This window comes from Melospiza melodia, chromosome 26 (assembly GCF_035770615.1).
Source record: "Melospiza melodia melodia isolate bMelMel2 chromosome 26, bMelMel2.pri, whole genome shotgun sequence".
NCBI lineage: Eukaryota > Metazoa > Chordata > Aves > Passeriformes > Passerellidae > Melospiza > Melospiza melodia.
The window spans coordinates 689,799-947,880 of NC_086219.1; the positions used below are offsets into that span (position 1 = coordinate 689,799).

The following is a 258,082-nucleotide window of genomic DNA, read 5'->3' on the forward strand; positions in this document are numbered from 1 at the left end:
GGAAGGGTTGCAGCTGGAATTCCTCAGGCTTCAGCCCAGCCTCCCTGCCCACGGAGAGAGGTTTGTGCATTGAACACCCCTGGCCGGTGGAACAGGGTGAGGGAACAGGCAGATCACACCCTCAGAGCAAACCTTCCTGCCTCAGCCCCCAGCTCGGGTTTAGCAGAGCTCAGGTTTAGCAAATCTATCTGTAATAATCTATCTATAATAATAACATAGTAATAATAATAATATATCTGTAAGATATCTATAGCATATCTATCTGTAAGATATCTATAATATATCTGTAAGACATCTATGGTATATGTATCTATAAGATATCTATAGCACATCTATCTGTAAGATATCTATAATATATCTATAAGATATCTATGGTAAATATCTATAAGTATATAAATATACTTATAGATATCTGTAAGATATCTATATTTATCTCTAAGATCTCTATAATATATCTGTAAAATATCTATAGTCTATCTACAGTATATCTATCTCCAAGATATCTATAATATATCTGTAAGATATCTATAGTATATTTATCTCTAAGATATCTGTAAGTATATTTATCTCTAAGATAAATATATCTTAGATATATTTAGATATATCTCTGGCGTATCTATACGATATCTCTGTCTGTAAGGCCTGTGGACTGCCCCGGGCAGTGAGGCACCGGAGGAAGGAGCCCAGGGAGGGGTTTGCAGCTGCTGCTGCTGCTGGGGCAGCCCTGCCCTGCGCTGGTTTCCCCTGCCAGCCCCAGCGCTCTCAGTTTCGGTCACAGACTCTCCTGTTCCCCCAGGGGAGGGCTCAGCCGGCCTGGGTAACCCCAGTGCCGCCCACACAAGGCTCTCTCTGCTGTCTGTCTGTCTGTCTGTCTGTCTGGGTGTTTCCCCGCTGCCCAGGCACCTCTGCTCACACAGACCCCGTCCCTGCCAGCCCCCAGCCCGGCTGGCCCTGCATCGCCTGCTTCCTCTGGGCTTTTTGTGGCAGCCCTGAGAGGCAGAGCAGCGCCCCGTGGGCTGTGGGGCGAGCACCCACCCCAGACACCCGGGCTGGGTTTATTTGGTGGGTTGGAGCAAGGCTGAGTCTTCATCTGGGCTTTGGTTTTTCCCCATGAAGTTCACAAACGGGTTCCTGCTCACAGCACCTGAGTGCTGAAAGGCTCAACGAGGCTGTTGGCTTTATTAACAACCTTTATCAGGTGATAAGGCAGCGTGAGCTGAGGGTTTGAGGGGAGGGAGGACAGGGGGCCACTGTCACCCTGTGTCTCTCTGTGTCCCCATGGCATCAACAGGGCTGATCCAGGGGTACCTGGGGCTGCCTTTGTGCACACTGAGGAATATTGGGTGTGAGCGGGGATGGCAGAGACTGGGGTGCTGTGGGAGAGGACAGCCACAAAACAGTTAAAATTATATAATAATAAAATTTAAATAATAAAATAATAAATAAAATAATAAAAGCAGGCTGGGACAGCAAGGAGGAATATTTGGTGTTAGCAGGGCAGGGATGGCAGACTGAGATGCTGTGGGAATGGGGAGCTAGCAGAGATGGCTGTTATTTACATTAATGTTATTTACAATAATGTTAATGTTATTTACATTAAGATGTGAATAACAACAGGGGAAGGATGGAGGAGAGCCTGGAGAGAAGAGCAGGACCCACACATTGGGGGTTCCAGAGAAGCCCCCCAGCAGCCACGGGGGCTGCAGGGCAGAGCTGTGTGCAGCTGGGCAGACAAGGGCTTAATGAGAGAGGAGAGCAGCACGAATAAAATCAGAGATGACATTCTGGCCAACAGAGCATCTCCAGGCTGGGGGAAGGCCCAGAGACCTCAGTGGGTTCTATTTTCTGTCCTGCCTGGGGACGAGCTCGGGGCTGAAGCTTCGCCTCCAATCTCATCCCTGCGTTTGAGCGGAGCTGCGGTGCCGCAGCCGGGGCTGGTCCCAAAGGCTCGGGGCGAACCCGGAGCTGTGGGGAGCAGCTCCCAGCCCAGCCCCATGGCCAGGCACGGACGGGATCTGCTGAACCCTCACAGAGAGCCCTGGGTGCCCCCGGCACTGCCCCATTGCCCCGTGCCTCAGTTTCCCCAGCCCTGACAGAGAGATCACTAATCACAGTGCAAGGCAATGAACGCAGCGTTCCCGAGGTGCTGGCACACCAAGGGGACGGCACAGCCCATCAGAACAGGAACAGCCTATCAAAACAAAACAGGAACAGCCCGTCAGAACAGAACAGCCCGTCAGAACAGGAACAGCCCATCAGAACAGAACAGGAACAGCCCGTCAGAACAGGAACAGCCCGTCAGAACAGGAACAGCCCATTAGAACAGAACAGGAACAGCCCGTCAGAACAGAACAGCCCATCAGAACAGGCACAGCCCGTCAGAACAGGAACAGCCTATCAAAACAAAACAGGAACAGCCCGTCAGAACAGAACAGCCCGTCAGAACAGGAAGAGCCCATTAGAACAGAACAGGAACAGCCCGTCAGAACAGAACAGGAACAGCCCCATAGAACAGGCACAGCCCGTCAGAACAGGCACAGCCCATCAGAACAGGAACAGCCCATCAGAACAGGCTGCCCATCAGAACAGAACAGGAACAGCCCATCAGAACAGGCACAGCCCATCAGAACAGGAACAGCCCATCAGAACAGGCACAGCCCATCAGAACAGAACAGGCACAGCCCGTCAGAACAGGAACAGCCCATCAGAACAGGAACAGCCCATCAGAACAGAACAGGAACAGCCCGTCAGAACAGAACAGCCCATCAGAACAGGAACAGCCCATCAGAACAGACCAGTCCATCAGAACAGGCACAGCCCATCAGAACAGGCACAGCCCGTCAGAACAGGAACATCCCATCAGAACAGGAACATCCCATTAGAACAGAACAGGAACAGCCCATCAGAACAGGCACAGCCCATCAGAACAGAACAGGAACAGCCCATCAGAACAGGAACAGCCCATCAGAACAGGCACAGCCCATCAGAACAGGAACAGCCCATCAGAACAGGAACAGCCCATCAGAACAGAACAGGAACAGCCCATCAGAACAGGCACAGCCCATCAGAACAGGCACAGCCCATCAGAACAGGAACAGCCCATCAGAACAGGCACAGCCCATCAGAACAGGAACAGCCCATCAGAACAGAACAGGAACAGCCCATCAGAACAGGCACAGCCCATCAGAACAGGAACAGCCCATCAGAACAGGCACAGCCCATCAGAACAGGCACAGCCCATCAGAACAGAACAGGAACAGCCCATCAGAACAGGAACAGCCCATCAGAACAGAACAGGAACAGCCCATCAGAACAGGCACAGCCCATCAGAACAGGCACAGCCCATCAGAACAGAACAGGAACAGCCCATCAGAACAGGAACAGCCCATCAGAACAGAACAGGAACAGCCCATTAGAACAGGAACAGGAACAGGAACATCCCCAGGCAGCCCCACAGGAGCTGGGCAGCCCCAGGGCTCCCGGAGCCGCTGTGCCCAGCTCGGTTCATTAACCTGGCCCCAGGTAATTAGCTAATTACCCGGTGGGGCTCCCTCTCCAGCAGACACTCTCCTTTCCCAGCAGGAATTCCAGGAGCAGGAGGAAAATACAACCACCAAAACCTGAGCCCAGGGGTGCAGGAGGTGCAGGGGTTGGGCTGGGAGCCTCCTCTGCAGGTGGAGCTGCAGCGTTTGGAGCGAACAGCCCCACTCTGGAGGAAATATTGGCAGGGCCTGTCAGCAGCTCCCACAGGGAGCAGTGTCACAGCACATCAGCCTGCTGGAGAGGAAAAGCAGAGGCAGGGCTGAGGGCTGGGAGCAGCAGAGCTGGGGCAGCACAGGCTCTGTGCATGCTAATTCATTTCCAGGAGCATCCTGGCCTCCTTTAACTCTGGGGGTTTTGTTCCCCTGTCAGCTCTTTGTAAGGAACTTATTTAGAAAATAGTTAACTTGCTTAGAAATAAGTTAAGGAATAAAATAGTTTACAAATAAATGCTCCACACAGAGATTTTTTTGGGCCAGACTTCCCCGGTTCTTTAGGTTACAAAGGGCTGAGAAACATGCTGGGCAGCATTGAGAAGAACACTGGAATGAAGGAAGTGCCTGCCTGCTCTTGGCTTCAGGGGACTGTTCAGCATGCAGGAATATTCCACATTTCTGGCCCATTCTCTCATTTATCAGCCACACAGAGAATTATCTGGATTTCCTCCAGAAGCAAAATCCTCACTCCAAACCCCATTGCTGTTCATTGCACATGACAAAGGAGTGGGGAAAGCAGAGCGGGACTGTGGAGACCTGGGGGTGACAGTGATTCCACCAGGGACAGCCCCACAGTGACAGTGATTTCATCAGGGACAGCCCCACAGTGATTTCACTGGGGACAGCCCCACAGTGACAGTGATTCCATCAGGGACAGCCCCACAGTGATTTCACTGGGGACAGCCCCACAGTGATTTCATTGGGGACAGCCCCACAGTGACAGTGATTCCATCAGGGACAGCCCCACAGTGACAGTGATTCCATCAGGGACAGCCCCACAGTGATTTCACTGGGGACAGCCCCACAGTGATTTCATTGGGGACAGCCCCACAGTGACAGTGATTCCATCAGGGACAGCCCCACAGTGACAGTGATTCCATCAGGGACAGCCCCACAGTGATTTCATTGGGGACAGCCCCACAGTGACAGTGATTCCCCCAGTGACAGCGATTCCATCAGGGACAGCCCCACAGTGACAGTGATTTCATTGGGGACAGCCCCACAGTGACAGTGATTCCCCCAGTGACAGTAATTCCATCAGGAACAGCCCCACAGTGACAGTGATTTCATTGGGGACAGCCCCACAGTGACAGTGATTCCCCCAGTGACAGCGATTCCATCAGGGACAGCCCCACAGTGACAGTGATTTCATTGGGGACGGCCCCACAGTGATTCCATCAGGGACAGCCCCACAGTGACAGTGATTCCACCAGGCACAGCCCCACAGTGATTTCATTGGGGACAGCCCCACCAGTGACAGTGATTCCACCAGGGACAGCCCCACAGTGATTCCATCAGGGACAGCCCCACAGTGATTTCACTGGGGACAGCCCCACAGTGATTTCATTGGGGACAGCCCCACAGTGACAGTGATTTCACCGATTTTGCCAGGCTGGGGGTGTTCTGCCAGGTTTGCTGCCCGCCCTGTGCCTGTCCTGCCGTCTGTCCTGTCCGTCCTGTCTGTCCTGCAGTGATGGATGGCTGCTGGCTGCGCCTCCATCCCCGCACAGATCTGTCCCCCGTGCCGGCAGAGGTGACAGCAAATCCATCAGCACTCCCTGGTACATTGCTCCCAAGGCCGCTGGGGGCTGGGCGCTCCTCGCCTCCCTCTGCTCCCCTCTTTCACTCAGTAAATCTTCTCCTGGACCCAGCGTGGGCCACACAGCCAGGCTGGAGCACTCTGAATTACCGTGGCACTGAAAGGAAAGGAAACAAGAAGGAAAAAAGGAGTTTTCCAGGGTCTGGGTTCAGATTCTGAGTCCCCATGGCTTTACCGAGCCCAGAGCAATGTTTGAGAGTTGGGCCAGGGGCTGCTTCTCCTCAGGGCAGGCTCAGGGGTGGGAATGCAGAGAGGCAGGGAAGGGGGAGATGGCAAATGCAGGGACACAGGGATGCAGGGATGCAGGGCTGGGGCTGCAGGGATGCAGGGCTGCAGGGATGCAGGCTGCCCGTGCAGGGGATTTCTGGATCTCCGCAGGTTCCACCACAGGGCTCAGGACCAGAAGCCCAGGGCCTGCTGCTTCCCCTGCTGCAGCACTGCAAACTTCCCCTAAAGTCAACTGCTTTGGCATTTTAATATTTTAAGTGCTGACCCCTCATCGATTCCGTTCAGCCCTTTAAATCTTTAATTTACTGACTTCTTTGGGTTCTAAACCTTGCCTGCAATTGCAGCTAATTAAAAAGCTTGTTAGCTGGCATCCTGAGCTGCTCCCTGGGTTGATGTGCTGCACATTCTCCCTCCTGGGGGTCCTGTCCCTGGCCTGGCCCGGCCTCCTGCACACCCCCAAACACAGCCCTGGTGCTCCCAAAGGGGCTGCACCAAGGAATTTCCAAATCTGTTTCACTGCCAAGCCCCCAGAGAGGGCAGGGAGGGGATGCTGCCAGTGCTGAGCTCCCTCCTGGCTCACTGGTGCCAGGGCTGTGCCAGCCTGTCCCTTCTGCTCCCGCAATTCCAGCTGTTGGCACGGAAATTCCAGCTGTGGCACAGAAATTCCCAATGCTGGCACTGTAATTCCAGCTGTTATGGTAATTCCAGCTGTGGCACAGCAATTCCAGCTGCTGGCACAGAAATCTATTTCCAGATTTCCATTCCCCTGCCTTCATTCCTCTCTGCTATTTCCACATTTCCATTTCCCTGCCTTCAATCCCCTCTCCTGTTCCCAGATTTCCATTCCCCTGCCTTCAATCCCCTCTCCTGTTCCCACATTTCCATTTCCCTGCCTTCAATCCCCTCTGCTGTTCCCAGATTTCCATTTTCCTGCCTTCAATCCCCTCTCCTGTTCCCAGATTTCCATTTCCCTGCCTCCAGCCCCCTCTCTGCTGTTCCCCAGGCGGTGCCAGGGAAGCCCAGCTGCCTCAGCAGGTATGTTCTCATTAACGAGCAATTAGCTCCCAGCCTAATTGGGCAGCAGCCTGGCTAATGAGCCCTGGCTGGCTGTGCCCTCGCTGTGCTGAGCTCAGCCAGAGGTGAGGCTGAGCCTCTGTCCCATTTCCTCAGAGCTGTCAGAGCTGCTGTGCACTGCTCCAGGGCTGGTGGGTTCTGCTCTCTTCCCCTGGAAAAGCTTCCCTGTGCCCTGCCCATCACACCCTCCCTGTCTGTCTGTCTGTCTGTCCCCTCTTGCTCACTCGGGGGTTTCTGATCTCTCCTCTCTGTGTTCATGGCACACACGAACCTTTAACTGGCCGTGCCCACATCAATATTGCTGTTGGCATTTGTCACCTGCACACAGGGCTGGGAAATGCCCCCTAGTCCCACTGGCTCTCCCCGCGCTGGGGATGCCCGAATTCCTCTGTCTGAGGAGGTTTCTGCTTTCCCGAGCACGGCACAGACGCTCCAGGCCGGAATTCCTGAATTCCTGAATTCCCGATTCCCGAGGATCTGCTGCCATCCCGTGGCGAATCCTGCCCTGGCACCCGGGGACGAGAGCCCAGGGAAAACAGCTCCGGTCACATCTCTCACCTTCAGGGATGCTGCTCTCCATTGCTCCAGGTAAATCCAGGTACAAACAGCTCCTCCCACTCCTCTCACCTTTGGGGGATGCTGTGAGCGCTGCCCTCCAGGTAATTCCAGGTACAAACAGCTCCTCCCACTCCTCTCACCTTTAGGGGATGCTGTCATCGCTGCTCTCCAGGTAACTCCAGGTACAAACAGCTCCTCTCACCTTTAGGGGATGCTGTGATCGCTGCTCCCCTCGCTCCCGGTGAATCCAGCCGGACTCACGGAGCAGCTGCTCGGGATGGGTCCCTGCAGGGCAGGGGCAGTGAGAACAGCCCCGGGGGCTGCAGCATCCCCTCCTCCGGCCGCACAGCCCAGAACCGCAGGACAGAGCAGGAGGTGGAAATAAATCCCCCCAGCCACGCTGAAACTGTGGCGCTGCATTACAAACCCTGGAGCCAAGAGGATTCAAGGCTCTCAAAGCCTTTACTGAGTTCTCTTCCTTCTCTGCTGCACCAATAGTGGGAATCCGTTTGTTTGCAGCTCTTTGGGAAGAACTGAAGTGCAATTTAGAGGCAGGAGGAAGCTTCACCCCTGCTCTGTGCCCAGGGGAGCCCAGGGAGCCTGGGAGGGTGGCAGGAGCCGAGGGCACCTGCACAGGCTGGCACAGGCACCAGCCAGCCCTGGGGTCAGATTTATCCTCAGCAATTTGTCACCGATGCTGCTGGAGAGAAGGAACAGCCTGGAGGGGCAGGCAGGGTCACACACCCGGCTCCCATTGCCATCCCCAGCTGCCAGGACTCACCCAGGGCACCCCAAACTGCAGCCCAGGGCAAAAGGGAATCAAACACGGGCACACAAAGCCCTGCTCGTGGCTGGCGCTGGCAGGAGATGCACAGACAGAACTCACACTTCAATGCAGAGCACAAAATACATTTAAAAAGATGTTTTTGCAGTTTGGTGTGGTCTCTCTTACCTGCTTTCCCTTTCCAGGGTGGGGCCAGAGAATCTCAGCTGATTTTGTCCGGATGTTTCTGCGCTGGGGTGACTCAGAAATCTCTGTTTGTGTCAGGACTTTGTGTTTAACTCCTTTACTCCACCCAACCCCACCTGAGCCTGTCCCAGGCCCGGGGAGTTCTCTCCTGTATCCCCGTGTCCCACTATTGAGGCACCTTCCTTCTGTCCCCCTCAAAACCCCAAACTGTGACTGCTCCCAACCAGCCCCACAGATTCCCTCTCCTCCTCCTTTATCTCTGCTCCATCTCTCACACCTGCCCAAAACCAAACCCGGTCCCAGCAGCCCAGAATACATTTCAAAGGAACATATAAAAGAGCTTTTATTGACACGAATAAATTGATTGGGAGCATTACTCTGGAGCTGCTTGCCACAGAAAAAGCCTCTCGCAGGCAGCCCGAGGCAGGGCAGCAATATTTACATTTAGATGAAGGCATTTCTGTCACAACACCTCCCAGCCCTTTCTGGCCCAGAAACTCTCCAGAAGAAATCAGTGAAGCCAAGGAGCCTGGCTTTAAATAACACAAAAGGAAAAGGGAGCATTTGTTTCTGCAATCCACTACCTGTTGTAGTCTGGAATCACAATCTGCAGCAAAGGAATGTGAAAGCAGAGTGGGGACACCACAGAGTGTTCCTGTACTCCTGAGGGTGCCCTGGCACTGCTTCAAACACTGCCCTGATTCTATTTCACTCAAAACACTGCTGCTGATTCCATTTTATTTAAAACACTGCTGCTGATTCCATTTTATTTAAAACACTGCTGTTGATGCCCATTTTATTGTTTAAAACACTGCTGCTGATGCCCCTCTCATTATTTGCCAGTCCATAAAGAGCATGAAGCTGTGAAGGAGTGAACTGGAGAGAAGGATGAAGTGACAGCTGGGTGACACTAAAACAATCCAACTTAGAGGAAGGAAAAACCTCCCAAGGGAAAATTATTTTATCCCATCCCACCTGTGCTGTTGGAGCCCCTCAGGATCTCTGCCAAGGTGCAGGTGACAAAGGCACACACTGATGGCTCCAGCTCTCAGCCTGCCACAGCACAACCCCATTAACACAGGACCACAATTTAATACCTTCATCGTTCCTTTTATCCAGGGGTAAAAGTCCTCCCCAGCCCCGTGGAATTCATCATTTTACATCTGGAAGCTCAGGACCTGTTCAGCAGCACAGGGCAGCCTGAGCTCCCCCAAGTTCTGCATTGGGCACAAGGAACTAAAAAAGGAAATGTCAAAATAAATAGCAGAGGCTGGGGAAAAGCTCTTTCAGAAGCTATTTGCAGCAGACAGGAGCTGACCTTCCCCTCCCCAAATGCCAGGGGTATAAATAGAGCAGCCTCTGATGCCATTTGCCATGGAGCCCCCTCACTCTGTGTGCTCAGAGCAGCGATTCCTGCCCTGAGCCCAATTCCAGAATGTTCTGATATTCCTGATAAATCCAGAGCAGGGAGGAACCTCCGCAGTCCCTCCTGCCCTGCCCTGCCCTGCCCAGCTCCCTGTGCCCTCCCAAGGCTGCCCTGGAGGGGCTGATCCTCACCTGTCACACACATGCAGCCCAAGGGGAACCACAAATTCATGGAACTGAAGGCAAATTTCAGCTTTTCAGCGAGGGAACTGTGCTGATCCTCACCTGTCACACACATGCAGCCCCTGGGGAGCACCAATTGATGGAATTGAAGCCACATTTCAGCTTTTCAGTGAGTTTCTGTGCATGTCCCTCTCTGCAATTTCCCCTGTGGAGGGCAGCTCTGGCCAGCTCGGGGTCAGCTCTGTCCAGCACTGGCACAAATAAGGAAAAATCTGTTTGCAGTTTCTTCCCCCAGGAAAAGCAATTCCCAAAATGCAGCTGCTGGGGTATCCCCGGGGTATCCACAGTAAACTGAGCAGCAACGGGACTCAAGGATGCAGAACTGGAGCTGGACGTGATGCTGTTTGTGCACTGTGCATTAAAAACAAAATTATCTCAAAGAGGGAATGAATAAAGCCAAAAAAGACAGGTTTGAACCCACGGCAGCACCCACACCACCTCAGGTGAGAGCAGCTCCTCTCCCACCAACAACGAGCACGAGACACATTTCACTTGCAGGCACAACCTGGCTGCTGTAGTGTAGCTTGGTTTTATTTATGTCCACAAATATTTCAAAAAAATTACAAAATACTCAAATGGAGAGAACACAGAAGTCACGATTTCTGGGTTTCTACTCTGTTTACACTGTGTTATCCCATGGCAAACTACTCATATATACATTAAGCTTCAAGATATATATAAATGTAGCAGTCAGAATGTACACTCTGCTCAACGGTGCAGTGAAACAAGCTCAACCATGACGACATAGAACAAGAGAGACGCTTCAAAAACACCAAAGCAAAATCTTAAAATTAACTTTTGGAACAGAGGCAAAATAAAGAGAGATTTCTGGAAAGAAACCAAAAGGTCTGGGTTGTTTTGTTTAACAGGAACACCGAGATGGCTTCAGAAGCCACTGCAGGTAAAGTTGTAGTTAATCACTGGCTAAAACTGAGCAATTTCAGTGCTTAATTGTGAATCACGTGAACAAAAAAGCTCCCACAAAATTATCAGAATGCTCTTCTGGGAAAAAAAAAAAATCAATGAACAGCTTTAAAACAGACAGCAACTTCAGCTGAGAAATAAGGAATACAGAGAGGACCACTGGAGGGAATGAGCTTTTCCTTTTTCTGAAGAACTATGGCTAAAAAACAGCAAGAGAAGGGTCAGAAGAAATGGCTGAAGTGGCCGAACTCTCCCAAACTCCCCAATTCCAGACAGTAAAACAAATGGAGGAGAGAAACCGAACTGAAATGTGCCTGATGAGACCCTCAAAGCACTAAAACTAAAAGCGAGGCAGTCTCTGCTGGCCGAGCAGGCCCATCCTGCTGGCTGCCCAGCCACGAGCAGGAACAATCCCAGCCCCACGGGGAGCCCCTGCACCCATCCCTGCCCCGGCCATGGAGCAGGAGCTCACCTGCCTTGATTCTGTGCTGACCCGGGGCTTCCCCACCCAGAACACAGCCAGAGCTAACCCAGCAGCCAGAGCTAACCCAGCAGCCAGAGCTAACCCAGCAGCCAGAGCTAACCCAGCAGCCAGAGCTAACCCAGCAGCCAGAGCTAACCCAGCAGCCAGAGCTAACCCAGCAGCCAGAGCTAACCCAGCAGCACCGACCAAACCCCTCAGCACTGCAGACTGGGCACGGCACAAAGGGAATTCCTGCAGAAAATCCCCCGCTCTCCCCTTGCCTCAGTGGGCCTGGAGCATTCCTACTGGGCTGAGCAGCAGAGGTGGATGAGCCCTGTGCCTGCACTGAGTAACTACAACTTTACCAGAGGGCTCAGGACGGTGCTGGGACACAACCATCACACTGGACAGGCTACAACAGCAGAGAGCACTCGAGAGTGAGAGAGAGAATGGGGAGTTGTGCACCAGCAGGAAAAATGAGCAGCAGGTTCAGATGTCCATTGGTCGCATCACCCTCTGCTCCAGCAAACAAAAACTGGGGGGGGAAATTTAAAAACCTGCTTGGTGAGCAGAGCTGTGTCCTTTAATGCTCTCGGTGTGCTCCTCTCCCCTGCCCTGTGCCACTGTCCCAGAGCACCCACAGCTCCTCAGGGACACGGCCCTGCTGCATTAAGCACTTTCTGCTTACAGAAACCCAACCTCAAACAGTCAAGGACAAAAACAGACTGCTCTTTGCAACACAACCGAATGAGAAAGTTGCCAAGCCCACCTTCCTAAAGAGCTCATGCAGCAGGAGGGCAGAAAAGCAGCTCCTCCCCAGGTATGCACTGCATACGCAACTGTGGCTGCACTGCTCTGAGCCATCAACAGCTAAAAAAGAGATTTTTACAACAAATTATTTCTCTGAACCTTCTGCCCAAAGTCAAACCCAATGGAGCTGGGTTAGGTTTCAAATCTCCCAGGAAAGAAGTGTTTTATGGCCACACAAAAATGAACCGTTGAAGGCGGCACCCAAAGGGCCAGCGGGGTCCAAGGGACATCTGAGCTGCTGAGAAACCCAACTCAACAAAATCAGCTGCAGAACAGAGAGATGGAACACCAACAAAAACCCCCAAACAACCAAACCGACCGAAAAACCAAGAACAGAAACAGTCATTTGCAACATTATCCCTGCAAATCCCTTTAATGCTTATTGTTGATATCAAACCAAATGTCAAGCTTTTACCCATTTGAAATTATTGATAACCCAACGTTCCCTTTAATTAAAGGGATAATTATATATATATATTTTATTAAAAAATCAACTCTGTATTTTGTCAATACCAGGTAGGAATTCACAATTTGTGATGTTACTGAAAATCAAGATAAACGTTTCTGGAGTTTGTTTTGTTTTGTTTCTCCCCTCTACCCAAAAAAAGTTATTTACAGACTTAAAAAGCCATGCTGCAGAACTGAGCTCTCTTTTAAAATTATGAAGATTTCCTACAATGTATTAAAATAAAAGTAGATTTTTTTTATTATTATAGCACTTGGATTCAGAGCTTGTTATGTTACCTACTTGCAATCCTTGTTTTTTTTTTTTTAGTTACCTATAGATGCATTGAGTGTCCCTTCACGCACAGTGACTCGTGTTGTGAACCTGATTCTAGCACCTACTGAAAACAAACTAGTAAGAAAAGAAAGAAAAAAAAAAAAACCAAGATTGCAGGAAGTTCTCTGAATGTTCCACACAGTCCTGTATTTCCAAGAGGCTTCTGAATACGTTTTCATGCAGGGAGACCCACACCAGTCTTGAGAAATCTTCTCTACAAATGAACACTATGCTGATAAGTCTCTACTTGTCGGGTGGTTGCTTCTGTTTTAAATATATAAAGAAATCTTTATAAGATATTCTTTTCCTTTTGTAGCTCTTCTTGTATGTAAAAATGTTCCACTCCTTCCCAAGGACTGGGGTTTCCATAGCCAGCGTTACAAATAAATAATTTATTACAACTGTTTGTCGCCTTCTTTTTTCAGTCGACTGCAAGAGAAAGAAAACTCATTTTAACACATTTTAACAAAGAAGGTGTGAGACACAGGAGACTGCTCTGCCCTCCTGCCACCCTGCAGGGAGCAGGGGCTGCAGCTTTTGAACCCTGAGCACTGCCACAGACATATTGGATGAAAAATCCTTTTGTTAGGGTCTTTTCTCCTGAGAAGCTTCAGCTTCTCCATGTTTTGCTGCTTTGGAATGTGATTTGGAGAACTGTTTACCAGCATGTGAATTGTTTTTACTTGATGACCAATGACAGCCACCAGTGTTGAGGCTGTGAGCAGTCACAATGAAATCCTTTTCTTCTATTCTTTTAGTATAGTTTTAATATATCATTTAAATATAATATATATAATAAAATAAAAAAATCAGCCTTCTGAAACATGGAGTCAAGATTCCCATCTCTTCCCTCGTTGGGGTTGCCTGCAAATTCCACAGAGCAGCACCCTGGGCACTGCCCTGGCACAGGGAGCCCCACAGGTGGCACCAGTGCCAGCTGTGCAGGTGGGACATGACTGGGGATCCTGCAACAGGACACTCAGCTGCTCCAATGCCGTGCCAGAATCTGGATTTCCCTTCCCACCCGCCCAGAGCAGGTCTGAGCACAGCTCAGACATCAGGGCCCAGCACACAGCGAGAGGAGGAAACTCCCAGGGAAAAGAAGGAACGTAGACAAACCCCACGGAACCCCCAGGTGCCCAAAGCCCCTTGCAGGCTCACCTGTAGTAATCTTCCTGACTGGGTAGGTGCCCGCCGTGCATGTGGGGGTGGCCGTGCAGCCACTGCTGCTCCATGGCCAGCCTCTGCAGCTCTGCCGACTGCGCGTGCATGGCCTGCAGCTGGTGGGCTGCTGACATGGGAGGGGGGATGGCCCCCGGCAGGTCCCGAGGGTAGGGGGTACCTGGGGGGACAGGCAGCACCTTCGCACTCTGCTTTGCTCCTTGGTCACCCCAAAGAGCCACCACAACCTCCCAAAGCACAGCTCGCTCCCCCCGCTGAGAAACGTTAAACCCACGATAAAAAATAACGCTGCAGATCAAAGCCCAGCCCTGCAAAGCACCACAAAATGCTCTCACCAAAGACTGGATGCCGGAGCATTTCATGCTCGTGAGGTGGCTGCCCTAGCAATGGGTTGGGGATGGTCCCAGGTGGGTAGGGAAAACGTGCCAGGTGGGGTCCAGCTGCTAAAGGATCCACCAGGGGATGGACAGGTCCTGCTGAGCCTGAGAGAGAAGGAGAGAAAGCGTTTCCACTGGGGAAAGGAACACAGAGGCAGAACAATTCCCTCAGGTGGCGCCCAGCACCAATGTGGGGTCATTGTACCTCTGTTCATCCCCACTCTGAGGAGACACAGGGGCTCTAACAGCCCTGAGCACCAGGGGAGCCACCTGCAGCAAGAAGCACCCAAGAGCCCCTGACTGTGCTTGAACCCGGCAGAGCTCAAAGCCAAATTTGGCTCAAACACACACACACAGAGAGAGCCTTGGCAGGGAACTGCTTGGCTGCGTCTGCAGCAGCCTCCCTCTGCACTGGGACAAGGTACAAGCCATGGTTTTGTCCTGAACAAGCACCTGGGGAGCATCCAGCCTCACCTGCACAGAGGTGCTCCGTGACCGCCTCAGCTGGCAGCAGAACCCGTGTACACACACGGCCTGGGTCACATTCCCTGTGCTGCCAGGGGCTTTGCACACCTGCTGCACCTGAGCCCATCTGTGATTTCTGCAGGGAGCCTCAGCAGCTTCAGCAATGCTGATATTCAGCATTCTGCCATCCCTTACCTGCAGCCCCCCAGCCCTCAGGAACCTCCCTGCTGCCTTCCTTGCTGTCCAACCTGGCTTGTGCAGCAGCACTCACATTCCCTCCAACTCCAACAGTGGCCATCCCAGCACACTTAATGGACATTCTCCAGGGAAAACGATTCTCCATCTGCTTGCACAAACACTGCATTGGTAACCAGACACCAGAACCTGCACTTTACTCTGACTCCCTCCTCCCCTACCTGGGCAGCTGCAGCACCTGGTGCCTGGCTTGCCATGTTCTCTCCAGTCTGTCACCAGGAAATGTGAAAATTCCTGCTGAGTGCCTCATCTCCAGGGCTCCAGACCTCTGGAGCAGTAACCACGTATCTTGCTGCAGAAATGGGCAAGGCACAGATCCATTTCTGAGACTATTAATTATTCCAACTGTAAGGTGCTGCTCTGGGACAGCAGTACTTACAAAAACCAACCCACAACAAACCAGCAAACCTTTCACAGTGAGGGTCTGAAGGAAGATCACTGTGGTGTTACCATCACCCTTCAAAAAGTAACTGCATTTTAGTTACCATAACCTTCCACAGCACAGAAGCACAACAGGGACATGACGACAAGGATTTTGCTATTTGATCTCCAGGGTCAGACCCATTGTGAGCCATTCTCCAGGGCAGTGCCCAGCTGCCAGGGCACAGGGATTTTGCTATTTGAGCTCCAGGGTCACACTGGGCCCATTCTGAGCCATTCCCCAGGGCAGTGCCCAGCTGCCAGGGCACAGGGATTTTGCTGTTTGAGCTCCAGGGTCAGACCCATTCTGAGCCATTCCCCAGGGCAGTGCCCAGCTGCCAGGGCACAGGGATTTTGCTGTTTGAGCTCCAGGGTCAGACCCATTCTGAGCCATTCCCCAGGGCAGTGCCCAGCTGCCAGGGCACAGGGATTTTGCTGTTTGAGCTCCAGGATCACACCCATTCTGAGCTGCTCCCCAGGGCAGTGCCCAGCTGCCAGGGCACAGGGATTTTGCTGTTTGAGCTCCAGGATCACACCCATTCTGAGCTGCTCCCCAGGGCAGTGCCCAGCTGCCAGGGCACAGGGATTTTGCTGTTTGAGCTCCAGGGTCAGACCCATTCTGAGCCATTCCCCAGGGCAGTGCCCAGCTGCCAGGGCACAGGGAGTTTGCTATTTGAGCTCCAGGGTCAGACCCATTCTGAGCCCAGCTCCCGGGGCTCACCTTGGTGTAGGGGGTCCTGCTGGTGTAGGTGTAGATGCGAGTGTATGTGCGAGTGCTGGTGGTGGTGGGGGGTGACGTTGAACATCTGCAGCCGCGCCAGGGGGTCGTTGGTGAGCGAGGCCATGCGCTCGGCGTGGATGCGCTCGGCCGCCAGCCTGTCCGGGTAGCTCATCTCCGGCCGCAGCTGCGGCCCCGCCAGCGCCAGTCTCTCCCTCTCCAGCGGGTTGAGCCCCGGGTGGAAGGAGGCGAAGGGGTGCGGCCCGGCGGCGGGCGGGATGGTCAGCGCCCCGTGCCTGGCGAAGTGCTCCATGGGGTTGGTGGCCGGGTGCAGCGCGTCCAGCTCCGGCGGCTTCACCTCGAAGCCGGGCTTCATCCTCTCGCGCAGCTCCCGCTCGCGGATCTCGCGCTCGCGGATCTCGCGCTCGCGCAGCTCCCGCTCGCGGATGCCGGGGTCCACGTTGTACAGGCCGGGCATGTGGTAGGCCAGCAGCGGGTCCGTGGGGTTCAGGGGCACGAAGAAGGGGTGGTTGCGGTTGGTCGGGGACATGACGTGGGGCCGCGCGTACTCGCTGAGCGTCCGCAGCGCCGGCGTGTCCGGCCCGATGTACGGCGGCACGGCCGCGATGGTGGTGGGCGGCGGCTCGAAGGACGGCCGCATGTGGGCCGGCCCGCTGAGCTGCGACTCGCCCAGACGGCCCTCGTGGGAGGAGCTGGACACCTTCTGCTGCACACAGCGGGGAAACAGCCTCAGGTCAGCACAGCTCAGCCGCACACACACCATAAACACAGCCCTCCCCTCCACCGCCAGCCCCCTGCCGGGACACAGCACTGTGTGCCTGCACAGGACACCGAGGCATTCCCTGTGTCTGCACAGCGCTCTCCTGCTGCAAGGTAAATGCCAACACTTGGCCTCGTTCTGCCCAGCTGCTCCGGCTTCCCGCAGACCCAAACCTGGGGCAGAAACTCTCCATTTCCTTTAAGGAGAAGACAGTCCCAGGCAGGTCAGAGGCGCTCAGAGCGGGCTGGATTTCAGTCCACACAGCTCCATGCTCAGAGACCCCTGACAGGGTTAAAGGGCTCCTGGGAATCTGCATCCTGCAGCCATCACCCCGGTCAGACCCAGGCACCAATTCCCTCCCCCAGCTCTGAGCCACATCTGCACCTACCGCAGCTCTTTCCGCTTCTCTCTCACGCTCCCGCTCCCGCTCCCTTTCCTTCTCTTTCTCTTTTTCTCTTTCCCTCTCTTCCCTGGCTTTCTGCTCCGCTTCCCTTTTGGCCTTTTCGATGGCCTCTTCTCTCTTCTTGGCCAGTTTGGAGCCTGCCAGAGGCATGAAGTACAGGTCTGCCCTGGAGCATGAATTGTAGCCACGGTCCAGGTGTTTATAGAACCTGAAAGGAACAAAACAGAGAAGAGCTCAGCCCTGGGAAAGGTGCAAAGCGTCCAAACTAAAAAATATCATTCTACACTTAGACCAAACAGTACCAGCTTCCCAGGAGAAAATTCACTGTACTGTACTGGTTTTACACACACAGACAGTGGAGTACAAAGCAGGGAAAGCAGAGCACTGATGAAAGCTCCTCACCTGGCTGACTGGCTGGCGTGGCTGGGGATGTCCACCACCGTGGGCTCTGGGGATGGGCTCCGGGGTGGAGGGGGAGGGCTCTCGGGCTCCTCAGCCTCGTCGGGGACCTCCTCCTTGATCTGGATGGGTGGCAGCGTGCAGGCTGTCACCACGGGCACCGTGCCACTAGAGGCTGCTGACGTGGAGATGGGGGTCTGCAGGGGGATGCCAGGCACGGTGGGCGGCGTGGAGGTGGAGGGGCACGACGGAGGCGTGATGGAAGGGGGGCCCCCGGGCACAAAGGGGTGCTGGGAGAAGGGGGGCTGCGAGGAGACCTGATGGAGTCCGGAGGGAGGGTGACTGGCAGGAGGGGGAAGGCTCTGGCTCTGGGTCAGAACGGGAGGCTGGGCCTGAGAGGACTGCAGAGGCTGGCTCTGAGGCATCAGCTGCAGGGGAGGAGGGTGTGCCGAGGGAGGGTGGTGAGTGGACAGCGAGCTCAGCGGCTTCAGAGCGGGCGGCGGGGGCAGGTTGGAGTTCATGGAGAAGGGAGACGGCCCCGAGAGGTGGGGAGGGTGCTTGTGGGCCGGGGCGGCGGGCAGCTGCGGGATGGGGGTGGTGGGGGGAGGTTTGATGTGAGGCATGGCCATGGGGGCGGGCGGCAGAGGCTGCTCCCGGGGAGGCTGCGCCGGCTGCAGCGAGGCCGAGCCGGGCAGCACGGGCTGCGCCGCCTGCAGCCCCGAGTGCGAGTGGGACGGGGCCTGCGTCTGGAGGGGCACCTGAGGCTGAGCGGGCTGGGCGGGCAGGGAGAAGGGCTGGGCGGCGCCGGGGCCGTGGGGCAGCAGCGGCTGCGCCTGCAGCGTGTGCGGGGCGGGCTGGGGCTGCCCGTGCAGCGGGGGCTGCGCCGGGGCGGGCGCGGGCTGGCTCTGGGACACGCTCAGGGGCTGCAGGGGAGGGTGGGGCGACGGGATTCTCTGCGGGTGCAGCGCGGGGGCCTGCTGGATGTGCGAGTGGGGAGCAGGGGCAGCAGAGGGCTGGGGCTGGCCCGCGGGCTGCGACACGGGCGGCGACGCCTGCGTGGGCGCCGGGGCGGCGCTGGACGCGGGTGGTGCTGCCGGCAGCGGGGCCGGCACCGGCGGCGTGGGAGCTGCGGCCTGGGCAGGGCCGCCCGGGGCCTGCAGCACCTGGGGCTGCGCCTGCAGCACTTGCTGCTGGGCGGAGGAGTCCGAGTCGCTCTCGTTGTCCTGCGGGCTGGGGATGCTGGGGGACGTGCTGCGGTTGTCCTGGTCGATGTCCTTGGGGTCGCTGCTCCCCTCGTCGTTGACGCTGCGGCTGTCGGAGCTCTCGCCCTCGCCCTCTCCCTCCGAGGGGGAGTTGGGCCTGCTCATCTCCTGTGGGGAGAGGAGACCACTGAGCCCGGGACAAGCACTCCAGGTGTGCTGCAGAATGGGGTCTGTCACACTGTGCAGACACAGGGCCCTTTGAACATCACAGCGCCCAAACCAACACAGGAACACAAACACACAAAGGAAGCGCAAAGACAGCAGAACCAGGATCCCCCCACAGTGCCCAGGGGCAACAGGAACAAACTGAAATACAGGAGGGGTCCTGCTGAACATAGCAAAACACTCCTTCACTATGAGGGTGACCAGCAATGGAAAAGATTTGTGACAACTCCAGTGGTGGTCTTCTAACTTGTCAGAAGACAAAAACCCAAATTTAAATTTACAAAAAATGGAGGAAAGGAGTGGAGAACAATCCAGTGTACTCCTATAAGGTTGATATTAATATTAAAACAAAGAAAAAACCCAACTTCTGGACTTACCCCATATCACTCCACTGTTTTCAGCAGGAGGAACACATTATAACATTGGTCGCTTTCCAGCCACAAGATTAAGTTACAATTTGCTGTGGCTTAAATTGATTGAATGTTTTCGGTTTGTTACCAGATTTGCACTCCTCCCCACCTCAAACCATTCTCCTAAGAGGAAACACTCCTGTGTGGGACTCACTTGAGTTTTGGATTTTTTGGCATTGGACCTGTCAGGTTCTTCCGTGTCAGACGCTGCCTTCTCCCGCTGCCTCTTGGAGTTCTTGAGAGGAGAAGAAACCTCTTCTTTTATCTTCTGCCACAAAGGGAACAGAACACAACACTCACCAGTGGTGTAAATGCAAAAGTAAGTTGAGTGTAGGCCAGTGCCACACTATTAACACAAATTAAGGAGCAGCAGAACTCAGGAGTTGGCACAGTCAGTATTTAAGAGCACTCCAATGCACATCAAACTGGCAGGAAAAAGGCAAAGTGCACAAAGCATTCCTCATATGAAGGGATATTTTAAAGAGAGCTGGGCAGAACCAAGTCCACGAGGAACTCACAGCAGATCAAGTGGCCCAGGTTACCCTTCCAGCATAGACCAACACAGTTATTAACTGGTGCAAGACAGAGCCAGAATTTCTGCAGGAGACAGGATAAACCCCCTTCTGCTGCATGAAAGTCTTGCTCTACTCTTGATATTTTGAGAGGAATATTTTTAGATCCCCTCAAATACAGGGCCAAGAGTGAATAGCTATTTTGAGATTACTACCTTCTCCCATGGCCTGGAAAAGCTCTGTGCATCACATAATTACCTAACTTTAAATTCTGCTGAGCTTTCAGTTTTATAATGTGAAAACTTACTCCATGCTCATTTTGACTTTTTTTAATCTGTGTAATATTTATTTTTAACTTGCTACTTCTCAATTCACACTGCTTAATGGTAAGCCTTCAGCTTCATGTGGCTTTGTTTCTTTAGAGCTCCCTTGGAAAGGCACTCAATTCATTTGAACAGACCCAACTGTCAGCTTGCTCTGAACAATCAAACAAATACACCTCCAGAAAACAGTGGCAGAAGCAGACTCAGTTACTAAATGTTCATACTCCTTTGTAAACAAAGATTAAGCACTGCTTACAAAAAATCCCCAAAACTGTCTACTAATCTTAAATTCAGCATTTCTGATCTGCATTACTCCCCTGAGCTTAATGCTTACATTTGCATCTGAAGTGGAGGGATTACTTTACTGTGAGAGCAGGGAGGTGATGTGGGGAGGTTGGATCGCTCCCATCCCTCCCTGGCCAGCTCCAGGCTGGCCCACTCTCTGCCTTATCCACACTCACAGGGTTTTTGGGTCATGGAGAGATTGCCCAGCCTTCTGTACCGGTCTGAGTGGCCTCGGGTGTGCAGCCCTGGCTGGGGGAGCGCAGGGAAGGGTTCCCTGCCCAAGGCAGCCCAGGGAAGGGTTACCTGGCCGGGACAGCCCAGGTGTGGGGTTACCTTGGTGGATTTCTTGACGGACTCGGCCTTGCTGTCGTTGCTGGAGGTGCTGGCGGCGCTGGGCGAGTTGCGGCCGCTGGAGCGCACGTCCTCGGCGATGGGCGAGGCACGGCCATCGGGGCTGGCCGCCTGCTTCTTCCTGCCACTGCGTAGGGTCGACATCTGGGGACAACAGCCCGGTCAGATCAGCACTGAGGGGCCCCTCAGAGCGCTCTGCCTTGGCAGGGCCATGGGGAGCGCGGCCCTGGCACCAAAAACCCGCAGCGTTTCTGCACTCTGTCCTTCAAAGCCCAACCGGACTCAAATGTAAAAGGAGGCAAATCCTTATTCTGCCTACTCACAAGCATTAAGTGCTGATTATTTAATCAGCAGTGGCTGTTAGAAAGGGCATTCAGGAAGATGTTCCCATACACAGCACACACACAAGGGGGCTGAGGCAGCAGAGGAGCCCATGTTCCATTAAGAATGCTCCATCTGCTGGCAGTCAAGGCCAAGGTCTAAACCCCAGTTCCAGCGTGCTCCTGCTTTAGAAAGCACAAAGCTCTATCTCACTATCTACTCCATCAGTAAGGGATCAGGAGAGTACATTTCAATAATTAATGCTGTTTCCCTGCCAGTTTGGCAGTTTTTTGGAGGACTGACTACGAAAAACAACACTCCCCAAGAGTGGAGCCTCACGAGGTATTTACAATCAATGGTCACATCATCCTCTTCAGAAAGACAGAGAGGGGAGGGCAAGGAAAGAAATCTATCTGCTGCTTTCCCTCAGCTAAACCCAACTCCAAGATAAATCACCCAGAGTTGCTCCTGGTGCCCCACCCGAGTCACAACTCGGAGCACACCAACCACAGAGGCAAAGCAGAGCTCTGTGAGGGAAGAGGCTTTAACTCCAGTAACATGAGGAGACCACATGAACACCATCTGATTTTTCTGAACCCCTCCCAAGGGCACAGCTCTGACAGGATGCAGCTGGAAGGAGGACATGCACTAGCACAGGATCTGCAATGCACTGCCAATGCCCCCTCATGGTGACAGCCCACTGCCAGTCATGACAGGGAAATAACACAGCTTTCAGGGACATTCCATCCCCTTTTCCAGAGACAGCTCAGCCTCAGCAAAGCTCCCCCTGGCATACACAGCCCATGGCAAACCAGTTCAGGGCTCTGGCTCCCTTTACCCCTGCACTGAGCAGGGTGAAACGCACCGAGCCTCGACTGCGCCGTGTCCTCATGCTATGCTTCCCACTGAGGCCATCGTCTTCCTCCTTCACAGGCTTGAACATAAAAGGGGGGGGGTCCACGGGCTTCTCGATGGGCGGCAGCTCCCCGTACTTCTTGAAGTGGATGCGGCAGTCGGTGCACAGCAGGATGTTCTCCCGGCCCCCGTGGTGCCAGTCCTTGGAGGCTTGGGGCAGGGAAAGCAACAGCTCAGCACCCACAGAGCACCCAGCCCAGCACAAACACAGGAATTGTTAAAAAAAAAGCTGATTTTCTATGGGTAACAAGTTTCTGGAAAAGTCTGTCCTGTCCCAGTGCACATCCTCAATACTCAATTTTTACCAGCTATGGTTGCTTGCTTAAGAAACTCCAGCTTTGAGGCACAGAAAGAAACCTTATCTGCTCTACCTGGGAGCTAACAAGCAGCTGTTGTTCTTCAAAGCTGTGGTTTCTGCAAGAGAAGTGAGCTCTGAACCTCTCATTTCCTTCCCCATTCTGGGGCTTCCATTTTCAGCTGCAAATGCCCCAGCACCAGACAACCTCTGGGAGCAGCCACAGCAAGGGGGCTGAGGCACAGGAGATTTGCTGCAGCACCAGGAAGTTCTGTGTGCGACAGCCACAGCCCAACAGTGACTCATTATGTCCCAAATTGATTACAGAGATTATGGATTATGCAGATTTATTCCTGTCTAAATGTCTACCTCGGGCTCCCCCTCTGTCACCGCAGTATTAATTTGCAATGGCAAAGCCTGATTAACTCTGTTAGGAACGCTGCATATTTCAGCTGAGAGCAGCTGTCCCAGCTCAGGAGCTGCCCGTGCTGGCTGCAGCCAGCCCCAGGGGAGCAGAGGGGAGCCCCAGCAGGGATGGCAGCCCCAGCAGGGATGGCAGCCCCAGCAGGGATGGCAGCCCCAGCAGGGATGGTACTGGCACTGGCACGTACTGGTGGTGAAGCAGTGGCGGCAGGCGTAGCCCTTCAGCTCCTGCTCGCTGTCCTCGCTGTCAAAGTCATCCTCGCTGGCCGAGCTCAGGTCCACTGAGGGTGGGAGAGAGAGGAAAATGGAAAATCAACACTCAGCAGGATTTTCTATTTCCTCCTACTTGGCTAAAATAAGCACTAAGTGGAATGGATCGTGACTCCCCACGCCCACCCTGCCTTGCACGGCCATTATTGCTGATTTTTCACACTGAGCAAAGCCAGATCTCATCACGCTGCAGGTTTAAGAGGATCCCAGGAATGTGCCAAGGGATTCAACTCCTGGAACCTCTGATTCAGCACGTGCTACATGTCCAGGTAAGTTGTCATTCAAATACCATCCATGGGGAGTTCAAGAGGCTGTGTTCCAAACCCACAATTTTCAAGAGAAAAGGCATTTATCTCTAGAATCTGGTCAAATTTGAAATAAAATATTCTACATTTAAAACCTACAATATCCCATAAACAGGCCCTGTAGTGGCTTTTCTGGCTTTTATTTTGTTACCCAGCAGCAGAGGTGTTTGTGGGTGGAGCAATCAATGCTTACATACCATGAACCTGTCTGAAAAACCTGTTCAGATCCTTTTGCATGAGAGGCACTAAAGGATAACTAACACCAGCTCTCCTGTCCTTAATGCAGGACTCAAAGTTTTAACCTGTGGCAAACTCACACTGCAAAAATGTCATGTTCTGAAGAAGAAAATATGCAAAGGGTCCCTCTCCTTTGTGGCAAATTAGCTGCTTACACATCTATGAGCTCAAAAGCAGCATCTAAAGCACTGAAAATATGCAGACATCACAAAAGCTGTATCTTACCTTCTAAACACCTCAGGAGTAAGTATTTACCTTTTGAGAGCACTGCACTTTTCTAGTCCCACCACTATAAATTCACAACATAACAGGGTTATAATTTGGCACAAGCAGGAAGCCCTGAGGCTTCTTCTGTTCAAATCTTTAATTAGAAGAGAGGTCCTTGATACAGGAACAGTGTTTTTCTAAAGGCTCCAAGAGGATGTTTTGTACATGCAGGTTACAGTTTATGGATTAAAGCTCACAGATTCTCCTGTACTTGCCATCAGCATTTGTCAGCAACTCATTACCCTTCAAATTAACACAGGTTACATTTAATAGCTACCACTGCCCTGATTCCTACATTAATACTTGCAGGTGCTCAAACCCTGACTGCAGAGCTGACCCCAGGCTAGCACTTGTTTCTTTTGCTAAATGAATTGTGATTCTCATCCTGCAGTCAGGTCCATAGGATGGCTCCCCCCAGCCACAAGCTCTCACACGCTGAGTATCTGGGATTGAGCAGTGGAGTCCAGATCCTCACTCCTTGTGCACACAGAGACCAGCAGTAAATCCCACCAGCTCAGCAGTGAAAAGCTCCCAGCCCTTTCCTGCTCCTTACCCTGGACAGAATTCTGTGTCCAGCCTGCCCACCACATCCTCCACCTGCCCTGGTCATTATTACATCTGCCCATCTGCCTCCCACAGCCCCTTTTCTCTATGTGGCTTTAGGAAGATTTAAACCTCCCAGGGTAACAAACCCTTCCTATTTGGACAAAGGTTTCTGTGCCTGTCAGGACCCTGTGCAAGGCAGCAGGCACTGCTCTGGGGAATTGCTTTGGGTTGGACACTTCTGCTCCAGGCAAGGCCACTGCTCCTCCAAGGCTGCCTGGGACAGTGCTGGCTGCAGCACGGTCTGAGCTCCAGCAGAGGGTAGGGGTCACCCACAAGGATGGAAGGGATTTCTTTCCAAAGACAGGGAGCCCCTCCTTCCTTCCTTCAGTGCTTCCCCATCCCCATTACTGTAACAAGCCTGGAGAACATACACCACAGCACCAAGAAAAAGAGCGGGGAAACCCACGCCCAGGGCAGCATTTCCACGCTCACAGGATGCTTTAATGCTTAAGGCCTGCACACATCCTGGCTGACCAAAGCCCCGTTCCAGCAGCACGGTGCAGCAGCAGGGAGGGCGGCTGCCCCAGCTCCATTTCCCCGCTGTCCCGGGGACGTGTGGCACCCGCTCCCTGCCCAGCAGTGCCCAGCTGGGGCTGCACTCACAGAACTCGCTGGAGGGGGGCCTGGAGGGGGTGTTGACGGGCGTGGAGGCCGTGCGGGTTTTGATCCTGCGGAACACGGCCTGGCGCCGGTGCCGCCGGTGCGCGCGCGAGCTCGCCGCCTCGGGGGTCTTCTTCCAGTAGTAATAGAAGGTGATCAGCTCCCCCTGCGAGCACAAACAGCAGAGAGCAGGGGGTTAGAGGGACCTGCGAACCTGCCTGCCAGCCCCCTGCCTGCCCCAGCTCACTGCGATTTCCCCAGAAGAATTATGATGCATTTCAGCCAGGAAAAAAAGAACTGTTCGGGTAATACACACAAAAAACACTCATTATTGTTTGCTCGCGTTTGCAAGAGGAGGAAAATAAGCAAATAAATGCTTTTTCACTCCTCCCCTAGGAGAGGAAAGAGGCTGGGAAGCACCAGGAGCCAGCCTCCACCTGGATGCCTCAGAAGAGGGTGCCCTTGTGTCACTGTCAGCATCCCCAAGCTTTGACAGCCACCCCAAACCCAAATGCCACCCCAAAGCTGACAATGACCCCAAACCCAACAGCCACCCCAAACCTGACAGCCACCCCAAAGCTGACAATGACCCCAAACCCAACAGCTACCCCCAAACCTGACAGCCACCCCAAACCTGACAGCCACCCCAAACCCGACAGCCACCCCAAGCCTGCCCCAGCTCCTGCTGTCCACAGACAGAACAAGGCTCAGCCCAAGCACGCTCTGCCACTTCGTCAGCCATTGTTCAATATTCTGTGTAAGGAAGTGGAAGTTTGAGTACAAACGTGTTCAACAACAAGTCTATAACCGTAACACAACCCCACCACACTAAATCGTGTTTTAATTTGAATATATATACCCACATCTAAATTAATTAAGCCGTTAAAAGAGCACACCTAGAGAAATGAGTGATAATTTCACAGCATAATGAATCTGGCTTACATTCAGGAAGTGCAGCAGCTGCCATTCAAACCTGGGTTTGCAAGGCTGAACCAAAGAACAGCATGTGGTTTTAATCTCTTTTCTCTTACTTTGAAACCCCATCATTTCCTGGCGACTTGTCTGCCTCTAAGGTAAAAGGTGTTGTTGCTTTCAAGTTGCAAGGGAAAACCGGAGAAGTTCTAACCAGCCCCTTGAAAAAATCAACATCAGAACAAACATACCTGAACTGCCCACAAAAAGGGTTTCTTTGAACTGTGTTTTGTGTGATCAAATAACCTCAGCCTGCTGCCTCCGTGGGGAAATGCTGCAGCCCCTGCTCCGGGCAGAGCAGGAGTTAACTCCAATAACGACCCTGCCTGAATCCAAACCCTCCCCAGGGCCCCAAACAGGCAATTACAGCCACAGCCAATACCTGCACCACTGAGACACTGCAAAGACAAAGGGAGGATGTTGTTCTAGACATTAACTGCTGACATTTAAGACACTTAAGAATTTTACCAGTGCCTAATTTAAAAATAGAAACCCCAGAAGAAAGAACACGAGCACATTCTGGCAACGGGCAGAACAGATCATTTTTAATCTGCGCTGCCACAGACTGGGATGATGCTGCTGATCCCCACCATGGAACTGTGTTCGTGTTTCATGTATTAAAATAACAAATATTCGCAGTGATGGCTGGGGAGGAGGAGCAAGGGGGAAAAATGTTACCTACAATTCTTGATTCTGAAGGACTAAACCCTACTAAGAATATTAAAAATGTGTTTCCTGCAGAGGATCTGAAGCTGCCTGGTGATGAGCACACAATGCTCATGGCAAACTGGGCAGAAGAACAGCTCTGAGCCAGCACCCTGCTCTGCCCTGCCTGTTTGCTTTAGAAATGCCATTTCCCTGAGCCCATCCAGCGGGCTCAAAGTCCACCCAGGCCAGCTGTTTGTCCACTGGGGGCTGTGCCTGTGCCAGGGCCAGCCTGGGCTCTGCAGGGAGGCTTTGGCAACGCTCTGCACAGGCTCAAAGCCTCCTGCAAATGAAACCAGTCGTTTTTTACCTATAAATTCATTTGTACCAAATCTGAGGTGTCAGCACCGAGGAGCAAGTCAGTAAATCCCATGTCTTTATGTCAGTGAATGAATGTGTCCTCTGACACATGGCAACAGCAGAGTGGGAGCCAATCTGTTCTCCTCCCATCATAAAATAGGGAATGGGAACCTATTAGAGCTCCATTTACACATTGCAAAGCCATCAGGTCCCGAGGGAACTTTAACAATTTATACATGCAGATCATAAAGCAAAGTTTAAAAAAGAAACTGTGGATATTTATAGAAATGCCAGCCTCATGACCATAATGCTTTTCCCCCCCCGAGACTGGCTCAGAAGTGCAGTCACAACTGCACAGGGATAAAGAAGAAGTCAAAGTCTATTTATCCAACAACCAGTCTTACCCCAGGTAAAAGGACCAAAGAATGAAAGGACCAAAGAACGCTCTGTACCTGCAGTTCATGGTCAGAGTGCACAGTGCAGCACTCAGGACAGGGCTCAGGGAGCAAGAGAGCACTCAGAGGGGCAGCACACACAGAAAGCCAGCTAACACAGGTACCCACTGAAGGGATTCCCTGCAGGATCCCCTGGGCTACCCAGGATGGCACTGTGTGCCCAGGGATAGCTGCTGGGGTTCAGCCTGGCAGCATCACCCCATCCTGATACCCATCCTGAGGCAGCATCACCCCATCCTGATGCCCATCCTGATGCCCATCCTGAGGCCACCGTGTGAGTTCAGCCTGGCAGCATCACCCCATCCTGATGCCCATCCTGAGGCAGCATCACCCCATCCTGATGCCCATCCTGATGCCCATCCTGAGGCCACCGTGTGGGTTCAGCCTGGCAGCATCACCCCATCCTGATGCCCATCCTGAGGCCACCGTGTGGGTTCAGCCTGGCAGCATCACCCTTCTCCTGCTGCCTGCATGGGTGGCACAGGCTGGAGCACAAAGGGCTGAGTCAGGCAAGCTCTGGCTCCCCAAACAGGGAGCAAAAGCAGCTCCCAGCCTCACTGCAAGAAGTCAAATGAGCTTTAATCAAACATGCACAGTGCGTGCTGCTGAAAGCCAGGGCACATAAATTCAGGAACAAAAGCTGCTGCAGAAATCAATAGCCTCCTGAAACATTAACACAGGCCAGCATTGATCAAAGGCCCTGGGACAAAAGGCTGCCTTGCAAATTAGCTGCTGCCTCTGCTTGCAAGCAAACACAGAGGCATGAAGGCTGTGACATGAATGGCCTGTAATGATCGTTTTGTTGGGGTGATCTCACCTCGGCTCACCACAAGGTCTCGCAGTCAGCACATCCCACATCCCTGAGCCGTGCCAGCCTGGCAGGGCTGGGCAGCTGCTCCAGAGCTCTTTTTGTGGCTGCCAGGCCATCATCAGCAGGGCCAGCCTGCCGTGCCAGCAGCACAGCAGAACCAAGGCACAGCAACAGCCTGGCCATCCCATCCCTGACGATGCTGCCAGTGCCCTCCCAAACCACCTCCAGGCTCAGCTTTCTCTTTTCCAGCACTGTGGGAGCAGATTCCTTTCCCCTCCTGGTCACTGCAGCCTCACCTTCCCTGCACACACCGGCACCTCTCCTTTCCTGCACACACAGCTCCGTGTCTCCATGTTAACATCTGATTAACTGTCCCCAGCACACAGAAAGCAAAATGAGAAGCATTATTCAGGCTTTTAACGGCACATTTCCCTGACAACATCGACATTCCCAAGTTTCACAAGGCAGAGGGGATTATGTTCCTCACTAGAAACACCAGTCCAGCTTTCAGCAGCTCTGAAATGCACGCAGAGCTCACCACTCCAGTCTCCTGCCTGCTCCTGCCAAGGCCATCCACCCCTCCTAGTAGGTGCATATACAAAAGTCACACTTCATCTCCTTTTGGCTGTGTTCTGCAGGTTATTCCTGCACAGGGAGATGATTCTGCAGGTTATTCCTGCACAGGGAGATGATTCTGCAGGTTATGTCTGCACAGGGAGTGAGGCTCAGACCCCTCCTGCAGGACTCACGGCAGGGAGGTTTCTCTGCACTTCTGAAGTGCTCTCGGCCCTCCCCTGCCCCAGCAGGGACTGTCCTGGCCAGGGGCCACCTCTGCCCTGCCTGTGCCACCCTGTCACTCCCACCTGGCTGTTCTGCCAGCTCCCTCCTTCCCCCAGCACATCACCCCCACCAGAGCAGCCCCTCTGCCTGCAGACCCTGCTTTTCTATTTCTGATCAGCAATTGTCCAATGTAAAACCCACAGCCCGAACTGTCTGTGTTCAGCCCTGCCTGGCACACAGGGTCAGGGCTGGCTGTGCATCCCTGGACAGGAGGGCTCTGACAGCTCCTGCACAAGCCAATCCCACACACACCAACCTCCCTGCAACTATCTGTTAGGGTATAACACAGTGAGCAAACACAATAATTGCTGTTTAATTTCCCCAGAGCCGAGCTCTGACAGGGGAAAAAAAAAAATCATGGAGGAGGGGAATAGCTTTGCAGTAATGAAAGAGAAAAGGTAAATGACAGCACTCCTCACTGGCTGCAACAGCCACGGCAGAGCAGGGGGAACACACTGTCCAGCTGTGGCCTTAATGAATTCACAATCTTTCTGGAATGCCTCAAGATTTTATTAAGTCAACTCAATTTAGCTAATACTTATAAAGTCCTGCAGTAAGAACAGTCTCCAGTGCTTCCCCTGATGCCCTGGCACAGGCTGTTCCCAGCATCTGCCCAGGGCAGGAGCAGAACACGGGTTTGGATCAAGGCAGAGTGGAACACACTGAGCCCGGGCAGGTCACAAATAACCCAGGACAGTGCCCTGCACATCAGGAGACAGAGCTGAGAACATCCATCCCTTCCATCTCACAGCCAGGGCAGGGGGGAACCAGCTCCCCTGCAGGGGTAGGTGACACCTGGCACAGGGCAGTGGTGACCATGGCAGGGCTGGGTTAAACCTGGACTCCGTGATCCTGGAGGGCTTCCCCAGCCTCAGTGACTCCGTGCCCGGGTCTTCTCATGATCCACACCCAGAGAGAGGAAAGGTGAACCCCTGCACAAGCTGGAGGGCGAGAGGAGCAGCTGTGAGAGCCCAGGAGCTGCACTTGGCCCTTCCTGCAGGGACAGGCTCAGCTCCATCCTCTGCCAGCCGTGACAAACAGCCCTGCACATGCTCTAATTAAGCAGCAAGTCTCAGCAGCTTGTTCAGTAGCACTGATTAATGTCCACCTCGGGTGCACAGGAATCCTGCATATTCCAACACATCACTGAGGTTTTAAGAGAGGCTTTTAAAAACCAAGCAATATTTCACTTAACACTACAAAAAGCCCCATTAAAAATGGTGCGATGCTCTCTGAGGAACGCCCTGCAGGTCTGGGCTCCCTGGCAGATCTCAGAAGCACAAGTACAGCCATTTCACCCTGCAGCCCCTCTTTGCAGGCCATTTGCCATCTCCTGGCTGGCAGCACAGCCCTGGCTCCATGGCCCCTGCTGGGAACTGCACTCCAGTTTGGGAGAGTGGCTGTCCCCACTGCCTCCCTGCCCTGCACACAGCCAGCCTAAACTCCCTGGTTCATTATTTGTGTGGAACTCCTGGCAAACAGGCTGAGCAAGTGGCAATCCAGAGAGGAGACAGGTGTGTGACAAACCCGGGCTGACTCCTTGGGCTTTATGCTCTCAATTTGCTCCCAGCACAGGAACAGCCACAGAATTTCCTGGGAACCCAGCCGAGGCTCCATCTGCATCTTCTGGATTTCATTTTGTTGTGGAAAAATCCTGCAGTCAGACAGAGCTTTATGCTTTCTAATTGTTTCTGCTAAATGAGCACGGTACCCTGCTCAGCCCTCACTCACCCGGGGAACGGGGAGCTCCTCTCTCCCACAAATGAGGGCTCTGTTCTGTCTGAAGGGCTGCCACGGGTCCTGAGAGAACTGGGGCACTCCTGGGAGGGCCAAAATAAGCCTGGGACCTGAAGATTTCACTCCCAAGTTCCTCGAGCAGTGAAGGGACCAGAATAATGTCACTGTGCACCTAAACACACAGGGGACACTTCTGTAACTGCCCCGGGAGAATGTGTCTGCCCTTCTGAGCTCCTACCAACTGTCCCACAAAATGGGTGAGGGATGGAATCACTGCCAGAGGAGTGAAATCACTGCCAGAGGAGTGAAATCACTGTCAGAGGAATGAAATCACTGTCAGAAAAATGAAATCACTGTCAGAGAAATGAAATCACCGTTAGAGAAATGAAATCATTGTCAGAGGAGTGAAATCACTGTTAGAGGAGTGAAATCACTGTCAGAGGAGTGAAATCACTGTCAGAGGAATGAAATCACTGTCAGAGGAGTGAAATCACTGTCAGAGGAATGAAATCACTGTCAGAAAAATGAAATCACTGTCAGAAAAATGAAATCACTGTCAGAGAAATGAAATCACTGTCAGAAAAATGAAATCACTGTCAGAGAAATGAAATCACCGTTAGAGAAATGAAATCATTGTCAGAGGAATGAAATCACTGTTAGAGGAGTGAAATCACTGTCAGAGGAGTGAAATCACTGTCAGAGGAATGAAATCACTGTCAGAGGAGTGAAATCACTGTCAGAGGAATGAAATCACTGTCAGAAAAATGAAATCACTGTCAGAGAAATGAAATCACTGTCAGAGGAGTGAAATCACTGTCAGAGGAGTGAAATCACTGTCAGAGGAGTCAGTGCAGGGGCTGCAGAGTCAGGGGAAAAAGGAAAGGAGAACATGAGCTGGATGTAAATGATCTCTCCTCCAAAACAAACATTATCTGCAGCAGCACAGCAACACCCCAGCACTGTACAGCATCTTCTCATTAGGAGTCAATGAAGTTTCACAAATGAAGTCCCAGCACATCCTTTTGAAGTTTTATGGCGTGGGGAAACAAAGAGACAGAAGATTTATAAATGGGCCAATTTATAAATTGATCAAATTGAGATCAATCCTGAGTGGGAAGGACAATTGTGCTGATTAACCCCAGCTCTGTGAGCAGCCCCTGAAACTCCTCAGAATCCCAGCCCAGGCCTGCAGGACAGGGTCACCCCCTTGGAAAGGTCTGACCCAGTGCTCAACATTCACTTTCCCTGTGCCCTACACGAGCTGCTCTTTTGATAGCAGAATCCCTGCTTCACTCCTGCCCGCATGGCTTCAGCAAACCACAGAGAAATTCAAGTTATCCCCAAAAACACCAGTAACTCCTCCATGTGCCACATCCAACTGGCCATTTCCATGCAGCTCATTTGTTCATCTCTTCCAGTGTTTGTAATTAAGGTTGCACAAACTGGCAGCAAATAAGATAATTACCATTTTATGGAACTTACCCTGGCTATGCAAACAACTCTTTTTCCCCTCCATTTTTAGGGATTTAAGCACCAGCTTTAGCGGTTGTGCCAAACAAGTGCAGAGCACACTGGGGCATTGTTTTAAGGCTGAGCCCCAGTTAAAAGCTGCCACCCCTCTCTGCATCAGGCCAGAATGGGAAGAAAGCTTTTGTAATTAAGGCTTCTTCCTCCAGAGACTCCTCTTTGTTAATCAACAGAGTTCCCAATCCCCACAGGAACTCTCACACTGTTGGCTGCATCCATTATTAATTATCAGAGCCTGTCCTTAGCAGTGGTGGCTCCAGGCCTGTGCAGCCCTGCCAGGGTCACCAGGAACGTCCCAGGGGCATCCCAGGGGCTGGAGCCACCATGGGGTTATCAAAACAGGGACAGCTCAGGGCCTCAGCCTTATACACATCTATTGGTTTTCTACTGTATTTATTGTTTATATAAATATATATTTATATAGTTATATATAAATATTTATATATAAATAATAGAATATATAGAATATTACATATAATTATATATAATTATATATTTATATATAAATATATCACTATATATTTATATATTTTGTATATTTATTGTTTTATTTATATTTATTTAAAATTTTGTATACCTGTGTACAAATTTTGTATATAAATTATACATATTTATATATTATTTTTGTATCAATTTTCTACTCAGCTTTCCCTTTGCAACTTGCATTATCGATGTTCCTGGGGTTATAAATCCTGATTTTCTCCACCACTTTTACCTGCAATAATTTAACCCGTGCCCAATCCTGCAGCCCTGCTGGGATGCTCTCAGCCCTGAGCACTCACACAGGGCCAGGGAATGCGGAGCAGAGCTGAGATGCCTCTGAAAGGTGGCACAAGGTGCTTTTCCTGGGCCAGCAGTGCTGCTGTTCCATTCCCCAGCCCACTGGCAGCAGCTCCTGCTCAGGGCAAGCTCTCCAGATCTGAAGTGGGATAAATGCCCAGATCAATTGATGCCAGTTAGGGAGGAGAGCTCTCAGGGCATTGTCTGCACTGGGCTGTATCTCTCCCACTGCACTTCCACCACCCCATCAATACTGAGAACGACAATGAGAATTTAGCAGCACAATGCCCACAACAGGACCTGCTCAATGGAGGTGCCAATTATCCCTTGTACTGCACTCTCTCCTTGCACCAGCTCCATAATTAAGGCTCTTGATGGGGCATAGCTGGAGTTCAGGCTGAGGAACAAACCCCATTTCCAGAGCCCAGGGCTGATCCCATTTCCACCCCACCGCCAAGGCAGCCTGGTTCCTGGGGCTGTGACAGTGCCACGGAGCCACAAAGCACCTCCAACCACCTCACTCCATGCTGTAAACATTTCTCTATTTATCTGCCCTTCATTACATGCACAATCTTATCATCCCTGCACATCCTCAAAGCGCCAGCCGCCAGGGTCACCCATAAAATATACATGGGAATGCTGCAGCTAATGACTGGAGCAGGCAGGGAAATGAAGGATGGGAGGAGTGGGAACCGCAGGATGCTTGGAAGGGATCATCAGTTATATCTGTGCATTTCCTGAGGTGATAATTGAATGACAGCGGCTGCGAGGAAAATCCATTTCTGAGCCTCAGAAAGGGCTGGTTTTGTGTGGCAGCAGCGTGGAATGGCTGCCAGGAAATGGGAACAGCTCCTCTGCTCCCTGGGTTTCACAGAACCACATCCAGCACCGCTGCTACTCACGCCAATACACAAATATCGACAGATTTTAGGCATTTCAGCTGCACCCAGGCTGCCTGTTGTTGTGGTTTGCATGTCAGCTTTAATTAATGTAAGTGAAAGGCCTATTTGTGCATGTGCATGAGAAAGGGACACAACACAAGGACAGAGCATTGTCTGCTCTCATAATTCCTGTTCAAACAAAGTATTAAAATTTTAATTCTGCTATTCAGCAGGGAACTTAATCCCCTGCATCTCAGGAAGGTGTACAGATGCTTATTTGTTTCCCGACACCTGAAATTAGGCTTGCAATGATTAAGAAAGTTTTACTACTTCAAAAATATTTTCATTATTTCCTCATGCCAGTTTTACAAATAGAATCACACTATAATCACCAAAACTTTCTCTGAGTTGTAACTGGGAGCTGTTTTTGCTGCTAGGTGAGTACTTCACAGCAGTAATTCCAGTTGGTATTTGAACCACCCCATTGCCAGAAGTGTCACCTGGGATCAATTCTGTCTGAGGGCAAACCCTGAGTGCAGCTCAGTCACCCTGGCAGGGACAATGAAACAACCCCACATCCCCACCCCACAGCAGCACCCCCAGCTCAGGGAGCCCCCATCCAGCTGGAAATCCCCCGGGTGGGATGGATGGCATCCTGCTGATGGGAGGAGAGGATTTCCAGGGCTGATTTCCCCTGGCAGAGCTCGCTCCTGGCCCTGCCCACCTGAGCAGCTCCCAGTTACCTGCCAAGCCCAGTTTCAGCCACCCGCTGGTCCCCAGGCTGCTGCAGCCTCTCTGAGCAGCCACATGAAATCCTGCAGCATTTCTGGGCCACCAAGGGCTGCCTGCCTGCTCACTGCAGCTGCTGCTGCTCTTTGCTGCCCTGCAGGAAGCTCCTGGGCTCCCCAGTGAAATCAGAACCCAGTATATTGGCAGGTTTGTGTTACCAGCTGCTGGACACTGAGAAGATAACATCCCACAAAACCAAGGAAACAAACCCACTGAATAAACAAAAAAATACAGAATCTGAAATTTTCCATTTTCAATAGGGCAAGGAGAGCTGAGAGGTGAGGCAGAACCAGCCACTTGTTTCACAATGTCCCATTCTGTTTTATTTAAACACAGAACTCAGAACTGAAGGTGCCCCAGCAGCAGCAGCACTGCCTGAACCCCGATGTGCTGAGCACTGACCTGCATTCCACACCTCCCACAGCAGATGTTTCAGGTTTTCCAAACACATCTGTGCTGGATCACACAAAGCCTGGCCTGTCAAACGTGCACACTCCCCTCCCTGACACAGCTCCCTCCTGTCCCAGCTCCTGACCCGGGGAGCTGCTGGGCTTTGAGGGTTTATTACAAACACAAATCAGAAAATACTCATCACTACATACAGGAGACAAGCTGTGAAATTATCCCCACTGCTAATGAGGAATGGCAAGAGTTAATCCCCTGGAAACAACAGTTTTAAAAGTCCTCACACCTGGTTATTTCACCATGTAAACTATCAGCCCCTCTGATTCCATGCTGAAGACAGACACAGTGTGACCTCTTAATAAAAATCACAAGCACAGGATGTCCAACATCTGAGCAGCCAGATGGAGGAAGAATCCTGTCCACTGACACCTGGAAAGCATCAAGTGAGCTCAGAGAAAGCAGCAGCTTATCAGTGCAAAGGCACCATGGCACAGGGGGAGAGGGAGGATGGCTCCTGCCCTGAGTTATGGACACAGCAAACACAGCTCTCAGCACAGTCCCTGTCATTAAAGCCTGATTTTAAACAGACTGCTCTCTCAGATCTGCTCCCTGAACAGCTGTTTTCCTTTTACTGCTCTCCAAGAACAGCTCCCTAAAGCAGTAGATTTTCTAGATTAAGTGTGGAAGGTTGAGGGGTATTTCAGTGTTTTCCTGTTGATCAGAGCCAGTAAGAAAAGAGGAATATTGAAGCAGGACATGAAGCAACCCCCCACCCCCAAACCACAAAGAACTGCCACGTAAGCTGCTTATCCCTCACTGATTGTTGCTTCCCTCCAGTCTCAAATTCCTTCTGTCAGGAAAAATCCTTAGCAAGCAAAATGTAACCAGAAGACAAAGCTAAGAGTTGTAAAGCAGCATTAGGAAGAGCAATTCATTGTAGCTCACTATAATACCTATACAGTGAGCTCACGAGTGAAAGAATTACCAATTCTTTCCAGCCCTGTTCCACCCTGGTGTCTCCAGCAAACATTAATCCGAGATCAGAACCCCTGAGAAGGTGAATTTGATCCCCACAACCAGGGAAAAGGAAAAGGGCAGCAGGAGTGTGGGGCATGGTTTGGGGCCGTGCAGGTTCTGCAAGAGCTGCAGCTCAGCCCAGGGCAGGGGCATCGGTCTGCAGCCCCTTCCCCACCCAAACATTGCAGCTCTGCCTTGTGCAGGAACCCAGGAATCCTCCCTGTGCCAGAGCCAGCAGCTCTGGGGACAGGGACAGGACAGGTGACACCCCTGGGGACAGGGACAGTGACAGGACAGGTGACAGCCCTGGGGACAGGGACAGGACAGGTGACACCCCTGGGGACAGGGACAGGACAGGAGACAGCCCTGGGGACAGGGACAGGACAGGAGACAGTCCTGGGGACAGGGACAGTGACAGGACAGGTGACAGCCCTGGGGACAGGGACAGGACAGGAGACAGCCCTGGGGACAGGGACAGGACAGGTGACAGCCCTGGGGACAGGGACAGGACAGGTGACACCCCTGGGGACAGGGACAGGTGACACCCCTGCCCAGCCTGGCAGGAGGGATCGGTGCAATCAGAGCTCAGATTCAGCACTGAGGTGTCACAAACCAGCAGAGAAGCCCCCAGAAGGGGGAACTTCACCCCAGCATGTGACACCGACACCTGCTGGCCTCCTCCTCCTCCTCTGGAGCCTGCTGATGTTCCACTTGTGTGGCTCTTGGAAGGACAAACTGTTATTATTAGCTGATAAGCTGCAGCCCCAGAGCTTCCCAAAGTGCTGGAATCCTAATCTCCAACCCCTGCACTGTCTGCAAACAAAACTGCACACAGAAACACCCCTGATAGCCACAATTCCCCACTGCATTCTCCTCTTTAAACACTGTTTTTCTGGACCAGGTTTGCTTCCCCTGCAAACAAACCAACCATCCTGTGGTTCCAGACAGAGCACAGCAGCTTTCATCTGTTAGAAAGTCTTATTTCATTCTGGATTTCACTGACTGCAGCAGAATGTCACACCCTAAATAAATTCCTCAGAAAGATGCAGTGACCCAGAGGCATAGCTGAGCGCTGGAAAAAAGCCTGACATGGAAGCTCAGGGTGCTGATGTGTCTGCATGGAAAATGAGTGCTAAAAAACCCATCCCCAAGATGCCAGCTCCTGTTAATTACAAACATATCCAAGCACCAGCAGCTGCCACGAGCAAGGCACAGATCTGCAGTCACAGGGATGGGAGACACGACACAGCTCTGGGAAGGAAGGAAGGAAATCCTCTGCCATGTGAAAGACACACCACAAGAGCTATTTTCTCCTTAAAAAACCCACTTTGCTGTGCTTGATCTGCCCACATGTAAGCACAGGGGAAGTTGTGAATGTCTCATGTATCATCCCACAAGCAATTCCACCTCTCCTGCTTTCCCCCTCATTAAACTCAGCACAGCAACACTGCTAAGACACACAATCTGGTTCTGGTGCATCCTTGCAGGTGTTCTTTGGAAGGTAAACAGGCAATTTCTCTAATTATTTCTATTGCTCAGGCCTGACATGTGGAATCAGCCTGGAATTCAGCCCATTCCCACAGGATGTGAGGGCAACCAGGATTCCCTGTGCTGACACTGCTGTCAACAACTGCTGCCCAGCAAACAGGGCAAAAAGTGGCATTTCTGGGTGGGAATGAAACAAAAGCTGCAAATTAAGCCCCATGTTTTCATGCCTATGATAAAACTAAAAAAGGAAAACACTGAAGATGCCCTGAACCTCTGGAATCTGAGTGGATTTTTTCCAGTGTTATTTCTCACAGCAGCACTGGCACCTCTTTAAAATGCCCCATGGATCTTTCACACACAAACACTCCAGAGGCTCCACAAACACCTGCCAGGCAGCACAGGCGTGTGAGGGCTCCTGGAGTGTTTATTCTGCAGCAATTCCCTGCCACAGTACCTGGCAATTCCAGACTTTGCAGGGAGGAGGAATTCTGCACCGCCAGCCCTGGAGCATCAGTGACGGCAGAGCTGGGCAGCACCCAGGGAGCAAAGAGGAGTTTGGGGAATAACCCAGGAGCCTGAACCCAGCCATGTACAGCACTGCAGGGAAAAGCAGGGAGCAGCTCCTGGGAGGTTTAAATCCTGTGTAAATCCTGATGGAGCCGAGGAGGGCAGCACTGCAAACCCTCACAGTGCAGAGAAATGAGTATCTTGGAGCTAGACAATTACTATAACATTAAAAAAAAGAGTAGGGGGTGTTTTGCAAATACAAATAAAAATCAAACAAAACCGCCAACAAACCTGCAACTAATACAAATTATTTCCTCACAGTCACTCACAGCAGTTCCCTTGAGCAGGCAAACACCCAAGAACCAGAGCTCAAACAAGCAGAAGCTCCCACAGCACCCACAAAAATTCAAGTTTTCTAAACCTCATTAAAAGTGGACAAAGGTCTGTGAGTATCACACGTAACTGAATTAGAACAGCTAAGCTCTTGCAGTGGCTGGGGTGAGACTGAAGCAGAAATATCTGAAAAATCAGAACTTCTAATTCCTAAAATATGAAGTCTCTGCTAGTCTGAGTTTGGGCTGGGGTTTTGTGCTGTTGTTGCTGATTTGTTTTGGGGTTTTCCCCTCATTTTGATGTGACCTTCATGGAGTGGCAAACCCAGACAGAGCAGTGCCCCAGAAATGCTGTTTATCCACAGCCTGCAGGATTCCGTCCAATTTCAGCTCAGGGATGACAGCTACAGCAGCCAAACATAATGCCAGACTCACTTTTAAACATTTCCCATACCTTTGCTGTGTTAGTTCCCTTGAAAAGGTCAGAGCAGAACTTCAGCAGCTCCAGGAAATGTGAAACCTCAGTGCTGGCACAAAGAGCTAAGGCAGCAATTCCGAGGTGATTCACAGCATCTGCTGGTGCTCCTTAATTGCTGCAGCCACGAAAACTCGTGCAGTTGCAATCTGTGGGTGCCAGCAGGGCAGAGCTGTGACTCAGGGCTGTCAACAGGGGAGGAGGGCTGTGGAGGAGTCACAGGGATGGCTCTGACACAGGAGCAGCCCCTGGATCCCTCTGAGCAGCTCTGTTCACGCGCTCCATGCAAAGCCAGCCAGGAACCTCAATACAGAATATTGAATAAATAGGTGGCAGATAGGAAGGGCAGTTTTATGCCCACAGTGAGCAGACAATTTCTTCTCAGAAGCCCTAAAAGCAATGTTTTTCTAAAGCCAGGTAACAAGAAGGAAAAAAAATCTCTCCCATCAAATGGCACGGAGTAAGAACAGGAGGTGGGATTGTTAAATCAATACAACTTTAGCACAGCACTGAGGGAGGGAGGAAGGCCTTTGTCCCTGTCACTTCTCCACAGCAAGGTGAAGGTCCAGTCACAGCCTGGAGCTCCTCCAGCAGGATCAGGGAAAGGAGCTTTTCCATTTGCCCCTTTAGAGCCCAGGCTGTGCAAGGTTTATGGCACATGTTTGCCATCACATCTCGGTGGGCAAGGCTCTGCAGGGCAAAACCAGGGCCCAAAACAACCCCTCCTGTCTCTGTCTGTTGTTCCCCCAGTTCCTGAGCCATTTCCAGCTGTATTCCTGCAGTCCATGGAGGAAGAGCTGCTGCACAGGAGCCAGACCGGCTCCAGGGAAGCACAACCACCACAGGTGAGCAGCCCTGCCCAGGCCAAACACAACTGACTGCACTGAGCAAACTCACCCTCAACCCTAAAAGCAAGGGAAAAGAACAGATGGAGAGCAGCAGACTGCAGGAACAGGGCAAGGAGAGGGAAAAGGGCTGGGTTTATAGCTTGGTGGGGTTTCTTTTGGTTTTACTTTGGCTTGTTTGTTGGGGAGGTGGCATGATTTACTTCTCCAGCTCCCTCTCATTGCAGCTGAGGTAATGAAAGGCTTGGGCTTTGGCAAAGATCCCCTCCTTAGCCATAAAAATAAAATAGAACTGTAATTAAACGTACCAGAAACAAAGCTAATCAAACTCAACAGTAACAAAGGGCAGCAGAAACACGTTCCCTGTATCAGATCTTCCTTGCTGGCCCAAAGCCCAGAGTTTTCATTACATTTTTTTCCTTCCCCCCCAATTTCACAACAGCACTAAGCAGCCCTGGCCCAGGATGCCTCAGCTTTACAAACTATTTGTAGGAGATCAGCTTTTCATGATCCAAAAACCCAGCATGTGGAAAATGTTAAGTCTTTCATGTAGTAGAGGAGGTTCTTAAAACTTCTACTGTTCAGCTCAGAACTCTTGGAGCTTCACAGCCCATTAGAGGTTTGTGAACCACAGAGAAGGGCAGAGCCAGCAAAATAAATCAAGAGTTCCTGTGGGATGTCCTGGTGCTTTACACAAGAGGCACAAAGCAGGCCCTGGGTCCAACAGCAGGGAGGAGCTCTCAGATTGCAGCAGTAAGGGCTGGTTTACAACCTGGAATGTGCTCTCCTCTCTTTGAAGGCTCTGGAGGCATCCTGCAACATCACAGCTTGTGTCAGGGGCACTGCAGGGGAAAAGGAGCCCACAAAGTGTCTGGGGAGGGGGAGGATCAGCCCGGCTCCTCCAGCCAAGGACAAACCACCTCACCATGGCAATAAAAGCAGTGGGCCAGCACCTTCTCTGTGCTGGACAGGAGTTTGGTAATGTAAAACAAACACGTTCTCCTTCCTGGACAGGAGTTTGGTGGTGTCAAACAAACAACCCTCCCTGCCAGTGCTGCTCATCCCAGGTGACCAGGCTCAGGGACATTTCCCAACCACAGCACGTCAGCAGCCGGGGCTTTGTCATCGTTCCTGTAACACTCTGTCTGTTTTTTAAAGGCCCGAGTTCTCAAATACAGCAATTACCCTGAGAGCAGCTCCCTCACTTACAGCTGCCCTGCTCCCAAAGTATGCCAAGAAAAGGGCAATGGACAAACTTAACCTTGGAGGATCTGAATCAGAAGGAAACACCCCTGTCACTCTTCTGGGATTTAAAAAAGAATCAAGAGGTTTTCTGTGGAAGCTGCTCTGATCACTCAGGGGTGCTGAGGCATCACCCGCACCCTCTCAGGCTGCAGGGAAAAGGCACCAACACCACAAACGGGGGATCCCAGCCCTGCAGGATCCTTATTCCTTATGAGCAGGAGTAGGAAACCCAAAGCCTGAGCATTTCACAGCTTTTCCGCATACAGGAGACATTAATGTACCTCCTGGCAGGGAAAGGAGCCCCTCACATCCCATGCATCCATAAATCCACCCTGGTGCAGGTGTGCAGGGCTGTGGCTGACACTTACAGCCCTCCTGGCACCCTGCACAACAGAACAGCACGGGAGAAGTTCACCCAAAACGACATCACCCTCACCTAGAGGTGATCACCAGCATCTTTATGTGCTGACAATCTGAATCCCATCACACTCCTCAGTGTTCTCCCTTCAGATACAGACTGGAAAGGAAAAACAAAGCAAAAGCAAATGCAGCAGATTTCAGTGTGTAATGTTAAATGTCTCTTCTGCTTACAGAGCCAGTTCTACCCACAAACTGCTTCACCTCCCCTATGGCACAGCCTCTATTGCAGCTCCCCATTCTCACTCTATTCCACCATCTCTGTAATTCCTGGAGCCTTTCTTGGCATGAAGAAAAAAAAAAAACAAGCAGCAAAAAACCCCCAGTAATCAAGGACTGCTTCTTTTTTACAGCTGGCTGGAAACAAAACTGACAAAATGAGTGCATCTGTCTCCTGGAGTCGTTATTGTCTTTTCTCCCAGCTCCAGCAGCTCATTGCAGGGCATTTGGGAGTGACTGATGGCTGGGGCTGCTCTGGGGCCAGGGGAAGGCAGTGGGTGCTGCTCCTACAGGGCACCAGGGCAGGGGGTGATGCTGAGGAAGCACAAAGCTCATTCTGTGCTCTGTGGCAGCGAGCTCACTCACAGCACACTTTGTCCCCTGCCCACAGAGGGTTTTCCTGTGCACAGCCCTCTGCCCCAGCTGTGAGCCCCGCACAGGCCAGGCACAGCTCCCTGCGTGTGCCAGGCACCAAACCCTGCTCTGCCTCACCACACTCTGAGCTCTGGGGTTCATTTGCTCCTGGAGCTCCAACACTCAAAGCAAGCTAAGCTGCTGCACGGCTCCCGGAGCTGTAATCTGTGCCACACACTGTAAATACCCACAGAGAGCAGCACACACACAGGATTACCTGCAGCGCTCCCCTCCTGAGCCATCCCCGGGCAGGATTACACACGTGCATTTCCTGCATTAGCACTGCTCTGGCACAGGATGTCCCACAATCAGCACTGCCTCGTTTCTGCCTTTCTGAAAGCCATTTCCAAGCTACAGAGCTCATCCTCAGTCAGTGGCTGGATGGGGAGCAAACACCACCCAGGCTTTGATGCATGGCAGCCGTGGAGAAGTCTTGCCAGGCTGGGACGCTCAACCATGAAAATAAACTGCACAAATCCTTTACCAGCCACCTATTTTATGTACCTGCAACTCACAGGACCTCGGGGTTCATGTCTGAGTATTTGATACCATCTGACAACTGCCAGCAAGAAAAAAAGCTGCTGGTTTTTCTCACAGGGAAAGAAAACACAGAATAAATATACAGCTGTTGATGAACAAAAGCATTTTAACCAGAGTCACACATACCCTTCAGCACAGATGCAACAGAGAATTCACAATAGGAAAATAAACAAATTGAAATTCCTTAGGATGGTGAATTATAAACAGAAAGTGAGGAAAATGCAGTGGAACAGAACTCTGAGGAGCAGCATTGTGTTCTCTCAGTTGCTGAGGAAGGCTCAGACAATATTGGATCAATTACCCAAATAATCTTGGCTTGTATCTCTGACTACAGACTTTTCCCTACAAAGCAGAAATTGTCCTTGCTGGCTCCCTGACAGAGCTCCATGCAATTGCCTAATGGCCCTCTTTTACTTGCAACAATATTTTACTCCTACCTACCTCTAAACCTTCAGAGAAAAATAAACAATGAGATCCAATCTTGTAATGTAAAATAATAAAAAAAAGCCACTGGAGTGCAGAGCTGATTTATTGCCCATGCTAAAGTCAATTCTAGAGTCCAGCTGGCACACTGAACACACCTTCTGCTTTAATGCTCTCCATCTAGGAGGGTTTCTTAGGAACAAAGTCAAATAAGCAGCTCATTTTTTGAGCTGATGACGCTCTAAATTACCTTTGGCATACAAAAGTAAAACGATACAATTGAAAATTAATCCTCTTATTGTCTTAGGAGAACGCTTAAGAGATTTAAAACAAAAACAATAAAAACAAAGCACATTTCAGGTACTTCCTTTCTTTGGTTTTGTCTGCTTCAGCTGCAATTGAGACAGGCAGGTTTGGGAAAGGGTATTTTGGTCTTTGGAAGCTGGAGCCAGTCCTTAATCAATCATTAATCAATGAGCACACAAGTGGCACTGGCCAGGGGAAAGGGTTGCTGAGAGTCAGGTAAGATGCAGGTCCAGGAGATGGGAATTCACTCAGGGAACTGAAATAAAGGAATACACATGTGTGTGCACCTCCAGGAGATGGGAATTCACTCACAGGACACACTCAGGGAACCGGACTAAAGGAACCCAGGTGTGTGGGAATCCTGCCTGCCAGGAGCTGTGCTCACCTGAGCACCTGCAATCCCTCCAGAGACGAACAAAGACACCACGCTGTGTGTGAGTTAAACCTTTACGTCTCTTTAAAGGCCTTTCCAAACCTCCTGGTTTATTATCCAATAAAGTTATGACATTTGCAATAGGTTTAACAGTTAAACTTCTGAAAACAAACCAGAGCACACACGCTGAGCATCCCTCTGCAAACAGGCTCCAGCTCAGAGGCACTGAAATTCAGGAATATCTCCATCTGAGCCCAGCGTGTCGCTGCATTCCTCGGCTCCTGGTGGGCAGCACCCAGGGCCTGCCTGCAGCTGCCTCACCTGGAGCCAAGCACCGGCCCAGAGCTCCTCCTCCCTCAGCTGAGACTGCTCACACAAACAGGAAAATGAAAAAATAAAAAGGCAGCAGGCTCCCTGCACAAGAGTTTGTTATGCAAATGGCTCGGTGGTTTCACTTACACAGGAAGAGCAGCTGCTGCCTCTGCCCCGTTTGCTACCTGGAGCCAAGCCCAGGAGGATTTTGCCGTGACACAGAGAAGTCTCAGGCTCTCACCTGAGATAATCCGGGGGAGGTGAAGCCCACGAGCCCCTGGGTGAGCAGAGCAGAGCCCTGTGCTGCAGCGGCCACGCTCTGGAGGCAGCAGCAGCAGAGAGCAGATGAAATGAGAAGGAGCAGGGGCTGTTTATGTTGGCACTCGCTTCAAACTCTAATGGAAAATTTCAGCTCTGACTGCATCCAGGCTAGGACAAGTTATTAAAGAAAAAGGTTCAGCTTTCAAACAGAAAAGGCTTCCACAGCTTGTCCCTCTCTGAACAGCAAAGACAAGCAGGAAATAATGTGCCTTGACTGCAGTGTATTAATATTCCATCACTGGGGGAATATGGCCTCAAATAAAGCAGATTTCCTTGGGGAGAGCAGGCAGGGATAGAGCCCACGCCACAGCTCCTGCTACAAACACGGCTCACCACTAAATGCAAATATTAAAAAGCCAATGTAGGGCTAAGTAATCACTTTATACCAACAGACCACGAGATATTCATCTAATTATCCCCCTGCTTTGATCAAAGGCACTCTGCTATTTGAACAATCGTGTCGAGGGAGCAGCTCTACCTCTCAGATGCTCGGGAGAGCCTTGCACAAATATTCCTGGGGCTCTGGCTGCCATCACGAGTGCCACGGGGAGGGGACAGACACCTTGCCAGCCTGCACATATGGTAACTGCACTGACCTTTCAGCTGCTCCACGTTTGCACTATATTTAAGTGCTACTCAGGAAGCCAATACTGTGTATTATGTAACACGAGATTAAGCATTAATGAGGCAAGAATAAAATTGTTTATCTAAACCCCAATCTAAAATTAAACAGAAGTTTATGCTGAAAGCTCACACTGCACTCGTTCTGCCTCCTAACACTAACAGAGCAGAGCTTATTTAGTCTCTGAGGTAAGTCCCAGCAGCGTTTAATTTGAAGAGGAAGATTTTACTATCAGAAGAGAGACCATTTTTCCTAAAGAAATGATGCATATTTAGCTCTTCTGTGCATAAATACAGCACACTGCAGGTATTTCAGCGTCAGGAAACAGCCAATATTCATAACTCCTGTTTACACTGTGCTTCAGAGCTAAATAAAGGAGCATCCACCCAGAGGCAAGATCTTTGGATTGCACTCTGTCATCCCTTGCTCAGCAGCCAAACCCAGAATCACACACACCACAGATACCTACGTGCTCAGCAGGGAAATTCAGCCCAAAATTAGAGTCTGGAGTCTGTGTGCCTGCACAAAGAGCCACTGTCCTGCTGCTCCTGGCTCCCTGCAGGGCCAGCGGGGAGCAGAGAGGGGCACGGGGACCTTGCCCACAGCCCTGGGCACACAGCAACTGTCCCTGGGCACACAGGAGCCTCTGCAGAGCCCCACAATGTCCCAGAGCTGTCACCCAGCTCTCAGGAGAGCCCAGAGTGCTCAGAGCCATCCCCAGGAGAGACAAGGTGGCTCCAGAATAATCTCAGTTCAACTGCAGCAAAGGCCATGGCAGCGTGGCAGGGCTGCACCTAGGAAAGGGACAGTCACACACATCCCACTTCTGGGGACACAGGAGCCTCTGGAGACCCCCAGAACCTCCCCAGAGCCGTCACCCCAGCCCTCAGGAGAGCCCAGAGTGCTCAGGCCCATTCTCAGGAGGGACAAGGTGGCTCCAAAACCTCAACCGAGCTGCAGCAAAGGCCATGGCAGCGTGGCAGGGTAACAGGACACCCCTCCTGCACCTAGGAAAGGGACAGTCACACACACCCCACTTCAGGGGCACTGCTCAGACACCCCTCCCTGCCCAGAAGCCCAGGAGAACAATCCTGATCCTGCTGGGACAGCTCACACAAACTGCAAGGGCAGCCTGTGCTGAGGGAGAGCAGCAGGAGCCAGCCCTGGGTCGCAGCAAGGTGACACCAGGACCTGTCCCAGCAAGGTGACACCAGGACCTGGCACCTCCTGCTCCTGCTCCATCCCCTGTTTGCATTCACCTCCTGCACCAGGCCAGCACAGAGCTAAGCTGTTCCCAGGAACACAAGCCCCAACCTTGGAGGCATTTAAGTGCCTTTATCTCAGGCCTATCACAATGCTGGTGCTTCTGAAACTCTCCAATTCAAGTAGCTCAGTGTAATCATGTAAAGAATTCAGAGCAGAATGTTAAATACTCGGAAAATCCTGTATTATCACCAAGTTTTAGCAAATTATCCCAAAATGGGTGGATGGGAGGGGAATAAAACCACATTTAAAGCCAAAGCAGACAGTTAAGGAAACTGCTGCCAGCTGTGCACCTTTCATTCTCACAACATGGGAATTTAAATGCAAGTAATTATTGAAAACCGTTCATGCCACTGAAAAGCCTCCAAAATTCACTTGTTCCCATGAAGAGCAATCACAAGTGCTGCTAGGCAGGAACCCAAGGGGAGTGGGGCAGCTCATCCCTGCAGCCAAGGGAAACCACCCAGGGGAAGATAAAAGGAAAAAAGCTGCATGGAAATAGAGGAGAAGGGGCATTTCAGACAGGTCAGTGGAAAGCCAAGGCAGTTCCAGGAGTTTCATTAAAAATCCCCTGGCTCAGGTACACGGAGGCACTTCTCCTCCAGGTTAGCACTGATCCACATTAAAGCAGCACCTCCCTTGATCCATTGCAGTTATTCACTCCCACGGCCACTGGGAACCCTCCTGGACATAAACATGGAAATAAACTGGAAATGTGAAATAAACCAGTGGAGTGCAGACCCAAACAAACACACCTTTGATATGGAATAAACATTCTCCTTCATACAGCTTTTTCCTTGAGGATTATCATTTACAAGAAATAACTGAAAATTGTTGAAAAACGATGTTAAACTAGTTAAAACGCACATTGACAAACACGGGGTTTTCTCAGAAGGTACTGCACACTGACTGTGGAGGGGGAAAGCCAAGGCACAACTGAAATAGGACATTCCTCAGCACCCTGTGAGAGCTCAGGACAGCATGGCCTGATTCTCATCTCACCAGGGCCACATTATACCTTCCCAGAGCCCACAAGAAATCCAGTGTCATCTTCACATCCTCATTTCCTGCACAGCAGCCTCAGCTTGGTTTAACATGGAATAACATGAAACAGGCCTGGTCTCCACAAGAATTCCCTGTTTCTGTTGCATTCCTTTTCTCCCACTGTTTCCAGGTTCAGGGTGACGTTGGGGAGAATTTCCCCCCAGTGAAGGGTCTAGGAAAGGACTAATTTACAGAAACCATGGTAATAAGGAGATTTAACTTTTAGTGGGGATTGCTGAGACAAAACCCCTGGGTCCCCTCCCCAAACCTTCAGTGACCAGGAAAGAAAATTCTGAATAAATCAGACGTCCAAGAGCCATTGGGGCAAGCCACTGCAAGAATGTCCCTGACACATCTTTAAGCACCTGGAAGTTGCTTTAGTATCCATATAACAACTTTTTACAGTTTTATTAGTTATCCATTAGTATCCATTAAACAACTTTTTAGAGTTTTATTGATGTTAATATAGAAGCTGAACAGAGAATAAAGCCTTTTTCTGGTGTTTCTGGAATTGCTACAGGGTTACTTCACACTGCAACAGAAAAATGGCAGGCAAAGTATCTGAAATTATTCTGGTGATGAAAAAATGCAGACAGATTAATCCCACAGCCTTGTCATTTACATTACTCATTATTCCACTTTAAGGAACAGAAGCAAAACTGTACAGTCAAATATTTACTGCAGCCTTTATGCTGCAATCTCTTCCTACAGCAGAAGGGCTGTAAATTTGGGCTGGAAAAGATTGGGAATTAAAGAAAGCAGAAGTGAGGCCTGTGGGCAAAAATAGGAAGCAGAGATTATAAACAACCCGTGGTGGGTCAAAGGTTATTTGTAGATCAGTTACCACAGGGGCTAAAAAAACCCCTGAGCCCAAACCCATCAACATGATACTTCCCACAGCTCAGACTTAATATTTAGTCTTCTCTGTAGTAAAAAATTACACCTAATGAAACAAAAATATAACACTTGAAAAACGAGAGCTTCTGTGAGCTTTAACACCACTTGCAAAACTTTTACAGAAACCCCAAGGCCGATGTCCAGGCTCCAATGTAGGAAGTTAAGCAGCACAAACAGGGGCAGGCACCTGCCCCAAACTCTCCAGTTTTCAGGGCTTTTTGTTCACCCTCCCCCCCCCCACCCCTACAAAATGTTTTTCTCCATCACAAAAAAACCCAAACAAACACATTTCATATTTAAAATATAAATTTCAATTTATAAAGACACAATATACTTCAGAGCTGCTGTAATTCAAACTCAGAAGACCACTTTTGCCCCTCAGCAACTTTACCATCAGCAGAATTCATTTCTAAAAGCAAACACTGATTTGTTCTAGACCCATTCTGGGAGACATTCTGGAGGCAAGAGGAAAGGCATGGTATGTGTAGGTTTGTAGGATGCTGGTAAGATCCACACTGTCCCAGCATTCCCTCCCAGCTGTCACCTTTCCAGGCCTCCACACCTCAAAATCCAACAGGATCCCCGAGTCCACCAGGACCGGAGCAGTAATCTGAGTTTCCTTTCTCAGCAGGATGAGCGAACTCGTAATTGTCTCATCCTCCCCTTCCTTTTTAACTCACACAGTGTTACTATTTACCACCCAGAGATCTGTGTTATCACAGCACTGTCTCACAGGAACCTCGGGGAGGAGAATGGAGCCATCCCACAGAAACTGAGAGCTTTTTAAATATCATTACAGCCACGCTCTCCCCCAGCGCACATCCAGCCTGCACACCTACACAAGTCTGAGCGCTCCGTGACGCTCCAAATCCCTGACACGCTGCTAGAAAACAGCCCAGCTCCATTTGCACGGAGCTGCCTCCCTGCTGAACCCGGCACGAAACGAAAGCGCTTCCCAAAGGCTGGAGGGCACCTGCAGGACAGAGCCCGAGGCTCTCTGGGGCAAATGGCAAGGGGAGCGGGGCTTCCCAAGGCTCCCCATCTCCTGGGCAGGGTTTGGGGTGCAGGGACAGGGTTACATAACCCTAAAGAACACCGGGACACGGATCCAGGTGGGGAAGGGTTAAGCAGAGCCTGCACGGTGCGGGTCACAGCAGACCCCGATCCCATCAGAGGCTGCTTTGGTTTAGCTTTTCTTTATTTACCCGATGCCACTCGAGCCCCACCGGGTGACACAAAATGTATTATCCCGCCGTAATGTCAGAATTTAAAATTAGATTCGCTCTCCATAAATACACTTCAGCCAGGCTCAGTGGCTCCGTCCAGCCATGACGATTATTTTATGTAACATCTTTCACAGCCCAAGACCTAAAAACTGCACTAAAAACCAGCAGCTGCCTTGGCTGGCTGAGGATTTCTCTTCCGTTTATCTGAGGAGAATTCGGGCTAAAAAGGAAAGAGTTTCGCAAGATCAAACAGCGAAGCAGCGAGAGAAAAAGCCAATTACATAAAGTCCAAATGTACTTACGGTCTCCTTATTGGGAAGCAACTCCTTTCGGATTCTGAAGAAGTTCTTGCCGTACTGCCTCAACCCCTTAATAAACCGTTTCTGTGATAAAAGATAACAAAAACAGCGTGTCAGCAGCAGCAAAAAAAAAATGTTTAAAAAAAAATTAAAAAAATCCCCCAAACGGCGGCGGTGAATCGGCGCCGGGAGCCCGGGGAAGCGAACGCACCTACAGGGCTGCGAACGGGGGAAAGGGCTCGGGAAAGACACCGAAAATCCCCAGCCGCATTCCCTCCTTCCGCCGCCAAGTTCGGCGCCCGGAGCTCCGCCGGAGCCGGGGCCGGGGCCGCTCGGGGCCGGGGCCGCTCGGAGCTCCGCCGAGCCGGGGCCGGGCAGCGCGGGCAGAGCGCGGCGCGGGGCTCGGGGCAGGTGCCGCACGGGTTAAAGGCTCGCAGCCCCCGCGTTCCTCGGCGGGGCTCGCTCGGGCCGGGGCCGGCGGCGGGGCCGGGCGCGGAGCGGAGCCGAGCCCCGGAGCAGCCGCGCAGGGCCGGGCGGAGGCGGCGGCGCCCAGCGTGTGATGGCGGCGGGGCTGGGCGGGCGGCTCCGCGGGGCGCGCCGCAAAAGGCGGCCTGGATCGCCGGCCCCCCTCAGCCCCGGGCCCGGCACCGCCGCCGCCTCCTCCGCCCGCCGGGCTCGGCCCCGACACCGCCCCCGGCAGCCGCGGCCGCCGCCCGGCCCCGGCCCCGGCAGCTGCCAGCGCCGAGCGGCCGCGGCACCGCTCCCTGCTCGTCCTCTCTCCTTCCTTCTCGTCCTCTCTCCTTCCTTCTCCCTCCCGCTCGTCCTCGTCCTCTCCCGGCCCCTTTCCCCGGTCCAGCCGCGGCCGGGGGGCTCCAGCCCTGCCCGCGGCCTCTCCCGGCCCCAGCACATCCCCACAGGAGCCAGCAGCGATGTAAGGCTGGACAAAGTGCCTCTCTCTGTTCTAGAGAAGGATTTCTTCCTTCCCCTGTAAACGCCGAAATAAAAAGGCTTTTTCCTTTCCTATCAACACCGTACGTGAGTATAAACAACAAGCAAATAGCAAATTTCTGCCTGCAAAACCGATAGGGGATGGTGAGTATGTGGGCCCTACTATTCCAGGGAAAGGAGGGAAATGCGAATTCATAATTCCCTAAAAAGAAACCAGCAAAAAAAATAAAAGGCCTTTTCCTTTGCTATAAACACTGTGTATGGCTATAAACAACAAGTAAATAACAAATTCTGTCTGCAAAAAAGATAATGGATGCTGAGTACATGGGCCCTGCTATTCCAGGGAAGGGAGGGAGAGGAGATTTTAAAATCCCCTAGAGAGAAACACGCCTCAAGTTGGGTTAATGTATTTTGGATCACATCTTTTTGCAAACATCTGCTGGAAGGAGGTGGGCAGGGATCAGAGGCTTCCATGAAGGCACGAGGACTCCCAAAAAGGTGAATTCTCTGCTCAAACAGAGCTCTCAGCTCCCAGTGCAGGAAAGAGCCTCTCTGCAGCCTCCAGGATCCTGCAGGTTTGCTCGCACGGGGATCTATCCTCACCTAACCCTGACCCTCAGAACCAGCACGACTGCAGAGTTCGCCAGGAACGTGCCCGGGGCCACGGAGACGGGAATTAAGCAGCGCTTGTAAAGGCTTGGAGATTACAGTGTGAGATTTACTCATCCCCACCTGCTCCTTCCCGACAGCCCACACTGCACCCCGCAGTGAAGCGTTCAGGGGTGCCCGAGCTCCCACACACGGGAGGTTTTACTGCCTGCCCCCAGACACAGGCACAAGTCACCCAGGTACCTGCAGAGCAGGATGCCGAGTGCCACAGCTGGTCCCCAGTGCACTCACACTCCCGTTTTTACCAGGTGAAGCTTCCCAAGGAATTCTCATTAATGCTGGGGTGGGTGGCTGGGTCGCTCCCCTGGCACCACAAGCCTCTGGCTGGTGCTCTGGGCAAGAGAGGGTGGCAGCAGCAGTGACAAACTCGGCCCAACACCACTCCCAGCATCGCAGGGAGCAGTGCAATTCCTGTCTGCAGGAATTCAACAGCTAAATGGGGAAACATGGAAAGGCAGGCACTGCTTACAATGAGAACACCCAATTCCTGTCCCTTATTTTGCCTGAGACTTACTATGGTGCACTTGAATTCTTAGGCAGCCATTGAATTATTTTTTAAGATTCCTTTTAACCAAACCATGTCATATTTGCGTTGTGTTGTGATTCAGCTCTATTAATAAAACCTGTGACAAACTGTTTTCCTTTGACCCCATGGGATGCCAGAAGTCCCTGCTGGAAATGCAAGCCTAGCATGGAGCCCATCAGAATAACAGAATTCAGGGACCTTGAATGCTGCTCCAAATTTCCACGTAGGAATGGAGTCAATCCTTCTGGCCAATTCTGCTGTTAATCACCTTTATTGAGTACAGAACTATCCCTGGGCCACTGAGAGATACCCAGCTCTAAAGGAGCTTTGTGCCCCTTGGAAAGGCAAGGGAGAGATACTTCTTAATATACAAATAACAATAAAGCACACAAAAAATAATTTCAGAAACTCAGAAAATCTAGAGCTTATTAATACTTTTTAAAAAACCATTTTCAGATTTTTCTTCCTATTCTAGACTTCCATTAATTCAGGCATCATGGCCCATTCTCCCTGCAGCAAGAACAGGACTTTTCTCCAAGTCAAGCCCAACACAGACCTCAAAATGGCTTTAAACAAAACAGAACAAAATAGCTGCACACCAGCTCAGAGGTGACCTGTTGCTCCCACAGAGCAGAGTGCCTGACACTGACTGAATTTGCTCTGCCCTGCACAGATGACATGCACCAGTGCTGCAGGAGATGCTGCACTGCTCACAGGAGGCATCTGAGAGCGACAGCTGCCACGCTAAAATAGCCCCAAGCACAGGCTGAGCTCAGGCCCATGGATAAGTTTGGGTAAGAAGTGGAAATGGCTCTGGAGCACAATGGTTTCATTTTCACAAGTACATAATTTGGATTTTTAGGACAAACATTTCAATTTCAGCACTTCTATTTAACTTTAAAAGATTGCTTATGACAGGATTCTGTCAGCATTATTGTTTGTGCCGCTCACTGAAGACAAACTGTGCCACAATTAACGAAGTGCTGTGGGTAATGAAGCAGCTTCAGGAAATCCCAGGGCCTGTGGGGCAGCCAGTGCTGACAGACACAGCTCACTTTTATGGGGTGGTTTCCATGGCTATTGACCAGCCCCAGCACGAGGCCTCCTCCTGCCATTTGATAATTTGATGAAATGCATCAGATGCTGCAGCATCCTGCGTGTCACAGGAGCTATAAATAACCAGGGCAGAACAAGGAACAAGCGTGTTAATGTCTGCCTGCTGCTGCTTGCAGGTCCCTGTTTCACCCTGAGGAACAAACAGGACCCACAGAGCCTTGCAGGTCCCTGTTTCACCCCTCCTGACAGGACCCACAGAGCCTCTCTGTGCCTGGCAGAGCTCATCTGGCATCTTTGGCACGGGGCTGGCAGTGCCAGCCTGAGCTCCTGCGTCAGGGTTTCCGTCGTGCCCAGATCACAGCTCCTCACCCCAAAAACCCCAAAGAAAGCTGCTGCTGAAAGGGTGCACCAGTGACATCCACTGCAAAAACAACCACCAACATGCTCAGCCAACTCCCAGCTGAGGATTTCCACCTGAAACCTTCAGAAAGGCAGCACAGCTCTGATGGACCTGCAGATTCATCAACGTGTCCCTTCTGACGTGGTGCTGCAATCCAGCTCAGAGCTCATTGTTTTCTCTAAGAAATTCCATGTGCTGCTTCATTCCCTCCCTATGATTTCCACCTGGTTAATGAGTGAAGAGCATTGTGTAATGCAAAACATTTACACACAGGGCCTCTCCTGATCTTTCTCAATCCAGGAAATGAGGATTTTATTTCTCAATCTTTCTAATAAAAAACAAAATCAAATCACCTCTTTAGACTATGTCCAAGAACAGTAAGTTCTCCTCTCAACCTTTTCCTTAATTCTAAGCAAATAAAATGGGAGATTTTGCTGTTATGAAAGCAGTAAGTTTAGAGCATGTCTGGAAAGGCCAGGCTGTCCAGGCAGATGCCAATGGAAGTTGTCACCACCCTCCATATTTAATATGCATTTTAAAGTTTCATAATAAATATGGTAGGAAAATTTATGAGGTTTCCATTAACAGCAGATAAACAGTAAATACATGAAAGGATCTTTACTTCTTGATCCTCACAAGCTGCAAAACTTCTGTTCAGCGTGCAGCACATTTAGAGATACTTGAAAATAAAATCATGTTTAAAATCCAGTTCTCTCATGCACAGACGCAGAAAACCAGAATGTTTTGGTGGCATTCATTAGATCCCAGCCTGCAGGACAAGGCAGGGATGCTCCCATTGGAAACCCACAGCCCTGTGCAGAGTGCAGCCCTGGTCACCCACATGTGACGCCAACCCCACGCTCCCCAGGCCATCTGCCCAGGAGATCAAGTGTCCTCTCCAAACAAACTGACAAGGAATCCATCAGCTGAAAGCCTTCAAGGTGCCCAGCAATTTGCTCTCTCCCTCCCGACTGCATCGCTTTGTCTTCCTGAGGAATCATCCTGGAAGAGGAGAGCCCGGCCCCAGTGAGGGGCACTGAACCCAGAGCCAGGCAGTGACAGCTCCCTCAGGGAACGCCAGCAGATCCTGCACGATAATGACCCCCTTGCATGGAGCTGCTTTTGTTGGGAACAATGGAGCTCCCATGGTACCTCTGCCTGGCTGGAAATATTGGTATTAAGTGAGCGTGAGCACAGCTGTGTGTAAATGACACATATAAACAGATTAGATTTGTGTATTTATACTGGATGCAAACACATTAATAGCACATTTGCATACCCAGTTGGCTAAATGAGATTGCATGCAGAGCAGGATTACTGGTTACAAACACATTTATTTAGGATTTTCAATAAAGTATTTATATTGCCATTCAGGAGGTCAGAGTGGATTCATCATCCCTTTTCTCCTCTTTGCCTCTCAGGCACACAGAAATGCTCTTGTCAACATGCTCTGCACGGATTGCCCAGCCCTCCTCACAGCCGGGCTGGGACAGGGCTCCAGGCAGCAGGAGCTCAACTGGGGTTCCTCCCAGTTACCTCATTCAAGGGGATGTTTCAGGGGTTCTCCTTGGGACCACAGCACGAACCACCCCTAAATGCCAGTTCACAAACTCCCCTTCCCCTGCTCTGTTAATGCCAGGGATCAATGCAGGAGTCTGCATGAAAGGCAACACGATATTGAAGGTGACACAAGAGCTCTCAGACATCTCCAGAGCTGCAGGAGAATTCAGCTCTTCCTTCACCCCGGGCCTGGAGCTGTCAGGGTGTTGCTAACCTTTTGTGCTGACCCCAGCTGTATTTTCCCATCAGGATTCCCATCAGGAGCTATTTTTACAAAGAGAAAGATTACAGGTTCACCCCAAGCACCAGGCAAAGCTTTGATTCCCACTCTGTGCTGTACCTGTGTCTGGGGGAGGCCCGATGGGAAAGAGAAAACAAAACAGCAGAAAAACAAAATAAAATAAATAAATTTTAAAAAATCAATTCTTTCTAAACGAGGAGCCTTTCTGTTTGCCCTAATTGCACCCTGATTATCAGCTCTGGGATCAAATGCTCCCAAGCCCTCAGCCCCAGGCCCCTCCTGTTAAAAGCCCCACCATAAATCATCCCCAATAAATCATCCCCAGTGCTGGGAGGCACCAGGCCAGGTTGCCAGGCAACCTGAGCAGGAGGGATGCAGGGATGGATGCAGGGATGGATGGACACAGGGAGGGATGCAGGGATGGATGGATCCATGGATGGATGGATGGATGGATGGATGCAGGGATCGATCCATGGATGGATGGAAGGACACAGGGATGGACGCAGGGAGGGATGGATGGATGGACGGATGCACAGACAGACAGATGGACAGGAGCTGCCAACAAACAGCCAAGGGGCTGCACCAGCAGACTGTCCCTGTGCCTCCCCAGCCCTGCTCAGGCATGGCTGTAAAACCCAGCTCCAAAGGCTCCTGTGAGGAACATCTGCCCCTGCTCCACTGCTGACTGCTGTGAGCTGTGGGAGGCAGAGATCCCACACAGATCCCACACAGATCCCACAGAGATCCCTCAGATCACCCAGACAGATCCCACAGCGATCCCACAGCATGGCAGCAGCCATGTGATCCCCTACAGGAGATAAAATCGAAACCTGAGCCCAGCCCAGCCCGGGCAGAGCTGCAGCAGCAGCTGATGCTGGGATCAAACCCTGCCCTGGGCATTAAAGCAGCAGCAGCTGCAGCAGGAGAAATGAAACCTGACTTTGCTTTCCTGCAGCCCCGGAAGGGCTGTTGTTAAACAGCCTCCACTGTGGGCAGAACAGCTCCTGCATTACTGCAGGCATTCCAGCCCTGCTCAGCTCACTAATGGTCCCACACTTCAGCAGGGATGAAGAGGAGGCAGAGATGAAGTCCCTCTCGTTTAAGGCTGCTCAGTTTGCAGTTTCCTCTTCTCTGCCCCTTCCCAAACCAAGGCACAGACGGGTGAGGGCTGGAGGACCCTCCAAAGGCAGCAACAAGTCCTGGGCCTGCCCAGAAAGAGCTTTTTGTTTATGCAACATCCTCTGTCTCCTGCAATCGACAGCTCAGTGCTGCTAACAGAGCTAAAGTGATTTGAGTGTGTTTTTTACATAAATGATTCTTTAAAGGTGCCTTTTAAGAGTTAAACAGGACAAAGGTCTGGCACATTTGTGACCCAGAAAAGCAAAACAATGTGCTGCTGAAAGAGACAACAGAAAGCTCTTGATTATACTCCAGATTGCCTTTTCAACAATGAGATTCATTTCTGGCTGTTATTTTAAGCTGCTGTTAAAATGCTGGTATACAAAAAGCCTTCTTGTACCTCAAAACCAAAGAGCAAGCGAACAGAAAGAGCTGGACATGTTCCCTTTCAAGGACTACCTGAAATATCCTGTGTCATCCTTCAAGGCTCACACAGCATTTCCAGTGAAGTTCCCTACTACAGAAATGTTCTTCCCTTGGGACTCCAACCATTATTGTCAATTATTCTGGAGACAGTTTCTGCAGTCAAACAGGGATTTTTATGCAAATGGCAGAAGGAAACAAATAAAAGCACTTCAAGAGCCCCCAGACTTTGGAGCAACGAACAAATCCAAGAATAATGAGAGAAAATGGGATTATCCCTCTCAGAGGCAGGGGTATTTCTGGAGTGCCTTCCCAGGTAAATCATTAACAGAGGAGCTGAGACTGCAGCCATGCCCAGGGTGGAATTCAGGCACTCAGATACAAATTCCAGGGTTTGACCCTTGCCAAAATGACACCAGGTTTCCGCACACTGGAAACTCCCTAAATTCCTCTCAGAGCAAGCCTGGCTGCAGTGCAGTGCAGAGACACCTGAGCGTGCAAAGCTCCATGAAAGAAACACGGGGGATGGCAAAGTCAAATTCCAGGCTGAGGGACACATCCTCAGTGAGGGGGAGAATGGGGCCAGCAGGGAAAAAGGGACCACAAACAAGAGAGGAAATGATTAAAGAATTGAAAATGAAGGACAGAAACGCAGCTGCAACAAAGGTGAAGGCTGCAAAGGAAACCTTGAAGGAGGACGCTGTGAGGGGCAGGGGGAGGGTGCTGAGGCTGTGCAATTGCCTCCCCAGACACGTAGAACTGGACAGTGCCTCCCATAAGAGATAAATGAAATATGCACCCTAATAAAGCAGAGGTGCCCTCTTTGCCTTCCCCAATTTGTGGCAAATGGGATGTTTGATTTGAGGGCCGAAGTTATTCCAGAGCAGTGGAGGGGAATGTGCTGCTGGGCCATTTATCAGCTCCTCTAAATGCATAAGGCCTGGCTGATCAATCTGCCCACAGCCTAAAAGCCAAATAAATCTGAGGGATGCAGCCAGAGGGACAGCAGGGACACAGCAACAAAGGGCTGGGCAAACCCAGGGTGGAACAGGCTGGGGAGGGGCTGTGAGAGCTGAAACACAACCACAAACCCTCACCACAAAACAGGCACAGCCACGAGGCACAAAGTGCAGAAACAACGCTGGGCAGAGCAGCAGATTTCAACTGCAGCCTCCTGGGCACAGAAAACACCTGTGGGACAGCACGGGGACAGCACAGGGCATGGGGACAGCACAGGGACAGCACAGGGATAGCACAGGGGGACAGCACAGGGCAGCTCCCCACGAGCAGACAGGAGCTGGTGCTCCAAGAGCTGCTCTGGGCCAGCCACAGCTCAGGGTGAGGCTCCTCCATGGCCAGGAATGGACCCCAAACTCCTTCCAGGGGCATTTGCATCCCCATCAGCATCCTCACTGCTCCCCATCCATTCCATGGCACCATCAGCATCCTCACTGCTCCCAAACCCCTTCCATGGCACCACCAGCTCTGCTGGCACTGCCACCCCTGTAACTCATTAGGGATCTGGGATGGATGCACCAAATGATGAATATTTAGTCCCCATTCATCCACTACAGAAGCAGCCTATTATCAAACAAGTGACACCTTTACAAACTCCAATTAAATAATGGCTCCCGTGGAGGATTCCCAGCCCCGACAGGATGGCAAGTGATTTAAGGAACACGAGCTGAGCAACTGGTGATGGATGTGGCTGAGCAGGGGCTCTGCTACAGCCTGCAATGAACAAATGATCATTTCTCAGCCTAATTGAACGTGGCCGCCCCGCTCGTGCACCGAGGAGACAAAGCTTGGTAATTTGCTTCATTAAAATGCATTTTTATGTCATCGGAAAGATTAAAAAAAAATTGGTTCTGTTGATAGGGGAGATTAGAAAAATAAAATTTATCATGCAAACAGCACTTGCAAATGAGGTGTATTTTGGCATTCATACTGCTTATGTTGTGCAAGAAAGATAAGCCCTGAGCACTAAAGCACACAGAGCATCCACATTGTGACAGTAATCAACATTTCTTCAATAGGAATTATGTCACTACACCCATTTGAAGAGCATTTTGTCATTTGCTGCTGCAATGGCCACTGGGCCAGACTAAATAATTCCCAGCTAAGCTGTTGGGCAGAACACAGAGGATGCAGTGACATTCAGGAATTCTGGGGGTTTGGGGCTGTCAGCCTCTGTGTTCAAACCAAGAATCAAAGCCAAGACTCAGACAGAGACCCAAACTACCAGGGAAAAATTTCAAAAATCAAATATCATCTTGTCAGGTTGCAGACAACGCTGTCATCTGTCTGCACTCGCTTTGTTTTAGGGGTTGGGGTTCCTGTGTTTGTGAAGCAATCTTGTTAGGAACAGCAAACTGCCATGCAGACAGCAAACAACTCCTCCAAAATAAAACAGACATTTGCCACGTCAACTAATCCATTCCTGGGCTCTGTCAGTTTAATAAAGTGTAATTCCAACATAAGCAGTTGAAACGGAGTCCAGGCTGATATAGGTAAAAGCATCTAAGCCAAAATCACTTGGAAAGAAGCTGCAGATTTCTATCACACATTAAACCCAGAAAAATACCAAAGCACTTCATTATTTATTACGTATTTCAACTGCCCTTTCACCACAAGCACCAGAGGTGAGTTACTGCCCCTCCCTCAGTCCTGCTGTGCCACAAGCACCGGGCTCAGAAAATCCCCTTGAGATGATCCCTGCACTCCCCAGCTGCTCCTCAGCATGCCGTGACTCAGTTTCCTTCTGGAGCAGCACAGGATACGGCAGGAGGGTAAATATAACCCAGGCTGCGGATCTGGCCCCGAGCACATCAAATCTGGATAAAAGGTCGGGGAGCAGCCGGCTGGGGTGGGCCCAGGCAGGAGCTGGGGCTCTGAGCCCATCGCAGAGCTCTGCCCTGGGGCTGGGACAGACCCACGGACACCAGACTGCCCCTGCTCCTGAGCCCTCCCTGTTTGCCAAACCACCCCGTGCCCCGAGGGAGGACAAATGCAGCCCCCACATCCCCCAGCCAGCAGTGGCTCCCACCTGGAAATGCACACCCAGGGACGATGGGGAGAGCCAGGGAGCTCCGTTTCAGAGATGCCCTTGAAAATGAGCTGGAAAATTCTGACAAGCAAGCTCTGTGGTGTTTGTTAATCCTGCAGGCAGCACATCCCTCCCCTTGGCAACGGGGAGCTCAGGGGCTGGGAGTGCAAACCCTGCTCTGGAAATACACCAGGAACTCCTGAGAGCAAACTCTGAGTGCAAACCCTGCTCTGGAAACACACCAGGAACTCCTGAGTGCAAACTCTGAGTGCAAACCCTGCTCTGGAAATACACCAGGAGCTCCTGAGAGCAAACCCTGCTCTGGAAATACACCAGGAGCACCTGAGAGCAAACCTTGCTCTGGAAATACACCAGGAACTCCTGAGAGCAAACTCTGAGTGCAAACCCTGCTCTGGAACACACCAGGAACTCCTGAATGCAAATCCTGCTCTGGAAAATACACCAGAAACTCCTGAGTGCAAACCTGAGTGCAAACCCTGCTCTGGAAAATACACCAGGAACTCCTGAGTGCAAACCCTGCTCTGGAAACACACCAGGAACTCCTGAGAGCAAACCCTGCTCTGGAAACACACCAGGAGCTCCTGAGTGCAAACTCTGAGTGCAAACCCTGCTCTGGAAAATACACCAGGAGCTCCTGAGAGCAAACCCTACTCTGGAAATACACCAGGAGCTCCTGAGTGCAAACTCTGAGAGCAAACTCTGAGTGCAAACCCTGCTCTGGAAAATACACCAGGAACTCCTGAGTGCAAATCCTGCTCTGGAAAATACACCAGAAACTCCTGAGTGCAAACCCTGAGTGCAAACCCTGCTCTGGAACACACCAGAAACTCCTGAGAGCAAACTCTGAGTGCAAACCCTGCTCTGGAAATACACCAGAAACTCCTGAGAGCAAACCCTGAGTGCAAACCCTGCTCTGGAACACACCAGGATGGTTTGGGCTATGCTGGAGCTGGAATTTGGAGTTTCTCTCCCATCCCACCCCAAAACAGCTCCTGGCCAGGCCAAGGGGCCGGGCTGGTGATTTTGGGATCAGCAGCAGGGTAGATGCTCAGCAGATAAAAATATTCCACATGAGGGCAGAGAGATGGCAGATCAAGGAGCACACACGGCTCAGCAAACCCCAAAATGATACTGGTGAGGAAACAGCAGCTCCTCTGGCAGCTGGGCAAAGATCAACATCAGGGAAAGCACTGAAATCACCCACTCTGCAGCCAAGGTCACTGACAGGATTTATGGATTTATCCCCCAAGAGCCTTTGCTGAACATGAAATGCTGAAATAATTTTTTTTTTAATCTCTCCCCCCGCCCCTTTGGGCTCCCTCATTTGCTGGAGGCCTTTAAAATTCATTCCTTTTCACAGCTGGTTAAACAATGGAATCTTTTGGCAAACTAAAAGGACAGAATTGATTGCCCTACACAAACTTTTCTGCACGTATAATTGATTTTTAATTCACTGCCTTATTTCCAAAAGGACTCGACAATAAACTCGGTGCTGTATGTGCAGTATTGATCCCTCTCAACAAGGGCTTGGATCAAAGACTGATGCAAGTTAATCACAAACAAAAGATTGTTATCTTTCATCTAGGAACCTGTGTTTAAACCAAATTCCCCTTTCTGGGCTGTACTACACCTTGTATTTCCCAGCTGTACTGCACCTCAGCATTTTGTACACCTGCCAGCTACTCAGTAACTATAATTTTATGCAACCTTTAAATAACAGCTTTTCCCCCCAAGCAGAATAATTTCATCCTTCACTGGTCACTTTTGACTGCGAGGGCTGATGGTTCTTTTCCACTCTGAGTTCTTAGAATAGGACACAGACCAGACCTAAACTAAAATCTGATTTATTCTTAAACTAAAATCTGATTTATTCTTAAAACACAGCTCCTACAAGGCCACAGCAATCTGGGTCTGGTGGTTTTGTTATCTCAGTGCTCAGCTAAGTTTCGGTTGTTCCTGATTATCACACTTGCAGACGTGGCTGCATCACTAAATCCCAGCAAATGTTCATTTAGTGGGATTTCACTGTGTGTTTTCTGTGCCTAGAACAATGACACTGAGCAGTCACTGGTGTCTTCACCTTTCAAGCCCAGCCCAGGAGTCAGCTCAGCTTTTCCAATACCCTTTTGTGATTTCTTTCCACTCCTCCATGCCAGAGGCCCCGTTTCAATCTGGCTCTGAATTTCTGTAGCTGCCACATAAACAGTAAATAAAATCCATGGTGTTTTTGCCCCAGTAAGCAGCTCTGCTTTCAAAGGAGAACATGAGAACAGTGTTTTCACCAGCACACACTCCAAAAAGGGTGGATGAGACCTCTGAGGATGATTCCAGGCAGAGAAGCCAAGCAAATAAGGCTGTGGGTTTTGCATAAGTAATTCCTTGACCTGCCACACTGGATTACAAACACTTGCAAACACATTAGGGAAGGAGTTTGCTGTCTCTTGTCCTTGCTGGCAGAGGCATCTCCACTTGTGCTTTCTGATAAACGAGTTTAAGCTGAAGCCAGGTGTGGATATTTGAAAATTTATGAACTTGTAAATGGAGGTACACGGCCAATTAGGATTTAGCAGCAGCCAGGATTAACCAGCCCTGCACATAAACGGAGGAGTTTGTTTGAATGGAGGCTGTTTACCTCAAGCACTCGACACCAGGAGCCATGGAAAACATTTAAAGGCAGAATATTCCAGGATAAAAGGGAGAAATCAGGGATGTCAGGGGTGGCACTGCCAGCTCCGCACAGGGTGCTCACGGTGACAGAACCTTCCTAAGGAACACCTGGCAGCTTCCTCCAGAGAATTTAACGTGCATGGAGCAAAGTGTAGAGCACAAGGGATTGCCCAGCAAAGAAAGTTCAAGCTCTGCAATTAAACCCCACCAGGTCCTCATAATGCTAATGAGGAGCACAGCTCCATGCAGGAGAGCATCCCTGTGCAATAACCTGCAGCAGAGCAGCAGCAAGCCCTGCCTGCAGCAAGCATGCATAAATAAACAGAATTAATAACTACCCAAGTGTGGACGGGTGACTTAATCTGTTTCCATTAGATGCAGCTCAGCCCCAGGCCTTTGTGGTATTTAAAATGTGTTCATCATGTTTAATTAAAAACCTAATAAACTGCAGGTTCCTGCACTTCTCATTCGGATTTCTCTCTCCTGAAAGCCCTATTGATTTCATCAGAACTTCTGATAAAGAGAGAAAAAAGCACATTGTGAATGAAGAGACAGAAGTGTGATTTGGAACTGGGGCTGTGGGGTGAGCAGAGCCAGAGCCAGCTCCTGTCCTTCCCCCAGCACATGAAGCACTCCAGAACAGAAAATTAGGTTCCCATCAGGTTCCCCAAACCAGAGATGCTCACTGTACCCTGAATAAATCACACTCTTTGACAGGTTATTGATCCCACACACCCTTTGATAGGTTATTGATCCCTCATGGGGGCTCATTCTTGCACTGGAGCAGGCCCAGAGCTGCACTGACACCACTGAGGTACAAAAGCCCTTCTGCAGAGAGGATTTTCTCCCAGGATTGTTCATGGCAATTTTTTAAGGACAGTTCCCAGTGGAGCCAGAGCAGGGGATGGAATGGGGATGTTCATTTAACCTGATCCTGGCCCAGGTTTGGGATCTCAGCTCCACCATCAGGGCAGCAGCAGAGGCACTGCCAGAGCCACCCCAGGCTCCAAACCCCCTCCCACAGCAGCCACAAAGGATTGCCCAGAGGGGCAGAGCAGAGCAGAGCAGAGCAGAGGTGCCCTGGCCACTCTCACAGGCTGTGGCCAGGGCTGGCTCTCACCCTGGGCCTCTGCATTTACACACTGGGACTAAAACCCCTTCAAACACAGCCCCAGGTTCAGAGGCACTGGGGAAACAACAAAGCCCAGCCCTCATCTTTACACGGCCCCCATGTAACTCAATCAGAGGCCAATTTTATCCTCTGTTTAATTCCATCTAAACATCTGCAACCACATCAGCAGCAGGAAAAATACCACAACTCCCATCCTTTGTTCCAGTCAGGTCTGACACTGCCAAGCAGCTCCCACCTCCCAGTTTGGAGCTGCTCTCATGGAAAACAAAGGCTTTGGCTTGGGGCAGCTGGGAGCCCACAGAAAAGTTCTAAATGTGATGGTATTATTATCATTATTATTATCGTTATTATTATTGTTCAGGTTAACTGACCAAAGCTCTGTACCAGCTGTGGGATTTGCTTATTCATCCAAGTGCAAATTTAAATCTCAGTAGTTAAATTAAAATAAACCACATTTGCTGGGCTGCCAGGAGAGATTTATTACAAGTCCAGCCCAAATAAGGACAGGGGTTGGACCTGGACCTCCATTTCCCCCAGAACTCTCTGGGATTATCCCAGTACATCCCTGGCCCTGAGATGAAGGCACACACAGAGTTAATGCTGCCACCACAGTTTCACTGTTTGGGCCAGATGTGGCTTTGACACCTCAGTATTTTCTGAGCAACATTGCACTGCAGAATTCCTCTGCAGTTCAGCACCCTGTGGGTCAGAGCTCTCTCAGTTTCCCAGGGCTGCAATAAGGAAACCTCCCCTGCAAGGCTCCAAAATGCTCCAAAATGCTCCCAAATACTCCAAAATGCTCCAGAATGCTCCCAAATGCAGCAGAGCTGCTTGGGGCTGGAGCTGCAGGGAGCAGGAGGCTCTGAGGCTGTGCAGGTGGAGCTCTGCTGTCTATAAATAAGAGCACAGTTTGATCTTTGGCTCTGCCCAGCCTGGAGGGCTGCCAAATGTTGCTGGAAACTTGGATGGAGCAGAACAAGAACAAATATGATAAAATGAGCTGGGGCTGACAATGATTTATGGAGCCAGTGATCGTTACTCTGTGCTCACAGAGCAATGCTTCACTTTTCAATAAACTTTGGTTTTTTCCATTGGTGAGGCTCAATTCTCTGTCACTTAACGTGGGTGGATCACCCAGAGCCCTGAGTGCAGCAGCTCCAAACCAAAAAAACCCCCCAAAAAACCACCAACCAAACTTTTCTGCTGCCGCTTTTCCATGACTAATTAATTCTGTCATGAACTGCATCAGGTTTTTTTCATTTATACCCATGCATGTGTATTTTTATTTACACACCCACCCTCTTCCTGCCCATAAAGAAAACCTCTTTAGGAAAAAAACCAAAAACCAACATAAAAAGCAAGAGCAGCAAGGTGAAGCATCAAGGCTGGAGGAGATAAATCATTTCCTACCACTTCATCCTCAGTCCAACACTTCTCAATCAGCTTTGGCACAGGTTTCTTCACCAGGCGCTGCAGGGCTTTCCCAGCATCGTAGTTGCTTTCATGGAGCTGAAAGAAAGAAGACAAATAGATCATCCAAAGGAATTAGCAGTGATCTGATATTGGAGGGGGAAAACCACTGCAGGAGCCACAAGAGATGTTCTGTGCCTAATTATTGTTCCTGTTGATGTATGAGGTGAGTGTAAACAACCTGAGGGGAAACTGAGGCTTCGGAGGGGAAGCAGCAGCACCAACCCAAGCAGGGATCCCCTCCCTCCTACACCTGCCCCAGGTAATGTTCAACCCAAAGCCTCACTGCTCCCTCCCCCTCACAGGGCTCAGTGTGATGTCAGCCATGACAAAATACAAATTAAAACATGATGGGTTATGTTCTCCACTTTATTGTTCTTCACTTGACACAACTTGGCTCCATCTCCTGTGGTCAGCAGGAGAAAAAAATAAAAAAAAAAAATTTAAAAACCAACTTAAAAGAAAATAGTTCTAAGGCTCCCATGGTATGCAATGCCTACTTACAGGCATGAAAATAAGATGTTGCCTTTTCTGCTGGGTACACATTAATTTTCCTCCCTGTTTGCACTCCAGCACTGGGAACCAATCCATCTCAAAGAAAAAAAGCTCTGTTTGTTTTGCCAGCTCACCTTGCAAATGCCTCTTCTCTGTGCATGCCACTGCCCAGCGGATTTTTCACTCGGGAGATGTGACAGGGCTGGGGAGAATGGGGCTCCTGTTTCCCTCCCCTCCCCGCTCCCTCCCGAGCAGCAGCAATGCCAGAGCTCTCTGTGACTGGGAGGGCATCTCTGTTCTGCCTCAAGGACAGCACGGGCTTCTCCCTGGCAGCCCAGGGCCCAAGCAGCTGGGTCTGCAAGGAAAACAAACCAGACAGGCCCAGAAAGAGCAGCCTGGGCTCACGGGCAGCTGCTCCAGGAAAAGAGGAGTTTGCAGGCCAGCCACAGATTATATGGGGTGAACTTCTGAGCAAGTAATTCATTAATAACAACCCCAAACCCCACCAGCACAGACCTGACAGAGGAGCCATGGGGCAGAGGAGACCCCTGTGAAAACATGATACAAGCTTAGGGGCTCCTGAAAAATGTTAATTTTAGCAGGTGGGAGTGGAAAAAAAAATGTTTTATAAATGCCAGGAGTAGAATAATGCAGCAGAAAGGAAAAATATTTTCTCAAAGTGCTGGAGTTAAATTTACATGTTCCAGTCTGGCTCCTTCTCTGCTTTCTACTTTCAGCCACTGCTGAGCACTTTATTGGCAAGATCCAGAGGATAAATAAAAGCTAATGATGACTGCCTCTGGTTTCATTAACTCCTGCTTGAACTTCTCCAGGTGTTTCTATAAACACTGCATCACTGTCCAGCCAGCCAGAGAATCTCCATTTTCAGCATTAACTCTGCATCCAGATTTGGCACCACAGTGAGATTTGATGTGTGAACAACTGCAACAAAGGGAGCCACCACAAATGTACCCTGAAACAGAAAATACAGCAAATTCTGCACCACAGGGCAGGATTAAAGCACAATTCTGGATGTGCACGTGCCCAAAAGGCTCCCTTACACTGCTTTACAGACAGCCAGGGCCCAGGGAAGGGATTTCACATCAAGGCTGCACAATCCCACAAGGTTCCAGCTCCCACTGCAGCTCCGAGCAGAGCTGCCATTGCTGTCTGGGTGATGCTGCAAATAAATTCTCCTTTGGCATGGCTCAGCTGTCAGGCACCTCCAGTCTGTAATGAACCCATGAATTACATCTTGCAGCTCTGACATCTCTGGGCTTGCTCATCAAAATATTGTTCTTCAATTGTAATTTATAACTTAATTTAAATGTCCCTTTCCCGTGACCTTTTTAGAGCAGAGTGCCATTGCATGTGGCAGCTCCTGCTCCAGCAAGGCTTGCTCTGGCAATTACAGCCATTCTGCTGTGCCTTGGAGAGCCCAGCTCGGGCAGGCTGCAGGCAGGGCTCAGCATTGAATAACTGCACTCCATGAGGAGCACTGAGATGCCAGAGCCTCCTTCTCCAAGGAAGAATTGCTGCAATCTCATGGGAGTGCTCCTGAACTGCTCCAGAAGCAGAGCCCAGCCTGGACTGGGCTGGGCCTTGGAGCAGAGGGGATTGTTCAGCCAAACCCACCCTAATGGGGCTGCAGCACATCCAGCACTGACGGCACAGCCCTGAATCCCAGAGCTCCCAGCCCCACACTGGCTCTCCCATGGGAGAAGGAAAAAAGGAAAATGAGGAGCGGGATGGGCATCGGTGCCACGAACAGCTCCATCTTTGGGTGTGAAAACTCCAACCCAACACCTGATTTAACACAAAATGCAATTCAGGCCCCTTCTTTCAGCAGCAGAGCTGACAAATAGTGAGCTGTGGATGTTCTGTACAGCTATGGACATCTTGCCCTAGAGTGAAAACAGAATATGCTCCTTTTAACGGTTATCATTTCTAAAGCCCAGCAAGACAGGAGCCCCAAGTGCCCTTTAGGGTATAATTTGGGTATCAGACAAAATCAAACCAAAAAATCCAGCTTCCATATCTTTCCCCCAGCTCTAATCAATTTCAGGCACCTAAAGAGCTGCTGCTGAAGATTAAAATCCTGATGTTTGTGATGCAGCCACTTTGTCGTGCCAGACAGCCCAAATGCAGCTGCAGAACAGCTGTGGGGCAGGGCCAGGGCAAGAAATGCCAACTACCTGCAAAACTCAGCACAGCACTTTAAAACACCTTCCAAAACCAGCAGGATTTTGCATATTCCCCCAGAATGTTATCAGCAATGACAGCAGTGGGGCTTGGCCCTTTCTGACCTGCCTGTAAGAGTGAGGATGAGGAGGAATGGAAGCTCCAGAGGCAGAAGTGTCTCCTGCACTGGGACAGGCCTGGGCAGGGAGCCTGGCCCTGCCTGTGTGAACCAGGAGAGCAGCTGCTCATTAACATCACCCACCAGCAAAACCAGTCACAAGCAGAAATGCTAACATGTATTTAAATAATTTTTTTTTATGCTTTCAACCTTGTCTGTAGTTAATGAACAAGAAAATCTGGTCTAAGGGCAAGTTAAAACAGGGAGTAATTTGTCTGGGTGACATCTTAGTTAGGAGTGAATTTCCTTGCACTGAGATTAGCCTGTCATGTTTGTCACTCATAATGACACGTTCCCATGCAGCAGAGCCATGAGAAGGCACAACAACACTATTAGTAAAGAGAGATTTACACAATATTAGCATATCATTGTTTGGGCTCTCCTCCATGTGGCACTACATGAGCTTAATGGTGCTATTTTTTCATCTGCTGGGGACAAACAGGAGTGGCTGGCTGAGATTTCCCCAGCAGAAACACGAAGCAAACCGCAGAGATTGTGGGTCCCACGGTGAGTTTGCAGCCTGCCTGCCCCAGGCCTGCTCCAGCTTTGCTGTTCCTCTGCAGCCCTGTCAAACCCGAGCACAAGCAGGGAATGAGTCCCTGCCTGGCCTGGGACAGCCCTGCAGAGCCCCCGAGCAGCAGGCACAGGTCAGAAGCATCAAAGAGCTCGTGAGCGCCTGCCTTTGCACTGCTGTGCACACAGAAAGGATCTGAAACCACATCTGCTGCTAAATCAGAGTCTGGAGGCAAAGAGGAGGGAAGGAACCACTCCCAAACCTCCCCAGCTCTCCCTGCCCAGCACTGCCAGGTCTGTGCTCAATGTTCACCTTGCTCCCTCCGCATTCCCAGACTGGCACCACTCCCCCAGGGCAGGAGGAGCTTTCTGGGATCATCTCCCCACCACTATTATGGGAAAGGCTTGCAGGAGCTGCTGCGTGCTCCTCAGCCCTCCCAGTCCCACAGGGGCACCATCAGGAGGGCAGCAAACCCCAAATGAAAACTCAATTCCCTCCTAAGGGTTACAGAAACAAACACAGGACAGGAGCTGGAGTTCACCTGGAATGCTGATGAACAACCCTTGCAGGGAGCTGAGACATAAATACATGTGTGTGATGTCTGTGTTGCATTGTGCCTTCCATGATCTCCATTTCTATCTGGCACAATTAGCAATAAATCATTCTGGGGGCTCACAGCACCTGTTATTACATAAATAAAACAGCAGCAAAGGAGCTTGTCAAGACTGATTTATGTGAAGTGCTGCCCTGAAGTTTATTGGATTTCCATAATAAGAAATCATAGCACACCATTTTCTTTTACATTCATCTTCTGGGTTGCATATGGTAATTTCTAAACAAAGACACAACTTAGTGCAGGTTAAGAGGCTCGCAAATCATTTATCAGATAAATCTGATCTCTTTTAAATTGGTGCTGAACTGAGAGACAAAAGAGGCACCATTTTGTCAGGACAACAGGTGAGCTATCTAAACTGTTTAAAGCCAAAAAAGCAGGGTCTCAGAAATAAGTCAAAGTTTCTTAAAATATCCCTGACAGAACTATTATTTATAAGGAAACTCTTTTCTAGAAAAATCCACAGTGGACAAGGAAAGCATTTCCTAAAATAGATATGCACTAGAAACACAAAGAGAAAAGAACCAGAAGAACAAAACCAAAATATTTTGGGACTAATCTAATTTCAGAAGCAAGAACTCCACAAGTGCAACTGCAGATCCTGGGGCTGCCAAGCCATTAAAGGGAGTAATTAAAGTAGATAGAGAAGCAGTGAAGTTAAATGAATTTTCTGCATTAGGCTATTATTATAGATAAGGGCAAAGAAATTCCAATAGCAAAAGCTCCTTAACGATTATTGACCTTAACAGAAGTTTGAGTCTCTGAGAAGGAAGTCAGGGAAGAGCTCAGCCCAGAGCAGAGGGGTGAGGCACTCAGGGAAAGGAACACAGGGAAAGGAACTCAGGAGCACAACGCAGGAATTTCAACTGCAGCTAAACCCAGAGCAGACCCAAGAGCCAGCTCAGGGGCAGCTGGGCCAGTCCCAGTCCCAGCTGGTGCCCTGAGCTGAGCAGCCTCCCAAAAACACTCCCTGGGGTCACCCTCGAGGCACCAGCCATGAGCTCATCACCGAAATCCTGCAGCTCAGAGCTCTGAAAACCACCTGGTGCTTGAGAGAGGTTCCCACCAAGAAATGGGACCCCAGAAGCTGGATGCTGTCCCAAGAGGGGCAGAGGGCTGTGTCCCCAGGTCACTCACCATGTTCAGGGCATTCAGGGTGGTGTCCCACCAAGAAACGGGACCCCAAAAGCTGGATGCTGTCCCAAGAGGGGCAGAGGGCTGTTCCAGGGTCACTCATCGTGTTCAGGGTGTTCAGGGTGGTGTCCCACCAAGAAATGGGACCCCAAAAGCTGGATGCTGAGCTGGGAGGGGCAGAGGGCTGTTCCAGGGTCACTCATCGTGTTCAGGGCGTTCAGGGTGGTGTCCCACCAAGAAATGTGACCCCAGAAGCTGGATGTTGTCCCAGGAGGGGCAGAGGGCTGTGTCCCCAGGTCACTCACCGTGTTCAGGGTGGTGTCCCACCAAGAAATGTGACCCCAAAGGCTGGATGCTGTCCCAAGAGGGGCAGAGGGCTGTGTCCCCAGGTCACTCACCATGTTCAGGGCATTCAGGGTGGTGTCCCACCAAGAAATGTGACCCCAGAAGCTGGATGCTGTCCCAGGAGGGGCAGAGGGCTGTGTCCCCAGGTCACTCACCGTGTTCAGGGCGTTCAGGGTGGTGTCGTCCCGCGAGGCAGCCACGCATCCGTCCTCTGTGGAGCCCCCGTCACACATCCCTGCAAAGGCTGCCATGCTCCTGCAAAGCCAGGCACAGGGGACACTGCTCAGCTGGGCTGGGGCACCACAGGGCCCCACACACACAGGGGGTTCACATCTCAAACCCTGGATTGTGAGGTGCGCAGTGCCCCACACACACACTGGGCTCACACCCCAAATCCTGGATTTCAGGGCCTTGCCACACCGTGCATCAAATAAGGCAGCACAGAGCTGCAAAGCTGAGTCACCCCAGCACACAGAGCAAATCCAGCATTACAATCCAATGTCATTTGCTTTCATCAGCCACAAGTCTGCACTGCCAAAGCAGCAGAGCCTGAGCAGGATTACAGAAGCTGAAACCTGCAGCCAGAACAGTCTCAGCAGACAGCAAACTTTGTGCTGTCATCTTGGTTTTAATGTCAGAAAACTGACTGAAACTGTGCATTCCCCAGCCTCTGAATCCCTGCAAGCTACCAGTAATTTCCAGAGACTCTGAATTTCCGTGAAGCCCACCAGGGGTTTGCTGGGCCCACCAGGGAAGAGCAGCTCCTCCTTGTACCCATCCCAGCCCACCCTGCTGCCCTTGCACTGCATCTCCAGAGCCACAGAGCACGGGGGTGCCACACACATCTTTTATGGAAAACCCTTTCCTTAGGATTTTTCCTCCTGAGAAGCTGGGAGGCCTCAGGAACAAAATGTGAACAATGGTTATCTGCTGCTGTGGAATGCAACAGGTGCAGCTGGGATTGGGCTCACGTGCTTGTTTCTAATTAATGGCCAATCATAGCAGAGCTGGCCTGGACTCTCTGTCTGAGACAGAAGCTTTTGTTATCATTCTTTCCTATTCTATTCTTAGCCAGCCTTCTGATGAAACCTTTTCTTCTATTCTTTTAGTATAGCTTTAATGTAATATACATCATAAAATAATAAATCAGCCTTCTGAAACACGGAGTCAGGTCCTCGTCTCCTCTCCAACCCAAGAACCCTGTGGACACTGTCACAGGGGGTGCTGTGCTGGCCCACATCTGAGATTCCTCAGCCCAACCCGAGGTCCCAGCCCATGCCCCTGGCACCCACAAACACCCCCGAGGGAAGGAGGGGCTGCAGGAGGGGCTGCAGGAGGGGCTGCAGGAGGGGCTGCAGGCGGCCCAGAGCCCAGCAGGGAGGTGCAGCACCCACCTGGCTGCCCTGAGGTACATCAGCAGGTCGCAGTCGTTGACTCCGGGCATCCACACCAGCTCCTCGTGCTGGGTCACCGTGTCCCCGTCCGGGGATGGGAACGGCTGCAGCTCGGGGAGCTTGGCCTGCAAACGGGGCACACACGTGGGACACACATGGGACACATGGCATTGGGCTGCAAACAGGGCACACACATGGGACACACACGGGACACATGGCACAGGGCTGCACGCAGGGCACACACATGGCACACGTGGCACAGGGCTGCAAACAGGGCACACACATGGCACTGGGCTGCAAACAGGGCACACACATGGCACACGTGGCACTGGGCTGCAAACGGGGTACACACATGGGACACATGGCACAGGGCTGCAAACGGCACACACATGGCACTGGGCTGCACACAGGGCACACACATGGCACACACATGGCACACACATGGCACTGGGCTGCAAACAGGGCACACACACACACACAGAGGGCACACACACACACACACACACGGCAGCTGCTCCTGGCTCAGGAGCACTCCCAGCCCCTGGAATTCTCTGCCCTGGTGGCAGCTGGCAGGGGGAAGGTGCTCAAGCAGCTGCTGAAGGATTTGTTCCACGTTTCAGAACTCGGAGGATGCTGAGGCACCGAGCCCACGCCATCCCCTCCGCCCTCACTCCAGCCTCACAGGGGCAGTGCCTTTCCTGATGGCAATTCTGGGCCAACCCCACCTCAGCCCCCGGCCAGGGGAGCCCTTCTGTGCCCAGCAGCAGCAGAGAGGGAAGGGAAGCGCTCTGCACTGCACGGCCCCTGCTTTGGAGCTGCAGAGCTGCTGGACAACTCCCCTCAGCCACAGCAGCTGCACTGTCACAGGGATGCTGATCCAGCTGCTCCTGCCTGCCTCACACCCTCCAGAACACACATGGAGGGAGGCAGCCACCAGATGGGTCCCATTTTACACCAGCAAGAAACCCCACAGATCTGACACCAAGTTCCAAATGAAATGCTCAGTAAATCACTGCGACTCTGAAGGGAAACAAAGACATTTCCTGAAAGGGAGATAGCTCAGCAAAACGAACACTGCCTCTAAATAAGTATTACACTCTATCCAGAGACCCAATTAGCATCTTTAGTCATCTCCTGCTCCGAGATGAGATAGCTGAGAGCCTCTTCAGAAACAGCTTTTAAGCCCTATAATTACCTCCTATGCTCACAACGCTAAACGTATTTGAGAGGCAACATTTATACATAACCAGTAATTACAAGTCACAGGTTCACATGTCTTTCATGTTCTGCTCTTTAATCTGTACTTTATTTTACTTCTTGCCTGGGAAAATGGGGATGTCATTGAAGTTCTCTCCTGGCTGGGGCTGAGGCAGCCCTGGGGTTTGAGTGCCACCCCCAGGGCTGGGCACCCCAAAGTTCCCTGGCTGTCCCCTGGGCACCCCAAACCTCCCCGATTGCCCCGGGGCACCCCAAAGCTCCCTTGCTGTCATCTGGAGCCAGAAATTGTCCCAGGAGCACCCCAAACCTCCCTGGCTGCCCAGGGATACCCCAAAGCTCCCTGGCTGTCCTGTAGAGCACCCCAAACCTCCCTGGCTGTCCCAGGAGCACCCCAAACCTCCCTGGCTGCCCAGGGATACCCCAAAGCTCCCTGGCTGTCCTGTAGAGCACCCCAAAGCTCCCTGGCTGTCCTGTAGAGCACCCCAAAGCTCCCTGACTGCCCAGGGACACCCCAAAGCTCCCTGGGTGCCCCAGGAGCACACCCAGAGCAAGGAGGTGAGTTCTCAGAGCCCTGCAGTCCTACAGACCGTCAGTCTCCTCTCGTGCCCCTGCTGCTGTGGGCACACAGGCAGGGCTGTGGGGATCAGAGCACTGAGGATTCCCCACCTCTGAGCCTGTCCTGGGCACAGCTGGGGGACAGTGGGGGCTCCAGAGCCTGCTGGAGCTCAGGCTCTGCATTCTGCTGCTCTGAGGGCTGTCAGTGATGATTTGTCAGAACCAAGGGTGAGGGAGGGGCACTGGAAGTCTCAAGCAAGAATTAACAGGATTCTAAATCCATGGACCTTCTTCCTGCTTTTTCCTCCCCATCCACAAATGCACGTGGTAATTACACCCCAGAGCAGGGTGACTAATGCCTGCCAAAATATGGGATGACAATTTGAGATGAAAGTTGTTTTGAAGGTATCATTTACAGTGCTCCTGTTATGACTACTGAAAAGAACACTACAGGTTTAATTGCCAAGGACTTTTTTCCTCTGAAGGCAAAATATCCTCAAGAATGTGACATCAGGTTCCATAAATATTTACTTTCACTAGTTATTAAACAGGATTTTTAAGAGGGTCTGAATGAATATTCATCACTTGGATGCAAAACTCCAGCACTTGGACACTGCAAAGTCAATTCTCAGGAAAAGGAGAGGCCCCAGCTGCCAGGGACAGAGCTGGCCCTATGAACAGAGCAAGCTGGGTGTTAATACTCTTTAAGAACAGATTATTTCCAATGCTTATGAAGGATTTCTCTCAAATTAGAATTAACATACCAGGAACATCCAGAGTCTTAACCTTATTCTGCTTCCCAGAGTGTGAACTCACTCAGCAGCTCCCTCAATTTCTGTTCTAACAATCCCAAAGACTTAAAGCACTTCTTTAACTTCCAGCAGTTACTCACATACCCTCAATCCTACTCGGGAATTAACCCAACAGCACTGAAAATCTGTTTTTATGCTACAGCAAACCATGAACATATCAACATCTGACACAGAAAAATCTCAGTGACTGAGCTGAGGAGGGCTGGAGAACTGAAGTGAGTCACCTAAAGAGGATCTAAAATCCCTCCCATGTCTGAGCACAGCAATTCCAAACAACTGCTCACACCCAGAGGCCAGAGCATCCCTGGGTGCTGAACGCAAACCAAGCCCTTACCTGGTGGCTGGGTCCCACTCTGATTTCACCTTGGGTACTGTTCAGCCTCCTAAGGTGCAAAGGAAAAACAGCAATGAGAAAGAATTGCAATCAATGAAATTCAGGGTGATGCTCTCTTTTGTCACTGCATTTCTGATGCAAACAGGGCAGGAGCAGAAATTAAACATCACTGAGAGAACAGGAGGGGATGTGCTCAGGTGTGCTGAGCAACCTGGCCAGGTTACCCTTCCACCTGAGGGACAGTGCCACCCTCCAGGAAACAAGCCCACTCCAAAAATGAGCCAAAAGCCCCCAGAAAACCACCAGAACACGTCAACATGTCTTCCCCCAGTGCAGATTTCTGCAAGACAACCTGACGCTGTTTTCTTGTTTTCAGGCTATGCAAGGAAATGACTGAAGTAGGAAATCAATTTTCTATTTACAAAGTCATACATTAAATACCAGGTTACTACGAGGTGTCAGAAGAGGAAGCTGACAACAGAAAATGCTGATGCTCTTGGTTCCCTCCCAGAATTCATTTTGGGGCCATGCTCACCCCTGCTCTCAGTGTTCCTGGGCAGGGTTTGTGCCCACCCTGGGCCCTGGGCTGGTTTCAGCTCAGGCAGGAGGAACCAAACATCCCCCAGATCCCAGTTTCTTCAGCTGCACCACACTCAGTATGACAAACAGACCTTTAAGAACCAAGGCTGGCCCATCCTGTAACCGCAAAGTTCAAATCACAGTTTGGGATGGGACTTGTGCCCCCAGCTCCCTCTGTGGGACCCAGCGGGGCTCTCCAGCCACCCCTCATGAAGCACAGAAATGTTTCTGTGTGTCCTTCCACCACCAATCCCGTCTCCAGGGAGCGTCCCCAGCTCGAGGGGCTGCCCCCCTGCCCAGGAGGTGAGGGCTGGGCTCAGCTGCCCCATTCCCCCTGGATTTTAGCAGGGCACGGAGCCCCAGGCTGCCCAGGGACACGGGATCTGCTCTGTGCTTCCTGCTGCCCCCACAGCCCCAGCCACGGCTTTCAAATGCAGAGGGAAATTCTTGCTATGGAAACTAAAATGCGGCGCAGATTTGGAGCTAAATCATATTGGTGAGGGCAATTACAATGAGAATGGAACGGCACCCTTGTTTATTTCATGGGAAAGGGAAAAAAGGAGCCAAGGCTGGATATGAAATGTGACACAAAAGAAACTGCTGTAACAAAGCAGTATCCATAGCAACAACAACTTAATATTTCAGTCCTCCTCAGCTGCAGTGGATTAAATATAATGACAAGATGTTCCCTTTGAAAAGTAACCTGCTGCCATGGCAACGTTGTGCTCTGCAAAGTAAACAGGGGCTGGTCAGAAAGGAGCTGGGAGCCAGAGCTGGAGCATCACAGAGGAGGAGGGGAGCAGGGCAGGCAGCAAGGCTGGTGCCCAGGGCAGTGCCCGGAGCCCAGCAGGGCAGGGAGCCCCTTGTCCCATTGTCCTGCCCTCCTGAAGCACCAGGGCAGATCAGGGTGGGCACAGGTTTGTGGGCACACAAACCAGCTTCATTCTCTGCCACCTGCCTTGTCCCCACCACTGAGCAGCTCCCCAAGGCTGGCACAGCTGAGAGCCCTGTCCATAGTGCCACCAAGGACAGGGACAAGGCCACCAGGGGTGCCCCAAGCACAGCAGGACAGCTCTGGGGAGCAGCTGGGCTCAGGACTCTGCTCCAGAGCGCCCAGAGCCGGGCAGGAGGCAGGGCTGGGAGCTCACAGCAGGGCTGGGGCCATGGCAGAGGGCCCTGGGGCTGTGGGCACTGCCCTGCCATGCCAGGATCACCTCCGAGGTGGGATCTCAGCAGTGCTGCTGCTTTCACCTCTCCCTTTCCCCTGCCAGGGCTCAGCAGCAGAGCTGCCTGCAGGAAATGCACATTTTCCCCCTCTGCAGCTGCCTGGGTTTATCTGTGCTGCTGGGGCCACCCTGCCCTCAGTGCCCTGCCCTGGGCTCTCTGCCATCCTCTGGATATCTGAGTGCTGCCATTCAGGTTAAAAACAACCCAACCAAAGCCCAAAGCCAAACCAGAGCCCCACATCACACACAGGACAGCATTCTGTGCCACCCGCAGAAGCATCCCGGGCATCCCTCCCTGACTCTGCACACTGAGCTGATCCCAAATTAAATTACAGGGATGCCCCAACAGGAGAAGGCTTTTAAACCAACCACAAACCTCCTCTCAAACACTGAGGAGGTGCCCAAAACAGCTGGAAAAGGTCATTATTTCTATACAGGCAAAGATTAAAAGAGGAAAGGCACATCCTAAGGCCAGGATAGCGAGGGATTTGGGCTGTATTTTTGTTTTTATTAGGCAATAACAAACTGCAGCACTGAACAATGAATCTCTGGAGATTTGGGGCTCTGTATGAGGCCTGGTACCAACACCAACACTGCACTGAATAAAGCGGGCCCATGTCAGATCCGTGTGTTATAAATAACTATAAACTGCAGTCCCACACTGGGCACTGGCTAACCAGCCATTGTTAATGGCCAGACATCAGCTACATCCACTGACAGTGGGACACAGCAAAGCAACTCCCAAACACTTGTGATTTCTGCAAAATTAATAGAAACTCCCAAGAAAAGGCTTTTTTAAAAACAATCCTTTAATTCAAATAGTCCAATACCCAGGATGAAAGACCCCAGCTCTTCAGAGGCAGCTCTAAAAACATCTGGCAAGGATCATTTTGTTCCATCTTGGAGGGACAAAACAGGGGAGAACAAAATGACTCCACTCCAAGTTCAGCAGATTAAAAACCAGTTTATCAGGGCTGAGAGGGACTGGCACTGCAGCCAAGAGCATCTGTTTATGGTCACTGTTGGGAGGCAGGAAACTGAGCCAAGGGGATCTGGAATTTTAACCCAAAATTATCTTAGGTCATGTTCAACCACTGCACACTCTGAAATGCAACAGAGACAAACACGTTCAGGCTGCTCAACCTTTAACCAAAAACCCCCACAACTGCCTCAAACCTGAGGTAAATAAGAGAAACAAGTCCCTGAATTCACCTGTGTCCTAAACCTTCATCTTTAAAGCAAGATTTTAAATTTCTTTTTACAGAAACAGTATCCTAATGCTCAGAAAATATCCTCGCCCTTTATGCTTAAACTTCATTTCAAACCTGTTGTAACTGCGTGTTGCAATCATTTAAAAAAAGAAAAAAAAAAAAAAAAAAAAAAAAAAAGAAGCAGCAGTTTTGTGTTCTGGGTGAAAAACCCAAGCTGTGTTTGAGCAGTGAGCTTCCAAGGGCAGATCTGGGTGCCTGCTGCCCCAAGCAGGAATGTGTCCCAACCCCTGCCCTGCAGCGGGCACTGAGGCTGCCCTGCACCCCGGGCTGCTTGCAGCAGGAAGCACTGCTCAGACACACACACAGGAAAGGCTTTTTCAACAGCAACTTGTTCTTTCATCATGTTTATAGAGCAGGAGGAAGGAAAACAAAGCCCACAGGGAGCCCTCAGCGCTGTCCCCTACCCAGAGCTGGATGGAGGTGACAGAAATTCAGCCCAAGGAAGGAAATGTTCCCCTCACACAGGAATTACCTGGAGGGGAATGTTTTCCTGGGCACCTCTGACTCCTGCTCACCCCCAGATAAGGCAAACACCTTTCTGCATTCTGATCACAAGCTGAAATAAATGAATTACTGGGAGCCACTGCACAGTGCAAAGGTTTGTATCTGCTCACATTGATTTAACAGAACCAGAGTGTTGTTTAGCAGCAGCACTGGGGAGTGATGTGTAAATGAGCTCAGCGTGGACCGGTGCTGCTGAAGTTTGTCCTGTACAGTTCCTGAAATGGCCAGGCAGTGCCTTTGCACTCCCCACATTGCCAAATGTTCACTGTTGAACCAGCCTGAGCTCCCCAGCAGCAGCACAGCCCCAGCTCCTGTGCCAGAGGCCACGGGGACCTGTCCCATGAAGCTCCATCAGACCAGGGCAGTGCTGAAGGGCTCTGAACCTGCCTGAGAACACAGACCTGCAGCTCCCTGGGCAGCACACAGCCACAGGCAGAGCTCACAGGTGACACAGGTGATGAGCATGACGAATGGGAGGCATGAGAGGAGCTGGGAGGTATCCCTAGCTCCACCATGCACCTGGAAACAAGCTCTAATTAAAACAAATTACATCCTAAAGAATTGGAAGGAAGGGGAAAGAGGTAATCTTGCTGATTTATGCCTGGAAAAAAAGCTGAAATAAAGGCAGAACAAAGGGAAGAGCCTACTCTTCATCCAAAGGACAATACTGAAGCACTTCCCGTGATATACCAGCAATTTCTAACAGCTGTTTGGAGTGGCACTAACCCACCAGACCACCCAGCAGCAGCGCCCGAGCTGGGAGCACCTGCAGGCAGGGCAGAGCTGTGCCTGGGGCAGGGCATGGCTGCAGAGCCCAGGGGCACTGCCCAGGGCAGCTCAGACCCTCTGCAGCTCCTGCACCCCCAGCCTGGCCCCCTGCCACCCAGGGCTGCCCCTGCCTGGGGGAGCAGGACATTGGCTCCTGTCGGGTTTTGGTGTTTGGTTTTATTTTTAAACCCAACTCACACAAACCTGAGCAGCTGCTTGCTGATGACCTGGCTGCCCAAACCCTTCTCTTCTGTCCAGAAGGGAACAATTAAAACCAGTGCTAAGGACACAAGCTGCCACCTCCCTGTATTCCTGCAGAGCACTGCTGGATGCCTGCACACACTCAGGGAGCTCCTTTATTAGGAATAAGAATGTGTCCAAAGCTCAGGCCCGTGGAGACTCCTCTCTGAACCACGAGGAGATCCTAACCCTAACCCATGAGGAGATCCTAACCCTAACCCACGAGGAGATGCTGCCAGGCTGAGCTCTGTCACCATTAGCAGAACTTTGCTCAGCCAATGGTCAAAGTGATCCACGTGAAATAGGTGTTCTTGGTTTTTTTATGCTCTGCAGGTATGAAAGGAGATGGTTACAGGAATGACACTTGGGGCAGGACACTGACGTGGCACTGACATGGGCAGGATTCTGCAGGTTTATCCATCACTCATTCCTCAGCTTCTGACAAGAATCACAGACTGGGTTGGATTGGAAGGGACCTCAGAGCCCACCCAGTGCCACCCCTGCCATGGCAGGGACACCTCCCACTGTCCCAGCCTGGCCTTGGGCACCGCCAAGGGCACCGCCTTGGGCACAGCTGCTCTGGGCACCAGTGCCAGGCCTGCCCACCCTGCCAGGGGAGAATTTCTTCTTCTCTTCTCATCCCAATCTCTGCTTTGTTAGTCTGAAGCTGCTCCCCTCCTCTGTGCCCAGGTGAGCAGCCCCTGCCAGCCCCAGCCCTGCCACGTGAGTGACAATGTGTGCTTTGTCACTAAGGGCCACCCCCTGCTCCAGGTGTCACTGTGGGCAGCACTCACAGTCCTGTCCCCTTCCCACCCAAAGCTGCCCAGCTGCAGAACAAGTGAGTGAGCCCAGCTCTGCAGGACAGGCACAGGCACAGGGACAGCTCCTGGCAATGAGAGCACACACACAGGTGTGACCCAGGCACAGCCCCAGGTCCCCTCACCCCCATTTCCATCCATCAGTGACACCGCTGCCTGTCCCACAGGGACCAGAGCCTGCCCTTCACCCCATCAGCCTGACCCTGTGCCTGCTGAGCCTTGTGAGGCTGCACAGCTGCCCTGCACAGCTGCTGTCCTGCCCAGGGCAGTGATGCTGCCCTGCACAGCTGCTCTGCACAGCTGCCCTGAGCTACTGTCCTGCCGAGGGCAGTGATGCTGTCCTGCACAGCTGTCCTGAGCTGCTGCCCTGCACAACTGCTGCCCTGCACAGGGGCAGCGCTGCCCTCCTGCACAGCTGCTCTGCACAGCTGCTGCCGTTCAGCTGCACCAGTGCCACCTGCACGGGCAGGACAGGCCAGCACAGCCACAGCAGCTCCTGCTCCTGTCTCTCACCTGCTCAGTGCCAGGCTCAGTGCCCGCCATCTGCAGGTACCACCCATCCAGGAGCCCCATCCTGTCACAGCATCCCTGAGCTGCAGGGCGCCGCATGCCCACGGCGGCATGCCCACTCACGGCTGCATGCCCAGGGGTGCCCTGCAGCCCCCAGCCCCCCGTGCCCGCTGCCGCGCTGGCAGCGCTGTCAGGAGCCCCGGGCGATGCCCGGGCTGCCGCCGCCTACCTGCAGGGCCCGAGGGGATCGTCCATGGCTGCGCCGGGCGCCGGGGGCCGGGCACGATCGCTGAGGCCGCCGCTCCCGGCCCGAGCTGCGCCTTTTGCCCTCTCGCAGCTCAAAATGGAGGCACATGCGGGCTGCCCGAGCTGCCGAGCCTGCACTGAGCTTGTGCTGTGACCTAAGCCCGCACGCAGAACGCACAAACTTCGCCCTCGGACCGGCGGCACTGAGCATGTGCTGTGACCCTCCCTCCTTCCTCCTCCTCCCTCCCTCATCCTCCTCCCTCCGGAACGGCTCCGCACGCCGCCGCTGCTCCGGCAGCGAACACGGCGGCGCCGTGAGTACAGCGGGGATCCGCGGGTAAATACAGCGGGGATCCGCGAATAAATACAGCGGGGATACGTGAATAAACACCGAGGGCATCCCCAGAAACAGCCGGGGATCCGCGAATAAATACCGAGGGGATCCCCAAAAACAGCCGGGGATACGTGAATAAACACCGAGGGCATCCCCAAAAACAGCCGGGGATACGTGAATAAATACCGAGGGCATCCCCAAAAACAGCCGGGGATATGTGAATAAATACAGGGGGGATCCCCAAAAACAGCCGGGGATCCGTGAATAAATACCGAGGGCATCCCCAAAAACAGCCGGGGATCCGTGAATAAATACCGAGGGGATCCCCAAAAACAGCCGGGGATACGTGAATAAATACCGAGGGGATCCCCAAAAACAGCCGGGGATACGTGAATAAATACAGGGGGGATCCCCAAAAACAGCCGGGGATCCGTGAATAAATACCGAGGGCATCCCCAAAAACAGCCGGGGATACGTGAATAAATACTGAGGGGATCCGCAAAAACAGCCGGGATCTGTAAATACAGCCGGGGATCCGTGAATAAATACAGAGGGAATCTGGAATTACAGCCGGGATCCGCTGATAAATAGAGAGGGGATCTGGAAATACAGCAGGGGATCTGCAAAAACAGCTGGGGATCTGCTGATAAATACAGCTGGGGATACGTGAATAAATACAGTGGAGATCCGTAAATAAATACAGCGGGGATCCGTAAAAAACAGCTGGGGATCCGTGAATAAATACAGTGGGGATCTGCTGATAAATACAGCCCGGGATCCATGAATAAATACAGCAGGGATCTGTAAATAAATACAGCAGGGATCTGTAAATAAATACAGCAGGGATCTGTAAATAAATACAGCCCGGGATCCCCTGGTACAGCTGGAGATCCTCTGATAAATACAGCGGGAATCCGTAAATAAATACAGTGGGGATCTGCCAATAAATGCAGAGGGGATCCGGGAATAGAGCCAGGGATCCGCTGATAAATTCAGCCAGGATCTGCGAGGCACATAGTATTCTCCCATTTAAAGAATATTCTTCTCCCATTTAAGGAATATTCTTTTCCCATTTAAGGGCTATTATTCTTTGGCACCCGAGGAGCCAGGCTTGATTCTTCCTGCCTGAACTTCCTGCACCAGCTGCATCTCTAACCCTTCTATTTATTGGAGGATTCCAAACATGCTCTTAGGTACCCATTTACATGAAGGCAATGTCCCCTCCAGCACACACAGCTTTAATTGGGACACATCCCTCTGTTCTCCAGTTTCCGAGATGCCTCCACCCACCATGAGGCCAAAGAAGGATAAAAAGTTCCCCAAATATTGTATTTTGAAATACAGAGTTAAGCAAAACAGATCAGGCCCCAGAAAAATCCTTCATTTTCTTGTAACAATCCGGTGAGGAATGTTCATTGTAGCAGGAGTGGATACACAATTTCCTTGTGTATCACAAGTTTCAAACAGCACGGAAAGGACAAAACAACCTTTCCTGGAGCTCTGAGTCCTCCAAGAACAAAAGAGTCTCATCCTACACATCCTCCCCAGTGCTGGGGATGTTTCTGCACTCTGGGGTTTTTTCAACTTATTTTGCAAATACAAACACACAAAAATAGCTTCTTTGCAAACATAAACACACTAAAATAGACCCCAAACATGCTGAGCTGCATCTGAGAGCGCTGCAGAAGTTTCTGAGCATCCCATGGTGAGGCCAGAATGCCCAAGGCAGAAATCCCCTTGCACACACAGTGCCCAGTTTGGAACTGCTGGGGGGCCACCCCACATTGCCCCAGCAGGCTCACTGCAGCCTTCAGAGCCTTTATTACAACAATATCACACAACCAGGGGTGCTTCTCACCCTCCATGGAACCAAAACACCTCCATAGGAAAGCAGAGCAAGGGGAAGATGGAACCGACAAACCCCCATAGCCTGCAATGAAATGTACCCAAAACATTCTCAGACCAAGGGAAGATGGAACTGACAAACCCCCATAGCCTGCAATGAAATGTACCCAAAACACTTTCAGACCAAGGGAAGATGGAACTGACAAACCCCCATAGCCTGCAATGAAATGTACCCAAAACATTCTCACACCAAGGGAAGATGGAACCGACAAACCCCAACAGCCTGCAATGAAATGTACCCAAAACATTCTCAGACCAAGGGAAGATGGAACTGACAAACCCCAACAGCCTGCAATGAAATGTACCCAAAACATTCTCAGACCAAGGGAAGATGGAACTGACAAACCCCAACAGCTGCCCTGAAATGTACCCAAAATATTCTCACATCAAGGGAAGATGGAACCGACAAACCCCCATAGCCTGCAATGAAATGTACCCAAACACTTTCAGATCAAGGGAAGATGGAACCGACAAACCCCCATAGCCTGCAATGAAATGTACCCAAAACATTCTCAGATCAAGGGAAGATGGAACTGACAAACCCCAACAGCCTGCCCTGAAATGTACCCAAACACTTTCACTTCCCACAGCAGAGGAAATGCAGCAGCAGAAACTCGCAGCCAGCCACGAGCACCAAAACACAGCTCAAAAAAAGAAACCTGGCTGCAACCAAATGAAGAAAAAGCGACCTTGCAGAGCTGGCTAATTGGAGTAATTAGCTGATCACTAAGTGCTCTGCTCTGTCCTTTCATTGATCCTTTCAGGCTCAGTCATCCTCTGAGAGCTGGAAGAACTAACAGCTCCTCTACCCAGAAAGTGGGTTTAAAACCACACGGACGGCACCAAAAATGCCATTTCACAGAGAAATCATCCCTTAGGCACCGACACCAACACTGCAACCCCAAACTGAAACACAGGGACAAGCACGGGGGTCAGGGAGGGCGCTGAACATCAGAGAGGGGCACCACAAAATCCTCATCCACAAAAACCTCACCAGGAAAATCCCACCAATGAAAACCTCACCTGGAAAACCTTATCAATTAAAACCTCATCCAGGAAAACCTCATCCATGAAAACCTCACCAATGCAAAGCTCCCCAAGCCGTGCCTCGAGGACCACTCAGAAGAAGACACCAGTGATGTTCCAGAAGCATTTTAGGTGTCTGAATTTGGGATATCCCCAGGGCTCAGCACCATGAATTCCCAGAGACAGGGAAATGCCTGAGGGAGGGAGTTTCAGCAGCCCAGCCCACCCAGACAGCCTGGGACACCTCATTGAGAGGCAATTCCATAATAAACACCACTCAGGGAGCTCCTCCTAACTGCAGGCACTCAGTGGCTGGCAATGCCCTGGAGCACAAAGATCCAGATCTGCTTTAGGAACAGTAAATCCACCACAGAACAATTGAAATATCTATTATTTACATGATTATCTAACCCCAGTTCAAATGAGACTTTTCTCCAGGATATCTCTGGAAATCAAGGAGCACAGCTGATTGTGTTCAAAGAACAATTCCCCTCAGTGGGCACAGACCTGAGCCAAATTCCTCATCTCTCACCCATGGAAACACCCCCTGCACAGCAAACTCCTCAAGGCTGGCACCTGAGGGGCATTTTCTGTGCTAGAGAATCCCATAAATGCAGAAAATAACCAAGCCACAGCCTGGACTGAGCTTTCCCCCAGAGCTGCCCAAGGCTGGCTGAACAAACCAGAGCATGGACACACCTTCCTCAGGTATGAACTGACCCAAAAAATCCTTTCTGTGCCTCTCTCTGTTCCAGCCATCGAGGCATAAACCAGGACCTCCTGATAGGGACCCTGGACAGTCATTTACACATGAAAGCAGGAATTTCCACACTTAAAAACTTTCCATTTGATTTCTTAGAAGTGTCTAAATTTCAACTTTGCTGACTAGAATATGCAAACGACTTTTAGAGGTATTTTCAAGGGTGCACATTCAGCCAACAAGACGGCCAAGAATTCCTGCTGAAGTTTGCAAGTTTTACAAAACTTCCATATTTCCAAGAAGCAGCACATTATTTACCCAGAGGTGCACCTGGATATCAGGACTCACTGCACAATTTTATTTTCTGCTCTTATTTTTCTCCTGTATAAACACACACCCAGAAATTTGTAGCTTGTCCCTTGCATCCCAGCCTCCTGCCAGCTGGGTTTGAACCTTTCTTCCCCTGAGTGATTTTCATAGAATTAAGGTTGGAAAAGACCTCCAGGATCATCGAGCCCAACCTCTGAGTGAACACCAGCTCGGGTCAGTGTGAAGTGGAGTTTAAAAGCCATTTTCACTTACCTTGTCTCTGGATTGTAGCCCAGGATGTAGAAAAATGAATCCACTCGTGCCTTGAACTCTCTAGCAGCAAATATGTCAGAGAAATGGGAGATGTTGCACTTCCCTCTGCAAGGAAGAAAAAGGAGAAAATGGCATTACAATTCCAGCTTGAGTAACAGCTACTTTAATGAAGTGCAATCTGGGGAGAAGCCACAGGCATCCCTGCTCCCATAAATGTCCAAAACACCATAAATACAGAAATCCTTTAGCAGCAGTGTGGGCTCTTCCCACGGCGCAGAGGGAGGGAGATGCAGTCGCGGTGGCTCAGATGCTGCTCTGCAAACTCTCATTGATTCAGCACAGCCCAAACACCACCAGCCCCACCAACAACGGCTTGGATGCGATGCTGACAGTCTCCAATGTGCAAAGCTGCTACAGTCACAGTCACAGCCTCCAAAATTCCCCAATCCCAGGTCTGAGAGGCCCCACACGCCCTGAGTGCCAGCCTTGCTCTCACACTCAGTTCCTCCCTGCAGGCTGGCACTGCTTCCCAAGTTTAGCCACTTAGAGAGACAGAAAATGAGCAGGGGGGTTCCTTTTGATATTTCACATTTTAGAAGTATTCTAGGGCAAGAGGTTTGGCTCCCTTTCAGTAATTGACCTGGCAGCTAATAAGCACTTTGCAGCTAAGCTGCATTGCCTCTGTGGATGGCAGCAGCACCTCCTGCTCCCAGCACTCCAGACCAGGAGTTCTGCATTCACCAGAGGTAAAAAGCACATCATGTTTATTACACACTTCCACAGAGATCTACAACGACCCTCTAGTTGAATTTTCCCACTGGTTAGAGCAGAATATTGCTGGTTACAATCACTGGTTTTTACTCCCCAGTTTGTCATCAATCCACTGTGTGTCCATTTGTTTGCAGAGGGCAGAGAGATAATCTGGCATTATAATAAATTAAGAGTCTCATGTTAACCTTTCATGCATCACGACACACTGTGCCTCCCCCACGTTCTCTGCAGGAACACCATGTGCAATTATCCTTCTGCTCATCCTCTGCCCTCACAGGTTATTGCCCAACTTTGTTTGGCACACACGGAAATTCCATTTTTATCTTTCCGTTCCTATCTTTTCTTTAAAGGGAAAAAGCACTGAGGGGATGTGGCAGGGGAGTCAGAGCAGCCCCAGAGCTGAGTTTGTGTGTTTGATTTCCAGATTTGCAGCCCGGCTCCTGGTGTGACACTGGGACTCAGCAGAGGCTCCCAGCACACCCTGCAATGCTCTGAGTTCATAAGGAAGGTTTAATATGTAAATCAAAGGCTTTCCCCCACCAGAACAGAAGCCAGTTTGTCTTGAAGTAAGTGGCTTCAGCAAAGTGACTCTGAACAAAAATATGTCTCCAGATGGCTGTGGTGAAACACCATCTGAGCACCATTATCAGGGAGATTATTCAATTTGCATCTTGACAATATCCATGCGTGTTTGGCACGCTGAAAATCAGCTGACAAATAACGCCTGGCCCTGGGCTCTGAGAGCAGCTCCAGTGAGGGTGTCCCCTCAGCCTGGGCAGCTCCAGAGCCTGGAGGGTGCCAGGGCAGCAGGGCAGAGGGAGGGCACACGGCTGGGACCTCCCTCAGCCTGGGCTGGGCTGTGGGCAGGGACAGCACCACCACAAACCTTTCCTGCAGCTCAGCAGAGAGCCAGGGCTGCACGAGGGGCCGTGCCAGCAGGCTCTGAGGGAAGGGCAGGGCAGTGCTGCATGCCCTGGGCTGGCAGGGAGGGCAAACAGCTCCTGACTGACTGCCTGGCACAGAGAGGAACCCACAGGGCTGCAGCTCCCTGCTGCGCCAGGGCACAGAGCACAGCACTGCAGGGAGAGGGCACAGCTGAGCTGGGCGGGCAGCGACCCCAGGAACCTCTGTCCCCCCTGGCTGTCCCCAAGGGCCTCAGGAACCTCTGTCCAGCCCCAGGCTGACCCCAGCCCACCCGCAGGTGTGCCCAAGGCTGTCCTCAGCCCCAGCCCATCCCCAGGATGACCCCAGCCTATCCCCAGGTGTCCCCAGCCCATCCTCAGGCTGTCCCCAGGCTGTCCCCAGCCCCAGGATGACCCCAGCCTGTCCCCAGGTGTCCCCAGCCCATCCTCAGGCTGTCCCCAGCCCAGCCCCAAGATGACCCCAGACTGTCCCCAGCCCATCCCCAGGTGACCCCAGCCCATGCCCAGGTGTCCCCAGCCCATGCCCAGGTGTCCCCACCCCCAGGTGACCCCAGCCCGTCCCCAGGTGTCCCCAGCCCGTCCCCAGGTGTCCCCAGCCCCAGGTGTCCCCAGCCCATGCCCAGACTGTCCCCAGCCCGTGCCCAGGTGTCCCACCTGAGGGCAGCAGCGTGGTACGTGTCCACGTAGTCAGAGATGAAGAGCTCTCGGTTCTTGATCACGGGGTCGGTGATCACCAGCTCCCGCCCTGAGTCTGCAGAGACAAACAGCAGCACGGCCCTGACACACAGCTGGGCCACCAGGGCACGGCCCCAGGGGCTCCTCGGGTGCACTGTGAGGTGACAGACCCTGCTCGTGTGGGCTGTGCGAATTAATGTGCAGGAACATCCTTCTATTCTCATCCATCAATTCTCCCAGGAGTTCTGAAAGGAAAAACCTTCCAAGGGCACTGGGACTCCTCCTGACCACTGGGAGCGTCACTCCCGGGTGGGAGGAACCAAGGAAATGGATCTGTTTGGTTTGCAGGATAAGGTATGGGCTCCTGTGCATATTTAATGTCAAATCTGCAACAAAATCCTGACATAGAGCTCTGGCTTTGAGGTAAATATTGACATTCATGTTCAAACACAGAAAATTCTGAGTGCTAACAAAGGAACTGGAAGACAACTTTTTCCATGACTTCTTTCTAATACCTTTGAGGAAGACACAAAAATACTTCTCCACACACGGGAGACTGCAATAAAAGCAGCCATGCTATCAAAAATCCTTTCTGACACTGTGCCTGTAATCTCATTGTTAGAAGCTTCAAATAAATTAGTAGCAGAAATGTTAGATTTGTGGAGCTCTTGCTAAAAGCACACACAGAATGTCCTTTGTAAGGGGAGCGTGTGCTCAACTTTGTTCTGTCAGGCACCAGAAAGTTGCTGCATTCCACATTTCAATCACCAACTTTTATCAGCACGGTTCACCTTGGAGTATCTTCAGAATTTTTAACAGTTGCCTCAAGGAAATTTCCTGGTAAGAACAGAAGCAAATGTTATGTCTTCCCTGGAGGCAGGAGATAAATGACACTGGGATATGTACTAAAGTTCCTTCTGCTCCTGTGAAAGCCAAGATCACACTTGTTTTTGCAAAGAGAAAAGGGGAAACTCAGCTCCAAGTGCTTCAGTTGCATCCCTCACTGCAATATTAATCACAGTGAATATTCACTGCAAGGGAGCACGACTGGGAGAGACACAGCTCTCATGGCACTGTTCGTGGCAGAACCACAAACCAGAGGAGATCCCCAGTTTCTGCAGATGATTTGGTGCTCAGCTCATTATCAGCACAGTGTCCTGAGGCCTACCAAGGATCCAGGGTGACTTTGCTTTTCTATTCTCCTTCAAGGAGGTAACAGTAATAATCATCATAATAATGATAATCATTTTGTCATGCTATTATTAACGTTGTTGCTGTTGTTATTAATTATTATTAATAGTGCAGCCAAACACTTCCAGCACACCTGGAATGGTCCTGATTACAGGAGCAGGACACACAGCAGTGACGCCAGGCAGGTAGAGAGCACCATGTCCTGGTTCCACACCCCTGTGCAGAAGTGTTCTGTTAAACTGGGACTGGGACAGGGCAGGGCAGGCTGGCTCTGTTAAGGCTGGGATTAGGCCAGGCTGCCCCTGTTAAAGACAGGATCAGGGCGGGCTGGCTCTGTTAAAGCCAGGATCAGGCCAGGCTGCCCCTGTTAAGGCTGGGATCAGGGCAGGCTGGCTCTGTTAAAGCCAGGATCAGGGCGGGCTGGCTCTGTTAAGGCTGGGATCAGGGCGGGCTGGCTCTGTTAAAGCCAGGATCAGGGCAGGCTGGCTCTGTTAAAGCCAGGATCAGGGCGGGCTGGCTCTGTTAAGGCTGGGATCAGGGCGGGCTGGCTCTGTTAAAGCCAGGATCAGGGCAGGCTGGCTCTGTTAAAGCCAGGATCAGGGCAGGCTGCCCCTGTTAAGGCCAGGATCAGGCCAGGCTGCCCCTGTTAAGGCTGGGATCATGCCAGGCTGCCCCTGTTAAGGCCAGGATCATGCCAGGCTGTCCCCACTCACCGTTCTCGTTGTGCCTGTCCTGCACCAGGTGCTGGTACACCGAGTCGGGCACCTCGGACTGGCGGTAGTACCACTTGACGTTCATCAGCAGATGGTCCCTCTTGCTCTGGAAAACAACCCTGGGGTGTTACTGGCAGGAAATCAGCCACAGACCTCACTGGAAACCCCCAGGTCAGACCCAGAGGGAGGAATTTCTCCAGCCTGATTGATTTCCAGCCCAGACAAAGGCAGGGAGACCCCCCTGCATCAGTTGTGTCTCTGCATCTGACCAGCAAACCCCAATCTACTCACTCATGTTAATTAACCCAGGGAAAGAGGCAGGGATCAGGAAAGGATTGCAATTTTTGGCCTCGTGCAGGCTGCTGATTTCTACAAATAAGAAGTATTTATGGCCAAACATGCAGAAAAGAATACCCACAGCAACACCATTCAGTGCAACCATTCTGAGCAGTGGGAACCAAGAGATAATAGATTTTTTTTTCCCCCAGGACAGATGGATCCAGACATAATCATAGATGTTCTTTATTACACAAAAGAATAGGATACTGCACTTCAATCACAATAATTACAGGCTCTGACTGCTCATCAACCTCACAGCAAAATTTACACAAAACTGTCTTCCCCAAATGCTCTTTTTTCACTGAGGCTCCAGCCACCAATTTGTTCTTTCTTAGAAGGAAACTGAAGCATAAACACCACTTAGAGAGAACTTTTAGATGGAGTCACTACAGACTCTGCTCAGTTCATCTCCAAACCCCCTGGTCTGCAATTCTCCCTGCTGCTCCAAGACAGAGAACAAAGGCCTGAAGGGAAGGGAACATTCTTGTGGCATGAGGCAAGCGCAGCCTTGTTTTCCTCTGGGCTGCAATCCCCTAGGGCAGTCTGAGACTGCTCCTGAGCTCCTAAACCCGCTCGGGGCTCCCCTGCAGGTCACTGGGCTGCGGGCAGGGTCTGCTGGCTCCCTGCAGCAGCGGCAGCAGCCTGGTGTCAGAGCTTTCCTGCTGAATAAACAACAGGCAGACCTTCCCGGGAAAGGCATTTCCTGAGCAGAGCTGTGTAATACCGGCACACCACTGCCAGTGGCAGCATTGTGCCAGGAAAGCTGGGAGCGAGCCACCTCCACATCCCCATCCCCATCCCCAGAGCCTCTGAGCAGCCTGACCAAGCCACATCCCCATCCCCAGAGCCTCTGAGCATCCCGGGCTGAGCCACCTCCACATCCCCATCCCCAAAGCCTCTGAGCATCTCTGGGCGAGCCACATCCACATCCCAAAGCCTCTGAGCATCCCAGGCTGACCCATCTCCACCATCCCCATCCCCAAAGCCTCTGAGCATCCCGGGCTGAGCCACCTCCACATCCCCATCCCCAGAGCCTCTGAGCATCCCTGGGCGAGCCACATCCACATCCCAAAGCCTCTGAGTATCCCCAGCTCAGCCACCTCCACATCCCCATCCCAAAGCCTCCGAGCATCCCTGAACCGAGCCACCTCCACCATCCACATCCCCAGAGCCTCTGAGCATCCCCAGCTCAGCCACCTCTACATCCCCATCCCCAAAGCTTCTGAGCATCCCCAAAAGCCTCTGAGCATCCCTGGGCTGAGCCACCTCCACATCCCCAAACTGCTCTGAGCATCCCAGGCTGACCCATCTCCACCATCCCCATCCCCAAAGCCTCTGAGCATCCCCAGGCTGAGTCCCTTCCCCATTCCCAAACTGCTCTAGGCATCCCAGGCTGAGCCACCATCCCCATCCCCATCCCCAGAGCCTCTGAGCATCCCAGACTGAGCCACCTGCACATCCCAAACCCTCTGAGCATCCTGGGCTGGAGCCTTTCAAACACCACAGCTGCAATCAGAGCCAACAGGGAAAAAATCAAAGGGACAGCGAGTGAGAGGCTCTGATTTCTGCTGCCTGCTGCTCAGGAATTGGGGCTGCAGGCTCAGCTGTTCTGCTGGAATAATGCTCTGTGCACCACAGCTTTTATGGGCAGTCTCTCTGAGTTCTGGAGACTAAAAAGTCCGAGTAAATAATCTGTTACCCTCTCACTAGGAGTTCATAAATTCTCTTGGTGAGCTCACAGCAATGATGGGAAACATCAACCCAGCATCCCTCTGCAAATTCTCTGGGTGTTCTTTGGGGGGAAGATGAGCTGATCTCCTTCCTAAATACCATTTTGGTCATTTTGGTCCAATTCATTTAACAGCTGCACCATGACAACCCCTCTTCTGTGCCCACTCTCCAGCACAGAGCACTTTGTGGGGTTTAACCCGAAGCTTCAATCTTGCTAAAAACACAAAACGTCTGTCAGAGTCTCCCTTTTCACATTTCCATCCCTCACGGCACAGAGATTCCTAGACATGCTATTTTGCCAGCCAACTTCCTAAATGCTCATGTCATTTACAAAGCAGGCTGCACTCAGAGGTGTCAAGGCACCCACTCCTGTGGCAGACTCTATTTCCAAACCATGTGCACACAAAGGAAGTGTCCCCTCCCTCCTAAAAGTGTGACTTTTTTTTCCCTTTTTTACACCTTTACATGTGAAAAGCTGCAGACAGTCACATGCCAAAGCCAGGCTTGCAGAAAGTGCAGCCATGGCAAGAGCTTTAAATTTCAAGTGTCTTTGTGTCAGCTCAGAACGATTCCCTGTGCTGCAAAACCACATTCCCCCCTTTAATGAAAATATTGTCTTTTGCTGCAGCGCTCACAAAGTGCTCATTTGGGGGTTTTATTCTCGCTGACATTTTGGGTTTTGTTCCTTTTAAACAGCATGAATCAGTTTTGGACATTGAACAAGAATTAGATGGGATCTGTAAATGGATTAAAGCATCTCAGTTCACAGGCATCTGGTCAACTTCTATTTAAAATGAGCCTCTGCCTTGAAGGGGGAAAAATAATGCTGCAAATTCTCTGTAGAAAGCAGGGATGTCCTGATTTCACAGCATTGGTGGCAGTTCCAAGGCGCCTGTTTTCCCTGGGGAAGCAGAGTTTCAGAACAGCTCCTGCAGAGGGGTGAGAGCCCAACGAGCATCAGCACAGATGTCCTGCAGCTCCTCCAGGGGAACAATCACACCCTGCCCTGTTTAGGGCCCGGCTCAGCCCCAGCCAGCTCTGGGAGCAGCGTGCCAAGGGCTGGGCACGGCAGATGGGCACAGACCAACAGCAACCCCAGGGACACAAACAGGACAAGCAACACAGCATCTCCACTCCCAACCTGTTTGCCACATGAAACATCACTCCTCCTCACTCTCACTCCATTCTGACATTTACTAATAGTCAAAGAGAGAAAAGGAACAACAAAGACCACTCAAATTCACTGGTTTGGGGTTTTTTCCCCACAGAGGGGGCACAAATGAACCTATCTGGAAATCAGGAGCTAAGGAGACACAGCAAGGATTATTTCCCTTCCCTCTCCACAGCAGCACGTGGAATCCAACGTTCTCAGGGTATCTTTTTGTAGGCTGTTTGCTAATTAATTAAGAAAACCGATCAGCTGTTTGTAAGCCAAGCAAACCCAGCCTGGAAATGCAGAGGTTATTACTACAAATGAATGTTATTTTTGCAGCTTGATTATTTAATTCAGATGCCTGCATAGCAACACATAATTACTCCCTGCAAACAGAGCAGCATTGTCAGTGTTCAGCAAGAAACACAAACGTGAAATAAAAGCAGCGATGTGGGCACAGCAGATTAACCCTCCATGCCCCTGCCCAGGCAGGGCTGTGCCCTCACCCTGAGCCAAGGCAGAGCCTAAACCTGCTGCTGCTATCTAATGCTCCATCTGCAGGGATTTCCTGATGGAAACAAGCCTGGGTGGCTGCTCTGGGCACACAGGCTGTGGTTGGTGTGATTGGGCTGATGGAGGGCACCGATGGAGCAGGAAATGAGCAGCCCTGGGAAAGCTGTGTGATCGATCAGAGGATGCACTGAGTGTGAGCTGAGCTGGGAATGAGCAGCTGGGGGAGCAAATATTGCTGCGTGCAGGCTGAGGGCCCATTCCTGTGATCTGTGCAGGGCACAGTGTCATTTATTGACAAAACAATGTGGGACTTTTTCACAACTGACTTCTGCTGACTGATTACAGCAAGAAATTTTCACGCGCTCTTTTTATTCACAAACAAAACTCCTTTTGGCATTCACTGAGTCACCTCAGCGTGCTGGGAACGGATTCAGCCTGGTATAGGAGGAGCTCTGAGGTGTAAAACACTGCTCACACTCACCTTGCCCTGAATTCCTCACAAAACACTGCTCACACTCACCTTGCCCTGAATTCCTCACAAAACACTGCTCACACTCACCTTGCCCTGAATTGCAGGCTCTCTCTCCAGGCTCTCAGAGCTCTGCACAGCTGCAGGGGCCCAGCTGGCCCAGGCACACTCAGGCACACTCAGGCACACTGCTCACAAGTGTTTGTTCTGTATTTGCAGAACGTGAAGCAGCACTGGCTGCACACATCACACACAGCTCACTTGTGCTCCTCACAGGAGACAGGGGAGGCACCAGAGCCCAGAACACCCCTGAGCCTACTGAGCCACCCCAGCATCAACCAGCAGCCTGTGCACACCTTCGAAAGCTGCCCAAAGCCCCTGTTCCAGCAGGTCACATCACCTCAGGGCTGTTGGTGCCCCTGAGCAGCCCCGGTCCCCAGGGCTGGAGCTCTGCAGAGCACTGGTGCAGTCAGTGCCCACGAGATGCCATCTGCTGTCTCCCAGCGTGGGAGTTTGGCACTGGAGCTGCCAGACTTGCTGAAAAACACAGCTCAGAACAGCCCTGAGAGCACAGCTCTGAGAGCACAGCCCTGAGCTCCAGCACAGCTCTGACAACACAGATCAGAGCTCCAGCACAGCCGTGAGAGCACGGCATGTTCTGCTGGGACATGAGAACCGTGGCACCTCTGCAGCAGGACAGACCCATCAGCAAATGCAATAAAAGGCACCAAACTGAGCCTGGGGAACCCAGCAGGGAGATCCTGAGACCCACCCCACCAGGAAATGCAATAAAAGGCACTAAAAACTGATTCTGGCGAACCCAGCAGTGAGATCCACCTGACAAGAAATGCAATAAAAGGCACAAAGCTGAGCCTGGTGGATCCAGCAGTGGGATCCACCCCACCAGGAGCCAGCACTGGAGCTCCCTGTGCTCCGAGCACACTGCAGCCCTAAGGAATTTCAGCAAACCCAGCAGGTTTTACAAAGCTGACTGATGTGGAACAAGTGTCAGCCCTTTATTTTATTAAGTGTCACTCTCACGTCTCACCTTGAGCACAGCCTCATCCAGGGTTTCACAGGAGACAAAGAACATGATTCATTTCAGCTGATGACTGAGAGATGTCTGTATTTAAAATAAACTCCACTGTTTATCCCATCAGCTCTCCAGCTTTACCAAAACAAAGCTGCTCACTGTGCTGAGAACAGCAAGTCACCTGCTCCCATTTAAGTGAAACACACTCGGGTACAAAATACCCTTAAAATTTCACTGTGATCCTAAACGACACAAGATAATCTCATCTTGTTAAAAAAAAGCAGTTATGCTTAAAAACTGACTGGCTTAAAATAAAACTATGATAAGATGTTCCATGAAGGTTATGGGTCATTGCTTACTGCCTCATTTAATCCCTTTGTGGCCTCTCTCTGCTCCGTTTCCTGGGTTTGTTTCCCCCCTACAGCTGCACGTTCAGTGGAATTGCAGGTGATTGTGCAGTGAAGGTGCTGCCAGCCCCCAGAGCTGCCCCTCCATCCGCGGGTACTGCCCTGCACCCGGCTGGGTGTAAATCCCATTTACAACAAACTCACCAACGCCTATGTCATATAAACCTGGATTTGTGAATCCAGGTGAGGCCTGGAGGTGCCACAGCTCTGCTGTAACTGCACCAACGCCCCCGAGTCATTAATGGGCTGTAATTAACACCCCTGAGAGAGAAATCAGCCCTGGTTCTGGCCACAGCATCCCTGCCCCTGCTCTCTGCCCTACTCTGGACACAGATTTTCAGATTTTGCCTTTCCCAGGAGCAGATTTGGGGGAGCTGCTGGCCCAGAAGTGCCAGGGACCCCCTGAGCATCCCCTGCTCAGCTCAGCAGCACCTAATGGGATCACAAATGCATTCACCGAGCACTGAATGGATGCTCTGGTAATTAAATTCCATTAAGGTTTTCTTAGCGTTGTGCCAAAGAAGCGCACCACTGAAATGAAGATACCACTCGGGCCCCGCCTGACATTTGCCATTAAATGTCATTTATAGCACATAGCTCAGATCTAATTGCAGAGCAGCACCAGCCACAGTATTTATCACTTCTATTAAAACAAGCAGCACTCAGCAGTGGGGCTATTCAAAGCCATCATCCACAGTTTAAATAGATTTCTCACCTTTTAAATATCAAGAGGCCACATTTTCTTTACCATCTCACCGAGGGGTTTACCTTTGAACAAAGACACACCAAGAGCTGGAGGATAAAACAAGCAGGAGTTTGCTCTGCAAACCCAGCCCCGAGTTTGAACAGTCGCTGCCTGCTGAAATATCACCTCAAGTGGGCAGGGGATTTGTAACGGGAAAAATTCAAGCGCTTTGCCAACAGGCTGGGGCTGGGAATTACAGAAAGAAAAGGAAAGAAAATGCACTGAGCAGCCAGAGTGAGACTGGGCTGCTCCACCACAAAAGCAAACGCTGCTCCTGGGAGGAAACAAAGTGGTGTCAATAGCTGAATTAGCAACACCACCTTTAGAGCTTTTCTTTGTGTTTGTATGTAAATCAGGACTAAACAAACACCCCAAAGCAGCTCCACAGGCTGCAATCTAATCTGAACAGAAAGATTGCAAAGGTGCTCTCCATTCATCTGGAAATAGCCAGATATTGAAAACACTAAAATCAGACATAACTACACTGAGAAATGCATTTACCTGCTGGAAGGGAAAAAATCTCAAAGGAAAAGATGGGAGAGAGATTTTTTTCATTTTTTACAATGAAAAAAATCAACTTTTATTGGGTGCTGGAAGTGTGAACATACAGACAGCTGGGATGGTGCACAAGAAAAGCAGTTCTGAAATAAAGAAATGTGGTTTTTAAACCTCTAGCACATCCCATGGCCACCATGTGCACTCTGCTCTGAACTGCAGTGAACACAGCCAGCCAAGCTAATGCACAATTCCAAAGTTAATCGTTTGTCTTGGGCCATATAATCAGCACAGCATTACAACTCCAACAAATGAAGCCACTAATAACTTGTATTAAAGAAGTCAAGGTGTTAATTCACTGCCAGGTCCAGCAGCAGGAAGCTCGGAGCCCAAGCAGCACAAAGCACTCAGCCCTCGTGCAGAACTCAAATTAATTTCCTCTATTACTGCAGGCACTGGATGGAACCCAGCAGTGCCAGCCCAAAGGCTCTGGCTCCAGAAGCCTCCTGAGGATGAGGATGATGATGATGAGGGCTGATGCCTCTCCCCTGGCCTGGGCACAAGGATTCACCCCAAGGCAACCAGCACAGCCAGTTCTGTCCAGACCCACTGCAAACAGGAGGATTCTCTGAGCTACCAGAAATGCACAAACTGGCAGGGAACCTTCCAAAACAGAAAAATGACCAGAAGTCATTCGGAGAATTTGTAAAAAACATGGTTTGACCGTTTAGAGAGCTCATGATTTACATCAGCTTCCTTTCACCGAAGAGAATCTTCTCAGAAAGGCTTTAACACTTGCATGAACTTGGTTCTGCAAACTGCCTGTCTTTGGGGAAGCGGGAGTGTTGGACATTGAGCAGTCCAATGAGGAGCTCTGCCTCTCTGTGACACACAGGTTAGGGGCAGAAGCCCTTGGATCAACACTGAAGCCCACATTGCACCTGTCTGCAGCTCTGGCTGTGCCATCTCCCTGGGAACCTGCCCCCAAAAGCCCCAGAGCTCCCTGAGTGCTCAGTTCCTTGGGAAAGTGCAATGAAATATTCATGCACTGGCACCAGCAGCACTGACAAATCCAAAGGCATTTCCCAGCACTTGAACTGGTGCAAGCTGCAGCACTCGTCCCACAAGTGCTTCCCAAGGAGCACAGCAGAAATCCATCTGCAATGGGAGGCAGCATCAGCTCCAATTTCAATATTTACTGTGCCTGCTGCAATCGCAGCCCTGCTCCAGATGTGCTCCCAGCTGTTTGTTTTCCTGGCCCAGTCTTTGGTAACAAACAGCCCCTTGCTTTAATCACCTCCAGATCAGAGACTGAGGGTGATATTTCACCACAGTTAATGGAATTTTGCAGCTGAAAGGCCCAAAGCAGCTCAAACCTCCCAGAGTTCGTGTTCTGAGGGTGCAGCAGAGCCCCACCAGAAATCAGGGGGCACTTTTCAGGAATTTCCTCCCAAATCTGCCCCAGCTCAGGGAGGGCAGCCCTAAATCCCAGCCCAGGCTGGTGCTCACCACCCTGGATCAAGAGCCCAGCACAGGCAGAGGCAATTCCTGGGTTTGGGAATATCAACATGGGAAGCACCAGAACCCCCCAGAACAGGAAAACTGGCACCAAATGGCATCTCCCCTCCTGAAAACACCCTTTCCATCCTCTCAGCCACAGGCAGTGCACAAATCTCCCCAGGACAGCTCCTGCAGCCCTGCTGCCATCCCCCAGCTGCTGCTGCTGCAGCCTCTGGGGTCACACATATCAAAGCACCCAATTGCCTTTGCTTTTCTTGCCTCCCTTTTTTTTTTTTTTTTAAACACGAGGAATATGAAAGCACCCGCTGAAGCTGGTCCTTGTTAGCAGAGCCATTTTCATCTCTTTAAACTCAAAGAGAGCAATTCCCTTGAAAACTGTCACAGCATTTTCCCAATCCATAAAGAGGAAGTTCAACAGCCTCGGGTCACTAATCGCAGATACAGAGCATAAATTATCTCTTTCTATTGCACAGCACTGAAACATACACATTCTTTTATCTTACTTATGTGATTCTCCCCATAAACTGAACCTTTTAGACGTGTTTGTAGTCTGAAAAGGATGTTTTACAAATAAAAGGGAAGCACTTTGCTGTTTACACAGCATTCCTTCCGTGGGGTATATTAATATCACATCCAGGTGGGTGGACAAGAATTGCTTTACACAACAACACAACCTGGGTGTTTTCCCAAAGGAAAAACTTCATCTGAAGTTTAAGAGTTGCTCAGCACAGGTTTCTTGGTCTTAATAATTTTGCATCGCTTTTAACCTTAAAATGTGCCAACAACCAACTGAAGGGAATATGATTTAAAAACCCCCAGAAGTTCTGCTTAGAAAGCAGAGCAGGATGCTTACACACTACTAATTTAATTAAAGAGTTATTTTCCTTTCAAATACCCTCTAATGGCCCAAAACGAACTGAGGCTGCTTTAAAAATCAATCACTTTAATCAAAACTACAAGTCCAAATTCTCCATGGATTGGTGTTCAGTGATTGCAGTGTCAAAAACGCAGATCCATCACAGCCCTGGCTGCGAGTGCCAGGCAGGGACCCGTCCCCAGAGGTGACACCGGGGGACAAACCCAGCCTGAGAGGCTCTGAAGCTCTGCCAGGCACAAGGTGGAGCTGACTGAAGGCTTTCCCTAAGTGGCTCCATCAGTCCCTGCTGAGTAAAAGGGAGATTGTGCCTTTCCTGCCACTCACGTACCCAAAAAAGGGAGATTTTGCCTTTCCTGACACTCACGTACCCAAAAAAGGGAGATTTTGCCTTTCCTGCCACTCAGGCACTCAAAAAAGGGAGATTCTGCATTTCCTGCCACTCAGATACTCAAAAAAGGGAGATTCTGCTTTTTCTGCCACTCAGGCACAGAACAGGTACCCAAAAAAGGGAGATTTTACCTTTCCTGCCACTCAGGTACCCAAAAAAGGGAGATTTTGCTTTTCCTGCCCCTCAGGCACAGAACAGGTACTCAAAATAGGGAGATTTTGCTTTTCCTGCCATTGAGGTACAGAATAGGTACGCAAAAAACGGAGATTTTACCTTTCCTGCCACTCAGGTACCCAAAAAAAGGGAAACTCTGCCTTTCCTGCCCCGCAGGCACAGAGCAGGGGCTCAGAGAGCATCCACACCTTTGCCCTCCGTGCTCCTCTGTCCCTCTCGGGCTGTGCCTTTATCCCACAGCAGCAATAACAGCATCACCCCCACCCCACAGAGCCATCCCAGCACATCCCTGGGGGTGGGACCCCCTCTGGAACCCAGTGACATTTCACATCCCTCAAGGAAACCCTCCGGAAAGCAGGAAAACAAATTCCTGTAATGAATTATCCTCAGCAGCTCAGCAAGCATAACAATGTGCCTTTGGAGGCCGAGCAGAGCCACGAGAAATCTGACAGTGCTCAAGGAGCCCCAAATGACCAGAGAGGAAATTTCGACTTCAATAATCCTAAAGGTCAGAAGCATTATTAAACATGACAGATGCTCTCACTATTCAACACCAGAGGACACGGCTACATTTATCCTAACTCCATTTTCTCTTGCTACATAAAACCCAGCTAATGTACAATTTGATACTTTTTTTCCCCCCTAAAAGCCAGAGATAACATTTTTTTTCTGGGTATTTTCCAGCTGGCACACAATGATTTATTTAGCACTCAATTATCTCAGCACAGGTGTAGGAAACAGGTTTACCTTGGGTAAGGGGGAGGAAACAAGGCAAGAGAAAGGTAAAATGGAAAGCTAAAGGTGCTGAAGACATGATGCCATGACAAAAGGCTTACTGAAATTATAAATATCAGCCCAGGGAAACAGCCCAGGAACCTTTCCTGGGGGAATAATCCTCCACTGCTCCTGTGCCAACAAGCCAGCCATGAGAATTCCAACTGCTGGATGCCAACTGGGGCAAAAACTAACAGGGCAATCACATTAAAAAGGAAAAAAAAAATCAAAACAACCCCCTGTGGATTATTCTGTGGGGGTTTTTGTTTGTTTTGGTGTTTTGTATATTTGTTTGGGGTTTTTTTGTGTAGTCCCTAAATTGTAAGGGTTGGATTGCAGAGATCCAGGCCATATGGAAGGAACGGAGGCAGAGCTGGATTTGAGCCCTCAAAAACACACATATAGCCTTAAATTCCAGCTGTTAATCCTCCCTGTGAACAATGCTGCCATCTGCTTTACACCCCCAAACACGAGCACTGCCTCTCCAAAGGACCATGGTGGAATTGTGACATAACTCTGCAGCTCTGGAGGAATTCATTCACTTGCACTGGTGCATTACCCTGCCAAGGCTATCAGAAAAACAACCCCAAAATCCCACAAAAATGTTAAATATTGGTTAATTGACAAAATAATGGCACTGATGAAATGACACATCTGAGCCAGGTCTGAACACAGCATCTCCACACAGCCCTGAGCACCAAAATCTGCTGGGTTAGCAGCTCAGAATGGATGATCCTGCTCCTGCTTGCTTCCCAAGATGTACAACAGAATAAAAGGATGTGGCTCCATATTTCAGCCGAGTCCAGCAAAAGCCCAGTGCCCATAAATCCACAGAGCAGCCCCGTGCCTCAGCTCTGAGCTCACCTGAGAGACGCTGCAAATCCCCTGCTAATTTAACAGCTGAAAGCAGCACTTAGACAACAGCCTGCCACACAAAAAGGATTTATTTTTACACAGATGTGACAAGCCCAAACCTCACTGTGCAGCACAGCTTAGGATCTGTGTGAGAATTCAAAGTGGCATCTGGGTAATAGCGACCAAAAAAAAAAAAAAATACACAGAGAAGCATTGTAAAAAGGAGGGGAATTATCAAAATGGATTCATATGCATCTGGAATGATTTTAATACAAAACACCCAGCAAATCTCCCTGTGCTGCTGACAAATCACCAGCTGAGGTAAATCCCAGATAATGAAACATTGTAAGGAAGGCTCTATTTAATAATTTAGCCCCTGTCAAGGAGTTTGTATTGATTCTTGTTTCCAGCACAGGCGGAGAATGTTATCTGCAGCCTCACGGCTCAGTGACAGCATCAGAGGATTTAATCACTGAGCAGCCCTGCCCTGCAATCCCCAAGTGTCACCTCCACCCCTGTCTGCACCCACATTCCCACCCCGCGCTGCCCCACTGCAGCCACAGCAGCACCTCCATCTGCCGCACATTACACAGAAAAGCCAATCTCATTTGCAGGCTAAATTTTTGATTTTAAATAATTCAGTGTCCCTTCAAAGGCCTCATTTGTCTGGCTCCCATCAGCAAGGCTGCTCTGGCCCTTCACATCACTGTGAGCTGCTCCAGCCTCGCCTTGGAAAGGTTTAGCAGTGATCTGGAGGAAGCAGAAAATCTTTTTTTGCCTTTTTTTGGCCTTAGAAATAGCGATGGATGTGGAGAAGCAGGGGGAAAAAAAAATCTGTATTAATCAGCATTTTTTCCACACCAAAAAGGAAAGGTCACGCTGCCTCGGAACTGGCCAGGAAAAATTTGCCACAAATTAATTCAGCTGCAGTTCAGGAACAGAACATCAATTCATCTGCAAACAGAATGAGGCTTTTAAATACATAAATGCTTGTGGCTACAGAAACCTCACCCAGATATTTGCAGGCAAAAACCCCAGCTCCTGTAACAGTGCAGAGAATAACAGATGTAAATTTAACATGCTTGCTAAAATGCAAGGCCATATGCAGGAGGAATGCAAAGGAGAGGAAGCATGAACTATATAATTTGGAAAAAACAAATTTCTTGTGATTTTCCCCCTCCTTTATTCCAGGTGAGGTGCAATCCTTTCCATTTTCTAATCCTTGGGATGGGAGCAAAGCAGTCCCAGGGGCCCAGGCAGCCAAGGTCATCACAGCCAGATTTTCTATTATAGGGCACTAGCAGCATTTCACAACTGTCTTTTTATGCACTTCTGCCTTTCCATGCAGACTATAAATTGTTACAAGGCCCTGGGGCAATCCAGCTGTACACTCCATTCAAATCAGGCTTCAAGGAGAAAGCTCCACAGTCAAGATGCTTCAATCAAGTAAACACACAGGCACAAAGGGCAACTGCATCACAATTAATAACGTTTCCTTTTGTGTGGCAAATTCAGCGTTTTCCCGGTGTAAAGTTTCCCTCTGATGCTCCCATTCAGAGTGTGGCCATTAGCATTTTAAATGTGACATCAAATTAAGGCAGGATGCAGAAAGCACAAACAGGCTGCCGAAATCCATCTGCTGGTGGTGTTCTGGGTCCCCGTGGAACACAGGAAAACCTTAAAAAGGCAATTTGGGCTCATTTATCCAAGCTGGAAACTCGCACCAGGAAAGGTCTGAACGGCAGGATGGGAGGGCAGGTCTGCAGCTCTGCTGTGTTCGGAGGAATGCAGAAATAAATGAGTGTAATTGCAGCAATGAGCTGCTCTCAGCTCCCACAGAGCCTGCAGCAGCTGCCTCTGCTCTGGCACTGCTCACTCACTCACCCCGTGCCTCTGCTGCCTCCTGCTCCTCCTCTGCCTTCACCTGCACCTGCTGGGCCAGGGAAAATGCACATCAGCTGCTTGGGTGAGAGTGCCAGGGCTGCTGTGCCGGTGTCCCCTTCCCCTCCAGGCTGAGCTGGGGCTGCTGGTGCCAGCAGGGCCACCTGAGCTCACCCAAACCAGCACAGAGCTCACCTGAGCTCACCCAGGACCATTCCCAAACCATTCCCAAAGCAGCACACCCACCAGAGCTCACCTGAGCTGCTCCAGGGTCCTTCCCAAACCAGCAGAGCCACCTGAGCTGTTCCAGGACCATTCCCAAACCAGCACACCCATCAGAGCTCACTTGAGCTCCAGGACCATTCCTAAACCAGCACAGAGCTCACCTGAACTGTTCCAGAACATTCCCAAACCAGCACAGAGCTCACCTGAGCTGCTCCAGAACATTCCCAAACCAGCACAGAGCTCACCTGAGCTGCTCCAGAACATTCCCAAACCAGCACAGAGCTCACCTGAGCTCCAGGACCATTCCCAAACCAGCAGAGCCTCCCTGGCCCAGCTCAGCTCCCAGGCAATCCCACCTTGTGCTCCTGCCCCTCTCCCAAACACCAAAATTCAGTGAACTTCTCCCACTCTGATCTCTGCAGCAGATAAAGCCCTTTTTTTTCCCACAGACATGGCTCTGCACTACTTTTGATATTTAAATTGAGCCTTAATCAAAGCTGGATCCGCATGGGTTTACAGGCACTACATAATTAATACATTCATATCTGAAATGTAATTACTGCTGTTGCATCATATATTTAAAGCCAACAGCTGGCTATTCAGGTGAGGAAGACACTTTGATTGGGATAAAACAATGCTGTAAGCAACACTGCAGGGTTTTATTGCTCACAACCACTCTGAGGCAACTTCACAGGGACAGGAGAGCTGGGGACCCTTGCCCTGTGCACAGAGAGCTTTGCTGAGATCCTGATGGATTCACTGGGATATTCCTGCTGGATTCCCCATCACAGCATGCTCCCTCAAACAGGTTTAATTTCTGTATCTGGGGTGTGGGGTTATAAAGTGTCCCTTAACCAACTGGGTGCACACAGGAACTGGATTTCTGCACATTTATTGGATTTTCTCACACCAGTCACTCAGCTGAGTTTTAATTGTGTGTTTTCATCAGCCAGAAGTAATCACAATCAACATTTTAATTAAGATAAAGGGAATGGACAGAATTTTAGGACTTGCTAACCACAAACAAAAAGATAAAAGGAAATTTCACTGTTTATAATTCTTTGTATTACAATCACTGTAAACTACAAAAGAAACACATTAAATACTAGTATTTGATTAAAAAACCCTTTAGCTCTGAAGCCATACCCTCAGCCTGAAGAAAATACAAATCTATTTTTTCAAATGGCCTGATCTGTAAGGAAATTCAGTGAGAATTTCCACTCTCAAAACACAGCACTGTCCAACTGAAAGAGAATTTTGGACAGGAGGACTCGTTTCCTTTTGGGGTGGAAGGAGGCAGCAGAAGGTGCAGGCTGTGAATGGCACACAGGGCTGGCAGAGCAGACCCTTGGCCATTTCCCCCAGAAATTCCAGGTGCCACTCCTGTGCCAGCCCCGCTCTGCTGCCTGGGCTCTGAGCAGGCATCCGCAGCCCCACGGAGCATTTAAGGAACACTTTGTCAAGCCTGGGGGTTTTTAACGTGTTTGACTTGTGCCAAATGAGAATGAAGGAAAGCATGCTTCCCTAAGCTGCTGATGAATAGGAAATGGGCATTTCTGACAGCAGCAGGCTGCTGTGGGAACAACTGCACTGTTCAAAATGCACCGGTGCTGCTGCAGAGTGAAGGGAAACGAGCAGATTGACATCCAGGAGACAATTCCTGATGTAAACAACCTGAACGTTTTCCACAGGAAAAAATAATCAGAGAAACTTATGTTTTTTTAATGCAGCAGAGCATTTACTGTTCCATTTTATTGATTTGCCTGTGTAATTTAAAGCCCAAGCTGTAAGATTGTTCTGGAACAAAAACACCCGGAGCAAGCAAAGCCTGAATCCCAAGCTAAGGATCCCACTCTCACCATCCTCAAAACAACATTTTCCTCCTTAAAGCTGCTCAGCACGCAGTGCCAGGAAAGTATAAAGTCACATTTCTCTGCCCCTTCCCAGGCTTTCTCCACCTTCCCAATTACATTTTGCTGTTTCCCTTTTTTTAAAAACAATATTTTTAAAGTAACTGACACTGTAAGCTGGATAGGACAGGCTTAAACTGGGAAAGAAGTGCTCCCCAAGGGAAAAACAAGGTAGGAAAGTTGCTTTAAAGCCAATCTTGACCTTGCATAATCCCGATTTCCAGGGGACCACTTGAACCCAAGCACTGGCTCAGCTGCCCCGAGAGGAGGGAGAGCAAATATTGAACACCAGCAATGAAGGGGAGCTGATAACCAATAAAAACATCTAAGGCAATAGACCAAACTCAGATTGAATCCTGCCTCACCACAGCTTGCTCCTAATCAAAGTCCTCAAGAATAATCTGGTCTTGAATCCTGAAAGAGGACAGCATTAATCCAAAGAAAATGAACTAGCACCAAAAAGAGATTAATAAAATGTTCTGGGACACAGACAGCACAGAATAACCCAATCAGCAGAGAAAAAAATCATACACTGCCTTTTTTTAAAAATCCAGACAACTATCACATACTCTTCAGAGGGACAACAGCAATTTCACTCTTAAAATGTTTGAAGCTCAATAATTCACACTGGTGAAGTGAAGCCAACAAAGAAAAGCATTTATGGATATGATACCTCCCCACCTGCCCTGCCACCCCATCCTTCTGTGAGGACAGGAAAAGGAAACTGCACTGGTACCAGCCAACACTCACACATTTCAGTGCTGGAGGGCAGAAATAAACCAGAGGATTCCCAGAGAACTCCACAAAGTTCTGCAAAATTCCAAACAAAACCTGAACCACAACAGCGATCTTGGTGCAGCAAGGACATCCTGATTTTCACTGGGTCATCTGTAACTCCCTCTCATTTTATTAAATATAACTTTATGTTCCTGTTTTATCAGTAAAACACCCCCATAATTCCTGTCCTCACACTGCACCTAGCACAGGGGAAGCATAAGGTAAGGCTCACACACTCAGCCAGAAACTTTTATTTTGTGACAACCAACACATAATGTATTTAATTAGTGGGCGACATTTCAAAGCTGTTGACTTTAACTTTCCTGCTTCACTTGACATATTTAGCTGAAGGCAAAACAAGGCTGTTTTGCTGTTGGTATCTCACACCAGAAGAGAAATCAAGTGTCCTTTCCACTGCTCATCCTCCCTCTCCCCAACAGGAAAATCAGCAGCCACACACACACTGGGGATTTCGTTCTGCTGGTATAATCAGCACCAAGAGGGTTTTGGTTTTGTCATTTATACAAGTTCCTTTTATGCCTTATGTCAGTGAGAAAAATTAAATTAACAGAGAAATTCGAGAACTCTGAGCAGGCAAAAGTAAACATAGAACAGAGACACTGTTTCCATGTCAAAAATTATGCACAATTGCCAGCAGCCCTGGTGCCAAGTCCTTTGTGTGCTGAAAACAAGAGTGAAGAGAAACCACTTCCAAACCATCCAAAGGTACTAAAGCTGCAATTCCCTGAGCTGAAATGAGTGGCCCAGCCCCAGAGGCTGCAGCTTTTGTTCACCCCCTGAGCAATTCCTGCAGCTCAGCAGCACCCACAGGACTGGAACCAGGCAGACCCAAAGGGCCCAGGGCTCTGCAAACCCAGGGACTCCCCAAAAACAGGGGGAGCAAAGAGGGAACAAACCCACAGGTGCCAAGCACCGGCAGGACAGCAGCACTGAGGAACACCCCAAATTGTCACAGAATAACTGGAAAAGCCTGGAAGGAATGAAGGCAGGTTTATTCTGATAGCAGCAGCCTGGGTGATCTATGGCTGTGGACAATACATTGATAAGGAGAGTTTATTATCTGCTCAGGACTCAATACAGCAATGAGGAGCAGCAGAAACAAACTCCCAGAGGTGTCCAAATCTCCTGCCCACAGAACTGTGCCAGGTGCCAAGCCTGTGCCCTGGCTGTGAGCAGGAGATTTGGGCACCTCTGGGAGGGGGACGGGGGGACAGGCTGAACCTCCAGGGCTGCAGTCACACAGAAAGGGGCAAACCCTGCTCTGATCAGTTCCTGCTCAGCTCCCTGACTCTCACTGCTAGGGAATGAAGTGCTAACAGTCCTTCCATGTTATTTTCTGTTCCTCCCCACTGAACTGGCCGCCCTGGTGGGTGTCCCCCTGCCCATGGGCAGCAGAGATGCACAGGGTGCCAGGGCTCTGCCTCACCCCAGAGCTGCGCTGGACAAGGCACAGCCAAACTGCCCTTCCCGAGCCCCAGTTTGCCCACAACACAACTCAAAGCCCAGGTTTGTGTTCAGCTGAACACGCCAGGGATCTCGGCCCGAGCTGCTGGGGCTGCCCCAAAGACAGAGCTGGGGTTTAGCAAAAACCAGCTCTGGGTTCAGAGGGTAAAGCCTCACTCAGAGCTGCATGGAGGGATCCAGGCTAAGGAACATCCCCACCCTGGAGCCTGGGGCAGGGGAAAGGAGGAGAGCTGAAAATGTTCCTTACCAGTTTGAAGTCTTGAATGCTGCAGATGAAATAGGGCGTGTTCGGCCGGCGGCTTTCAATATAAACGCAATCTTTGAAAACACAAGATTTTACAATAATGGGCATTAACTTCTGTGCCTCCAAGAAACAGCATAACAACAGGATACATTCAAATACAGCTTAAACTCTGAAAGAACCACCATTGCATTTGCATATTGTGTAATTTATTCTGAGTGTGATCTAAAAATAGGAACTATTTATGATGATAAATAAGGGAATTTACTGCATCAAAATTAACTTTGATTTGAATAGACATTTTGCTAGGAAAACAAAAAGGAATTTAAAGACCACTCTGGATTGAGTTAATAACAATGACCAGGTCACAGCCTGTGAACCAGACCAAGACAAGAGAGGAAAGTAATCAGATTTTTCGTGGTCAGCTCGCCATTAAGAACCGAGCACCAACATATTTTCTCTTCTAATTGTGAAGAAAACCAAGGCAACCAATCACAGATGAAACACAGCAAACTTAAATTAGATTTACCTCAGGGAAGGCCTGCGCTTTCTCGAATTGCATTTGACAAGACAGAAACACAGTAATTATTTCTGTTTGCTTTTGACAACCGCGCTCTCCAAGGCTGCTCTAACATAAGGTCTGTTGTGTTCAAAACAGTCTTGGCAATAACTACAACAAAAGCAGTGCCCTCGGAATGAAAACACAGCACGGATGGGAGAGAAGTGCCTGATTAATGATCCTGACCTTGGAGCTCAGCAAGCTCGCACACAGCTTGCTAAACAGAGAGATGCCAACCCCAAAGCCAAGCAAACATTGAAGGGAACGTCCTGGCGACCCCTGTGACACACAGATAAGGAGTGTCGCCTCCAAACACAGCAGGGACAACAAACACCGCTGTCCTGGCAGGGATTTTCCATGGGCTTTTCTGGGTTTCTACAGAAAACCTCCAAAATCCCTGAGTTTCATAAGGCACATTTCAAATCCAGCTCATTTGGGAGCTCCAGCAATTCCAGCACATCCCAGCATCCCCACAGCCCTGGTTATCCCAGATTTCCTGGTTATCAGGAATTAATCCAGCAATTCCAGCACATCCCAGCACTCCCGCAGCCCTGGTTATCCCAGATTTCCTGGTTATCAGGAATTAATCCAGCAATTCCAGCACATCCCCGCAGCCCTGGTTATCCCAGCTTTATCCCACATTTCCTGGCATTCCCAGTGCACGTGGCCAAGGCTGCAGTCCCTGCTCAGGACCAGCTGGGCCATCCGTGCACATCCTGCTCCTCCAGCAGTGAGTGAGGTTCCACACACGCAGCACCACAACTCGCAAGATCTTTATTTTATTTTATTTTTGCTATGCGGGCTGTGCAAGGCTCGTTCCCCAGGGTTTGCTCAGGCAGCAGGCACAGCCAGCAGCCCTGTGAGATGGCTGGCACACAGTGAGGGGCTGTGGCATCTCCTGTGGATAAAATCTCACTCTGGGCTGCACCGAGGGAGGCTCTGCTGGCTGCCTGCCAAGCCCAAAACAATGATGACATCCAGTTACAGGGCTCCAAAGCACCAGGGGCCGGGCAGATAAGAAAAACAAGTTTATCCAGGTGCACAGCAATGCTGGGGATGGCAGGAACTTGGAAGATGCCCCTCAAGGAAAGGAGAATGTTTACAGAGGCACTCACAACAGCCACCCAAAACTCAGACAAGTTCAACATCTGATGTGTTCAGTCACTGAGTTTAGCGATGACAAAACAGCAAATGCTCTGAAAGGAAATTAACAAAAATAAAAATAAAAATAAAAGGGTTTTCCATGAGCTTTGCAGAACAGAGTGAGGAAATGCTGAGTGCCCTGCAGAGCCCCTGCAGTCCCTGCCAGCCTGAGCCAGGAGTGCACTGCTCACTGCCCTATCTCGTGTCAAACGTCCCACTGGAGCTGCAGCATCTCCCTGACACATGGCACACAATCATTCTGCCTTTGGGCTTGTGATCCTCACCAGATGTGCCCTACTTCTGAAGGGTTACATTCATATTCCCACACTAAAAGCTGCTTTTAAATTAGAGCTTCAGTGCATGGATGTAAAAATTCTCTTGGAAATCACCCCAACCAGCTTCATTTTCTGAACCTTTAGCAGCCTAAACGCTGCAGGTTTTGTAGCAACCATCCTCACAATTAAATCCTTTCATGTTTCACCTAATGAGTCAACACTTCCATCATCCAAGGAACAAAGCCACGGGCTCTGTGCACAGCACACACTTCCACAGGGAGGATATTCCTGGAAAGCCTTTGTCAAGGAATTATCCACAATCCCTCCCCATCAGCCTCACCAGCCACAGCTCACTCTGCATGTGTGTACAGACATGTACAAACCCTGAACTCAAGCTGTGGAAGCAGCAGTTGAAGGATGTTTACACTCCTGCATTAAGGAGTATTTACATTGCTCATCCTGGTGCCTGAAATGAAAAGGCTCGGTGGTCCCAGAGCCCTGTGCCAATCCCTGACCTGGCCCCTCCTGCAGAAACTGCTCTGAGCCAGAGCCAGTGGGAGGCCAGGACCCTCCCAGGTGCTCCAGGTTAAATACCAGCACCCCTGAGCACCCCCAGAACAGTTAAATGTGAATAGGGTTAAATACCAGCACCCCCAGAACAGTTGAATGCGAATAGGGTTAATGTCAGCACCCCCAGAACAGCTGAATGTGAATAGGGTTAATGCCAGCAACCCCAGAACAGTTGAATGCGAATAGGGTTAATGCCAGCACCCCTGAGCATCCCCAGAACAGTTAAATGTGAATAGGGTTAATGCCAGCACCCCCAGAACAGTTAAATGTGAATAGGGTTAATGCCAGCACCCCTGAGCACCCCCAGAACAGTTAAATGTGAATAGGGTTAATGCCAGCACCCCCAGAACAGTTGAATGTGATCAGGAGCAGGGTGCCAGCAGCCACAGATCACTAATGAGCAAGAGGTACCTGCCAAAGGATCAGAATCAACATTGACAGCACTCAGTGAGTTTAAAGGCTGAAATGTGAACTTGCCTGCACCCCAGGCTCAGGAGACGTGCCAAAGCTTTGCACACAAAGGTCAGCACTGAGACAAACATGCAGCAGCTTATCCCCACTCACAGGTAGGGGATATTTATCCCCACTCACAGGCAGGGGCTGTGCATCCCCACTCACAGGCAGGAGATATTTATCCCCACTCACAGGCAGGAGATATTTATCCCCACTCACAGGCAGGGGCTGTTTATCCCCACTCACATGTAGGGGCTGTGCATCCCCACTCACAGACAGGAGCTGTGCATCCCCACTCACAGGTAGGGGATATTTATCCCCACTCACAGGCAGGGGCTGTGCATCCCCACTCACAGGCAGGAGCTGTTCATCCCCACTCACAGGTAGGGGCTGTTCATCCCCACTCACAGGCAGGAGCTGTTCATCCCCACTCACAGGCAGGAGATATTTATCCCCACTCACAGGCAGGAGCTGTTTATCCCCACTCACAGGCAGGAGCTGTTCATCCCCACTCACAGGTAGGGGCTGTGCATCCCCACTCACAGGCAGGAGCTGTTTATCCCCACTCACAGGCAGGGGCTGTGCATCCCCACTCACAGGCAGGAGCTATTCATCCCCACTCACAGGCAGGAGATATTTATCCCCACTCACAGGTAGGATCTGTGCATCCCCACTCACAGGCAGGAGATATTTATCCCCACTCACAGGTAGGGGCTGTTCATCCCCACTCACAGGCAGGAGCTGTTCATCCCCACTCACAGGCAGGAGCTGTTCATCCCCACTCACAGGTAGGATCTGTGCATCCCCACTCACAGGCAGGAGATATTTATCCCCACTCACAGGCAGGAGCTGTTCATCCCCACTCACAGGCAGGAGCTGTTCATCCCCACTCACAGGTAGGGGCTGTGCATCCCCACTCACAGGCAGGAGCTGTTCATCCCCACTCACAGGCAGGAGATATTTATCCCCACTCACAGGCAGGAGATATTCATCCCCACTCACAGGCAGGAGATATTCATCCCCACTCACAGGTAGGGGCTGTTCATCCCCACTCACAGGTAGGGGCTGTGCATCCCCACTCACAGGCAGGAGATATTTATCCCCACTCACAGGCAGGATCTGTGCAAGCCTCTCCTCCCCACGAGGCTCACAACACACCATTTGCCAGGCTGATCCTTCAGTGGCTCTTCCTGCTGAGCAGATTTCAGGCAGCACTGCTGGCTCCTTGTCAGGGAACAGGAGCTGGAGCCCTCTCTGCAATAAATGGCTCAACCAATTTACTGTGTTCATTTGAAGCTCACAGGAGTATTCCCAGTGCCTGGACTATAGCTCTTATTTGGCAAATGATTTTATTATAAACCGGTATCATAGTGAATCCATTTTCTTTAAGGGGTTTTGCTGCTGTTTAATGGACTGTCAGTATAATTTAGATTTCATCTATTTAAACTCATTCAAGCCTGGCTCCTGATTGTACAATAAATGGAACATATTTCTATTCAACAAAATTAATGACAGCTAATTGTACTCTGCAGTTCCCAATTTCATAAAAGCAACTGTTCTGCAGCTCAGGCCCCCAGCTACATCATTTCCCACAGCAATTATTTTCCTGCACTTTTCAAGCATGTCCACAACACTGCACAGCTCTCCTTGCAAGGTGCACCCACACATGCTTCATTAAGAGATCTGTACAAATAAACACCTTTTCACACCGAGCTGTGCCCCAGAAATGCCCCACTGCCAGCAAAGACCCTGTGGCTGCTCAGCCCTCACCTCCTGCCAGGGCTCCTCCTGCCTTGGAGTTGTTTTTTCAATTAAACACATGAAAAGGGAGGAGGGGTGGGAACAAGAATCCAGGCTGATAAAAGAAATTCATTAAATAACCAGTTAGTCTGAAACTCCTCCCCTAGCACAGATAAGCTTTGCTGCACGCATGCCACCCCTAACAGGCTTTTCCTGCCCTTTTAGGGCCACAGGAAAACTTTGCTGGAGGTGCCAGACTTGCCCTCAGTGATGTCCCACAAATCCCCTTGGGAAATCCCACCTGTCCCAAAGCTCTTCATGGCCAGTGTGGGGGACACAGGGACAAACAGCACCAAAACTGCACCACAGGCCTGCAGGACATCACTGATTTATTCTGAACAGCCTCAAGCACACCAGGAGAGCTCAGAGAGACAACTCTGCTGCTCCCAAGGCCACCACAAACACCAAAGTGGCTCCTTAGCTCCCCTAAAGTGTGACACCCCTCACCAACATGGGGATGGGCTTTATTGGTGTATCCTCAAGGAGAATAAATGTCAGCATTTCCCATTTCCCTGCTAGTGACCCCTCCCCTCCCCTTGCTGGTCAGACACAGAGCACAGCCCCGGGCACAGACATGTCCAGAGGAGGAAAATCAGACTTTTGTGACACTGATGAGCAGCTGCCCTCCCCTGCCTGGCTCCCGCAGGCATTCCAGCATTTCCCCTGCCTCAGCCCCTGCTGAAGGGCTGTTTGTGCAGCCACTGATGTCACTGCAGGAACAGAGCCCCACAAATCCCTTTAATTCCTGCAGATCCCTTTAAATGGCTCTACGCAGGCAGAGCAAGCAATGCTGTCCCCAGTGCAGGTGACGGTCACCTGCTCTGCCAGGCTCCCAACCAGATTTAACCCAGCACTCCAGGCGCCACCACAGCACCACAACATCCTCAGCACTGATCCTGTGGCTTCAATTCAATCCCAGCCCTTCCTGAGGTGGATTTTGGCAGAAGCCAGGGACATAGAAGGGATCAGTCTGCATGGGAAATGGAAGAAAAATCAGCAATAAATTATCTAACTGAAATCCAAGAGGAGGAAAAAAAAACTCTGCTTTAACACAACTCTCTTTCATTGGCATCTCCCTGGGCTAAGGCAGCCTAAAGCAAATTTGAATTTGTGCAACAGAAATTAATGCTACTCCAACAGGCAGTGTGACAACAGCAAGGTGAGAACTGCAAGGGAAAGAAGGAGGAAAACCCCAGAGAGCAGATTTGGAAGGAAATGGGAGGGAGGGTGTGGAGACTGAGAGGACAGATGGGGAACTGGGCCAACAAGCTTTTAGGCTAGGCCTGTGTGATTTCCAGCAAAGTAGAGAAGATTAATTGCACAGTGTTGTCTAAGCCCTACTCAATTCTTTTTAATACATTATTTAAAGCTGTGCAGCATTCATTATATCTATGCAAATTAATAAGAGCAGTATTTACATGGTAACAATACAGTGAAACCTTTCCCTTGAAAAAAACTCAATGATCTTGATTATCTGTTTATTTACAGTTTATTTGCTATTACTCCAATACAGCTGCTGAGCTCAGCATAGGGAAAAAAGCAGAATTAAGTGCTGGATTAAGTACTCTACAGCAATGGGGTAAACACAGAATGAGATTTCAACCAAGAAATGCAGACCTTGAACTTTCATCCACGTCAGATGAGAGCACTTAAGAGAAAGAATCAAATGATTGGAAAGGATTTCCCCTCCTTAAAGGCCAGAAGATGTAAGCTGAAGATGGCTATCCCTTCTGCACACACCTTTAATTTTCATCTCTGTAATCCTTGCTGTGTCTCATTAATTTAAACTCTCTAATCTCTCTTAAAATTTCTGTAATTTTCACCCTTAACCACAACTACATCTCCCTGTATGGAAGGAGCTGGAAGAGCTCCTTCTGCAATGGATGCTCACAATGGTTTAGAAAACCTCCAGCACAGGGATGTGGAGTCAAGATCTCACTCCTGACAAGAAATTCCCTTTAAAATCTAATTTAAAATGGGTATATTCAGTTCAGGTCCCAGCCATGCTCAGGTCCCTCCTGGGCTGAGCTCATGTTTGTTCTCTTCACTCTCAGCAGTTTTCAAGTTGAGTTTTCCAACAGCACAAAGAGCCAACACAACAGAAAAGTTTCAATGCCAGGGTAAATCTCTTATGCTGATTACTATTAACAAAATGTAAAATTTCATATGCAGGGGTTTAAGTTACAGAACTGCTACAAAATATCCCCATTATCACCAACAGAATGGCTCTCCTTGCTCTTTCCTTGGACAACCTCCTCCAGATCAGCCACAGCCGCTGCTCCATCCTCCTACAGAATAAAACTGACACCACAAACTGATTTCCCATCTTCATTTTAAGCAAACCCTTTTTGCAATAAAGCCAGTGTATCACATTGTACTCCTGGGCCCACACAACAGCTGTTCTCAACAGATTCTGAATTATTTTTCATCCTCTGACACTGAAAATAAGATTGCCACCAAAGCTGACGCTTCCGCAGGCTCCCAGCTGCCCCTGCTGGAAAACAAATATTCCTGACACCATGGCAAAGGCAGCTCCTTTGCGGTGATGGATGAAATGAGCTGAACTGAAGCTGAGGCTGTTCTGACTCACATTGGTCCAGCTAAGAGCAAACCAGAGCGCTCAGGGCTCCTGTGGGAGGAGGAGGAGGATGGAGCTCAGCACGTGCTGATACAGCCAGGAGCTTTCCATGCACACCCACACGTGTCTGCAAGGGCAAGGCTGCAGCCTCCCCAGGATGGGGTAATTCCAGCTCCCAGGAGCACATTGAGCCCTTAGGACAGGGGTAATTCCAGCTCCCAGGAGCACATTGAGCCCCCCAGGATGGGGTAATTCCAGCTCCCAGGAGCAGCCCCCAGGACAGGGGTAATTCCAGTTCCCAGGAGCACATTGAGCCCTTAGGACAGGGGTAATTCCAGCTCCCAGGAGCACACTGAGCCCCCAGGATGGGGTAATTCCAGCTCCCAGGAGCAGCCCCCAGGACAGGGGTAATTCCAGTTCCCAGGAGCACACTGAGCATCCCTGGGCCACCAGAGCCAGCACCAAAAGAGACTGATGTAACTTTAGGATGATGTAACTTTAGGATGACGTAACTTTAGGATGACGTAATTTTACAATTATATAACTTTAGGATGATGCAATTTTAGGATGATGTAACTTTACAATGATATAATTTTAGGATGATGTAACTTCACCATGATATAACTTTAGGCTGCCCCTTACCTCCAGGCCTGTAGACCACGTCATCCTCGGTGATGAAGGACGTGATCTCGCCGTTGTCGGTCCTCTCGTAGCGCGACTTCTTCTTGGGCGGCTTCTTCTTGCTCTTCTTGGCCGACTCCTCGGTGGTGGCACTGTTGTTGTCGTTGTCCTCGTCCTCGCTGTGCTCGCTCTCGGCGTAGTTCTTGGCGCCGCCCTCGAGGGTGCAGCTGCGCCGGGGCCGCGAGCTCTCGCTCTCGCGCGCCTTGTCCCGCTTGTCGCGCTCCTTGTCCCGCTCCCGGTCCCTGTCCCTGTCCTTCTCCTTCTCTTTGTCCTTCTCCTTGTCCGCCGTCATGATTCGCCACGTGCCTTCTTCTGTCCTCTCACGGCTGGGCCTCCGTGAAAGGTAGACAGTGAGCCTGGGCTTCAGTCTTCTGAATTTCTCACTCAAAGCCAGGAAAAATTCAACCACTCCAGCAACCCCGGCGTTTCAAAAAGGAGCTTCAGGAGGCGAGGGGAGACAAAGAGGGGAAAAGCCCATGTTAGTATTCCAAATTCCTTCAATTCCTTAAGATAAAAATTAAAACCGAACAAAACCCCACATCCTAAAGCAATTGGTGTGGAAAGCACAAACAGTACAATACAAAGCCTTTTGAAGACTTCCAGACACTGAAGTTACCGTTTCTGTGAAATGTTTGAAGCTACCTCCATCCTCAAAAATGATCCCTCAATTCCTTAAAAAAATTCTTTAGCTCGCTGCAGACACGTAATAACTCCTGTGATGGGCAGCGCCCACTGAGAACAGGCACCACTTCACAGCTGGAGCTAACAGGGAGCGTGCCAGTGCCAAAAACAAACCCCATAAAACATTTAAGAGAGGACAAGTGCAGAGAGGAAGAGTCTCCAGCTCTCCTCTGGAAGCAAATGAGGGAGTTCAGCAAATGGCAGTGCTGTTTCACATCTCAGCACCACTCACAAGCCATGCCCTACAAAGCTGGTACAGGGTAAGGGATGCCATCTGCCACTTCCAGGGCAATCTGTTAGCAAGTCCTGCCCCTACCCTGCTTTGCCAAAAATAGAGCTAACCTGTAATCCACAGATTACAGGAATTAATTAATTGAAACCAAACCAAACCACAGTAGTTACAACAGCACTAACGAAATCTGCTTTTCCATATATAAAAACAGGACCTGTCATGAAAGGAGGATATTTCAAAAAGAAGGCATTCAACTCACAAAGGTAAATTATCTTTTTTTTTTTTCCCTAATTCACCAATAATGCTGAATCTGCCCACATCCAGTTCCTCAGTTTCCAGGAAGCTACTACGTGGTGCAACTCAGAATTAGCCCACAGTGTAGGATGTCTGAAAGGCAGGGACCTGAGAACATTGATTGCTCATGCATTAGGCTTTTGAAACCACATCAGAGAGGGAAAAAGGCTGGTTTGATTTTTGAGAAGTCAGCTGAGGAGTCCCTGATCCCATGCACGGGAAATTCCTTCAGTCCTACACAGGTCTCAGCCCTCAATGTTCCTGTCCCTGCTGCTCCTGGAGCAGAGGGAGCAGCACAGGAGACAAACAGGAGAGACAAACAGAAGAGACAGACAAACAGAAAGGACAAATTGCTGCTGCTGCTGCAGTGAGGCTGTGCCTGGGCTCAGGAAGGAGATGAAGGCAGGTAGGCAATGATGCTGTTTGCTCTGCCCCCAGCAGCTCTGACAGCTCCCAGGGCATGTGATGGAACTGATGGCAGAGGAAAACACCTCAGTGAGCCTGCAGGGATCCAGGACAAACCTCCTACACTTCCAGAGGGAGGGAATTCCCCAGCAGCAGAGCTTGGGGTATTCCTATTGCTGCTCATACAAAAATCACCTCAGGGAAAGGATCACACCCCTCTTGTGGCACAGCTGCAGCACAAGCACCTTCCTTGGACTGGCAAGTGCAAAATGTCCGTTTTTTTCCTTTAAATCATTTCTAATTTAAAAAATCCCCATCAGTCACCATTTCATTATTGAGGATGTAGTAAATGACAGAAGGAGCAGGTTTGAAACCTGGCCAGCTCCAGGGCTTCTCCTTGAAGCCTCAGGATGAGGAGCTAAGAAGGTGCCAACCACCCCACACCTCTAAACTTGAATGCAAAATGATGTTAAAGTTCCTGTCTTAAGGACAAATACAAAAGTTGATCAGTAACTGACAGATAATGCATCCATGTTCATTTTCCCTGCATCTGAAACACTCTGAGCTCCACCTCACATTGTGTAGGTCTCAAGGAGCCAGAGCTGTGCAAACAACTCTGAGAAAGCCACAATTGCAGTGCAGGCTGCTCCTTGCCAAACTTTCCTTTGTGAGTAAATGTCAAGCGCAGCAGTTTGCAGCAGTGGAGCCTGTCCTGAGGCTGGAGCACAGCAAACCCTGTCAGCCTGCTGGTGAAACACTCCACACAAATCCTGCAGCGCTTTTATCACAATTACTATGGGGATCCTTTTCCTGGGTTTGTTTTCTTTGCACAACACAGTTCTGCACAGAGGAGTAACGCTGAATAAACAAACACCACGTTCAGATTATTTCGTTTACTGGAGGGCTGTGCAAGAGGCAGTGTGTGCCACACTTTGCTCAGCCTGCTCAGCTGTGAAATTTCCACTCCAATGGCCATTTCCTCCCAGCTCCCATTTCAGGGATCCCATAAAAAATAATTTTCACAGCCATTGCTTTCCTACATAAATATCTCACATTTCCAAGTCGATTTCACTCCAAATACTCAACTTCAAAAGATTTGGCAGGATTAAATATCACCATGAAGCACTGACTACTTTTGTCTATGTTAAAACGCTCGGGTTTCCAGTGATGAGGAAGCAAGAATTCCCCACCAGGACTTTGGAGAAATCCAGCAGGCACAATTTAACCTTTAACTTCATCTAATAATCCCAAGTGCACAAGTTCATAATCATTATTTTCAACTGATCATTACCCCATATTCACCTGGTTCATTTCCCCACCCACCCCCAGCATTTTAAATCTAGCTCAAATTAAAGTTTCAACCTTTTTTACAGCCACAAAACCCTTCTCACACTCCAGTCCCAGCCTGGAGAGGAGGACTTTGCTGCTCCACAAGTGACCTGCTCACAGTTGTTCTGTCTGGACACCTGGAAAGCCCTGCCAGAGCAAAAGGCACATATAGCACCACTCTGCACATTAAGCACTTAAACCTCTTAGCCAGAATTAAAGAGTCAGGTTTTACAGACAATGTGAAGGCAACTCCACCAGAAATGCTACGAGACTGTAACAACAGGAAGGCATCTGAGAATGCAGGGCAACTAAAAATATGGAGAAGAGCTCCTTTTTCTCATTTAAGCTAGACAGATAAATCTTTTAACAGGATTTGTTTGGTCATGTGTTACCAGTCTTAATAAACACAACAGGACCATTCTTCTGTAAGCCTTTAGTCTCATATTGCCAGATAAAAAGGCACTGTTTGCAGCAAATGCCAGATTAAAGGAACTATGTGCTGCCACTGCTAGAGTTCCTGCCACAGAGCTTTTCTAATTTTGATGTCAAGGGAGAATTTTAACTCAGGTTAAGTGCGAGGGATTAAAAGCCCCCCCCCCCAAAAAAAAAAAAAAAAAAAAAAAAAGGAACAGAGAAAACAGCCCATAAAGGTTTGCCCATATGTTTATAGGGTCTTCAGAACTGCTTTAAGAAAAGCCCTGAGATCATTTGTGAGAAATGACACAAATTAGAATGGAAGCAGAGCTGAACTGCAGGAGGAATCCAGGAGCTCAGAGCAGGGGAATTTGGGAATTTGCACCCAGCCCACCCTGCTGAAGCCCATCAGCTGCAGGGCAGGCACACACCTTTAACCTCCAGCTCTCAGGGGAGACTGGAACATCTGTTATCAACTTTCTCCCACATTCCTCCCCTATCTCTGCCTGCCAGGGCAAACAGGAGCTGCAGATATTGAGGGACAAGGGCATCAAGTGTCATGGGGACATCCCTCAGAATATTCCCACTCCAGGGTCCATCCATCACCTCCACTGCCAGCAACACACCCAGCAGGGCAAACCCAGACACAGCAGGAGGGGAGGGAAAAGGGGGAAAAGTGAGAAAAAAGGAAAAGGGAGTACAGCAAGGGTTTTACCCCACTATTCTTGGACAGTTTTTCACTGTTGGGGTGAGGTGTTACTAAAGACACTCACCCAACTTTGAAATTCCAGATCCTGCTGGGTTTATCTATAGAATTTTCCAACCAATCATCACACACAGAGCCAAAATACAGATCTCTCCCTGCCAGCAGTACACAGACACACACAAAGCATTTTCCCCATAACACTAATGCCCAAGTCAGTAAAAATGTTCATTTTCCTCTGTGCCAATCCTGCTGGTGCAGGAGGTCCCACTGCCTATACTGGAATGCTCAGGGGACAAGTCTGGGACCCTCCTGGGAAAAAAGATTTGCTTAAAAGTCTTAAAAAGCCCTTAGGAGTCTCTCCAGTGATTGATGTGCCCCTTATCAGGTGTCTCCCTTATCTCCTGTTTGGGGTTTATAGCACGAAGCCAGCCCTGGTCACTGTGGGTTCCATTTGACATCCCCAGCCCCTGTGAGCCGTGTCAGCACGTGAACCAAAGGGTGTTTGTTCCCTTTGTGCTCTGTGCCCACCATCCCCAGGGCAGGGGCAGCCCCTGGCAGGTCAGTGCCACTGCAGGACACAGCTCCAGGTGTTTCCCATGACAGGCTGTGACCTCTGCTGCCCCTCTGCTGTTTACCCAACCTGACCTGAGCACAGCAAACACGAGATCTCACGTTTCTGAGCCAGGGCTCAGCTCCCCTGCACATTCCAGGCACGGTGGCATCACCCAGGGCCAGGGGGACACTCTAGACAGGCAGGATGACACCTCAGAGAGGATCCTAAGGCACTTCCTTCAACACAACCCTGATGCTACACAGCTCTAAGGAATGAGAGAAGACGCTACACAACTCAAAGGAACAGGCAAAGCAAGATTTCCCCCAGCACAAACATCCCTGCACTTAATGGAGAACAGTGCCAGGTTATTGCTGTCACTGTGTCTGCAGTCACCCTCTCAAGGAAGAGGGAACTGCCAGGGAAGCCCAGGCAATCCTGAGGATTTTTAAGGAGCCAAGACAGCAAAGCAACGTTTCCCTTTGTGTTATTCTCATGGGCACAGGCAGGACAAGCAGAACAACTTTCTATTTGTGAGAGGTCAGGAATTCAGTGAGGACTGGCAGTGAAATTCTACAGGAGTCAGCTTTGAGCACAGGGCAGACTGAAGGGCTGGGGTGAGGTTTGGGGTGAACATTTCAGCTCCTAGCTCCCCCAGAAATGGATGGGCAATTTCTGCACCACATCCACAACAGTGAAGTGCCACCACCTGCCTTTGGACAGTTTTACACACAGGCTGCCATGAAAGGAATGTCACCCCAAATAAGCCACATCCTCTCTCCACACTGGCTCGAGAGCAACAACATAAAATCAATGCACCCTTAGAAAGACTCTGCACCGCCAGAATTAGCAGATCAATTAGGCAGGCTTTCTGTGCCATTAGTGCCTGGTGAGGAAGGCAGAACAGCAGGGCTGCTGCACACACACAGGGACAGGGCTGCTGCTCAGGTGTCACCTGGCTGTGACACACACACACACACTCAGAGCACTGTGGGCAGGCTCCCCAAACCCAGCTGTGACACACTCAGAGCACTGTGGGCAGGCTCCCCAAACCCAGCTGTGACACACACACACACACACACTCAGAGCACTGTGGGCAGGCTCCCCAAACCCAGCTGTGACACACACACACACACTCACTCAGAGCACTGTGGGCAGGCTCCCCAAACGAGTTTGGGGTGACCCAGGGCAGGGAGAGCCCAGCTGCAGGGCCAGGAGGGCAGCACAGCCCTCACTCCCAGCCCACAGCGCTGATCCAGGCCCTGAAGTGGCTGCTCTGAGCCCCTCCTGTCATCTCAGATCTGCTTTAATGGCCTCTGTACTCACAGCAGACAATAAATATGAGCAGGGTATTTACCCTGCTCTGCAGCCATTCAGCCTTAATGGAAGTGATTACCACAACACAGGGCTGAGTAATGTGGAGCAGCCATCCCATCACACCATTAAAAACCAGAACTTTAAAAAATGACCCTATAATGTGGGATAACTCCCTGCTATACTGCAGGATAACTCCCCTGTTAGGGGAGAACAGGCCCACAGGACCTGCAGAAGCTGCTGTTAAAACAAAAACAATTATCTGGGGAACCTGAAGTCATTTGGAGCCATGAAAACATCTGCATTATGAGGCTGCTTAACAACACTTAAAACAGGGGGGAAAAAAAAAGTTGAACAAAACCATGTTGTTCTACAGCAAATTATTTTGAACAGATAGACAGACTTTGAGAAGCAACAAGGGTAAACCCTGAAAAAGCATGCAGATGGATTTCCTGACAGGCAAGTCTGTGGCAAAAAAAGAGAAGTCTGCAGTATTGTTACTATAATAGGTGAAATAAAAACATTCCAAAGTGCTGTAAATTCAGCTCTGGGAAATACCAACACAGAAATCAAAGCATAAAGAGAAATCCCTGGCACACAGTAACAGCCAAGCCAATGGTAACAGGAAGGAATCCTTCCATGGAACAGAACCACGTGTCCCTCCTAGAACAGCCTGGTTTTATGGCATGTCTGATTATTGAGGCCACCAGGGCATCACCCTTTGCTGCCTGCAGGTCACTTATTTTAAGACAAAAATGAATTCTGCACGACACTGACCACATTCACTTGTGGGTGTTTATAGAACCAGCCCATTGCTGCTCTGCAAGTGCAACTCATCTCCAACTCCCAACTAATTCCTGTTTCCATTCTAAATTTTATTTTGGTGCCTCCATCTCTGGAACATGTCTACAAATATCTACCAAACTGTCCCTCCCTGCATGTTTTTAGCTGAGCTTTTCTCATTTGGATGTTTCATTTTTAAATGGCTGAACACTCAGCTGTCCCCCTGCAATCCTTTCATCCTCCAGAAAGCTCCAAACCATAGTTATTTAAATCACCCCAAAGAGAACTAGATCAGGTTATTTTTGGAAAACCCCTTTGAGCAGGAAAGGCAAAACCTCTGCTCCTCAGCCACACGAGTGTTTTATTTAACTGCAGACACACTTGTGCATCTGAGCTTCTCAAAAGGGAAGAGTAACTGCAGGGTGGGCTCCGCCACGAGCTGCCTGGCCAGACACTCCCAGGGAAACGTGCCTATAATTAAAGCAATTTCTCTCTAAAGAAAGCAGCATCCTGAGATTTAGAGGCTATCTGAAACACTAACTAGAGCCGTGCCCCATAAAATTCCCCAGCAGAGGAAACAAAGCAATCCTGCTCCCAGCCAAAGGGCAGAGGGTGGCACAAGGTTACCAGGATGAGCAGGAGATATTAGGAGGACATTTTTTCTTGCCCACTGTTTTAAACCACCTGATGCATAAGCGTGAGGACAGATGATATTTCTGTCTGGAGAAGCTGCCTTTAATTTCAGCATCGGTCTCATTTCTCCGAGGAGCAGCTTATTTTGGTTAATGACAGAGCAGACGTCAGAGCTGCTGCCCAGCCCAGGGCACAGCCTGGCTGCTCTAATCAGGAGATTAAGTGTGCTTATTCATGTGTGAAATGCAGGCCTGAGCCCTGTCTCACATTAGAGCCTGTTCCTCATCAGCTCAGAGCCTTAACAACTGAGATGGATTCAATTACACCTGCCTTCCTTTCCTGCACGCACAGAAAACACAAATATCCAGTATTTAGAGCAGTAAATCCTCACACACAGAAACACCCAGAATTTAAAGCACTAAAACCCCAAACACAGAAATATCCAGCATTTAAGGCAGTAAAGCCTGGCTGGGCAAGGCTGACCTCTGATCTGTAATCTCTGCTGCACGAGCAGGTTGTGCCACGAGGCAGCAGGAAAATGATTTGAAAAGCAAACAGACACTGTCCTGGGCAAGAAGAGTAAGCACAAACTTGTCAGACATAGGTGCACTGCTGCAAAAGCAGCTGGTCAGCAGCAGAGAGCTCCTCATGCCCCTGGGCTGCTGCTGCAGGGCTCCAAACACGTGTTGAAGGTATTTGCAAAGGGGCTCTGTGTTTCCAGGGATCATATGAGCTCCTGCATGACCTTAAGTGAGAGAAACCAAAGCTGTCAATGTCAGCCTTTGACTTCCAACATATTTTCACCCCAGAACTGCATCTCAGAGTCTCTCACACATCCCTCTGCCCGAGGTGAGCTTCCCAAAGGAGCCCCACGCTGCCCAACCCCACAAAAACCCCAATTTCCAGTGCCCCAAAGCCTCCAATGGCTTCTCTCTGCACTGACTTTCACAGCCTTTTCCCTCTAGTCTGGTTTGCCTTGTCTGCAAGTCAGAAAGGTTCCTTCTAAAAAAAGAGAACATGGTTTCAAAGACAACTGAAAATTCACCTTCTGTGCAGCCACATCACTGCTCCTGGGCTACAACCGAGTTCCTGAGCACATTTTAAGCACTATTTTTAATATTAAGAGTATTTTTTTTTAAGGACCAGCTGTCAGCTCTCACACATTGGGTGTTTCAACTCTATAAAATTATGCTCAAACAGCAACACCTGTGCTACAGCAGTGACACCCCCCCTCCATCAGTGCCCAGCCACCCACTGCAAGGGGCTTCACCACTGGCCTCATCTTCCATGAGAAGAAGAAAAAAATATATTAAAAAATGCTCCGAGTGATTAATCTGCTTCTAATCTACAGCAAGAGGAAATACTTTAACACTGCATGAAATAACTGCTGGCTGTGGTCACGCTTCAGACATTAATGTCATTTCTGCTGGCAGGGCTCTGAACTGCAGGGTGCTCAGGCAGGAGCTGTGGGGCAGCACGAGCTGGATCCTGCATTTGGGCTCATCTTGTAAGCTGCTGAGAGAACAAGGCTGCAGAGTAAGACCTTAAGCCATTAAGCACAGAATAACCAATGCAAATAACCACTAAGCTACACATGAAATGGGTGGCCTCGCTCTTGCTGTGGCACCAGCACACCCCATCACTTGCCACCAGCAAAACCGGCACGTGGCACAGGTCCTGTGGCAGCAGTTTGGGTTTGTGGCCTTGCACACATATAAAATATAAATAAATATAAATAAAATAGGGGGAAAAAAAAGGAAAACCTTCCCAGCTCTCATGATGACACACTAATACTCCATGACACGCAAATGAAGATCACACAAGCCATGTCTCATACTGAAAACACCATCCAAACAGAGGCTATTGTCCTGAAATGAAGCAATATGAAACTCCTGACTCTGTTTTCAAGGTGAAGCTTTAAGGTTAGACACCACTAACAGCTCTGAACAACATTAAATGTTTAATAAAGCAACCTGCAGCCTGCAGTGGAGCAGACACAGACTGAGCAGAGCAGTGTTTGATCCATCTCTGACCAAGGAAACCCTTTCAAAACCTTCTTCATTCCCACAGTAACAAACTGGGGTTACCCTAGCTCCTTGTTCTTCCAAATGAAACCTGTGATCCCTCAGCAGCCAAAGACAGCAAAACAAATCACATGATTTATTAGGGGCGTGATGCACTGAAGTGTTTTTCCCTGTAAAAGCTCAGCTTTGAAGGCTCCTGCCTGCGAAGTTCCCATCCCTGCACATGAACAGGAGCAGCTGAAGAACAGCACTGAGGATGCCCTGGGCTCTCAAACACAAACCCCATCAGGGCCGACTCCAGAGCCACTTCCAAAGCCCCACAGGAAAATCCACTGGTGCCAGCTGCCCAAGCAAGTGGGAGCTGATGAAACGCAGGCAGCACTGAGGGATCAGGCAGCCGATCCTGCCTCCTCCAGCCTCTCCCCCGAGATAACACACACAGCTCTGCTCACATTCATTACCCTGACTGCTCCTCACATACGCTGATCTGGCCTTTGAATCGGAATGAACTTGGCTACAAGTGACATTTCAGAGCTGTTCTCAAAGTTATCTGCTGCTTTTTATTCAAAACATGAAATAAGAAGTAACGTAGAGCATTTTAGTATCTAATGGTATGGATAAGACCAAGAAAAGAGAAACTTTCAGAAGGGTATTTCTCAAGCTCTCAGCCCAACAGCCAAATGAGAAACTTTTCATTATTTCCCACTAGTGCTGTGTGTATTATTTCTTTGTCCATGCTTCCCCGACAGGGACAACTCCACACCCGCTGCTCAGTTTTAAATAAACCCTCCCATAACAGCCTTTCTGGAGAGGGGACAAAAAAAAATCCCCACCAAACCAAAACCTCCAGAAAACAACACATCAAAGCAAAAACCCCAAACAAAGCAAAAACCACAGCAAGAGTTCTAAGAAAAAATCCCCGTATAAATCTAGACAAAAAAATCCCCTACCATAACCACTATCTTCCTCACACATCATGCTTCAAAACAGAAATAAACTGAAATTGTCATGAGCACCGCTTGGGCTGGAAGAGGCAGGGGAATTTCAACCCTCTCCATAGGATAACCACGAGGAAGTTTTTATTGTTTATTTTTTACTCCTCATTCTCCAGGGCTGAAGCACTTGTTTATGTGGCCAAGAAGAACAGGTGGAACATTTTAACTTCCATGGAAGGGCTGTCCCATGAGATCTCCACATCCATCCCAGTGGGGATCACAGAGAGGAAAAAGCCCTGAATTTTATTAACCTGACACACAGCGCTTCTAATCCATCCCCAGCAACTCTCTGCACTCCAGCTGAGTGATGAGCACTGAACAATTTCCCTGCCAGGACTCTGTCACCTCCTGCAACCCTAAAGCACTGTGGAGTCCCACAGGAGCAAGCAGAACAAGGGTTATATTTTTATATTTTTATATTTTCCTCTGGCACCTCGGATGCCACAGCAAGCCCTGAGAAGAGAGGAGCCCAGCTACAAACATGGATCCAATCAGGTTTTGTGCCAGAACAGAACTTTATACAGCAGTGTTTGGTAAAAAAGGCCAAGTGTAAAGTTCAGCATGTGCATGTTTAGCTGCATTCCCATTTATATTGCTGACTCCATGCCCTAAAAATCCACAGGAACAGCTTTTACCACCCCATGGAGGTGTACATCTTGTACATCCTCCTAGGGCAAATGCAGGTACCAGAGGACAAACCTGACATGGCACACAGGGTCCCAACCCTCCTAAATTCCAGTGCAACCCCAACCTCAAGGTAAATCAGGCCTAGTTTGATTTAAAATCAGAGCTATATTTATTTTTCACATTATTATAGTCACTACAATAATTCAAACCACAGATCTCATTTTTTTTGCACTAAAGACTAAACCTTAATTTTTATTTTAATCTTAAAGCCTTCACGGGAGCATTGGTCACTTGCTACCTGAGTTCCAAACTGAGCATCAGGACCGGTTTTTTTAGCTCGTGTCAGGGCACAGAAACACCAAGGGATGAAGCTGTAAGAGCCCTGCAGCTCCTGCATCCCTTCCATCCAACCCAGAACACCCTGAGCTCCCCTGGCAGGCAGCAGAGCCAAGGTGAAACCCAGAATGTGAAAACCCCGCACAAACAGATGGCACCGTTTGGGTTCTGAGCGCTGCTGAGCGGCTCCAGCTGCAAGAGGCAAATGCTGAACATGCTCTGAATGTGCAGAGGGTGAGCTCAGCACAAAGGGGACGATGCAACTCCTGCTCCAGAGGCACCAGAACGTGCAAACAGCCTGCACCCACCTCACAATTGCTTTATTGCACTGGGAAAGGGCAATTGCTTCCCCACAGCCCCATAACCTGGGCTGCTCTTAACTCTTTAATACCAGTTCTAACTGCAAGCCCGGGCTGGGGCTCCAGTTTGAGTCTGATATTAAACACACAGGGCAAATCAGCTCTGTCTCAGGTACTCTCACACATCAGCACGCAAGACACCAAAGAACATTCAATTATTAAGCAGGAACTGCCATATATATATAAAAATCCATCCCCAGCTCTAATCTCAAAGGAATAGCTTTATTAGCAGGAAATGGAAATCTGATTTTTGGCTTCTTTGTTAGATTTCAATAGGAAAAGGAGCAAATACGGTGTGTTTTGACTGCTTGGAAGAATAAATTCTGTAGGGATCTGTTACTATGTCAAACTCAGGGAAAGAAGTCCCCAACCTTAAGAGCTTGAATTGTATTGACTCATGTTACAGCTCAGTCATTCCCACACTGATCTCACTGTGCTCATCAGGAAACTTCTCAACAGCAAAAACCACAGGTTCAATTTGTGCCTGGCATTAAAAACCTGCTGTGGGCAGGACCAGAAATGCAGAGAACTTCCCACAGCAAGGACAGAACTGCAGATGCTGCTGGAACACTTACTGCCTATTAGCAAAATCTCAGTTTTATTTCAGAAAAACAAGTAATTCTGATCTCTACAAATAAGCAGATTCACCGAGGAAACACTGCCAAAACCAAGGCAATTTTTCTTGCTAGTCTCAAGAAAATTCAAATCAGCATTTAAGACAAAATGTATTTCATGTACAAAATTGGCGTTACAGACACAGCAATTATCTACACCAAAACTGGTTGCTTTCAGTAGAAGGTTTACCTAATCACAGCTTTTTACTGTCAGCTCACTTTAAAAAAAAGGGGAAAATAAGGGATGAAAAACATGCAAGTATCTAAACTTTTAGGTCCCAGTACTAACACATTCCAGATTTGTTATTTCACACTGTATTGTCATCTCACGAAAATGAAAGTGATATCCATTCACAGAAGACTAATTAAACCAAGTTTCCTTTCAAAATTTGCCATTCCTTCCCCAGAGAAGAGCACAGCTACATCGTTAATGCTGAATTTACAGCCTCCACTTCCTTCTTCTGTACTTCTGCTAACATTAGAAAGTGCCTGAATTCCAAACACAGCAATTACACAAAAAAAAAAAAAACATTATGAGAGAATCTACACATCACAATCAAACACTATCTATGCCACTAGTAAAACATTAATCCAATTACCAAGCCCTTTTCCTGGATAAACTTGACACAAATGTTTCCTAGGGAAGGCCAGCTTGCTTTAATCATTTACATTTTTCAACACTATTTGTTCTCACTTCGTATCCAAAGGTCAGAACTCAAAGCACTACCCCAGGCAAACTTTGGAATAAATACTAATTTTGTCCACTCTTTTAAAAGAGTTTCACTTCTGCTAAGAAAGCTGAAGTATGACAAACCAGGTTTCCCTCTGATTCATTTCAGAGTGCCTGACGTTATTTTTCATGAAGTCGTTCTGACAGTGTGCATTTCATGGGTCCTCTTTATTTATCTACATCATCACAGGCTGTTCCAGTCTGCAGGACAGAGAAATCTGTGCTGTGTTCTGAGACAGGGGAGCAGCAGCCAAACAAGGAGCAAGGCTAAGCGAGGTCCAGGTGACAGAGTTGGGATTATCCAGCTCTGCTGACACAGCCCTGCTCCCCCAGGGCCCCTCCTGACACGGTTTTATAACATTTATAAAGATTTGCACATTAATCTGCTGTTAGGGGCTGCTGATCACTCAGGTAAGGCTCCCCACCGCACTGAGTGTTTATATCAGGGTGCCTGCTGGTCAGGACCACCTGCTTTAGAAACCATTTCTCATTTTATTTACCCTTAAAACACAAACCAGAACTACTCAGTGCTCTCATGTGTCATTTACAGAGTCTGGCACTTTAACTACACAAGGTTCAAGCGAAAATAAAAGTTACTTTAGAGCAGGAATAGGTATGTTGGCTCACAAAAACCAATAAAAGTGATCTGCAGCAATTTCTGCACCCTGCCCTCATTCACAGCTGCTTTTCTCACCAGCCACTGGCTCTCAGAAATGTCCTGGCAGCCACATATATCAACAAGTTACAGAATGCTGCTCTGCACTGCTTTAAAACTAAAGTGTGTGCCTTCCAATCCAACATCCACCACATCAGCAGAACCCCAACATCCCCTGAAGTCCCAGAACAATTAACAATTAACACGTGCACACTGACCCAACACTCAGAGCCAGCTCTATGAGCTGTAGAGCCATTAAAGAATTAAACTGTAAGAAATGTAGAGGTGACTCCTGCCTGCTCTGCAGCAGAACAATAGGCAGCACAAAGAAAGACAAGGAGGTTTAGGGTTAGGTCAGTGATAAACAGCTTATTTCCTTCCCCACACACAAAAATCAAACCCAGGCTCGCTGGCAGGGAGCTGTTAACCACTCACCAGGAGACAAAGCCCCATCTTTGTCACCTTCACACAAACAAAAGTGAGCAAAAGAGGCTTTGAGAGGCACATCAAGGGATGCTCCACAACCTGGAGTAAAACTGCAAAGACACTTCTGACAGAACAGCTGTACGCATCATTATGGTAATTAAAATAAAGTCTCATCTACTTAGCATACAAGCAATTCACTGAACCTTAGTGACAAAAGGAAGGAACCATTTCCTCAAAGGGACACAGTCACACACAACTGGAACAAGTTGTCTGCTTACACTGAAGGCCACAGCAGAAAGGAGACAGAAAAGTATTCAAGAAGCAGTCCTGGCTATTTTAAGCAAAACAAAGCACTATCAACCCTAAAACACACACAAAGGAAGTGGTCGGATAGATTACGTCAGCCCTCGCCTCAATTCATAAATCCTAACCACAAAACAAGACAAATTCTGAGCCGCCTCTCTGGAATCCTGTTTAAAGCCAATACACGCAGCTCGGGTCTTGAAATACGCTCTCGAGCAACACTCGCTGATGCATCACTTTCAAACAGCAACCGGGGGGTGAAAAAAATTGTGTAATCCAAGTGAATTCTATCGCGCTGCCAGATCAAATAACATTTCCAGAAGTGCCTGCCAAGCACCCAGCCTGCCAGAGCACAATGAGCACTCGAGTGCTTGGGACTGAAACCACCTTTCACTGCTCCCACAGATCTTTAGAAAATACTTTAAACACTACCAAATTGCAGCCTTGGAAAAAACAAATAGAAGCTTTTAAACGCTGGTCCTGCTCGCAGCTTGCTGTCGGTCTGTCTGCTGATGGGCACTGGGCACGGGGATTCACCAACAAGAACAAAAACTGAGGAAACGCGGGCTGGGCTGCGCGTCTGGAACTAATTGCCTGCAGATTAAGGGCTGTGCATGGAACAGCGCTGTCTGCGGAACCCGGCGGGTCCGAACCGGGCTCAGAAAATACAAATGTGAGCAGCATCTGAAAGCGCAGCTCACCGGGCTGGGGTCGCCTCTTCCTTCTGCTTGATGCCCAGCAGTAATGTTAAGTTTAAACCAACAAAGAAAGGAATGAAGTGGCCTTGTCAAGCGCCATTTCCACTCCCCGACAATTAAAGCAGCCCCATATGGCTGGAGGAGCCATCCGGGCACACAATGCCCCACGCAGGGCAAAGCCGCACGGACCCAGACGAGCTCAAACCCAACTGCAAAACAAAGCAGAGCTGGTTTCTTCCTCAGGAAACAAAGTGGCCGAGCAGGTCTCCTGTCACTATCGTAAAACACCATTAAACATCGTTTAAAGAGTTACACCACACACTGTCCCAATTAGCGCTTCAAAGGCATTCCATTGTACCGAGCGTAATGAAAAAGTACTTTCTTCCAGGATAAAGAAAATGCAATCCTTATCTCCTCATCTCACTCGCTTTTGAAAAACAGAATTAAACACAGCAGTCCGGCTACCCCAACTGTTTATATTTAGAACAGGGAGGTAAAGCATTTGTTATGGAAAAAGAAAACAAAACAAAACAAGACAAAACCAACAACCCTGCAGCCTTTAGAGCGTTCTGAACTTCCCAGGCCAATAACAACCTACCCACGCCTCACCTACCAAGTCGATCCAACTTTTTCCAAAAAAAAAAAAAAAAAAAAAAAAAAAAAAAAGAAGCCAAAAAAACTGGAGCAACCCAAAGCGGAAAAGAGAATTAAGCCAAGCCTTTCCTCCATCCAGGCAGCTATCGTTAGCCAGGTGACAATTAATCAACTCGCAGAGCAGCCTCAATTCTCGTGCCGGGAACAGAACGGTGAGGCAGCGGGTCCCGCGGGCTCGGGGGGCTCGGGGGGCTCTCACTCACTCACTCACTCACCGCGCTCCGGTGCGGCCGAGCCCCGAGCCCCGAGCCCAGCCCGGCCCCGCTCCGGCGGCGGAGCCCGGCGGGAGGAGCGGCAGCAGCAGCAGCAGGAGGAGGAGGAGGAGGAGGAGGAGGAGGAGGGCTCCGGGAAGGGCAGGCACGGAGGAAGCGGGGCCGGCGGCGCAGCTGCCGAACAAAAGGAGGCCCCTCCGCCGCCGAGCAGCTGCGGCCGGAGCCCAGCCGAGCGTCCCGGGCCCCCGCCCGGCCCCGCTGCTCCGGCGGGCTCGGCACCGGCTCCGCACCGGCTGCCGGCCGGCCCCGCTCCGCCTCCCGCCGGAACCGGGAGCCCCGTGATTGATGGCAGCGCTGGAACGGAGGGAGCGGAGCGGGGAGCATCCCCCGGGCCGGGCAGCGCGGGGGGAAATCACATCGGGCATGGCCAGGGTGGGAAATGAGCGTGGGTAACTCGGGGTGGGAAATGAGCATGGGGGTAACTCGGGGTGGGGAAATGAGCGTGGGGCATGGCCAGGGTGGGAAATGAGCGTGGGTAACTCGGGGTGGGAAATGAGCATGGGGTAACTCGGGGTGGGAAATGCACATGGGGCATGGATGGGCAGGGTGGGAAATGAGCATGGGGTAACTCGGGGTGGGAAATGCACATGGGGCAGTTCGGGGTGGGGAAATGCACATGGGGCATGGCCAGGGTGGGAAATGAGCGTGGGTAACTCGGGGTGGGAAATGAGCATGGGGTAACTCGGGGTGGGAAATGCACATGGGGCATGGCCAGGGTGGGAAATGAGCATGGGGCAACTCGGGGTGGGGAAATGCACATGGGGCATGGATGGGCAGGGTGGGAAATGAGCATGGGGCAACTCGGGGTGGGGAAATGCACATGGGGCATGGATGGGCAGGGTGGGAAATGCACATCGGGGTGGGAAATGCACATGGGGCATGGATGGGCAGGGTGGGAAATGCACATGGGGTAACTCGGGGTGGGGAAATGCACATGGGGCATGGCCAGGGAGCCATCCTGGCCAGGACCACGCTCTGCCACACTCTGCACAGGGATTTGGCTGCCCTGCCTTCAATTAGCAAGCCATTTTGTTCAAAATCTTCCCTACGACGCCTTCCTTCCCCCCATTAGGAGCAGAAATTCATCTGCTTTCAAGTGGATTTTTTATGAAGAATGACTATTTATCTGACTGTGCATCCCCACACAAACCTGTAACTCATCCCCCAATGTCTTGTGCTGTTCCTCTACACCACAACCATGACCTTTCAGTTGTTAGTGCTGCCTTAATTTTCGAGCAAAGCCCTGCTATTTCCCTTGCAGAATAACATGCAAAACAAGTCATCTGTGTAATCCATTACCTTGGGGCAACATACACTTTATCCCTGCCGAGCAAATCCATTTCCTAGCTGTACAGTAATATTTTACCTATAAAATAAATATGGGAGTACACCACCTCTGAGCTAGTTTTACAAAGGCAAGTTAAAAAAAAATAGATAAAAATGATAATCATTAAGGTTCACAGACCCGGTTAATTAGAGCAACACCCTCAAGTACTGCCTGCCAACTTCATCTTTCCAGAGGCTGCTAATTAATGTAGTTGTGTATCTTCCTGCTATTTATCCATGCCCATTTCCACCATTTTCATACTAGAGCCTAGGAGTCCTTCAGCAGACAAAGATCTAAGTTTGAAATTTATCCTGTACTTTCTAGAAATAGCTGCCTAAAAGCTGATTAATTCCAGCGTCGCAGGGCTGCTGTGATCAATACAAATTGAGGCGGTGCAGCACGAGCTGCACTCCTGCAATATTCATGGCACAGCAGCTCCTGAACTGCGCCTTGGCCAGAGCTGGTGCAAAACACACTTTGTGTGAGAGCCCCAAAGCTGCCAGAGCTGGAGCTCAGTGCCCCAGCCAGCACAAAGCGAGCACGGCGCCTTCAGCCTCGCTCCTCCGTCTCATCAAACCTGGCAAAAGCAGGAGGGAACTCGCTGCTCCAGAGTGTATTCAAATCAGCTTTGCTCATAATGACTTCCAAAAGAGCTTTCCAGCAGGAAGTTAATTCAGGCCAGGTTTCATCACTTGAAAAATACCCTGTTGGATGGTTGTTGTTCAGAAATACCTTATCCCTCCGGGGCAGGTGACTCAGGCAGCTCGGATCACAAATCCCTAAAGTCAGTATATATTGGGGAAAGGCATTCAGATAATAATAATAATTTTAAGATGCGTGGATTTCTTTGTATCCCGTTAGGATGAAAGTTGTCCAAACAGTGCAGAGCACAGCAGCTGACAGTCTGAGCACAGCAACAGAACTGGAGACTATTCTTGAATCTCAGACACCGTCTTGCAAATCCAACACAAACCAACTTCCCAATTCAGCAGTGTGGGAGATGGCAGAGAAATCATCTCCAGTCCCATCTGTTTGTATACAGCATTCTGGAGATCCTTGAGTGAGCAGAACAGCCACAGCACTCAATCACCGACATCAGAGACAACTCAACTTTCACTAATTGGCTTTCCTAGGAGATATGGAGATCTGCCCCCATTTCAGAGACTGAAATAAAAAACATGCACAGAGTACAGCCTCGAGCTCCATTTTGCAATAGGGACTTTTTATCTGGTCTTTTGAAAATGGGCTATAAAAGATCTTTTCCTGGCCATGAAATACACCTTTGCTAGCCACAGCATTATAAACTTACAGCATTTCTCTTTGTATCCCTTCTGAAAGCTGGAGATCTGAAAAAGGGGGGGAAATTTGAGTTACACATTCACAAAGCCCATCAAGACCAGGCAAAAATCTGCTTCCACACGGGTCAGGAAAATACTCTGGGAAGAGGAGACCTTGGGTGGATGGGCAGGGCTGGAACCAGTGCCCAGAGAGCTCTCCGTGCACTCTGTGGTGTTTGGTCCAGCGTGCATCAGCCCTCTGGTGTTGCACAATGAAACAAAGCTCGGCTCCACCGCCTGCAAAATCCATCCCGGCTTTCTTGGCAGGCTCCATTTATCAAAACAAGCCTGTCATGTTGAGTACCATTAACAGATAATGAACTGAGACAAGGGATGCAGTTACAAGCAAAGCACTCCGCATGCTACAGGCCTGAGCACACAGCCAAGGGAGCTGATATTTACTATAAACATCATAATTAAATAGAACACCTAGCTGAAGAAACATTAAGGTCGTGACAATAAACAACAGAAGCTGGAAATCTGAAGAAATAAGGCTCTGACTTGCTGTCAGTAGCTCCTGCCACCGCTCAGAGGCGTGTGCACATCCAGCCCTGCACACCTTCTCCTGTGGCAGCTAAAATCTGGGAAGCACCTGTTAACTCACAGCTTTGGCTTTCAGCGCTCCCCCGAACGCTGTAACACTTTGTATCCTGTACCCACGCACTTCAGCTCATGAAAGATTGAGCGCCGAGAAGTGACAGACAGTGTATCTTCAAAGGGCTGGAAAATGTGCTGCTTTCCAGACACACGACTCATAACAAACGCGAATAATTCATAACTTCGCACCGCTCCGACCCGATTGGAAGAATATTAAACACAGACACACAAATTGGAGGAATATTAAATAAAGATGTAATCCCTCCAAGACACGAGACCCATCAATCAGCAGCACTCCCCGCTCCTGACAGAATGAGCCATGGAGCACACACAAACATTCCACCAAAGGAGCCATCCCTGCTCTCCCAGGTATGCAAACACTGGGAGCACAAACTAGCCCCGAACAGCCCTAATGAGATTATACAGATTACACAGGTCCGTTAAGTTGTTTTTCTCCAAGAGATGATGACAAAGAGGTGCCACAAGCACTTGGAGCAGCTCACCCACACAGGTTCAGAGCAGGCTGCAGAACACCGGTGCTTCACATGGACTGAATGAACACCAAGGAGCCTGAAACTCCTTCTGAGAACACGGAGACATGAACACAAGTGTCTCCTAAAGGGCTGTCCAACACAACCTCCCTGTCTAGCTCTAACCCCTGCTAAGCTGGGTCTATTTCTAAAAGGAGACTCAACACTGCCTTCAGAACTCCACTAAATCAAGCTCTCCCCTCGGATTTAACCTTGGCCAGGGGGAAGAGGAAGGCAGTGGGTTCATGGAGAACAAACTAACAGCTCAATGCTGTCCCAGCAGCGTTTCCTTGTGTGTCATCAGTCACAGTGCTCACCACAAGCTCCCCAGTCTGTCAGTGGTGCCACCCCGGCCAAAACCCCCGCGGCACCTCCAGTAAAACAAAACCTGACACAGAGGCAGCTCAAACTGAAAGCGAGCTGCAGAATTCCAGGGGTCACCTGGAGCTCTCTCAGCAGGGGAGAGGAATGGCTGGCTGGGCTGCCAGCAGGAAAGGTCACCTCCCCCTGCTCCACAGCAGCACCGAGCGGCTGTAACCCACTGCTGATTGTTTGCACTTGGACATCAAAGCACCCGGCTCCATCTAGACACAAAACCTTTGGTCAGGTGAGAGGTGAGGCTCTGTTCCTGTAAATAATGCAGTTTTCTTGGCACAAACAGCGAGAGGAACCGATCCCCAGCTCCTGACAAGACATTACTGCTGTCTACACACACATTGCTTCAAACCCGCTGGCAGCAGGAGCCGTGCCTGATCTGTGACACCCACAGGAAACCTGCTCTGAGCTGTGGCAGCCACAGCACCGAGGCAGCTCCACAGTTACACCAGGCTGCTCCTTCACACTGCTGAACTGCTCACTCCTGAGAGAGGAGAGCCAGGGCACTGCTGCTCCTGCCCAGCACAAAGCACAGGCCATTTGGGGCTGCACTCCCAGCCCAGGGAGGCTGTAAACTGCTGTGAACTCTGCTGTAAAACTCTGCTGTAAACTGCTTTAAACTCAGCTGTAAACTCAGCTCACAGCTCAACAGCCATGGCCACTTCTGCTGCACCACACTGACACAGAGAGCGCTTCACACAAACCAGCGTGCCAAGGGTTAATGCCATTTACAGTGAAACTGCTGGCACTGGCATGAGCAGAGGCACATGCCTTGCCTCTCTCCAATCCCCAAAAGGAACCTGCACCTTCACAGACCAAGGACCTTCAGAGCCTGGTTTTGTTTGCTGGGTTAGGTTTTGTTTGGCTGGGGTGAGGTTTCCCTGTTAAACAGAATTACCAGCACTATCTCACATTTTATGGCTCAGCAACTGAGGCTCCCTCCCTGCACTCACCTGGTGCTCAGGATGTTCCAGTGGCCTCTGGCCAAGCCCCGAGTCCTCACAGGTCCTGTTAAGCTCCAGCACCACAGAGGCACTCTGGGCTCTCAGAACATCTGAGCAACTTCAGCCTCTTCTTAACGACCAGAATTGCAGGCAAAGCCCTCCTGTAACTGCCACCAGCAACTGCCACCAACTGCCCGGTGCCAGCCCTGCAGGTCACCCCGACAGCGCCCAGCTGAGCACACAGGCACAAACCAAAGGCTGGCTCAGGAATAAACCCAGCTCACTGCCCACCCTGTGCTCCCTGCTGCTCCTTAGGAGGGGAAAGCTGCCTGGGACTGCCTGCCCCTCATCAGGGAGCTGTGACACAGCCCCAGAGCGCCCCTGGCACAGACACAGCATCCCTGAGAATGGGACAGGACGCCAGGGGTGCCTGGGACAAAGCCTGGGCTGTCTGAGCACACTCAGCATCCCTGAGAGCAGGACAGGGGTGCCTCCCTGCACTCTGGGGTGCCTGGGACAAAGCCTGGGCTGTCTGAGCACACTCAGCATCCCTGAGAGCAGGACAGGGGTGCCTGGGACAAAGCCTGGGCTGTCTGAGCACACTCAGCATCCCTGAGAGCAGGACAGGGGTGCCTCCCTGCACTCTGGGGTGCCTGGGACAAAGCCTGGGCTGTCTGAGCACACTCAGCATCCCTGAGAGCAGGACAGGGGTGCCTCCCTGCACTCTGGGGTGCCTGGGACAAGGCCTGGGCTGTCTGAGCACACTCAGCATCCCTGAGAGCAGGGCAGGGGTGCCTCCCTGCACTCTGGGGTGCCTGGGACAAAGCCTGGGCTGTCTGAGCACACTCAGCATCCCTGAGAGCAGGACAGGGGTGCCTCCCTGCACTCTGGGGTGCCTGGGACAAAGCCTGGGCTGTCTGAGCACACTCAGCATCCTTGAGAGCAGGACAGGGGTGCCTCCCTGCACTCTGGGGTGCCTGGGACAAGGCCTGGGCTGTCTGAGCACACTCAGCATCCCTGAGAGCAGGACAGGGGTGCCTCCCTGCACTCTGGGGTGCCTGGGACAAAGCCTGGGCTGTCTGAGCACACTCAGCATCCCTGAGAACAGGACAGGGGTGCCTCGCTGCACTCTGGGGTGCCTGGGACAAAGCCTGGGCTGTCTGAGCACACTCAGCATCCCTGAGAATGGGACAGGGGTGCCTCCCTGCACTCTGGGGTGCCTGGGACAAGGTCTGGGCTGTCTGAGCACACTCAGCATCCCTGAGAACAGGACAGGGGTGCCTCGCTGCACTCTGGGGTGCCTGGGACAAAGCCTGGGCTGTCTGAGCACACTCAGCATCCCTGAGAACAGGACAGGGGTGCCTCGCTGCACTCTGGGGTGCCTGGGACAAAGCCTGGGCTGTCTGAGCACACTCAGCATCCTGGCTGCTGCCGCCTCTCTGTCACAGCAGGCATCAAACAGCGACAGCGCTCCCCCGGGGAGCTGTGAGCGCCAGGCAATTCACATGATAACACTGAGAAAAGCAGGGTTTTACAGGAAGGCCTGGCTTAGGAAGTGCTGCGGAAAACAAACAAACCAAAAATACCAGAGAAACCCCAAACAACCAACCACAGCCCAACAAGAGAGCCCAGCCCTGTCAGAGCTCACTCCCAGGTGCCCGTACAATGAAATGAGCGCTCCCAGCAGTGCCAGCCCAGTTCCTGCTGCCTGCTCTGCCCCCCTGAGCACCCAACTCTGCCAGGACAGAAACCCCAGACCCCAAATCATCCTAAAACCCTGACCCCAAATTCCCCCGAGCACCCAACTCTCCAGGACAGGAACCCCAAACCCCAAACCCTGCTGAAACCCTGACTCCAAACCCTCCTGAACTCTGCCAGGACAGGAACCCCTGTGGCCAAGCAGAAGCAAACCTGAGGCAGAGAAGGGGACACAGCAGGGTTAAAACCCAATTCTGGGGCAATGATCTCACATAGCTGCACCTCAAAGAAGGTAAAATTGAGCCAGAAGTACAGGATGATTTTTCTGGGAAGACAGAAGGGGGGGAAACCCTTTGTTTTGTTCTGGTACTTCTCATCTGGTTTGTTTCCTCTTCTCTGTAGGGACCAACACTTAAATTCAAAAGTGTCTCTGTAAAAAAATCCCTGCCCTGGGAAATTCCACATTACAGAATGGTAAACTGTAAGCCAAGAATATTAAAACAAAATGCAATGTGTCTGCCAGATTTTGTGGTACTTAGGGCAAGACACCAACCTGTTCAGCAGCTTCTTGAATTTAACACAAAGGAATGCACACAAGTCCTTTTAGAATGTATTATCTTACATAGAAAAAAAAAATCAAAATATTTGTCCAAAAAAGCCATTTAAAAGGAAAAAATTACATACTTGAAAATGTAACAAATGGATTAAAACAAACAAGAAGCTCTTTGTTCTCAGATGAATATAAAAAAGCAAACAAAATAAAATTCTCAATAGTTAAATGTGTGTGGGAGGGGTGAAGCCAAAGGAGGGAGGAAGAACTGAGCACATGCATCTCTTCCAGCTCTATCAAAGCAGCTGTAAAACAATGGGAGTTTGCCTGTTCTTCCCTCCAGTTTAAACTAAGAGCAACTCTGGGAATGGAAAACTTGATACCTCCATCAGAGCCTGTGGAATGTTTGAACTGCCGTAGCATAAAGCAAGCTGTACTCACTGAAGGAAATGACTCCCAAATGCTTCCTCTGCAATCTTCCTTCCAGAGCCTGCCTGATCCTCCACCAGGGCATTTCCTCCACTCAGCAATGGAGCTAGCAGAGATGGAACATTTGCAATGGATTTACAGCTTTTATTGAGATCACAGAGGGGATGGGAGCTGAGGCTGCAGCTCGGGTTTAGAGCAGTGATCACACATTCAAAGGCCTCTGAAAATTCAAGATTTTTTTTTTTTTCTTTTACAAGTGACAACAAGCACAGGATGTGACCGTACCTAGAATAACCTCTCCCCCCAGACAGGAGATAAGCTCTGAAAACAGGAAGTTTCCAGTGTAATCTGGAGACAATATCAGCAGCCTGAAAGTACTCAGGTCCCATTCAGTCGCAGGAGGAGGGAGCTCTTCACTTCCCAAATCAGAGCACAGGGCACCCAGGGGAGGGCACTAACCCAGCACTGCTCCTCACACCTCCCAGAACCCCCAGGCATGGAATAATTCTCGTTTTACCCCTCTTCTCTTCCACGAGTAAGCACACAAGCCAGCTGCCCTCCCACAGGAAGCATTATGATTTTAGCAGTTTGCTGGACTCGTTTGGATTTGTTTTTTCTCCAGCAGACAGGGATTTACTGGTGCAGGGCTGTGTTTCACACAGCACTCAGTCTGAGCCACCTACACAGGAACTTTGAGTCAACTGAAAGGAAGCAGCAGATTTTTGATAGCTGCTATCAACCAATTAACAGCCAAAAAAGCTTTTCAGAATGAGTTTTACAATGTTGCTCACGCTGGAGATGAGGAGGTGGCAACAGCTAAGCAGGGCTCACACCAACTCAGCAAACACTGTCACAAGGAAAGGATCCTGCTGTATATTTCAGAAATCAGAAATCAGCTCCGAGCTGCTTGTCAACACAATGCACGTTCTGTGTCAGTATCCAACACAAAACAACAGAATCACTCTGAAGGCTCATGAATCCCATTCTCACGGCTGTGTTCTGACTCTGAACTTCCTTCTAATTCTCAAGTAAAACACACAATGGTCTTAACTCCATTGATGTTGGGTTTGTGTGTACCTCAGCTATACAGAATGTTTAAATCAGTATTTTTAGGAAGGCTAAACCTGCAACACATCAGGTTTTCCTTTACACGGTTCCTTCAGTGGCCTATTACAGAATTCGACATAAAAGGCATCCCAGGTGTTCTATTTAGCTTCTTGCTATATGGAGATAAAACAGCAAAAACTTCAGATACATAACCTCCACCAGCATGAGGCAACCAAATAATCCAAGGCATCCCGGCAGTGAGGACGTGTGAGAGGATTCTGTGGAATTTCCCTGGAAGCCCTTGCAGAAAGCTCTGAAATCCCAGAGTGCCATTCCCCCAGTGTAATCCATGTCCCAGCATTACACGTGGGATGAAATCCCCTCTGCAGACTGCAAACCCAGCCCTGAAACACACACAGGGTCATCCAGAAAACAAACACTCAGCAAGGAAGTCCTGCATGAAACCCACAGGAAAAACAAACCCTCCTGGAGCACGAGGATGTGAGACAATTCCCCAGGTAACAACAAACAGCTTCAGAGGCAGCAAACACTGCAAACCCCTTGAACGAGGGGGACAGAGCTGTGCCAGGGCTGCAGGGAGGTGCCAGGGCATTGCAACTGGAAATGCAATTCCAGTGCTGCTGGTAGCCCCACTGAGAGCACTGAGGGGGAATCCACAAAGCACAGAAATCACAGAAATTCACAAAGCAATCACAGAAAGCCACCAAGCACAGAGCTCAGGGACATCCCAGGAAAGCCCTGAGTGTGCCCAGCTGCCAGTGCCCCCATGGACCGAGCCATGGACCAGGGAACAACTGGATGGACATGGAAAGGGCACAGGGACCCAGAGGGACCATCAGGAACCCAGAAAGGGGGGCTCGGGCAGATCCCAACCCGTGATTCCCAGAACAAACCACAGCACCTTCCCGTTCTGAGTGCTGCTCCCTCCCTTTCCGAGCTCTCTGTCTGGCTTTGGAGAGGTGAATGACAGGAACTGCTCGATTTCCATGCTAATGTTTTATCAGAAAGAAGTATACATGTCACATCATGAGCCCGTTAACAATCCATTCCTAAGACTTGTAGTAAAGCTTGGCAGGCAACTTCCTCCTGAAATGAGATCTGCTGCTCTGCTTTTCAGGATCTGAACGTGCTGGTGTGGCACATCAAGAGGTAAAAACACCATTTAAAGGCTACACTTTATTCCAGTTTCACAGAATCAGCATTGAGCAGTCACAGAACACACACCAGGTTGTCCATCTCACTCTTTATTACCCTCAGCCATCAAGTCCCAGGAGGAAACTCTGAAATCACTTCTCTGCTGCAGCACACGTGTGTGTAAGTTCACATGCAGGTAAACATGCAGCTGTCAGTCCTCTCTTCCCCCTTCCCAAGGAAATCTCCCCTCTGGGGCACCAGGAGCCAGCCAGGAAACTGAATTTGAAATGTATCTGAAATAAGCAGAGCTCGCTGGACAAATGAGGTCAAGAACAAGGCTGACAATGGCCTTAGATTCAGTTCTTGGAATGAAAAGACAAAGTCCCTTTCATGGCTCCCACTACAAAGAAACCCATCATTAGACCTCATTTTTGTCAGTTCATACAAAGGCTGAAGATACAGACAAGTGGTGTTTAAAGGAAAAGCCTTTGAAATGAAATGGCTCCCAAGAATATCCCTCCATCCAGGGCAGAAGGAAACTTTCCTCCCCTCCCTTGTCAGTCCAGCTGAAGGTGGCAAGCAGTGTTTTCCTCATTAGTTCCAGACCTGGGCTGGGCTCTGTGCTTTGTTTGTGGGCTTGGTGGCTGCTTTTGTTTTTTAAATAACCTTTAAGACATCTCTCTGTTGATTAAACCATTTTCATCCTTCAATGAGTTTGATTCCTATTAGTTCAGACTGCAGAGAAGACATTGATTTTTACTATGCTCAGGATCAAGAGAAGTAACAGCTTTTCCAATTAAACAACTGCTCCCCACGTTAAGTAGAAAAATATGTCCACAGCAATAATGTGCAGGCATCCAGAGCACTGTGCAGTGCCAGCAACAGCTCACACACATGCTTGTAATAACTTTAACCTTTAACTCAGGAACAGGAAAACTCCATGAATTACAGACAGCTCAGCCCCAGTTAGCTCTGCTGATAAGAAGCTGGAGCACTGAGAGGCTCAGAATTACAGACAACTCATCTTCCAGCTCAGAATTACCATCATCCCACCACACAAATCACCACACTGGGCCCCCACCTACTGAAATAGAAATCACAACCAGAAATGGTCAGAGGCTGCTGCCTCTCCTCTCAAATGAAGCTTTTATACCAAACAAATCCATACAGTTCTCGTGTTACAGCCTTTCACAGGGCTGCACCGTAAATCAAATATTTTATTCCACACCCTGCAGCTATTTCCACATTTAATAACTGACATGGGAGACAAGTTTTAATCTCCATCAGGCTGAAACAATTACTGTCCTCATAACCACTCAAGTCAGAGGTAAAAATTACGAGATTTCTATTACCCAACTGCATATTCAGGGGGAAACACACACACAAAGAACCAGCAGTGGAACAGAAAGGGGAGCACAAACATCCATAGTGCCCAGTTTTTAATGTGCCACAATGGCCACTGCTGGCACTCCAGGATTTCTTTAGGCCAGAAAAGAACAGCAGCAGCCCTGCCAAAAACCAGCACAGAGACAAGGGATCTGCACAGACGTGACACTTGCAGATGTAAATATTCCCTGGCCAAAAACTCCGGCTTTTAACTTTTTCTTGGCATCGAGGAAACAATTGCCATGCTCGGAGGAAAAATCAATTAAAACTCGAGCTGAATTAGAGAGCTGGGAGCCAGCCCTGAGCACCATCAGCACCTGGAGGCTTTACAGAGCTCAGGAAATTCCCTCCCAAGGACTCTGGGGCAGGGTCACAGGACTGGAAAATGAAAGGGAGAGATGAAAGTGTCACACAGACACTCACAGCCAACAGCAAAAAAACCCCTGTGTGAAACCTCACTGTGGAATTTGTCTGTTATTACATGTTTTACTACCAGTTATTACTGGCTGCTAGAAAGGGATATTAAAAATCACAGCAGGTCAAGACACTGCTTCTTTCTCTATTAATATATTGAGGCAAAAATGCAGTGATTCACCTCCTGTCCAAGAAAGGGAGAAAATGCCATCAAGTCTGAACCATTCATCCTTTTATTTATGCTCTCTAAAGACCTCCAAAGATACTTAAACATCCAAATTATTTAAATCAGCATGAGAACACACGAAGGATGTTGGAGCTCACAGCGCAGGAATCCCCCTAGAGCTAAATAATTAAGCAGCATCTTGCAGAAAAACTCTCCAGGCCAAACTAATATTCAGGTTTCCAATAAAGAGCGAGCCCATGTGCTCGGGGAGGAGGGCAGGAGGCAGGCAGAGCCATTTTTATTGTTTTTCCTCAGCAAAACGTCACCAGTGGCTGCTCAAGAGGGGAAGGAGACGCTGCCTTGGCTCAGAGCACCCTCTAGAGCCAACTCCTCATCCCTGAACCATCGGGGTCCCAGCCCGGCCCTGCTCCCTGCACTGCTCTGAAATCAGCAATATTTCACCTCTGGGGATCGGGAAACTCGGCAGCACTGCATGCTCCAGGGAATAAATGTATTTTCTAAATTTACACCCGGGTACATTCATCTCTGCTCTCCCCGAAGTCCCACCCGTGTGCTGATAACAAAATTAGACACCACCTCTGACCAAAGTACAAAGCTATTAAAAATAAGGCACTGTTTCCCAGCTGGAGGAGATGAGCCACCTCATCCTGAATAAAGACTCAGCTCTGTTTTCCAAAACTCCGCATGCACCTTTCACTGAAGTGAATAAAGAAGCTTCTCTGTCTCCCAGATTTTTTATATCAGGCAGAGCATGGATTGCAGGAGCCATCCTTGAACTGCAATTTTTAATTATTTGTAAGTGAAAGATTTTAAGGCACAGGTTCAGTTAATTAACATCCACTTAATTATCAAACTATGACCAAAAGACCCATTTCAGCCTCAAATGAGGGTAACTGCAAATGTGTCATTCAGTTCTCACTCACTGACTGTACACTTTTTGCTTCAAGCAGGTACACCTAAAAGATAACAGTGACAGGGTGAGCTGTGCAGAGAGCCTCTAATCAGGAACTAGTAATCAATTCAATTATCAGGAATTAATTTCTTCCAAATCCCAGCCCTTAGGAGGAGAAGGACCACAGAAAAACCAGAGTGCAGAATGTAGTGATGTCTTTTTGGTTTTATCCCCCAAATCAGGCAGACTCCCAGAGCTGGCTGAGGACACAGAACAAGTTACACAAGGCCAGCAGCTCCCAGGGAGCTGTGATAATCCTGAAACAAAGGGCAGTGCTGTTCCTTCACCCCACCACCCTCATCCTCACTCAGGGCCACAAGAAGGCAGGGGACACACAAGGTGAGCTCACCCTCAGACCTGAACCTGTGCTTCAGAAAATCTACAATTATCCTTCCAATCTGATGAGGACATCATCCTTCATCTGAGGGGACTCAGAGACCTCTCCTGAGGATCTCCTCTGGACACAGGGCTCTGAGAACTCAGGGCTACCTCCAAACAGCCATTCCCTCAAAGTAAATCACAGGGGAAATGGGGAGTTTAAATAAAATTATTTAATATTTAAACAAGTTCAACATAAAGCCAAAGAGGCAGAAGAAAATAATTTGTCTCTTCAACACAAAGTTACTGCCAGGAAAATAAGGATTTGGAAAAGGTCAGAAAAATTCTTGGCAACACAAACAGGCGGAAAGACTGATGTACAGAGAGGACAGAGCACACTTCCATCACAGACTGCCTGCCTCAGAGATCCTTGCTGCAGCAGAATCACAGCTTTGAAGGCCAAATGAAGTGTCACAGCCAGCCAAGGCATCTCCCAGGCTTCCTGCTCACAGAACCTGCAGTTCCACAACACTCAGTGCAAGAAGCAATGAGAGGTTTTAGCTGAAGCCTTCTCACAAGTTTCTTTGCCTTAGGACATCAACCAAGAATTAAGCACAGTAACTAAAACCTCACGTATTGAAAGGCAAACCAGAGCCTCTGACAGCTCCAACGCTCAGTACAGACTCTTCCCAAAAAGGATCAATGTGCAGCCCCTGTTCCAGCAGAACCCATTCTCTCTGTAACCCCCTGCTCTGATGGTGAACAAACTGCTGTGCACCTAACAAAAATTACCTGCAATTCCACTGACACAGCAGTAATCTTGGTGGCTCTCACAGCTTTTGCTAAAGAGCAATTCTTCAGACCTCATTTCCCTTTCACTTGACCAAAATAGAAAGATTAAGGTAAGCCATTTACAGCTCGGAAAAGGAAAACTTGTTCCATGTTATTTTTAACCAGCTACACTGAACTTAAAACCATTCCCAGAAATTATGCCATGGCTTTCAGCAGCAACATTGATGCCTCCCACAGCCAAAGTCTGGGCATTTCCTCCCTCCCTTACATTAATGTGTTTATCCAAGCATAATTCCATTAGCATTATGTAACACAGACAATCTTCTTAGGCATTTGGTCATTGTCTCACCCAAAACTCACCCTGCACACAGGAGCCCTGACTGTGGGGCTGTGATCCCACAGCTGTCCTGTGCTGACACACAGGAGCTGGTGATGCAGAGCTGAGCTGACACCTTCAGCTGCTGAGCAGCTCTGCTGGATCCTCACCAAACCCCTCAGAACACAACAGCATCACTGGCCAGGGCATCTCCTCCCCTCACAACAATAAATTATCCTAGCACCTGGGATTCTTCCTCCAAGAAAACAAATAATTTAAAAATATCTTTCATGTTTATCAGCTGTCTACCCCTCCTGCACACTGAACACAGCAAGTGCTATTTGCAGTTGTGTCTGTAATTTGACATTAATTCCTTAATCTTCTTAAGGCAAGGCAAGCCTGTAGATCATTATGAGGTTATTTAGAAGAGCACACCTCAAGTGCTACATGAAATGTACATTTTATTAGGAAAATAAGTTAACTCAAGTTTTGTGTTTTGTCATTCCCACACCTGACAAATAAATCAACCTCCTTTGGAGAGCAGTGAGCAGATGCCCTATGGAGCAGTGTAATCCTCTTTGGGGTGCACAGGGGCTGCTAACCAGATTGTGGGGCTTTCCCAGGGCTCAGCAGGACTGTGCCCTTTGCTGACACTATTCCATAACAGTGCCAGGGCAGCATCTCCCCTTGGTGTGCCGGCCCAGCTGTGAGCCCCTGGACAGCTCCCACCGTGCCCTGCTGCCCCAGGCCAAGGCACACCCAGCACAGGCTGCTCCAAAAATCCACTTTTGGCAGCCTCTGAAACTCCACAGGGGCTTCACCAGGCCTTTCCAAAATACTGGTAATAAACAAAATCAATCAAGCCCCCAAGCAGCACAGGGCAGGGACTGCTCTGTGCCCACCACACACCATCCTCCTCCTCCTCCTCCTCCTCCCATGTACAAAGGCCTTCAGCCACACCAACGCTAAATCCAAGTTCCAAGCCAAGGGGTTTAGTTAAGCCAATAAAGATGAGCTTAGAAACAGCTTTTAAAAAATTACCTGGGCAGGGTGAGCTCCTGAACTGAGTCGTGGGACTCACACTGCTGCCCTGGTGAGAGGAGGGGACCAAAGCCACACCTTCCTCAAGTTTAAATTGTGTAAGCAACTGCTGTGCTCAATTTCCAGAGCAAGATTCACTCTGATGCAAATTCACATATTTCACTTGCTCATACGATGGCTCCTAAAGCTGATTTTGTGAAAAACAGGATGTGAAAGAGCAGCTACAGCTACCAGCAAAGTATTTCTTGCTAGTTTTACAATCACAAGGCATTTTGTAATTAAATTGCTAATGCTGCAGAACCTAGTTTTGGTCAAATCTACATCTAATTACATTCATCAATTAGCCTGTAATTGCATTTTTCTATTTTTAATTCCTAAGACTTTGCTGGGTATATTTGACAAACTGATCTTCCCTGCTTTTGGTTCCTGGGATGGGGTGGAGAAAAATGCCAGACTACAGAAGATGCTGAATGGTTGGAAATATCCTTATGCTCTCAAATTCAGGTTTACCTGGAATGCAGCAATGACCTGCAGTGGCCAGAGGGCCAGAACGAGTGCTCACAGTGCACACAAGCTGAAAAGGGATTCCATCACCACCCTGCCACATTCTGGTTTCTAGGTACATTTCTGAATGCAGAAGTGAGCTCCTGAAACTGTTCTTTTCTGCCTCAGAAAAGCTTGCACCCAAGTGATTACTGTCATTTTCAGGGGAGATAATCTACCAAAAATAAAGGAAATCCCATTCTGAAATTTTACTTGCACTGTGAGCTCATCTGGTGGAAAAAATGACATTTCAGTACCTTTTCCTCCAAAACACCAATGGAAGGAACACAGAGTGAGGAATACTCTGCTTCAGGGTTTTGCCTGAAGGTTCATGACACAAACAATTATAAAAACAAAAATGAGCTGAGTAGGAAACATTTTTTGCTGGAACCCAAAGTGAGCAGGCAGGCAAGCATTGATCATCCACCTCCTCTCTGTAGCACATAATTAAACAGACAACTTTTATTTCCAGTACCAAGACACAGCTGAGTCCATGAAACAAGGAGCTAAAACTTTGCCAGACGTCCCCACAATGACACAACGAAAGCAGAGGGTTTGTTTCTCTGGGAAGGGCTTTGTTTCTAAAACTAAAGATGCAGATTATCCCACTAGGAGTTATCTGCTGTTTCCCCACAGAGTCATCAGCACTGTGGTGCTGCATGACTGCAAACCCATAACCTATGTCAGAATCAGCATACTTCAAAAATAAAAACCTTCTTCAGGAGCAGTAATACCTTCCTCAGGAGCAGTAATACCTTCTCCCAGCCACTGCAGGCATGCCCTGCTCTGGAGTGGCCCCTGAACCACTCCTGGAACCCTTCAGAAGTTATTCCCTAAGCAGAGAGCCCTAAGCTTGTCAGGGATCAAAGTTTACAGGGATATTTATACAAACTTCCTCCCCAAAGAGTCACGACTCCTGTTGAGATAGTGAATTACTCTGGGCACACTTCACCCACAGAAATTCTGTTCTCTGTGATGAGCCAGCAGTAATTGTAACCGAGAAAAACTAATCCCACTTTAAGAACTACTTTTAATGAATTTCAGCTCTATGTGCCAATTCTGGTTAAGAACCCAATAACTTTGGTGCTGCAGCTGATTAGGATCCAACCGAGTTGGATTTGCTGCCATTTACATTTCTCAGAATGCCCTAATAAGATCAAGTGTGATCCAATAGCAGCAAATACAAGATTTTGATTTTTTTTTCCACCAGACACCACAAAAGAAATCTGAGTTATTACCCAAGGTAGCAAACAAGTCAGCACGCCTTCAGCTGTGGTTAGAACCGAAACTGTCAGGCCTCACTTAGCACGTAGAGCTCTGCCTTTGCATATTTCTGTGTTTGTCTCACAGCTTATTAAGTTTTGCAAACAAAAGCAGTCGCGCTCTTGCCAACAGATTATCGCGTTTTATTATCAGGGATCATCCCAAACCATCAATGCACCTACAGAAAGGAGAGACTCCAGCTGCAAGTGTCCCTGGGCAATGGCAGGGGGTTTTCTTTGTGTCAGCAGCAGGCACACAGCAGCGTTTGGAATTGCAGGATGGTGTTTTCATCTGCCATGACAGCTGAGGCTGTGTAGATACCAAACACACAGTAAATGCAGCAAGCATCCCTTTTAATAAACTGCCACGGAAAAAGTATGAAAAAAATGATTCAAGCTGAGGACATATTGATGGGTACAAAATCCTCGAGGCATTATGCAGCTCACACAGGCTCATGGATCAGTATTATTGCAGCTACCAGAACCCGTCAAAGCCAATTACCCCGGGGAGAGGGGCCGGGGCTCGGGGCGGCGGCGGCGGAGCTGTCACAGCCAATTACTGCCAATGTTTTATTTATGGCAGGATACACCTGATCAGCCAACAATAAAGCCATTTTAGAGAGGCTGATTACAAACACAGAATGCAAAATGGCAACAGCTGGCAGGGACCGGCAGCCACACGCGAGGGACGCCGGCCACCCAGGGCACGGGGAGTGGGCTGGGACACGGGGTGGCAGCCCCTGCTCCTGCTGTGCCCCACGTCTGTCCCCAGCCCTGTCCCCAACACCCCGACCAAGGGCTGGCCTGCCCACACCTCCTCTCACACACACGTGAATCCACCTACTACAACGGATTTAAGGAATTACATTCGATATGGAAGGAAAGCAGGCAGGGGAGAAGGGGGAGCAGAAAACGCTGACACAATTTGGAGATAAGCCCGCAGAACATCTCTTCTGTGCAACTCCAGCCTTTATTTCAATTGCCCAACTCAGCTGACAGAAGAAAAAGGTTATCTGCAGGAAAAATATAGAATTTTTAACATTCTCCAAGGCTTGAGAACCTGCTTTGTACTTATCTGTCTTCATCTTACAATATACTACCTGCATTTTGAAGTTAAACAGATTTAAGTGGACTCAACATCAGATCCCAAAGAAAATATTGATTTTTTTTTTCCCCACAGATATATAAACTGTGTCTAGTTTTATTCACAGCAATTTCCATTACTTTCAGGAAAAGGGCAGAGCACAGAGCTGCTCTGAATGAACAGATCAGCCCTTATCAGGTGAATATGCAGTGGGGAAATCCCCCTTTAAGCAGCACTGACCTCCCAGGAGAAGCTGTATCAGCCACTGAGCTGGAAGTTGGCACTTACAGATAATTTTCTTCTATTATTTTGCTGCCTTAAGTTCCAGCTGCCAATATTTCCTGTGCTCCCTGCTGGAGGCTGAATCCTGACCCCATTCCCAAACCACAGAGATGGGCAGGAGATTCCACCCAGCACTGCTCTGGAAATGCCATTTCCACACACCTGGAACAGCCAACAAGCCCCAGGTGCTAAGGGCTGGACAGCTTTTGTCTCAAGTATGGCCTTTTGAAGTACCAGATCTAAGCTGCATGGTGCTCCCAGTATTTTGTAAACTTGAAAAATCTATGGAGAAATGGCAAAAAGAAACTGAAAGCCCAAAGACACAGAAACTAAAACCCCAGGAATACATCTACCACTTTAAAAGGTATTAAGACAAGACACGAGAGAATTGGGTATGGCCTTCCCTGGAGCAGACTGCAAAGAGTGCAGAAAATGGGCATTTTGGCCCTGAAATCAAAGTATGAAAGGAAAGGCTGTTAGGTGCCAAGCTGAGCATTGGATCCTCGGGTTCTCCCCTCCCTTCCACATATCATATATGCAATATTCTTCAAAGGCTCGTTTTGTTCACAAGGCAGACACTGTGCAAGTACAGCTGCGGAATAAGGCAGCATTTGAACACAAAAATACACTCCCTATGCAGAGTTTTGTGTGCACTTTGATACATTTTTAAAAATAATCCGTCCTGTAGGTATTCAAAGGAGCTACACGGGTATCTGCCAATAAATTTCATCTTTATTCTTTTCTCTCCAAATGCACGCCTTTGAATTTAATCTAACTGTGCCACCATCACCCAGCCCATTTGTGTGTGTGATGCTGCAAACAGATTTAATCAAGGCAATGTTCCCCACCGGAGTGCCTGAGCTCCCCAGTGCCCTGGAGAACGCGTTTGGTTTCGATGTGAATACCTGACAGGGACACCCCACCCCTCGGAAAAAATAAAATCAGGAATCCAGCAGATCTAACAGCGTGTCTCACAATGGAGTTGCACAGTGTATGCACTCAATCGCTCCATTTCCCAGAAGATTCATTACAGTTCCATTAGAAAGTCAAATCAGGCAATTCTGCAGTCTGGTGAAAGCTAGCATATGAAAGCAGGTTAATACAAAAGAATTTCATTTTAAATAGAGGACATTTAGGACTTTTAAAAGCAACATTATGATAAAAATTTCAGGGTGTTTATTCTGGCTTCAGAGCACGCTTTTCAAGTCTCGTTTCAGTGATGTAGCTGATTTTCTAAGGACACAGGGAGGGGATGCTGGATCTCCAAGGTTTGCCATCTTAATTACCCTGTGCTCCCACACGTGGCTCGGAGTCAGGACAGATGTCCTTGTCCCTGCAGCAGGCAGGGCAGGGCTGGGGCCAGCTCTGAGCAGCAGAATCCATCCCCAGTGAGTGAGTGCCTCCCTCCCAGCTCCCAAATCCCAGACACAGGTGCCATTAACTACAACATCCCAGGCATTTGAAGTTTCCTGCTTACCTCACAACACAGGTATTATGTCTAATTATTACCATTTAGAACCTTGCCTCCATCTCAGCGAGGAAAATGCAAACAGTGAATGTAATTACTCACTAAACTAATAATGTAAGACCTGATTGACAGGATGGAAGGGGGAAAAAAAATCGGTTCAAAGCAGTTTTAACTTGAGTATGAGCTCGGCTGAATGAAGACAGCCAATTTCAGAGCTTCTCACTACAAGCAAGGCACCTCCAAACACACAAGTCACACCCAGAGGCAGCAGCAGCACCAAAGCCCCAGAACAGAGTGGCTGTCACAGCAGCAGCCTTGGCAGCATTAATGATGAACTTCAGGCACCCCTGCCTATGTTTAATTTAATACAAAACCAAATGCAGTCAAAACATCTGGTGCATTATTGATGGTTACCATGATAAATGAGATTTGACATTTCACAGAACTCATTAGATATTCTACTTACACCCCACATTTAAAGTGTTTCTGATTTTACATCTCTCTGGAAAACACACACTGTGTGGATATTGAACTGGTGTTTTTGACCCCACTGTTTTAAAGGCATCGACTTGCACAGCTAATTACTAACGCTGAGAATTCATGCAGCACAGAGCACATCACTGAAGTGATGTAGGACCCCTCTGCTAACCCAAACACTCCTGAAATCCAGGAGGATTTTTGTGCTGTCCCATCTGAAGGGACATCTGGTGCCACTGCTGCCCAGGGATCCTGCAGTGACCCCCCAGGAGGGTCCCTGCACCCTTTTCCATGTCTGAGCGAGATAATGCAGGAACAAACACGCTGCAGGCCAAGCAAGAACTGCCTCCCTTTAATTTCTCACATCTCGACTCGAGAGCTGCACAAAAAGTTATTAAAATTAATGCAAACTATCATAACTCTGTCTTTTTATTACTGGTAATATTCCTTCTAAAATATTAGTCTCCTTGGCTGAACCAGCATGTCTTTTTGAAAATTGTCTTTGAAGATCAGAAACTCCTTAGCATAAAAAGTGAAACATGCAATCATGTTAATTTGACAAGGTAAAAGGGGGAGAAAAAAAAATCACTTCAGCTTAGTATTTCTGAAACTCAGGCTATTCTTTCATTAAAAAAAAAAGGCATTTTTCTTTCCTGGTTCCCACTCCAGTAACAGAAGTGAGGATGTAACAAAGGCTTTTGGCACTCCGAGTGTTTTAAAAACAAAACAAGTAAGTTTCAAACCTGGCGAGCAGCCAAAGCAAACATCTCCCATCTCACATGAAATTACTAAGTTTGAATAAATTGCTGAAGCTCAAACAACCCTGGCAATCCAGTAAGTGCTCATCTCTCCTTGTTTGCATAATCAGCACCACCGCCGATATATGTGATATATATATGTGTGTGTATATATATATATATATATATATATATATACATATACATATACACACACATGTAAGGACGAGGCAAGAGCCCCAGCACATGTGTTGTATAAACAAGAAATTCCAGCTGGAATTTCTCACTCTTCCTTCCCAAGTTACAGTGAGCTGTGTGCCTGGCCAAAACACCCCATTATGCAGTAATTTCATCAAAAACAAACACAGAGCATCCCCACATTCCCAGTTTTCTATCAAAAACTCCACACCCAAGAACTTCATGAGCTGGCAGAAGCATCACAGCTTCCCAATACCCCGGTGCAGCTTATGGTAACACTTTGTGCATGTCAATGTTGTGTTCTCAAATCATTTGCTCCTCTGCTTTGCAGCAGGAAAGGCTCAGAACAGCCCATTCCTCCCTGCTCCCGTGGAGCACAGCGTTCCTGTGAGTAATTCCTGTTCCCATTGCTGTTCCCAAACGTTTGTGGGCACCTCTGCAGTCAGCAGTGATGGCAGAGCTGCAGAACAGCACGCTCAGGCTGATCAGCACCCTGGGAGTCACACACTGCTCAGAGCCATCCTGGGGGAACAGCTGAGTGCCAGCACCGGGGCTGACAGGGATGCTGCCAAACCATCCCATTTCTCTGAGGTTATAACTGCAGAGATACTCCCTGGGAAACCAGGGGCTGTGCCTCTCCTCACAGGCTCTGCTGAGCACACGGTCCAGGTTCCACAGGCACACCAACCCACCCACACCAGGGTAAACGCACAGAGCCGCTCTGGGCAGCTGGGACTGCTCCTGCCCAGAGCTGCTTCAAACAGCCAGCACCCAGCCCCGACTAAACACCATTTCCAGGAGTGCAGAGTAACCTCCTTTTCATAATTGCTCACTCCATTTTTAAAAGCGTGTTCCTCTCCCTTACAGTTACAGAATGATTTCAAAAGCATGAACCCATTAGACATTTGCCTCAGTCTGCCCTCAACAATAGCCTGGAGAGATAAAACTCTCATTTGTTTCCACAGAGGCCCTATTGATTCTGCTGTCACAGAATATGACTGTTCTCTCCTCATGCTGCTTTTCAGAGCAGAGCATTCTGCCGTGGAGCTGCGCTTTTATTGCCTTGCCTGTCTGGCAGAGCAGCTCTGGAGCAGTGGTTTCCCACAGCACCACCCCTCTCCATCCCAGCAGAGCTTTCAGCAGGCAAGGCACAGATAAACCCGCCTCACACACCCCAGCACACGGCAGAGTTAATGCAAAGAAGCAGCCAGACTGTGGGGAACACCCAAACCCTGAGTGCTCCCCACTGCTCCAGCAGGAACATCCAGGAGCCTGGAGCCAGGGGCAGAGGAACCACCTGTGCTACAGCAATCACCCACAGCAGGGCTCAGGGCTCTCCAGAAAAACAGGGTCAGAATTTCTGGCAGTGCTGTAAATGTGAGAGTCTGCAGGCTGATCCTGGGCTGTCACTGCAAAGCTGCCACATTTTATTAGGACCAGGGAATATCGACTGCGTTCCCTCCCTGGAGTGTCAATGATGTGATCTTGTAAGGGAAGTCAGGCACAATTTCCATTTCCAGCATAAGAAAAAAAAAACAAAAAAACAAGGCAATGCAATGTACAGACATTGATAAAAAGAATAAATTTAGCTTGCTGATATTTGGGTCAGTATGGACCAGTCCTGCAACATCTGCCACTGACTTCATTTCCACCAGAGTAAGGACTAAATAAAGACATCAGAATTTAGCACACCAAGTATTTTACAGAGCTAGAAACATTTTCAGTGATCCCGATCCAACTCCAGTTTTAATGCTGCAGCCACCTTTAGCTCACTGAGATGATTCTATTAACTGGGGGGAAACTCCTGCTTCTCTGGCAGCAGGGAAAGCTCCTTCAGTGAATCTGTGTCAGAAACATAAATTAGCTTATGGATGCTGAGATGTTTGGGGATGGACAAGCTCAGCCCAAGGGCCACAGGGGGCTGCACATGGTGAGAACTGTCCCTGATGTAACCCTGCCAGGCAGCTCCTTGTCCAGCTAACTCAGAGTTTCCACTGCTAGCAGAATATTCCAACAGCCTTACAAATCTCCTCTTAACCTGCCCACGTTCCTAATCCCTGGCAGCACAGGAACTTTTCCCCAGCATCCTGAGCAGTTTCAGAGGGATATAACTCACATTGAGAGCTAATATGCAGTTCAAACAGCATCAGATTCTTGCATGGTTTTCATACCAGCCCTGTAATCCCTGGGTTCCTCACATCTGTCTTTCATTTGGGATATAATCACACATTTATTTTCCATTTTATAGTTTAATTTCATATAGAATGAAATGTTTACTTGATCTGGGGTCTGATCTTGCTGCAGCCAAGGGACATCATGCTCCTCCTGACCCACACAAACTGGAGCTCAAAGTCCTGCAGCTCTGCTGCTCACCAACAGACCCCTGTATTTATGGAGGAGAATTGCTCATACATTCCTCCCCCTAAACTACAAACATAAACTCTTAATACTTCACAAAAATCTAGTGGGAAAACCTACAGAAACTTGACCAGCTCTTCTCTAAACACTTAAAAACAACTGCAAAAGCTTTGAGTGTACTGGGAGGTGAGGGGGCAGAAAGAGGTATCAATATTTAATCCACTGCTAAAAGTGGAGCATCAAAGCTGCATCAGGGTGGCGTAACGTTGCAGCTGGTTCCATTTTCATGTTCTTACATTAAGAAACCAGCTTTTCCTTTTGCATTATGTATTAAATAGTACATATTTTAGAATCTCAGAAAATCATCTCTAAGCCTTGCTAAGCCTTTATAATTGAAAAAATTGCATTTAGTATTTTACCAGCTAGACATGCACGAAATATTAAACTCAAGGGCAGAGCTCACGTTAATTTCTCTACAGTCTTCTGTGATCCGTGGCATTTCTCAAACTCACCACATCTGCAAAACAGAGCCATCAATGCAGTTCACATCCTAACCTAAAGCACACTTGCACCCTTCATGTTTGAGCACGGGGAAGTTCAGGCTCTCTCCATCCACAGATTCCTTTCCTGAGAAAATTGCCACCATGTGGTGACTGGCTGTACACTGGATACTCCCTGGATATGCCGCCTGCCTGGAGGAGCACTGAGAATCCAGGATGTGTTTGAAAGCACAGCAATGCACTTCTCACCAGCCTGCCCATGAAAATCTGGGTTTGCAGGGTGCCCCAGACTGGAGTTGTGTTTTCCCAGTTCCAAAGGGCATGGGGATGGTCAGTGCTGTGTGACTTTCCAGTTAAACCCAGACCCTGGACACAGCCCCTAACACAGGCAGGCACACGCTGGCAGTGCCAGCACAGAGCAGCCTCACCCCAGGCACAGGCACTGAAATTGGACATATTGTTAACAGAACACATTTTTGGCAAGCAAAGAGCAATTACCATCAGAATCCTTAATCATCTCGAGCATCCCCACACTGGAGAGCTGGGTACCAGCTCTGGCACAGCCCTGCCACACAGACCCAAACAACTGCAAGGCTTCTTGTAAAAAGGAGAGGGGAAATATCCTTTTTACACTGCTTCCAGAGCAGAACATGCACCACTGGAGGCACTGGAAGCTGGGTTTACTCTACCTGCACGCAGAAATCCACCCCACAGAGCATCCCTCAGCAGCAGCTCCCGTTTGCCCAGCAGAATCACGCAATGTGAGTTTGCCCTGTTTGTTTGAACTGGCTGGGTGTAAAACACACCGAGCGCAGCCCGGAGCTGCCCAGGCTGCCTGGCATCCATTATTAAAGGCAGCAGATGTTTATTCCCACTGTGCCTGCATTGTGGCTGCGGCACACAGGCACCGTTCATGGCCAGGGGGGCCGGGCACCCCCTGCTCCGGAGGGACCCCAGCCCCACAAAGGGACCCTTTCAGCAGCACAGCTCGCTAATGGGGTTTGATAACAGCACAGACACCCGCTGTATTCTTCATGCTGCCCGACCTATTTCACAGCTCATTCTAAACTGGTCTAGATGCATAAAATCATCCTAAGCACTGCGTTTAAAGACATTATCTCCCTAAGCACAGGATCCCTCCGACACCTCTCCTGTATTGATTAAATGACCAACACAGCCAGGATTTACAAGTCCACTATAATAGAAACCATCTCCTCCAGCATCTGCTCATCAGTTCTTTGTGCTCCTTTATCCCCTCCACGCTTTAAGTGGTTTTCCATTTTTAATAAAATACATTTCTGGTCACACTATTGAGAGTATCACCAGAATGTAAGAGCGCCGAAAACACTGAAAACAATACTCTTCCACTCGATATTTCTGAGCAAGCAAACATCACATTAAAAGAATAATAACACAAAAGGCAATCACTCTGAAATACGGCCTGGTTTTGTCAGCTAGTGTAGATTTTAAAAGTCAGATGCTTGCATTTTACTTGTCTTCCATTACTGGCAAATTAAAGCTATGAACAAATGCTGCGTAGGCAACAAATAATTCTACTAACACGCCAACAATCACTTTAATCTCTTCCACTTAACAACTCATGAACCTTTTATGAACATAATCTTCTAGAAGGTAGCTGGTAATACAAGATAATCCCAGTACAAGTTTAATTAAAAATACAAACTACATATAGCTCCATGCTTACCAACTCTTTCAGGCTGAAGGAGCAGGAGTGGCTATTACTAATGGCTCCGTTAATCTGGCAAACTGAAGTGCACAGGAACATGCTAGAGAAGCATTCAACAGACCATTTCCCACTGAAAAAAGAGCCCTCACAAATTCCAACTTGCCTTAGCACAGCATTTAAACCCCCCCTGTTTCAAACAGCTGAACTAAAGCTTGCTTGCAGAGTTATGGATCCTACTTTTATAAAGAAAATCCAGTACAAGATTATTTATTGTTCCAGGCTACAATGGAATTAATCGGAAACTAAAAATAAAAAAGCCATTTTCCTTTAGGAAACATAGAATTTGAGTCACTTGGCTGTCAGATGGAAGTCAACATAGATTTCATTTGACTGCCAAGAACCTTATTTGACTGGACATAAAAGACATTTGCTATTTTTAAACATACCTCATGTAATCATTTAACCAGAGCCCTGTAATTCAGACCGGGGAGCTCTTTCCACATTCAAAAGCTGATCAGAGCACGGGTCTTTACAGTTCTGTTTAAGAGCTGGCTCCTTTCCAATAAATACAGTTTGCACTCCCAAGCTCCCCTAATAATCATCTGCACAGCTCTTTCCCCTTCTCCTAAACCCAGGCAGAAATGTTTCCAGCTGAAAGCTTTTCCTGCTGCCTCCGAGCACAGTCCCTGCCTCAAACGTGTGGCAAGCACAGCCAGGCCAGCCCTGGCACTGCAGGGCCAGTCAGGGCTCAGGGGTGAGCCCAGCTCCTCCCTGCTCCGGGAACAGTGAAATCCAGCATCTCACCAACAGCCAAAGTGCCACAGACACGGAGTGGCACCTACCTGTGGCCAAACCGGAATCACTGTCTCACTCAGCCTCCAGTGTGTAACCCTGAGCTTTGCACTGCTCAGTCACAGAAGGAATTCTCTTCAGCACAGATGAGCAAATACATCTCTGATGAACTCCCCTGACACACACGGAATGAAGTGATGTGTAGGTGAGCTGTCACATTCTTTTTGAGAAGCACATTCCCCAAACCCTTCCGTTTTCCACCTTTTTTTTCCCATTTTCCTTTTGGATGGGGCTGTGCCATGGTGAAAGGCACCCTAAGGGCTCTTTTTCACACCAAGAAAATAGCAAGAAATCCCCTGCTGGAGGAAAAAAGTGCACAAGCAAGCAAAATTAAACCTTGTGATCTAACACAGATCCCTTTAAACGTGTTTCAGCTCTGACACTTCACTGAGAACCAAAGGCATAGCAAATATTTTTGCCTCCTACAAGAGAGAATCAGATTTTAGACACAGCTGAATGAGTTACCACTACAGAGAAATGTGGGTTTCCTCAAGCTCGGGATCATCAAAAAGCCAGACTACACAAAGGCTTTGTCCTCTCAGGAGCACACTGCACTGATGGCAGCAGCCAAATGCAATTCTGTGGATTTCCATGGATTCCCAGCTCCTGCAGGCACCTGGGAGGGTGCTGGGGCTCACAGGAGCTGGGAGGATCTCAGAGGGTGCTGGGGCTCAGGACTCCCACATGTTCAACCCCTGGAGATGCTGCACTCTGACAGCATTTAGCAGCTCCCTGCTCTGACATTATTTGATGCATTTCCCTTCCCAGGGTACCCCCAAATGCCAGACTCCAGTGCTTCCTCATCTCAGTTTCTCACTAATGTGAGAGCTCCCAATTCAGGCAGGCTCAGTCCCCAGGGCACTCAAGGTTTGTTTGGATACCAGTGGCTTAAAAAACAAACCAAAAGACCTAAAAATTGTGCTGTGCTATAGAGACAACACTGGCAGCCCTCGCTGACAGCCAATTTATCTGCAGCCCAAACCCAGAGCTAATCAAGTCACCAGAGCAGGCACATCAGGCACGTGGCACGCTCCAGCTCCTCCTGACAAACACTTAACATCTGCAGCCTTGTGAAACTGCAGCAGCATCTCCCCACAGCTGCAGGAGTCAGAGCTGCCATGGATGGCTGGCCCCTGAAGCCCCAGCTCTGCAAGCAGGAACTGATGACCTGAGAACCGGCAACATCAGGGAACTAAGCAGGCAGCAACCTCCCAGGGATGCTTAGGGATGCTGCTCAAATAGGTTCTGCCCACACAAAAACCCACTCCTCTCAAAACTGCAAGGATTTTTTGAGGCATTTGCCTGAGCACTGAAGACAAGGGCTTTTTTTAAAGAACCTTTTAAGTCTGGTGTCTTTCTGTATCAACATAATGAGGAAAATGAATGCAATGAATCTCAAAAAGAAAAACCCAAACAAACTAGAGGGGAAAAAAATAAGTCACATTCAAGAAACGAGGCAAACTCATGCACATGCCTAAGTACACTCACAAGAGCAGGAAACCCTCCAGCCCCAGCCATGCTCCCTGATAATTGTTTGAGTTTTATTTTAGAGTTTAAGGACTATTTTGGTTTTAGTTGTGACACCAGCTCACTACAGCCACAACCACTTCTCTAATCACAGCCCAGACAGAAAGGCCACAGCAGCTCAAACACACATCCAGGCACACAGAGAATAGACCTGCCTGGACTTCAAACAGAAACTTTAGATCAGAGGGATCAGTGTTTCCTGCACTGCAAGTATTAATCTCTTCTGCCTCATTTTCCTCCCCGGAGCCCGCCCTTCCTCTCCCCAGGGAAGAGAGAACACAGATTTGATTCTTCATACACCCACTGGACCACAGACTGATTGAAAAACCTTATTTAAATGAGGTGCAAATTACGTTCCTACTGAACTGGATTCTGCAGAACGTATTTTTATTAAAACCAAACATGTACATAGGAAATATCCCCCTGGCTTTTCCTCAGCCTCCAGTGAGGCGACTCCACCTCATTCCGTCCTGGAAGGCTCATTCAGCATTCAGAACTTCACCTTTGTGCACCTGAAAGTGAAATCCCGAGCCCTGCAGTTTCAGGGAAGGTTCCTCAGGATATTTCCAGTGTTGGTTGGGAAGGAACAGGAGGGACACCAAGGGCAGGACTCAGCCCCAGGAACACCCAGAGCTGTCCTGCCTCATCCTTCTGCTCCACTGAATGCACAAATACCTAAACCAAGGGCAAGATTATCCCTAAAAAGCTTATCTTAAAGGCAAACTTGATCCACCACAAGACATAAAAGAGTTCTGAGAACCACAGAAAACAGCAAACCAGAAATTTGTTCGAAAACTTTTAAGGAAAAGAAAAATTAGTATAGCTCAAACTTGGCATCTAACAGAAGAGGCATTTAAAAAACAATAAGAATAATTTCCATTCAATACCAAGGAATTAGATATTCTCCACAGCTGCTGGTGTGGCAAAACCCTAAACTACTTTGCTATGGACAAGTAATACCAAATAGATACACTGGTACACAAAATAACAAATGCAAAGATACAACACACAGTGGCCATCAGAATTAAGTAAAAGAAGAGCAAATGCCTTAAACTCAAAGGTACAGTGAGAACGTGGTGATCTGCAGTGACATGGAACAGAGCTCAGTGATGTTTTGATGTAAATATACCATTAAATGCATATATTTATATTTTTATTCATTTACTACCCGTTTTACAATCACTGAGAAAAGGAAACATTGTGTTTAACTAAGTTAAACACATTTTTAGATTAGCAGAGTAAACAGACACAGCAAATTGGCACTTTGTTATTGCCCAACAGCTATAGAGCTCCCTGATAACAAAGCACCCTCACACCTCTCCTGTAAGCACAACACAGCTGCAAGGAGTTTCTTGGCTCAAGGTCATGCAATGAGTTTGGCCACTTTTGTGTCTGGAGCACAACCCAAATATTGTGGTACCAACATCTAAATTCTTGTCAGGAATTCACAACCTGGACTCTCCGCAGTCTCACTTGCTACCTGCTTGTGCCCTGACCCTTTATCATCTCCAGGAATGGAAAATATTACCCAAGTGCAATAAAGTGTGGGGATATAACACAGGACACACGCTCAGGCTCAAACAGAACCCCTGGACCAGGAATCCCTCCCAGGAATGGAAGATATTACCTACATGCAATAACCTGGGGATCTAACACAGGACACACACTCAGGCTCAAACAGACCCCCTGGACCAGGGATGCTCCAGGAATGGAAGATATTACCCAAGTGCAATAACCTGGGGATCTAACACAGGACACACACTCAGGCTCAAACAGACCCCCCGGACCAGGGATGCTCCAGGAATCCCTCCCAGCCCCCCTCAGAACACCCCAGATGTTCCCCAGACCAGGACAGGACAGTGAGGAAAGCCTGAACGGAACTTCTGGGGACTCGGAGCCTTGACTAAACACACATAAAAGTAATTACACTCCACATCTTGCCAACTCGTACTTTGGGACAAAAGCTGGGGAAGGAGTTATTTGCTGACTAATTAGCGCGGGGAAGAGCCTGTTAATTGAGGCAGGGCTGCAGAGAGCAGGGAGCACCCAGAGAACCAGCGCAGCTCACGCTCCAAAGAGAAGCACTTACACAGTAAAACCCAACAATGAAGGACTGAGGCTATTCAGCATGAAGACAAGCAGGAAATAAGAATCAAATGACTTTTTCCAGGCAGAAGAATGAGCAGATATGCTGTTTAAAGGCTGTTTAACAAAGCCAGCCCTGCAAGGTGAGCTGTCACAGGGACTGAGACTCAGGGAAAAAGAAACATCCTCAAACACTCACATTAATCACCAAAAAGCAGAACAGGGAGAATCTCAAAGCCTACAGTGGGGAAATGGGCAGAATCATGAAAAACACCCAAGCAGAGGTACAAAATAAACATGTTACAAGTCACACGCATTTCTAGTGACCTGCTAAGGGACATGTGAGATACAGGAACTGATAAACCCAGAACCTCCCCATGAATTAGCACAATTAAAATCAACCTTCGTATTAGCAGACTGTGTGCAGCACTGCCTTTTCACCTACTGCCCTGCAATAGCTCAGAACTCTGATCAAGCATTCCAACAGCAGCCAGGACTGTTCCAGCAGAGCAGAAGAGAACTGGATTCTTACTGGTTTCCCTGATCAACCACAGACAGGAGGGGCACATCAAGGGGGAAAACCAGTTATTTCCTGGGGAGTTACTAGCTGGGCATTTGACACACAGCAAGCTTTAAGTGTCCAGGTAAATAGGTTTGTTGAATCATGGAGTAAAGGTTCTCATCTAAAGGGTTCATGTTGGAAGGCAAGTAACATAATTCAGTGGTTTAAGGAGCAGTCAGAGCCAGGTCTATTAAGTTTCATGAAAATGAATGACCTTAGAGACATAAATTAGATTTCCTGCATCTCACTCCCAGTTTGTAGAAATGAGGATTAAGTGTTTAAGTCTCCTGCACCGACCTCATTAGAAGATCTTTAATGGAGACACTGCATTCCTTCTTAGCCAGGCTGCACCCCTGGCACGGCAGTACCAGGCACCAAAGGACACACAGCCACTGGTAAATTGTGTTTCCTGCACTTAAAGCAGGGAGCAGCTGCTCTGATGAACCTGTGCTCTTTCTTCATTCAAAGCCCCTCTGAAGGTCCCAATTGTCTGCCACCACTGTTTTTTTACTGGGTATTTCTCAGGGAAATACAGCCCTTAAAGTACCAGAATTCCATGATCTACAGCACTTTCTCCTTTCATATTCATGACACTTTTCATGTAAACATATTCCAGTCCCTTGTGGGTGCTGGCATCAGCAGACTACTGCCATATATGCACTTGTTTAAGAAGATTCATAATCCTTAAACACATATATTTAATAGCTTTGATATTTAGCACAAAGCTGCTGATCCCCTAACACCCTATAATGCATAGTTAATTACTAACTGAATTTGCCATTTTCTTTAGACCAGGGAATAAACTGGTTGCCAAAACAGTGAGCTTTGACAGGAACCATCATATTCTGGTTAAATTCTTTATTTCACCACACCAAAACACTCAAGTCTAGACCATCCTGCTTTACTTTGCAATGCAACCCCATAATTACTGAGGTGCTCAGGTTTAGAACTGCAGTCCTACCAGCTCCCTCCAGACCACTGTGACCTCAGCAGCGACAGAGGAAAGGCCCCTCTGGCTTCGTTTTGGTTAAAATTTTAAAGACATGAGCTCAAATGAGAGCATGTGTCAGTTTGTACAATACATGGGTGGTTATGGAACAGGCAGTGCTCTGGGTGCAGGGCTGAGATGCCAGAGCCACTGTGCTGAAGTGTCCAGAGCCATGTCCTACAGACAGACACTGAAGGGCTGCTGGAAGGCACCTGTGGTTCAGGAGAACAGAGCTGGCACCTTCCCCATGCACTGAACACCTGCTGCATGTGGGGAAAATGCCACAAACACACACACAGCTTCACACCAAACCTAACAAAAGCCGGGCTTCCGAAAAGTTTAAACAGTGACTTCTCACCGGTAAGAAATCCTGCTCCTTACTGGTTTTACTCATTTTTACTACATGACAAGAATGTTTCCCCTGTGTATTTTACCAGCAGTTGCAGGAGATGCCTGCTCCCAGACCAGCTGACAGACACTACAGCACTTCTAAAGAGCTCTAAAAAATAAGAAGGAAAATCTGCAGGAAGATGGGCCCAGTGCCCAATAATTTGTCTGCTTCCACCCCAAAGCAGTTGGCCACATGAAAAGGACCAACATAAAGGAGACACTGCTCATCACCCAGACAGAAATATTTATTAGCACTGGATGACAACTTCCTTTCTCTTTCTTTATCCCCTTTCCTCAGAGCAAACAAACTTCCCTAATTCACCTCATTTCCCCCTTCCCCCCTCCCCAATTCCCTCCTTCTCTTATTTCATGCCAGTAACTTGTAGTGCATAATGAATTTCCAACCAGCCTGCCACGACAGTCATCTCAGCAATAACCAACATTCCTGAAAGTTTTGTGCAAGCCAGCAGATGGATAGGAAAAAACTCTCTAATTAATTACATCCCCAGTAAGGCATGGCCAGACAGAAAGCAGCATTTGGGGTTTTGCTTGGCAGCCAGGAGCCCGCAGGCACAGCCATGTTATTGCCCACTCAACTGCTAGGAAGGACAGAGGGAAAAAGAGGATTTCACTGGCAACAGGGATGGAGGGAGCAAACTTCAGGGCTTACCAGCTCCTGTCTCCTCAGCAGAAACACTAAAACAGAACCTTCATTCTGCTGATCGGGAAAATAAATTTACACTCCAGCCCTCACTGCCCGTACCAGAAAAGATCACGAACACCCATCACCATAAAAGAGAAATCCTGTTACATATCTGAAACTGGCCAAAATTGACTCTCAGTCAGGGATTAATAATACCACGGTAACTTTTTTTTTATTACAGACAAGTAGATTAAATGCATAGATTAACTAAGACCTCAAAATTAACGAGCACTCATTTTCTTCCACTTATCCTGAATCTTAGAATGTGAACTGGCCTCTCATTTGTGTTCTGTAGGAAGAACAAAAGACAACCTACACAGTCAGGGAATAGCCCATTTTTCACCAACTCAATCACCAAAAGTTACTTTTTCATCTATGGAATTTATGTGATACCCAAAGTGATCCACATTTTCAGAACTGCACTTCTAACATAATTAAGATGCCAAATGCAAATAGAACCCAGAGAACCACCAGCACCTCCACACAGTGCACGCCAAACACACGTTTCTAAGAATTGCAAAGGATAAAAACCCAAACACAAACCGGTGACCATTCCCCCAGCTGGCACAGAGGGAAATGCGATGTTTGTATCCTCGCTAGTTGCACTTTTCTCTAGGTCAGTGTACAATTCCGGGCGCCCAGTGAACTAACAAACATTTGCATTAAAAACAAACGCGATTCAAGCACACAACACCTATTGAGGCAGGCACAGCCAGGCCAATATTCCGATGTGCTTGTGCTTTTCAGCCCCTTGCAGGCAGCCTTACCCGCGGGCTGGAGGCACAAGGAGCCAGGGCAGCATTCATATCTTGTTTGCTCCTTTGTTCCCCCATCAGCCTCTCTGAAAGGAGCCCTTGGGCACAGCCACCAACACGAGCAAAGCCTGCGCTGGCAAAGAGCACAAAGCTGCCTTGTGCACCCGCTCCCCACACCTCCATCCCTGCGAGGAGGGCAGGGGTCTCTCCCAAAAGCAGCTGATCACACTCAGGTCCCTCAGTGCCTCACACACCTCCCCACACCCCTGGCCCAACCAAACCTGCAAACTTCATCTCGGGCAGCTTTAAAAAGAAGCACATTGAATAAACAGGTTTCCAGTCAATAGGGGGTTTGTTCTGTTATGGTTCAAAGATAGGTTTCACTTAAAAATACGCTGCATTTTCAACCTATTGATTTAAATTTAAGCTCTGAGCTAAAATCAGAGAGCATGCATCCTTTTAAGTGAAGCAGGATGATTTGTTTAGACTTCATGCAACTGAGACAACTGTAACATATAGTAAAACCAGAGTGAAAAATAGCTAAACATTAAAAATAGCTAGTCTAGCCAGGATGCCACTTAAAAAAAACCCCAAATACCAGTTCATTAGAAACTTAGAGTTGGTTGTTTTGAGTTTGTTTGGGCTTTTTAATGGTTAACTCCAACCCCAGCCACCCCTTTTTAATTTATGTCCTCGCTCCCTCATCTCATTTCAGGATCACATAATAACTAATTGTTTTCCAATTGTCATTATTTTTCCGACTAGAAATGAAGCACAATCCGGGCACTGTTCACGCAGCAGGAGCAGAGTGTAACCTGGCACTGGGGCTCACGGGGTCCCTCAGAGAGCTGGGATGAAGTCAGAGCCCCTGGGGCAATGCAGGCTGTGAACGGCCCTGCTGGGAGGGCAGGCACCTTCTGCAGGGCCACTACCCCTGCACTCACACACCCTGAATTCCCTGTGCCCCTGCTGTCCCAAACCATTACCCTCCACTCACACACCCTGAATTCCCTGGGCCCTACAGGGCCATTACCCCTGCACTCACACACCCTGAATTCCCTGTGCCCCTGCTGTCCCAAACCATTACCCTCCACTCACACACCCTGAATTCCCTGGGCCCGGCACACCTGGGGCCCTCCTGTCCCAAAAGTGAAAGCAGTTCTTTATGGCTGGAACAACCACCCGGCTGTGGCTTCTACAGAAAGATGCATTTTGGAGCCTTGAGAATAAATTTACAGATTGTTATTTTAAAAATGCAGCTATTAAACCACATCAGCAAAATGCCCTTTTTCTCACCTAAGCTGCAAGCGGTGTTAACAATTACAGGATCACAGGATCTCCTGAGCTGGAAGGGAGCCCTGGGGATCAGAGTTCAGCTCTCAGCCCTGCCCAGACACCCCAAAATCCCACCCTGGGCATCCCTGAGAGCTCTGGCAGCCTCAGGGCTGTGCCCATTCCCTGGGCACCCTCTGGGGGAAAAACCTTTCCCTGAAATCCAACCTGACCCTCCCCAGCACAGCTTTGTAAGTTCACAGCTTCAAAAATCACACACACACATCTCCTCAAACCCACGAATACTGTCATTTTGCTGCGGCTGCCCTGGATCTGCAACCACAACTCCACAGGAAGGATTCTGCAGGCAAACCAAATCCCTGGATGCACAGAAATCTCTGCCTGCTAATAACCCCCACCAAGGAAAAACAAACCTATGGATGCACAGAAATCACTCTGTGCTGAGCCATAGGTGAGGGCAAGGCTGTCTGTCCTGGTCCCACTCACCTTTTCTGCCCAGGAAATGTTGCCTGTTTCACACAGGAGCATCAGGAGCTTTGTCCAGGGCAGAGTTTCCCATCCCAGTCCCTGCAGAGTAGAAATTCACAGGCACGGGAGCCCCAGAGGCACTGAGAGGCAGCACAAGGGCTTCCCTGCACCTCTCTGACCTCACAGCATTCAGGCAGACAATAGCCACAGTCTCCGGCCACACCAAAGCTGGGAGTGGGAGAAAAATACCCAAAAAGTGTCCTCAAGCCAGAGGCAACCACCACATTTCATTCAGGTGAGGAAAATGAAGTCATTTACCCCAATTACACACTGAAGTCAGCTAAAGAGTCAAAAGCAAACTCGGAGACCTCATGATTAAACTATGACAGTCACTGTTTCCTGTTTTCCAAAGGATCCAGCACTGGCAACTTTTGCTCAACAACCACGTTATTTTATTTTACACTCCCTTCTGCACACCTCAGCCTCGCCAGCCAGCCAGCTGGGATTTTACATATCTCACCACCCCAAAGCTCAAGCCCTTGGGCAGCAGTTGCTCCTTTCCGATGCCCAGCCCTGCAAGGAGGAAGGGGCTGCACTCAGCGACCCCGGGGGTGCACCCCAGCCCCGGACACCCCCCAATGGCACAGCTGCTCTGACAGAGCCTTTCCACACACGCTGCTGGCAAAACAAAGGCCTGAAACGACCACCAGGAAGGGAAACCGTGTATACACCGGAGTCAAGCTCTGCACTTCCTCTTGCTTTTGTCATCCCCAGGCTTTTCTGTGATGTGCCCTCCCCTGGCAGCAGTTACCCCACACACAGAGGGAGCCCAAAGGAGCGGGAGCTGCAAGGAGCTGCCAGGCAGGGGGGCGTTCGGGGAACAAGGAGGGGAGGAAAAAGAAGGGGGAGAGGAAAAAGGGGGAGAGGAAAGGAGCAAAGTTGCACGGAGCGCAGCGCACTTGCCAGCCTCACCTCGCGTGCTCCCCTCAGCCCCGGCACCGGTCCCTGTCCCGCCGCCGGGCACCGCGCGCCGTGCCGGGCGGGCAGGGCCGGGCCGGTGCCGCGCTCCGGGCCCCGCTCGGGCCCCGCTCCCGAGCACGGCGCCGTGCAGCAGCCGAGCCCCGGCGGCGGCGGGCGCACAAGAACAATGAGCTCGCAGCCCGGGCATTGTGTGCAGCCGCCTCCCGCTCTGCCCTCCCTCGGCACCCACAGCCGGCGCTGGGCACGCCAGGCACGGCCTGCAGCCCCCTCCGGCACCCCCGGGCCGGCTCCACACCGAAACCAGGGGGAGACAGCCTTACTCGAGTGTTTTATTATCACAGAAACGGCTCCACGCCTCTTAGCCACCATGGATTGCTCAGTTCTAAGGGAGCTGGGTATCAAAAGGAAAAAAAAAAAAACAAAAAAACCCAGAAAAACCCCCAAAATGTTTGCCTGGCGATACCAGAACAACAACAAAACATGTTGTACATTTGTATATTGCACATTATTCAAAAATTTGACATGCGCCTTTCACGACCAAGAACTACTTCTTTTGACACAGTGCTCATTTTTATCTGGTTAAACCCCACATTTTAGTACCTGAATTGTCACTTCAGATCTGTTCTGAGAACGCATTTTTACTGAATTCTAACAGGGTGAACTACTGCGTGAGGCTCCTCAATTCAGCTGCACGGGTGCACAGGCGAAATAACACCTTTGATTTCAATAATTGGCCAATGTAAGGCAGGAGTAAACAGCCATCAGACAGCAGCCTGCTGACTGCATAAAAACCCTGTGAGCTCCTCATCTCCAAGAACGCTGCTGCTTCGAGGAAAAACTCAGCATAAGAACTCAGCAAACCAAAATAACTGCAAGCAGCCTGTAAAAATAAATCTAAGGGCAGAGACACCTCAACAATGAATCATATTGTTTTGTTCCCAGCAATTTCTTGAGCAGTCAGTTTCAGCAATGAAACCTCCAATGTTGTCTACCTCCTACTACTTTCCTGATTCTGGGCATCTTCTTTTCATGCTTTAGAAAGAGAAATGGGAACAAAACAAAACAAACGAAAGAGGGAAAAAAAAAAAAAAAAGAAGAAAGAGAAAACCCCACCCCTTCCTATGCTACCGAAAATGTTATGATTAAATCAATTTGCATAAAATCTTCATTTCAGGATTCCATACCTACACACATGAAAGCAAGTGTGCCTTTTAAACAGCCGAGCCGTTCAGCCGTGTGCGCGCATTTAAATCACGTATAAGTCATACATACACCCCCTTTATTTGGATGGCTAACAAGTTAAGCCTTTCCCTGAGCACATTATCCCCACGGAGCATCAGGCGGGCGCGACAGGCGAGCAGCAAAATAAAGAAACAAACGCGGAGCCGCGGCCGAAGCGAACAAATACCCGCGGAGCGCGCAGCCCAGCCCCGGCAGCGCAACTCCCGCTGCCCCCGGAGCATCCCCGCGGCCCGCCGGGCTCGCCCCGTCCCTCCCTCCCCGCGGCCTCTCCCGCCAGCGCGGCCCACCCACCTCGGCGGGCTCTACACCATCCGCGGCGGCTCCGGGGCGCTGCCGGGACAAAGCGGCGGCGGCGGCGGCGCGGGGGGGAGCGAGCGGCGGGGAGCCCGCGCGGTGCGGTGCCTCAGCAGCGGCAGCCCAGGGGCATCTTCCCGGGGAACAAGGAGGGGACGGAGGAGGAGGAGGAGGAGGAGGAGGAGGAGGAGGAGGAGGAGGAGGAGGAGGAGGAGCGGCCGCCGGTCCCGCGCTGCCCCCGCCCGCCCCGGCCCTCGCGCACGCACGCACCGCGGGCACCCAGCAACGCCGCCGGCCGCGCGCCCCGCCAGTATCGCCGCGCGCCATTGGCCGCCGCGCCGCGCCGCGTGACCCGCCGGCCAATGGCGGCGCGGGATGGAGGGCATTTAAACGCGAGGGGAGGCGGGGGCGGCGCCGGGCACAAAGGCGGCTGTGAGGGAGAGACGGGGAGGGAGGGGCGGCTTGGCCCCTTCTTCTTCCTTCCCCTTCTTCCTTCCTTCCTTCGCCTTCTTCCTTCCCCCGCCCCGCTTCTGCGGGCCGGTTCCATGATCGCCGTCCCGAGCGCCACGGGGATGGTTTGAGGTGTCTTTGTCCCCCGCCGCTCCCAGCCCAGCTGTCGGCTGTGGAATCGCGGCACCGGTGGGGTTGGAAAGGAGCTGTGGGACATCGAGTCCGGCTCACGGCCTGCGCCCACCGTGTCCTCCTCACCCAGAGCGCTGAGTGCCATGAATTCTGAGTGTCCAAAGGTCCATCCCGACCGCACAGACCTTCAGGGCTCCGACCTGAGCCCGCCGGTGGAGCGGAAATGGACAGAGGAGAGGGAAATGGACAGGGGCTGGAGTGGAAATGGACAGAGGAGAGGGAAATGGGCAGAGGAGAGGGAAATGGACAGAGGAGAGGGAAATGGACAGGGGCTGGCGTGGAAATGGACAGAGGAGAGGGAAATGGACAGAGGAGAGGGAAATGGACAGAGGAGAGGGAAATGGGCAGAGGAGAGGGAAATGGACAGGGGCTGGAGTGGAAATGGACAGAGGAGAGGGAAATGGACAGAGGAGAGGGAAATGGACAGAGGAGAGGGAAATGGACAGGGGCTGGAGTGGAAATGGACAGAGGAGAGGGAAATGGACAGAGGAGAGGGAAATGGACAGAGGAGAAGGAAATGGACAGAGGAGAGGGAAATGGACAGAGGAGAGGGAAATGGACAGAGGAGAGGGAAATGGACAGAGGAGAGGGAAATGGACAGGGGCTGGAGGGGAAATGGACAGAGGCTCCAGGGGGAAACTGACAGAGCCGCTGCATGGTTTGGCTTAGAGGGACATGAATTAGTGAACAGTCATCAATGGTTCTTACAACCATCCATCCCACAGCTTCCCCTGTCCTGGGTTGGCCTGGGACACTGAGGGATGAACGAGCCACTGAGGGTGATCCCGGTGCCCAAGGCTGGCCCGGGACACTCTGAGGGCCAGCCAGCCCATTGCCCCAGGCTGAGCAGCCCTGCTGCGCTCAGTCCCTCTGTCCTGGACGTGTCTGACGGGCCTGTTTGCCCCGAGCCTGTTTGCCCCGTGCCTGTTTGCCCCGAGCTGGCTCGTTCTCATGCGTTAGCGAACAGTCATCAGCCTCAGGAGTAAATGTGTGTGAAGTGTCTTCAATGGAAGGCGAGCTCTGTCAGAAGCTCCGGCCCATCAGCCCTCCAAGGTTCACACTCCGGATCAGTCACATTAAGCTGCTGCTGCTGGCCCTGCACTGAATGTTCAGATTATGCATAAGTGCTTTGCTGGATAAACAGCTGATGCTGCTTTTGCTGCTCTGTGCAGCGAGGAAGTTGACACAACAGCAGAATTCCAAATTACCGAGTAGCAATTAATAAAACACTTGGTCACTTAGGAGATTTTTTAAGCTTCTTCGTGTCCGAGCTATCACATATTTTGACAAGATAACACAAAGGTACCAGAGCTGGAAATAGAGCAAACTTGTTATTTAACATTAACCTCACCTCTCCTCCACAGGCCAGCAGAATAAATCACATGGCTGTAAAGAAAGTCACACATTCTTCCCGGGCATCTGAGCATTTTCATGTGGAATTATATCTTCCTTCTGAAAAGGCACTGGGATATGTCAGGGCAGATTTTGCCCTCAATTACACCCGTGTAACCCCAACTGTTTGCTGTCTCTGTAAACTGTCTCCGTGGTCGATTCCAGTGGTGCTGCAGAGATAAGTTTGAGGCTGTTATTGCCTTCAGCAGGGGGAAGTGGGAGCTGTTCTCACTGAAGAGAAGGGAACACACAAGGAGATCTGAGCCCAGCACATCAGAGGAATTCAGTTCTCTGCCCTGAACACACAGGACAAATTTATCCCCGGCATAACTTCGGGGGCATTAGCACCAGAGGGTGAGACACAGAGCAGATTGTGTTCTAATAACTCATTTAGATAAGGGTCTGGCAATGCACATCAGCTCAGTGCTGCCACAGCCATCTCGGAGCTGCACTTAGGCTGTCCTTGATGGAGCCCGATTCCATCTCTCCTATTTTCTGCACTAATTACAATTTCATGTTCCTTGGCCTCTGGATGTCTGCACTGAAATCTCCATGAATTGCCACGGTGGCAGGTTTGCCTTCAGCTTTTCCCAGTCGCTCTCTCTGTGATGGGGAAATTCTCCACAGCAGCCTCTCCCCCTTTCTCTTCCCCTTTCCTCTCCTCTGCCCTGCTGAGGGAGTGGCCACACAAGGACTGGAAATGTTTACTCACAACATTCTGGTGCCAGATTCTGTTGTTAAACAAACCCAAGCACTCCTGGGGGGGAATGGCCTCACAAATATATATATAATGTGTTTATCCTAGTGCAGAGCAGGCCACCACCTTGATTAGAGGGAGAATTGGGGTTGTTCACCCTGGAAAAGAGAAGCTTTGGGGTGACCTCACTGTGGCCTTCCAGGACCTGAAGGGGCTGCAGGGAAGATGGAGAGAGAGGATTTACAGGAGCTGGAGGGACACAGGGCAGGCATGGGTGGGATGTTGGGCAGGAATTGTTCCCTCTGAGGGTGGGCAGGCCTGGCACTGGTGCCCAGAGCAGCTGTGGATCCCTGGATCCCTGGCAGTGCCCAAGTGGGACAGTGGGAGGTGTCCCTGCCATGGCAGGGGTGGCACTGGGTGGGCTTTGAGGTCGTTCCAACCCAAGCCAGTCTGGGATTCTGGGATTCTGTTATGTAATAAACATCTGTGTACCCCCCAAAATTATCCCCAGCCAGCCCTAGCAGGCAAAGCCACATCCTCACACCACCACCAAGTGATCCAATGATGAGTTTGGTTCACAGCCAGGGGATTGCTGCAGGAATAGCACTTGAAGCTGCTGCTTTTTTTGGGATGTCTTTTTTTCCTTTGGCAGAGACGCAGCTCTCCCTGTGGACAATAACAAACAAAGCCACAGAGCTGGTCCCATAATCTCCTCCCAGCTAAAGCCTCGGGGCTCAGTGAACACCAGGAAGGGCAGGGAGCCCCCAGGTGCTCTGAGGAACACCTCTGTGCCTCTGGGTGCTCACTGCAATCTCCGCGGCTCACACCCACGTGCAGAGGTCACTGCGGGGAGCAGCGGGCAGCTCTGTGCTCAGGGTGTGAAACCTCTGCTGTCCCTGCAGAGTGTCCCTGGGGGAGCCTGGAATCTCTGGAGTTCGGTGCCTCTGTCTCCAGCACCAGCTCCCGGGAGGAAGGAACTGCTGACACACAGAAAGCCTAATTGGCCAAACCCGCAGAGACACCGAAATTCCAGCGTGCCACAGGGGTACCCGCACAGAATGTTAATCCTCACATTCCTCTCCTTGCCCCTGGATGTTTGTGAGGATCTGAGCAGCAGTTTCTGCTCGGTGTTGTGGCTCTGCGGCTCTCCTGGCTCCCCCTCTCCCACACCCTCCCAGGGCTTTGGGGCCCTCAGCCACGGGGTTCAGCTCTCCTGGGCACCCCCAGACCCACTGAGGAGGGAAACAGCAGGAGCCCCGCATTATTCCTGTTATTGTCACAGAAAAATCACACCACGTTTCACCTGCTCCCATTCCATCTCCTTCATTTCAGGGGAACAAAACCAAACAGTGGCAAAATTCCACCGGAGGCTTCTTTCTGCCTTTGCCAACCCTTGCACCTATTTTATTTGGCATCCATATGGCAGTGTATGCACTGCATTTAACTTTTTAAAATTACCTCTTTATAAATCTGTTTTAACATGGCTCTATTTTTAATAACTGACATTTTGCCAACTGATTGAAACAAAAATCTACAAGGAAAAAATCTAACAAGGAACTATGAAGTCAAAACACACCAACACTGAGATATTTGTGAGCACCATCTCAGCCCAACTAGTTAAAATAATGGAGGGGGGTTTTGGTTTTTAATTCTCCAGTCATGAAATTACAAACCAGTCCTTGACCATGACAGATGAGTCGGGTTGTAACCTCAGCAATGCAGTAAAAACTCAGCTCTAATGAAACAGGCAAATGTCAATACAGCGATTAGCTCGGGAGATAATATTCTGAGAGGCTTTTACAGATGACCTAACTCCACTCACAAAAAAGGATTATATTCTCTCTTTCCCTTTGTCATAGCCGAATACCAGCCTTTAGCTGAAAACTGTTTGCTTTGGGGGGTTTTCTGCTTTGTTTTGTTTACTGTAGAAATCTCAGGAATTTACAATCTCATTTCCACAGATATTACCAGGGAATTTTTGGAAGGCTCATCCCACCTGGAGGCCGGTGCTCTGGATTTGTGTCAACTCCTCCTGTGTGGACACAGAGATCTCTGCCTAGAAGTGGCTGTATGGCTTGCAGCGAAAGCAGAAGTCATGGAAATGAGATTCAAATCAGTCTGGGCATATCCACACCCACTGGAGGGAGCAGCAAGTGCCAGGGGCTGAGCAGAGCCCTGATGCAACTTCTCTGAGGCTGGAGGAACGAGTTCCCAGCAGGACGGGCTGGGCTGACCATGGCACTGCCACCCTGTGTCCCTGTGGGACAGGGAGAAGCTCTGGGCTGGTGGGTGACCATGGCACTGCCACCCTGTGTCTCTGTGGGACAGGGAGAAGCTCTGGGCTGGGCTGACCATGGCACTGCCACCCTGTGTCTCTGTGGGACAGGGAGAAGCTCTGGGCTGGGCTGACCATGGCACTGCCACCCTGTGCCCCTGTGGGACAGGGAGAAGCTCTGGGCTGGGCTGACCATGGCACTGCCACCCTGTGTCTCTGTGGGACAGGGAGAAGCTCTGGGCTGGTGGGTGACCATGGCACTGCCACCCTGTGTCTCTGTGGGACAGGGAGAAGCTCTGGGCTGGTGGGTGACCATGGCACTGCCACCCTGTGTCCCTGTGGGACAGGGAGAAGCTCTGGGCTGGACTGACCATGGCACTGCCACCCTGTGTCTCTGTGGGACAGGGAGAAGCTCTGGGCTGGGCTGACCATGGCACTGCCACCCTGTGTCTCTGTGGGACAGGGAGAAGCTCTGGGCTGGGCTGACCATGGCACTGCCACCCTGTGTCTCTGTGGGACAGGGAGAAGCTCTGGGCTGGGCTGACCATGGCACTGCCACCCTGTGTCTCTGTGGGACAGGGAGAAGCTCCTGAGCATTACCAGGGCATGGGAACGAGATCAGGGAGCCCCTGGGAGCAGCCAGCCCCACCTCAGGGGCTCCCTGCAGCTCCTTGAGCATCCTCAGCCACCTCCTAACGCATTTCCTGCCCCCTCAAAGTCTCTGCATTGGCCCAGTTCTCCCGTTTTGCCAGCAAGTTTTGGAGCCTGGGCCACAGAACCATTGAGGTGGAAAAGCCTCTGGCATCACCCAGTCCAACCATGAACCCCACCCAGTGCACCACCAAACCACCCCTGCACAGCTCCCAAACAGCTCAGGAATTTGGGGGGAAAAGCTGCATTTCCCGTGTCACCATTCTCAGGGCTCTGACACACAGCACATACAACCACAACAGTTCTGGGTTTCATATTTTGAATATTTTAAATCCCGGAAATGTAAAATGTTATAAATTAGTTTCCTCATTAAATTAAAAAAAAAATTTAAAACGTTTTTATCTTTTAAAGGTTTTCAATTTCCCTGACTCAGACCATTTCCTAGTGGGTTCTGCATAATGAATATTAGCAGAGGTTGGCTTACCACAGTGTCTGGTGAGACTCATTTATCAAAGCCCAGGATGTGCGCCGTGCAAAGGGAAAAAAATCCCATTGAAAGGGAACAAAAAAATTTCAGCCCTAACAATCGCTCCTCTCATTCCTGTAAACTTGGGCATGTTCCAGTGCATGTGGAGAGGGGACAAAATGGCATCTGCAGAACATGAAACGTGTCTAACGAGAGATTTGTGCACCTTGAAAGGCGGCGGTGCTGAAGCTGCAAATGACTAATGAGTCTTTCCTCAGCAGTGGGATTAATTGCATCAGCCCTCGATGCTCAGCCCTGGATCCTGCTTACACCCAGGGACAGGCACAGGAGCCCGTTCTGCATTCACATACCCCATAAAACCTGCCAGACAAATGAAATAGCACTAAGCTGCCTTCAGCCCCGACCAGGGCCTGGACTGTACCGACATCACAAACTGGAGCAGCCCTTTGAAGCAGGGAATGGAAAGGGATCCGAGCACAGCAGGATCTGGGGCAGTTTCTGGTGTGGTTTTGGTGCCTTTTCACCCTCACCACTGGACACTGAGCTCAGGCACACTGACTCTCACAGCCCCAGGGGCTCCTTGCCTTCACACCCAGCTCCACAGCCACACACCCCAAACCTGCACATCCACTGGCACCTCACACAGCTCAAAGTGGGGTTATTTGCAATTCTCCCAAACTCCTGGGCTCTGCTAAAGGGAATTCACAGTCAGCCACGAGCACGGCACAGAGCTGGCTCCTTTCTGCACTCCCTACAGTTCATATCAATTGATTGCCCATCATCAATGATGGGCTGAGCCCTCACCACGGCAGCAGAACGTGGCACCCAGGGGAGGCCAAGGAGCCCAAAGCAGGGGCTGCTGTTTGCCAGGGCTGGCCTGCTGCTCCCTGCCTGCTCAGAGGTCTGGCACTGCTGAGGTGGGACTGACTGCTCAGCTGGGCACCTCCTGCATGCCCCTGTAAATGCACCCCTGCATGCACTGCTCAGCGCAGGGAGCAGCAAATGCATCACTGCTCCTCCAATTCAGGGAACAGCAAATGCATTTCCAGCTTCTTGTCCTCAGTGACCCACTTGGCTTTGAGCTGTAATAAATGACCAAAGCATTCAAGGCAGAGATGGATTGGTTTCAGATTTGCATTTTTATCCTCCCCACTGCAAATTGCCCCTCCAGGAGGAGGTCCTGGCCCCCACCTCCCCCTTGTAGCTGCCCTTTCCCTGCTGTTGCAGCACTGCTGCCTTTGATGGCACCTCTGAATGGAGAGACAACAGAGCCGCAGCAATGGGAACATTTCCATTTCAAGCACCGTCTCCTTTTCCCCCTCAGCACTTGTTATCTTCAAAGCACTGCACCAAACCCACTGAGGAACCCTCCCCAGCGCCCTGGGAAGTGTCACCCGTGCCTGGGGCAGGAGAGCAGCAGGGAAATGGCCCAGCAGAGCCCAGCTCTGGGTGCGTGGCCGGGGCCGGGCAGGGCTCACACCCAACGGGGCCTCTCTCCATTGTCCCTGACACCTTCACCCTGACAGCTGGGCAAGGAGGGCACACCAGGCTCGGTTCAGCACCACACACCTGCCTGGGGACTGAGGCTCTGCCCCTTGGGAGCAGGGGCCCTGCCCTGGGGCTGCTCCAGCCCAGCTGCTCTCCTGGCTCCTTTTCCAAGGGAACCCCACACCCTGTGCCCCTCACAGGCACCCCCAGTCCCCGTGGCTGCTGCCAGCCCCATCAGCAGGGGACACTGGCCCAGGGCTAGCCTGGGGACACTGACCCGGGGGCCACTGACCTGGGGGACACTGACCTGGGGGACACTGGCCTGGGGGACACTGGCCTGGGGACACTGACCCAGAACTGACCTGGGGGACACTGACCTGGGGACACTGACCCAGAACTGACCTGGGGGACACTGACCTGGGGACACTGACCCAGAACTGACCTGGGGGACACTGACCTGGGGACACTGACCCAGGCTGGCCCCGGGATGCTCCTTCCTGCAGACACTGCTGTCAGCACGGTGTCAGCTTGCCTGGCCTCTGGCCAAGGGGTTTCTTTTGCAGAATTAGCCCCCACTCCTCCTCCCTCCTGTAACTGAAGCCTGTAAGTGGCACCTGGATGATTAAACCTGTGTGGTTGCAGGCAGAGCTGTGCCTGGAGCTGCTTCAGGCCTGAGATTTCACCACACGCTTCCAGTGTGGCTCAAGGAAGTCATGTGGGCATTGTGATTATTTTCTTCCTCATAGTTTATTTTATATCTGTCATTTTTATCATCTGACTTCTTTATTCAACCTCTTTTCTTCCTCCATTCCTCAGTTCTCTTCCTTGTTGGTTTTTTATGGGTTTTTTCCCTCCAGGCTTTCCTAGCAGAACTGAGGTCTGCAGCTGGTTTGGCTTTGTTTCTTCTCCTCGTTCCCCTTCTCCACACCCTGCACTCCAGTCTCTGGGGGTGTCTATGCACGGAGCACACAGTGCATGCAAAGTGCCCCAGATCTGATGGCACCTGAGTCCCTCTGGGTGTTTTTCCCTGCAGGAAGGGCCAGACCTGGGCTCCAGCTCCAGCCTGGTGACCTAGCAGCAGCTGCAGGGAGAGGCCCCATTCCCACATGCTCAGAGGAGGCTCCTGCATTGTCACAGCCACCCCCAGCTCCTGTCTGCAGGGAAATCATTCCACCCTGCCCCACAAACGAGCAGCAGTCAGAGCTCTCCAGGGCAGAGCCCTCTCAGAGCTGCCACAGCCCCAGGCTGGCCCTGAGCCCTGTCCCCGTGGCACAGCCCAGCCCCAGCTCAGCTGCTCAGGGAAGGTCAGCAGCGCTGTCCTCACCCACACCAGGGCTCTGTCTGGCAGGAAAGCCAAGCGCTGAATCATCAGGTTTGCCAAGATCACTGAGGGATGGCGACATTCCCTCCTGCCCAGAGCAAACTCACTGGCACAGGGCCTGGAGCAGGCCTAGAAACCAACCTGAGGAGGTCAGTGCTAAGAGCAGGCTGGGCTACAAGGCAGAAAAGGCTCCCCTATGTAATCATCTCATTGTAAATCTCCCATACCTCAGTGATTTCTCATGGGCAGCTCCTCACAGCACTGACTCCTTTTTCTTCTTCACAGCAGAGCCAACAAACTGCAGCTCTCTCCTGCCACCCAGCCAACCCACTCTTTTGTAGCACTCTCCTTCTCACTGGACACAGCTGTGGCCTATTAAGGGCAGGCCCATTCCTAATCTTTGGTGATTAGTACAGCTGCACCTCCTCAGGTGTGAGACTGCCTTCTACATTATCTTTATTTCCTTACATTCTGTCCCTCCACACCCCTCCACACCTAGGAACAGCCAGGGGTAACGGGGGAGCTTTCCCAGCGCACTCCTTTGCATGACTCCATTATAAATCCTGCTCCTGAACAGCTCCCAGAGCACCTCCTGCCTCTCCCCTCTGCCATCACTCACCACAGCTCTGCTTTTAAGCCTGGCTGCCGCTCTCAGAGCAGCCTCCCAGCTCGTGTTTGCTAAGCTGATGCCTCCTCTGCTCCAAGGAGTGCCATCCCTGCAAATTATTGCAGTAATAAAGGCACTGGCTGTGCCACATTTGCTCTCTGTTATAAAGCACAGCCTTTCGAGTCCAACTCCGTGGGGACAGCAGGGAAAGATGAGGAGCTGTGCAGCAGGAGCTGAGCCCTGATTAAGGAGCAGACACGGCTCCCCCCTCTCCAGCACCGCAGGCTTTGGTCTTGATTTTCAGCAATCAAATCTTGTTCCCTGTTCACTGATTCCCCTCACTCCAAACACACACAGCGCTCCCAATCATTCACTGTTCTCTGACACGTTTAAAATCCTTATCTCCAAACCCCAGCCCCACGTTCCAGCACTTCCCCTCTCGGGGCTCCTTTCTTCCTTTGCAAGGGACTCCTTTCAACGCGGCAGCCTCATTAGGGAGAGCCTGAATCGGCTGCAGCTGGAAGCACCTTGCTGCTCTGGCCCAAATACTCTCAGAGATTGAACTTGAAAGCTTTCTGTGAGGGGTTTGATGGGACAGGTGAGCACAGCACCTGGCACGGCAGGATTGACTCACAGACAGGAGAACACAGCTGACTGCAGCTCGGGGCTGTGCAGCCCCAGCAATGTTCCAGCCCTGCCACTGCCGGGTTATTTCAGGCACCACACACCTGGTAATTGACCTGTGAGCGTTCTCTGCACCCTGCTCTGACAAGGTGGGAACGATAATAAATTCATTTGCAGCGACAGTGGAAGGGGCTTTTGTCAGAGCTGGGAGTGAGCTCTGGCTCTGAGCAGAGCAGGATTCCAGCCTGGCTCTCCCCACAAGGAGGTGGCTGCACACAAGCACAGCAGCCCAGGTGCCAGGCCCTGCTCGTGCCACTCACTCCATCACAGCCCCACTGCCCTTCAGGCTTTGCTCGAGTTATGGCAACCACTGACCTGATTTTGCAGCTCCTTCTGCTTTCTGATCCTCATTAAAAGAAAAGCACCAGGTGGAAAAAGAGGCCCAGGTAAGGGGTTGAGCATTTTGGCTTCACTTACTGAAGTGCCAGGTGAGGAGCAGCCCGACCCATGCTCCTAAACACAGCTCTGCTAAAAAGCTTCCTAAACCATTCTGCAGATATTAGAAGCTGCCTCTTTGAGAGAAGAAAAATCCCTTGATAGGATTTGTGTGTAATTAGCTGGTTTATTCATTTAACAGGTCTAATTCAGAGATCAGCTAAGTGTGAAAAGTGCAGTGGGCTTCAAATTTGCCACAGAGTGCAACCAGCTCAGAGCAAGGCCTGGGGGAAGGACAAATGTGGGAGAGAGGAGGCCCTGGCCCAGAGCTGGGGCTGGTAAATTTGGTATTTATAGCAAAGCTCTTTTTAAGAGCAGCCTGACAAAGGAGATAAACCTCCTAAGGCAGCACAGTTGCCAGGTGCCCAGGGAAGGCTGTTTCCCCGTTATTGCCTCACCAGAACTGAGAACATTCTTTAGGGTAGCAGGTGACAGGTGCCGTTCAGCAGCACTGGCTGTGCCAGCCCCAGGGGAAGGATTTAAAACATTAAAAATCAGAATTGGTTTGTGCGAGTGCGGTGCAAGGCCCGGCGCGCCCACCGGGGGGCAGCACCGGGCACCGCAGGACTCATTAACAGAATCGGAAATTAACGATTTTCCTACTAATCTGACACTACGGAAAAAAAGCAGCAAGAACTGGCTCAGACATCCTCTCACTCCGTTGTGTAATGATTTGTTTTTTCCTGTCTGGGAATGGGCTGAGGTCACAACTCTGCTCCCTGTGACAGAGACACCCCAAAAACCTCTTGCCGAACCCCAGGAAAAAGGGCAAGAGGAGCCTCAAGGTCCCTTCCAACACAAACCATTCCACGAGTCCACGATGCACAGCTGGGAATCCCTGCTCCCCACACTCCTCCAAACACCTGCAAGCCACACACACTGTTGGGTTGTTTGATGCTTTTATTTATCACATGTAAAAACACTACTGTCTCTGTCTGCAGGTACCTCTTGCTGCACTGCAAATCACACGGCTCCAAACGGTGAAGATGAGACAGAGAAGGGAACTAAAGTGTTTATGCCCAGAATCACAATGTCATGAGCCCCAGGGGTGTTAAATACACAGAGCACCCCCAGGGACTGTTCTACAGAAGCAGCAGAGCGTTACAATTAACAGACCAGAGTTGGTGAAAACACCGGGTGAAGGGATCATCTAGAGGATAAGAGGACCTGCAGACTGGTCTTTTCCTTCAGCTGCCCTTATCTTTCTAGTACAGGTAATTGTGATCTAAGTCGATATCTAGTGCTGAACCAGAACAGAGGGGACTCTTCCACACTTAGTTGACACGAGGGTTCCTGAAGTTCCTCCCAGCAAAGCGAGCCTTGCTGCCGAGCTCCTCCTCAATTCTGGGGAAGGACAGAGAGCACTGGGTGTCAGCAGGCAGCACAGAACCCCAGCACTAGCACAGGCCTCACACTGAGCAGCTGGCACACCTGGTACTGAAACACCTGATCCATGTGGCACTGAAACACCTGGTCCATGTGGCACTGAAACTCCTGACCTACCTGGCCCTGAAACACCTGGCCCTAAACTCCTGACCCACCTGGAGGTCCCACAGCACCAAGGCAGCTCTCAGCAAGCCCCTGCACAGTGGGCAGTGCCACACACCTGACACAACCCAAATGTCTGAGATGCTTGCCAAGAGAAGTGCCCCGTGCAGAGGACAAAGTCTCAGTCCAGCACCACAGGATGCTTGGTGTGATCTGTTCTGGACCTCCCCCACCCAGCTCCTCCCGTGCCACGTGCTGCAGGTGCTTCTGAGGGGCAGAGCCCAGCACAAGCAGTGCCCTTCCCCAGCCCAGGCTCACCTCAGCAGCTGGTTGTACTTGGCCAGACGCTCGGATCGGCACGGGGCACCGGTTTTGATCTGAGGGAAATCACCAAGTTAGTGAAGAACTCCAAGTGCCAACACAAAACTTGCTCCAGGTAATGAGCATCACCACAAGCTCTGCTTGGGCACCAGGCTCAGTGTCTGCCCAAGCAAACACAGCAGGTCCTGGGAGCAGCAGAGGTTGTGCATTTGCTACCAGCTGCAGGACCAGGAAAGCCCAGTGCAGCCACTGGAGCCAAGACCTTTGACATTGCTGATTAAAGGTGAGTTTGCAAAAGATAAGGTGTTCCCTTGTCACAGTCCATTAACAAATCAGCTCCCTGCAAACAGACACAGCAAACCTGCACCCCTGGAGGCAGTGCAATGCACCATGGCTTTGGCTTCACCCCCAAATTATCCCATCAAGCAGAGCCAGACTGCAGCAGCTGCAGACACCAACCTGGCCAGTGCAGAGACCCACTACCAGGTCAGCAATGAAGGTGTCTTCTGTCTCTCCAGAGCGGTGGCTCACCATCACACCCCAGCCATTGGACTGGGCCAGCTTGCAGCTGCAAAGGACAAGAGAAGCAGCTCAGAGCATGCCCTGTGCCCAGGAGCCAAGGGGCAGCACAGGGCTCTGCCCTGCCCCTCCACCTGCCCCAGGTACAGCCAGCCCCATGCCCTGTGCCCAGCAGCCAAGGGGCAGCACAGGGCTCTGCCCTGCCCCTCCATCTGCCCCAGGTACAGCCAGCCCACCCTGGCCCAGCCCAGAGGGCAGCACTTACGCCTGCAGGGACTCTGTCACGGAGCCAATCTGGTTGACCTTGAGGAGCAGGCAGTTGCAGGCCTTCTCATCCACAGCCTTGGCAATTCTCTTTGGGTTGGTCACAGTCAGATCATCACCAACCACCTGGATGTTGACGCTGCCAGTGAATTTCTTCCAGGCACCCCAGTCATCCTGGTCAAAGGGGTCTTCAATGGACACCACTGCAGAGGGACACAGCAGCTTTAGGACAATGCCAGCACCAAGGTCCTGTTTGGATGAGTGGCACCAAAGTGCTGCAGGCATGTGCCACCCACTTCCCAGAACATTGCCGAGACCCTGAGAGAGGCACGAGCTCTCAGTCTCTCCTGTAAAAGGGGCTGCACACCAACTCCCTCCTTCAGCAATCAACCCTCATTCACAACTCCCACTGATGAGCAACTCACCAGGGTAGTTCTTGACAAAGCCCTTGTACAGGTCAGCCAGCTGGTCAGGAGTGATGTATCTGCTGGGGTCATCAGGGGATTTGAAGTCCAGGTCGTACTTGCCATCCCTGTAGAACTCTGAGGCTGCCACGTCCATGCCAATGACCACCTTGTCAGTGTAGCCAGCCTTGGCAATGGCTGTCTTCAGCAGCTCCAGAGCTGTAACACAGACAGAGCAGCTGCTGAGGGCCTGCAGGATGCCAACAGCAGCACACCCACAGGGCAAACAAACCACCTCCATCACCCCTTCAGGAAGCCCAAAGGAAAGGGTTCTTAAATTCTCCCACTTCTGAACCGACTGGAACAAGATATTACTTTAATGCTGCTTTTAGCTTGTAATACCCTTGAGACACCATTATGGGATTCCTAATCTCTTCAGGCAGGACTACATGTCAGCCCAGAAAGCTTAATACTAGATGATTCCACATCCTCTTTCAACTTTATGCATGTGGGCAGGAAGCAGTGCCTGCACTCTAATCCCCTTTAGCTGCAGAGCAGGTGTTGACCATGCAAGTGCTGAGCATCCAGAGCCTGGCAGCAGGGAGACAGGGCCTCCTCTGCACAGGAGGCTCCCCTGGGCACCCACCTGCTCCCCACGTGCACTTTTACCTGCACAGAGGGGACAGAACCACTCAGCAGAAGTCTCTGGATGCTGCCCACTGTGCTGCTGTTGGCAGAGTCCCAGTGACCCCAATGAGTTGCAGGGGAGCAGCTGGGCTGTTTGCAGCAGGAAGCTTAGATCAAGTGTTTTCTTTTGTTGTTGGGTTGGCTTTTTGTTTGGGCTCTTTTTGTGTGGGTTTGGTTGTGTTTTGTAAGATGCTAATGTAGCACAAACTGCAAAAGCAGCTGCAGACAGCAACAAAAATTCTTTGGAATGTAATTGTCATTCAAGGTCATCTTCCCTGATGTCTGCAAGGGCACAGACCCAGCAGAGCTGCATGTGACACTGGGACTCAGAAATGGAACAGCTCTGGTGCTGTCTCAGTGTGTTCAGAAAAGGCAGGGCAGGTCACCAGTCCCCTCCACAATAACACAACAAACTGTAAAGCAAAAATCAACTGATCTGAGCCCATGTCCTACTGCCTGTGAGCAGCTCCACTTGTGGAGAGGCACAGAAAGCTCCTCCAGTGTTTGTAGGAACAGATATTCTGCTTCCCACAGACAAACTGCCTCTCCCACAGGTTCCTGAACAGAACTGTTTGGCCATGGAAGCAGCAACTGCCTCAGCTTCCCAGGCAAGCCTTTGTGCCCTCCCACACACAGCCAGGCAGGGCACAAACTGTTTTCCCTCTGTCTGCAGAAAAACAACTCCACTGATATCTGAATGTTGACTTCTGGAACACTTGCAGTGCACACGATTCCCTTAGGCTGCTACGGGAATGAGAGCAACGAGGCACTGCAGTAAAAACCATCCCGTCCAACCGCACGAACTGATATCCAAGGGAATACCTGACCACATCAGCAGAGCACCTTAGGATGTCTGCCAGGGTAAGAAACAGAGTACAGACAAAGCAGGAAGTCCTACACCTTTGATCCTATTGATCCTGCCCATCATTGTATTGGCCAGACTATCAGTTCCACCTCCTCCCACACTCAGCTCATTCTCACCTTCTTTGTTTTCCAGGATGTTGGGGGCAAAGCCACCCTCATCCCCCACGTTGGTGGCATCCTTGCCATACTTCTCCTTGATGACGTTCTTGAGGTTGTGGTAGACCTCTGCCCCGACCCGCATGGCATCCTTGAAGCTGTCAGCCCCCACGGGCAGGATCATGAACTCCTGCATGGCCAGCTTGTTGCCAGCGTGGGAGCCCCCGTTGATCACATTGAAGGCCTTGGAGGAAGCAGGAAAGGCCAGGTTGGAACTGGTACCAGCCCTTACATCACTCTGCTCGTCCCCAGAGCCTGATCCAGGCTAAAGGCAGAGCCAGGCTGCCCCACCCAGGCACTTACAGGAACTGGCAGAATGACCTCTGGGTTGCCAGCAAGGTCGGCGATGTGCCGGTACAGGGGAACTCCCTTCTCAGCAGCACCAGCTTTGCACACGGCCAGGGACACACCCAGGATGGCATTAGCACCAAATTTGGCTGAAAGGGGAAGACATTGATTAGACAAGTGTCTTTATAAAGAGAGACTCAGCAATACTAGCCCATGGTTTGAATTATGGCAGTGCACAGCACAAGGCCATACACTGGCTGTTGGCTCTGGTAAATAGAACTCAATTGACTCATCTTTATCTTTTACCCCCTCAGTGCAACACAAAGCCCACTCACATTTGTTCTCAGTCCCATCCATTTCCAGCATCAGCTTGTCAATCTTTTCTTGTTCCACAACGTTCACATTCTGCAGAGAGAAGCAACCAAACTGTTGTTTGACACCAAGCACAGCCCCACAAACTCTCACCTACCCAGCATGGCACTGGACACTTCCCAAGGGCAGCTGCCAAGAGCTGACCTGACCAATTCCTGTCACTATCACACAGCAGCAGCCCAGGGCTCACAGCTGAGCTCACGTGCCATCACTTCACCCACTATCACCGAGTTCTGCACCAGCCTTTGTAGGCCAGGCTTGGCGCCCACAAAGCACAAAGGAATCTCATTCAAGCAGACTGTTCTAGATGCTCTCAGATTCCCCTCCAATGGCCCTGCTTGGATAAAACCTGGCCCCTCCTCATCATTCAGGCACTCTCTGAAGCATAAATCAGTGTATCCCAGCTGCAGCCCTGCAGCTCCCAGGGCTGGAGTGTTTCTGCACACCACAACACCAGGCTGCTGGAGAAGGTTCCATTACGTGTTAGATGTGCACTCATTAAGTAAATTAAGTAAAACCATTGCTGTGGTCAGTTTGTTCACATGCACCCCAACACACAGGCTGACCCCCCCAGGTGCCACCCCACCAGAGGAAGGTTTGGACCCTGCCTGGCTGTAGGAGATGTTAAGAGAAGACAGATTGCTCCTACCTTGCTAATCAGTGCAGGTGCAATCGTTTTATTGACGTGCTCAACAGCTTTTGAGACACCTGGAAGGAACAAGCAGATCAGACACTGGTCAACACACAGGTTATGCAGGGATTAGTAGGGGATCTCAGGAACATCCAGGAAAACCACCTCATGCTGCCCCAGCCCAAGCTGAGCTCATGGCCAGGTGTGAACACAGAGGCCCTGGCTGGACTGGAGGGCACATGAGGGATGCATTGGCTAGGACTGGTCCAGGAATGCCAGTTAGTGTGCCAGGCCATGCACTGGAGAGACTGATCCGAGTGCCAGGCTGCACTGGGAGCACATCCATTACCTGTGTGCACAGTGCCGTGGCCAGGAACTCGTTAACATATTTAACAGCTCTGGAGACACCTGGCAGAAGCCAAACAGACACCCCAGTCAAGGACAGGTGGAGACTCAGCCAACCCAAGGGATGCAGCAGAGGACACAGACAGGCAGCAGGAGCCTGGCACCGAGCACTGGGCCAGAGACAAAGGCTCAAAGAGCAGAGGAAGCTGTGCAAGGCTGTGTTTGGGCTCCAGCCCAGGTCTCTGTAACTCTGCCAGCCCAAACCTCAAGGGCCTGAACATCAGCATTTAGGGAGGTTTTAGGATGAGCTCTCCTACCAACTCACAGAATCCAGGAGTAAGGGGAGGGAAAAGGTTTCCCCAGCAGTTACACAGGCAGCATCAGGCACTCCACTACCTGACACTATTTTGTAACACTGCTATAACATCACTTTATTTGCTGTGTAGTGTTTAAAGACTTCCAAAAACCTAAGCTTCAGAATGATGAATGCTATTTGACTGCATCCTAAACAATATTAATTGCTTTTCCAAATGGTCTAAGTCTGCAGACTTCTATTACAAAAGGCCTAGCAGCTATCTCTTCCCATTTGATAATTATTTCTTCATAACTTGTGTTATTTCCCAGCTGACAAAGCCCTTCAGCTACAGCCTGTTAACCACAGTCTAATTAAATGCCATTAAGAACTGCCCATAGGATCAGACTTAACAGGCCTAAGCACACACACATTTAGCACAGTGAGGTAAATACACATTTATTCTTTGCAAGAAAAGTGCCCTGGGTAAACAGTACAACAGCCTCAGGTTTTTGGGACATTCAGTCATCCAGGCATTTGTTCTCTGTTAAGGCATTAACAGCCATGAATCTTCTAAGACAAGGCTCTCTAAGTTCAATTCAGCTCTCCACTTTAATTGTTTCTTCTTAATAGGCAAAAGATATTTCAGCTTCTTTTCACCTGACTGGCAGGTCAGCAGAGCTGCACATTCAATGGACAGAGCTGGCACAAAACCTCAGGTTCAGGATTCAACATGCTGGGAGATCTAAGGAGCCTGCAGTCTCAGAGCTGACAGATTTAAGGGCTCTGGGAGAATTTGATCTATGAAAAGCCCTTGTGACTAACAGCAGGATGACTGAGGCTTTTGGAGCTGGCAGTTCAGATGCCCTGACCACACTGGTAAAGCCCTCTCACTGTGCCACGCACCAACACACAGCACAAGGGGAGCAGGGTAACAAAGTACACCTGGACACCCTGTACGAGGCACAGTCACCTGGCTGGGTGTGCCCAGCTCCATGCAGGTGCCCTGCCCTGCAGCACGAGGCAGCTGCACTGCTGGAGCAGCCACCCTGCAGGCCATGCCCAGCAAACCAACCCTGCCCCCTCTGCTTGGCCTCTGCCCAGCTCAGCCCACGCCTGACAGGAGCGGCTGTCTGTCTGTCCCTGTCTGTCCTGCCCAGCTGCCAGGCCTCGTGCAGGACAGACAGCGGGACAGGAGCCCAGCAGTGCCAGTGCCTGTCCCAGGGCACTCGGGGTGCCCAGCCCCAGCTGTACCTTTGCCCATGTAGCGTGTCTTGTCATTGTCACGGAGCTCCAGAGCCTCGTAGATTCCAGTGGAGGCACCGCTGGGAACAGCAGCTCTGAACAGACCTGTCCACAACAGGAAAAACACCTTGGCACACTCAGACACCAACCATCCCCCAGCCAGACAGCATCCCAGCCCTGCAAACCACACCTCTGCTCACATACAGTGATCCCACAAGGGCTTCCTGCTCATGACAGCATCTCCCTCACGCTCACTGACCAATAGCAAACTGACTCCTCCTCTTCCACTGGCATGTCAAGAGTTAAGGAAGGCCTCCATTCCCTTCCAAAAAGGATAGCTTCATTCACTGGATCTGCTTTTGAGCTCAGGCAAGGCAAGCTCTTAAATTCTTCTAGGATATGGCATAAAAGGGACAATTAGCAGACCTATTTTGTTAACAGGAGTTCTGAGCTCTTCTGGCAACAGCAGAGCCACCCAGACAGCCCATTCCTCCAGCCAAGGATGCTCAACTTGGAGCCAATCTGCACTCTGGAGCCTGCTCTGCCTGGGGTTCAAGGTGCCAACTTCAGCCTCCAGCCTCTCCCTTATCCCACTAAATCAAAGAGCTTAGTGGGGGCAGTCTCATTAAATGACTGCATTAATCTTTTGAGGCAGAAAGATCAGCTCTTTAGTCACTGTATTACAGCCATTGTGTTTGCTCATTCCACCAAATCACATTGGTATGAGCTTGCACAATGCTTTTGTCAGATCCTATCAGATGTGGGATGAACAGCTAACAAACCAAGGGAAAGGCCTACAATAATTAAAAATATAAGATGTTACATGTGAAAGCCCAATTAGGCATGTTCTTCAGTCATGCCTGAGTACTTGGGCAGAGGAGAAACCATTACCCAAAATTCAGCTGAGCAGCAGAAGACTCTGTCATTACAGAAAGCCACTGCAGACAAATTGAGAATTCAACTTCAGTGTACTCATACAGAGTGTGGGGAGCACGGACAAGCAGGGCCATCAGCAGCTGCTCAAGAACAGTTTCCAGGTGCTGTCCCAGTTTATGCTGGGGCAGGGAAGGAGGGCAGGTTTGGAACAGCTCTCCCACAGTTTGGGCTGCAAGAAGCAGCACCCTCCAAAAAACCCTGCACTGCCCAGGCCAGGAACTCGAGCTCAGCAAACTCATCCAACAGAATGAGGCAGAGGCTTTTTCTGCAAGGCTCACAGCAAGTTCCAACAAGTTTTATGTGTGGAGGAAGAATTCAGCACAGCTCCACTGCTAGAACAGAACTGGCTGTACACTTCTGCCTGCTCAGGTTCTATCAGCTCTAAGCCAGGGATGAACAGCTGCAGCTGAGGACTCACCTTTGTTGGTGTACAGGTCTACCTCAACAGTGGGGTTGCCACGGGAGTCAAAGATTTCACGGGCATGGATCTTGGTGATAGACATCTTTAGTACCTGAAAAAGGAGCTTACAGTTACTCACTGAAGGTTTGGGTAGGAAGGGACCATAAAGCTGAACCCATCCCATGCTCTGCCATGAGCAGGGACACTTCCCACCAGACCAGGTTTGCTGGATGAGCCTCATCCAGCCTGGCCTGGAACATTCTCAGGGATGGGGCAGCCACAGCTTCTCTGGGAAAGCTCTTCCAGTGTCCCATGACTTTTATTATTAAAAAAAAAAAAAAAATCACTTCCTCATGTGCAAGGGACAATCTCTTGATGATTCCAAATGACTTGAAGTGCATCATCAGACCCTAGGCAGCAGCAGGAGCAGATGACAAATCTAAAGGAACTTCACCTCATCATGTCAGAGCAGCGAAGAGCTCCCAAAACAGCAGCTCTCTGCTATCAGTTCAGAGTTCTTTTTGATAAGAGACCCGAGTGCAACAGCTCTCAGCATGCACAGAGTGCTCTTAGTATGCACAGCAGCTGCTCAGAGCCAAACGGAACCCATGACCAAAGAGAAGCAGCCACAGCTCTCGTTAAAAACTTGCATTAATAGTTACACCCTGTTGAGCATTTACAGGAATAGTTTTTCCTCTTAACTTTTCATCTTAAAAGGAATAAAAATCTCCCATGTCCTTTGAATACTTCCTTTCTCCCTTCTCACATTTATCCACTTCAGAAAACTGCAGTAAGGGAATTCTTACATAAGCCCAGCTACATTTTAAAAACCAAGTCATACACATGCCTGTAAGCCACTGACTGGCACCAAACCCAGCCCATCTGCACAGAAGAAAGCTCAGCCTCAGAAGCAGAACTATCTGGAAGCTGTTTTTTTGGCAAGCCAATGTGGGTGGCAACCCTGTTTACAGAAATGGTCATGAATCCTTCCACAGTTAGTGCAAAGTTAGAAAAACATGACCTTAGCAATGCTGCTGGTTCCCAGTCTGCGAGCGAGGGGGTGGCTGCACACCCTGCCCTCCCCAGGTCACAGGCACAGGCAGCCTTTGCTCCCCGTGTCCCTTCCAGCTGTCTAAGATTTCAGCCAGACCCCCACACTGACACACGATAGCACTAAAATGTGAAACAAGACAGCTTCTTCAGGCTGACCTTCATGCTGCCACTACCTAGCTTCAATTAGGGAACACACAAGCTAGAAATAAATCCCTGCAAGGCTCTGCTTATCAGTCCCACCCACACCCACATTCAGCTCTGCAGATGCACTGAGCAGTGGCTAACAGGAAGGATTGTCCCCTTATCCAAAAAGGGCTTCCAGAGTTTATCAGGCTGGCACCTGCTAAACCTTACTTTCATTTTTAGAACCTTGGCTTTGCCACAGAACTTGAGGCGGCTCATTCTTTGAGAGCACAGCCAGTCCCCAGGACCCCCCAGAGCAGTGCTGGAGCTGCTTGCTGACCTTCAGGAACACACACTGCAAGAGCTGCCACTGGAAATGCCAGGTCAGACATTACTCAAGCTTCCTTGACAAAGGACCACAAGTCCCTCCCTTCTCTGCAGAAAGAGGCATTTCACAGCACAGCATCACCCCAGAAATCCTTCCTGCTCCTTCTGCAAACTCCCCACTCCTGTGCTCAAGAAACAAGTCTCCCTTTGAGCTATAAAATAAAACTGATGCTGTTTAGCTCACCACAATGGAGTCAGTGAACTCACCTAGAGCACAAGGGTCAGCCCCTGTGTGCCCAGGTCCAACCCCAGAAATGCTGACTGCAGGCAGAGAGGTCACAGCAGCACTGCCTGCCCAGACCTTTGTCCTCTCCAAGCACGCAAACACCCGGTGGCATTTAACGAGCACACTGCCTTAAACCTTTTTTTGCAGCATAATCTGCTGACAAGGTCACTGTCTCCCTTCAGGGGAAGGCACACACTCCAGCTTGCCCGGTGTGCTCCAAGGGTAAGTTACAACCCCTGCCAGCTCTGAGGACCTTCACTAGCAGCTCAGGTCTAAGAAATCACCACTTATTCCTCAACTGACCCTGCACAGGGAATGCAGTACTCTTAACTGGAGATTACTCCAACTGAAAGTTATTTCAATTAAATCAAAATATATTTTCTTTATAGCCAACCCAACCACCAAACCTTGTCCTTGTGTGCTGTCTTGCAGCCAGTCTTCTCTAAAATCAATATGGGGTTAAGGCTGAGCACTGCAAACTGAATGGAGACTTAAAAAGCAACACTAAAGTTTAGCCATAGAAATAACTGCCCTAGTGAGTGTCCAATTACAGGCCTGCCACATTTATCAGTGGAAGACTCTCCTGACACTTAAAGGTCCTCATGACCCCAACTCTCATACCACCAGTGCTCTGAAAAAAGCCGAGACCTTTCAGTGCACTCTATCAGATCCCAACGTATTAATTCCCCTGCCAAAGCACTCCTAGAAACCGGGCAAATGGGCACATTCCACCCCTGCTCCTCTGCACTGCACGGGCTACTAATGCACCTCTACAACATGATCCAGCGGGTTCTAAAGGATGCCTGGCAGGGAGCAAATCACAGACACGTCCAACCACTTTCTCTCCCTGTGTTTGGTAAGATGGAGGCCTGAAACTGCGTTGGCTCATCTCCTGTGGGTTTGCATGACAAACTTCAGTACTTCCTGCCAGGCTCGGCGAGCCATGGCCCTGCCCTGTGACTCAGCAGGCGAGTAACGGGGCAGGAGAGCTCAGGATCGTCTCTGGCAGCGCTGCACGAGGTGAGATGGTTACAACAGCAGCTGCTTATCCACACCTGCACATCCAGGTGCTTCCCCCCCACCAGCGCTGCCCGGGGACAACCAGCACTTAAATACCCCAATAGACCTCAGGCACAGGTTGCTAGCACACGTTAAATATTTGAGATGGGAAGCTGAAGGACATCCACTAAAGAGGGGAAGGTCCAAATCACCACACGCAATCCGAGAGCGACTGTTAATGATTAAAAGGAAAAGGTTAAACTCTGCGTTTGAGGATGCCTTGACCCACCATATCCCCCCGATTCTGCCCCCGCCCTGACCCCCCATAGCCCCCGTTTTTTACCCCCACCCCCGCACACTGCCGTGGCTCAGGGCTCCCCTCCCCGCCGGTGCTGCGGGAACACACAGCGGCCTGCACCCCCTGGGGACCACCGAGCCTCGGCCCGGCCCTCCGCCACGCGGCCGCTACCCGGAGAAGGGAAGCGCGGCCTCCGGGCCCGCGGGGCGCTGCGGCCGCCGCACTCACCGCTGTGCCGGCAGTCCCGCTCCGCAGCCGCTCCGCTGTCGCCGCCCCGGCTCTGACTGAGACCCAACGGCTCCGTGCCCGCCCGCCTATAGCCGCCCTCGCGCACAGGGCCCGCCCCCCGGCCGCGCCCATTGGCCAGCGCCGTCCCCCGCCGCGCCCCGATTGGCTGGGACCGCCTCGCGCCAGCGGCGGGCTCGCGTGCGTGCGCTACGTGCGGCCGGGCCGGGGCCTCGTGGAAAATCCCCGCGCGAGGGGGCGGGGCCGGCGCATGCGGGTGGGGGGAGCGGGCGGGACCATGTGGGCAGTGCCGGGGGAGCCGTGAGGGACGGGCATAGCGGCCTGGGCTGGGGATGGACGCTGGGCATCAGCCACACTGGGCATCAGCCGCGTCCGAAACCTGCCGTGGGCAGCCACATCTGCCACTGCCGCAGCTGAGGGACAGGCATGGCGTGAGGAGACCGACACTGGGCATCCACATCTGCCACTGCCCCAGCTTGCTCCAAACCCCGTCCATCCCTGCATGCTTTCAGAGTTATCCTCCATCCAAAGTGCCCTGTGCCAGAGCCTCAGCACCCTCACAGGGAATTTGTTCCTAATCTCCGATCTAAAACTGCCCTCTGTCAGGTTGAACCCATTCCCCTTGTGCTGTCACTGCTCGCCCTTGTAGGCAGTCCCTCCCCGCCTCTCCTCTGAGTTCCCCTCAGGCACTGAGGGTCGTGAGGAGGCTGCCCAGGGCTTCTCTCCAGGTAGAACAATCCCAATTCCCTCAGCCTTGCCTCACATTTGTGCCCAGTTCTGGGCTCTTCAGAGCAAGAAAGGCAAGGAGAGGGTCTGGTGTTGGCCAAAAATTTGGGGCTGGAGCATCTCCCTGGTGAGGAGAGATGGCAGGGCTGGGCCTGGGTAGTCCCAGGGAGACCTGGAAAGAGGAAGGCTGGAACGGATGTGTGTGTTTGTAATAGTTCCAGGGAAAGGCTAATTACAAACGCAATAAATACTCACTCTGATTTTGAAGTGAATAACCATCACGCATCCTGGGGCAGGGGGACAAGGAGCATTGATGGTGACTGTGACACCCCACAGCAGTGTGCCAGCAGGAACACAAACTTTGCCCAGTGTGGAAAAGCTGGGCTGTGACACCCCACAGCAGTGTGCCAGCAGGAACACAAACTTTGCCCAGTGTTCTGGGATAGTGGAAGGCGTCCCTGCCTGCGTCAGGGCTGGGATGGGTTGAGCTTTCAGGTCCCAGCAAGCCAAGCCATTCTGTGTTCCATCTGTGAGGATGTGGCAGTGCCCAGTTCGTCCTGACTGCCCCAACAAAGCCGTTTTACTGCTCACAGATCAGTGAAATTTGTGCTCCTCAGCCCTGCCCTGCCCTGCCCGCCCGTGCTTGATGTACCTTCCGGGCACATTTTTCTTTCCTTCCTGAGAACATCCCCTCGGGACAAGCTTAAAGTCTAATAAAGAGCAAAGGAAGTCAGCTGGACTGAGCTGGACTGAGGCATTGCAAGTGCCCTCAGACCCGCTGTGACCCCGGCTGGGACAGCAGAGGGACGAGCCCTGTGCCAGCCAGGCTGGTTTGTGGCAGTGCCCTGTGTCCCCTGTGCCCGCTGTGTGTGGGGTTTGTCCCTTCCCTGCACACCCCTGTGGCTGCACAGCCACCAATCAGGGCGGAATGATGCTGGGTCCTACCCAGCTGAGATAAGGCACTGTTGGGCAGGAAAAGCTCTTGGAATTAAACTGGTAGATTTTTTTGAAGTGCCAGCCACTCCAAAACACACTGTACCCCTTATAATACTATTGTACCCCTTAGCAGCCCTGGCTTGTCCTGCAGCCTCACCCTTCCTGGTGTGAGGGCACATTCCCTGTAAAAACACATTCCAGATGCTGGAAATCCTAAAGCTGCATTTTTATGCTGCATTTTAACTGCTGGATTACAGATGCTTCACTATCTTCGCCTTTATTGCCATGCAGGAAAACCACACAGAGGTGTCGAGTCTCGTAATGAGCTCAGGAAAATGGAGCACAAGAAAGCCTGAGGCTGAGGGAAATTAAACATTGTGGTAGACAGCAAAGGCTGATGCTGAAGTACAGCAGGGTGCTCTTTGGGGACAAAACGTTTTCTGAAAGGTCATAATGGGCCTGGTGGGGGGCAGAGGTGGGGTTTAAAGCAAACCCCCCTGCCCTGAGCTCTCCCTCAGAATTTATTAGGAGGGGTTTAGGACTTGTCCCCTGCCTCACCCTCCTTCCCCTGTGGGCGCAGAGGCAGCACAAAGCAGATTTCCTGCGCTGGAGCCTGCGTTCCCCATGCCAGCAGGACCCTTGAGGAGGCACAGCTGGGGACACCGGGGCTGCAGGCACCCACAAGCACAAGCCTGGCACTGTTCAGGTGTTGGTATAATTTTTTCCTGGATCAGCAGATTTAAACTCGCGCTGTGCCATGCATGTTAAAATTAAACTCGGAGCTGGTATTAAAAGTGCTGCTGCTCACTCGTGTATCCTGCCTGATTTTTCTTCTTTTGTCTCGCTTTAAAGAGCATCCCCAAGGCTATGAGGTTTCTAGGAAGCAGGAGTTCCTTTGGGAATCCAAGCTTGTTACCAAATTTTTATCAAATATTCAGTACACACTTAAAATATTTCACGGCTTGGAAGGGGCCCGTAGGGTTAATGGGGTGGACACTGGGGACAGAGTTTGGGGACACATAGAGCCAGTGTTCCCAGCAGGAACACTAACACACAGAGGGGAAAACCATGGCACAGGCCTGGCTCTCAGGCACTCAGCAGCCAGAAATGGAGAAGGACCCTGAGGAGCAAAATCCCTGCACTGCAAGGCCTCGCATTCCTTGTGCTTTGCAGGTAAAATTGGAAGTGTGATAAATGCACATGTTTTGGAGCACAGAAGGCAGCCAGGGCAGCCTTTCCCAGTTCAGAGCAGTCGGGCAGGAGCCCTGGGAGCTCTGCAGAGTGTGAAATCACTGCTCCAGGCAGCCGAGGGTGCCGAGGCAGAGCAGAACCACCACAGATCAGGACTTGTTTGCGATGCATCCAAGTGCTAATAACCACCAGCAGTGCAGGGCACATTCCAGGGCGTGAGCTTTCAGAGCACCTTGAAAGCACTTCCTGCACGCTCTGGGCCTTCTCTTTCCCCCCAGTGCCTCCCAGAACAGCTGAAGATGTGCCTGGGTGGCTGCGAGGGCACCTCCCTCCCCTGCTGCTTCCACTGCAGCCAGTGCCAGCCTGCTTGTGTTCTGAGCAGGTTCCTTGGGGAGGGCAGCTCTGCATCTCGGGGAGCTTTGCCCCTCACCTCAGCCCAGGTGGGATCTCCAGAGGGAAGCCGCTGGATGCAGACGTGAGCACTCAGATCCCTGCTCTTCATCGACCCTGCAGAGCCCGGTGGTTTTAAGGAACGTTCATTGCAAAGGTAATGGCAGAGTCTGACTAATGTTCTTTCTGGGTATCTATTACATGGGGGAATGACTGTTCAAGATGTTTTCTTCCAGGCATTCAGAGCTTCCTCTGACTTTACATCCTTCTCCCTCACTTTTCATCCCATTTTCTGGCGTGCCTTTGCCTCCCAGCTTCACCCTGCAGTGAGGCACCTTTAGGCACATGAATAGTGAAATGGCTGGAGGTGACAGACCTCATGGCTTTCTTAATGCTCTTAACTCCCAGCACTTCCAGCTTGCTTAATGCTCTTAACTTCCATCTTCATTATGCTGTCTTCTCTAGGGCCGTGGGGAAGGGCTGTGAGTCCATGCTGGTTAGTGTGGTCTGTGCACTGTGGCTCCATCACCAGCCTCCCTGAGTACTCCAGGGCTGTGTGAGACACTCGGGAGCAGGCAGGATGTTCTTTCCTACTGGAAATGCTAACCTACATTTACAAGTGCCACATCCACTCTCAGGGCACGGGCAATAGCCATTTGGAAGGGAACCAGTGCATGAATCAGCGTGCTGATACCAAAGAGAACATTTCCCAGGAGCTGATGATCTGATATGGTGATCTGCAGGGAGACTGAAAGAACCAGCTGGACATTAATTGCCAGGAGTAGAGGATCCAAAGGCCACAGCTGCTTGCTGAAACCATGCTGAAACCATGCTGAAACCATGCAGTAATCCTCTCTGTGGAGGCCAGAGTGCAAGTCCTGCATTGCGTCTCTCAGGCAATGTCTGAGGCTCCTTGCTCAGCATGGCCTTCCCCCTCTCTTTGAAATATATTCCACTATAAAGGGGAAAGAAAGCTAGGAATTGATTTTTGGTGTTTAAGATTGGGGGCTTTTTGAATGATAACCTGAAAAAAAAAAAAATAAAGTAGTCCAAAAACAACTAATTTGTTTCCTTAATGGGTGCAAAATAGTTATGTAAAGCACAAGAGTTATCAAGCAGGATCCTCTTGCCACAGAACAGGTACAACACAGACAGTAGGATTTAAATTTCCTTCATGTTGTCTTCCTGCCTTAAAAATCAACCTCATTCTCATGGGAAACACTTCCAGCTCCCATTGCCACTCTCACTCCTCAGAGGGCAGTGGTGGTGAGCTGCTGGGAGAGGGGGACTGTGGGCACTCTGCTCCTTCTGCAGGTCCCTGCAATGACCTTCCTGCAGACGAAACCACTGCAGGGCTGAGCAGGCAAACACTGGGCACTGATGAAGTTTAAGGTGGCATCTCCTTGTAGTCACATTTCTTCCATTCCACCGCTGCATTTCTTAATCCAAATCCACATCTGTGCTGCCTCCCCTGCCTTCCACATCTATCAGCAATGTTCTCTGATGTTTTCAGAAATTCTCTGCTGAAGCTTTTCCCTCAGGCCAGGCCTCTGACAAAGGATCTCCTCCAAAGCAGCTCTGCTCCTGCTGGGATCTCTCAGCTTTCCCCATCCTTTCCTCTCTTTTTCCGTGGACATTTTTGCTCTTGGGAAAACAAGCGCAACCCATCCCTCAGGTGTGGCCTCCTCATCAGGTGCTGAGTGAGCTGCAGCACTCTGATCCCTTATCTCTCAGCTCCTTGCCTTGGGGCTGAAGGTCCTGCCCTGTGCTCCTGCAGCAGGTTCTCCACGGCCTGGAGAGCTGATTGCCATGCCTTTGGAGAGTGCTGTCCCCTGCTCTTGTGGGATGGCTGCATTGCTCACCCCTGAGCTGTGCAGGGGTTAATGCATTCGTGCTTGTGCAGCATTTGAAGATGAAAAGTGCCGTGGAAGGGCTCTGTTATTGTTAGCCCGTATGGAGAGGTCTGTACCAGACCCAACCGTATTGTGTTTGGCCACTGGATGTCACAGCTGCTCAACACACAATGCAGAAAGGAAAAGTGCTTACCCAGCAGTGAGCAGCAGCACTTTCCAGAGCCCTTACTTGTTCTGTGCACTGGGTTTGTTTGTTTGCTCGGGGCCTTGGGGTCCGCTCCTTTGTTTGTGCACTGCTAATGTCCATTTTCAGAGGGATGGAGCAGCAGTTGTGCTTCCCCTGCCTGCCATAACCTTGGAGATGAGGAGCAAACTTAACATTTTTAGGGGAGCAGTGCAGGTAGGTACAAAGCACTGATTGCACCGTGAGCAGGTATTGGCACATGCTGCCAGGCTTCCTTGTCACCCAGCCATTCCTTCTCCGTCCCAGCCAGAGCACAGCACAGAGCCCTGGCATGATGGAAACCTTTGCCCAAGGCTCTCTCTCACACAGCTCCTCCATCCCCACACTCAGACCACGTTCCAGAGCTCCTCACACACAATGCAGTGGCAAATCTGGCCTCCCCCATCCTAATCCTGCCTTCACGCTTTGCTTTCCTCCAAAGTCTCAAGCAGAGATCCAGAACATGAAATCCCCTTTCAGCAAAGTCTGTAGAACAGCCCTAAAGAGACATCACAAGGGCTGTAATGACATTTCCTGGAAATGAAAATGAAGAGGGATTATTTGACCATGTTCTCTCCTTTTTATAGCATCACATTGTCCTTTTCTCCACCTTGGGGAAATGGCAGTGAAAGGCTGCTCCTGCCCGTGGTGCAGCGAGGTGATAACCACCCCAGAAGTGATGTGAACATTAAAAAGGGAAAACTATTTTAAGATAATCCAAGGGTTACAGCTATAACTAAGAGTAATTGGCTGAAACTGAGCAAAAGAAAATTTAGGTTGACAATGAAGTGCAGGTAGCTAATGCTGAGATCTGTTAGACCGTGAAATGGAATTCGCAGAGGAAACCTCTCTGCTTTCAAATGGGCAAATCCTGCCTTTAGGAGCACTGGTGTAGATCTCTGGTGTCTGTCTCTGACTGCCTCAAAGCTCATTTCTTCCACAAAGCTTCAGCAGAATCATAAAGGTGTCTGAATTTATATCAGAAGAGGGAAGAAGGTGTCCCTGCCCATGGCAGAGGGTTGGACTAGATATTCTTTAAGGTCCCTTCCAAACCCAACCATTCTGATTCTATGATTAAATTTAGTCAAATACATCAAAATATTGTATAAGATGAAGGTCTAAAGGGATTGTGTGAACTGGAGAAATGAATTCCAGCGCTTTTCTGCCTCTGTGATCTCTGTATGTACTTGAAAACCAGGGGCAAAAAGGGAACAAAAAAAAAGAGCCTGGACAAAATATCAAAGAAAAGAGGGCCAGTTTTGGAAATAAGATGTAGAAACATTACAGGAATTGTTGAATAAAAGAATCTCGTGTTTCAATCCGCACAGCTATTGTCAGCTTTCCTCATGGGTCTGGGCCTGCCAGCACTGGCTGATCTTTGCCTTTCATAAAGCCTGTGCAGGCTCTGGATGCCTTCACTCATCCAGCACAACCTCGGCAGAGAGAGCTCTGTTTGAAGAGGTTTCAGACTCACTCACAAAACCCTGAATGGCCCAATTGAAGGCACTCTGTCCATCTCACTTCAAACAGCCTGTTCCTGGTCAAATGTTTGCTGGGCTGGGGAGTGATGCAGCTCTCACTGCAAGCCCTGATGGAATTCCTGCTGATTCAGAGGCAGAGGAGTTAACCCTTTCAAGTTCTGGGTCAAAGGAGCACTGAGGTTTGAGCCAGCCACTTCAATGCCACATCAAGGTTTTAATGTGGCCACCAATTCTCAGAATGTCAGACTTGAGCTGAGCTTTAGGCCGGCGAGGACAGAGAGAATAGCCTGGGAGAAGCAGGATTTAAAAGATGGCAAAGAGTCAGGGGAAACTGTAGAGATAAAAGTGAAGAGCATGGAAGCCAACGATGTGGGATAAAAGGCTTATTTCCTACTGCAGTGGAGGCAGGAGGGGCAGGGCCGAGGTCTGTGTGAAACTTCCCTGCTGCTGGGAAGAAATCATGCCAAGAATATCCATGGCTGACACACACAACATCAGAATTTCTCACTGGCTGAATCTCGGGGCAGAGATGAGTCCTGCTCCAGTCTCCACCTGTGAGAGAACCCCCAGCTCACCTCAGGTGCTGCCATGCTGCCCAGGCACTTTGTCCATTCTTCTCTCCAGAAAATTATTATGGAGAAAATTATTCTCCTGAAATTGCATCCAGGCAGCAAAAGAGCTGACCGAGACAAGCCTCAGGCCAGCCAGGTTTAATACCACACACTAAAAAAGCCCCAGGAACCAGTGACCAGTGGTTGATGTGGGCAATACTAATACAGGAGGACTTCCATAACATTCAGCTCCTAGTTAGAAGCTCAATTTCCAAATACGTTTAAAGAACTTAATTGAAATTATTGTTCTGTCCTAACTGCAAAAGAAATTCATGCTTTGTGCAATTAGTAAATCCTTTCCACAGATTGCTGTGTCCTCACAGAATCACAGAATGGTTTGGGTTAGAAGGGACAATAATGACAAGAATTTGAGCTAACACAGATGTGGGGTTTGGGCTGAGCACCCACAGCCCCTGCTGATATCAATGAAATGTCACAAAAGCTCCATTAAAAATGAATTCCAGTGCAGCTCTCCAGTGCAGAGGTGATCCCCTGTGCCTGACTCTTCTTCACACCCTCCTGAGCTGCTGTGTGGAATCCTGAAGTGCAAAGAGGTATAAACCCTCAAGATTTCGCCCTCAGCTAATTTCAAAGCCTATTTACACAACTGGATACACAAGGATTAAGAAGTGCATTGCAGGGCAGGTTTGCTTGGTTTGGTCCTTACACAGTTCAGTGCAACCGTCAGAATAAATGACTTCTTCAGAGGAGAGAGGGAAAAAACACATTTGGTTAATCAGCTCAATATTACAGCAGTTCCCAAAGATTAAACATGCACTGCACAAACCAGCAACCCAGGAAAGGCCTTTTTACATTGACAATTCACTTGCAGAGAATAAGATTTTGAGCAAAATACCTGTAACTTCTTCAGCACAGAAACCTGACTTCCCATGGCACCTGTAGCTCACCTGTGCCTCTTACTGGTGAATTGCTGTTATTATTCATAGAATCACAGAATGAGCACGACTGCCTGTGCTGCAGAATCCTGGGGCATGTCCTGCCCAAACTGCCCCCCAGACTGCCTCAAACTGCCCCCCAAACTGTCTCAAACTGCCACCCAAACTGCCCCAAACTGCCCCACCAGGTCCTGCCTGTGTGCAGCTCAGCCTGACCCTCACCCCCAGACTCACCTCAGCTGCTGCCACCTTGCTGGGTGGCTGAAAATCACCTTGTTCCTGAAAATAATTGCCAATTTTATCACAAGTGGCAGGGACGCTGGGCACGGAGTGCTGAGATTTCACTGATCTGAGTTTTCTTGCCTCGTGGTTAATGTTGCTGCCTGTCACCTGAAACCAACAGCCCAGCTATGCTGCTTTTGTTGCAATCTCTAGTTCTTTTCCACAGAAGGTAAAAATTCCACTCCTGGGGAGATTTCTGCTCCCCTTTTGTTTTGAAACCGCGGGTTTAGGAGCTGGGAAGAAAGGGCTGCCAGCAGTGTCATTCCTGAGGGGGGAGGAGGATTTTCAAAGGGAATGGCATTTGCCTGGCGACAGGATACAAAAAGGCAGGGAGAGAATCCCTGGTCTGTTCCCTCTTCTGCCAAATGACTTTTACTGGACCATACACAAGTCTTTGCTTGGGACACATTTTTAAGGAAATCAAGTGTCTGAAGAGACAGAGAAGTCCACAGGAGCATTTAGACACCTGTCACCTGCTAGTTTTTATTTGAATTCCTGCATGTTTTTTGAAAAGCCATCAAGCTTGCAGTCTCCTGCACCTTTCAACTCTAAGTAGTTTTTGAGAGCTCTGAATTTTTCAAAGGTTTCAAATCTCTCCCATTCAAAACTAGATTTCCAGTGATGAGGGAAGGCGTTGAAAGCAAAATGCTTTGAATGCTAAGGCTCAGGGCTGTGGAGTGCTTTTAGACCCAGTCTCTAATTTTCAGAGGAGCCAAGTGTCTGCAGTTTTGATTTCTAGCAGGATTGTGAACGCTCTGCACTTTTGAAACCCAGTGAATGCCTTGTGCCTTGGTCCTTGCTGTGCAAAGGGGAGCAGCCCTGAGGTCCGGGCTGCCTGTTTCTGCTTACAAAGCTCTGCTGTACCCATACTTGCAGCGAGGAGCTTTTCAACCCATTCATCAGCAATGAATGCACAGGAAAAGCTGTGCAGGGGTCAGACAGACCCGGGGCCATCAGCTCTGGCCATCGGGGCACCTGTCCCCTCTGTGGGGACAGCTCAGCCAAAGGCCAGCAGAGCTGACTGGCCAAACCCATTGTCCTGCTGGGGGTGAGGAGGAGGGCAGGAGGGCTGCTGGAAAGGCCAGGCCTGGAGAAAACCAGAGTTTGGGGTTTCTGAGGGGTTTTTAACCAATCTCCCCCTCGGCTGTGCTGCAGGTACAACACAGACATGCTGATGGCAGCGTTCCTGCTCCCCCTGCTCCTTGTGCTCCTCAGCCACTGCCACGAGGTGTCCTGGACATACAAAGGTAAAAACGGGGCTGCTCTGGGGCTGCAGGCTCCCTTCCCTTCCCTTCCCTTCCCTTCCCTTCCCTTCCCTTCCCTTCCCTTCCCTTCCCTTCCCTTCCCTTCCCTTCCCTTCCCTTCCCTTCCCTTCCCGGCTGTCCCTTAGTGAGAGATCACAGAGCAGCCAATTTATTCCACTTCAGTGATGCCTCCATGTCTTGAAAGTGATTCTCCTCAATGTCACCTCCTTTTACTCCTTTGTGTGGTTAGGACACATTGTCAGGGTTGGCAGCACAACGAGGTTCAAACAATTGGGGAAACCTTTAGAATGTGTTTGAAGAAAAGCTGCCCTTTGGATGATCCTGCAAGGAAAAGCTTTAAATACTGCCTGCTTCTTGTTTTATTGTCATATCCCAGGCAGTACAGAGCACTAAGTACTTATTTTGGTATTTATACTTTTTTTTTTGGTGAAATTTTATCTAAATTTCATTTGTGTCAGGGGTTTGTTTGCAGAGCTCACTGAAGTAAGTGGTAATCCTTTTATGATCTTCAGCGGGCTACGTTAAAACAAAGGATATTGAAGAGTTGCAATATTGCAATTGCTCTCTCCCTAGTTAAAAATAGCTAATTGCTGTCAGTTCCTGATCCCAAGCTGAGCCTTCCTGCCTATTGCCCTGATCCTATTCACTCGCACTGGTTAAGAAGCCAGTTCCACACCTCTGGCAGCTGGGACCCTTTTAAATCCCCATTTCCACGTGAACACCCTCGTCCTTTGGTGGGGGCTCAGCCTCCAGCCATCACCGAGCCTCTGCTGCAATGCAGGTTTCCCACTTTGCAGCACAGCTGTCCTGCAGACACGATAATGTGCATTTCCACTCTGGGGAAGGCACAGCAACCCGTAATGGCTGCAGCTCCTGGCGTTCCCAAAATTAGAGTGGCGTTTCCTGCTGGCACATGGGGAGAGTGCTCTGGCTGCTGACTGACAGCACATCCCTGTCACCCTCCTTCCTCCCTGCAGGAGAGGGGGAGCTGGACGAGGAGCACTGGGCACAGCACTTCCCCGACTGTGCTGGCCAGCAGCAGTCCCCCATTGACATCCAGAGGAGGAAGGTGAGGTACAACCCCTCGCTGCAGCTGGAGCTCGGTGGCTACGATGAGCCCCTGCAGGGGCAGCTCAGGATGACCAACAATGGCCACTCTGGTAAGGCTGGGGCACTGCAGGAACACATCTTGTGTTTCAGCTTGGAAATGCATCCCCAGACAATGCCCTTGTTCTGAACTCACCTTGCTTTGCCTTCTCACCTCATTCTGCTCCCTTAGGTTTGCTGTTTTCCTCAGTCAGGCAGGAAAGCTCTCCAGAAATACATAAATAAATCAGGCAAATAAAAGGCAGTTAGGTTTCTGCAAGGTATTTTCTCTGTTGGACATGAAAAGGGAATAAAATGCAGCTGGAGAATTCCAGATTGATCCTCTCCTTTAATGTGCTGCAAGACAACAGGGGTTCAGCAGTGGGTGGTATTGGGGCACACTGCATTCAGACTGACTCCCCTGCTTTCAGAAAAATGCATCTTTTGGCCTGTGCACGAATCCTGTGACAGGAATGGAACCTTTGCATCCCAGGTTTCATTGGATATAGGTCACCCTGAGTACAAGACAGAGGGGGATCCCTCCCTCACCAGAGGATTGGTGTTTTGGAGCTCAGGAAAGGAAACTGAAGCACAGCACATGTTAAAAACCCAGCCTTTGGCTACCCAGTTTCAGGGCAATGCTTATCATTTAGGAGATCCCAGATCCCCCTGCTGCAATCTGTAATTCATTGCCTAAATAATTCATCAGCTGGTACTGTTGGGATAACGCCTTTGGACTACAGATGAGCAGTGAGAGAATTTCCTAATGGCTGCAGGGGAGAGAGGATGAGTGCTTTGGGAAGGTGATGGCAGCATGAAGCTGTCAGCTCCTGAGTCCTGCACAGCAGCTCTTCCTTCCTGCCTGCAACAAGGAGAGAGAAACCCGGGGTGAGGGCAGGGAGGGGAGTGCCAGCAGGGGAAGACTGCTGTGATTGTGCCCCTGAACACTGAAACTCCTTTTGTGTGGCCGCACCAAGTCAGCGTTCAGCCCGGAGCTCTCTGTCAGCACTACTGCCCTGCCTGCCTAGACATTAATTCTTGCAGGTTTAGCTTTTTTGACCACATGTGTGTATTTGCCCGTTCTTTTGTTAACTTCCCAACAATGCTTTTCTGATGCGGGGCAGTTTCCTAAAGCACAAAGACAAACGGCTGTGCTATTGACAGCTCCTGTGAGTCAGGCTGGCCTTTTCTACTGGCTTCAGTGAGATGGGACAGGGCAGCAGAATCTCTCAGGGAAAGCACTCAGCAGATCTGAAAGGGACAGCAGGGGGATTTACAGCAGGACTCTCCTTACGGGCTCTCAGAGCCAAACCCCAAATGGCCAGGGCTGGGCAGGCAGGGTGGCTGTGCTGCTGTCCCTGCAGGCAGGCATGGCCAGGGGCCAAGCTGCAGAGCAGCAGTGCTGGGGAAGGCTCAGCTGCACTCTCCCTGCTCAGCCCAGCTGATTCTCCACCGCCTGGCAGAGCAGGAGCACTCACACTCCCCACTCACACTCATGGAGCACTCACACTCCCCACTCACACTCATGGAGCACTCACACTCCGCACTCACACTCATGGAGCACTCACACTCCCCACTCACACTCCATGGAGGACTCACACTCCATGGAGCACTCACACTCCATGGAGCACTCACACTCCCCACTCACACTCCCCACTCACACTCCATGGAGCACTCACACTCCCACTCACACTCCATGGAGCACTCACACTCCCCACTCACACTCCCCACTCACACTCATGGAGCACTCACACTCCCCACTCACACTCCCCACTCACACTCCATGGAGCACTCACACTCCCCACTCACACTCCACGTGGGGGAAAAGCAGAAGCAGGCCAGGCTGCTCCCTGCCTTTTGCTTGCAGCAAATATTTGCCTGGAATGTCTTAGAGGAGCCTCGAGCTTGTAAGAAACTCACAGCACAATTCCCTGGCTGAGTTTTGTAGAAAGTAGAAACCCTGGTGAGGTGCTTGAAGTAAATAACCCTCGTTATGGCAGGCAGTCAGCAGGGAACTCATGAAAAAGGTAGATTGTGTTATCCCTCCCGCTCTAGAGCCTTTGGGATATTAAAAGGAAACATTCTTTCGTCTTGTCTGTCAATAAACAGTTCACAAACAAAAGAAACTCCTCAGAAACCCAAACAATGACTAATTAATAATATGTTGTGCTGCATTTTGCAAGGATAGTTGCTAGTTTTTGTAACATGCTGGGGGCTTTCATTTAGATGAGGCAATTCTCCACTTCCACTCCTAGATATATTAACATAATCTATGATTTCTGGCAGGGAATCAGCAGGAAGACAAAGGGTTTGTGACTTCTCCTTGGCAAGGAGAAGAAAAGAGGTTTGTCTCCACAAATCCTTCAGCAGTGACACAGCCTTTTCAAACCTGCAGGGCGTTCCCAGAAGGGCTGGGCCTCACTGGGAATTGTGATAACAGATGAGGCCACTGGCTGTGTTGATTCCCATTCCCCTTTTCTGCCTTGGGAAGGAAGTGGTTAACAGACCTGTGCCAGATGTGCTCAGCTGGGTGAGCCGAGCATTGAAGCTTTCATTAGTGCCCGCTGCCAATGCCAGAGCTCTCAGGGGGAGAAGGGGTCTGCAGGCACAGCTGGGGATGCCCAGTCCTGCTTGTGCCTGCCCCAGCCTGAGCCCAGGAAAGGTTTTAAGCACACAAAGTTTTAAATTTCACCGTTTTCCCTCCCACGCCGGGGTGGCGACGGTGCCTGCTCCTTCCAGGAGGTGCCACCACAGGGATGGGCAAGGCTGCCCCCCCTGCTGCCTCCAACCCTGTCCTCCCTCAGTTCAGATCGACTTGCCACCCACCATGAACATCTCCCGAGGGCTGCCAGGTGTGTACACAGCTGTGCAGATGCACCTGCACTGGGGAGGGCTGGACCTGGAGAGCAGCGGCTCGGAGCACACCATCGACGGCATGCGCTACTTCGCTGAGGTTCGTGGGGATCAGGGGTCTGGGGCTCACTGGGAAAGGGGGGCTGCACCCCACAGAGCCTGCAGGGAGGGAAGGGGAAAGCTGGGCAATGGGAAAGGGGGCTGCACCCCATAGAGCCTGCAGGGAGATAAGGGGGAAAGCAGGGTAATGGGAAAGGGGGGCTGCACCCCACAGAGCCTGCAGGGAGATAAGGGGGAAAGCAGGACAATGGGAAAGGGGGCTGCACCCCACAGAGCCTGCAGGGAGGGAAGGGGAAAAGCAGGGCAATGGGAAAGGGGGGCTGCACCCCATACAGCCTGCAGGGAGATAAGGGGGAAAGCAGGGTAATGGGAAAGGGGGCTGCACCCCATAGAGCCTGCAGGGAGATAAGGGGGAAAGCAGGGTAATGGGAAAGGGGGGCTGCACCCCATAGAGCCTGCAGGGAGATAAAGGGGAAAGCAGGGTAATGGGAAAGGGGGCTGCACCCCATAGAGCCTGCAGGGAGACAAGGGGGAAAGCAGGGAAATGACAGGGCTGAGTCTGACAGTGCTGGCACAGAAAACTCCAAGAAAAGCCATGGTGAGAGCACTCGTGTCCTTCAGAGGTGTTCCCCCACAGCCACCACAAACCTGTTAAACCTTTTGGCCTGCTCTGAGGCACAAACAGCACAAACTGGGAGGGTGTCTGTCCCGCCAGTGTGTCCCTCTAAGCATGCAGGAGCCACTCATCACTCCTTGCTGAATGACCCCCTCTCTCTCCTGGCAGCTGCACATTGTCCACTACGACTCTGCTAACTACTCCAGCTTTGAGGAAGCCAAGGACAAGCCCCAGGGGCTGGCTGTGCTGGCCTTCCTGTACACGGTAGGTGTGAGCCAGGCTGGGGCAGGGGCACTGCCTGGGCAAAACCTCCCTGAGACACGAGGTTTGCACAGCTGGCCCAGGAGATGGGGTCTGGCCCCTCTTTAGGGGCTGTGCTGCTTCCCCTGGGCCATCTGGGCTTCACACAGCACCAGCCAAAACCCCTTGGGAGCCCCAGAAAACTGCCCCTTAAGTAGTATTTTATATATATATATCTCCCATATATGAGACTATCAGGTGGGATTTCCCTGCTGTGCCTCCTAGCCTTGCTCTGCTTTGCCAGTGGGAACACTTGGATTTTACAGTAAAAAAGAATCCTGTTCACTGTTCTGCCCAAGCTGAACAAACTGACCATTGTCCAGCCCATCAGGGGACCTGTGGTGGTGTCTGTTCTCTTTGTCTCCCCCCAAGTGCTCAGCAGTGAGAAGGACAGGCAGGTCACACCGTTGATCAAGTGTCTGTGCTGTGTTTAGGATGGGCACTTTGAGAACACCTACTACAGCGAATTCATCTCCAAACTGGCGAGGATCAGGTTTGCAGGTAAGACCTGGCAGTGCCTTCCTCTGTCCCTGATAGCTCCCAGCCTGTGTGTGCACCCTCTGGGAACTGCCCTTTTCCTGCTGCTGTGCTGGCAGAGCATCCTCAGCCCAGCACAATTTCACCCCAGAGCTGTGGGGAGGGTGCTCAGGGCTGCAATAAATGCACTCCTGGAGGTGTGTGCAGCACAAATAGCAGCTTCCTGCAGCCTGCACAGCACCCCAGGCACTGGCAGAGCACTGAGAGCACTGCCCAGCACCCCCAGGACCCAGACATGTCTGTCTGACAGAGCACAGGCCCAGAAAGGGCCTCTCGTGCCTCTCCATCTCCACCACAGTTCTGATGGGCCAGAGGGCTTTGCCAGCCCCAGCTCCAAGAGCACTTCCCCATTAACTGCTGATACCATCTCTGCTTCCTTTGGAGGTCACTCCACAACTCTCAGCTCCCTGGACATCCAAGCCATGCTGCCAGAAAACCTCTCCCACTTCTACAGGTACCAGGGCTCCCTGACCACCCCTCCGTGCTCCGAGAGCGTCATCTGGACCATCTTCCACTCGCCCATTGTCCTGTCCCACACTCAGGTCAGCGCTGCCTCTCCCCAGCTCCTCCTCCCTCTGGCTGTTCCCTTTCTGCCCTCCAGGGAACACAGAGCTCTTGGGGCACCTCTCCCACAGAGATTTGGGGTGGATTCCTGGAGTTCCAGGTGCCTGTTGTTCTGCATGGCAGCAGGGCCAGGCTGTGCAGCTGTCACCCAGCTCTGGTGACTGATCACAAAACTCTGCTCAGCAAAGCTCAGCCACCCCGGAGCACTATAAAAAAGGAAGAGACCCATGAGATTAACAAGGCAAAAACTACTGCAAGAGAATCCCCCTGAAAAAAAAACCAAGCCAAAAAAAAACCACCAAAAAAGAGCCATTCATAACATTAACATAATTACAGAATAATTGGCCGATTTTAGAAGGTATTTCAGGGTTTTTCTGTGTCTAGACTCACACTGAAAGTAATGCTTTAAAGTTAATAAATAATAAAGAAGCATCAGAAACATTTTCTTCCAGGAGAAGAAAAAGATAAAACCGAGACCACAGTAGTGGGAGATCACAGTGTGCTCTCTTTGAAATAGAAATGCTCTTTTTGGCAGGGGAAGGCTGGAGGGCACTTGTGAGAAAAGCACTGAATAGCAGCAGAATCTCCATCCCTGCTGTCCTCAGGCAGGAGCTCAGAACTCCCCCAGCTCTTATCACGAATTGGCTGATAAGGGCCCTCAGTCCTGTTCCTTCCCCAGCTGCTGCTCAGCAAGAGACCCTGAGGATTCCTGTGTGATCCTCAGTGCAATCCCCAGCTGCAGGGTGTGCACTGCAGGTCTGGGCACAGCTGCTGTCCCCATGCCCTGAGTGATGTCCCTGTGTCATTGTGCCCTGAGTGATGTCCCCGTGCCCTGTCCCTGAGCGATGTCCCCATGCCCTGTGTGATGTCCCTGTGTCATTGTGCCCTGAGTGATGTCCCCATGCCCTGTGTGATGTCCCTGTGTCATTGTGCCCTGAGTGATGTCCCCATGCCCTGAGCGATGTCCCTGTGCCCTCTGCCATGTCCCTGTGCCATTCTGCACTGCAGGTCTGGGCACAGCTGCTGTCCCCATGCCCTGTGTGATGTCCCCGTGTCATTGTGCCCTGAGTGATGTCCCCGTGCCCTGAGCGATGTCCCTGTCCCCTGTCCCTGTGCCACGGCAGGTGCAGCTGCTGGAGAACACGCTGCTGGACTGGCACAACTGCACCCTGCGCAACGATTACCGGCACGCGCAGCCGCTGCGGGGCCGCGTGGTGGAGGCATCCTTCCGAGCCCGGCGGGGCCAGGGTAGGGCCAGGGGACCCTGGGGGAGGCTGTGACACTGCCAGGCCCTGTGCTGGGACAGGCTGGAGGCCCTGGCTGGGAGGGCAGTGTCCCTGCTCGGGCGGAGCTGTCCCTGCGCCTCCCCTGGTTCAAGGTGTGTGCCGGCCCTGCCCTGGCGGTGTCACACCTCCGGGGCAGCTGGTGCCACCTGGCACCACGTCAGGAGCCTCAGCTCAGCTGTGTCTGGTGCATGGAGCTGCAGGAACGGCTCTGCCTGGGCAGCCACACTGAGGAGAGGAGCTGCAGTTTGAAACAGCTTCTGCTCCAGTTGGAAAATGCAGCTTGTGCAGGTGCCAGCCCTCTGTAAGTGCAGCTCTCTGATTGCTCCAGCACAGTGTGATCCAGAGGAATTCACCCTCAGGCTGGACCAAATCCAGATGCAGCTCCAGGACATGAAGAGAGAGTTGCTGAATGGACTGAGCCACACGGGTAAGACACAGGTTGAGTCCCCTCACCTTGTGAGGATGGAGAGCCCTGCTGAGCTTGCTGGCCCAAACCAGTGACAGCTTTGGCACTGGCACACACAGGTAGAATTCTGTGCCATATCTGGGCCTGCTGATGGAAATCCTTCACCATCATCAAGGCCAGCCCTAAGCCAGCTACTCCCACAGCAGCTGCAGCTCTCTCCTGCCACATGGGAGCACATTTTTACAAACGGTAAAAATGCTCAGCTCAGTTCCCTCAGGATAAATAACCCTCACCTCTATTTTATACAGCATGAGAAAAGGGAGGAAAGAGGGAAAACCATTTTTTGCCCAAATGTTTCTGTGGAGGAGCTCAGCTCAGCTTTTCATCATTCCAAAGCCCTTCCCTGCTGGCACAACACACAGCATAGCTGGGAGCTCAGACTGCACAGCCCCACCAGCTCTGTGGGTGCCAGCCTCCAGAATCTGGCTGGTTCACAGGAAACGTAACTGCTGGTTTTGGGTTATTTCAGATACCAACTCCAGCACCTTTCCAGCTTTCTACTTCCCCGTGGAAAACGTTGAGAGCTGTGTGGAGGTGCATCCCCTCCGTGCCGTGTCCCTGCAAGCCCTCACGCTGTGCTTTTGGAGCAGAGCCCAGCGCCAGGGCAGCCAGACCGTCCTGTCCTACTCCACCGGGGAGAGCGAGCACGAGCTGGAGGTGACCGTGGGCGCAGAGCTGGGGCTCTGGCTGGGAGGGCACTTCCTCAGCTTCCCCCTGCAGCACGGGGCGCAGGGCTGGCTGCACCTCTGCGTCACCTGGGCAGCCCCGGAGGGAACGGCCACGCTCTGGCTCAACGGGGCCGCTGGCAAAGCCAGGAGCATCCAGAAGGGCTACGTGACCCGGGCCGGGGGCTCGCTGCTGCTCGGCAAGGCCAGGGACCCTCTGCTGGGCACGTTCTCCAACGGCCTGGCGGGCTGGCTGAGCCGGGTGAGCCTGTGGAGCAGGGTGCTCAGCGCCGCCGAGGTGCGGGCGCTGGCGCTGTGCAGGGCAGGGCAGCCCACGGGGGATGTCATAGCCTGGGGACAGACCCCCATGGCCCTGCTCGGGGGGGTCCTGCTGCAGCCTGACACCAGCTGCCAGTGAGCACAGCCCCAGCTGTGGCCTGGGAAAATCAGAAAAGCTGAGCTGGTTTGCTTGTTGCTCCTCCTGCTTTGTAGGCTCGCTATGCACCTCCTGGTGCTCCAGGGTGTTTTTCAAGAGACCAAAACCTCCATCCGTGAGATAAGAGCAATGAACTGCAGAATCTGGCACAGTCTAGCACCCTGGCTTGTTACCTCTCTCCAGGGGGTTGATTTAGATCCCCATACACAGATTTGTTTTTTCATGCCGAAGAGCTGCTCTCTGCTCAAAGGAGCTGCTTTCTCAAATAAAATTTCTCTCCCATTCATTTCCCAGTCTCAGTTTCTCTCCATCCTCCCTGCTTGTCTCTCGTCCTGTTTGTCAGCACCAACTCACCTCCCTTCCCTTGCAGTCGTGTCCCACAGGAGCAGATGTGGAGCTGTGGCAGGGCAGCTCCCAGGACAGGTCCTGTGCACTCCCTGTGCCCTGGCCTGTGGCACAACTTTGCTTCTTTTCTGTAGTGGATGCAGAGACAGAGCATGGAAACAGCTCCTTTTCCAACACTCATATATCACAAACTTGAGCACAGGTGTATTGTGTATATAAACTGATTGTTGTGTATATAAACTGATTTGCTAAGGTTAAAGTAAATCAGTGAGGGATTCTCCATCTACTGCACAAGATCCATGCCAAGCTGCTCAACAGTTCTGCTTTTGTCAGAACAGAGGGCACACACTGACATACCAAATGGAATTTAATTTCCCTTGCTGGACCCTCAAACACACAAGTGACAGTTCTCAGAGGAGTTTGGGGCACTCCTTGCACACAGCTGCCCCACAGCCAGCCCAAGGGCTGCCGTGTGTCCCCTGGATGTGCCACCAGGACACCAGGGACACTCACCAGCTCCTTGGTCACAGACTGAGCTGGCTGAGGACATTTCCTTTTCCTTGGAACAAGAGGAGGATTTGGCAGCATTAGCTTTGGATTTGATGTTAAATGTCTTTTCCAGCCTTAACAGTTCTGTGATTGTCAGATCAGCATCAAAGGAGGAATCCCTGGATTTGTTTTCCTGCTGAACAGATCCTGTCAGGCCAAACACAGCTGGCTCACATCTCAGTGCTGGAGAGTGATTTCTTCTCTTCCTGCCTGCTCAGGGGGTAGGAATCTTTAGGCTCTTGGCTTTCCTGCACCTCCACTTTGTTCCTCTTGGCCATGATCCTGTTGATTTCCATGAAGGTTTTATTCTTGGTCTCGGGAACGATGAAGAAGATGTAGAGCAGGGTGGCCACGCAGATGGCACAGAAGATGAGGAAGCTGTAGGGCCCCAGCCCAGCCTAGGGCAGGGACAGGAGAGAGCAGGGGTCAGGGCACATTCCAGCTGGGAACGCCTGTCTGGGCCTGCCCTGCCTGTGGAAATGCTGCCACGGTGAGGTGCTCGTGGTTCAGCCTGAACGACTCAAAGCTGGGGAGCTTTTGGATTCTGTATTCTCCAACCAACACCAGGGGTTCATTGGAAACTCACTGGGAAAGGAGGCTGAGGGTCTGCTCTGTAACTCACACAGAGCTCAGCAGCTGCCTCTGCCCAGGGTGAAGTCAGGGCTGCAGCAGTTTGTGGTCCCTGCTGCTGGGGGCAGTTTAACTGGACATCCAGATTTCAGAACCTAAAACTGTCCCTTCAAGGCACATCCTGCAGGGGAAGATGGGGAATTTGCCATCTTTTCCAAGCTCCTGAGCTCAGGATGAGGCCTGGCAATCAAACTGCTTTCTTTTAAAGCCTGTGCAACAGGCAGGTGTGATGAGACAGTGCTGAGCAGCATCAGCCTCCTGCCCACGACACATCCCACCCAGGGGATTTGGGAACCAGCAGATGCACCCACACTCCCCAGAGCCTCTCTGCAAGCGCACAGGGGTGAAGAGGCCCGAGTCCTGTCCTCCTTACCTCCATGTAGAGGAAGAGCAGCCCCACGGTGAAGTTGCTCAGCCAGTGCACAGAGCCGCCCACCATGAAGGCCGCGGGCCGGGACGACTGCAGGAACATCTCGGTGATCATCACAGCAGGAATGGGACCTGCAGGGCAGCTGCAGCTGAGGGCACCCCTCAGGGAGCCCCCCTCACCCTGAGCTCCTCACTACACCGCTCACCTCAGTGGTTTCAGGTATCAGCAAATCAAACAAGGATTCAATTTAAAGGAAAAAACGGGGCAATTAAATGGCTTGCGCAGGGCATGGCCACACAGGGGTGACATTGAGCCCCCCTGGACGAGCCCCACAAAGGTTTTGGCTGGACATTGAGGGCAGCACCTGGCTTTACCCAGCTCCTGGGGAGGCTGTGGGCACTTACTGGGTCCGATGGCGTGCCCAATGATGTAGGCAATGACACAGACTATGCTGAGGTAGGACATCCAGGACACAGAGCTCTGTGAGGATGGAAGCACAGCTGAGGGGTGGCTGAACGTGCCCTGCACACTCAGGGAGCTGCTCACAGTGAGGTCTGGGTGAGTTCCAGGGCAGGGTCACCCTTCAGTGCCAGGATCAGGCACAGAAATCGTGGGGGGACCAGCTGAGCCATCATACGCACCTGGAGGTTGAGGGCCAGGGTTAGCACTGCACAGGAGGCAGAGCACAGCACGAAGCCAGCCAGGAGAAGGATCCTCCTCCCCAGGGACTCCACAATGAAAACCTGGGAGAGACAGGAGAGGGGCAGACCCCAGGGGCTCAGCAATTGCTGCAGATGCTTTTGTCCAAGGGATGCCACAGGGCATCTGTCATGGAAAACACCTCCCAGAGTGCACAAACAACACTCCAGTGGAAGGTTTGTTTCCAACCCAAACATTCTGTCACTGCAGGATTCCACGAGCACAACCTAATTTAAACAGGGGCAGGGGAGAGCTCAGAGAGCCCCGGAACAAACTTACAGCCAGCAGAGTCATGACCACGTTGATGGCACCTATTGACACGGTGACGTACTGGATGCTGCTGCTGTGCACCCCTGCTGACTCGAAGATCCTGTCTGCATAGTAGAAAACCTGCAGCAGAACCACAGCACAGTTGCTGCACGGCCTGAGGCAGGGCATGGGGACTGCTTTAAATGCTGGCACTGGTGCACTGAAGCCCCAGGATGGAATCTGTCCATCTCTGGAGACACTGGCTGGGATGTGGGCACTTTGCTCCAGAAACACTCCAGTGATCATTAACAGGGCACTGAGCCTGCACCTTGTCCTGTGTTTGGAACTGACCCAGCCCTGTGTGACACTGGGCATGTCCTGGGTGAAGGGGCTCTCCCAGGGGTCTGCCCTGTGCCAGCACTGCCCTGTGCCAGCACTGCCCTGTGCCAGCACTGCCCTGTGCCAGCACTGCCCCCAGGACCCCTCTGACGTTCCGGCCCTGTTTGTGCCCCCAGCCCCTGTTTGTGCCCCCCACTCACCCCGTTGACCCCCGAGAGCTGCTGCCCTGCCATCATGACGATGATGGAGATGAGCTGCCACCTGAGGCCCCTGAAGGTGAACAGGCTGAGCACAGAGAACTGCCCCTCCTCCTTCTCGGAGCGATCCTCCTGGTACATCTCCTGGATCTCCTCATCCACGTCCTGCCAGCCCCTCAGCCTCTGCAGAGCTGGTGGGGAGAGCACAAGGACAGCCCCAGGGTGGCAGAGCTGTGCTGCTTCAGAGCAGGACGCAGCAGGGTGGGCACCTGGGCAGCGTGCTGGGCACCTGGGCGTCCCCACGCCCAGGGAAAGGAGTGGTGTCCTGAGAATTCCACCCCCATCAGTGGAGAATTTCCCACCCTCGTGGTGCTGCCAGCCTGTCCCACAGCCAGATCCATCCCCATCCCACAGCCAGATCCATCCCCTCCCATCTCCCTTTTCCATCCTTGTGGTGCTGCCAGCCTGTCCCACAGCCAGATCCATCCCCTCCCAGCTCCCTTTTCCATCCTTGTGGTGCTGCCAGCCTGTCCCACAGCCAGATCCATCCCCATCCCACAGCCAGCCCCATCCCCTCCCAGCTCCCTTTTCCATCCCACAGCCAGCCCCCTGCCCTGGCAGCCCCATGCCCTGGCAGCCCCCTGCCCTGGCAGCAGGGCACAGGTGGGGCTGTACCTGTCCGTGCCTGCTCCTCGGAGCCCCTCTGGATGAGCAGGTACCTGGGGCTCTCGGGGAAGAAGGGCAGCGCCAGGAGCTGGAGCAGGGACGGGATCCCGGTGAGCCCCAGCAGCACGGGCCACCCTGCAGCAAGGTCACAGCAATCAGAGAGGGAAATCCTCCCCCTGGGCAGCCCGGAGAGGCCCCGGGCCACGGCTTTACCTCTGGCATTGCCAAGGATGCCGTGCAGCCCCAGGATCTGAGCCGCAAGGATGCCGATGGTGATGAAGAGCTGTGGCACCACCCCCACAGCTCCTCTCAGGTTCTTGGGGGACATTTCTCCAAGGAACATGGGAACCACGTTGGAAGCCAGGCCTAGAAGTTAAGAGTTGTACAAAAGGATTGGTTTTTACATTGGCCAGTTACTGAGTCAAGTGCATGAACACATTGGAAATTCAGCCGGGGGCTCCTTTCCCAGCAGACTACTTCTAGAACGAGCTTGCACACTGAAGCTGACTCTTTTGCTCTCTTTTTGTTTCTTTCCTATTTTCTTGGCTTCTTTGCCACTACCTAGACAAACTGGGAGCAGTGTCAGACATGCAGCTCAGCCTTCAGCCAGCTGCTGATTGCCCACGGGCCACAAAAGAGACCCCTGAAGAACCACAAGGTGCAAGCTTCACAGCCAAACCCTTCTGCTTGGAGTGCCTGGGTCATCAGCTCTGGGCAGCAAAGCCCTTGTGGAGTGTGACAGGGTGAGCAGGAGCCTGCCTTGCCTGCAGATATTTGGGGGTTTCTTGCTTTGAGTGTTCCGTGTTCATCCCCCTGAACGCAGCTTTCCCCAGCAGGCTCTGCCAGGAGCAGCACAAGGCACACAAAGAACAGCTGTGCTGCTCCAGGTTTGGAAACTAACTGCAGACACAAGAGAGGAACCTTTTGCTTCCTCTAAAGCGAGAAGAGAAGTCAGTACCCAGACACGCTGCTGTGAAAGTGGAAGGAAATGGCTCTGTGTTGGATTTAGAACCTCCCTGCTGGCTCAGGCCGTGCTGAGGGCCTGGCTGCAATGGGTGTTCATGCTCTCATAAGGGCACCAGGGACACGGGAACTTTTATTTTTATTTTTAGGAACTTTCAGGGCTGCCCACAGTGACCCCAGCCAGCCCCTGTGCTGCCAATCCTGCAGCTCCCAAACTCCTGGAATCAAATGACCACAGGCAACTCTCGTCTGACCTTTCCAGAGCCCCTGGGCTGCAGGAGCCAAAGGTGATCAGGCTGATATTTGAAAGCTCAAAGGCCTAAATGTCGCAGACATCTTTTTATGAATATCCTTTCTTAGGATTTTTTCTTCTTAAGAAGCTGAGAAGTTCCAAGAACAAAATGCAAACAATGGCTATCTGCTGCTGTGGAATGCATCAGGTAAATCTGTGATTGCTCTTGTGTAAATGCTTAAATTTAGTGACCAGTCACGGCAGAGCTGGCTCTCTCTGTCTGAGCCAGCTGCTTTTGTTATTATTCTATTCTATTCTATTCTATTCTATTCTATTCTGTTCTATTCTATTCTATTCTGTTCTATTCTGTTCCATTCCATTCCATTCCACTCCACTCCATTCTTAGCCAGCCTTCTGAGATGAACTTTTCCCTTCAATTCTTTTTACTATAGTTATAATGTAATATATATATATATATATCATAAAACAATAAATCAAACCTTCTAAAGCACAGAGTCAACATTCTCGTCTCTCCCCTCACCCTGTGACCACTGTCACACCTAAAAGGCACAGCAACCAGAGCCACCAGTGCCAGGGGGTGCCAGCCCTGGGTCCTCCCCAGCCCCAGTTCAGGCCAGGCCAGCCTGAGAAGGACGAGCCAGGGCAGCCAGGCTGGATTTGTGGGTTATAAATAACTGCAGAGAGGGATCACATTCAACAGGACCCTTAGCATTTATCCCAAGCTCCGTGCTGAGGGCAGCTGCCAGGTTTGAGGGAGTCAAAAGCCAGGGTAAAACCTTTGGATTAAAAAAAAAAAAAAAGGAAAACAAGAAACTGGCTCAGGAAAGCAATTGATCTGTGCATGCAGCAATTACAATTGGCCAGCTAAGGCAGGAAATTGCTTTTACAAGCCAGCCCAGCTCATTAACAAACCATGGAGTGTGCCAGTCTCACCAGCCCAAAGCCAATTAATTGAGCCTAAATGCTCTTAGGACCCTTGGAGGCCTGGCTGAGCTCAGGGCACCCAGCATGGTTTGTTCTGTTCCTGCAGCTGCAGCACTGCCAATCCAGCAGGAACACACAGATATCCTGGATTCCCTCCCTCTGCAGGAAACCCAGGGGCTCGGAGCCCTTTGCTCTCCCTTTTAACATTTCTTTTCTGCTGCAGGAAGAACAGCCAGTTCCAGCACTGGATTATTGGATCTGGCAGTGCTTTTGATGGATTATTCTGGTTCTGTTAAAAAGGAAAGGAGCAGACTATCTGCTTCAAGGTGTCTGGGCAGACAGATTGTCCTCAGCAGGTTTGGAGCTGCAGTGCCCAGCAGATGTTTATTGCTGCATCTACAGACACTCATCTCCTCCCTGCAGCTCAAATTCCAGCCCCATTATCTCCCAAAGATCTTCAGTCCTTCTGCACCAGGCTAAAGTGCAGCCTTGTCATGCAGATCCCAAAGTGAGATACCTGTGAGAGCATCTGCTGGGGGAATAAAACACCTTTACACAGCCAAGGAAATATTTACTGCTCCCCCTTTACCACCCACTTACCAGCAAATATTCCCACGAGAACGCGGGAAAGGATGATCACTTCAAAGCTTTTTGCCAGCTCTGAGGTCCCCATGAGGATTGCAGCAGCGATGGAGAAGAGGTTATTTATCAGCAAAGTGCCCTTTCTGCAAGGGAGCAGCAGGAGAGAGGATTCAGCTGGGCATTGCTGAGTTGCAGAGAGATCCCCTCTGTCCAAAAATCAATTAATCATCGTGCCAAACACTGCTCAGGGAGGAAATGGCAACGGCCACGTTTTTCCTGCAGGCAATGAAGGCCTCCAGAACAAAGTGAAGTTTCTCAGGAAGCCTGAGCAGCAGAAGCTGGGCCTGATCTGACCCCAGGACTTTATTTCCCCCCTGGCTCCATGCCCTGCCCACACCAGAACCCCATAAATCCCTTCCCAATGGGAGATAACCCTTGGGGCTGAGCCCAACCCACACCAGAACTCCATAAATCCCTTCCCAATGGGGACACAACTCTTGGGGCTGAGCCCAACCCACACCAGAACCCCATAAATCCCTTCCCTGTGGGACACAACCCTTGGGGCTGAGCCCAGCTCACACCCCAGCCATACCAGAACCCCATAAATCCCTTCCCAATGGGAGATAACCCTTGGGGCTGAGCCCAGCTCACACCAGAACCCCATAAATCCCTTCCCAATGGGGACACAACCCTTGGGGCTGAGCCCAGCTGCTCTCCATCAGCCCCAAGGTGTGAGAGGGAATTTCAGGCAGCTGGAGGGCTGGGCACGGTGGGGTCCCCACCAGCTCAATGCTGTCTCTCCCAAAGGAGGGCAGGGCCTCTCACCCACCTGCCACAGCTGTTGACCATGGGCCACACCAGGAGTGACCCAAAGAGGCCACCCAGGGGGAACATGGACACTGTGAGCGACCAGAGCAGGGTCTGGAAGCCCCTGTCCATGGGCACCCCTGTCCTCTCCAGGTAGGTGCTGTTGTAGAAGTCCTGCATGTACTGGAAGGAAGCACAGAGCAGATTTGGCACAGAGGGACAGTCCCTGTGCTGGGAGGGTTAGATAACAGCAGCTCAGGGCCGTAAAGCTCTGCCATAAAACCCTGCCATAAAACAACTGTCCTGAGGAAAAATGGGATGGCTGAGCTGGGAACGAGTGCAAGGGAGGGATGGAGGAGCCTGGGGAGGAGGAGGATGGAAAGCCTGGGATGAAGGAGGAGGATGAGGATGGAGAAGCCTGGGATGAAGGAGGAGAAGGATGGAGAAGCCTGGGATGAAGGAGGAGGATGAGGATGGAGAAGCCTGGGGAGGAGGAAGATGGAAAGCCTGGGATGAAGGAGGATGGAGGACGCTGGGAGAAGGAAGAGGAGGAGGGAGAAGCCTGGGATGAAGGAGGAGAAGGACAGACAAGCCTGGGATGAAGGAGGAGGATGAGGATGGAGAAGCCTGGGATGAAGGAGGAGGATGGAGAAGCCTGGGATGAAGGAGGAGAAGGATGGAGGAGCCTGGGATGAAGGAGGAGGATGAGGATGGAGAAGCCTGGGGAGGAGGATGGAGGATGAGGATGGAGAAGCCTGGGGAGGAGGAGGAGGATGGAGAAGCCTGGGATGAAGGAGGAGGATGAGGATGGAGAAGCCTGGGATGAAGGAGGAGGATGAGGATGGAGAAGCCTGGGGAGGAGGATGGAGGAGGAAGATGAAAAGCTGTGCTCCTGCAGGCTGTCCTGCCCTTTTGGATGTGCCTGGCTCCCAGAGCTGAGTCCCAGGCGCACAGAGAGAGCACAAGCCCCCCACAAACCCCCACAGATAATTTTTCATAATTATTTTTCAAATAATCCAATGAATTGAATTTGCATGAGCCCGGCCCTGCTGGGGCCCTCGGCCACTCACCGGGGCAGGGGAGTTGATCACAGACACGTTGTAGCCGTACTGGAAGGAAGAGCCAAAGGCAGAAATCAGAGCCACCAGGGCCAGGGGCAGCGTCATCTTCTGCAGAGGGAGGGAAAAACCATCAGCACCCCCTTGGCAGTGGCTCTTAGGCATTAACAACATCCAGTGAAAACAATGAAACACACCAAGCCTTGCTTTCTGTGTTTTCCCTTCATTTTGCTGCATTTAAAGCCCAATGGGTTGTTTCCATTACAGCTCACTTTGTTCTGCTTGATATGCCCACAGCCATTAGAGTAACTCGCTCTGCTTTGCTGCTATTGATGAATCATTTGGATGATTAATTTTTTTTCCAAGTTACCATTCTTAAAACACCACCCTGCAGGGAAAAAGGTTGTGTGCAATTATCTTTTTCCAATGTGCAAACTGGGCAGTGCGATAACGCAGGATATTGGCACAGGAAAGCCTTAAAAAGAAGTGATTTTTGCATTAAGTGGCCAAATCCCTTTCCTGTTGGTTTTTTCTTCCTCTGCGTTTTGGGATGGGGCTATTTATGGATCCAACTGATTGCCACTGAAGCCAATTAGAATTTATCCAGGCAACCCCCAGGCTTGGCTGGGGGCACAGGAGCTGCACTTTGCCCTGGGCCAGGGGAGGGAATTGCCATCTGAGCAGGATCAGCGCCCCGACGTGGGCACACGTTCCCCAGGCTCACAAACCACCAGAACAATTCCCTTTTCCCGGCAGGTCAGCTGCAGCTCAGCCCCGGGCTGTGTTGACAGAGCTGGGTTGTCGGGGTTTTCTTTGGCTGGGTTTTACGGCTCACTAATGCATCTCGCTGCTGCTACATCAATAAAGCCATTTTTCATTTTAATCTCCTTTGCTGCCACCCTCTCCAGCCCTAATGGCCTTGATGGCTGCCAGGATTTCTGTCCCAGCTCTCAGCTCAGGTCCCACACGAGTTCTCTGTCCCTTCCCTAATTGAACATTTGTCCAAATAGCTGCTGGTGCTCCTTTCTGTCCCTCAGCATCCCTGGCAGCCCAGCTCCAGGGACCTGCAGGGTTTAAGGTGCCACAGGAGATCAAAATTCAGGTTTGGAAGGAGGCTCAGGCTTCCAGGTCCATTTTCTGGGAGGAGGCTGCTGACATTCCCTCGTGGGTGAAGAAAAGCAGCTCCTTGCTCCCATTAACCAGATCCCAGGAGCTCACAAGAGCCGCTGGTGTAAATCATTGACACCCAGCACTCCCAAGGAAACCTCTGGCGTTCCCCAGCGGTGCTTTGGGCAAGGCTCCTCTTTGGGACAGGCAGCCCCGTCCTGCAGCAAAAACCGATTGGAAAATAGGGAAGAAAACTCACACACAGAATGGGAAAGTCCCACAGAAGGAGAAAGTGACACAGAAGGAAAATTCCACAGAAGGAAAAGTCCCACAGAAGTTACGGGGTGGCAGAGCTGCAATCAATCACTCGGTGCAGCACTGCAGACAGACACAAACTGGGCTCAAGAACAGAAACATCTCAGCCCAAAATCAGGGTCTTTGCTCTCGTCACAGGTGCCCCCAGGTGTCCCCGGGGGCAGGCAGGCACCATACTCACCCCCCTGGCACCCTGGGTGCCCTCGGAGCTGTCCCGCTTCCCTCCTTTCATGCTGCCGGGGGCGCGGATCACAGATGCTGAGCACGGCTTCTCCCAGCGGCCACGGGGAAATGGGACTGCCCTGCACAGAGAAACCCCTCCCGTGACTCTCCCAGACACCTCCAAACCCTGCCAGGCTCTGTCAGCCGGGGTAAGGCTGTGACTGACCATCCCCTTCCCTGCCTGACTCTCCCGTGGCTGCAATTTCACTTTCGCCCAGCTCTGGTACCAGTGACAGATGTTCTTCCACCAGAGGTGCTGCCCAGTGAGAGGGGCACGGGCTCATCTCTGCAGGGAGAAGGGGCAGACCTTCCCCAAAGCTGGTACAATGAGCCAATTTCCCCCACATCTGTGCATGGACAAGCAGAGCCCACGGAGCTGCAGCTCCTGGGGTGGCACAGCCAGAGTGGTGCCCAGCAGTTGTGGCACCAGGGAGCTGCAGCTGAGCCCCACCGAGCCCGTGCACGCAAACTGCACAAATGTGCCCCAAACGCTGCTCCTGTCCTACCTTGGAGCCCAGGGAGCTGCAGCTGAACCCCACCGAGCTCATGCACTGCACAAATCTGCCCCAAAAGCTGCTCCTGTCCTACCTCGCAGCCCGGCTGGCTCAGGCAGCGCTGCAGCCCCCAGGGCTCATCCTCCCAGAGCTGCTCCTTGGCTCTCTCCTCCACAGCAGCTCCTTCCCCTCTGCGGGCAGGGTGCAGCGCGTGCTGCTGCCTCTCCTCTGTTGTGGGACGGCTTTGGAGCCCGGTTAATCATCCACTGCAGCCCAGAGTTTATCAGGGGAAGGCTCGCAGGCGTTCCCAGCAGCGGGACGAACAGAACAGGAGCCGCTGCGTCGCTGCTCTGCCCGTTCCTGTCGGGCAGTCAGAAAATGCACCTCCTGAGCAGCTCCTCCTGCGCCCCACGTGCCCTGCACAGCCCCTGGCTGGCTGCAGCACCTCCTGCTCCACGTGGCAGCAGCATGGCCCGGGCACGGACAGGGCAGGGCCTGCTGCAATTCCCACCGAGCAGCAATTCCGCAAAATCCAGCCCCGCTGATCTTCTCTTTCCTCGCCTTCCTTCTCAGAGCCTGAGGTTGCTGTTCCCAGGTGTCCTGATGGGGACTGCTGGGATTCATAAAGTCAGAGGGTTTTGAGAAGGTGGTTAAAAAGGCAGGCTTCTGACAGCAGATTTGTGAGCTTTGCTAATGCAGCGAAAAGTTTTCTGAGCAGTGGAGCCGACGTGAGAAACAGCACAATAGACTTTTGTAACGTGTCTTCGTAGATTGCAACAGGGTTATTTAATGTACATCTTTAGAAGGTCAGTGTGAATGAGTCTCTGTGCTTTGTCTCTCATGAACGAGCCATTGTGTTACCTATCACGACGTGTTTCATATGATTAGATAGAATTTTTGTCAAAATGTTTTGCTCTGTGTGTGATTGGCTGAAACCTAGGCTGAGATGGCTTTATGCTATGCTGTAATGTCACACCCCCTTGGCATTCCCTTTAGATCAGAGAGCTGTTAACATCCTGTCTCCATTGTCCTAACATGTGCTGAATAAACAGCTCACGACACTGGTTCAGATTTGCCCCGTCTCATTCGTGAATGTATACAGCTTGCCATGGCAGGGATCAGCTCCTGCTGCCCTCACCTTCACAGGTCTGCAGCCAAGAGGGAAAATTCTGCCCCAGAATAGGGGAAACTGCAAAAAGGGCAAATTTCCACTCCTTCAAAGGCAGTATCACCCTCTGGGAGCTCTGACAGCTGCTCTGACACTCAGTAAATGCAGGAAGGAGAATTCTCTATCATGGTCTTTAAGCTCTGCTCCTGAACCTGAAGAAATAATCTTGAAAACATGCAGGAATCAAAGAGATCACATGTGTTTGTCATCAGAACCCCCTCATCACAGCAAGTATTTGCTTGTGGCAGCAGAAGAGTTGGAACATTTTCTGAACACAGCAGGAGCGTGGCAGGAACATCTCTGTGGTTGTCATTGGCACGGGGATGATCCTGGAGGAGCTTGGTGAGGGGAGACAGGGCAGTAAATCAAACTCTTGGATTTTCAAAGCACTGCAGGGCTGTGACACCTCCAGCAGCTGGGATCCTGCTGGACTTGGCAAAGGGCAGGGCCAGGAACCAGCAAACAGCTGATTTTACAGCATTTACAAGCACGTTTTCCATCTCAGCTGCAGCACACCCCAAGGTTTTACATCTGCTCCCCACCCCTGTGTGCCTGGAGATGTTCAATGCTCCCCATGACTCCCCTGCCCTCACCCAGCCCCTGGTGTGCAGGGATTTATTCACCCTCACCTGATGATTTATTCACCCTCACCTGATGATTTATTTATCCACACCATGTGTGCTCAAGGCTGGGTCCGATGAAACCCTGATATCTTCGGGGGGAAAAAAATGATTAAGAGGCAAACTCAGTTTGCAGGACAGTAAAAGTGCCGGAGAAGGCTCTGCAGGGAACAGCAGCAGAGCTGGGCTCTGGAGCCAGAACCAGAACCAGAGCAGATCCTGTTTGTGCTGCACAAATGCAACGCTGGGCACTGTCCTGGTAAAGAAACTGACCTTTATTTTGTAAAACTCGGAGAAAATACTTTAAAAACACAAGCAAAGAGCTGTGAATGAGGTAAAACATCATCTCCAAATGGCACACACAGCCCCAGCCCCTGCCCAGTGTGATCCAAGGCACAGACCAAGCCCAGGAGCTGAGCTGTGAGCCAGGCACTGCCCTGCTGTGGGCAGGGCTGTCCCTGCTGGAGCCTGAGCACATCCCCAATCCCTGGGGAGCCACAGGGCTCTGATTCCCTCAGGAGAGCCCCCAAACCCCAATGGTGACAGCCCCCAAACAAACACCAGGGAGAGGGATCAGCATCCCCAAAACCCCAACGGTGGATCAGCATCCCCAAAACCCCAATGGTGGATCAGCATCCCCAAAACCCCAATGGTGACAGCCCCAAACACCAGGGAGGAGAGATCAGCACCCCCAAAACCCCAATGTTGGATCAGCATCCCCAAAACCCCAATGGTGGATCAACATCCCCAAAGCCCCAGTGGTGGATCAGCACCCCCAAACAAACACCAGGGAGCAGGTTCAGCATCCAGAGGCGCCATCCAGCAGCACCACAGAATAGTCCCTGTCCTGTCCCAGTGCAAGAGCAGAGCAGAGCCAGGCTGGGGCTCCTGGGCCTCTCACCATCACTGAGGGCCCTGCCCAGGTCAGTCCTTCGGCAGCTCCTGGAGCCTCCTGGCCGGGCTCTGTTCACCTCAGAACTCACCACACACCAGCCTGGGCAGGCAGAAAACAACACCCCAACCGAGGGTTCAGCTTCCCGCTGGGAAGGAGGGCAGACAAGCGGGAGGGCAGCGTGCTCCAGAGCATCCTGACACAGCCGAGCAGCTCCGGGAGCCGGGCAGGGCTCAGCACCTCCAGCGCGGCTTTCCCCGGGCTGCAGCTCCCTCTGGGGGGCTGTCACAGCACCCTGCAGGGACAGGGACAGCGACAGGACGGTGAGAGTCACTGCAGGGCTGTCACAGCACCCCGGGGACAGTGGCAGAACAGTGACAGTCACTGCAGGGCACTGCCAGCACCCCGAACCTGCAGGGACAGTGACAGGACAGTGAGAGTCACTGCAGGGCACTGCCACCACCCCAAACCTGCAGGGACAGTGACAGGACAGTGACAGTCACTGCAGGGCAGTGCCAGCACCCCAAACCTGCAGGGACAGTGGCAGAACAGTGACAGTCACTGCAGGGCACTGCCAGCACCCCAAACCTGCAGGGACAGTGGCAGAACAGTGACAGTCACTGAAGGGCTGTCACAGCACCCCAAACCTGCAGGGACAGTGACAGGACAGTGACAGTCACTGCAGGGCACTGCCACCACCCCAAACCTGCAGGGACAGCGACAGGACAGTGAGAGTCACTGCAGGGCTGTCACAGCACCCCGGGGACAGTGACAGGACAGTGAGAGTCACTGCAGGGCACTGCCAGCACCCCAAACCTGCAGGGACAGTGACAGGACAGTGAGAGTCACTGCAGGGCACTGCCAGCACCCCAGGGACAGTGGCAGGACAGTGAGAGTCACTGCAGGGCACTGCCAGCACCCCAAACCTGCAGGGACAGTGACAGGACAGTGAGAGTCACTGCAGGGCACTGCCACCACCCCAAACCTGCAGGGACAGTGACAGGACAGTGAGAGTCACTGCAGGGCACTGCCAGCACCCCAAACCTGCAGGGACAGTGACAGGACAGTGAGAGTCACTGCAGGGCACTGCCAGCACCCCAGGGACAGTGGCAGGACAGTGAGAGTCACTGCAGGGCACTGCCAGCACCCCAAACCTGCAGGGACAGTGACAGGACAGTGACAGTCACTGCAGGGCTGTCACAGCACCCCAGGGACAGTGGCAGGACAGTGGCAGTCGCTGCAGGGCACTGCCAGCACCCCAAACCTGCAGGGACAGTGGCAGTCACACTCCTGAGCTGGAATTGTGACCCCGGCCCATTCCTCCCACAGCATTTCTCACAGCTCTGTAATGGGAAAAGGCGAACTGAGGACATGGAACCTGTTTGGATTCTTCCTGGTGTTGTTTTTTCCGCTGTTTTGTTTTCCCCTAAGCCAAGCTGGTGACAATTCTTTCTCTCTTCAGGGCTGGCTCCAACAAACGGAGCACAGCACGATACTGAGTCTCATAAAATTTAAACATTGCTATCCTACCTTTCTGCAAGAAGTTTAACACATCTCCTCTTTGCAAGCCTTGTGGGACTCACAGGAGGTTGAGCCATCAAGGTTGCTATTTGGCTTTCAGAAGTTTATAAAAGCCTTTTGAAAGGAGAAAAAACAACTCTTGGAGCCATCCATGGCACAGATGAGACGCTTCCATCTGCCTTTCAGGGACTCCAGGGAGGAGCAGAGCCATGCAGCAGCCCCATGGAATGGGCTCAGGGGTGTTTGCACGGGGTTTAAATATACTGATATAATGATATAAATAGACGGATATAATTATATAAATATACTGATATAATTATGGAGTGAATGCCAAGGCTTCAGGGGAGAACAGGAGTCACCTCTGCCCACAGAGGTACCCCCTGGTGGGGAGAACTGGGGGCACCAAACACCCAATCTGTGCAGCACTGATGGGATGAGCGTGCACGTGGCATTTCCCATTATCAACAGCCACCAACTCCTCCTCAGCTCTGCCTGGTGCCCCATTCCTGTGGGGCAGACAGCCCTGCAGCTCAGCTCCTGCTCCCATCCTCCTTCCACAGGCTTACTGGAGTTACTATGGCAGGAGGAAAGGCTCACAGGAATTACCATGGCAGGAGGAAAGGCTCACACTGGAATTACCATGGCAGGAGGAAAAGCTCACTGGAATTACCATGGGAGGAGGAAAGGCTCACAGGAATTACCATGGCAGGAGGAAAGGCTCACACTGGAATTACCATGGCAGGAGGAAAGGCTCACTGGAATTGCCCTGAGATGAAGAGAAGCTCACACTGGAATTGCCCTGGGATGAAGAGAGGCTCACTGGAATTACCCTGAGATGAAGAGAGGCTCACACTGGAATTACCCTGAGATGAAGAGAGGCTCACTGGAATTGCCCTGAGATGAAGAGAGGCTCACACTGGAATTGCCCTGAGATGAAGAGAGGCTCACAGCAATTGCCCTGAGATGAAGAGAGGCTCACTGGAATTGCCCTGGGATGAAGAGAGGCTCACAGCAATTACCGTGGCAGCAGGAATCAGCAGCGGCAGGGCCGGCTCAGGTGCTGGGCAGCAGCGGCTTTGGCACATCCAGGTCCTTGTCCTTGTCCCCGTCGCTGTCGCCGTCCCCGCGGGTCTGGGGGCGCTGCCAGGGCCCGGGGGGGCCCTGCCCAGGCCAGGGCAGCCGTGCAGCGGGGCTGCAGCACAGCAGGGCCAGCAGGCGCGCCCGCACCGCCCGGGTGCACAGCACGAACAGGATGCAGTTGGCTCCTCCTTGGAACGTGTTCCCGATGCCCTGCGAGGGCAGGAGCGCAGCAATGAGCAGGGATGCCCCCAGGGCACCCCAGAGAACAGCTCACGCCTGCCACAGCTGCTGCAGGGCCGCGGCCACCCCCTCTGAGGACAAGGAACTCAGAAATTAGGGATTTTTCCCCAAAAAGCACCCAAGAGCAGACCAGGAGCCGTTGTGTGGCGGCACCGGTGTAGGGCAGGCACAGGCTGAGCCCGGCTGGAGGACAGACGTCCAACATCCCCCTGTCCATCCCCGCCGGTGCAGCTTTCCTCTGCAGCCACTAGATGCTGCTGCAGCAGCTCCCGCTGCATTGCTGCCTCGGCTGCAGCCCGGGCATCGCCTGGGGGCAGCAGCTGCTCCTGCCACACTCGGTGCCACCGGGAGAAGCCGCGCTGGGAGCTCCCACCCTGCCCTGCCCCAGCCGGGGATGCGCCAAACGTGCCCAGCCAGGTGCCCAGGTGCGCGCCACACCTGCCCAGGGGCGCATTCCCAGCAAACACTCACATGCAGCACGACCAGGACGGGGTTCTGCACGGCTGGGGAGTCGCACAGGGTCAGCACGAAGCGCACCGTGCTCCAGATGCGGAGGAAGATGAAGATGAGCGGGATGAGGATGAGCTTCTTGTCCGCCAGGCTGGCGCGGGGCCGCAGGGCCGGGGCTGCGGGCAGGATGGGGCGGTACTCGGAGAGGGCGGCGTGCTGTGCGACAGGGACAGCGACAGCGACAGGGGTGAGCAGGAGCTGTAGATGTGGCACAGCCCCAGGGCCCTGCCCGGAGCCACGGAACCCTCAGGAGGAGAGCAGGGCTGCACTGAAGGGCGCACAGTCTGCCCTTGGGGACAGCGACACTGCTGCTGAAGGCGAGCAGTGACAGCTCCCTGTGCCGCTCTGATCCCAGGTGACAGCGGGGCCAGCTGCCCCAGCAATGTGCCCAGCCCTGGGGAGGGACAGGAGGGACAGCAGCGTGCCCAGCCCTGCTCAGGGACAGCAGCGTGCCCAGCCCTGTCCCAGCCCTGTCCCCAGCCCTGCTCAGGGACAGCAGTGTCCCCAGCCCTGTCTCCAGCCCTGTCCCCAGCCCTGTTCAGGGACAGCAGTGTCCCCAGCTCTGTCCCAGCCCTGTCCCAGCCCTGTCCCCAGCCCTGTTCAGGGACAGCAGTGTGCCCAGCACTGTCCCAGCCCTGCTCAGGGACAGCAGCGTGCCCAGCACTGTCCCAGCCCTGTCCCAGCCCTGTCCCCAGCCCTGTTCAGGGACAGCAGCGTGCCCAGCACTGTCCCAGCACTGTCCCAGCTCTGTCCCAGCCCTGTTCAGGGACAGCAGTGTCCCCAGCGCTGTCCCAGCCCGTCCCCAGCAGTCCTGGCAGGGGCAGGAGCCCGCTCAGGTTTCCAGCAGCTCACGCTGCTGTCTGTGCCCAGCCTGGGACGCCGTGTCCTGCCTGCTGCACGCCAGGTGATGCTGACAGGCACCAGCAAACCCTCCCCAGCTTCCCTTCCCTTCCCTGGACACTCAGGGCTGCTGAAAATCACCTCATTCTCCCAAATCATCTGCAGGATCCTGCCCTAACCAGGGCTGGGCTCATCCCCACCACCACCGCAAGCAGACACAGAATTTCCAGATGGACACCCACCCACCCGTGGGCCTTTTCCCCTAACCCAGCTGAGAGAGAAGGAATGTCTGGGTGCAGCTCCCTCTGCCACTCTCATCTGGATCTGTGTGTAATGCAAATGCTGCCCTAGATGCCTGGATTCTGTGTTCTCAAGGAACAGAACAACTGAACTCTGAACTCCAAACCCTGCCAGGACAGCGAGTCTCCTGTGTGGAGCCCAGAGCCATCCAGTGCCTGGGCTCCCAAATGCAGGACAAAATAACATCCACAAACACAAACTACCACTGCAGACACTGAAAGCACTGAGGCTTGAGAATTCCAACCTTGGTACAAGTGGAACTGCAGAAAACTGATTAAAGCTGAGTTTGTCCTTCACATTCTGTTTCAATTCTTACTGTAGCATTTCCCTCATGAGCATCCCACACCCCCTGCTCGTTTTCAAAGGGCTTTTGCATTCTTAGCTTGTGCTAAGTCACTGTGTGATGGTGCTGCTGGATCAGGGACGTTTCAGAGCTGTGAACCCCTCCTGCCTGAACAGGGAGCAAGAAATGCAGAGTGTGGGGGGACAGGACCACCCAGCAAATACTCACAGCTCTGTTAATGTGCTTCCTGAGGAGAAATACTCACAGCTCTGTTGATGTGCTTCCTGATGAGGAGGTAGAGCACGGGCAGGGTGACATAGGCCAGGATCTCCCAGAGCTTTCCTGCCAGCAGCATCCACAGCAGCCGGTCCTCGGCGTCCAGGTTGACCCAGCACCAGCCCACGGAGACGTTGGAGGCGTCGTAGCCAATCTTCCTGAGGGCCACAGCAGCCACGGTGATGGCCAGGGGGACGCCCCAGCTGGGGGGACACACAGAGAGGGGGCTGAGCCAGGGAGGAGCCCCCAGACCCCAGGAAATGGAGCCAGAGGCAGGGGCTGTCACACAGACACGCTTTGTGGAAAATCCTTTCCTTAGGAGAAGCTGGGAGGCCTCAGGAACAGAATGTAAACAATGGTTACCTGCTGCTGTGGGATGCAACAGGTGCATCTGGGATTGGGCTCATGTGGTTGTTTGTAATTAATGGCCAGTCACAGCTGGCTCGGACTCTCAGTCCGAGCCACAAACCTTTATTACCATTCCTTCTTTTTCTATTCTTAGCTAGCCTCCTGATGAAATCCTTTCTTCTATTCTTTTAGTATAGTTTTAATGTAATATATATCATAAAATAATAAATCAAGCCTTCTGAAACATGGAGTGAGATCTCCATCTCTTCCCTCATCCAAAAACCCCTGTGAACACAATCACAGGCCGGGGCACTGTAAAATGTGATTTTCCTGCAGCCAGCTGATCCTGAGCTTTCAGAGCACAAGCAGCCAGTCCCACCTTCCCATTTCAAAATTCTGCACTCAAAGAAATCCACAACTTCATTCTGCCAGTGGTGTGTTTTCTTGCTCTGCTTTTAAGTGGAGATGGAGTCAGTATTTTGGGAGCAAAAATATGGTTTCTGAAGGACAAAGAGGCAGGGAAAAGTACTGGGAGCAACAGTAAAAAGCTAAGAAAGCAAAGAGGAGCCACATCCTCAAAACTTGGATCTGTGACTTCGGCTTCTCACTTGATGGCAGAGGCAAATACAGGGAAGCATTTAGAAAAAAAATAACTGTGGTGACACACTGGAATGAAGTCACTCAGCAGCTTGGGCTGCCCACAAGAAACCGTGAGGAAGGACAGAGGAATCCCAGCAGCCCAAACAGAAATTCCACCACAGGAGTGCCCTGCATCCATCTGAGTGTGTGACCTGCATCTGTTTGAGTGTGTCACCTGCACCCATCCGAGTGTGTGACCTGCACCCATCCGAGTGTGTGACCTGCACCCATCCGAGTGTGCCCCCTGCACCCATCCGAGTGTGCCCCCTGCACCCATCCGAGTGTGCCCCCTGCATCCAAGTGTGTGACCTGAATCCATCTGAGTGTGTCCCCTGCATCCATCTGAGTGTGTCACCTGCATCCAGCTGAGTGTGTGACCTGCATCTGTTTGAGTGTGTCACCTGCACCCAGCTGAGCGTGTCCCCTGCATCCATCCGAGTGTGTCCCCTGCCACCCCAGCTTCCAGCACTGCCCTCCTCTCTCCCAGGTGCACAGAAAACAAACCCACGACTGCCTTCCTCTCAAACAGCCCTCCCCTGACAGCCTGGAGCAGCTGCAGGGAGCATGGGGAGGATCTTGCCCCCAAAAATCAGATTCCAGACCAGGTGGGCAAAGAGCAGCTGCCTTGACCAGATTATCTGAAACTCCAACTGCAGCACCAGAGATAATCCCATGGTATTAGGTTTCAAAAATACCCCATTTTCTACTCTGAAATAATGTCTGGATTCACCTACTGACAAAGCAAGCAAATATAAATATAAGGCTGTAAAAACCTTCAGAGTCAACTGTGCAGCCCGTGTGGAACATTTTGTCTCAGGCCCAGCTCAGAACAGGCAGTGCTATTCCAAGCCAGGGCTGTTATTTAAGGACAGGGGTGCTGCAGGAAGCCCTCCCCACTCTGTTATCAGAGCAGGCTTCTAAAAACATCCCAAACGTCACCACCACCACCAGGAAAGTTTCCACACAGCCCAGGAGCCCTTTTGGTGAAACTGGGGATTTCTCAGAAAACAACTGCAAATGCAAAGGCATTCCGCTCTCATTCTGCTGCACTAAGGTAGAGAATTACAGAGAAATGGCACTTCCTAAAAGAAACCATGGAAAGGCACAAAGGCAGCAAGAAAAGGGAAGTGAATGGAGAAACTAATTTTACACGATTTTACAAATAATGATCTCATCAGTGAGCTGAAACTGCAAAAGAATGATGATAAAACCAGGTGAAATGATGGAGTGTGGATGTAAGGCAGGACAGGGTAAGCACAGACACAGAGGAAACAACTCACCACTGAGAAAGGGACTTAAAAACCTTCAGGAGAAAACTGGGGAGAGGAAGAACAAAACTGCTGCATTAACAGGAGTTAATTTCACTGGAATATTCTGGGATCAAATGGATATTTACCACTGGCACCAGGCAGAAGTATTACCAACAAAGGGAAATCAGAGAGGAGCTAGGAAGGAATCAGACGTTTCTGTGAATTCAGCTCCATGTCAGCAGCTGGAAAGGAGAACTGAGAGTGGAGGTTCGGTTGTTCTCAGGAGCTCCACAGATTCAGGAGGGCTGCCAAATGTCAGGGCTTTCACTGAGCTGGGAGGGCAGGAACTGAACCAGGACAGATCGTCACCCACGGTGTGGGTGAGCACCGGAATAAAAGGGATCCCAGATAACAGAGAGCAGAAATATCCCCCTAAACCCCAAAGAGCAGTTCTGTAGCTGGGCCTCTCCACAGCACACCTGGCTGCAAACACTGGCAGAGAAGGGAAGGTGACTCCCCATTCCTGTGCAAAGCTGGAAACCCAGCCTGCAAGGCGGACACTGCAGCATTTATTCCTCCAACACAGCTCCTGGTGATCTGTGAATAAAAAAATCCTCCAGCCCAGAAGATCTCTGCACAGCCACACCAAAGCAAGGCAAGGAGAGGCCCCTTCAGCTCCAGCAGCGTTCAGCTGGACTCGCCCTGGTTCTCTGGGGTCAGATTGCCCAATAAGCACATTTTGATTTGTGCTGTGCTGCTTTTCCCCCCTGAGGGCTCTGACAAGCAGGTGAGCTGCTGTCACCTGCCTGCACAGGTTAGCCAAGGAGCCATCCTGCCTGCAGGCAGCTCCTTCTGGGACAGGAATTTGTGAGGAGGGAAAAATCCTGGACGTCCCAGGCAGTCCAGGAGGAACATCTATTCATGTTATATATATATATATATACACACATATATATATATAACATATATTTTAATATATAACATGAATATATATATATAAAACATATATTTTAATATATAACATGAATGGATATGCATGGTTATAAATGTGTATTTATATATATAACATAATTTTAATATATAACATGAATAGATGTGCATTATAGATAGAATAGATACATTTATAGACAGTTATAAATGTGTATATATATAAAAACATATTTTAATATATAACATGAATATATATACGCACATTTATAACCATGCATATATACGTATTTAATATATTTTAATATATAGGCATGCATATGTTATAGATTTTTAAAAGTAATATATTTATGGTTAAAATGATCTGCACAGCCTGATCATTAAATGAAAACCCTTCAAAACATTGTCAGCAATTGGCACCAAAAGCCAAGCAGGAAACAACCCCAAGGTGGGCTCTGCCTGCTGCATTCCTCACCCCGAGTTTGGATGAATTTCTCTCCCAACAAAGGTGATGTTTTCCAGCAGGTGATTCCTGACCCTGGGGAATCCACAGCAGTGAGGCAGCCTGGCCACTGGCACTGCCAGAGCTGACATTCTGCAGCTACCTAAGGGCTGCCAGAGCTGGCTGCAGGCTCGTTCTCCGAGCTCAGCAGGTTTAGAAGCACGGCAGAGGTGCAGCTCTGCAGGCTGGCATCGGTGGAGGTGCTCCCACAGGAATCCCTGCGGCACAAACCTGCCTGACGGGTCTGAGCCGCTGTGACACCCTGGTTCCCTCAGGAAAATTCCAGGCCCTGGCTTCCAACGTGTATTTAGCCAGCTCCATCCCCAAGGATTATATTCAGAATTTAATTTCTCTGGTAGCTACAAAGGCGCGGGGAAGGAAGGCAGGGTGATGTGTCAGAGGGGATGGGCACAGAGCACGTCCTCACTTGTTGTCTCTGGCTTCTCAGACGCATCATAAAGCAGAAACACCTTTAAACACTGGCTCTGCACAGAACAGGCATTTACAAAGCAGAACCTGATCACAGGTGCTCAACAGCCTTTAAACAGAGCAGATGGTGCTGATCAATAGCAAGGACTGAAGATGGCATTTCATTTTCATTGTAAAGAACTGAAAATAAGCTGAACAAATCCTCCCAGAGCATCTCTCCCTCTGTGCCGGGGTAGAGCAATCTCTCTCCCTCCCAGGATTTTTACAGTTTTCTGGGAGTGCACAGACTGCAGCCAGCTCTGTTCCAGTGCCTCTGTTTCTCTCCACACTCGGTAGCTGACAAGGCTGAGGAGCACTAAACTGGATGGAGAAACTGAAGCGCAGACAAAAGCCACGCAGGCAATTAGCAGACAGGAAAATTACAACGAGGCCAGATTTGCCTGAGCCCTTTGATGTGCCTGATGGAGCCAGGATGCCCAGGAAGGAGCCAGACTTGGGTTTTACATCCATTTAGCAACACGTGGCTCTTTAGCAGCACCCCGTCCTCACCACAGCTCTCAGAGTGCAACTCTGCTTTGCTGGAGATGGGATAACATCATTATTAATTCTCATTACTATCCCATTATTAATTCTCCTGCAGGGCACCTTGCCCAGCTCCAGCAACAGCCCAGGGCCCTGTGCAGCCCCCCAGCCCCTCACCAGCAGCAATCCCAGGACTGAAATTCCCTTCCCTGGCTCACCCTCAGCCTCAAAGCCTCCCTGCCCATCCTCACCTGGACTCAGCTCTACTGTTTGAAACTAAAAGGTGTCAAATATTTGACTAAGAAACCAAAGAAAATTCTCTACTTGTCCTGAGGGCTTTTTTTTTTTTTTTTATTTATTCCCTTTTAAAGCAGATCACTGCTCTTATAATTTATTACAGAAGCTTGGCAGCACGGGGGACTAAGGGATCACTGTTTTGCTCAGCGTGGACACAGCACATGATTCCACAAGCTCCAATTGCATAATGAAAGCTTTTACTAAACATGATGTGGAAAACCAGTGCCCTAAATAGCAGAAACTGAGACATAAAGCTACGCTGCGGACTGGTTTGTCTTGCTTTCAATCAAACATGCCAAAACAAGCTTCAGAGCGCTTCCCCGGCAGTTTCCCCACATGTGAGGAACATTTTCCTGTGAGTGTGGGATTACAGCAACCTGCCTGGGCAGAGGGGAGGATCCGCACATCAGGCTGACAGGGGAGCTGGGGACCTGTGGAAACAGATCCCAAACACGGAAGCTTGGGCAGCAGCAGGCAGGTATCACAGACACAGGGTTTGTTATGTTATTTCTACAACATCAGAGCGCAGGGAAAGCCAAGCCAGGATTTCCAGTCATTAGAACTTGCCAGAGATTTTCCTAAGTGACCTTGAACAAAAAAAAAACCTCCAGCTTTTCCACGTCTCCAACTGCTCACTTGGGAAGGGAAAGGGGAAACAAGCAGGGTCGGTGAGCTTAAAGACACCAAAATCCCTGTTCAAAAGGAATCTGAGGGGAAGAGGAGGAGAAGGAAAGGACAGAGACTCAGGGGACGCCCAGCACAGCACACAGCACCCACCTGACGGCGTGGAAGCCCCAGAGCAAGCCCTGGCCCGCGGGGGAGGCCCTGACGATGCTCAGGTACAGGTAGAGCGCGATGGCCATGGTCCAGAAGAAGGAGCTGGTGTTGGCGAAGGTGGACAGGGCTCCCTGCAGGACGCAGTCCCACGAGGTGCCCTGGAAGTCCCTGAGCACGCCGTAGAAGTAGGAGAGGGCGGAGAGCAGGTCGGCCAGGCTCAGGTGCAGCAGCAGCTGCCGCGGGCGCGTCCGCAGCTCGGGCCAGAGCGCCTGGGAGCAGAGCAGGAGCGCGGAGCCCGCGCAGGACAGCGCGCACGACAGCAGCACCGGGACACGCTCCGCCAGCGGCACCCGGGTGGGCGGCAGCGGGGACGGCATGGCCGGGACAGCGGGGGGACAGCGGGGGGACAGAGGAGAGGAGCGAGGGACAGCGGGATGGAGAGGGATGGAGCGAGGGGACAGCGGGGACAGAGCGGGGACAGAGCGGGCAGCGGGGGGACAGAGGAGAGGAGCGAGGGCACCGCGAAGGGAGCAAGGGGACAGCGGGGGGACAGCGGGGGTTCAGTCCGATGCAGCCCCGCGGGTCGGGCGCGCTCTGCCGGAGTGTCCGGTCCGGTCCGGTCGCAGCGCTGTGTCCGCGGTGACCGGAGCGCTCTCCCGGAGCCCGCACCGGCCGGGAGGGCAGCGCTGTGTCCGCGGTGACCGGAGCCGGCACCGGCCGGTAGGGCAGCGCTGTGTCCGCGGTGACCGGAGCGCCGTCCCGGAGCCCGCACCGGCCGGGAAGGCAGCGCTGTGTCCGCAGTGACCGGAGCCGGCACCGGCCGGGAAGGCAGCGCTGTGTCCGCGGTGACCGGAGCCGGCACCGGCCGGGAAGGCAGCGCTGTGTCCGCGGTGACCGGAGCGCTCTCCCGGAGCCCGCACCGGCCGCGGAGGCGGCGCGGCAGCCGCAGGGGAGCCCCGGGAGCGGCGGGACCCGGCCCGCCCCCGCCGTCATGTGAGAGCGGCCCGGCCCCCGCGGAGCCGAGGGAATCCCCGCCGGGAGCGGGACGGGAATCGGGACCGGGACAAGGACCGAGAATGGGACAAGGACCGGGATCGGAATAACGACGGGGATCGGGACGAGGATCGGGAGCCGCTCCCGCCGGGGCGCACCGAGCGCCCCCACCGCAGCCCCGCAGCGCAGAAAACCCTTTTCCCCCTTTTTTTTCCCCTTTTTTCTTCTTTCAATCAAAACTCCCGCCCCGGCCCCCCGGAGCACAAGGAACAAAGCCCCGGGCTGCTGCTGCTGTCCCCTTCCTTTGCCACGGACACCTCCTGCCCAAGGACGGCGCACAGCTCTCCCTGCTGAGCCGGAGCCACCGGGATTTATTCACTGATTTACACACAAACTGCTGCCTTTGGAAACAAGATCTTCTTCCAACACACCTTAATTACCACTCGGTTAAACTTCAGTCAAGCAGCCTTTACTGTTTTAGGAATTTATTTCGGAGCGCGATGCCCCCTGCATGTTCTTTATAGAAAAAGGAAGCTGCAGCAGTTTGCATTTGTCCTGCACACAATCTGACACCAACAGCTCTTTTAACTTTATCACTGTTGCAGGCTTTCTTTAGCAACCATCTGACCCCTCAAAAAAAACACCCTCAAAGCCTTGTCAGGGCTGCATTCCCAGTTGTTGCTCTCACACATTCTTGGCTTCCTCCTGGTTTCCCTTTTCCCCATTTTATAGCACAAGCCCAACCTACCACAGACATCCAGACAAACCACATCAGCAAACACCCTGCCTGGTGAGTGCTGCTTTCATTTTGGGTGATGGATGAGGCTTCAGAACACAGCTTAATTAAGTCTTGCCAGACAGAGAACCAAGATAAATCCAAAACTTGCATTTCCACCGACTTGTGGCTGTGATTCAGATATTCTAAAATATTCTTTAAAAAGTGGCTTGTCAGGGCATCATAAACTGTTGAACTAAAACCCAGAGAAATGGATCTTTGCCTTACCAATCAGAAATAGGAGAGCAGAGGATTTTCTGCCAGGTCTCTCCCTGTTCTCTAAAATAGGAGCATGGGGAGTTTGCACACAGAAGTCACCACTCTGCAGCAGGCCATGCTCAGAGTTTGTGCTTTAAAACCGAGTGACAAAAGGCAAAGAACTCTCACTAAAGGTCCCCATCGCCTCCCATTCTCTCAGCAGCTCCACATGCAGCATCTCTGTGGCACTCCTGTCCCCTCCTTGCTCCCTGCAGGGCAGGGCAGCAGCTGCCCCTGCCCGAGCAAATCCTCCTCTCAATTCCTCCTCCAGCCCCGAGGAATCTGCAGCTGCCCAGGGAACAGGAATATCTGGGAAGGGCCCAAAGACACATCTCAGTTCAAAGGCAGCATTGTCTACAGCTGGGGAACAAAAAATCTGAGGAAGTGGTTTGTCACACAGCAGTGCACACAATGAAAATTCTCCTTTCAGAATTTCACCTTCATTTGCTTTTTACAGCACAGGGAGATGAAGCAACATGGTATTTGGTGAGAAGACACAGAAAAATCTTCTTTAATGACTGGAATTCACCCCACCAACTACTAAAAGACCTTTCTGACACACAGGCTGCACTCTGCATCTTATAAAGCACTGGGTGAGCTGTAACTACATAAATTTACCTCCTCAGTGAGGCAGAATGTACTGATATAACCTTTTAATTTATTTTTTTTAACAAGGTTTTACTTTGCAGCTGGGTAGGAAGCTGGGCTGAGCCAGAGTTCTCCATTAACTGGGAACCTGGTCATATGCATTGGGGCTTTTAAATGAAAATTTTAAAATGCTGAGAGCCCACAGCACCTCTGCATATCAGCACAGCACTCCCAGTGTCCCCATGCAGCCCAGCCCCAGCAGAGGTCACTGCTGGCACAGGGATTGCTGCCCCATCCCCAGCCCCCGTGTCACAGACATCCTTTCACTAAAAATCCTCTCTTGGGATTTTTTCCTTCTGAGGAGAAGGAAACCAAAATGTAAGTAATAGTTATCCGCTGCTGTAGAATGCATCAAGTGTGTCTGTGATTGGACCATCAAAAAGTGTCTCAGGCTGCAGAGGTGGCACAGGAATTCCAGCCAGCAGCCCTCAGAAGAAAAGCCACCAGCAATGAGAATTTTTTTTTTTTTCCAGGCAGAATGTAATTAGTGGCACTGCTGGAACCCAGCCAGCAGCAATCAATGGATTAAAGGATGCTCAGAGTGTTGTGATAGTCATTAATTTCAAATTTAAATTAGGGGGATTAATATGGGATATTCCTTCACGCTGTGGCTGTGTGGAGAAAAATTAAGATATTAATATTGTGCATTCCACAACGAAACAGAGCATGCCACCAACAAACAGCAAAAGTGACATTTAGGACCTGGCCATGCATGGAGGGAGGGGTGGCAGAGGGCATTCACACAGAATGCAAAGAGGTGCCCTTGCTCTGATCTTTGTGCCATTTTCAACGATATTTCTCCAACATTCTCATTATCTATAACAGCAAGGTGTGGACTGCACCTCTTCCATTCAGTAGTTAGGAAACAGGCCAAACGTTAGGAATTTTGGGGTACAGATTTAGTGCCAACCCAATCCCCTGTGCAAGGCACGGGGCTGCCCACAGGTGTGGTTTCAGCACAGGTGAGACAGAAAAGCTGAGAACGAGAGCCAAAGGGTGGAGAAAGGTCATGATAAACCACGCCAGGTGTTTCATGCAAGGGATTTGGAACAGAAGAAGGGCAGGGCAGGAAAAGGACAGCTCTGCACAGGAAAGGTGCAGGAATAGGACAGCCCTGATGCAGGGAAAGGTGCAGGAAAAGGACAGCCCTGATGCAGGGAAAGGGGCAGGAAAAGGAGAGCTCTGCACAGGAAAGGTGCAGGAATAGGACAGCCCTGATGCAGGGAAAGGGGCAGGAAAAGGAGAGCTCTGCACAGGAAAGGTGCAGGAATAGGACAGCCCTGATGCAGGGAAAGGTGCAGGAATAGGACAGCCCTGATGCAGGGAAAGGTGCAGGAAAAGGAGAGCTCTGCACAGGAAAGGTGCAGCAGAGCCCTCCAGAGGCACTCGGGAAGGACAAATAAAGACCAAAACTTGCAGTTCGTCTTCTCCTCCTCTCCTCTGTGGGGCACTGGCATCCCGTGGCACCGCTGCAGCTCCTGCCCAAGCCCAACAATGTGCAGCACTTCTAGGGCAGTATACTTGCTGATTGCTTCCTCGACTATTGCTCACAACAACCAGCTAAGACACTGCCAAAGAAACACTCACAGCTGGCACCAGGGAGCCGGGGCAGGGGTGAATCCTCCTCTCTCCTCACTCACACAGGGCCAGGGGCTGGGGACAAGCACACAGTCAGGGGAGCAGCTGCAGCAGCGCTGAAGGAAAAGCTTTAAAGGGAGAAGAAACTCATAAATCAACAGTTGTCCTGTCCCTCACCCCCAAACCTTGGTTAGGGCCTCTAAAAACTACCAATATTAACAAGATAAGCACAGCTGGCTCGTCTGTAATCTGTATTTGTCTCAATGAGCTCCCAGGTCTCCCACACCACCATTCAGGCGAGACAGTGGAACAATAAAGTATTTCCAAATGCTGAATAATAGTTCAAGATATACAAACCTGTTTGGAGCGTTGGAGTGCTCAGTGCACTGCACAGGGGGCACAGAAAGAGAATTCACTGGGGCACCGAGGAGAGAGGCACCAATGCTCACCTGTCCAGGGCACTTCGTGTCACACACTGCACAGGCTCCGGGTGATCCAGCATTCCTCAGCTCCTGGAAGAACAGGACCATGTGAGAAGACAGCCTGCAGGACAGAGGAGCTGCTTCCCCTCTCCCCACAGGCTCAGGAGCAGCCAGGGATTGCCCAAGGGCCTCTTGTGCAACACCTGAGAGCAAAGGTGCTGCTCAGGAGCAGCCCCAGCACACCTCACCTGGGATCCTCAGGCTGCACAGCCTCCATCCCCCTCCCACAGCACCCAGTTCCAAACTCCAAAGGCTCCAGAGTCTGCTCTGTGTGCAGATAGCAAGGCAGAGGGAGCTGGGACTCAAGGCAGAGGGAGTTGACACTCTGGGCTCTCATTTGCTCACAGCGAAATTAAATTTCCTCTGCACCAGGGTATCAAACCTTGCCATCCTCAGGGCTGAGCACTCAGGCTGCAGGGCAGGTGTCAAACCCCACATCCAGGCTCTCCCATGGGCAGGATCTGGGAGCAGGTGTTTCTACAGAGATCAAACACAGAGCTGGTGTGTCGCAGACATCTCTTTGTGAAAATCTCTGTCCGGTGGCCACGAGAGCACCTTTGTGCCACCCAGAACGTGTTTTACATGCCCAGAACGTGTTTCACACCTTGGTGCACGGGCTTGGAGCATGATCCCTTCCCTTTACACCACTCCCTCCCTGGCTCTCAGCCAGCTCAGATAAAGCAGACTGAGCCCAAAGGTTCGAGCAGGAGCCAAAATGTTCTGCCAGAGCTGCTCTGTGCTCCCCTGTCAGGCACCAGCGCTGCCCACACTGCCCTGTTGAGGGTATTTGGGGAGCTCCCAGCTCCACCAGCAGCTGAGCAGAGCTGTGAATTGCCAGAGCTGTGAATTGTGGTGCAGACAGCATCACCCTGCAGCCCTGGGTGTGAGCAGAGCCCAGGCCAGGCCAGGCTGGATGCAGGGATGCTCCTGCAAGCAAGGCTGCCCCTGCTCCTGCCAGCCCTGCTCTGCAGAGCCAGGACAGCCTGAGGACAGCAGGCTGGGGCATTCTGCTGACTCAGGAGCTCCAACAGCCTGGGCAGAGTCCAGGCTGCTGCAGCCAGGCAGAGCCAGGGTGACTCACTAACCCAGCACTGCGCACTTGGGCTGGGCTCAGCAGCCAGGTTGGGCTGGGTTTAGGAGCCAGGTTGGGCTGGGTTTAGGAGCCAGGTTGGGCTCAGCAGCCAGGCTGGGCTCTCAGCATCCCACTCCTGCTCCAGCCTGTCAGCCCAAACAAGTTTATCCAAGTCAGGATGTTCCTGCCCCAGCCCCCAGATCCTCTGCTGGGACACAGGATGCTGCCAGGCTGATCCACAGCAGAGATTTTCCTGCCACAAACCCTTTGTTACCTTGCTAGACTCATCCTCCTCCTTCATTAGGGCTCTGAGGGATCTCCGGAGAGCCCCTGGACATGCCTCTCTCCTTTCTTCCAAGGCCAGACCCACCCAATTTTACCTTTATCACTCTCAGGTGCTCCCACACCTTCCCCCCAGCCCAACCCTAACAGAAAAGACCTGGGAGGTGCATTTATCACCTCTGGGAGGTGCATTTATCAGCCCTGGGAGATGCATTTATCACCCCTGGGAGGTGCATTTACCACCCCTGGGAGGTGCATTTACCACCCCTGGGAGGTGCATTTACCACCCCTGGGAGGTGCATTTACAGCTCCCCAGGAGTGCACTGCAATACTGCAGACAAGGAGAGAATCCTGCACCTCAGCTGCTTCCCCTGTGGAGGTGCAGCAGCAGCATCCTTACATCACCAGGGGGAACACCTGCAGGAACTTTTTTAACTCTAATTCCTCAATTTTTTAAACTCTAATTCCTCAATTTTTAAACTCTAATTCCTCTTACCAAAGCCTCCTCTGGTCCACCGGGTGCAGGGTTCTTTTTCCAGGGGGAAGGCTGCCCGGCTCCAGGCAGGCTGGGCATAGGTTGAATGTCTGGTCACTTCTCCCACCATGTATTCAAATGAAAACAAGAAGAAATATATAAACCTGAGAGCTGAATTAGATCCCCACTCTTGCCTAAGCCCCCTCAGCTGAGTCTCTCTTTGGAAACAAAACAACGGCTCGTGTGTTGTGAACTTCTCTCTGTTTGCACTAAGAAATGATCTGTACCAGTTCTGAGAAGATTACTGGTGGTTTACCCTCAAAACACGAGGAAACACTGACCTGCTCACAAAACTGCTTTTGGGAACTCCAAAACACCCTGGCATGTATACACAGCTAATAAATTACCAAACTGACTGTGCAGGTGAGAGGTGGGCTGCTTACAAATGAATGCATTTTATATCAGATACAAAGCATGGGTGGGCCTGCTGTCAGGATAAAGGCAAAGCAGAGCTCTCCTCCCCCAGGTGAGCACTGGAGCTGTGTTATTTATCATTTCCAGCACAAAGGGGAACTGGAGGCACCCCTCTGAGCCAGGTAGCAGCTCTGGGGACAGGATGGACAGGACAGCTTGTACCAAGTGTGACAGGGGAAGGGACAGCTGCCAGCTCCTCAGGAGGAAGGAAAAATCCAGCTTTATATTCCCCCTGTAAACACCTGGCATGACAATGCATCACAGAGAGCCCAATTCCACAGCAATTCGGGGCCTGGCTCACCCAGCATCCCCAAAACTGGACCAGCATCCCCAAAACCGGACCAGCATCCCCAAAACCGGACCAGCATCCCCAAAACCGGACCAACATCCCCAAAACTGGACCAGCATCCCCAAAACCGGACCAGCATCCCCAAAACCAGACCAGCATCCTCAAATCCAGCATGCATCTTCTTCCTGGGATCCCCAAAACCGGAGCAACATCCCCAAATCCAGACCAGCGTCCCCAAATCAAGACCAGCAACCACAGATCCAGACCAGCATCCCCAAATCTGGACCAACATCCCCAAAACCAGACCAGCATCCCCAAATCCAGCATGCAACCGCTTTCTGGGATCCCCCAAAATTGGACCAGCATCCCCAAATCCAGACCAGCATCCCCAAAACCAGTGTGCAACTGCTTCCTGGGATCCCCCAAAACCGGACCAGCATCCCCAAATCTGTACCAGCATCCCCAAAACCGGAGCAGCATCCCCAAATCCAGCGTGCAATTCTGCACGGGGGGATTGAAGGAAAAAGGCGACAGAGGAGGAAGGGGGGAGATAGGAGAAGGAAACATTCCTTACCCTGACACGACAGAGCAGCAGGGCTCGGTCCTTACCGGGGCTCGGTCCTTACCGGGGCTCGGCTCGGCTCCTCCGCCAGGCTCGGTCGGGGCTGCCGCACACACGGAGCCAGAGGCGGGCTCGGGCCCGGACAAGCCCGGACAAGCCCCGGGAAGGCTCCTCCTGAATCTGCCCGGCCGGAGGCAGCGCCAGCCCCGCGGGGATTGCGGGGACAGCATTGCGGGGATTGTGGGGACAAAGGGGACGCAGACATGGAGATGGAGCGGCTCCGGCCACAGCACGGGATTTCTGTCCCAGCTCCTGATTCCTGTCACAGCTCCTGATTCCTGCCCCAGCTCCGGGGCAGGGGAGCTCAGACACCCCCAAGTGCCACACACGGTGCCAAGGACGAATCCAGTGTTCCACTGAGGAGGACCACGTGAGGAGGAGGAAGGTAGGATTCCTGGCAAAGGGATGTCACCCCCAAGTTTGCAATCTGCTCAGAGGCTCCAGGAGCTGGGATCCATCCATCCCTGCATCCATCCATCCATCCATCCATCCATCCACCCATCCATCCATCCATCCCTGCATCCATCATCCATCCATCCCTGCATCCATCATCCATCCATCCATCCATCCATCCATCCATCCATCCATCCATCCATCCATCCATCCATCCATCCATCCATCATCCGTCCGTCCGTCCGTCCGTCCGTCCGTCCGTCCATCCATCCTGCAGCACAACACCCTGGGTGCAGGACCCAGGGCTGGAGCAGCCACCCCAAGCTCACCCCACAGGCTCTGGAGGATTTCCTCTGCCCGTCCATGAAGCCCCTGTCCCAAAAGGCTCCCCCTGTCCCCCAGCACTGGCTGTTAGAAGTGCAGGCTGTGCAATGAGGGAGGTGAAGGCACCTGAATGATCCGCCCCACTGCAGCCTGAGCCTGGCATTGCTGCCCCTGCAGCTGCTCCTGCTGCTCTGCTGGCAGCAGAGAGGGGACAGGGGCTGGGACATTCACAGCTGAACTGGAGCAGCAGCACAGGACAAGCCCTCAGCTGCCAGGAACCTGCTGACTGGAAAGCTCAAATGCAGCTGCAGCCCTGCTCAGCTGCCCTGCAGATCCCTGTGGCGCCCCTGCTGCGGCCATGCACGGCTGCACACACACCTTGCAGAGGCTGATCACACATTATGAGATGGCACAGAGGCTCTGCGGCCGCACAGGTGTGCCCAGAGCAGGGTGACAGGACCGGGGAGCCCCAGGGTCTCTGCACAAGCTTCCCCAGAGCACTGCAGGTGGAGCAGCCCGTGGACATTTCCCCGGGCAGAGACTTCTGTGTGCAGAGACAGCAAACAGAAGGGTCGGCACAAGGACCCGAGCAGCCCAGGCACAGAGCCGGGGATGGTGCTCCAGGCACGAGTGTGCTCCCAGGGAAGCATCAGCTGCTCACACTCCTGTCAGTGCCCTCCTCCCTCTGCGCTCTGGTCCTGCTCAGACATGAACCATCGCAAGAGGAGGGGTTTGTTCCTGGCAGTGCAGGTGCATCTCAACACCTGGCACATCTGGCTGCTGCCCTGTTAGACAGGATTGGAGCACTGGGGGACTGACACTGAATTCCACTGGGCTGCAAAGCCCAAAGCAGAGCGACTTAAACAGATTTTCTGCCTTTTTTTTTTTTTTTTTTTCCTGCAATGGAAAAACCTGCTCCTGTAGTCTCAGGGGGGAAATGGTGCTGAGGGCATGGCAGCCACATCAGTCCTGCAGCAAACAGACACCCCTTACACAGCTGCTGATGTCCTGCTGGGCTGTGTCCCTCCTCTGCAGGGCCACGCTGTCACACTCAGACACAGCGTCACACTGTCACACACTCAGGTCACACTGTCACACTCACAGGGTGACACTGTCACACTCACACTCACCACAGGGTCACACAGTCACACTCACAGGGTCACACTGTCACACTCACACTCAGGTCACACTGTCACACTCAACCACACTGTCACACTCAGCCACAGGAGCAGGGCCTGCCTGGCACAGGGATTCTGCCAATTAGCTGATGGGGAAAGTGGAGAGCAGCAAGCTGGAGACCCAGTTTCAGCTCAAAAAGAGGCAAAAGGAGCAAAGAGAGACTTTTGGGCTAAGGTCACAAGAGCAGAGTCACAAGGGGCTGAAGTCATTGTGTTTGCTCCCTCGGGCTGGGCCAGGGCCAGCTACAGTTCACCAGTTCATCCATCTGCACTCCCACCCCTCTCTGGGCATTTCCACCAGCCTGGACTCATGTCCCTCAGAAAAGCAGGGTCTCCATATCCTCCTGCACAGTGGGGATAAAGGGAGGATCCTTCCCAACCCACTGATCCCATAACCAGTGCAAAGGCACAGACCAAGGCTCAGCGTTCGCTGTGCCAGGAACCCACAGGGACTGAACCAGGAATAAAACTGACCTGAGGAGAAGGGCAGAGCGTGCAGGTGGGATGAGCTGGGGCAGTGACAGGCAGCAATTCCCTGCTGCTCACGGGTTTGACAGTCCAGCAGCAAGAGAGGTCAGTCTTTACCTGGGCAGGTGCTGTGGGCTTGGTTTGGTTGTTCCAGTGACACCAAGGCTGGAGGAGCTCAGGGCTGCGGGTTGGTGAGCTGCTGCCTCCCTCTGCTGGGAGCCGGGCACAGGGGACACCTTGTCCTGGCAGTGACATGTCCTGGCCTCCTCCATCCCTCCCCAGGCACAGGGGACACCTTGTCCTGGCAGTGACATGTCCTGCATCCCTCCCCAGCCCTGCAGGCACCCAGGGTACGATGGAGGACAGGTGGGACAGTCCCCTCAGTGACACCTGGGGAGTCTCTGGCTCAGAGCTGGCAGCAAAGGGTCTCTGGTGGACCAGTTTAAGAGAACTGAGCTTTTTGCTGCCAGCTCCAACAGGGAATCAGTTGGATCCAAGGGAAGAGCTGCAGCCCCCAGGAGATAATACAAGAACCAGCCCTTATCTCAGCCTTGCCCTGCAGGAGAGGCAGGGTGCCCTGCCCGTGCTGCAGCACCGAGCCGAGGATGCCCTGCACTGCACCAGCACAGGCTTCTCCTTCTCCCCAGCCTCCTTCCCCCGTCCCTGCTGCTCCAGGGGCGCTGCATTGTCCCCTGCGTCCCCAAGGCTGGAGCAGAGCTGCAGCGGTGGCTGCTCAGCCAGGCTCCTGCACCTCCTGGAGCTGCTCCTGGGCCTGGCCGCTCCTGCATGGCTGCCCCGGGCCCTGGGGACACCCAGCACGGCCCTGTCCCTGCTGCACCCGAAGGACACGCAGGGAAGGACACTGCACAGGCGATGCCTCGGCCAACTCCATCACCGAATGGCTGCAGGGAGGGAGCCCGGGCCAGCCTTGGCTGCCACAGCCCTGCAGCAGCAGCAGCAGCAGCAGCAGCAGCATCGCAGGGCGTGCATGGTCCCCTCCCTCCCCTGCAATGTCCTTTTGGCTGAGGAGGGCTCGCTCAGGGCTCTGCTGCAGTGCATCGCAGAGCGGCTGTTGTGCCAGCGAGCCACGGAGTGTGCCTGCTCTGCCTGCCCTGTCCCGGAGTGCCCCTGCTCTGCCCTGTCCCGGGCACCGAGCTGATGATGCCCGGTAACCGGACACTGATGCTCGGTAACCGGACACCGGGTCCGGGCAGCACCGAGCCCCCGAGGAGGAGCAGCTCCGGTTTGCCCCAACCTGCTCGGAGCTCCAGGGGCAGCCCGGGCTCTGCTCCCTGTGCCACCCTCCCTGTGCCACCCTCCCTGTGCCACCCTGACACTGCCACCCTCCCTGTGCCACCCTTCCCTGTGCCACTCTGGCACTGCCACCCTTCCCTGTGCCACCCTCCCTGTGCCACTCTGGCACTGCCACCCTTCCCTGTGCCACCCTTCCCTGTGCCACCCTCCCTGTGCCACCCTCCCTGTGCCACCCTGACACTGCCACCCTTCCCTGTGCCACCTTCCCTGTGCCACCCTGACACTGCCACCCTCCCTGTGCCACTCTGACACTGCCACCCTTCCCTGTGCCACCCTTCCCTGTGCCACCCTCCCTGTGCCACCCTCCCTGTGCCACCCTGACACTGCCACCCTTCCCAAAATGCTAAAACTCACTGCCACCCTCCCTGTGCCACCCTCCCTGTGCCACCCTGACACTGCCACCCTTCCCAAAATGCTAAAACTCACTCTGAAATTCACTGTGGCGGCCAGGAAAGGGTCCCTGCGTTCCAGACCAGGGACTGGCATCGGAGGAAGGAATCAGCTGAAATAGGGCCTTTCATCAGGCACAGCGCAGTCAGGTGTCAGGGGCACTGAGTCTGCACTCAGGATGCTCAGAACCTGGCTGGGGGTGTGCCAGCCTCCCTGTGCACCCTCCCTGTGCCAGCCTGGCACGGCCCCTCCGCCCCGAGCATCCCCAGGACATCTCCTGGTGCCCAGCCCCAGGTGTGGCTCCTCACACACCTCCAGCCCAGGCCGCTCCCCAGCCTGCTGTGCCCACCTTCTCCTGCCCTGCACCTTTCCCTGAGGCCCCTGCTGGCCTCGAGCGGCTCAGGGGTGCTCCTGGGTGCCAAACGCCTCTGCAGACCCTGCAGGGCGCGCAGGGATGTCACCTGCTCTGTGTGGCACTGCATTGGCACAGGGAGCGCTGCCAGGAGCGGTGCGCTCGCTTCGCTGCTGAGGGAAGGCGCTCGGGTGTCCCCTGGGACATGGGGCTGTGGGGGAGCATTGCAGGGCCTGGGGGCTCCACACACAGCTCCTGAGCTCAGCCACAGCCCCCTGCCCTGCCCAGTCACCTGCAGGGGCTCTCCCATCACTTCCCATCTTTAATCAAATGGTGCCAGCCAGCCAGGCTGGCAAAGGGCTCGTGAGCGATGCTCAGTCACAATCCACCAAAAACCTCACCAACAGCTCAAGGTCAGCAGACAGTCCAAGGCCATTTCCACTCTTTTCTTGGATAAGCTCTTGTCTGTGACTTTTCTAGGGCAGGGACCTTATTTTGTTTCCGCAGGAACTCAACACAATTTCTGCTGCTAACCCAAGTGAAAGGCATCTTCATCAAGCACGTCCCTCCCTGAATTTTGCTCTGCCAGACAAGAGCAGAGGACTTCCAATTCACCCCAAGGAAGCTCTTAAAACGTGCTGAGTTTGCCCTCTGTTTACAAATGTGCAAAGTTATTTACTGCAGAATATTGAGGCAAATGAAAACTCTTTGAGGTTTGCCAAGCTGTAGCTGTCCCTCCTTTAGCAGCGGGGACTGTCCCTGCTCCAAAGCTCAGTTGTCTGGGCAGCAGGAGAGGCACAAGGGCAGCTGGATGGATGCAGCCCCACTGCAGCTCAGCTCCTCAGCATAATTACAAATTCTGAAGGCTGAGCCGGAAAAATTACATCCTGAGGACATTTACACCCAGGCACAGAGGTGGGAGAGGGAAACATTAGGATTCCCAGCACATGGGGATTCCTGTGTTCACGTGTCAGACGGGGATGGGCAGACAGCAATTTCCAGCAGCTGGGGAGGGTTTTTAACACATTGGAGCATCACAGCACTGAGCCAGGGAGCTGCCCAGCCCCTGCACTCCTGATCACCCCAGCTCTGCAGGGAAAAGCCAGCTGGAAGAACCTGCAGAGGTTTTGCAAGAAGCAGCCCTCTCCTCACCCCAGCCTGATGGTTCCAGGTCTGCAGGAAAGTGAGATTTCCATTAAAAAGGAAGGAAAAGAGCATCTTCCCAATCCCTCACAGGAGCAGGCGTTGCCAGAGACCCTGCCCCGGGGTCCAGCAGCAATTCTGAAATCCCAATTTGCAGAGCAGCCCCTTCCTCACAGCTCTCCTGTGTTTCTCACTCCTGACAACAGCAGAGCTCCTGCAAGAGAGAAACTTGGAGCACGTGGGTTTGCTGCAGTGCTGCTCAATACCCACAGAGTCTATCGAAATTTAAGGGAGGGAATAAGGAGCAAAATGAGCCTGGAAAGGAGCTGCATCCCTGCAGCCCATCTCAGAGCCTGCTGCTGCCCTGCCTGAGCAGCACCACAGGGCTCACACACATACCCAGTTATTTCATGGCTCTCTGCCCTTTGCACTGGGGCACAGGACCCATGACCCTCTCCAAAAATACATGCTGCCACTTGACCCAGCCCTCCAGAAACATTTCTGTGCCAGCCCCTGCAAACAGAGCTCAAAAGTCAAGTAGCAACAAGCAAAGCTCAATTTAAGTGCAATCCTTAAATATGTGGTGGAGCAGAGCTGAGGTTCTGGCAGCAGTGCTGCTGTAACCAGGGGGTTTCAGGTGGCATCTGTCTGTGCAAGCTCATCAGCACCAGGAATAAACTCCTCACGTTTTACAAAAATACTTCTCAGGACACTTTACTCTCATTAAAGGAAAAGGCTCCAGCAGGAGCAAATACCCCAGGCAGCCCAAAATGCTAAAACTCACTCTAAAATTCACCATGGCAGCCAGGAAAGGATCCCTGCTCTCCAGATCAGTCTGGCACTGGAGGAAGGAATCAGCTGAAATATGGCCTTCCATCAGGCACAGCACAGGGAGGTGTCAGAGGCACTGGGTCTGCACTCAGGATGCTCAGAACCTGGCTGGGATATATCTGGGAGGTGTCAGAGGCACTCAGGATGCTCAGAACCTGCCTGGGGTTCTGTTCACATTGCTGGGATCTCTCTGGGTTGCTGCAGGCACAGCACAGGAGTTTCAGGTGGCACTGGAGGGGCTGTGAATTCCTGTTGAGATTTAATTTTAGTGCTGAGGGCGCCTTCCCAGGTGTGCAAAGCAAGAACTGCTGGGGCAGCAGAGGCTGTGAGAGGAGAAATGGCAGGAAGTGAACCCTCCCTCCCTTTGCACTCTGGTGCTATTTTGTCTTTTGGGACCCTCCCTGCCATGCTCAGCACTGAAGGGGTCTGTGCCATGAATTCCCTCCAGCAGCAGGGCACCAGGTACACACCACCCGATACCAGGCCAGAGACACATCAATATACCTGAAACCCTCAGTTCTCTGGTTTGTCTCGTTCTCACCCTCTACAATCATTCTTATTTCCCTTCTGCTGGGAATCACCAGGTTTGTGGGGAGACAGAGAGGCTGTGTGCCCATTCTGGAGAGCAGAGCCCAGGGAATCTGCAGCTTGCCCCACTTGTACCACCAGTGGGGAGTCTGCTCTGTTCAGTTCTACAGCAGTTGTGTGGTTTTTCCCTAAGGCAGAGACTGATATTTATTTATGCTGAGAACATTTATTTATGGTGAGAACCTTTCCACACACCCAGATGTAGGAGCATCCTGGTGTTCATTGCCCCTCGGTGATTTGCACCCAGCCTGCTCCTAGCTCAGTTACTTTTCCTTTGCTCCTGTTCTAACAATCAGAGTTATCCACGAATGCCACAAACTAATGCACAAGCACTGTACAAATGAGATTGAGCCTCCTTGCTCATTAAGACGATGATGCAAGGAGCAGAAGTAGCAGGGTGTGAGTGTGCTGCATGGAGTCTGCATTAAATCACACAAAATTCTGGGGTTTGGCCTTGCAGCTGACTCCCCCCGTGCCTCCATGACTGGTGCCAGAGACATCTCTGAAGGAGGATCTGAAAGTTCTGGGGAATGCAAAGGAGCAGCTGAGGGTGCCCAGGGCTTGTCTCTGCCATCAGCCAGCTCTGTGACCTTGAGAGATCACACTCCAGTGCCAGCTCTCTGTGCTGGGGACAGCACTCACCTTTCCTACACATGCCAGGGACTTCTCTCAGTCCTTGTGCAAGCACAGGATAAAAGCCCACCCCAATTACAGATCTAATCAGTGTAAACATGCACTACTACTCTCAAACAGAGTGGCAGGCACCAGTAATTGCCTCAGCCCCAGCGGGGACCAGAACACCCTTGCTGGTGTCAGGAGACATCCCTGGGACGGGCAAGTCAAATATTTGGTGATTTCAGATGCTGCAAACGCCACCAGCATCAGCTGCAGGCTGCAGCCGGGCTCTGGCTCGGGATGTGCTGTGAGCACTGGCTGCTGAGCAGCCTCCCCCAGACACGGAAAATCTAACCCAGACCTGCAGGGAGTTCAGCACAGCTGACTTCACTGCTATCGCAACAGAATTGATAATTGCTCAAACTGCATTTTTTCCCCCTTTGCCCCATACAGTTCCCAAGACTCTGGAATTGCTAAGAAGCTACGTTCCAATTAATAGATATTTTTACACAAGGAAAATGCAAGTCGCTAGCAGATATTTATGTCAAAGTGAATTTTTTTTTACTTTATAGTTAAAATTAACCAGCCGGTTCTTGCGCCATTAATAAATCAGAGTGCACATGCCTCCAGAAAATGCAAGTTTAAACTTCTGCAGTAGGAGGCTGTGCTGACACATGCCCATGCAGATTCAGCCTGGGACGGCTGTGGGGAGGTGATGAGCCGCAGTTCTGGGATCCACCGGCGCGCTTGTACCCGGCTCCGCAGGTGCAAGGACACGCAGGGAATTTGGGAGCAGGCTGCGGGAGCTCGGCTCCAGCCCGGACATCTCCGGACACATTTTAAAGCCGCGGCTCGGAAATGCGGGGGGAGAGGGAAGGAACCACCCGGGGCTGCAAAGCGCCGGGTGCGGGAGGAGGCTCGGGAGGGGAAGGGAATCCCTGGCCGAGGATGCTGCGCTGCGGATGGCCCGGAGGAGCTGCGAGCGGGCACCTCCGCACCTTAAAGCGGCAGCGCCGCATTCCCCCGGGCACACGGGGACAGCGGGGACACGGGGGGCAGTGCCACTCGGGGGGCAGCGGGGACAGCGGGGACAGCGGGGACAGCGGGGACACGGGGGACAGTGGGACACGGGGGGCAGAGGGGACACGGCGGGGACGCGGGGACATGGGGACACGGGGTGCAGTGCCACTCGGGGGGCAGTACCACTCGGGGGGCAGTGCCATTCAGGGGGCAGTGCCACTCGGGGGACAGAGGGGACACGGGGTGCAGAGGGGACACAGGGACAGTGCCACTCGGGGGCAGCGCCACTCGGGGCACAGAGCCATTCGGGGTGCAGTGCCGCTCGGGGGACACAATGCCGCACGGGGACAGTGCCACTCGGGGGCAGTGCGGGCAGCCGCCGTGCCCGGGCGCTGCAGCAGCGGCAGCGCGGTCCCGCTGCGCTCCCGCAAAGCTCCGCAGCCGGCGCGGGGCTCGGACTGCAGCACAACTGCACCAGCAGCAGCCAGAAAATGCACCTGCCTGCCAGCCGGCAGGCACAGACACAGCTCCCCGCTAGCCCTTCTGCTTCGCTTCTGATGGGTGCCTTTTCTTCCCATTATTATTTTTTCAAATTTGGTTTTGTCGGCTTGTTTAAAAAAGCAGAATGAAAAAAAAAAAAACCACCCTCCACTGATTCAGCTTCCCTCATAGCGGTCCCAAGGAGAGTTTAAAACGCAGAAAGGAAACGAACTGAATGAAGTTTAATTAGCAAGCACGCAGCAGAAGTTGCACTTTTTAAGCTTTTATCAACCATAAAAGACAGCCCCGCAGGAGGAAGCGCCGCAGCCTCTTTAAGATCCCTCCCCTCCTCAAAGAGCATGCAAAGGGAAGAGCTTCCATGGAAGCGGGCTCGGGAAGCTGCTGTCCCTGCCGAGGAGTGCGTTCTTACCCCAGGTCCGCTCGGAGCTCGGCGTGCCGGGGATGCAGCGCGGGGAGCGGCCGAAGTCGCGGCGCTGCTGCGGGAGGAGGCAGAGCCGGCAGGAGCGGAGCCAGCGCTGCCTCTGGAGCCGTGCCGGCACAGCCCGGAGCTGCTCACGCCGCCCAGCAGGGAAAACGGGGGAGGGGGAGTTAAAAAGTCTTAAATCCCTGACACTGCAAGAAGCCTGATCCTATAGGATCGGGGCTGGAACGCGGCTCCGGGTTTCCCTGCGAGGAGGGGACTCAGCCCTTCCATCACCGCCGGCTCCTCTCACCTGGCCACGCTGCTGCTCCAAGAGCAAACACGAAAAGCGACCCAGACATCTGCAGAAGCCTCTGAAGTGCACCCTGGGCTGGTCTCGATGTGGGGAGCAGGCTGGAGCAGCCGGCAGCGTTCTCTGGTGTGAGATGCAGTGAATGCGTTCTGTAACTGTGCCAGGGAGGACAGGGGGTGACAGAATGAGCAGGGAGAATCTCGTCCTCCACGGCATTGCTAAGAGGTCTCAGCCACATCAGGAATTCAGACAGAAGCTGCACGTATAAATAATAAATTTGAAAAAAATAAAACAAACACCCCAAACAAAAAGCTCACGCATCCCCCAAGCATTTGACATTTCTCTCCCTGATACACAGAACAGTGCAACGCCTCATCCAAAGAGCTGTCACTAACTTCAGCTAAACTACCTTGTTTTAAACCAGCTCAGGCCTAGAAAAGCTTTCTGCCCTGTGTAATTTAATTCCTGCCCCTTATTAGTTTGACAAAATGCACAGTTCATTCCCTGCTATTCCATTGACTCAGGCCTGCAAGGCTGCAGCCAGCGATGCTGTGCACACCCTGCATTCCGTGGGGGACTCAGCACAGACACAACAGGCACCAGCCCATTCTCTGATCCATGGAAATGCCCAGAGCAGACACTTGACTTTGCATCCTGCAATTACCACGCACAGGGATTCCTGGTTCTCCTGTTCTGGTCTTCTGTGGGACTGAGGCAGGGGAAACCTCTTTAAGCTCAAGGTTATTGAAGGACATTTCCAGGGGCACAGAGCATTTTAAATATTTGGGCGAGAGCTCTGCAACGTGCTGGCTCTGGAACCAACAGATGTGAAGGGATCATTTTGAAACACGTTGGTTTTTCACCTGCACACTCCAATGCATCACAGCAGAACACCCAGTGTACCTCAGGGTCAACTTCAATTCATTACTGCCTTTTGCTACCCCCCTTGAAAGCTTTCACATCAAGTTTTCAGATCTGCTGATTATCTGCATCTGAGAGAGTCCTGGCGCTGCCCTGGAGCCTTTTTCTCCCCTTTCTCTGTCATTGCTTTTCCATTTGGAGATTAATTTTTTGAGTGGGCCACCTGCACCCCTCAGCTGCACAACCCAAGGCACAGGACGCCCATTCTTTGCCTCTTTGAGAAGAAATGGAGAAATCTCCCTTTCTCTTTGGAGAGATGGAGGTTCAGGTCTGCCCCCAGCACTGCACTCACCCCCCTCTGCAGAGCTCTGGATGGGTTTTTACTCCTCTATACCTGTTGCTTAAGGTAACATGCTTGATAACGCTGGTTTTACAGCACCCCAGAGAGAGACAAACCTGGCACTCAGCACTGTGTTCCCTGTGCCCTGCTGCCAGCACTGCACTGCTGCAGCTCCTGCATGGCAGAGTGAGCATTCCCAGCAGGAATCCCCACCTGGGTGTGTGCTGAAACCAGCAGCAGGGACAGACTCCCCTGAACAGCAGGAACATTTCACTTTCAATGTCCCCATCTCTGCCAAGGCCCAGCAAACACTGATTTAGTGAAGCATCCCAAGGCCACGGAGCCCACAAAGCCCAGAGCAGGGTGAGGAGGGCACAGAGCAGAGCCTGGCAGCCCAGGGCTGTGTGCAGGGTGCCAGGGATGCAGCGCTCACCACGCACCATCCCGAACTCTGCACCAATTCCCTGCTGCACCACAGTCCATTTATAGAAACATGCTCATGCATTTTGGTGCATTTCACTTTGCTCTAGGAGAATACGGGGAAGGGTTTTGGCCTCAGGCTTTATCAGAGAGTCCAATCTTTACAGGACAGAGAGATGAGAGCATCTCCTCAACTTTGCCTTCCTGTTCAGCTGTCAGATGTCAGAGAAAACCTCTGACTGTCCCCAGCTGCATTTGTGCTCTGAGTGCAGCAGCCTGCACTGATCAACCCTGCTGTGCAACCCTGCTGTGCTGCAGCAGTGGTCAGGAAACTGATCAAACTGATCAAACTGATAAATCTGATAAAACTGATCAAACTGATAAAACTGATCAAACTGATAAAACTGATAAATCTGATAAAACTGATCAAACTGATCAAACTGATAAATCTGATAAAACTGATCAAACTGACCAAACTGACAAAACAGATAAAACTGATAAAACTGATCAAACTGATCAAACTGATACATCTGATAAAACTGATGAAACTGATGAAACTGATCAAACTGACAAAACTGATAAAACTGATCAAACTGATCAAACTGATCAAACTGATAAAACTGATCAAACTGATACATCTGATAAAACTGATGAAACTGATCAAACTGATCAAACAGATCAAACTGATAAAACTGATCAAACTGATAAAACTGATCAAACTGATCAAACTGATAAAACTGATCAAACTGATAACCAGCACAGCACTGCCTGCTGGCAGCCCAAAGGCTCACTGTGCCATCCTTCACCAGTCAATATTGATCTAGGACCTCAGGTTTCCCCATTTTCCAAGGAAGGAACAGCACGTTTAGCCCACAGCCTCCGTTTCCACCCTCCTTCAGCCCGAGACTGAGCAAGAGCCAACAGGCAGCTCGTCCCAGTGCAGAACACCTGGGGAAGATGCCAGCACTCAATCTTTAATGTGCTGACCAAGCCGATGAGAGCATCAGTTGCTCCGGGCAGGAGGCAGAAGGCAGGCACGGCTTAGCGGATTGATCACTTCTGTTTGACTCGGGCAGAGCAGGGTGAAGATGAGCTCTCCCCATCCCCATCCCCTTTCCCCCTGCCCTGTTTGTGTGGGGTTTCCAGCTGCACTGGGAGCTGCAGCGTCCCAGAGGCACCCCCAGCCCAGCTGCACACCCCAGGGGCATTCCCTGGGCGAGGATTCTGTCGTTTAAAAGCCACAGTCGGGAGAGGAAAGCCAAGGAACAATAGAAACACAAGCTGCTAAGCGGCAGCATTACTCTAATGCTCTCTCACCTTGGAGTGTCTCAGCCGTACTTGGGTGCTAAGCTCTTTAGGAGCTGAGCTGGCCAGCAGAAGCCAGAGCAGGGGTCTGGGGATGGCTGCTCCCGTGTGGAGCTGGGATGCACAGAGTGGCATTGCTTGACCCCAAACAGGCCAAAGCATTTAAATCTAAACTTCCTACACTGGACTGGAGGTTTCTGCCTGTCAGGCTGACCACAAACCAGAACCTGCTCAGCAGGTGAGTGCTTCACCTGCCCCAGAGCCATAACAAAGCCCCTCTTTCTTACCCTGCCCACACCAGCTCAGGAGGTGCTGCCACCATTTCTGGAGGAGCCCCAAGGCAGTAATTTTATTTCCTAAGAACCCCAGCTGCTGTCCAGCTGTTCTTTATTGCTTCACAGCAGAGGTTTGCAGCCTTACCCAAAGCCCCGTGCCCTGGATAGCCCAGGACTGGAGAGCATCCTGCCCAGCACAGCCCTGCCCAGCTCCAGCAGCTCTGCAGCACACAGGGCTCCCAGCCCACAGAACGCCACAGAACCAAGGAGCTAAATCATCCCAGAAATTACTCTGTCCTTCACAGCCACATCTCCGCTTCTTTGGCACTAAACCCCTTTGCGGAGGCTGAGCAATTTGGCAGGTAACAGGCAAGTTTCCTCTCAGGTTCCCTCACCCAAATCTCACCCTGCTGGAGCTCCCTTCGCCTGTTCAGAGCATGCAAACCCTCCCCAGCCCAGTGCCACCTGCAGCACCAAAGGGAAATGAAGCCCCACTGCAGCAAACTCACTTCTGTGCATCCTTTTCCCCACTCCTAAACTCCTAAACAGATTTCCCCTGCAATGACAAATCAGCCTCTGGTCACTCAAGTTTGTTATTATTACAGACAGAGC

At 51.1% G+C, this 258,082-nt stretch overlaps 5 protein-coding genes and 3 long non-coding RNA genes across 13 annotated transcripts; 2 read left to right on the plus strand and 6 right to left on the minus strand.

The window, feature by feature from the left end:
- Positions 1–7,382: 7,382 nt before the first annotated feature.
- On the minus strand, positions 7,383–9,407 carry LOC134429733 (uncharacterized). The gene is made up of 3 exons (XR_010030640.1): positions 9,283–9,407; positions 8,168–8,250; positions 7,383–7,500 (listed from the first exon to the last, which is right to left on the minus strand). It is a non-coding gene; the product is annotated as an uncharacterized LOC134429733 (long non-coding RNA).
- An 896-nt stretch (positions 9,408–10,303) lies between these two features.
- On the minus strand, positions 10,304–170,417 carry RERE (arginine-glutamic acid dipeptide repeats). Of its 4 annotated transcripts, none has more exons than XM_063177015.1 (22): positions 170,353–170,417; positions 116,152–116,628; positions 108,138–108,208; positions 90,139–90,244; positions 88,214–88,310; positions 85,866–85,970; positions 75,157–75,205; positions 72,238–72,362; positions 70,999–71,098; positions 65,324–65,422; positions 50,109–50,189; positions 25,322–25,484; positions 23,222–23,314; positions 22,266–22,465; positions 21,062–21,223; positions 19,763–19,876; positions 17,775–19,141; positions 17,358–17,580; positions 16,192–16,915; positions 14,289–14,435; positions 13,933–14,113; positions 10,304–13,200 (listed from the first exon to the last, which is right to left on the minus strand). In XM_063177015.1, exons 2-22 carry the CDS (start codon positions 116,480–116,482, stop codon positions 13,167–13,169), a joined length of 4,572 nt encoding a protein of 1,523 aa, XP_063033085.1. In that variant the 5' UTR covers positions 116,483–116,628; positions 170,353–170,417; the 3' UTR covers positions 10,304–13,166. The 4 variants fall into 4 exon arrangements, with proteins under 4 accessions (XP_063033085.1, XP_063033086.1, XP_063033087.1 ...); XM_063177016.1 differs by lacking the exon at positions 170,353–170,417 and adding an exon at positions 132,168–132,182; XM_063177017.1 differs by lacking the exon at positions 170,353–170,417 and having other exon boundaries at positions 16,192–16,912.
- On the plus strand, positions 132,484–134,738 carry LOC134429734 (uncharacterized). Its single transcript, XR_010030641.1, has 2 exons — positions 132,484–132,596; positions 134,413–134,738. It is a non-coding gene; the product is annotated as an uncharacterized LOC134429734 (long non-coding RNA).
- An 11,499-nt stretch (positions 170,418–181,916) lies between the features above and the next one.
- Positions 181,917–193,665, minus strand: ENO1 (enolase 1). Of its 2 annotated transcripts, none has more exons than XM_063177205.1 (12): positions 193,561–193,665; positions 190,265–190,358; positions 188,920–189,015; positions 187,047–187,105; positions 186,361–186,430; positions 186,041–186,174; positions 185,699–185,921; positions 184,052–184,249; positions 183,628–183,829; positions 183,303–183,411; positions 182,841–182,899; positions 181,917–182,378 (listed from the first exon to the last, which is right to left on the minus strand). In XM_063177205.1, the coding sequence occupies exons 2-12, from the start codon at positions 190,347–190,349 to the stop codon at positions 182,309–182,311; spliced, it is 1,305 nt and encodes a 434-aa protein (XP_063033275.1). In that variant the 5' UTR covers positions 190,350–190,358; positions 193,561–193,665; the 3' UTR covers positions 181,917–182,308. The 2 variants fall into 2 exon arrangements, with proteins under 2 accessions (XP_063033275.1, XP_063033276.1); XM_063177206.1 differs by lacking the exon at positions 187,047–187,105 and adding an exon at positions 187,378–187,436.
- A 2,992-nt stretch (positions 193,666–196,657) lies between these two features.
- CA6 (carbonic anhydrase 6) lies at positions 196,658–212,283 on the plus strand. The gene is made up of 11 exons (XM_063176695.1): positions 196,658–196,978; positions 203,323–203,414; positions 204,410–204,592; positions 207,323–207,471; positions 208,216–208,311; positions 208,782–208,848; positions 209,269–209,426; positions 210,573–210,696; positions 210,827–210,890; positions 211,001–211,161; positions 211,670–212,283. The coding sequence occupies exons 2-11, from the start codon at positions 203,336–203,338 to the stop codon at positions 212,281–212,283; spliced, it is 1,695 nt and encodes a 564-aa protein (XP_063032765.1). The 5' UTR covers positions 196,658–196,978; positions 203,323–203,335.
- A 712-nt stretch (positions 212,284–212,995) lies between these two features.
- On the minus strand, positions 212,996–223,450 carry LOC134429567 (solute carrier family 2, facilitated glucose transporter member 5-like). 2 transcript variants are annotated; one of them, XM_063176790.1, is made up of 13 exons: positions 223,165–223,450; positions 222,536–222,656; positions 220,945–221,043; positions 219,897–220,057; positions 219,086–219,210; positions 216,559–216,711; positions 216,355–216,480; positions 215,683–215,870; positions 215,174–215,284; positions 214,837–214,938; positions 214,600–214,675; positions 214,199–214,326; positions 212,996–213,593 (listed from the first exon to the last, which is right to left on the minus strand). In XM_063176790.1, the coding sequence occupies exons 2-13, from the start codon at positions 222,584–222,586 to the stop codon at positions 213,366–213,368; spliced, it is 1,548 nt and encodes a 515-aa protein (XP_063032860.1). In that variant the 5' UTR covers positions 222,587–222,656; positions 223,165–223,450; the 3' UTR covers positions 212,996–213,365. The 2 variants fall into 2 exon arrangements, with proteins under 2 accessions (XP_063032860.1, XP_063032861.1); XM_063176791.1 differs by lacking the exons at positions 222,536–222,656; positions 223,165–223,450 and adding an exon at positions 221,130–221,174.
- Positions 223,451–225,115: 1,665 nt separating this feature from the next.
- Positions 225,116–237,147, minus strand: GPR157 (G protein-coupled receptor 157). The gene is made up of 5 exons (XM_063176792.1): positions 236,492–237,147; positions 230,790–231,003; positions 229,063–229,257; positions 228,291–228,561; positions 225,116–226,045 (listed from the first exon to the last, which is right to left on the minus strand). Exons 1-4 carry the CDS (start codon positions 236,866–236,868, stop codon positions 228,325–228,327), a joined length of 1,023 nt encoding a protein of 340 aa, XP_063032862.1. The 5' UTR covers positions 236,869–237,147; the 3' UTR covers positions 225,116–226,045; positions 228,291–228,324.
- Positions 237,148–238,935: 1,788 nt separating this feature from the next.
- LOC134429619 (uncharacterized) lies at positions 238,936–243,182 on the minus strand. The gene is made up of 3 exons (XR_010030627.1): positions 243,076–243,182; positions 241,193–241,255; positions 238,936–240,733 (listed from the first exon to the last, which is right to left on the minus strand). It is a non-coding gene; the product is annotated as an uncharacterized LOC134429619 (long non-coding RNA).
- Between the last annotated feature and the right edge of the window lie 14,900 nt (positions 243,183–258,082).

What these genes read in the sequence shown, in the direction of transcription:
- RERE (XM_063177015.1), bottom strand. Translation starts at nt 116,482, where the DNA reads ATGACGGCGGACAAGGAGAAGGACAAAGAGAAGGAGAAGGACAGGGAC. An exon ending in GCAGGACCCCCTACACCAAG is followed by an intron (nt 14,436 to 16,191) that starts GTGAGCCCCGGG and finishes CTTCTCTCTCAG; the next exon opens with GCTCAGCAGGACCTGTCCAT. An exon ending in AGTCAGGAAGATTACTACAG is followed by an intron (nt 13,201 to 13,932) that starts GTGAGCCTGCAA and finishes TTTCTCTTGCAG; the next exon opens with TCGACTGAAAAAAGAAGGCG.
- ENO1 (XM_063177205.1), bottom strand. Translation starts at nt 190,349, where the DNA reads ATGTCTATCACCAAGATCCATGCCCGTGAAATCTTTGACTCCCGTGGC. An exon ending in AGACCTGTACACCAACAAAG is followed by an intron (nt 189,016 to 190,264) that starts GTGAGTCCTCAG and finishes TGTTGTGGACAG; the next exon opens with GTCTGTTCAGAGCTGCTGTT. An exon ending in GACACGCTACATGGGCAAAG is followed by an intron (nt 187,106 to 188,919) that starts GTACAGCTGGGG and finishes TGTTCCTTCCAG; the next exon opens with GTGTCTCAAAAGCTGTTGAG.
- CA6 (XM_063176695.1), top strand. Translation starts at nt 203,336, where the DNA reads ATGCTGATGGCAGCGTTCCTGCTCCCCCTGCTCCTTGTGCTCCTCAGC. An exon ending in GACCAACAATGGCCACTCTG is followed by an intron (nt 204,593 to 207,322) that starts GTAAGGCTGGGG and finishes GTCCTCCCTCAG; the next exon opens with TTCAGATCGACTTGCCACCC. An exon ending in TTGTCCTGTCCCACACTCAG is followed by an intron (nt 209,427 to 210,572) that starts GTCAGCGCTGCC and finishes GTGCCACGGCAG; the next exon opens with GTGCAGCTGCTGGAGAACAC.
- LOC134429567 (XM_063176790.1), bottom strand. Translation starts at nt 222,586, where the DNA reads ATGAAAGGAGGGAAGCGGGACAGCTCCGAGGGCACCCAGGGTGCCAGG. An exon ending in CGAGGAGCAGGCACGGACAG is followed by an intron (nt 215,871 to 216,354) that starts GTACAGCCCCAC and finishes TCTCCCCACCAG; the next exon opens with CTCTGCAGAGGCTGAGGGGC. An exon ending in CCCTGGCCCTCAACCTCCAG is followed by an intron (nt 214,676 to 214,836) that starts GTGCGTATGATG and finishes CCATCCTCACAG; the next exon opens with AGCTCTGTGTCCTGGATGTC.
- GPR157 (XM_063176792.1), bottom strand. Translation starts at nt 236,868, where the DNA reads ATGCCGTCCCCGCTGCCGCCCACCCGGGTGCCGCTGGCGGAGCGTGTC. An exon ending in GGAAGCACATCAACAGAGCT is followed by an intron (nt 229,258 to 230,789) that starts GTGAGTATTTCT and finishes CCTGTCGCACAG; the next exon opens with CACGCCGCCCTCTCCGAGTA. An exon ending in CCGTCCTGGTCGTGCTGCAT is followed by an intron (nt 228,562 to 229,062) that starts GTGAGTGTTTGC and finishes CTGCCCTCGCAG; the next exon opens with GGCATCGGGAACACGTTCCA.